Source organism: Diplotaxodon limnothrissa, linkage group LG7 (assembly GCF_057381915.1).
Source record: "Diplotaxodon limnothrissa isolate DT_005_m linkage group LG7, D_limnothrissa_male_GT1.1, whole genome shotgun sequence".
Lineage (NCBI taxonomy): Eukaryota > Metazoa > Chordata > Actinopteri > Cichliformes > Cichlidae > Diplotaxodon > Diplotaxodon limnothrissa.
This window is the reverse complement of record NC_140602.1, coordinates 48,102,216-48,349,146: the sequence shown is the minus strand read 5'-3', so window position 1 is coordinate 48,349,146 and position 246,931 is coordinate 48,102,216. Positions and strand designations below refer to the sequence as shown.

Below are 246,931 nucleotides of genomic sequence, written 5' to 3'. Positions count from 1 at the left end.
CCTTTGGACTTATGCTTTGCCTTTTGGAGCAGCTAACCTCAGCCTGTGTTCTATATCAGTCTGCAAATTTAGATCAAACTGTAACACTTTTATATCAAAAATAAGTCACCCTTTGTAGTTCATGTCCCATTTCAGTGAAAGTTCAGGGTTTAAATTCCTTTCAAGTCAATGAAGCATTATTTTAAACAATAATAAAATACATGTTCTCATCATCAGTGGTTGATCATTCAGTGATCGGATTCTTACCTGCATTGTTTTCAGCTGCTAAAAGCACGTTAGGTACCGTTTTGATCTCGAACGCCTGTGTGCCTGTGTCATCATGGCGAAATTGGATCGCAGTGGCCTTTGTTATTATTTAGACGATTAAAAGGCGTTTCTATAGTATGTTTGTGTGTCTGTGGACAGATGTTGTCAGCTAGACAACGAACATGAAATTTTACAAGTGTAATTGGATTAATATAAAGGTTTCATTTTAAAAGGATGGAATCCGGTTGTTCAGTCTGACGTCACTAGCCGTGTCTGGACCTAAACTCCGCTGCAGGTCCATATATCAAACGATCACTATGGCATTACTGAGAGTTGAAAAACTGTCTAGTCTTTCATCTTTAATAAAATGATCAGCGTTCTGCTCTACCAGGTGTAACAATTGAGTTTAACATCCAGGCATCCGTGAAAACGGAATTTATGACATTTAACGGAGTTAGAAGTTAGCAGGAAGTTAGCTCGCTAGCTTCTATCTAAATACAATATAGCATGTCCTGACTGCGGGGTTTTGGAAACAAATTCAAACGTACAGCTCTGCTATCACTTCCAGCATAAATGAAGACAGAAAACTAAAAAGCAGTGACGTTTGTAGGGTTACTGAAGTTTGGCTAGCTGGTATTTAACGATGTGCTACGTGACCGCTAGCGACACAGCTATGTTAGCATAACATAAACAAGCTAACTTTTTTTTCCACTCGATAAAAGTTAACGTGAGTGTTCTCGGTGGTCAGGAACAAATGTAATCGCATGGCAGGATGCTGTAAAAGGAACAAACTTCAGCCAGGAGAACAACTGAGATAATCCATCCACAATACGAGGTTAGTCATTCATATACTGCTGCATGGGCTGGGCTGTAGTTACATCCTAAGGTTTTAAAAACTGAGCTTAAATAAATGATTAGCGGTAATAAAAGCCGAGGGAGGTCAACAGTGATCACTGACTGTTTTAGGAGCTTTTTGAGATTAAATAGAAGAAAATACATAACATTAAACATGTTAACAACACAAAAGCCATATTAAACGCAGACTACTTTAGGCCCGGAAGTAGGATTCGTCACGTCATCACTGAACAACCAGATAGTCATAGCAACAGGTGTCAAGGGGCTGCCTGTGGACTATTAACTATTTCTTAATGAGGATATCATTATGTAGTTTATGAACAAATTAATATAATATTTTCCATAACTTGTGTGGTGTCACAACAAACCTGGTTTGGTCCATTTCACTGCTTTTTACAGTTTGAATTTTAAAAGCGCTGTTGGTTTGAGCATCATCAATGGACACACTTCATCATATCAAGAAAAGCGCAAGTGTCCGAATAACACTACTGACAGTCTCGCTAACAGCGTCATGGTTGCACCATGTGCAGTACCAGGGCCATGACAATGATGTAGTCAGACACCAATAACTTTATTCCTTAAAATATTATTTACACCTTTGTGTATTTGAAGATTGAAGGAATAGTTTCTTTTACAGCTGATGTACAAACTGTGCAAACAGACAAATAAAAGCACAAAAGGAGGCCGGAGTGTAGAGCAAGCGCAGTACTTAGCATAAGTGATGTACACAATGTGAAACTATTATTTTGTACATCACAATCATTTCTGTTTTGGAGCTATTTTCATCCATGAATAAATATAGGAGATGACCTTATTTAATGCAAACTACTGAATGACAATAGTATTCATTTAGACAACAGCTGTTATGCTGCAGCATGATCAGTAAACACAATGATGTAACCTCACCCCTATTGTCAATTAAAATATCAAATGCCTCAGTGCGAACACTTATTACGGTGTAAAAGTTCATGCTTCATATAATATGTATTGTCGGTTCAAGAAAACAGTAGTTGTTGGTTGACCACAGGCAAAAGCAGGTGGGAATCCTTACTGCAGTTCCTTACCTTGCCACAGGTAATTGTAGGTTTTTCTCAAGGGCACTCTGTGTCCAGCGTTGGTTATGATCATGCAGTCTGGTTGAGCCTAATGTGTGCCCATCATCAAAAATAGGATATTTTTGTTTGTCTTCAGGAGATGATAGAAAAACAAGCTTGTATGGGCTTTAGTCCCACACATTTAAAGAAGCACTCAGCTGTTTTTTGTTTTTGTTGTTTGGTCATTAATGCATTATTTGATCAAAATAAATTTATTATATAACTTTATGCAGTCAGCTGAGCTTGCTATTAAACAAAAAATATAAAAATATATAATATTTTTTTATAAAAAATAGAAAATACATATAATATAAATAAGAGAAAACACACACCTTCATTACTGTTTCATACTGCTGCTAATAAGTACAGTATGTCTACAAGCACCTGTTTTTTTCAGTCTGTTTAATTTCGCAGCCGTTTCAGTACTTCTAGATAATGAGACAAGTAAATAAGTAAATCTAGTAAATACGTCACTGCAATCAAGCCAGAGAAATAAATATGGAATGAAAAAATAACATGAAAGTAAATGTACATCATGCCCCTACAGACTCTTTTCATTGCCTTGCAAGCCTAGAAGAATCATGTGATTATTAACAATGACGTCTTAATATTTACTGACTTGTAGGTAAGCATACTTACGAAGAAATGAAAAATCTCTCATTTTTATGGTAATTTCATTTTATTGGAAAGGGAAACAATATCAGTCAATACATAAAAGTTATAAATTACATCTCACTGAATGAAATAAGTATTTGATCCCCAAGCAAAACATGAATTGGTACTTTTGTGAAGAAACAGCTGTTGTTACCCACAGTATTGCGATGTTTCAACTCTCAGATTATATCCTTTCTTTATGCCATATGCTCTAAATAATGCTGATTTCATGACTCAAGTCATATTTTGGATGGAAAAGCTATGCTTCAGCTGCATAGGTGCAACATTTAACTTATTATACTCTAACAAAATCATTACACAATAGCATAAGCACTGCTTTAAAGATATTTTGGTCACTTTCTATTCAGCGTCAGCCTGCAGATAATCAGAGGCTATTCGTTGTTTTGCTTTTTACATGATTGCAAACTCTGAGGAGAACACAAAAGAAACACAAAAAAGCCCATTATAGCCTTAACTGGATCTCTTCACTTGCAGTGTAAGCACCTGATGAGGGAGGAGAAGTAAGTATTGTAATTATAGTTATGACAGGGTAGTCACTGACTGAAATCGCCTACGCGTTCATATCCAGGACAAGCCAAAAAAAAGGCTGAGGAAGAAACTAAAAATAAAACACAGAATCATTGTGCAGTAAACCTCTGTGGCCTAAAGTATATCTAATTACACTATTGCCCTTTCCAAAGATAATTACAGTAAATCTTGTATGTACTTCTATGATGTTTTTATGCTTGGTCACTACAGTGTAAAGGCCTCCACTTTAAATCATCAGGATCACTAGGAAATCAAAATATAGCTCTACTTTAGTGAATATCATCAAAAAGAACATTTTGAGCCAAGCATCCAAACCTAAATAATCAATAAATACATATATATAAAATGACAGCACAGTGGGCAGTGGTTAGCAGTTACAGCAAGAAAGCCCTGGGTTTGAATTCACCAGCTGGAGCCCTTCTTTTACTAAATAGCCCCCTGCTTAAGCTTTTTAATTGGAAACACTGGTTTCAATTTGAGTAAACTCAAATAGTTATATGATAAAGTTTGATTCTGAAAGTTGAAAAGTGCACAAAACACGACTCACTCTGCCAACAAAACTGATCTAATCTCTCCGAGTCTTCATCACTGGCATGAACTTCCTATTTGGCTGAAAAAGTCTCGTCCAAAAATAAAATGACCATGTGAATGAAAGAAAGCATTATAGCAAAGTTGCAGTTTCTGCATGGTTACTCTTACCATGTCCGGAGCTTAATTTAGTCTGTCAGTGTGCCAACATTTTCTAATTATCACTACACACCAAATATAGCTGAGTCTGATGGGAAATAATGGATCTTTAAAAAAAAATAAAGTATGCAGTATAACATTGCAAGACTTGACCACAGCAGTTACAATTCACCCTGTAGGCGACATGAATGTCTCCCAACCCATATAAAAGAGGTTGAGATATTTTTGCTACAAACCACTGTGATGTCATGTTTTGTCTTAGGTCATGTCTTTTTGTTCCACTTCCTGTTTTATTTTGTCTAGTAGACCACTAGTCTGACTTCTCACCCACCTCTTACTGTTGGTGTATTTAGTCTGAATCCTACCCTCTCTAGCTGCCAGATCATCTTACCACATGTGAAGCATTAAAGCCCTTTGTTTTTCCTTCTCCACATGAATCTGTATCTATTCTTGGTTTCCGCCTTACTTTTTGCTACTGAATTTATTTGCCCGAGTTGACCAATCTGCTGTGTGAGCAGTCAGTCTTTGCTCAGAAGAAAGACTGTCTTTTTGGACTTTGAATCTTGTGTTAGGGTAATTGAGTCCTTGAGGGCAGTGAATGTCATCAAAGGCAGCATTATACATTGAATGTCTGTGCAAAATGTGTTCCTTCTCAAAATTTTGGGATATTTCTTTATCCTCCCGAGATCTGAGCTCTTGTTTACATTGCATTTTTGTTTTTCTACTTTTTATATACGATTAGTTGGGCCTTATGCCGAAACTTCACATTTGAACAGGAAGTCATTACTGCATTACTTAATCTTGAACACTATTTTCATTTCTTCTTTATTAAAGTATGTCCTCATATGTGGGTGACACTGGGTTTATTTTACAGTATAACACAATATATTCAACATTGCTTAACAAAGCTGTCATGGTCCCTGTTTTGGACCCAGAGCTTTGAGTTTCTGGGATATTTGTATTATTATGTTAGTAAACTTTATCCAGTTATGATTACTGGGATGATTTAGAACACTATTTCTACTTCAGTATATTTTAATATCAATTTTTATTACATGTTGCAACACTAGTATATTTTAACAGACATTGAAAATACAACGCATTTCATGCTACAGTCAAGGTTAATATCACATTTAATGCCTCCTTAAGTTAGCAATAATAAAATAATAAAACTTATTGTTTTATAATACTAATAAAATGTGTCATTTTCATAGATTTTTGATGTTTTATCTGTTCTGGTGTGTAACATTCTCATTTACTGAGAAGTCTTATTAGAAACTAAAATTATTAATGTTTTGTATTTAATAGTTTTCCTTAATGTTCCTTTATACCTGCGAGTGTTCTTTTCAGATTACTTTAAACGAGGACATGCATATTATGGAAAGTTGGAAGGATAGCTGACCTTTTTCGCACTTTTGAGGTATTTGGAGCCATAATTAACTTTTCCTACCACTGGATAAGTGAGCCTATTGGAACACTTAACAGCGCCTTATCAGAATACATTTCTGTCAGAAAGAGCACGTCATCTTAAAATCAGACCCATTTTTGGTCCTATGGGAGAAAGACAAAAAGGGCAAATGAAAATTTCAAAATCAACATATGTGATCTCTAATAGTTGTTATTTTTAAAGATTAAACCGTTTGAGCCTGTGAGGGTTGTTTTTTTTAAATAAAGGGGTACATAGTTAATTTCCAAATAAAATGAAAGCCTGATAGATCAGTTGATTTTAGTGTTATTGAAAACAGTGACAGTGACCTAAATACACCATCTGTCATGACTTGTGGGAGAACAAAACCAGGAAAACAGCCAAGTTAGAATACCATATGATTACAATGCGCCCCAAGTATGAAGAAAAACAACATTTTTCCATCTGCACAGAGAGTACTATACTTGCCAGAAATTGCAGATGGTGACAAAGTTTCATAGAAAAAAACACATAGATGGCTTCTTTTCAACATGTGGAATGTATCTGCACAATGAATGACCCTCTGTTAAAGTGGTAACAAGTGAACATTACAGCAGATGATTCAAGTTGCAATATGTTTGTGCAAGTGTGTGAGTGCGTGCTTGTGTGCTTGTGTGAGTTTTACTGCAAATAGAATTATATATTTGTCAGTATAATATAATAAAAGATAATAGTGCTTATTTATACCTTCTTTATAGCTCCTACAAAGGTTAATGATTACAGCGTACTATTATCATGTCACGAAAAAATGTTTTAATTGGGTCTATGTAAGGGCCATGAAATGGTTTGTAAACAATTGCTGTACTATAGGTAAATGATTATTAGAATTATTTGTTAATGGTTTAACAGTGAAACATGTAAACTTGCTGTTCTGGTGGTTTTTTAATAACCTTAACAGCCAGTTGTTGTTAATAAAAGTCAAACTTTAAGATCTGAATACAGTAAAAAAGTAGCCAGGTAAATCTCTGAGTACTGATCTGGGCTGAAAAGAACCGCTCCCATAAACCACAAAAGGCTTGGAATAGCAAGTGGTTCTAAAAAGAAACAGCTGCAGGAACATTTTGCAGCTAATTAGGTTAACTGGCAACCGATTAGTAAGGTGGCCAGAATTTTTCAGAAGTAAAGAGCAGCAGAGGTTCACCAATCTGCAAACGAGTGTATCGACAAATTGTTGAAAAAAGAAAATTCAGAATCATGTTCATGAACATAAATTTGCAAAGACTGTAACAATTCTTAGAATATGAAGAAATATTTAAGTGTAAAATGAACATTGAATGCTCAGGATCTTCCAACGGCACTGCATTAAAAGCAGGCATGATTCATGGAAATCACTGCATGGGCTCAGGAACACTTCTAGGAACCATGGTCTGTGACCGCAACTCCCTAATCCATTGAATTTGAAATTGTATTGGAAAGCATGGACTCTGCATCCTCTGCACTAAAAAGTTAAGGGGACCATTTGGATTGTTATCAGTGCTCAGTTCAAAAGCCTGCATCTCTGACTAGTGCATTATTGCCTTATTAGCTTGCACATCTGGAAAGGCACTATCAATCCTGAGGTAAGGTATATGCAGATTTTAGAGCAACATATTCTCCTGTTCAAACGACATCTTTTTCAATAAGACAATGCTAAACCACATACTGCATCTTCTAAGGTAAAATGGCTTCATAGTAGAAGAGTCAGGCTGCTGAACTGGGCTTCCTGCAGTCCAGATTGTTCTCTAATGAAATCATTTAGACAAAACAGGACAATATTCCTCTCCCAGAAATCCAGCTGGTGGTTTCCTTGGTAGTTTGCTATAGTTAGCACACTGTTGTTAAAAGAAGAGGGGATCATCTGAATTGTAGACATTTTTGTAGACGTTTTTATTGCTGAGATCAAATTTAAAGTAATCAAATATATTTGTTAAAATGGTACTTTTTCACACTTCAAACACTTCAAACACTTCAATTGTTAATATGTTTTCATTGTTCTGTTGTGAAAAAGACATGATATTATAGGATTTGCAGATCATTGCATTATATTTTTATTTAATGCCAATGTTTTGGGGACTGTGGGTTGTAAATTAGAAAAGGACTTAAGGTATTCGTACATTTACCCACTAGGATGAGTTCCTCTGAGATACAGAAAAGTGTGTGTGTGTGTGTGTGTGTGTGTGTGTGTGTGTGTGTGTGTGTGTGTTGGCTTGACCTGAGCACTGACATCATATAAATTAACTGTCTATAAATGGAAACTCATTAGTGAGCTTTTATAATAGCGACTGAGCATCTCAAGAATCCAGCGAGGTTTCAATTCATAGAGTGATGCAACAGTTATGAGCCACCAGAGTTCATGTCAGACTTCTTACGTCCTGTCTGTCTGTCTTCTTGGTGAGCATGGATGTCCTTTAAAGCAGTCTTTTATCATCATATGATTTCTGATGCATTGCATCTTATGTGGGTAAAACTGGTTTGTCTACTTGTAACTTCTCCAATATTTCAGTGTAAATATATTTAAATGCTATTTGCAATTTTTAAATTATGATATAGTAGCAATTACAAAGTCCCTTCCTACCATTTCCACAGACTAGCTACACTGGTGATGGGCTAAAACAAGGCTTCCTTTCTTTCTTTTTTCTACAAATTCTAAAAAAGCTGGTTTTGTTTTCTGCTTGATCCACACAACCGACTCCTGCCACGCAGGACAAATGCACTCTTTGTGCTTAAGCTAGTGGACAGATTGTAAACACTGCAGGAGCTATTTTTTTTGGGCAGTGTGAGAAACGGAAACGGAGAAAAGACATCTTATTCAATCCCGGGAAGCTAAAAGACAACCAAGTAATTTATGTGCCCTTGAGTCGACCAAACTTTTTCATTGTGTTAACTCAAACCAAATCAAATCAGTTCTGTTTGCTGTATGATTTAAATGAACCTGAAAGCATGACTCCACTTCACCTTATCGGTATTGTAAAGATTTCAGTAAAGCCTTGTATTTAAAACAATGCAAGTAATGTTTGATGTGCAATCTGATTTTTAAAATAGAAAGATTTTATATTTTGAGCATGTAAATGATTAAATGAGGAGAAAGGGAAAAGAAGAAGGGGAGAAATGATGCAACACCAGAAAATGAAAGGAAGAAGATAAAAGAGCAAAAGGCAGAAAGCCCAGGAGGCATGCTATAAAAGGACATGTAGACTACAAAGTCGAGAGACGCCATAAAACTCTTTAATTTGCTATTTTGTTAATAATATAAATCTCTTTGATCTTTACATACAGAAGCTAGCACTGTAATAGCCTTTCACTCTATTTATATTTGCAAGATTGGACACAGCAGCATCACATAATTCTGATTTAAATCTAATCAGAGTCTGTTATTTGTGGAGTTCAGACTAATGAACTCCACATCCATCACCTAGCTTGTTTCACTGGTGGCTAATTCCATCTCTTAGTTATCTCTTCCCTCCTGTTGATACACCACTCTGTACTTAATCATTATTTTTAATCTCTGGCTGTCTTCCACAGCGTGTCTTTGTCCTGTCTTTCTCCCCTCACCCCCAACCAGTAGCCGCAGATGGCCACCTCGCCCTGAGCCTGGTTCTGCCAGAGTGTTCTTCCTGTTAAAAGGGAGTTTTTCCTTCCCACTGTCATCAAAGCACTAGCTCATAGGTGGGGTCATATGAATGTTGGAGTTTTCTCTGTTTTCTCTGTATTATTGTAGGGGCTTCACCTTACAACACAAAGTACCACGAGGCAACTGTTCTTGTGATCTGGCGCTGTATAAATAATTTGAATTTAATTGAACTAAATTATTCATATTCGTTGGTAACTTACTCTGTTTTCCAGAGTCCTGGTTATAAGTTACGTTGGAATCTATCCTCTACATTCCAGGGTGACATATTGCAATTTTTCTTTACCATGCCCATCCATCTATTGTCTTTCGCTTATCCAGTTCATGATTGCTGGGAGGTCACTGGAGCCTTTCCAAGCTGTCATAGGACGAGAGGTAGGATGCGCCCAGAACAGGTCACCAAGCTCTCAGAGGACTAAGAGAAAGAGATGGACTGCCATTCAAACCTATGGTCACTTTAGAATCATTAATTAACCATCTCCATCCATGTCTTTGGACTATGGGAAGGAGTAGTACCCGGAGAGAACACGCACAGACACAGAGAGAGTGGTGATAATCACTGCACCACTCAGAGCCTGTGGTTTTTTCCACAGGTTATAAAATGCAGTTTCCCTCCTCATTGCTACCAAGTGTGTGTTCACAAACACGCATTAAGATTTTATTAAAATTGAAATAGCAGCTTTTTAAACCAATAGTGTTTTGTTTTTTAACACCATTAGTTCTGTGTTGTGTACATCACCTCATCTGTCCTTCCCTTTTTGTAACCCTCTAACATTGTGACAGATTGAATAACAACATGCTTGCTTGACCATTCACTGCTCAGAGGAGTATATTGCTCTTTGAAGCCGCTTCTATTATGCTTCATTTTCCATATTCATCAGCCTCTGTGTAACCAGCACTCATGATCCTCTTGTGCAGCTTGGTTTTGTCTTTTGTGTTTTGAATGGAAGATGACAAATAACTAAAGATATATGTGTCCAGAGGGAGCCCTAAAAAAAAGATGCTTAGCTGCTCGTGATTTGTAGGTGGACGCCATATTAGTTGCAGCGGTGACCTGTAAGAGAAAAACAGACTTTTTTTGTTGTTGTTATTTGTGTTGCTTTCTTGTGATTCCCGTTTAAGAATTGTTTAATGACTTTATTTGATACTCTCATCATCTGACCTATCTGCTGCTATTCTGGGCATGTTCTTCATCTTGCTCTCCTTTGTGAGTGGGTGACCTTTATGTTGTCCTCGGTCCTCTTCAGTCTCTCTCAGATCTTTTTTTGTCTCGTTTCCACTTTAATCATATCTCCCTCCCACTGTCAGTCTGTCTGGCTGTTTCTCTTGTGAATGGAGAGACAGAGATTGAGTCTTAGAATGGGAGTCAGCAGCCTACACAGTTATGTTACAAAACACTGCAGCATTCACGGCGCTGACCTGTTTTTGTCCTTATTTCAGTAGCTGCCTACATAGAATGGCTTGATTCACAAACAGTTTGTCGATGACTGTTCTAAATGAATGATTTACCAATGTAGAGTTTCTAACGCAACTCATTTGAGATCATTGTAATAAATACAACCACTGATGCATTGGGCTGTGACCCCCTTGAGCTGCGCTGATGTCTTCTGGGGGCTCTTTTTCCTTTTTTTCCTTTTTTCCTTTATCTTCTGTCTGGTTTAGTTTTCTTCCTTTCCAAGAATGTCACAGCAACTGCCATCTGTTCTTTAGTGGAATTTGCGTCTAATTACTTGAATATTTTCTGTATTCTGGCTGAGGAAAGGAGGTTCTTGTCCAAGATTTTAGGGTACACAGTCCCAGTCATTGGCCAATTACAGTTTTTCTCAGTTGCTTTGATGCATTTCTCACAACAGAATTGATCTCTGCACCACTACTAAGGCTCTTCTCAAAACAATTAGTGCAAACTGCAAAACATGGTGGATAACTTGCAAAAGTGAGTCACTTCATCAAAAAGAAAAGTCAGTTGTTCAAAATAAGTAGTCAATGCTTCAAAAGCAAGTCCCTTAATCAAAACAGATAATATATTCATCGAAAGCAAGTACTTATATCGATCAAAGTGTCAGGGCTGTCACAATTACAAGTCATTACACCAGCACCTTTGGTCACAAAATCAAATGGTTTGAACATGTTCTCATTGTAGGTGCTTCCCATGACAGCATGCATGGCATGTTGAAAACCATAAATTGTAAAGGAAAATCAAGACACTTCATATGCACTCTTGATAATATTTACAGTTTTTCTCAGTTGCTTTGGTGCATTTCTCACAACAGAATTAAACTTTGCACAACAGTTAGTTCAACCTCCACAACATGTAGTCGTTTTGGCACAACCTTGTGGCGGTTTCATGTTCATTGCGTCCAAAGGCAAATGCCTTTGGACATGAAGCAGTTGAGTAAGTACAAATATCTAAAGAATGGTCACTTTTGACTTGCTATTCATCACTATCTCCTTTCTTTTATCATGAATGTCACAATTATTTATACTTGTACCGGCTGAATAGTCATTGTCCTTACAACTAATAGTCTTCATTTCATTGCTTATGTCAGTGCACTCAAAATTGTTGAACATCTTGTCAAACACTTTGTACACCCATTTTGAAAACCCTATTTTTAAGGAGTTTCCATGAAACCCCTGCAAACGTTTGTATATCTTGACGAAGCGGGATTCAATCTTGCAAAAGGCGTGAACGAAATCACATTGGAGAAATAGCCACCATTGATGTCCCAGGCCAACGAGGAGGAAATATTACAATGTGTGCAGCAATCTCAGAAAATGGCATTCACACCCATATTCCTCGTATTGGTGCATACAATACACAACACCGGTTGGCTTTTCTGGACGCTCTTTATAGGGACCTAATCCCACAAAATGAAAGGGATGATCCTGGTGACAATCGGACAATGTATGTAGTGGTTTGGGATAATGTTAGCTTCCATCACTCTGCTGTAGTCGGGCAGTGGTTTGCAGCACACGACAGGATGCTTATGGAGTTTCTTCCTCCTTACACTCCATTCCTAAATCCAATTGAGGAGTTTTTCTCTTCCTGGAGGTGGAAGGTATATGACAGGCATCCACATACCCAAATGACCCTGCTAGCAGCTATGGATGCAGCTTGTGATGACATCACAGCAGAGTCCTGCAGAGGGTGGAGTTGACACTCCAGAAGATACTTTCCCCGATGCATCGATAGAGCTGACATTCGCTGTGATGTTGATGCAAATATGTGGGCAGACAGACGGGAGCGTCTAGATATCAATGATTGATATGCAGCAGTGTCTGTTTTTCAGTTTTGTTTTTTTGTTTCATAACCACTGGAGTGAGGTTTACTGTCTAAGTGAGTTTATGTTTGCTGTAAAATGTTTGATTTACTGTATTTCCCCAGTTTGCACAATGCTGTGAACAGTTTCAATTAAATATTATCAAGAGTGCATATGGAGTGTCTTGATTTTCCTTTACAATTTATGGTTTTCAACATGCCATGCATGCTGTCCAGACTTGACATGTCATTGGGAAGCACCTACAAAGAAATCCGTCACAATGAGAACATGTTCAAACCATTTGATTTTGTGACCAAAGGTGCTGGTGTAATGACTTGTAATTGTGACAGCCCTGACACTTTGATTGATATAAGTACTTGCTTTTGATGAATGTATTATCTGTTTTGATTAAGGGACTTGCTTTTGAAGCATTGACTACTTATTTTGAACAACTGACTTTTCTTTTTGATGAAGTGACTCACTTTTGCAAGTTATCCACCATGTTTTGCAGTTTGCACTAATTGTTTTGAGAAGAGCCTTAGTAGTGGTGCAGAGATCAATTCTGTTGTGAGAAATGCACCAAAGCAACTGAGAAAAACTGTAATTGAAACTGTTCACAGCATTGTGCAACTGGGGAAATACAGTAAATCAAACATTTTACAGCAAACATAAACTCACTTAGACAGTAAACCTTACTGCAGTAGTTATGAAACAAACCCCCCCCTGAAAAACAGACACTGCTGCATATCAATCATTGATATCTAGACGCTCCCGTCTGTCTGCCCACATATTTGCATCAACATCACAGCGAATGTCAGCTCTATCGATGCATCGGGGAAAGTATCTTCGTCCAAAGTCAATGAACATGAAACCGCACAAGGTTGTGCCAAAACGACTACATGTTGTGGAGGTTGAACTAACTATTGTGCAAAGTTGAATTCTGTTGTGAGAAATGCACCAAAGCAACTGAGAAAAACTGATAAATACAGACAGACAGACAGACAGACAGACAGACAGACAGATAGATAGATAGATAGATAGATAGATAGATAGATAGATAGATAGATAGATAGATAGATAGATAGATAGATAGATAGATGACACAGTTTGCTTTCTTTGCTGCTTCTGCTTACACCATAAAAACAAAAACAATCCAGGACAAAGTATAAAATAACTGTACATTTGATCCTGAATTGGATTTGATGTTGGTAACTCCTCCACTCTGAGTACAGTCCTGTGCGTCATAAATTTATTTATGCGTGTAAAGTATGAGTGCTCCATTACTTAACTCTAGTTTTAGGTGTGTACTGTGCCCAGTGGTGGTGGCTTACTTGGAAAGCGTAGGCCACTGTGAAGATAGACATGAAGTAACTGGCCCATCTACAGCCCACATACTGCATGATACATAAGGTTAGAGTAATCAAGCCAGCTCCAGAGAGCTATCCTTCCTGATATCAGCCTTCAAAACGAGACTCTTGAAGCATACTTCACATTTGTCTGCATACCGTGTGTCTTGAAATACTTTTTTTTCAATTACTACCTCAGTAGTGACATTTCTGTCCTCTCACCTTCTCACTTGTCTCTTACAGGCAGGCTGTTGGCAGGTTACTCAAAACAATACACTAGTTTATTTAATTATTTATATATAACTTCTATTGCTAAATAATGTATGCTCTTACAAGCACACACGGGTGTGACTGACTGAACAGTCAGGCCGGTGCCTGTGCTGTCATTCAAGAGTGAGTCATGACACTGCCAAATCACACTTAGCATCAGCTAAAGTGTGGATGTCCCACAAAGGGTCTTCCTATGTTAATATATAAAATACAACTTTCATAATAAAGTCATGTTATCCAAGTACTGTAAGGAAAAAAAACTGCATAATGTGGGAAACGCTGCAGTTCCTGTATTTTCAGCATGTGCGTGAGCAGCAACAGGAGTGATATAATGTGGCAAAGCAACAGAACAGGTGCTCGGGCTGAGCATTCACGAGGCAGCCTTTTGTAAAATAAACAAAATCATTCTCCCTGAAAAGGCTCATTGATGGTTTTTATCTATTTGTGAAAGAGAAGTCTTTTTGTCATAAACACAAAGGGGAATTTTAAATGATGCTCATAGAAACATTTGGCATCTGGTGGATAAGAACGTGCAGAGAGCAGAGCAGAGGGAGGAAAAAGTGACACAAGATGGCAGTGGCAGAACTGACTCTAAGACACAGCAGATAAAGCCTTATTTAAATATACTTCACTTTTACTCATAGTGATAGAGTTTCAATAAAAGGCATTTAAGCAACCAGCAACAATTCACTTAACAGAAGCACAGTTTACATCTACATATCCAATCCACAAGTGCAAGGGGCTGGAGCCTATCCCACCTCTGAGAAACCAGGAGGAAGAGTGCCAGTCTGTCGGGACTAACACAGAAGGACAGTCGTCCATTAACCAATTTAGAATATCCAGTCAACCTAGCATGCATGTTAGTGTTTCCCACACTAGGCAACATGTGACCGGAAGCCCCAGGCAGGCACAAGGGCAACACATAAACTCCACCCATGCAAACTCCTTCAGGAGGTTTGAACCCCGGACCCTCTTGCTATGAGGTAACAACGCTAAGGTTTCAGTAAGAAAACATAAATTATGTGCAGTTTAGACAATTGGCATTCAACATTTAACAAGAGTTGTTTTATGTCTTGGTTCAGCAGTTGCACTAATTTTCAATATAGGTGCTGATGAAAGAGAGCACAAGATGTGAAACGCACCTACAGACTGCAACAAACAAGGCCAGAGATTTTGTGTTTGTGTGGGTGCAGTTGTCTAAATTTATTCCTCTTGAAAGCTATTTCAAAAACATGTGGTGTGCAAATGTTACACAATCCTGGTGGAGAAAATTATCTATCCCATGCACCGCCCTTTCTAATGTCCTTCCTTCCTTTTGGGGATTGTATCAGTCCCTTTTCTGTCATTACATCGTTTAGAAACGGAGCCACTCAAGCACATGTTCTAATTGTGCGAAATTACATAACTGACCTACAGGTATAACCGACTTGGAGAGCAGGGGAATAGACTGTTCTTTGCCTTTATTTTGTCATTGTAAAGGAGATGGGTTTTCATGCACATTACAGCTCTCATGTATTTCATGTCCTTAAAAGCTCCACACTTTCACTACTAGAACTAGTGGTATAACATAGAGTACAGTGAGAAAATACAGATATTTCTTCTTTTTCCTATTTATTTGCTTCTTTAAATTTCAGCTATCAGAAAGTTTGAAATCAAACATTTAAAAGACCACGCGATGCTCATAATGTCACATCCTAATAACACAGGTGAGTTCCTCGACAGACCTTTCATTTCCTATAATAATAATAACCATCACAACATGAGCCACATGTTTATTACAGTGTACTTGGGAGTATTAACGTGATGTCATCCACCCATGTGTTTTGTTTTGGTGCACGTGGCTAAAAATAGACATCAAATAATCTTAATGGATGAATCCTCTTCATGTGATGTTGAGAGGTACAAATCCAGTTGTGTACACACGCTCGTGCAAATGTGAGCTTTCATTTGTGCATCGACCCTTATCATAGCGCTTGCTGATGATGCCAGAGTAGAGGATTTTGTGAAACCAAACGTGATCTCTAATCTGGATGACTTTCCAGCAGCTTCTATCTCTCTGTTTTTTTTAAGGTATGAATGACCTAGATGCTTTATTTCAGCCTACAAGTTGTGGCTTTGCTCATGAATGAATGAGGTCCAATTAGGACTATTTTTAGACAGCTCCCACCTTTTGTTTCATAAGCCAGTGACTTACAGTGCATTCATATGATTTGAACAAAAACAAAGTATTTATCTCCTTAACTACATACATTGGTGTACACAGTATTTCACTGTTTAGTTAAAATGAAATATCCCTTTTTACAGTTTTTAAGGGGATATTAATTATCGCATTCAGAATCGAGATGTGGTGCACCCCTCCTCCTATCCATCCTTCACAGATCCTTGAGATGCTTGGGAGTGCCTAATTGAATTCAGCATTGCTGCAAGAATCAATATTGTCTGGAGACTAGATTGTATCAAGCACGTATCTAGGGAAGGATACAAAAGAACCTGTGGAGTATTCAAAGCACCCAACAGCATCGTAGCTTCAATCATTACCAAGTGAAAAAAAGCTTGTAAACTCCAGCAGTTTACCTTGATCTCTGTAATCAGGATGGAAAGGCCTTGCTCAAACAGGTAACAAAGAGGCAGGGGTTCTCAAATAAATAGAGAAAAGCCAATACTCACTAAAAGCCATATATAAAATACCCCTTTCATAATAATGTCATCCAAGTGCTATGAAAAACAAACTACATAGTGTCAGAAATGCTGCATCAATTTTACAATACTTTCAAGATGTGTTTGAGCAGTGATACAAAGAGCCAAAGCAACAGAACAGATCTTCAGTCACTGATGGTTTCATCTATTTGTCAAAGAGATAGCTTTTTATCATTTAGACAAAGGGGGCTTTTATATCAGTGTTTGCTCAAAAGAAAAAAAAAAAAGAAATGGAATCTGTTTGGATGAGAAGGGAAGGAGTAAATAAAGAAAAATGGGTAGGAAAGAAAAATTGTTGTGAGTTAAAAGGTTATTTTGGGAGCGGAACTGATTGTTAAACCTTGCAGCTGGAGCCGTATTTCACGCCGGCTGTCACGAGGACGTGGGCCGCCTCCATCTCTCGGTTAATCTACCGACACATTTTTGCATCACTTCAGCGCTTGTACACGATTTGAAAACTAAGCCGGAGAACGTAACGGCACCGAACAACAGGAGGTTAAGATCTGGCACATTTCATTTCACTTGGCACGAAGGAACATTGAAATAAAGAAATGGAGTATTGGGCTGATCATTACTGGGAGTGGTACGACTCTGCTTTTGGTTTTGTGAATGGAAAATTGTTTTGTTTTTTTAATAGAATTTGATCTTTCAGATTTTATTTAAGTATAGGGCTGTTATTTTCTTTTTTCCTACGAGATAAGAGTTGAGACATTTCAGTGACGCCAGGAAGTGGTGTAAAACACGAATTTCACTCTCAGCATGCTTAACCTTTGCAACTGCAACAATAATCTGTTGACATTTAGTTTCAGCGTGTTCTGTGGTGGAAATGAAAATTATATTAGCTGTTATTAGGCAAGAGCAGCATCATGACTTTTACATAAAAGATGATCTGGTCCTTTCTCAAACATGAGACCGAAATGTTGATTTACCATCGGAATAATTGAGACAAGCAATAAATGTTTTGGTAAATCGACTGGTGGTGATATAGTGTCTTCTACTCTACTGAAGTACTCAAAGCACCTATACCAATATACATATACTGATACTTTTAACCTATAAAGGCAGCTTATGCAAGGGAGAGCAGTGTGTCATGATTTATGAGATGAATCGTAATCAATTTACAAATTCCGGATGCATTTTAATGACCACTAAATCCCTGTGATTTTCCATAATAATTAGTTAATAGAACAGCAAAAGACTCATTTGAGCTTTTTTGAAATATTTGCATTTGAAATAATGACTGAAACCAGTCATTATGCAAATGTACTGTTTATAAGATTGGGGAAACCTGCAGTCAGCTGAGACTGAAGAAGTCACTTGGATGAGTGACGAAACGTTTCTCCCACAAAACGCTACGTCCAGATGAACAGAATCAACTTTTGGAGAGCTACAGGAGGCTATTTATGGCCAGCGTCACTGTCCCTTCACCGCAAGTTTGTCAACTTACCTGTGTTGGTAACAGGCTTATTCTTCTCGCTCTGTGACCAAGTTTTATGTGCGATTACCTTGATCTCTTTTTGCTACAGTTTACTCGTCATGCCACAGCTCCACTCTACAGCTGAACTTGACTTTCCGATACTGGTCAAGCTCTCACTGGACTCACGCCACGCTCCAACCCCCTGGAAGGAAACCCTCACCACACTCACCTGCCTGCCCTTCTGCCATTGTTGTTCACAAGGAATTCTGGAATTCAGGTCAGCCCTTCATCTTTGCACCCGACTTGCCACTCGGACCTTCACCTCCCCCTCCAAGTCTAAATATTTTACCTGCCAAGTAAGCCACACGGTGTCTCTTCTCCCCAGACAAGTTTCCTGAACTTGCTAACTCCCTTCTGCTGTTCTCAGTGTGCCTCAATAGGTCACCGAACCACCAGCCATGCCCTGAACTCGCCACTCTTAGCCCACGCAACGTTAGGTGTAAAATGTAAAATTTGAGAATTTTACTCTGCTGTCTCCACATCTGGTTCTGCACTTGACTCCAGTTCTGTACGGGCATTTGACACTAACTGCCACCTTGAATGCTGAAATCTCCTCATACCTCATCATATTCCAGCTTACCGTGCTGCCACATTTTTCAGATCTTTAAAAAACCCCAAGCAATAAAAGATTTTTGCAGAAATAGTTCAATAATTTACAATATGAAAATCATATTGTTTTACTGGTTTTTGTTTTATGGGGGTACACTTTTTATTCAGCACATTATGATTTTACTTAAAATTACAAGGGCACTAGAATGCCAAAAAGCACCATACTAGCCTTTTTACAGGGAAATAAGCTTTTTAAATTGGTACTCTTGCCAGTAAATATGCAGAGTTATCTACCATAACAAAAACGATATGTATGTGTGTGCGTGTTCTTTTCCTGTGTCTCATTTCTCTTCCAACCAGCAAGAGTAGCGTCATTCTGATGTTTGGTTACACTCCCTTGAAGCATTTCCCGTAGGGGTAGAGGACGCAATAAACAGTTTAACATTTTACCTTCCCTCCAGAAGCATATCTTTTTTATTCCCAAAGCTTCATGCAAACACTTAAGCCTGTTAGTCACAATGTGATGTAAAGCATGCGTCATTAGTGAGTTGACAGCGTTATGGGCATTCACTTGGTATAAATACTGAAATGTGGCGCCTCTGTTTACGTGAGCACTGAACTCAACAAGACTAACTTCCTATGTTGATTCCATCATTTCCATGCTGACTGAATCTCTGCTTAATTTTATACTCCGGTGAATTATCTGTTTATTTATGCTCTGCTGATCTACTCATCCACACCACCCATCCAGTTGTCCAATGCTTGTAAGTGGGAGTTGATTCAAGTGTCACACTCGAAGTCAACGAGCAACACAGGGGAAAAAAAATCTCCAAAGATATGTGAAGTTTTTCATAGTAGTTTTTCTGTCCTGACAAACCCGTCTGGTATACTGTTTATAAAGAAAAAACAACACAAAGTGTGTGCGTATAAGATGTAAGTAGAATAACTTGGCTGCCTGTGACGTGAGTTTCTGTAGGAAGATTACGCACTTTAAGTCAATACATATTTTGCATTTTGGAAGTAAAAACACGAATGAGTAATGGGTGGATCAAAGTTACTGTGTTAAGAAATTACAGCCTTGTTCGAAGAATAATGGCCTTCCTGGTAAAAGATAAAAAACAAAAAACCTCCACTTTAATTTTGTTTGGTTTATTTTTGGTCTCAGAAAGTTCAGCAAAATGTGTTTTATCATCCAGCCCATCCTGAGGAGGAAAAGGAAGCAAGCCAGTTAAAATATTGTTGTTGTCATGATGAGGGGAGGAATAATAATTTATAGCTCTAACTGGAAAACTGGTTACGTTAAAAATCAGCATGTGGCATGTTACTGAAATGAAACTGATGATATTAGAACCATCCCACGTCCTAGGGTGCAGGCACTGACAAGCAGTGGCTTGTGTTTTTACTGCTTTAAAACTAGGATATTAGAGAAGGTATTTGATTTGAAAGGCATCTTGGATAGCAGATGTTTCTGTTCTTAAACATGTGGTTTCCATTAAAAATCTTTTGCCACTAAGAAGGTTTTGAAATTCCTCAGTCCTTGGATGTTTTTCCTCATTCCAGAAATGTCTCTGAACTTCCAATTATGATAACATCTTTTGCTTTAAGTCTATAAATGATGAATTAGATTCATTTTAAATAACTTGCCCTTTTTCCTCTTTTTAAATAGCATCACCATGTTGTCTCTTCGTTACCATTTGGCAGCTTTTATTTGCACAGTTTTACAATCTGTTGACACATGCTAGCTGTTGAGTCAGTAGGGAAAACAATAAGGGTTTTTTTTTCCTTTTCTTTCTCCAGGCTCTGGTTCCTGTTTGCTAATTTTACATCAGACAAAAAAAGAGATGAAGAATTTCCTGACTGCTTCCTGAGGGATCAATCCTTGGTTGCTAAGAGACTAATGGAAAGTCTCGGGCTTAAGGAATGGCAGGAGTGAGTCACCGACCAAGGAAACCTGAGGGTATGAGTTAATGAAAGAGCGAATAAAATAGAAGAAAGGATCGTTGGGGTGGAAAAAACAATAGCTGCAATCATTACTCCTTTGGTCTCATATTTTATCCAAACATTTTAGTGTCTCTGTGTGTATGGATGTAACACATTACTCCATTATTCCATTTATTTTGTCTGTTTTTGTTGAGTAACATTTGACATTTGACTGACCGCTATTCTGCCATAAAATAGCAAAATTCCACAAAATTTAAAAAAAATAACTCCAGCTTGTGGACAACCATGAAACAAGGCGTTCCACCTATGAGCACCAGTTAAGGAGCCTTTTTTGAATTGCATTACGCAGTTCTTCCACCACATCTGTGCACCATATCTTCAGTCTAAGCACAATAATGTGATGTGGGATACACAGGTTAGCAGTGTTTGGCCCTCCCAGTGCTATTAATGACCTATCAATACCGCAAATTGATAGCATGAAGAAAGATAAAACAAAGATACTGCAGCGCTATGAGGTTTTAGTACTTATTTGGTTTAGTTTATTAGTAATCTCATGTTGGCATGCTAACGATGTCCTGCTGTAGTAGGCGTCATCCTCTGGGGACTGTCAATGTACCTTTATGGTTCAAACATGGTTCTTATCATGGTGCATCAGCTGACACACCGATACTGAAATCTGTGTAGCGAGGTGTCAGAGAAACCCCTGGTTTTACAAGATTTTCTGACGTGTTACCATTACTACTGGTGGAATAGTTTCAAATATACACTCTGCAGCCACTTAATTAGGTACCTTCCTAGGACTGGGTTTGACTCCCTTTTGCCTTCAGAACTGCCGTAATTCTTCATGGCATAGATTAAACAAGGTGCTGGAAACATTCCTCAGAGATTTCGGTCCATGTTGACATGACAGCATCACAGTCACACAATCTCCTGTTCCACCACATGCTAAAGGTGCTCCACTGGCCTGGGATCTGGTAACTATGGAGCTCATTTGAATACAGTGAACTCACTGTCATGTTCATCGACCCAGTTTAAAATGATCTGAGCTTTGTGACATGGTATGCTATCCATGTTGTGTGGAAGCAGCCATCCAAAGGTGGGTACACTGTGGTTTTGGACATGGTCAGCAACAGGGGCGGAGCGTGGGGGTGGCTTATGGGGCTTAAGCCCGGGTTGTTTTGTCAGAAGCCCGGGGTATTTTGGAGTGTAATTTTTTCATAGTTAGATGCCTGGCTGACAACTGTATAAAACAAAAGGTACACACAATATTCGAAGCACATAGTGCACACTGTGGGAATTTACGACTGTGCGTGAATCCCCCCCTGATATTGGTATGATCCAAGCTCAGGCACTAAGCGACTGAGCGAGGGGGCGGGGCAGCTGCTGCCCGTGAGTGCGCTGTTGGAGAGACGGAGCCAGCCATACTAAGGAGAGCTTAAGTTTGACCAGGTACCAAAGCAAATCATTCGTACCGTACAAATAATGTAAATATGACGGTGCATCACGAAAGATTGATATGAAACTGATCACTTGACCAATATTACGTTACTTGCTCTTCAAGTGAATCAACAAATGGCGAAATGAAAAGCCGAACAAATGCTATTTTTTTTTAGAGAGTCTTAGCTTACGTGTGTTTATTTCATATTCTCAGTTCTTACCCTCCCCGACTAAATCGGTTTCAGTTATGTACTGAAACATAAGAATGGACATTCGAGGGTTCTTTCAAAGAAAAAACTCAGGTAAATGTTATTTTATATATTATGCTTTGTATGTTGTTCAGTATATTTCTATGCAAAACAAGAGGGATTTCAGTACACAGCAGGATATTCACATTTGTAACCAGATATTTACATACACTTTAGGGAGAAAACATAAAACATTTTTACTGTACAACATCAATTTAGAGTAAACTTTTGTTTTAGATAAATATTGAAATATATTTTGAATTAGTTAAATTTCAGAATAAAGAGAGACAGAGCTATTTTTATCACTTTGATCAAATTTAGGAGTACATGTACACTAAATTTATTGTTAATTAATAAGAAAACTCCAGACGATTCCATTCTGAGCTGAAGAAGCTTCTGATAGGTTAGTACAGTCCATGTGAGTAAATTGGTGGCACAGCTGTGGATGCATATAAGGCAAAAGAGCCTGTTTCTTTGACATGGGAAAATCAAGAGATATCAACCAAAACACCAGGAAAAGAACTGTGGAGCTCCATAAATGTGGCTCAAGTTTGAATACAATTTGGTGCCATTTGCAATTAAGAAATACAGATAGTTTCTCTCTTTACTCTTAAAGTTAACAAATATGTTTTTATATTTATCAATCTAAAAAAATAAACATTTAGTCTGATTTGATGTTACAATTAAAAAAGTGTTTTTATCTGAAGAGTAAATATCTGGTTTCAACTGTATATTTGATGATTGTCAGCACAAAGAGGGAGAGAGAGGAGAACGAGGACAGAACAGATGAACAAGAGCAGGTGAGACACACATGTTAGTCAAATGGTTGTTTACCAAAAGTATCACCGTATCATAGGTCCTCATGTATCTCGTACCTAGTGTTTCTTTTTAGGTTTGTTATTTTTCAAATTCTGTATTTATTAAGTTCTGCAGGCTTGTTTGCACAACAAGGCTAAATAATTATATAAACTTTTCTCAATCTAAATATTGTACTTTGGTAGAATTAAAAAATAAGTGTAGTGCAGGTCTATGATGATTTTTAGTGCTATCATCTAGTTCTGATTCTGGTTCTGTCTTGGTTAAGTCCTCAGTAGTCCTGATTTTGAACTGTTGTAGTCCTGTTTTAATTCTGGATCAGTTCTGGGTCTGGTTGAATTGGGGTTTAGTCCTCGTGTCTTGATACAGCCCTGACCTTGTTCTGCCTTGCTGCTTAATTAAAAAACTAGTTTAAGGTGTCCTGCACATGTGATATATATTTTTCCCTATATGAAGTCATTCTTTTTTGAACAAAGCCTATTAATCTTTTAGTCATTTCTACACCCCCCCCCCCCCCAAAAAAAAAAAAAAAAAAAATCCCACATGCATACTACTCTTTGGGCTAAGCCCCGGGTGTTTCAAATGTCTGGCTCCGCCTCTGGTCAGCAACAATACTCAGGTAGTCTCCAAAAGTTGATTCTGTTCATCTGGACGTAGCTTTGGTGGGAGAAACGTTTTGTCACTCATCCAAGTGACTTCTTCAGTCTCAGCTGACTGCAGGTTTCCCAGATCTAAAATACTCAGGTAGGCTTTGGCATTTAAACAACACTGAGCTGGTGTAAAAAAGCCATCAGTGTTCCAAGTTCCAAATATCCAACAGACCATTGCACCACCAACAGCCAGAAACACTGATATTCTGACTCTACCTCCCTAACGTCACAGCAGAAAGCAAGAGTCATCACACCAAGCAGCATTTTTCCAATCTTCTATTGTACAATTTTGGTGAGCCTATGCAAATGGTAGCCTTCTGGCTCTCCTCTCTCCTATCTTGTCTCTTTTTGTCTCTATCACCTTTTCTATCCCTTTGAAGAAGTGAGGCTCCTTAAATATTAAAGAGGTAAGTATTAATTCGCAGATCTCTAAACCTAACCAAGCAAGGTAAAAAGAAACTAAAAAATGGTAGAGTAGCTTGTGATAAAAGACCGAAACACCCTGTGAAGTTGAGGCAAACAACGATGTGTCCCACTGGTAACGATTCTAGGCTGCCTTTCCTCATAGCAGCAATTCCTCAAGACTTTCTCCATTTGAAGCAATGCATTACCAGGCATTGTAACATCTAGTCCTTTTACTCTACCATCCTAATGTCACAGCAGAAAGCAAGAGTCATCACACCAAGCAGCATTTTTTCCAATCTTCTATTGTGCAATTTTGGTGAGCTTATGCAAATTGTAGCCTCAGTTTCCTGTTAGCAGCTGACAGGAGTGGACCCAGTGTGGTCTTGCTGGTCTGTTGTTCCTGGCATGACACAAAAGTGTAAAGACTGTTCTTGTTACATGGTTGCTATGTGAAAAAAATAAGATAAATAATCATTTCACTTATTTGTGTCACAAATACTATATGTTACAACTTTATTCTTTACCTTACCTCAGTGCTGATTAACCTTTACTTATTGCTTTTATTTCCTTCCAGAGTTGCTCAGTTTGGGTGACAAATTTAAAACACAGCCAGTACACACTGACATTGTCCACTGTGTTACTGGATAACAAAGGCACGAAGAGGACGCGTTACTGTCACTGAGCGAGGTCTTTCCTTAACATTTTCATTGCAGGAGAATGAGGGAGATATTGTGTTACGGATGAACAGTTTGTGAAATAACAGTTTATGTAGCTGGCGCCTAATATATCAGTGCTGCAGATCAATAAAATATGTCTGTGCAGTGGCACAAAAAAAGACAAAGACAAAAGATGATGATATGATTACATACTGTTGAGGGGATTCAGTCAGCAAACAATGAAATGTATTAACTGCCAAAAGGTTTTGATAGAAGATATTTATAAACCTTTGTACGAGGTGGAGGAGCTGTGGCAGGCCGATTTATGTGTATGCTGTATATACACCAGCTTTTAATGAGGCGTTTCAGCAAACACGCCAGTACTGTGCTAGCTGCAGAACAGTTTCACTGTGCAGCTGCAACAGAAGCAAACCGTCCTTAAACATATGACATGTACGTGAATGGTTCAGCGAAATGTTTACATCATTCAAATTTTAACTCAATTTAAGATGATATTTTTCACACAAAAGCACATAGATACTCGTGCCCCCACCATATGTGGGACACAATGTCTTAGACAGGAATAGATCCAAAAGTAAGTGAAAGCAGTCACACGGTGGAAAATGCTAATTTGTCATCAGCAAGGTTGTTGCTAAGCCTTTGTGGTTACTACGGCAGACCCAAATCCAGTTATTCTATCCTTGTCTAACCGCCAGCCGAATAAACTATTTAAAGTCCTTTTAACAAGACTTACTTTTAAAGACAAGACAACCTCAGTGTGGAAAGAAAAACTGCACCACCATCCAAAATCACAGCACAGCCTCACCCTCCACATGTGTTTGCTTCCAGTAAATAAAATACAGCAAATACAGCATTATAGATTTCACCCCGAAGGAGCCGTAATCAACCAAGAATACACAAACGGATCAAAAAAATAAACAATCAGAGATTTTCTGTGTATGCGCGAGTGAATAAGTATCAGGTGTGCTCTATAACAGATTAGATAATCCTCACATGAGTATGATAATGACTACCAAATTGAATGTCATTGGATGCAGGTGACTTGCAGGCCTTTGGATGTGCTGAGGGTAGTCCTGGAACCAAGGCATGGAAATACTTCCTTCTGGAAATTACTGCCTCTGACAGTTGTCTTCCTTCTTGCGTTAATTTCCTGTAACGATGATTTGCTTTGTTTACTGAGTTGCATTTTCCAAAACAACATAATAAGGAACTGCAGGGCAGGGATAACCCCACCACCCTCAGTATATTCCTGCACAGGCTAAGGCTTGTCTGCTTGTTTACATATAGCCAAAATGTGACACTTTCTTTGTTATTAGGCATGGAAGTGTTGGTACTAGGAAAAGCTCTTCCTCCTCTTTATTCACTTCCTTGTAAACGCAACATTTGGTTAAAATATCAGCGAATGGCATCTACTGTAACCAGCTGCTCCCACAAGGAAACGAGGCTGTTGTGTAAGTGTTGCGTTGATAGTCACCCACATGATCACACTGAACAGATGCAGAGTAATTGATTTATTAGAGTTTTGGTAGTGACAAGCAGAAAATTAAGATCTTTCACTGAGTTCTGAAATGTTGTCTTCATTGGCAATAAACTCCAGCACCATCACAACCATTTACAGGCATGAGAAAAAGAAGGTTTTCACATGGTTGTATGGAGTACTGAGTACACCTTTAAGCATCCATAGGAATTAGGCGCCAGGTGCTAATAAAATGCACTTGATTATTGATTATTAGTGACTGAGAGCACTTCTATAGCACCAGTTTTGGCACTTTACAGGTATGTGTGTTGCCACAATCTTAAGAGGAGAAAATTCATCCCAAGAAACAAGAGCTACCCGTATACTCTCAGTTAGATTGTGTTAAAGTTAACAACAAATTATAAAAAGACTAAACTACTGTGGCTTTGGAAGGGTTGCTAGGATAAAGTTTTTTAAATCTATGTCATGGCATGTCTCAGGTTTCCAAAGCTGAAAAACCTTGAGATGAGATCAAAATGGAGATGCTTTGACCTAATGCACAGTATCACATTTGGTGGAAACCCAACACAGCATATCAGGACAAAAATCTCATACTGATTGTTAAGCACGGTAGTGGAGGGGTGATGATTTGGGCCCCATTAAGTCATCGAGTCAACCATGAGCTTCTCTGTATACCAAAATATTCTAGAGTCAAATGTGAGGCCATTTGTCCAGGAGTTAAAACTTTGTTCAAACAGATCCCAAGCCGGGCAGCAAATCTACAACAGAATAGCTCAAATAGAAAAGAATTGAGGTGTTTAAGTGATTGAAATCCTGCGACAGGATTAAGAGGGCTGTGCATGAATGAATGTCCACAAACCTCAATGAACTGAATCATGTTATAAAGAAAAATGGGACAAAATTCCTCCACAACAGTCTCAGATGCTGATGAAGTCATACAGGAAATGATTACATCAAGTTACTGCTGCTAAAGGATCTACAAGCTACTGAATCATGGGGTCTACTCGCTTTTTCACAGGAGTCTATTCAGTCTTTTCACATGACTGCAGGGAAAAAGACAAGCAGCAACAGGCATCTCAGTGAGCACAGTAGGCCCAAGTTTAAAGTGTTTTAGCAGATCAGCCATAGGCACAGTGAAGCTCCGTAATACAGAACAGCAGATAATGCTGCTCATTATGTTGCACTAGCAACTTTACTTGCAAATCACCTCATTTTATTCTGATTTTTTTGTATTTAAAATGTTGAGTTTCACTCTTCGATGTGAGCCATTTGCTACTTGTGATGAATGGACTATTGCTACCATCAGGTTATTGCTATACGCATCATTTGGAATGGTAAACTGTAGATTATACAGTCCAACATGAGAGTTTATCATGAGAACAAGCTCATTAATGCAATATCATGTTTATGTTACTTCCTTGCACGCTGAACAGTTACATATGCTACACTGTGATTGTCCGACCCTCGACCTTGAGCTCTTATTTTCTATTTCATAATTTGCACCGTCCCTCCTTTCATGTCCCCAGCCCCTCCTCTGTTATATTTTTACCCCATGTTTACAATCCACTTTTATAGGGGGCTATAAATGTACAGCCATCAAAGAATTAATGGTCTGCAATCACCGAATGCGGCCTGAAGCCAACAGAGAACAGCTGTTGACGTGTCAGCCTGTATGACAGTGCCACTCCCCAAAACTGACACCCCCTTTTACTTCACACTAAGTAATCAGACTTTGACAGACAGGAGAGGAAGCTAGTCACTCTAATGTCAGACAGTAACCTGCCCCAACAAATCCAGGGCTGCTCTAAATGGATGTTATCACTCAGAGGTTTGACTTCTCCCTCTTGTTTTTGGCTCTTGAAGATATGGAGGCGTCTGATGGAAATACTTGCTAATACCTAAGCTGTTGTTGAGGGTTGCACAAACCTAAAACTGTGATCGACTATTTTTACTGTGATGGGTTTTTTTTGATCCAATCTGTAAAAAATTACTTGGAGAGCATCGAGCTGTGGTTAAGCTCATAGTTAATGTTTTCCATTCTGCAGCCATACACACACACACACACACACACACACACACGGTATAATGACTTTTCAATAGATTTTTGTCCTTCTAGGAAATATGTAAGTGCATTCGACTGTGAGCACAGCATGAAATTTGTAAACAAGCATTTGCATCAATGCATAACAGTTAAATATGTGGATGTAGAAATGCAGAGAAACAGAACATTGTAAAGAGAACTTAATTAGAGGGGAAAGAGTTCATCGTCATTCAGATCCCTAATCCTCTTAATGCCTGTTTGCTTATTTATTCTTATCACCATGCCTTTTCTTACTTTTCTATTACAGTTTTTTCCAGTCGCTAACAAGCGTTTGTCCAAACAGTTGTCACATTTGCAAAACTCTAAACACAATTAGCACAGCATCGGTCTGTTGTGGCCATACCATTCTTACATTTCATGTCGTGTTCACCCAATATGCAGTCAGTGAACACATTTCCACAATGCTTACATTTTCTTAACAGACAAGCTATACCTCCCAACAAAATTATGGACTGTTTTTGTAGTATTTACGAATGTTAACACACAACATCCCACAATAGCAAAAACAATATTCCAAACCGTAGATACAGTATAAAAACCTCTGCTTCTGCAATGATATCAGTACAAAAACAATATCAATATCAAAAATATATATCAGCTGATAATAAACAAACAATTGAATAATTGACACACAGCTGATTTATGTTGGGTAAATTGGGCCAACGACAGCTTCTTCCATTCTGGCTTAGACTCAGTGGGGTTTATAAGGCAAGACCTTGAGGAGTGATGTTTTTGGAAACAAAAAAAAGACAAACACTGTAATGTCTGGTCGAGGAAGAGTAAGAGCAAGGGGCCCAGGGAGAAGAGCAGGCCCAAGGAGAGGGCAAGGTAGAGGTGTAAGAATGCGTGGTGGTGGCATTCCAAGGGCTGCAAGAACAGTAGTCAGTGATGAAATCCGTGCCACTATCATTGACCATGTAATCAACCATGGTCTTTCACTAAGAGAGGCTGGTGAAAGAGTGCAGCCCAATTTGAGGCGGTCAACGGTTGCCTCCATTATACGCATCTTTCAACAAACCAACAGGTAAGTATTGCATTTTACATGGATTGTTTCTATTCTCACTTGACATGTCAATATGGTCATACAGTAATGCATATGTTGAATTTTTTGTCTTTCTAAAGAATGCAATGTCTTCCACCCTCTGGGGGAAGAGGAAAGCTCCTCAGTAATGATCAGGAGCTTGCCATTGTAGAAATGGTTACTGCAAATAATGCAATAAAACTGCGTGAAATTCAAACTAGAATTGTGGCGGACCATGAGATATTTGACAATATCGATAGAATCAGCCTCACAACCATTACGCGGACATTGTCCAAACACAGAGTGCGGATGAAGCAGCTCTACGCTGTTCCCTTTGAGAGGAACAGTGAGAGGGTCAAGGAGCTACGACGACAATATGTCCAGGTATAGTGTATATTCAATCCAATGTCCAGTTCTATAAGCTTTGCACTTTGCAAGTAGGTAACCTACACAATACTAGGTTACAGTACAGTATGGTATACAGTAATAACATGACTTACATAAACTTTGTTTCAGAGAGTTATGGAATTGGAGGCCAACCAGGCCCCTCATAAATTCATATACATCGATGAGGCAGGATTCAATCTGGCCAAAAGGCGTCGACGTGGACGAAATGTAATTGGAAAAAGGGCCACAGTTGATGTGCCAGGACAGAGAGGGGCAAACATTACCATGTGTGCAGCAATTGCAAATGCAGGATTACTCCTTCACAGATGTCAGGTTGGACCCTATAATACAGAGCGCTTGCTTGCCTTTCTCAATGATCTCCACCAGCGCCTGGTTCCAGAGCAAGGTCAGGAGGGTGAAAACATGAGGACCTTTGTAATTACCTGGGACAATGTGGCTTTCCATCACTCGCAAGCAATAACAACATGGTTTGAAGTCCACCCAAGACTGGTAAGTCTCTTCCTTCCACCCTATTCACCTTTCCTCAACCCCATAGAGGAGTTCTTTTCTGCATGGAGGTGGAAGGTTTATGACCATCAGCCACATGACCAGATGTCCCTCCTCGAAGCCATGGATGCTGGCTCCAGGGACATCACAGTTGACGATTGCCAAGGGTGGATCCGACATACCAGGCGGTTCTATCCCAGGTGCATCGACTTGGATAACATCAGATGTGATGTTGATGAAAAAATGTGGCCTAACCCTGAAGATCGCAGAGATTAGATGCAAAGTTTTTGCCTTTTTTTAGCCCCCCTCCCCCTCCCCCCCTTTTGATCTTGGCTTTTTGCTGTTGTTTTTTTGTTCAGAATGCTCTTGTGTGTTTCATGGATATTTTGTTCACTGTAAGCAATACTGTAAAACTTTCTCTGTCCTATCATACTGTGTTTCTACTGTACCTCCTGTAGTAAACAGTAAAGAAACATAAACTTGTTTGCTTTTTACTGGAATGCTTTTGAATGTGAACATTACTGTACATGTGGACATACAGTTACCAACCAAGACATTTCTGGTGTCAAAATGGTGGATTGCATGTTTCGCATGCAAATACCTGTAAAACTGAAACATAAAAGTCTATGCAGTTTTTGTAATGTCAATAATAGCCAGTATTTTGAAACCTGGTGTACTTTGATTGACTGCATGTACCTTGTGAAGTGAAAACAAGTGTTATTCTTTGACAGACTAATTTCATTTTGAGTCAGATTTATAGTGTTTTTGTACAGTTAGTGTGTGCAGAGAAAGATGTGTTCTATTTTGAAATGAAGAGTTAGTATATATTTAACAAAGTGTATTTTTGAGAAGAAAATTATCCATTTGGCCAATTGTGTTTTGTAGGTGTGAGTCTGTGTTAAGAGTTTAGAAAAAGTATCTGAAGTATGGGTAGGCGCTTGTTAGCGATTGAAAAAAACTGTAATATAATTTTAAAAATACAATGTAAACTTTTATTCGTTATGTTTTTATTATCATAAATATTCTGATTTGTTCTGAAAACCCGGCAATCATATCTCTGTTCATCTGCCATTATGATTATACTTACTCATTCTGCGCTCTCTTTGTGGCTTTCCTGCATTAACTTGCACAGACTTGGCTGACATAAATCTCAAGGAGATCCAGTTTGCAGATGTATGACTCACAGCCAAGATGGAAACTACTGTAAACCCCCTTTAGCTCATCATTCTTGCTGATGGAGGACAAACTTTATACAACTGAGCTCAGAGTCATACGTGCTGCCAACATATTTCTATTTCTGCAAATGGGGCCTTATAAGTAGGGGAGATCTTTTCCAAATGTATCTTGGATGCTTGTTACTGTATGTTATAGCTGATTGCAATCAGGTATCCTCCATACAGGCAGTGGTCACGATTTTGTTTTGCTTCCCACATGCCCACCCAGGCCATTTTCTGTTATTTCTGAAATCTGTTATTTGTGTTGTTTCTATAAGGAGGAGCAAAAATGCTTCTTGGCTGCAGCTGAGATTTGCCTTAATACTGCATTGTATGAACAAACACAGCAAACTGGAAACATAAAATAAGGTAGGACAGAGAAGATAAGTCAAGAACTGGAAAGCAAGAAAAGCTGAAAGGCTGTCTGGTTAGTGTTAAATTGTTGCATAACCAAGGGTCTGTGACAGAGAAGTGGAAAGTGTCATGAACCGAAGTTCCGAGCGCAGGCAGGACCCAGTAGCAGAACACACACACTAGGGTAGGAGCGAATAAAGAAAGTAATTTTTATTGCAACTAAAGGTGTCCCGTGAGGGTAGCCAGAAAAACAACGGATGAAACCAGACGAAACCGAGGGACCGCACAGGGAACGCCGAGAGCGGGGCTGTGAGAGGGGTGATAGCCGGGCCGAGTGAACCAGAGGGGGGTGGAGCTCCAAAAGGGGTCGAGACGGCGAAGCTGAATGTGAACCAAATCTCAGGCGGACAGGTGGACAGGCAGGTGGCTCGAAAAAAACACGCCGAGTTGTGATCGCTGAGAGGCGACTACGGACTGGCGTGGAGCAGCAGGTAGGGCAGGATTAAATAGTCCACCTGGTGATCGCCTGGGATGGGATGCAGGTGTGGGGTTAGCAGCCACGCTCGTGGGCGTGGACATCCCAGCAGCACCCCGGACGCCGGGCCGCGGACCATGACAGAAAGTGGATAAATCATTCAGCTGTGGCAACCACCTGCAGATACAGCTCAGTACACTTAATCCATGTGTAAACTTTGTATTGATTGGTACGTGTGGGCCAGGTTTATATGTGTGCCAAGGAGTTTCTAATGTGTGTCTTTGTGTTTTGGTTTGTTAGGCAGGAAATGTAGGGGATCAAATTTGTGTCATCACACACAATCGCCAAGGAAACAAACAAGAAAAAAACCCTGAAAATGAATAAGAAATCAATTTGAATAAAAGAAGGTTAAATGAAGTGCTATGATTGATAATGATATGTTTTCTTTTACTGATTTCATTTCTTTGTTTTTCTTAGGTTGCATTAAGACTTTTTTTCAAAGTTCCATAAAACATTTGAAAAAATAACAACTTTGAAGCTGGATTTAAACCTTTTGTGATCAATCTGAAGGTATAGTAGACACATCTCACTGGAAACCTTTCTTTTTTGGAACATCTTGCCAGTACCAGGTTGGGCATCCATGTGTTACTGCAGAGGCCATTTGAGTACACTGACATCATTGTCATGTCAACAAATTACTCTGAGATGATTTCAGCTTTGTGACATAGTGTGTTATCCTGTGAGAGGCAGTCATGAGAAGATGGGTGCACTGTGGTCATAAAGGGTTGGACAGCAACAATACTTGAGTAGACTGAGATGTTTAAACAACTCTTAGGTGGTACTAAGGGACCTAAAGTGTGCCGAGGAAATATCACCAATGGCATTATACCTGAACTGTCAATACAAGGAAGGATGGCTCCATGATTTCAAGTTGTTTAGACCAAATTCTCTCTCTACCATCCTATCGTATCAGGCTAACGCTTGTCTGCTTGTTTACATATAGCCAAATTATAACACTTTCCTTCTTAGGTGTGGAAGTGTTGATACTAGGAAAAGCTCTTCTTCCTTGTTATACACTACACTGTAAACACAACATTTGGTTAAGAGATTAGTGGAGATGGGTCTTTGCTCAGTAGTCCTAGATGGCACCTACTGAAAGCAGCTGCTCTCATTTTCTCCTATCGTGTCATGGCAGAAGTCAAGACTCATCAGATCAGGCAACATTTTCTGATCTTTTCTGTGTTGCAGTTAGAGTGCAGTCGCTTTACCAGACAGTTTGATAAATACTAATAACCAGTCTAAATCGACATTCTGAAATTCATCAGTTAACTTTGTGAATGTTGTCTGTGATCAAATCAGATTACATGAGTTGTATTATGTGAGTGAATGCAGAATGTTAAATGGTTTGACTTCTGCTCGCTATAAATAGCAGCTACAAATCAAATAATATGATTTCCAAAATACCCCTCTAAAGTGAATCTGTCTATTCAGAGAAGTCAGCTGATGATCAGCTGATACAAGCTGGCTAAATGAATTCACATTATGCCTGAAAATGCACTTTGATCTCCATTTAAGGGGAACTATTTTACAGGGCTACTAAACGGACTTTTGTTACCCATAGTAACAGTGCAGTGTTAGTTTCCATGTCCTCAATTTCCACCTCTGTCGGATCATAAATTAAATCAGCAGTTAAATATACTCCACATTTAGAAAAATTACTGGAAACCCCATTCATTGAGTCTGTGTATTAGTGCACACTGCCACAGCCCCAATCCTTTTGCTTCCAGCTTCCCTCAATTCTGTCCCAGCTTCTCCTTATGTTCCAAGCCGTGGCCTTAAGATAATCCAAAACCACATGGCAGCAGCGGACAGATGAGTAGTTCGACCTTATCTGGCAAGGTCAGGAGGAGTGGAGGATCTGAGTGTACTATACAGTGGTAAACAAAGCTGGGTGAAAAGTACAGCACTAAAAGCGATGACAAGCGATTGAATTGTGTGTTTGGTGAAAAGAGAGGTACAGTTCGGATTGTTGCCCAAGACTGAGTTGTTATGGGTATTTCATCAATGCATGAAACATGTTTTCGGTCATTTTCTGAGCTGAGGTCCTCAAATATGGAAGACAGATAGCAATCAGCTCAAAGAAAGTTTATGATCCCATGCTACCATTTCCCCATTATGGGTCATCATTCAGTTTTCGCTAGTTTTTCAGTTTTTTAAATGCCTGCTAAACTTCAAGTATCACGTTCTTTTCAGATTAAAAGTGAAGCTGTCTCAAAAGCTTTCAGTCCACTTTTTGTTTTTTTATGTATAGTATTTTCTTGTCACATGAATAGCACAAGTTTTGCAGCTACAGCAACTATGTAAATCCCCATTTTTATGAAGACCCGCGATTAAAACCTCGCTCCCTCTAGAAATCTGCTTCTTCTTAGAGTGTAGTCAAGTGGAGTCAATTTCTTTTATACAGCACATTTTAAAAACAACAGAAGTTGACCTACATTGCTTTACAGGTACAATCCAGATCTTCGAGAACCCACAGAACTCACATAAAAGACAGCGTGACAAAGCTAATAACCAAGATCTAATGACGGGGGAAAAATGCATCCCCCATGCAGATTTACTCCAACAGTAATTGGTGATGAAACATTTTAATCTACCCATGAGTCAAACTAGATTTAGGGGCAGTGAGTTCGGCGTGACGCGCCCCCGGTGATTTCACAAGCTTGATGCATTTCCCCTGTATCACATAACGACTTTGGATGACACACACAGACTAATGCCAGCTCCACACAGTAGGCTCATTAATCTGAATTAAGGTGCACAGGGGAAGGAAATAAGTTGTGTAACTGTTGGTGAGGTTGCCACCAGCAGTCTAGTAAGTAGGATATGCAGAGATGGGGGGGAATCAAAGAGGTGACCAGATTTGATAAGAATAAAAGAACACAAAAAAAGAATTTGAGGAGCTCTGATACACTGCTCAACACCAGTTGGCTTATAAAGATGCTTTAAAAGCAACTGTGATTGTGATTAGATTTTTTCTTAAATTTAATCTAGATTGGGCTTTTGTTTTATTTAAACATTAGGGGTGCAACAATACACAAAATTCACGGTTCGGTTCGGTTCGATACTTTGGTGTCACGGTTCGATATTTTTTCGATACAAAAAAATGTTCATGCCTTTTTAATTTGTCATTTATTAAAATTATAAATATATATTTTAACTCAAAAGTACAGTTTTTAAATTTAATGTTGCTGAAACAACAAAGTAATAAAAAAAATAAATATATTTGATCGAGAAATCACTCATCTTTGGAAAAGAGAGTTTATTACAGAGAAATGGCTCTTTCCAAAATAAAAGCTATACTATACGCTTCTTCTGGGCTATATTCTCAGCAGCATATTAAACATATCAGGTCCCCATAATGAGAATCATGTGCTAACGGCTGTCTAAATGACTCGGGTAAAGTTTGTAGCATGCGTGCTTGTTGTTTTTGACTGCTTCCACTGGTCTTTGCACTAGGATGATGTCCGGGTAAATGTGCAGTCATATTCATTGTGTTCACACTAGTGCTGTCAGCGTTCATCTGAAATGACGTTAACGCCACAACATGGTAAATCTCCGTTAACGAGCTACCGCGGATCGCCCCATGCGTGGGGCTGGACGGCCAACACGTTAACGAGCTAACTGCGCTAACGCACTAGTTCCCACCCATGTAATTGAGCATTGCATGGCACATCCAACATAGTGTTTTACTTTTGTCCATGACGCGCTTACCTTCAGGGTCATACGTCACATGAAGACCAAAATAGTTCCAAAGGCCAGATCTGAATGAGGGTGGGGGAGGTTCAATTTGCCATGTTGCAAGGAGAGCTTAACTTCTGTCTGACTAGCTTGCCCTGCGCTCAGTGAATCTGCGTTCGACTACTCCGCCTAGGCTGCACTGTCGAGCGCAGATCCACTGAGCGCTCAACACAGACAGCATCGTCAGAAGGAAAGTTGATAAAATAAATAAAAAAATTTGTATTGTTCGATACATATGCATACCGAACCGAAAGCACTGTATCGAACGGTTCAATATCGATACGAATATCGTTGCACCCCTAATAAACATACACTTTTACTTTTCCTCCAATGACTCAACATTTTTGCTGGTGAAGGACCTGCGTATGGGATTTTTTGTTGTTGTTGCATTTCCTCGTGATCCACGCACTCACTGTGACCTTTATGAAGAACAGCATGTCCAAATAAGGCAGGCCCTTCTTTCCTTCTAACAAGTATCAGTCCATGGTGTTTGAGATGTGGGGAAACCTCTCTGATCCGTGCTTTGACCGCTGCGCATTCGTGCTATTCAACCACAACCCAAAGGTGTTACGTCAGACTCAGAGCTAGTGATTATGCCGCTCAAAGTATTCCAAGCATCAGCAATTTGAGAAATAGCCTGTTGACGTAATAGCTTATTTTTTTCTGATTTTTGGATGTGAACATTAACTGAAGCATCCACGGTACTTACAGTGCAGAGCTAAAGTCGTAAGCTACTCCTCATTTCTTTATCTTTTGCTTCCAAGGAGCCAGACTTCCTTGTAATTTTTTAAAAGGTGTTCTTGAACAGTGGTTCTCCAGAGTTTTTCTTTGGACCTCGGCTGCTTTTTCACTGATTGTCAGTCCAGTCTTTGTACCTAAACATTTTCAAAGAAATTATTTTTGTTTGTTAGGCCACTTGACACCGACCTATGAATCATTCAAGCATAAAAAGGCACAAAGCTCATCAGGGAAACAACTTAGCAAAGAACTAGCTTTAAATTGTATCTCTGGGAACTTTGTTGTTAACAGACTGTTTGCAAAAAGTTCAAGAATTTTTGGACTTTGATTCCCAAAGGGTTCTCCAAAAATGTGCATATCCTCAGCAATGGTGTGGAGTTTTTCCTTACAAAGTTAAGGAAACTGGATAACTGGTAAGATGGTAAAGGCTTGTTCATGGTTTGGTGTTGGAATTCAGCCAGCACTGTTGGGGATCTGGTCAAAACTGATGGAAATATGAATGCAGAAATATACCCTCTGAATCTGATTCACTATGCAATACCGTCAGAGAGAATCTAACTGTACCGAGCTTAATTTTTCAGCATGATATTGATCTCACGCTGCCAATGCAGAAATAATCATACCTGGATAGAAGAGCACATAGATCGTGCCGGCATAGTATACAGAAACATCTGTGCCGAATATGGCCTGGAAGTCCCGAGGTCAAAATGGGAGACGCCCCTAGGGTGGTGGAGAATGACCGAGCTAAGATTCTGAGGGAAGACGGCCGTAGTGATCGATGTAGCGGGTTCCCAATGACAGCAACATCAGAAAGAAGGAACATGAGAAGCTCGAGAAATAGCAAGGGCTCAGAGAAGAGCTTGAAGGACAGACCACCCGCGGGGGCGAGCGGGGAATTTTTTTTAAATATATATGTGTATATATATATATATATATATATATATATATATATATCAAAGCAAATTTGTATTTGCATAAATACAAGGTAATGTCACTACAGACTATCGCTACAGTGATGCTAAGCAGGTAGCAACCCTCTGCATGCTTGTAAAAGCCACAAACTTTAAATAGCAGCACACATTAGCTCCACTGCTATAGTTCTTATCTAAGATTCAAATACCCACACTGTTTTCATCCTGCTTCCACCAAACAAATATCGACATTAGAAAGTGCACTGCTAACTTTAGTTTGCTGGCTCTGTTAAGATATTCATTGTGTGTACTCATGTTGTACAGTGTTTAACTGCATTATGGTTACTGTGGTTTAACAGAGACAGTATTTTAGTTGCCACCACAAGGAGGCACTGTTTCATTGTAAGAGCACGGATGCTGCGTCATCACGCCCCTAAGGAAAAAAAAAAAGTATACCACAACGAAAATGGCACCCATGAGAAAAGTTTTGCCGCATGTTGATGAGGAATAAAGTTCCCAAAATATTAAGGACATTTTTGCCTCCGTCGTCATTTTCCTTCGAGTTGATCGCTGTCGATGCTGCAATACTCAACAGGTTATGGGCCCAGGGCCGACTCGAAGAAGAGTTTTTTCTCATGAAGATCCGGAGCCACAACGGATAGCGGGCTAACGGCTAAATAGCAACATGGATCAACGAGGAGCAAGCAGGCTGCCTCGACTCATGTTTGACGGAGATGAGACCAGATATGAACTTTGGGAAACTAAGGTGCTAGGATATTTGCACTTGTTGGGATTAAAAGCCACTGTTCTGAAGGAACCGAACAGTGAGGCTGAAGTAGCAGCAGACGGTAAGAAGAACGCTGACGCTTACGCCGAGTTAATCCAATTTTTGGACGATAAAAGCCTCTCACTGATTATGAGAGATGCCCCTGATAATGGGAGAAGAGCATTAGAAATATTGAGGGACTACTACGCTGGAAAGGGGAAGCCCCGAATCATCAACCTGTACACCACGCTATCATCGCTTCAGAAAAAGAGGGAAGAGACTGTCACAGACTATGTCATCAGAGCAGAGGCCGCCATTACAGCACTGCGCAATGCGGGTGAGACTTTAGGTGATGGATTATTGATTGCTATGGTTTTAAAAGGTCTACCTGAAAGTTTTAAGCCATTTGCAATACACGTTACTCACGATAAAGACGATATGACATTTGCTGAGTTCAAAACAAAGCTACGGAGTTTCGAAGACACTGAAAAGTCAAGCGCATCCGAGTGTAGCGACAACGTAATGAAAACAGGAGGAAGAACCGGGCGTGAGCACACGAGATCCAGCGCACAATGCAGATACAAGAGCGATGTGGACATTGTGTGTTTCAAGTGTGGACTAAAAGGCCACCGAGCAAAAGTGTGCAGACGGAGGACGTGGTGCAGTCATTGCAAAGGCAGCACACACAGTGATACCACATGTAGACATAAAGACAAACAAGATGGCGCGCGGAAGGTCGCAGATGAGAGCGGCAACGGATCCAAAGCAGAAACGCCAGATTATGCCTTCAGGATTAAGGGCGTAGACATCAAAGTCCAGCAGTCAGCGTACAGCATTGAGGAGAAAGGCCTGTTGGTGGACACTGGGGCTACCTCACACATCATTAACAGCATCGCCAAGTTCAAGAGCTTCGACGACGCGTTCAGACCGGAGTCACACAGCGTAGAACTGGCAGACGGTACCCAGTGCAGAGGCGTCGCCCAACAGAGGGGGGACGCAGAGGTATTCCTGATTGACAATACAGGCCAGCGACGCAAAGCAACGCTGAAAGATGCGCTGTTTATTCCATCATACCCCCAGAACATATTCTCTGTAAAGTCAGCCACTGCATTAGGAGCAACAGTCACCTTTAAACAAGGGCAGGACACGTTGACCCACAAAGACGGTACTAACTTTAACATTCATGTGTATGGCAAGTTGTACTATTTGCAGACTGAAGTTGAGGGTAATGATAAGTGTAACACCTGTCATGACATACAGGCATGGCATGAGATATTAGGTCATTGCAACTATGAAGATGTAGTAAGATTGCAAGGTGTGGTTAACGGTATGCAGATTAAGGGGAGAACCGATAGACCTGAAAAGGAATGTGAAGTGTGTATCCAGGGAAAGTTTGCACAAACCCGAAACAGAGATCCGGATACAAGAGCAAAGGCTCCTTTACAAATGGTACACACAGATTTAGCAGGTCCGATAGCCACTGAATCTATTGATGGGTACAAATATGTGCAGTCATTCACTGATGATTATTCAAACTCAGTGTTTGTATATTTCCTGAAGACGAAAACTGATACAGTGCAGGCAACAGAGAAATTTCTAGCGGATGTTGCACCATATGGCAACGTAAAATGCATTAGATCAGACAATGGGACAGAGTTCACATGCAGAGATTTCCAAACCCTGTTAAGGAAAAATGGCATTAAGCATGAGACATCAGCCCCGTACTCACCCCATCAGAACGGTACAGCCGAGAGGGGGTGGCGTACTCTTTTCGAGATGGGCAAGTGCATGCTAATTGAGAGTCAGCTACCGAAATGCCTATGGAACTATGCCATTCAAACTGCTGCTGTAACACGGAACAGATGCTTTAGTAAGCGAACAGGGAAAACACCCTACCAAATGCTGACAGGTAAAAAGCCAGACTTGTCAAAAATGCAGAAATTTGGGTCTGTGTGCTATGCATACAAACAGGACAAGGGGAAACTTGATTCAAAATGTGACCAAGGTTTCTTTGTAGGTTATGATAAGAACAGTCCCGCCTACTTAGTTTACCACCCTGAAACTGAGAAAGTTCAGAAACATAGACTTGTTAAGTTTGTGAGCAAAGTAAATGTAGAAAGACAAACACAGACAGATGAGGGAGAACTAAATGATGACTGTAGCAGAGTAAGACAGCCTATGGCTAACAGACCTTCAGAGAAAGGTGACAAGGACAATGAGGTTCCAGAACCTATTGTGACAGACACAAGTCCACAAAGTGGTATACCTGATGAGCGTGAACGAAAAGAGACAAGTGTGACAAGTGATGGATTTGTCAACAAAAGGTATCCTCTTAGGGAGAGAAGAAAACCGGGACATTTAAATGACTTTGTAGCTGCCAACAGTGGCGGCGATGAGATCCACACTACCATAGACTACTGCTACAGGGCAGTGTGTGGTGTCCCAAACACATTTAAGGAAGCCATAGAATCAGCTAACTCAAAGAACTGGATCAAAGCCATGGATGAAGAAATTCACTCGTTACGGGAAAATGACACTTTTACCCTAACCACTTTGCCAAAGGGAAAGAAAACAGTGGGGGGGAAGTGGGTTTATTCCGTTAAGAGTGACATTGAGGGAAACGACCGATACAAGGCAAGGTTCGTAGCCAAAGGTTACAGCCAACAGTTGGGGATAGATTATGGAGAGACATTCTCACCAACAGCCAACTTAACCAGCATAAGAGTTTTGTTACAGAAAGCAGCGCAGGAGAGCCTGTTACTCCATCAAATGGATGTGAAGACAGCATATTTACACGCTCCCATTGATTATGAAATCTACATTGATCAGCCAGAAGGTTATGAAGAGGGAGAAGGGCTAGTCTGTAGATTACAAAAATCCTTGTATGGGTTAAAACAATCTGGTCGTAACTGGAATAGGATCTTGCATGAATACCTAACAGCGAACAGTTTCAGGCAAAACCCAGCAGACCACTGTGTTTATACCAAAGAGACAAAAGATGGTAAGGTGATTATGATCATCTGGGTGGACGACCTGATAATTGCTGCTGGCAATGAAAAGGTAATGAAGGATGCGAAAGAAATGCTTTCAGTCAAATTTAAGATGAAAGACTTGGGCAGACTTAAGAATTTTCTGGGTATTGATTTCACTCAGTCTGATGGATGTGTAACAATGTCACAAGAAACCTATGTCAACAAGATACTGATGAGGTTTAACATGCAGAACTGTAAACCCAGAGGAACTCCCTGTGATCAGAAATTGTGTTACACAGAAGGTGCTACTAAGATAAGAGATGTGAGGATGTATAGAGAGGCTGTAGGCAGTCTTATATACCTTGCATCAGGTACCCGTCCTGACCTGAGTTTTGTGGTAAGCAAGTTATCGCAACATTTCCATGAGCCTACAGAAGAACAGTGGGGAACTGTGAAACATGTGTTGAGATATCTCAAAGGGTCCAAAGATAAGAAGTTGTGTTTTAGAAGAAACACAGATGAAAATTTGGGTCTAGTGGCCTACAGTGATGCTGACTGGGCAGGTGACACTGCCGACAGACTCAGCACTACTGGTTACTGTGTACGTCTATGTAACAACAGTTCTTTAGTTTCATGGAAGACCAAGAAACAGCCCACTGTGGCGCTCTCTACCTGTGAAGCAGAGTATATGGCTCTGGCTTCCACAATGCAAGAGTGTATATATTTAGAACAGCTTTTGAAAGGTATAGATGACTACAGCTACACTCAAACAATAGTGTACGAGGACAACCAGGGAACAATTGCCCTGGCTAAAAACCCTGTGAGCCGACAGAGGTGCAAACATGTGGACATTAAATATCATTTTGTAAGGTCCATTGTAAATGAAGAGAAAATGTGTCTGTTATATTGCACCACTGAAGAAATGGTTGCAGATGTTATGACCAAACCTGTTTCTAAGCTAAAACTTGCTAAGTTTGCTAACGTTATGTTTGGTGCTTAAAAGAAAAAAGGAGAGAAAAAGAAAAAAGGAAGTGTGGTAGAGATTGTACAACTGTTTATCGTTTATTGTACAACTTTTCTTTGATTCCAGCAACCTGAGTACAAGAGGGGGTGTTAAGATATTCATTGTGTGTACTCATGTTGTACAGTGTTTAACTGCATTATGGTTACTGTGGTTTAACAGAGACAGTATTTTAGTTGCCACCACAAGGAGGCACTGTTTCATTGTAAGAGCACGGATGCTGCGTCATCACGCCCCTAAGAAAAAAAAAAAGTATACCACAACGAAAATGGCACCCATGAGAAAAGTTTTGCCGCATGTTGATGAGGAATAAAGTTCCCAAAATATTAAGGACATTTTTGCCTCCGTTGTCATTTTCCTTCGAGTTGATCGCTGTCGATGCTGCAATACTCAACAGGCTCTTTTGCCAATGACATAATCCACTGCATCACATTAACCAGATGCTAGTATGGTGTCTTCTCTCGTCAATGGAGCTTGCAAAGAAAAGCGTCTGGACTTCTTTAAGTTACTTGAAGACGTTTCACCTCTCATCCGAGAAGCTTCTTCAATTCTAAGGTCAAATGGTGGAGAGTCCCAGATATAAACCTAGTGGGAGTAACCCCCCACAGAGGGACAAAAGGACCCCCTGATCTGATCGCCTGAGCCAAGGTGGGAAACTGGGCGTGGGTTCCAATCAGCCAGGGTTTCGGGTGTGTTCATTGTGAAACCTGGCCCCACCTTATCATGCAAATTCCTGAGATCAGATGGCCCAGGATGTGAGTGGGCGTTAAGGTGTCTGGGGAGGGATCTCAAAACTGGATTATAGATGGCAGAGAGTTGGTGTCGTAAACCCCCGCCTCTGTTCAAAGATGGTCGCTCACAGTGGACATAGATGGCTTCTTTCACTCCTCTTTCAAACCATCTGTCCTCTCTGTCCAAAATGTGAACACTGGCATCCTTGAAAGAGTGTCCTTTATCCTTAAGATGCAGATGGACTGCTGAGTCTTGTCCTGTGGAGGTGGCTCTTCTGTGTTGTGCCATGCGTTTGTGAAGTGGCTGTTTGGTCTCTCCAATGTAGAGGTCCCTCTGTCTCAATCTGTGTTTATGTAAAGGTCCCTTTGTGTTTCGTTGTTCTCTCTATTTTGCCAAATGGAAGTATTAAAATTAATTTTAGTTTGACTATCTCTGTTTGGTGCTCCTGTGTTTATTTTTATTTATTTATATATATTTTTTTTGGAGGGGGGGGGGTTGTGTGTGTTTTTTGTTTTTAATTATTGTTATCTGTAAAGATTAAAGCCCCACCTTACTGAAAACAGCCCACACAGGCAGACACCAGCTGGCAGAATCAAATCTGGGACCAGAAACGTTTTTCTAGACATACTTTTTTCCTCTTCCTTTTATAAAAAAAAGGGACTTCATCAATATTTTAGTCATGATAATGCTGAGCAGGACAAAAGGGGAATGGGAATTTTTTTCCCTGTTGGTTTAAGCAGTTTTTGGGGAGACAGAAATCCGTCCGTGTTTTTCCACTTAGTTCAACTTAGCAGGGGACAAGGAGCCTATCCCAGATGAGCAAATTAATAAAACCAACAGAACAAAGCATTTCATGGCACTGACGTAATTACGGATGTATCTAAATGTAGACATCTTATGTTCTATTCAAGAAGCAGGTTCAGGTAACAACACTGACTGTATGGTTTTCCTGGCTTGTAATCTGATGAAGTCAGTGGGTTTTCAGTTGATTACAATCCTATTAGTGAAGTGTATTTAGGATTAGCGTTACTTCACTCACAGCATTCATCATTTAAAGTGTTTTGTTGTGGAAAACCTGCCTTTTCTCCTCTTTACCTCCAGGGGTTACCTTAAATCTTTGTTTTTGTCTGGTTCACTTGTGGACATCGCTGCTCTCCATCTCATTAGCTTTGTTAGGACAATGAATCGGGTTCACGTGAAAACAGCTCGATAAGGATAAAATCTCAGAAGATAATTGTATATCTTTCTGAGGAAATTAAATAAGACACAAGGGAAAATGCACTGACACTTTTTTTAATGTAGTTTAATGATATAAAAGACAAAAAGAAAGTTTATTCTCTTTCTACTCCCATCCACATGTGCAAAAGGGTTCCAGAGTCATTGACTCTCATGAATTTGGTCAGGAAATGCAGTGAATGTAGCAGGATGAATACCTCTTTTGTATCTGCATCATTGTTCTAAAATAACTGCTGGGACTTGGGCTAATAGTGTTAACATAACAGGCTTGTTTATTGAAGTATGCACACATTGGAGTAAGGAACAAATAGACGCAGATTAAAGTCCCTCAACAGCATCCAGGATTGAGGGGTTTGCTGAGTCATCGAGTGCAGAAGGGAAGATATGATGTTTCTTTTGCAAACGTGCCAGAGCTGAAAGGATAGGCTGATCTGAGAATTAAGGATTAAGTGAGGCTTAAGCCCCTGTGACTGCTGCACAGATACATGGGATACAAGCAGGGAACCGCCGCTGAATCCAGCAAGACAGTGTGTCATGATTCTGTTTAGTTCACATGCTTTCTCTTCACTATGCAAAATATCCAACATATATTATATATATCACCCAGTGATTGCCCAGTGATGATGTTAAACATATGTTTTAATATTTCTGACATAAATTGTATGAACTTGAAACACTCTTGGAAATGCTGTTATGAATGGTGTATAAAGCTATTTGAAGCGGCATTGGCAATCCAAGTTTAAACCAAGTCACATAAACTTCCTTGAGTGGCTGAAGCAACCAAATTAAACAGAGATTCCCAACTTTTTCCAGCAGCAATATGCAGTACTGTGCAAAACTAGCTAGAATGTGTCATGCTTCTATGGAATAAGCAACAGAAAGCTAGCTGTGTGTCTTATCTGAACTAGCCTCACTCTAGATTAGCTTGACACAAATTTACTTGCTGGATAGCTAGAAAGTCATTTGGGTTGTCATTGCATAGGTAGTTAGAGCTTGCTATAGTCTTTTTCTGTGTGGAGGGTGAATTATACAGAGTGTCCTCCTCTTGCTCGCCTCTCAGTTGGTGTGAGATCCCCCTGTAGCTGCGAGGTCAGCCCCAGAAAAACCAAAAGTAGAACCTGTGAGTACTCAAATCATAAATGGATACGTCTGATGTGCTTCACGTCTTTTGTCACTTACTGTGTGATGCTGTGCTGTGAACAAGTATTGAGTCACCCCTCATTTCTTAGTATTTTGTTTACAAGAATACAGGCTAAAAATTTCATAAAGTAATCTTGAGCAATAATTCTCAAGGTTGTTTTTTTTTTAAGAAAGTCTTTCAAAACTTTTTCTTGGACAGTGGCTGCTTTTTCACTTAGTGTCAGTCTGGTCTTGTACTTGACTATTTTCAGGTTCAAGGACTGGACTGGTGGAGATGGAACTATGAAGGCAGGAAAGCACCATGTGATTTGGATCCACCATCCCAGCAATTGATTGGGAGTGGCTGCATCCATGGTAGCAATATAGTAAAAGCATATTTAGATAGAAAAACACACAATATAACACTATCAGCCTCCCAGGAGTCCAATCCATCATTCATTATTGACGCAGTGGGGGATCATCTGACAGAGAATGGAACAAATGGCAGCCAGCATCCAAAGAAGAGCTTTAAATAGCCATCAACAAATTCTTTGTTAGTTTTACACCAGATGTAACAAAAAAGTCTAATTGTTGTCTTGTCAGTCCACAGAATATTTTCCCCAAAGTCTTGTGGATCATTAAGATGTTTTTTGTTTATGTGAGACAAGCCTTTTGTGAGTCATGAACACTGACCTTAACTGAGGGAAGTGAGACCTGCAGTTCTTAAAATTAGTTTGATGATCTGAAATATGCAAGTATGACAAATATATGCAAAAAACTAAGAAATCAAGAAGCGGGAAAGTTAAAGTCAGAAACTGGAATTTTATATATCATTCTTTTTCTAGTTTTTTTTATGTGTGCCTGTGAATGCTGGTAAATTGAAAAGCAAAGTACAGTAAAAAATGATATAAAAAAATGAAACTAACTGTACTAGCTGTCATGCAATATCCTGGTAGCAAGTTATCACTTGACGGGAATGGTGCGATAAGAGGCTGTCGCAGAGGAGGAAAGACTGAGAGACATGGTTGCGGGACATGAGGGATCTGGGCAGGAAATGTGAGATGGATGTGTTTTGGAGTTGACAGCTGAATTTAAAAACAGTGACACAAATGACATTAAGGAAGGAAAAAGAATTGGCAAAGTAGCTCATGCGTATGAACTTTGTTTGGTAGAAAGGATGAGCAAAAAAAAAAGAAAATGAACAAAAGTATATATTTTCAATACATAGAGACGGCCAAGGGGAAGCACTTCAGAGAGGAAGCACTTTTGGAAAAAAGAAGCTGTGTCTGTCAAAACAGATGGCAACTGGTAAAGAGGATTAGGTGCTGTTACTACTGTCTCCAACGCCACTTCAGACTGATCAACCCCCCTCCAAAAAACACAGACAAACACACACACACGACTCTCATAGACCTCCAACTGTTTCTCTCATCCCAACCCAAAAACCCAGCCAGCCATCGACCCTGTGTCACATTTACACCGTCCTTTTTTAAGAAAACAAGACAGCTGGGATCAGGGCAAGTCTCAATGTTCACAATCATTGTTCCAAGTTGTTTTCTAAAGCCACACTTTTTGAGCGTTTGCAAGGTTTGAAAACAACTGTCTATTTTAATTGTTTTATATTTGGCAGTTTAAATATTTATTATAAAACTAAAAAATTAATAAAAAGGATCTTTTTTTAAAGGCGTTAAACAAGGTGTGGGTCATTATGGCCACAGTGGCCGAGGAGTGAATTCTTTCCCACCCTGCCGTCATGTGAGTTATTAAGGTCACACGGGTCGAGGGGTGAGTGGGGGTTGAATCGCCTGAGAAGTCTGAGTTGTAGGTGGCTGACAGCTGGTGTCAAAAGCCACCACCTCTGTTCAACAATGGTCGTTCACAATGGACGTAGATGACCTCTTTCACTCCTCTCCAGATAGTTTGATCTTCTCAGTCCATAATGTTCACATCGGAAATTTCCCACCTCTTTTTTCACAGTTCAGTCACGTTTTTAATAGTGACTGAACCCTCAGGACCACCAAGTGGACAGCCCCACTCTGGGTTAAATACTTCCATCAGTAGCATCGCCTCTTGGATGAGCCTTCAGTTCAAACACTCAAGACTTGTTACATATCAAAAACTGAAGTTGCGACTTGATAGGTGTGTGGAAAGAAATTAATGTAACTCAAAAAACTGCCCAAAATTACAACTTCCTTTCAAAAGACGTCTGGTGTGTGCTTGGACTAAGCCAGACTAAATGTCATCCAGTTTTTATGCTCACCTAATATAATTATGTGCCGAGGCTAGCTTCAAAAAGGCAAATGAATGCATTTTCCAAAATGTCAACACTTCCTTCGAGAAACTTCAGGCTTAATGCATGTGTTTTGTTTCTCTGGGAGTGCGCGGGAGCTCACGGACCACCTGAAGAGCACATCACATTACATCTCAGCATGTTTGTGACCAACACAGATAGGCATTAAAAACAAAATAACATAAAAAAGAAAAAGAATGCACAGACAAGAGACATCTTATGTCATCGGTTGGTTGGTTTATTTATCATTAGCAATGACACCACATGTACTCTACTGTTTTCACTTGCTATTACCGGAGATGCATTTTGAATTGTAAACAGTGATAATGATACTCCTTACAAGCAGTGTATGACCAGGGAAAAGAGCAGACTGTACCTGCTCTCGCTCACCTAATGTTTTATTTTTATTTTTTAAACAATACATGTCATCTTATAGTTTTGAGTCTCTCATATTTACATAGATACAGCCGGGTCCCACGTTCATCACCAGCAGGGACTTGTTTGGCTTTTTTGGGGTTTTTTTGTTTCGTTTTTTTTTTTTTAATGTGCTATCACATATTTTTCTTAAAGAATTATATTTACAACCATATTGCCCCCTTCCCCCAGCTGCCTGCTGCCGGGGGGGAGGGGAGAGTTAACACAGTTAGAATCACTTGCTTAAACTACTTATGCTTCTTGAAAGTTTACGCTGTAAGTCAACCTTATAGCTCTAAGTATTTTTTTTTCTCTTAACAAATAAAGTTAATACAGAGCTCAAACTGTTCCGTCTTCCCCATTAAAAAAAACGACCAAAGAAACAAACCAAATATCATATTAAAATAAAATAAAAAATAAAAAGAAACAATAAAATATTGCACTTAAAAGTTCAGGACAGCACTGGACCTGTTTGGTGGTTAAATTGAACAGTGAGAGCTTTCAGCTGAGTGCCTTGGAGGACGTGAGGAAGTCTGCAGAAGCATCCAGCAAGTTAATCTAAATAAATAGCAAACCTTTGTACATGTGAAGCTTTTTTTTTTTCTCTGTGAAACGAGCAACCTCTCGTGTATTGCTCAGTAAGAGCGGGGAGTGCATGTTGGAACCCTAAAGCATGTAAAAAAAACAACTGTGTATAAAAACAGAAACAGAAAAGCACATAAACTAAGCAGTAACCTGTCATAGCAATGTCCTGAGAATGGTTCCTTGATTAGTCCATGAGCTACAATGTTAAAGGAGATGTTTTTAATCTTCTTCCTCTTGGATTTTCCTTCCTTGTCGTAAACAGTCTATGGAGACGGGAAGCAAGTCGTCTTGGTTTTTTTTGTGTTTGTAGATTTTAATGTCTTTTAATGTGAGACACATATTTGCGTTTTGTCACAGCTCCAGTCCATCTACTACTTATACGTCTGTGTTCTTTGCCCGTCTTTGTCTTTGTGCTGAACACTCACGTCGTCTTTCCACAGTCTTATGAACAAACTAAGGTGAAAGCCATTTATAGAAGCTTCGAGCGGAAGCAGGGTTTAAACGGATGCGCGTGAAACCAGAGCCACGCCGGTGGCTTTTCATTCAGACATCAGCTTGATTTTTCCTCCTCTGTCACAGAGTCTGATGAGAGAACGTGAAGGAAGAGGACGTCGCGTCGTACCGACAGCTTTGAAGTTGCTTCGCAGAGAGAGACGTGATGGAGCAAAGCAGGGAATTCTCAAAAGAAATAAAGGAAGGGGGCGGAAAAGTGATAAAACAGTACCGGACTGTCTTCGTGTCGCAGGGATTTCTTTTTTTTTTATGATGCAACTCCTCCTTTACTCCAGTACAACTGGACAAAAACAAAAACAAATTGATATTTTTTTTGCTGACAATATGAATGAAAAAAGGAGAACAAAAATCAGTGATGAGACAAGCGTCCAGCTCCTGCTCCAGCCCTTGCTCATGGGCGTCTGCATCCATCCATCCATCCACTCATCAGTCGAGCCATTCACCCATAACTATGTAAACTACATTCCTTTGCAGTGCCATATGTTTGCCGTGACCTCTCACACCACAACAGAAAATAATGAACAGACTGAAAGACAAAAATAAAAAATAAAGGCAGACAAAGAAGCGCACATCCCACCCACTCTACGTATAACTTTTCAAGTCTGGCCTCTTTTTTACTCTCATCATCTTTCTCTTCTCTTCATCTTCTTTTTTTTCTAGTCTCTTATGACGAAGATGAAGTTGAAGTGGAGCTGGGCTTTTTTTGGTTGATTAAGTCCAAGTAGAGTTCAGAGCGCAGGAATCGGGGGTATGAGTCCTTCTCCATCAGCCCGTATATCCGCCTCTGAGCTAGGTCAAAGCAGGAGCGTGTCACATTCTGCAGGTTGTCCTTAGTGTGATCTCTAGTGTATGAATCCAGATTTACCTGCAGAACCAAAATAAGTGAGAATAAGTCCAGGAATAAATGCATATTTCCTTTACCATTTTCAAGCCCTTTTTTTACAGGCTGCGTTTATTCGCACTCACCTCTTTACAAGACTGGATAGCGATGTATTCTGCAAATATTTTCTTGGCTTTTGAGGCCATCTTGGACTGTGACTTGATCTTCTTGTATTCCTCGCATGCTAGCCAGAATTCCAGATTCTCCTCGCTGAACTCTGTGCGCAGGAAAGCTCTGAATGCTGCCAGACCATCTGAGGGGAAAGCAGAGGGGTGGGAGGGGAAGGAGGAGAATAAACAAGGAGAGAGTTGACTAAAGTGCCATGGCAACCTCAAAGCTGAAGCCCTCCTCAGAGTTTCAGTGTCTAAAAATAACTCGGTGACGGCCTTTTGAGTCATGTGGTTGGAATAAAGTGAATCGTGAAAAAAAAAGAAAAAGAGAACCTGAATACAGCAGCGCACATTCAACTGTTCAACAGCCTTTTAAGTGACATCACCCCTGTGACTCTGTAATTCCTTAATATTTGGGGCATGATGGCAATGCTGCTCCTGTGCACAAGCTGCGAATGAACAAAGAAGTGACTGTTTCAGTGTAAAGGGGGGGGGGGGCTATGAGGCACTTTGGTCTGATTTTTTTTTTAAAGTTTTGGTCCTGTTAATGATTTAAGGAAGAAGGCATCCAGGAGAGAGAATAGCAGGAAACCTTGTCCTCCCACAGCTCCTGTCTGCACCTTTCCGTTCCCATGAATCACCCGCGCTGATAAGCAGAGCCAATGCACGCAGTCATCTCTTACCTCATTCTGGTAAGCAGGAATGAGGTAAGGAAATTAAAAGAGAGCAAATAAAGAGGCCAGCAAAACCGAATGACTAGCAGATGTAGCGCTGGCGTCGTGTCAGCTTTTGTAAAAGAATCGGGAGCAGATTGTGGGTGATGAATTGTGGAAAACCTCAGAATAGCAGCACAAGAGAGAGATGCCTGTGTTGGTCTCACTTTGTCATTCTGTCTCAATTATGAATAGTGTCTTTTAGGTTATGGAAACTTGCTGAAAGCTGCACATTTACATAAACAACGTGTATGTGTGTGCATGTATATGTCAGTAAGTGCATAGTTTCGGTGCTCATCTACTTCCTTCTCTACCTTAAGCATGCACTCTGAGTCTAAAACCATGCTGCACTAAACAGCAATGTAAAACACAAGAATGTAAAACACATGAGGCAAAAGTCGAGAGAAGAAAGGAAAAGAATCCAGCCACTTACATTTGTGAGACAGCAGCTTATCAAGCGAGTCCCCCCATTTGAGCGCTTCCTCTGGGGTGGGCCTGCAGATGAAAGCAGAGCGATTCTTTAACAAGCCCATTTCAGCCAGGTTTCTCATTGTGTGACCCATCCGCAGAACTTTGCTGGGCAGGTGAGAGGAAATGCAGATGCAGACACGTCCTCTATCTCTCTATCTCTCACTGCTTCCTTCCACTCTGTGTCTAGTCTCTCACATTCGGTTCTACCTTATGAATGGTCACAACAGCGAGAGCCATGAGTCTGCTCCACTGTAGTGGTGGGGGGAGGCTTTTATAGTTGCATTCAATGCAACTTGGAAGGCAGTGGAGAGGGGGAGTGGCTTCAGACAGCCAATGAGGATGCGCAGCCTGGTTTAAGACCTCCTACTCATATGGGTATCTGTCTGCCCCCTGCTGCCTCTTTTTTTGTATCCTGCAATGAAGTATGCCTTTTTAACGGCCAATCTTAGCCCGCTGCAATCCACGTGTCAGGCCTTATTTGGGACAATATTTTAGTTTCATAGTATATTCTATTACCTCACCTGACTCGCCAACAAATGTTGTTGCATATTACACTTTTTCCTTGTTCTTACATCTTCTAAGTAATGACATAAAGACAGATTAACTTCCTTTTTAAATCGAGCAGACCAGATAAGATGCACTGCCACAAAAACTATGATTATTATGGTTATATTAGCTATACCTTGAATACATTGGGGATGGATATTTACTCTGCCTACTTGATGCCAAATGATCCACACAAATAAATATGAATCTACTCAACCGATGAATATAGTTCACAGAGAAGTTAAAGGGCTGCATCCAAGCATTATGCCTTCCTTCCTTCTGGCATGCCAGCCTTACTCACACACTCTCCCATTCATTTAATTGATGCCAAACTGCAAGCACACTCCCATCTCTGCCCACATATCTGTCTTCCAAGAGCCAGGTCATCACCAGTTGTGGTGAGATCCAGAAAACCGTCTGACACGCACCCACAAGCACACGCTGTCAGGAAGTGGCCACTTACTTGACTGACTTCATAGATTTGTCTAACTTCCCGGCTGGGTTGCTTCCTGGGGACTCATTCCTCCTCCGCAGGAAAGCCAGCCGATTCTTCATGTCTTTGGCCCTGAGTGAAAGAAAGGTAGAAGAGAGGAGGAAGTGATGTGAAGGAAGGAAGGGTAAGAAAATGAAATAAAGTGGATAGAGAAGGAAGACAAAAAAAAGGAGACATGGGAAGAAAGTTTGTTGAGTTTCCAAGTCCAAAATCCATAACTGAAACAATCCAACGCATGGAATCAGCAATTAAGCTCCACGGTGCTGTAAATCCAATCCATACAAAAGCAAACCAATCAAAAGCCAGAAAAACAAGGAGATAAGCATTATGTACATTCTAGTTGTCAGCCGGATATGTTGGTGTGATGGCACAGAATTCTCCAGCAGCAGATGTCAATTTCCTTTTTTCGCCGCTTCTTGTCAGCGCCTCTCGTGTCAATCTAATTTCTCTAACAGCCTTTCCTGTAGATGTGTCCCTGGCAGGTTCCTCGGCAGGGACTAAACGAATGTGGCAGAGAAGGAGGAGAGAGACTCAGTCCTCACTCCTCTGTTTCATCACGCCATTCTCCGTGTGCCTTGAGGGGTTTCTGAGAGAAAACTGACCTAGGCCAAAGGCGCACGGTGACATCCCCAAGTGCTCTGCTGCTTTCATCCAGAAGCAGCACCCAACACCCTCCTGACCGCCCACCTCACCTGTTTCACCTTTCTCCAACCATCTTACACACAGAGACGCCCTGCTGCGCATGCGCCACATCGAGTCTCAGATAAGGTAGCACACCAGTCCTCTGTACCCATGGGCCCCCCCAGCAGGATTCTGCGTATTCCCATAATCCCATGGTGCGTGTCCTGGCTTTTCCTGACCTGGAGCACGTGCTGCCTCATTGGGATGTGACCTCACTCAACACCCATTTCCTGAGTCCCTGCTTTTGATTTCCACTGTGGATTGACTGGCCTGCTAATAATGCAGCACAACGTTGTGCGCTGGGCTGGCTCTAATCACTGCAAACTGTCCCCCTGCCAACTGACAACCCCCCCAGGAGAGCATGCACACCCCAAATTAAGAAACAGGGCTTCCAGTTATAGACAGCTATCATTCAAACATGCACACACAGGAGGACGGAAGAGCCCGGCACTTGCGGATTAGCACAAATATAGCACGTGAATATTCATGGAGAGTAATAAAAGAACAGACATACAACCATTTCAAAGAACCCCTCTGCACCTGTGCCAGCTCGTGCCCACTTCACTGGAGCTTTCATGCCAGACAGGTGTTGGAAAACTCAAAGTCTCTACCAGTGTGTTTGCGTGTATTTTTGCAATTTTTGCAATGCTTAAAAGTAGCGTCGCAGCTACAGAGAACAAAGTTCGCTGCTGATTTGAGTTTTTCCAAAGGCTGCAGGACAGGTGAAGTAGAAACATGCCTGTACACATGTAACCACACAAGTGCACGAACGGTTGGCAAAATGCTAATCGCTCCTTTAAAATCAGGATCGTGTGACCACAAAAAAGGAGTATTTGCACTTTTCAGACTTATGGTTTCACATGGGGTGCTTGTGGGATAGTCCAGAAAGAAGGAAACTGTAAAGAGCTGTAACCTGAAAAAGAAAGTGCTGATGAGATCTTTTACCTATTTATGTTTTTCTTTCTTTCATTATCTTTCTGGAAGATGTTTAGAGATAGTAATATTCCTGTTTTAGATTTTTTTTAAATTTTATTTTAGTTTGCAGCTGGGATAGTCTCTAGTCTCCCATGACCCAGGACTGGATCAGCAGAAGGAAATAAATGGATCACAAGCTGCTTCAAATCACACGGCATGCTGATTTCATGCAAACAAGCAGCAGCAGAGAATTTCTTGTGGAAAAACTGGCTTCCTTGTTAGAAAAACTAATAGCATTAGTATACCGGTACCCTATATTTTTTGAAAATATAAGCACCTGCCCTTCTTGTCTAAAATCAGATGCAAATTAAAATTCTGGCTGCTTTGTTACATTCCCTCCCATTAATTTAGAACTACACAATAAGTGCCCTGATGGAGAAATGCAGCCAGTCTTTGGTACAGTGAAATTAACAGGAACTAAAAGGGCCTGTGTTTATCACTCTTGTGCTCCTTTGTACTTCCTTTAATGCTAAAATGGTGAAAAATGCAAATGTTCTATGAAAAAAGCCCTGTAGCTGAGATATAGATCTAGAAAAATCCATGTAAGAGCCTTTTTTTCAGGCCAGGTAACCGGGGAAATGGAAATATCTTTAAGAGAAGATGACTCATCCATTGATTGCTATAGCACAAGCGCTCTGCGTGAAACAGACTCAAATCCAGATGTTTAACTGCTGTACAGGGCTCTTACACGGCATCCTCGTGAACCGCTCGAGTCTGAAGGATATTACTGCTGGGAAAGAAAAAGAAAAACCTTGTGCTGTTAAATAAACTCGTAACATCAGGGCTGGGTTTATTAGACGGTTCTATATTTAGTTTGTACCCGAGGCAATTTACGTTTAAGCTGGGCATGTGTTAACATAAAGGAAAGCTCTGTCTTGCAAGTGCATGTGAGTTTAAAAAAAAAAGAAAGGAGCGTTTTATAAGAGCTGAAAAGTTCACTCTTCCCATCACAAAGCTGCTTTATGTATTTCTGTCTGGTTTTATACAAGCTGAGCCCATGTGTCAATAATGTGACAATGATGTCACAACAGCTAAAGGAAATGTATGTTTCTCTTCTGCCACCAAGTGGATGCCACTGGATACTGCACACCCAAGCAGCTTACATCATCTTCTTAAATGATCTTTCCATCCATTTAAAAACAACAACAAACAAACTCAAACACAATGCCAGCTGTGGAATAAGTGACACATGTTACCATTCTCTATTTAAATCAACACAGCCTGGAGTGCATTAACGCTTTGTTTCTGTGTATGCCTTTCAGTAATTGCAGGAACTCTGCTGCTGCAGCCATGAAATAAATTGCCTGTGTGATTATTTGGTCAACGGAAGTAAACACCACTTCCACCAATTCAAGAAAGGCTTTCATAGTCCTGGTTTTCACTATCTTACAGAGCTAGATTAAGTGATTTGTGCGGACGACTCTTCACAATCACATTAATGTAAATAATCACCCAAACAAAGGAAGAACATCCTGGTTAAAGCCCCTTTGAACCATTAGCACACATATAAAAATAATAAAAGAGCAACATAAAAACATGAAGCAGTTGTAATACTGGCAAAGCCTGCTGCTTCTCACATAAAAAGGCAGAAGAAAGTGCAGTTACATAATTTTACGTATCATTTTGTTCAGTCCTGGAGATGGAAAGTCTTCTTGTACTTGACAAAAGTCACTTAACCATAATACTGTGCTGAACAGTTATCTATCCGGTGCTCTTTGTACCTCTGCTCTTTATGTGTTAATGGTACATACACAGTCGCAGTCCTCACAGCCTCTGACCTTGAGTACCTCTCTATTTAAAGTTCCTCTTTACTGCCTCTCTTGAGCTCTAAATCGGCCCCTAGTCCTTTTCCATATCTATGCTGCTGTTTTTGCTTTATTAAACACAGTGACCACTGCAAAAAGTGAGGCGCAGGTATAATGTGTACGCACGTTATGCGCCTGCTTGCTTCTCTGCGAGAGAGAACACTTTTACGTGCTTGAGTGAAGGAGCAAGAGGTCTTTTGCGCTGCAATTATCTGCAGGTTTCCATGCTCTTTATTCCCTCTTTGCTTGGCTCACATTAGTCGTACTAATAGCACCCCCCTGGCTATTCCTGGTGTTCTTGAAAGTAGGCCGCACTCTCTGGGAAAGGCTCTTGTAGCACATGGGGAGACAGCTGTAGACAGACATATTGCAGAGCACAGTGTACCATATAAGCACAAGACAAATCCAATCCTCCACTTCATTGCAGTATACCGCTCACTACATTTATCATAATAACTGTGCTTAAACTTTTGTTAAGCCCATATTTGCACAGTCTTGTGTCCAGCAGATCTTGTTTACTCAAGGCCGTTTGCCTGTGAACTAGATGCTGGACATGACACACAAATAACGCTGTGCTGGCACATGTGCCTGTTTGTGTATTTGTGTGTGTGTCGCTATAACGGGTCAAGGGTTGTGTCAAAATAACTGTGAGATTTATGTGGGGAAATTGTAAGCACTTGCATTGTAGATTCTTCACTCACGAAACAGTGGTGTCCAGAAACACAAGCCACATTCATCAAGATAATAATCATGGGAATCGTAACCAACAGGAAGTAGCCCTTGAATATTCCTGGAAGAACAATGAAAAAGGGAATTGTCCTAAATTTTGTCTATAAATATAACACCATCACGTCCACCATCTCCCTCAATCAAGGCTAAAAAAAGAGCTCTATTTCAGAGAAACTCACCTTCCTAGCCACAAAGACCACATGAGCAATCCTATTCCTGAAATCCAGGCTGCGTATATTAAGAAAAAGGGACAGCCTCAAGTTAGAAGTAAAAGCTGTTTCCTCCAAAATAGTCTCAGTCCTTCAGCCTCGTGGGGGACTCTTTTCCCTCATTGTGACTGTCAAATGAGATCCATGTAGAGGTCAGATAGCTTCCTACCAGCCTAAGAGCAATAATCCATGTGGGACTCAAACCAGCCCCTGCTCACACTTTTCTCAATCTCCCTGCTGATGTTTCTAATTCTCGTTAACAACATTCAAACCGCAGTTAAATCCACACACGCCCAACACAGTTGCTCTTACCTTTCCAGGTATTTCTCTGAGAAATCAACCATCATGTGAAGCATGGGTGCCAGCATGAAGGCAGTATGTACTGCATGTGAGTGTGTGTCAAAAGTCCAGGGCTCTGTTTGGCAATCACATTCCTCTAACCCCTGAGAGGCTCTGGTGGAGCTTTATATAGCCCTGAGGGTCTGGAGAAGGCGGACCCTGGGCTCACTCAATCCACATGGACTGTTTAAAGGCAGATTCCCTCAATTGGGGTTTGAGAGGCTTGGACTACAATGGGAGAGGGTCTTCTGTCCAAGGTGACGAGCTGCATCAGAACAATTTGCTTAAAGACCTTTTTTCTCTTAGCATGGAGCTACAGTGGCCTCTGAGACTGTGTCGCTTGGACCTAAAAACCGTGATAGTAGAAAACAGTTGCACACTAGCTGTCCTGTGTACTGGCTAATATAGAATAAATGTGGACAAGAAAGAAGAATTTGTGTAATCCCACAATGCTGTATGGAGCGCTATAACAGTAGCAGGACTCATACAGCATAGCACTGACTGATCATGTAGAACTAACAAGTATTCAGCATTGCAGTAGAGCTATCACTGCATGAACCTATAAACTGTAAATAGTTTCAAGGGCAATGGAAAATTGAGGTTTCATCACTTTAATGTACGATGAAAGAGCCCCAGACATCTAAATGCCTTTTTTTGTGTTTTTTAGTGTGATTTATTAAGCTGAAATATATAGTTTAGTGTAATAATATATATCATCTGCATAACTTGGACTTTTCTTCAAAAATAGGAACTTTAAGTAGTTCATCTCAGCAGTAAATTTGCAAGCATTTCAGTGGACACTTGGCCAATTCTCACACCACAAAAAATGACTTAGTTCTTGTACCTTGGCACCAATTACAGGGATACTAATCATTTTGCAGGAAACCGCTTTATCTGTATTATATTTCAATGACGGCCAATCTCTATCCAGCAATACTAATGAGAACACTGCATATATTCAGTGTAAAATCTATACATGAGTCAGACAGAATGGCAGAAATGAACAGATGCTCATTTGCGTTGTGTTTCCAATAACAGTTGTTGAGTATCTTTCTTCATTTTTGTGCCTTTTCCATGTGTGTGCATTTAGCATCTCTTTGAAGTGAAGTTGGATTACCAATTTAACGCTTTAGTATTCTGATCCTGAACCTATCAACATGTATCAGATTTATGGATTTTATTGCTGCTGGTTTGAAAGTGCTGTCACCATGCAGTGATCCATTGTCTGTGGAATAAAGATGCTAGAAAGAATGCTTATTTGAAGAAAGACCATATTTGTGTCTTTTTTGCTATAAATGATGATCAAGATAAAGTTGTATAGATACATAAGCCATATGTAGACATAAGTATTAGGAACACCTTTACCTAATATGCTTTGGTATTGCTGCAAAAACAGCACTGACCAGCCAGGCATGGACTCTGTAAGACCTCTAAAGGTCCCCTGTGGTATCTGGCACCTAGATGTTAGTAGCAGAAGTCCTGTGAATTGCGAGGCAGAGTCGCTGCAAGACCTCTTGCTGCACATCACTCCCAACCGTCTCTCCTCTGGTTCCTTGCCCAAAGAGACCCTTCTTAAAGTTTTAAATGGCTAATTCTTGGCATGATTTGGCCATGTCAGATGTAATTTTTCCGCTTTACACTAATCTACATCTACTCGCTCAAGCGGCTCCCATGTTATTAATCAGTCTCCTACTTTCAAGCGAAGTAATTTGATATTTAATTTCTTTCGAGCATGCTTGTGCATCATATTTTAATCTATAGCACAGAGAATTTTGGTGAATTCTTCTTAATGAGTAGATATTTCCCTTGCTACTGGTCTGCAGTGTGGCATATTGGTAAATGACTGGAAGTGGGTGAAAACTGTATATTCAAAAAGAGGCTCGCATCACTGAACATTTAGAGTCATCCTTATTTTACTGACTGATGGTGACAGAAGAGAGTTTCATGACTGACTGACATACAGTTTAAGAACAAAAAACTCTTTTGTTTTCATGCAACCTTCAACAGTGTCAGAACCATGTAGTAGAAATGCTACTTGCTTAGCCTCTAACACACACAGCATGAACCCACTTAAGCTGAAGGCCATGGCACCCAAGAAGCACAACATCCTTTTATTAGAGCAAGGACAAAAGCAGAGACTGGTGCAAGATTAATCTCCGCATTTTGACAATTTGACTAATGTTGTTTACTTCATGTGGCCCTAACGTCCCACCTTACAGCTGAGAAAAATCAAGTACAAATCTTATGGTTCAATAGCAGCAGTTTGAGAATTAGTATTTTTTTTACCTGTAATCTTTTTTTCTTTTCTTTTTTTTTTAACTTTCCTTATATACTTTCCTTGACGCTCTAATATGTCAGTGTGATTGTTGGCCAGTGTAATTGTTGGCCAGTGTAGAAGAGTTCAAACTTAAGAGAAATGCTGCATGGATGTAGTCCTATGTGTCGTTGCAATATTGCAGTATAATATGAACTGCAAATAAATGAAGAGCGCTGCATTACATATTGATTAAAAAAGATTACAGTACTTTATCACTGGCCTGTAGACCATGCTTCAAGCTTGCACTTGCCTTGGCTGTGCCAGAAGACAGCATGTGTAGTATTAGATGACAAAGGTTTTTTCTACCTACTGCAGTCAATCAAGCTGTCACATTTTTTTCTAACCAATCTATTTAGGCACACATTGCTCAGTATTATCAGTTTGCTCTGTGTTTGGGGTCTTGAATTGTAAAATAGGCACACCCGATATATTCACATTAAAAGTATATTGTATTCCATATTGTATTCTTTTTATGCCTGTTTTATTCAAACATTGAAGACAAGCTGAATAGGTTTGCAACAGCTGACAAACAGGCTACATACTCCAGACCACTGGGAAAAAAATAGCTGAGGAATTTTAATCACTTAATCTGCTCTTTAACTAAACACTGCAAAAAAGTAACAGGCTCAAGGACAGCTACTGTTTTATTGTATGCAATGTAAGAAATGTGCTTTCATCTTTTCAAAGAAGAGAACGAGCAGCCGATGAATTGCTGAGCCCATGTGCATCCCCAACATGTACACCTTACTTCTCACCTCAAAGAGAATATGAAACGCGCATATGGTTCCATACACCTCATTTACCGCTTCATTAAGCAGTTGATGAGCAGCATTACACTATGAGCTTTAACTTTCACATTTGTCTTTCAAAGTCTATAGCACATCTCTGCATTTGCAGGTCCGTGAACATGTAGATATTATGCGTGCAACATTAATTAGTCACATTTACACCCGAGAAGCACATCCACAGTTTTCCTATCTGCCTTAATTCATCTAAATTAAATTTTAAAATGACACTCGACATCTACTGGGTATTTGTCCTAACACTCTCAGTCGTCAATCCATCAATCCAGCCACACAAAGGGTGTGACTGGATTGATGGATTGTTTAATACATTCCACGCTACAGAGGGGTGTGAAATTGTACACTCTGTTGATTACATTAGCATTAAAAGGCTGGTGAATGAACAGGAGGGCTGCCATACTTGCTGTTTTTCTGCTGAGTTGGGAAACGTGTCGCCATGTGCTGATTTTTTTTTTTATTCTTGGCAAAAGAAAAACATACATGGAAGTACAATATATTAGGTAAAAACAGAGTTATACAATTCTACTGAGCTTGAGCTCAATTATTCTTCAACGTAGCATAAACTCTTCTGCAAGCTTTCTTGTCATTTCTTTAAGCAGTCTTTAGGAAAAGTTCTCCAGGCTTCTTCAAAAACATTCAAAGCTCTTCTTTGTATGTTGGCTGCCTTTGGTTCAATTCTCTCACAAGATTATCCCACACTGCTTCAGTAATGTTGAAGTCTGGGCTCTGGAGAGACCAATCCATGACTCATATCTGTTTTTTCCAGGTACATTTTTACTCCATTAGCAATACGTTTGAGATGATTTCCATGCTGAAAAACTAAGCTGTTGGCATCCAAATTTTTTCCATAAGGTATTGCATGGCAGATAAAAATCTGACTTTCCTTTTGTGGATTCATTATTCCATCAGTTTTGACAAGATCTCCAGCACCACTGGGTGAAATGCAGCCCCAAACCAAACCATGACAGAGCTTCCACCGTGTTTCCCAGATGGCTTTAGACACCTACTCTCCTGACCTCCTTTGTATACAATGATGACAATTTGAATTAAAAATGATCAATGTGGGTTCATCATTCCATAAAACCTATTGTCACTGATTTTTCAGCCCAGTTCTTAAAAGTTGGCAGCCTTTTCTCCCTGTTTTGCTTCCTTAAGAATGGCTTCTTGATGGCCAACTTCTGATGAGTTCTGATGAGGCTTTAATGCTAAGATATGCCAAGATTTTGGCTAGTAGCTATTTGAAAATCACCTTGTTGCTGAAAAAATATGAATTTATGCCTGTCAGTCTTTGGCATTTTCTATAACTTCAACTAAAGAATTGGAAACAATTCAAGTGTCTTTGCAACAGGTTACTTTGGTTCTTTCTAAAGATGTCTTTTGTGAGTAGATGCAACACTGGTTCATCCCTTGAATTAGGTGCCTTGTTTATCCTGATCGTTCATAAGTCAACATTAGGTGGTTTAATAAACAGAAAAACATTCCTCTGAAAATATGTCACGTTATTGAAAGGACTGGACTGAAGGTGAGTGAAAATGCAGCCGACATCTAAGGAAAAACCTCAAAAGACCTTCAGAAAGCCTGAAGAACTAATGCTCAAGATTATTTTAAAAAATAACAAGAAGGTCTGGCTCCTTGGAAGAAAAATATAAAGAAATAAAGGTTGGCTCAAGCCTTTAATCTTGATTATGTACCAAAATGTCCACTGCATCCTACCAACTTTGAGTACTGGGTAAGCTTTAGAGCTACTATTGATTGGACATTTCTTTTGACACATCCAAGTGGAAACTCTGAATTTAATATAATTGTCAGATCTGTGTTGTCATGTCATTTAATTACCACTCAAATCGCTTCTCCTTCTCATACACAAATAAAGTCTGCATTTAAAATCTAAATAGCAATGCTCTGTTTTTCGTGTATTGTCTTAATGTTGCACCAGGGTAATTGATAAGAAAATCCTTACAAATTCCTAAATGAGCAAACGCACAAAGGGACAAAATAAATGGAACACGATAGACATATCCATATATGATTTGAATACTCACAGGTTCTTGGATTTCTTCTTCTTGGTTCCTCCGGGGCCGACCTCGCAGCTACAGGGGGATCCGGCACTCAACTGAGGGAAGAGGAAGGAGAGGACACACTGCATCATCCACCCTCCACACAGAAAGAGGGCCCTGCAGGCTCCTGCAAAGACTGTAGCAAGCTCTGACTACCTCCAATTGGCTATGACTACCCAATTGGCTAGGAAGCAAGTAAGTCCGTGGAGTGTCCTTATCAAAAGCAAGGCTAGTCCAGGTAACACATACAGCCAGCCTCCAAAATGGTTATTCCATAGCAGCAGTCCACATTGTAAATCCCACAGTGCTCTCTGAGGTGTGTGCCTGTATCTCACGGGTACACTTGGTGTTTGTCTGGGCATAACAAAGTAAGGAAATCTGTGAGAGTGGGAGAGTGTAAAAGACTACAGCTGTTGTTTCTGTTGGCCTCCAACTGTGCCCTAGGTTTGAAGTGTTGAGCCAAGACTCCGGGTTTCACATGACACATTCTGCCAACCCACCATTTTGATTGGTTAAGGGAAAAGGGAAGTTGCTTCAGGGTGGAGAAGGGGTCAATCTCCACTAATCTGATGGTCTGAAACTGCCCCCATTGTATGTGTGAGTGAGGCTCTAAATAATGAGCCATTGTATTACAGCAATACACATCCGAGCTAGATACTGGCCAGCTGGTAACAGATGGCGTGTGTTTTCTATCTTTGAAGACCCCCAGCTTGCGTTTCAACCTTGAGAGTGAGGGCTTTTTTCTCTTTTCCTTTGTTTTTTCTTTACAAATGTTGGCAGTGCCACAGTTCTTAAAGGTCTTGTGAAGCTTTTACTTTGGTGAAATAAAGAAATTCTTCTAGAAATGCAGCAACAAAACTAAAGACATACCATTTGTATTTTTTCTTTTCCTACCATGAATTCTTTTGAGCCCTTATAAGCTGTCAGACCTCAAGCCTACCACAGCAGCTGTTTCCTATCAATCAAGGAAGCTACACATTTTTTTGTCTCCTTCAAGCCTGTGCTAAATCAAAGTTGCAATTTAAACGAAATAGCTTTCCATATCCGTAAACACTTCTGTCAAGGTTACTTAAAGGTTAAAAATGTAATAAACCAGTTGGGTTCCTCGGTGGTATGACAGAAACATACTGGTGGTAGTGTTATTAAATGATTAGTTTCAAACTGTCTGTCCAGTTGCGTGCATACAGCTAGAATGGCTACATTGTGCTTGTACCGTTATTATTGTATTTAACAATAATGCATAGTCTCAAGGGCAAACACTTCCTGCTTTATGCATCCTTCCACACTGAACCACCCTACATATACCAGCTGCCAAACTATATCCTGTCGTGCTTTTGCATTATTGTTTCTGCTCAAAGTGGAATAATCTATTGATCTACTGAAGTGACTGACAACTCTAAACACTGCCAAAAAAAGGCGGAGAAATACGCTCAATTTAACTTAACTGCGTTTGTACATCATTTTTCTAGCTGGTAGCTTATTCTGACAACCTCAGCTTTCAGCAGGACAACGCAGAAACTGCTGAAGCTGATGTGAGTGAGCACAACGTGTCAGTGCCTCCTTCCCTCAGAGCAGATTTGATACTACAGATTGCATAGCTTTTTTTTTAATCACCTTTAGTACCTGTGAGTGGATTTGTCTCCTCAAAGCTCCAGTTACAGATGGAACATGTCTCCTACACTCTTTTAATAACTCCTTCCTTTAACAAAGATTAAGGTTGTCACTGTGTGCAGTGCAGAGTGATGCACTCCAAGCATTCAGATTAAAGTCATAGTCGAATGTGAAAGGTGAGTGAGAATATGTTGTAGGAGATATCTAAAAATAAGCACAATCCAAGAGCACAGACAAAATTGTGATGTGCGTCTGTTTAAGGCTTCATTTTATGGGCAAAATAAGAATATTGTATTTGGTTATGTAGACTGGGGCACTGATCGATTTCAACATCACGCAAACATGTTTTTACATATTAAACTGACACTTAGTCAGTGTCTGTCTTGATTGTTACTTCATGTCCATTTTGTTCAATGTCATTCAACATCTAATACCAGTAAACACCTGTGATGTTTACTCTGTGATAAGCAAAACTTACACAACAGAATCAAACTACAAACATAGTCCATGTATTATGTATTTATTTATTTAGTCTGGAAAGAGACTATGTCACTGAGGTTCATGGGAGAAACCAGAATCTAATCATTAATCTCAGAGTAAGAGAACAACAGGGCAGCCCCAGTCTCCACAGAGCCATCAATTGCCCTCTTCAAAGAAACTTGTCCTCATGCCAGGTGATGTTTAACTAGACTACTGTTTCACCTAAATGAGTGCAGAGGGGTGTATATGTGAGCTTTTGCTACAATCTGGATGTTTCATCCAAATACATGCCAACCCTTTAAATTAATTAGCACCTGCTGCTGAACATATCTGGAGAGGTAGTCTGCCTTAAACATTAATGTGGATGGCATCCAAGCTCAAACAGGGAAAAAAGGCCATGAGCACAGATAGATCATAAAATAAAATATATTCTGACACCTGAAAATGATAAGTATTTTTCACCTCTTACCTTCCCTCTACACACACACACACACACACAAACACACACACGGAGTGCCAAACCTCCTGTCTACACCCAACAGCAGCACTGCAAATCAAGAAATATGGCTCTGTGATGTCAGTGGAAAGTTAGTCAAAAGGGATGAGTGTCTTCAGTTGCAACACCATAATTTCACACAGGATAAAAATGCCCTTCTACCTTCCACTTAATTTCTATTCATGAGGGTGAGGGTGCAATCTACAGGAACACACTGATTAAACTCTACATAAGAGGAAGTCATTATGGGTTTCAACAAATTACCACTTGTCTACCTGAATATAAGCCTTTCATAGGAAACAGCGTCAGAGCAACAGGGACGTTTATGACACCTATGTTTTAAATAAATGAAACGGAAATATTTTTTATGAGGCCATGGTCCTGTCGTCCAGTGAAAAATATTATTACAGTTTGTTGATATAAGCTACTTGCAAACCTGTGGAATATTAGCACCAAACACCATCTGACTTTATGTGTAACTCCCAAAGAGCCTCAAAACTTGAGTTTCAGCAAACTGTATAGCACTGTTAATACAAAGAATTTAGTTTTGAGTAGTAAAAAATATAATATAAAAGCATTAAAAATGTATTCTTAGGTATTAGTTCTACTTTTCTTCTGTTTTGCTCCTTTTCCTCTTTGTTCCTTCTGATAGCCCAAGCCCAGCTTCACGCCCGCACACGGTACACACACACATGTACACACAACTGTGTGCCTGGCAATGGTCAGTAGAGGATAACAAAAGTATGAGGCTTTTCTAAAAATAGCCTTGGTGCACGAGTCTCTGTGAGAACAAACTTAACTGAAGACAGCAAGAAAACACAGCATTAGCCAAAGACCACACGGCGACATAGCCCCCTGACGCACGGGATGAACATGTTGGCACGCTGTTACGGATTGCGGGACAGCTGTGTAGATACAAAGTTTAACAGACTTCGTGACACATGTGCCTTTGGAGGCCATTGTGTGTACTTATATATGTATGCATGTGTGAATAACATAGGCAAACGTGTTCTGGAGAGTTCTACATAAAGTTTCAAATGTTTATAAAAAGACACCCATGCTCGTGGCATGTCTGTTCAGTAAACATCAAAGGAGAATATGTGTGTGCCACACTGGGATAGGACACAAACTATTTGCCTTCAGTTCAATAAATTGTTCATTCTTTAACTCCACACCACCGACAAACACACTGTAAGAACAATATTATGAACACAGCTCAGAAGGATTCCTGACCCAGACTCAGGTCAGACTCCAAATCCGCCCCCAACCTAAAACCGTAGAGGTGAATAAATGTATTTTGCTCTTTGTGTATTCAAACTACTTTTTGGCTTTTCATGCCCTGCTGCCTTTTCGTCATCAGGCCTCCTTCAGACTGCTTCCATCCATTTCAGCCCCCTGTTTCTTTGTCTGTTTGACCACAAACTCACAAGCCAGTGTCTGAGCAATCCACTCCAACTAGTAAAGCATTAGATTGGTGCTGCGTGTCAGAGCCCCGCTTCCTGGCATTGTGTGGCAGTGTTTATGTGGCATACCCCATTCACAGTGATCTAATGATGCTGTTAAAACCTTGCATCACTGCCCTGCTCTGAACCTGGTTTTCCAGAAGCTCTGATGCGAGCCAGCTTTGATAAGTAAACACAGTTTTACCGATACTAAAATATTAACGGTTTAGATAGCTGGGCTGGTGTAGGCTTTAGGCTATAACAGCAACAACAAAAAGATTCCCTGAAGATTAAAGTGTTATTTTTAAGCACACGAAAGCCACAGAATTCAGAAAAAAGAGGACTTTTTTTCACATGACTGCCTGCCTGATTTCAGACCAGTCTGCACAGTTTTCAATCTGGGTTGACTTTTATTGGTATAATCCTACTTGTGCATTCAAAAGTTGTTATCTGAACACCAAAATGCAATCATGCAATGAATATAACATAAAGCTCAGAATGTATTTCTATCTTCAAGCCCTCACCTAAAATCACTCTATAAGCTGTTTTTGATTTCACTGTGATAACGTAGCAATGAGCACAAAGCAGACAAAAGGAAAGGGTCAGACATCAATAGCGTGAGCTGCAAAATGCAAAATTACAGCATGCTTCTTTATATTACAAATTCATTCATTCATTAGCCTTCCTCATCTGGCAAGCAAAACGCTTGCTTCAGGGAACTGGAAAACTGGAAAAACGGTTTATGTAGTTCATGCAACTGGATAAAATTGCATATTAGGCATTTGGTTTTGTGGTTTTTGGTCTCCTGTTTCTTTGTTAAATGTGAGCTTTTGCCTTTTTCCCTTTGTATACTGTTGTATTTTCTGGCTGATATAAACAATCCATTGTTCCTTCAGTGGTCCTTGGAGAGAGCAGAGTTTGCTGTTTTTTGTCTCTAGTCACCTATGTTTTTTCCAAGTCTCTGGCATAAATCTGTGCAGATACTTTCAAGGGCAAGAAAAATGGCCAAGATAATCATCAAACAAGCAGCCTGTGTCTGGTGATTTTCCTGGGTTATGAAAGCCTGTTATGCAAATGGCCTATTATTACTTTTCAAAATAGAACGAGTGACGCACAGTTATATTCATGCAAGTATATAAAAAAAACATGTATTGAAGATAGTTTCACATAAAGGTCCCTACTTTGCGTAAAGATGTATTTTCTAACTCCAGGACCTCCACAGGAAAGTACTACTCGACAATTAGCTTTGCTTAATTTGAGGCAGATGACCGCATTTTATCACTCCGAATCGTAATTATTTTTTTTAATTATCTCTCGTAGGTTTTCTCAGTAATTGTAGTGTAATATCAACACACACTGAAAACAAATAATCTAAAACTAATCTAAATTCAATTAAAGAAATCATACTTGATAATTAGAGGTCAAAAATTATAATGAACACGCTTTGATTAAAATAATCATTTGGAATGTGCTCTGGCACTGCTGTTAGACTGTTTTTATCATTCCTTCATGTGCAACACAGGCTATTTGGCGAAAAGATATTATAAGGTAATCGTACGTGTTCAATTTTATTTTACTTTTTTTTTCATCTCTGGAAAGGAAATCAGTGATTAGACGCTGCATTAGACTTAAGGTATAATAAAAGACAACTGGTTATGCTCCAAAACAATTATCGCTGTTGAAGGTGTATTTTTGTTGTTTCTGCAAAAATTGTTGAAAAGTGTTTAAGTGGAAGAACTCAAAGTGACAACAGAGATGACATTGTATAGAGGGATGATTCAGATCATGTTCCGTGTCAACGTTTCATTACGTGAACATCCACTGCCTTTTCAGAGTGAAAACTACCCTAAACTAAATAAAAGAGAAATGAACTGAATTCAGAGCATAAGGAAAATAGAGATCATTTCAGATTAAACACTAAAGTTAAATGTTACAACTGACAACATAGTGCTAAAAAAGATGGAGTCTTTAATTCTGGCATGTTAAACCATTTATATAGTTAAGTTTGATTGGGTGACCTGTGTCTGAAGAGAAAAACAAGATAGGGAGAATATTGTAAACAATTATTCATATTCATACACACGATGCTTTCAGTGCTTCTTTTGGTATGACATTTTCTTTCCACGGTTCTTTTATGGCTTTGTATTAAAAGCTCTGAGAAAACATTTTTAGATGGCTCTATAATTCTTTATGCGTTATTATATAACTGCTTCAGTTATTGTTTTTCCAGCTTCCTTTATAAATGATAGGAAATAATCTTGTGGTCTTCCCAGTGGCTGCATGATGTTTATCTGCATTCATCGGTCAGAATGTGTACAGTTGTTGGTGTAACTGAACGGTAACATACACTCTAACACACACGCACCCAAACAGTACAATGGGACAACTACAATTATCAGAAATATCTCTGAACAAACTCAGTGACCAGCAGCCAGGATACTGACTCATTCCTACTCTAACTACATTATGAAAGTGGTTACAATAGGTGCATTGTCTGAGTGTGTGCTTGTGCTTGTGTGTGTGTGTGAGGATGTCTGGGTATATTGAATGCTTGATCTGATTCTTCCCTGCCTCCTGTTATTCAGCACCTCTCCGGAGATGGCTGCTTTCCTGCATTAGTACTTCCCATGTCATGGTATGTTAATGAACAATGCTAGGACAACGTCACTCTTTTGAGCTGCTCTGACAAGATGTCAGGTTACTAAGACATTTTCTGACCAGCAGATGACCTTTCTGCATGTAATTCTAAATGGCTGCAGCTACAGAGTTCTCCCCAAAACTGGCTGTTATACACAGACTGAAAAAGTAGGTCACTGATTCCTAATCAGAAGCAGCTACATTAGGAAGATGTCAAAAAAACAAACACATACTGAGCTAATTTTAAATAAGTATATAAGATATATATGTATATATACAGTAACCAAAGAGCTTCTCAGGTCAGAGTAATGGGATATTGTTCAACGCTAAAGTCAGTCAACAATTCAATTATTAATTACAAAATTGAATTGAGAATTCAGACCTACAAGCAAGCAGCAACTAAAGGGGGCTGCAGTAATGGCCTAGCAGTCATTGACTCGAAAGGCTTTTCATCCAAGTATTTAAAAAAATCCTTATATTTAAAATTATGTTAGTTTGTCCAAATAACTTTAACCCTCTGAATGTATGTTTAAAATGGTCTATAATTCCTAAATACTTAAAGCATTGTTTTTGTTAAGTCCATTGACGTAAAGTTGAAAGTCTTAAAAACCCACTGTGGTGGTATACAGAGGCAAAACTACAAAACTGTGTCTTTACTGAAGTGTATGTTTTGTAAAATAATAAGCCTTTAGCCTTCAAGGCTACTGCAGCTGCAGATAAAATCCACATTCGTCCATCTAGATTTTTCAACATATTATTTCAGGATATCTAATGAACAACGTGTCTCATAAAATCTCAGCTTCTCTTGTAATTACTTTAATAGCCAAAGCAAGGAAAACTAAAAAGTCATCATGCTGACCTTGTTCAGTCTGATGACTTTTTTTCATGTTCCATGTTTGATGAACATCCTGACATCTTTATTACTACTGCTACTAAAGCTTCACAGCTAGGATTCAATATAGCAGTTACAGTCCTCAGCAATACAGACTGTTCAGATCATACTAAAGTGCATTTGCACAGATAAGCTGCACTTTTTATAACTAGAACGTTACATCCCTGATAAAGGGAGGTTATTTAAATCCTAAATAATTACCACTGTCTTGGTGCAAATAAATTCTTTGCCTTTAGTTTCAGTATAATGTTTCCACATCAATATGAGGGAGCCAGATAACACTGTCCTATTGGCTTTATGTTGCATCACCAGTCATCAACGAGTGGTCAGTCTCGTTGATCATTACGGTCCTGAGGTCAGAGTGGTAACACATAGAGCAAGAGTGTTAGTGCTGTGAGTAGCAGGTGCTGCCTTGAATCTGTTATTAGCATTTTGTATTTTTATCACAGCCAAGCAGAAGGGCTGGTTGCCACCAACTAAAGTGATTACTAGGAAAGTAGCAGGTCAGGAAGAGACGTATGGCATTCAAGAGGGAAGGAAGGAATGCTGCAAATGAGATTCCAAACACAGAAGCAGGGGAATGATGTGGGTCACACATCCATTTGTGTAAATGTCATGCTTCCTCCGTCCCAAGGGAAGTAAACAACACACAACAGTCATGGAATATCTGGCATTACCATTGGTCTCAATGTGTAGAGTGACTGAGAACTTAAAGCATCTGCTCCCAGTCATTTTTAAGTCGCCATGTCCAAACTCTTTTACTTTGATGTGTTCTGAAAATCAGCAGCTTTAAAAAAGTATGTTTTATTTTTATTTATTATTTATTATTATTTTCTGTGCAAATAGTCCCTTAAAAAGTAACCTGTCCACAAAAAAGAAAACTGAAAGCAAAAGTAGAACATCAGTGCTTCTTGTGCGTCGGCTGTTTTAAAGCTATAAAATGCCTGCTAAAGACAAATGTCATTCTCCAATCTGGACTAAAAGAAATGGTTGGCTTTGTAAAAAAAAAAGGTTTTATCAACTAAAAATAAACAAAAGCTATAGCAGTGTATTTAATACATTTTGTGAAATTAATAATTGTTCTCTCTCTATAGCAAACTAAATGTACTTTACGTTAAAAAAAAAGGATAAACATTATTTATACTGTGTCCAAGCTGAGTCAACTTTACGTTAATTAGTACCACTGCTGCACGATTAAATGTGAGGCATTCAACAGATTATTGTAGTCATAACAGAAAATAGCAAGCAAAAGAACTCCATGGAAAATACATAAAAGGGTTAGGAATAAAAAGATTATTCATTAGCTAAATTACATCTTTTATTCCATAATGAACAAGCAAAGAGTGAACTGTGATTTTCCTGTCTTTACCCTTCAGGGCTGATTGCTCCATTGACTCTGTTCCCATCCTGTGAGGACAGCATGTGTGTTCCTATCCTCCCACCAGCATTGTTCTCCCTGACTTCTGCTGCCCAGGGAGTACAACAGAGTGTACGACTTTGTCCTGTTTCTGTGCGTGCTGGGACACACTTACATGCTTCTACAATGCAAAGCAAGGCAGATTTATGTGCTGATAGCACAAATTGCACATGTACGTCTGTCTCCATGTATGTCCCTCTTTTACTTCAGTCAGAACACACAGTTCATTCAAAGTCTATCCAAGACAACCGACTGTGCAGATGAATGCTCAGATTTGGTATTAACAGTATTACCAACTGCAATAATAGCGACCTTGAAGAGTATTGACAGAGTACAGTCTGTTAGCACTACACAGCAAGTTTCATGTACTGAATGATTTGCCATTTATAATCTGTGAAATAATTTGCAAAGGACTTAGATGAAAATTTTGAAGTATTTGGAAGTATTTTACTGAGTGGAGATCATCCAGCAAAATGTGAATGTGACTGATATTGCGGCCAAAATTCAACTGAGCTCATAGAGAGATGGAGGATGAAAATCACCACTGAGCACACTTTCTTGAGACTAATGCTAGCTAATGCTAGCTTGCCAGCTAATCTACAAGCTATCTAGGCAAAATACTGTCTTGAGTGGATAAGATCAGCTAATTCATCCAAATTTCTGAGGCTGATATGGCAACTTAGCTTGCTATTTTCCAATGATTTGTTGGTTTTTATCCAGCAAAATGAAATATGTATAACTGATGTTTGCGCTTCACAGCACTAGCTAAAAGAAAAACCAAAGTTAGCTAAAGGACAGAAAGAAGTTACACGTGTCCTGCACTGGTGGCCAAAATCTGTTTTGTTGCTATTATATTTATACCCAGCTACAAGGTATATATGCTGGTCTCTCAGTCAGTTTACAACATAGGGTATGATAGAGGGTAGAGGAGGATTTCCCCTCTCTCTGGTCTACATATCTCCCCCCTGCTAATTTTTTTTAATATCCCCAGTGGGGATATAAAAATGCACCCTACCCCCTCTGATTCTTACTGCTTCATTTCAGAACGATCTACAGCATGAACAACAACACAGCGAGAAAGTGAGTTTTCCTTTCAGCACTTCAACACAGATGACACTGCCTGTTAAGTGGGGCTATAATCTAATTCTTTCCACTACAACCTCTTATTAAGCCACTAAATAAATATGCTTTAGAGTACAAACCTAACCAAATAAATGAGAAATGAACCAAATTCACCCCCCCCCCCCAAAAGAAAAAAAGCCTAGATGTATTCCTGGACATCATTGGCATCAGAATTCCTTACACAGATGAGTTATCCAGCTTCTTATCACTTTTTACAGCTATGCAACAGGGCTGCTGTCATCATGCAGTTCTAAAGGGAATCTTCAAATAAATTATGTGCAGGGTTTGTTGGCTTTGCAACTGATGGTGCCTCTGCTGTGATGCACTAATAGAGAGGAAAAAAGAGCAAAACGATCAGTCATACACTTTATAATGAACCTGGCTTATATCAGCATGTGCTGACCACTCAGTGCACTTTATCGACAACTTTAATATTTTTTGGGAACGCAGGCATCTGTTCAAAGCAAATGGATTTAATTTTAACAAGTCAGGGGTGAAACTGTTCACCTCCAACTTGTTTTATTCCATACGTCATCCATCCGTGCTTGGTGCCAAGGCTGAGATAAACGAGGAGTTATCTCATAAAGAGGGACAAACAGTACTCCAAGAACAGACAAAGCCCAGCAGAAACCTTGAGGAGGAGCTCCATTTGCCCCCACCCGGGAAGAGCCTCAGAAAGGAGAGACATCCATGGCATCTGAGGAAGAGCCTCAGAAAGGAGAGACATCTAAGGCAAGAAGAGGGGTCCCTATTTGCCTCCAACTCTCTCAACAACACCAACGACCAGGACAAGGGACCACGACCTTCCCCAGTCCCCCAAACCCCTGACAGGCCATCACCCTCCTCCCCCTCCCTTTCTCCCTCCTCCCCACACCTGAAATTCACTGAGGAGATGATGGAGCGGGTCAATGCTGGGCTCAGATCTACCCCCCGTCCCAATCCCTTTTTGTCCCCCATAAACCCCCCACCAGAGCGGCCAAAGGTTCGCCATCGAGCCCCACCCTCAACAGAGCAATCGAAGTCACATTGCCCAGCCTCGCCCCCCTTAGTTCCTCTTCATGCCCTGTCTCCGCAGTCTGATGCGTGATGTGTGAAGGGTCCGGGCTGTGAGGATTATGGCAGTGATGACTTTTCCCTGGAGAAGCTGGGACCCTGTTTACTAGAAGGTTTTAAAATTTCTGTACTTTTAGGTGACAGGAGACATGTGGCCTGGTCAAAACACAGAGAGCTGCACTCTAAAAGATCTTTAAACATAGTAAACATACCTTGTGTGCCACAGACTGCTCCCAAACACGAGGGGACAAGTAATACCTCTAAAACACTTAAGTTGGCTTTATTAAACATTAGATCTCTAGCTGGGAAAACATTTTTAATTAATGATTTAATCACTGAGCACAGCCTTGATTTTATGTTTTTAACTGAAACTTGGTTGGACCAAAGTAACAGTGGAGCTGTTCTCATCGAGACGACCCCTCCTAACTACAGTTTTATCAGTGAGGTCAGGGCGAGCAGGAGAGGAGGAGGGGTTGCTGTCTTATTTAATGAATCATTTCAATGTAAGCAGCTATCTCCTGGAAGTTTTCAGTCTTTTGAATATGTGGCTTTACAGCTGAAGGCCCCATCCAAAGTTGTGTTTCTTAATGTTTACAGGCCTCCCAAATACTGCACAGACTTTTTTAATGACCTTAGTGAACTGCTGTCTGTGATCTGTGTTGATTTTGACTGTGTAATTATTGCTGGGGATTTTAACATTCATGTGGACAACCCTCAGGACAAAGGGACTAAAGACCTGAGTAACACTCTGGGCAACTTTGGGCTGACTCAGCATGTAACAGAGGCCACACATAATAGAGGACACACTCTTGACCTACTGATCTCCAAAGGCCTGAGCATTTCAAAGGTTACTGTGTCTGATGTGGGCCTGTCTGATCATTACTGTGTTTTCTTTGAAAGTAAAATCTCAGCCCACACAAATATATCAACAACAGTGATCACAAAACGGTGTATAACTGAACACAGTAGTGCAATTTTTAACCAGGTCTTCCCATTAACACCTGACCTGCCCAGAGGGTCAGTCAATGAGCTCGTCAATAGCTTCAATGCTAACATGTTAAATGTAATGGACACTATTGCTCCCATTAAGGTGAAGGTTATCTCTGGAAGGAAAAAGTCTCCATGGAGAAACTCCACACTGGTGAAAAAAGAAAAAAGAGAGTGTAGGAAAGCTGAGCGCAGATGGAGAAAAACAAACCTCCAGGTTCATTATGACATCTATAAAGAGAAACTTCACAATTATAATTTACAACTGAGGAATGCAAGGAGGTCCTACTTCTCTGACATCATCACTAAAAACAGCCATAATGCTCGGGTCTTATTTTCTACAGTTGACAGGCTAACAAACCCTCCTGTGTCAGTGGCAGCTGAACTTCATTCGACCATGGCCTGCAATGACTTTGCCAAATTCTTCACTGAAAAAATCCAAAAAATTAGACAAGCAATTGGTACATCAACAGCAGATCCAGGATATGTACTGTGTCCACCAAAAAACTGTTTAAACACCATGAAACAGTTTCAACCTATTAACAGCAAAGACCTGGAGGACATCTTAGGTAAACTGAACTCCTCCTCCTGCTGTTTAGATGTCCTGCCAACAAGTTTTTTCAAAAAGGTCTCAAAGACTTTAGAGTCAGACCTGTTACAGATCGTCAACTTTTCTTTATTATCAGGTGTGTTTCCAGAATCACTAAAAACTGCTGTAATCAAACCTATACTGAAAAAGGACAATCTTGACAAGACACAAATGAACAACTACAGGCCAATCTCAAATCTCCCGTTTTTAAGTAAGATCATTGAAAAAGCAGTTTCTCAACAGCTCAGTTACTTCTTAAAACAGAATAATTGCTACGATGCCTTCCAGTCAGGTTTTAGACAGAACCACAGCACTGAAACCGCTCTGACCAAAGTGTTTAATGACATATGTCTGAATACAGACAGTGGAAAAATGTCAGTCCTAGTTTTACTGGATCTCAGTGCAGCATTTGATACAGTTGACCACAACATATTACTCAAACGACTGGAGAACTGGACAGGTCTTTCAGGAACTGTACTAAACTGGTTCAAAACATACGTAGAAAACAGGAAATACTTTGTATCAATAGGTAACTTCACATCTGAGCAGACAAGTATCACATGTGGAGTTCCCCAAGGTTCCATCTTGGGACCCCTTCTGTTTAACATCTACATGCTCCCACTGGCACAGATTATAAACAACAACAAAATAAACTATCACAGCTATGCAGATGACACACAAATATATATCACAATGTCACCAGGAGACCGAGGCCCTGTACAGGCTCTTGGTAAATGCATTGAGGAAATCAATGACTGGTTGTGCCACAATTTTCTCCAGCTAAACAAAAACAAAACTGAGGTAATAGTCTTTGGTGCCAAAGAAAAACGATTACAGGTCACCAGAGAACTTCAATCTATACATCTAAAAACCACAAACCAGGCGAGAAATTTGGGTGTAGTGATGGATGCAGACCTAAACTTAGAAAAACACATTAAGACAATAACAAAGTCAGCTTACTATCACCTCAAGAATATATCAAGGATAAAAGATCTGATGTCTCAACAGGACCTGGAAAAACTAGTCCATGCATTCATCTTTAGTAGGCTTGATTACTGTAACAGCATCTTTACAGGTCTACCTAAAAAATCAGTCAGACAACTACAGCTCATTCAGAACTCTGCTGCTCGAGTCCTCACTAAGACCAAAAAAGTGGACCACATCAGTCCAGCTCTGAGGTCCTTACACTGGCTGCCTGTCCGTCAGAGGATAGACTTTAAAGTTCTGATGCTGGTCTATAAAGCTCTGAATGGTTTAGGACCAAAATACATCAATGACCTCCTGACCAGAGGCGGAGCCAGACATTTGAAACACCCGGGGCTTAGCCCAAAGAGTAGTATGCATGTGGGATTTTTTTTTTTTTTTTTGGGGGGGGGGGGGGGGGGGGGGTGTAGAAATGACTAAAAGATTAATAGGCTCTGTTCAAAAAAGAATGACTTCATATAGGGAAAAATATATATCACATGTGCAGGACACCTTAAACTAGTTTTTTAATTAAGCAGCAAGGCAGAACAAGGTCAGGGCTGTATCAAGACACGAGGACTAAACCCCAATTCAACCAGACCCAGAACTGATCCAGAATTAAAACAGGACTACAACAGTTCAAAATCAGGACTACTGAGGACTTAACCAAGACAGAACCAGAATCAGAACTAGATGATAGCACTAAAAATCATCATAGACCTGCACTACACTTATTTTTTAATTCTACCAAAGTACAATATTTAGATTGAGAAAAGTTTATATAATTATTTAGCCTTGTTGTGCAAACAAGCCTGCAGAACTTAATAAATACAGAATTTGAAAAATAACAAACCTAAAAAGAAACACTAGGTACGAGATACATGAGGACCTATGATACGGTGATACTTTTGGTAAACAACCATTTGACTAACATGTGTGTCTCACCTGCTCTTGTTCATCTGTTCTGTCCTCGTTCTCCTCTCTCTCCCTCTTTGTGCTGACAATCATCAAATATACAGTTGAAACCAGATATTTACTCTTCAGATAAAAACACTTTTTTAATTGTAACATCAAATCAGACTAAATGTTTATTTTTTTAGATTGATAAATATAAAAACATATTTGTTAACTTTAAGAGTAAAGAGAGAAACTATCTGTATTTCTTAATTGCAAATGGCACCAAATTGTATTCAAACTTGAGCCACATTTATGGAGCTCCACAGTTCTTTTCCTGGTGTTTTGGTTGATATCTCTTGATTTTCCCATGTCAAAGAAACAGGCTCTTTTGCCTTATATGCATCCACAGCTGTGCCACCAGTTTACTCACATGGACTGTACTAACCTATCAGAAGCTTCTTCAGCTCAGAATGGAATCGTCTGGAGTTTTCTTATTAATTAACAATAAATTTAGTGTACATGTACTCCTAAATTTGATCAAAGTGATAAAAATAGCTCTGTCTCTCTTTATTCTGAAATTTAACTAATTCAAAATATATTTCAATATTTATCTAAAACAAAAGTTTACTCTAAATTGATGTTGTACAGTAAAAATGTTTTATGTTTTCTCCCTAAAGTGTATGTAAATATCTGGTTACAAATGTGAATATCCTGCTGTGTACTGAAATCCCTCTTGTTTTGCATAGAAATATACTGAACAACATACAAAGCATAATATATAAAATAACATTTACCTGAGTTTTTTCTTTGAAAGAACCCTCGAATGTCCATTCTTATGTTTCAGTACATAACTGAAACCGATTTAGTCGGGGAGGGTAAGAACTGAAAATATGAAATAAACACACGTAAGCTAAGACTCTCTAAAAAAAATAGCATTTGTTCGGCTTTTCATTTCGCCATTTGTTGATTCACTTGAAGAGCAAGTAACGTAATATTGGTCAAGTGATCAGTTTGATATCAATCTTTCGTGATGCACCGTCATATTTACATTATTTGTACGGTACGAATGATTTGCTTTGGTACCTGGTCAAACTTAAGCTCTCCTTAGTATGGCTGGCTCCGTCTCTCCAACAGCGCACTCACGGGCAGCAGCTGCCCCGCCCCCTCGCTCAGTCGCTTAGTGCCTGAGCTTGGATCATACCAATATCAGGGGGGGATTCACGCACAGTCGTAAATTCCCACAGTGTGCACTATGTGCTTCGAATATTGTGTGTACCTTTTGTTTTATACAGTTGTCAGCCAGGCATCTAACTATGAAAAAATTACACTCCAAAATACCCCGGGCTTCTGACAAAACAACCCGGGCTTAAGCCCCGTAAGCCACCCCCACGCTCCGCCCCTGCTCCTGACCCAGTATGAACCATCCAGATCCCTCAGGTCATCTGGATCCGGTCTTTTATCAGTTCCCAGAGTCAGAACCAGACACGGAGAAGCTGCATTCAGCTTTTATGCTCCTTATATCTGGAACAAACTCCCAGAAAGCCTCAGATCAGCTGAAACACTCAGTTTAATTAAATCCAGGTTGAAGACTCACCTGTTCTCAGCTGCATTTGAATAAAGCACCAAATCCACACTTTAAGCTTAAATTTCAAAACTTACATTTAACTACTGATTTTATCTACTGTTCTGATTTTATCTGTTTTGATTTTATATACTGTTTTGTTTGTTTGTTTGTTTGTTAATTAGTTAGTTAGTTTATTTGCTTGTTTTAATCAATTTTAAATCATGCTTTTTATTTGTTCTTGTTTCTAATGTCTCTGTAAAGCACTTTGAATCACCTTGTTGTTGAATTGTGCTATACAAATAAACTTGCCTTGCCTTGCCTTGCCTGATCGTCATTTACTGCATATTGAATACGGTCCATGATGCTGCAAAACACTTTAAAGAGCCAAGTCATTTTCACATATTCATTAACTCTCAAACTCAGAAAGTCTACTATTGATCTCAATAAATATAACATAGTTAGAGTTGCCTCCTTTGCCTCTTTAGAGATTTGAATGTGTGGTTAAAAGAGGAGCAGTGTGCTGCAGATGATGCTCTGCAGGATAGTAGAATATATGCCAACATGCAAGCAAGCTATTAAATATAGAGGAATATTTGTTTTATTAAATATTTTATTAAATACCCAGTCGGCCAAACATTGCTAGGTGGAAGAAGGATCTGATTTAGTTTTGGTATGTTTAACCATTTGTATTGTTTCACTGAGCCAAATGCATTTGGAGACAAAAACAGGAGATGGAGAAAATTGCTCTTTTTAAGTGAATTTGATTAATTAAAAAAAAAAACTTCACTACATTACTTTAAATGCTGAGATTAGATGTATACGTTCAGAGCTTTTTTTTCTGAAGCTCATAATTATTTTAATAAGACAAACAGTACCAACTAGAGCAATGTCCCGTAAGCTTCACTGTGCAAAACTGGTGGGTGACGCACACATATGTGAACAACAGTTCCGTTAAAGGCCACAGGTATCATTAATAACAACAGCTGTACACGGGTTACTTATGGAACCATCTATAAACATTTATTTATCTAAATATTTTGCCATAGCAGTATTTTTTGGCTGACTCACCCAAAACACTGCTATGGCAACGAGCGCTGTAAACACCTCAGTTCAAACACACAGAGGACACAACTATGAAACAGGAGGCCTTCTGGAGTCTGTCTTGTCTTGAGTCATCTGAATGTCAGGAGAATGCCAGTGATAGCATCCAAAGTCCCAACATTTACCGACCAAAGAGGATACACTATAGGAGACAGTGCGGGTCTGCTGAACTGAGCTCTTCTAGTAAGTGCTCTGACATCAGGGCAACGTGTCTGACGAAAGAAAAGCATCATCAAACACTCTGCGCAGTAATTAGTTTATAGGTCACTGAGCAAATGCTGATGGTCATTCCTGTATACTGCTCAAAGTCTTGCATATTCCCGAGATGCAAGTGATAACGCGATATTGTATTAGTCATCAAGCTGATGACAACTGAAACAATACTCTCCAGTGATTTCCTAGCTCTCAGTCAGTTAGGTCTGTTAGGTCTCCCGTGTTGGTTCTTCATACTGTAGAAAGTCACTAACTTTGTTAAGTGTTGGTACTGGAAGCAGGTGTCAGGCAGTCTGTTACAATTACTGAGACAGGGTCCTCTACAGTCATTGGTATTGACATGTGTAGAGCACTCCTTCATGCACAGTTCAGAAGAGTAACTATTCACGAACCCCATTAAAATTCAGGCACAGTCACAAACAGGCAAACAACTGATAACAAATAAACAAGGATAATGCAAGCATAATTACTCAGGATTAGCTAGCCTTTGTTGTGGGGGTTTTGTAAAAATGCACAACTCCATGAATGAGTGGTTAAGTAGTAGCACTGGAGTATGAACGTTGAGATCTTTAACAAAGATTACATTTTTAAATCAGACACACTTTTTATGTGTCTGTATTCTACTACTTTACTTTTGTATGAATTAGTTAAAGTACACTTATCAAGCCTGGAATTTCTCCACATGTTAAAATGGTGTTCGTAGAGCTACGAGAAACAGCTTCTAACAAACGTTTAAGGAGTGGATGTAAGCAATAACATCATTCTCAAAGCCAATAAGAATATTATGAACTTCTACTGAACTTAGTTTAACTTAGTTAAAATGCACATTGCAACAGGAAAGCCTCTACTCAGCACTGAAACATCCACAGCATACATGTTTGGTTCTGGATGCTCTAAGCTGGCCTAGCACAAGTTTAATCAAGTTTATCTATACTGTGCTTTTAGAGAGGATTATGTTAGACAGATACATTTTTACATATTACAACATTTAATCATATGTCAGTAATCTACAATTATTAATATCTGTCAGCTCTTTTGAGATGCCAGCACAGAACACTGCATGCCTCATTCACTAAGCATGAAAAGCCAGTGCTGAAGGGAAAGTGGTTTGCAAAGTGGCTTGCAGATGTGAAGTCATTTTAGGCAGGCTAACTTGGATAAGTAGATAGCATTATATTATCTGGGCTAATGGACTCTGCACGACAACATAAACTTAATTTTCATCTCTCCAAAGCACTTTATCTGCTGGTGTGGATAGAGACATTTTGTATGGGACCTGCAGCTTCAACCTGAATATTTTATTCTTCATTAGGCAATTAAGTTACCACATGGTTTCTTGCTTTATAAGATGTTAAAAGTCAGTTGAGAAAGTGACTCCATGAAAATCACAGCATTAAAACAGTGCGCCGTAGGAAAACCACTGGCACTGTGTGTGGGTGCATGTGTGTGTGTGATTTACAAGTGCCATAACTTCTCGTGATATGCCAAAACAGTTCAGGCCAATGTTGTAAATAAAACGAATGGAAACTGTTATGTGGAAAAATTGAAGGAGAATGCAAGAGGACCTCTTGGCTGTGTGTTGTTCTGTAATGTAGCTACAATATGGCTGGGAGTGAAGATGAATCATTAAAAAAGAATAAGAAAGAATGAAATAAAGCTCTCTGTTTGCATACAGAGTGACTAAGGGATTGTTTGATGCAGAAATATGTATATAGACTTAGACGTATATATGTGCCACCTCGGGTTTGTGGGTATGTGCGGTTACTTTCTCCCCAACTGTGCATTCCTCTTCCTGCTTAAGTCAAAATTTAAAAAACAAATGAACAATCAAACATACAGAGACAGGGATAGGGGAGAATGACATAACATCTCTCTGGAACTTTCCAGACAGCACAGAAGACTTCACCGAAAGACAAAGGGAGATGTCCCTGATTTCACAACAAGAGATAATAAATTGTTCCCAAATTTAAAAAAAAAGAAAAAGTCCTGTTCAGACTTACATAACTCCTTTTTCCCTTTATTGGAAACGTACATGGACACTCACATTACATTTACATTATGGACTCTCCACCATTAAAGTTTGCTGTAAACTGTGGAGTAACACAGCACAACCTAAAAAAAACATTGCATTCAGTTCATTCACATTTTTTTTGTCAATAAGTAGGAGGTGACAGGATGCTGTGTTGACTGCTCTGAAAGTTTGCTCAGTCTCAGTAAATATTTACATGTTACTCATTTAGCATTGCAGTGGACTGGCTGTGCCCTGCGTGCATTTGAACTGTGGCCTTTTGTCCCATCCAGGCCAACTACTGTACAACAAAATCAAGAAAACCCACGCTTTTGTCCACAACGCCATCTGTGTTCAGTGGGTCGTAGTGCTCACAGACGATACGTGCCGATTGTGATGTGCGCCTTGGCACCTGGCAAATTACCTGTGGCGCCTGTTTTGTCTTATGCTGAAACAAAACACTTGAGATGAGCCTGGTACTCATCAATACACTATATTTTTAAACAGTTTCCGTGAATAACTTATTTAGTTCATTCAGTAAAAACAAACAAACAACCAACCCTATTCTTAGGCCCGGTCATGCGCTGAGCCATATGAGATAAACACAAAAATCTTGATATGGAGTCCTATAACCTTTGAGCTAAAATTAACAAATTAGGGCCTGAGGAATAATGAGAGACAAGGATTAATAGAATAGTTTTTCTAGTGGAAAATTGCTGGGGCTTTACTCATATTTTTCTGTGTCACCCTAAAATAGAATATTTAAGTTCCTGTAAATGTTTTTCTTGCTTATTATTACAGCACAGAAAGTATTATGTAAAGGCGAGAAAAACAGAAGCCAATCTTTTCTCTGAAGGTACGTCACTCCAAACACACAGCTGTGTGTTCTATTGTTTTAACCTCTTTAATGTGTGCTTAACCCTAACTATCTTTTCTACTCAATGAGTGTTTTTCTACACTCAAAAAAATGAATGAGGTGGATTGTTCAGTGTATATTAATTATTTATTTTCATTTTACTTAAAATATATGTTTTTGTTAAGTTAACATATGTTTTTCTAATCAAGTCTACGTAATTGTGTCTATTATTCAACGTACATAATACTAATGTGTTACTTGATCGCATAACATTTAAGTTAAGTCAATGAGGATCGATATACCTTGTATATCCACAAGGTGGCAGTAATGCAAAAACAGTTGTAATGAAACCGCGCAGAACAAGAAGGTTTCACGGCTTGTGCCTGCTCATGCGCAAGACTTCAAATTTAACTGAAAAAGGCTGTTTTGGCGCCAAGCTACTGTTTCTTTGAGAGGTAAGACCACTTTTTTCTTTGACTATGTTGTGTAGTATCTATATGTCCAGCATGGTTATATTTTGCGTTTGTCTTACAAGACATGTTATATCGTTTGCGTGTGCTTGTTTTACATTAGTTTTACTGGGTCCTGGACATGCTTATTTTGTGGACTGTGTAAGAAACATTTTTATTGTTTTTTGTTTTATTAAGGGATTAGCTACAGGGGTTCATGGGGTTATTCTTTCAAGGGGTTATTTTTCCATTTGCTTTCTTGGGATTCCTTTTCTGTAATCCGAGAGTCGGAAATATCGAATAGGATAGCAAGGATAGCATAAAGTGACATTTAAAATCCAAAAAGTCAAGGGCGAAAGCCACTGTGACACCATTGTTCTGCTCTATCAGTAATCTGTATTATGTAAAAATGGTCTGTAAATACAGCATGTTTCCTAGCGGAGTTATACATATCAATGTAGTTATAAATTACAGTTTGTGAAAGTACACACTTAATTTTTTTAATAAAATTATTCAAGACATATGAGTGGACAGACAATGGAGGTCGACAGACCTGGTGATAATTGCTTCTATAGAAAGTTAGCACATGGCAGTGTCAATCTCTTGCTTTTCTTCTGAGTAGTATTTTATTTAGTTGTAATTCAAACAATAATTTGCTTCTTGAAATTAAGTAATGAATTTCTTGTTTTACTTTATAAATCTCAGATCCTGCCTTTACCTGCTCCCTCCTATACTGATGTGGTGTATGTGGTACTGCTGAGCTTGTATGTGGTATGTGAACTGTTATACTTTTAAAAACAAAACTGTTTTATAAGTTAAGTTTTCTTTTGTGACCCATCCCATGCCCCTGTTATTTCTTCTCCACATCTGAACCATGGTAAAGGTTGCAGTTCAAGGGCCTGAGGCATGAAATTCTTTTCAGATCAGCTGTGATCAATATTTTTTGGAACTTGATAAATAACAATAAAAGCTGTAATGGCTCCATTAGCATTTTGTGTAAATGTTTGTGTTAAAATTATAGCTTTAATGAGGTCTTTCTACATTAGTTTTAGTTTGTATATGTGTACATATAGTATGTATATTTACAGTACAGTATGTTGTGTTTGTTGACATATTTTCGGGTGGAAGCAGAATATGTGAGGATTACTACTGCTGCACATGTTCCAAGGCTTTTTACACAACTTGACCAATACACTGACCAGCTCATAAAAGTCTTCAAGAAAAAAGGAGGCATTGCAGGGAAGAAAATTAGACAAACTTTGGCCCCAGCCACACAGGTGCGTTATTCTGTTGGTAGCAAAATATTATGGCTAATAAGATCATTTTCAAATTTAAACAGCTAGTGTATGGTAGCTGCACAGTGCACTTACATTTATATTAAGCAAGACAAAGTTTGGTACTCAAAACGTTGGAAAATTTAAATTACCTAAACATATGTAAAATCTGATCCCTTGATTTAGGTTAAACCAGAAGTGAATGTTTTTATGTTATGTTTTGAATGCAAAAAAGATGATGTATTAGTTTGTCTTTACCTCCATTATGGACATATATAATGTGGTGGAAACCCTGCCCAACAGGTTAACTATTCATGTCCATGTGATGATTAGTTGGTCTTGTGTACATGTCTATCTGTGCAGTGGCTATGTCATTCATTTTGCGTATAATGTGAGTTTCTGTCATCCTAAAGTATATCTGTTTTCTCTTCCTGTATCTCTGCCACTCTCTACAGAAGGAAACCATTGAAAAGGGGAGGGAGTGTGTCCTCAGGGCACTACCTTTTTACCTGAATGAAGACCCAAGCATCCTCTTCAAAGAATAATTGGTTGGTAATTTTAGTTTAGTTTTTTATCTGTATTAAACCAAATTTTGAATAACTAATGTTGTTGCATGTTCTAATGTTGTTGTTGTTGTTGTAATTTGCATGGAACCTGTTTAAATGTTTTGGGAAATCTTCTTGTATACCCAAACTATTTATATTTATCGTTGAATCTGTAGTCTGAAATAGTGGCGCACTGGGGTGCATGTTCCTAATATTGTGTTTACGTTATTAAAGGGTAGCTTTGGCCCTTTTTCTTTCTTTTTTTTAAAACTGGATGCCATTTTTCTATGTTTTTGTGTCTAAGCTACAGCTGTTCAGAGGGAGCTGGAACAAATTACCCTTGCTATCTTTACCATCGAAAGAGCTGATGCCAGCACTCCTCCAGCCGATGTGGGTATAACCATCTAGTGTGTCCTGCATGACCTGGAAGACCTGGCCTCTGCATGTGCACTCTTAATGGGTGGGATATATGCACTGAATCTCAGTTAACCTCAAGACTGAAAGCTAAGAGACAATCAAAAGTATTGAGATTTAAAGGATTTAATTGAGAGATGATACTGCACCAGAAATGTTGAAGGGTGGTGTGTATATTAGCGTTCAAGGCATATTGTTATGAGGTGGAAATATGTTCATATTCAGTTTGTGTTACATTGTGTGCATTGTAAAGGTAATTGCAATACATACTAAAAATAAGGGTAAGTTAGGAGGTTGATCTGATATCCCCGTGTTGGTGTTGTTCCCAGATCATCATACTAAATGTTGTTCCAGGATCAACATTGCAAGTGACCAATCAGAATGTTGTGACGTCATACTTTTGCGACTTCGGGAAAAACCGGCGTAAAACAAAAAACTGTACTTAAGCTGCGTGAAACCGCCTCTGTCCGCCGATCAACTGACCCTAACCCTAACCCTTTAATAAACAGTAAGCAGAATTGATATTGTCCTTGCAACATTGGAATTTCATAAATGCACAAATGGCTTGGAATAGAATAACGTCACAACAATGTGATTGGTCACTTGCAATGTTGAACCTGGAACAACATTTTCATGATGGTCTGGGAACAACACCAACACGAGGATATCAGATCATCCAAGTTGGGAATGCAGGATGAATGTATATTTTGTGGACTTTTAAAGACGAACAATTGTTTCCATGTTAAAATGTTTACATCTGAAGTTTTTTGCCCAAACACTGGTAAAATAAATGTTGACAGTGGCGAGTGTTAAATGGTTACTGCTGTGCTGTTGCAAAAAAACTGAACGCTGACAAGCTGTTTTATTGTTAGACCATAATGTTGGCATGTTTTGTTAAAGTTTTATTTGGGATGGTGATGTAATTTTCTTTGATTGCTAATATCAGTGGACTATTTATTATTATTATTATTATTGTTGTTGTTGTTGTTGTTGTTGTTGTTGTTACATAATTTTTTTTTTTAAATTGTGGCTGTTGAGGTGGACACTTCACTTTGCATTGTTAAAGGAAAGCACTTCATTGGCATTGTGTTACTGGACTGACCCTAAGCAATCATTGCAAATAGCAACTTTGCTATCCATTTTAGACACTAAAAGAAAAAAACACTCACAGACCTTACTAGCATCACATGTGCATAACTCAAGTGTCATCTTATCAATGTGTTATGTGATCTTCAATGCGTTTTTTTTTTCTTCTATTTCTGGTAGATACAGACATTTAATTTAAAGTCTTGATGTTGCATCTGTCTACATACTGTTAATTACTAACCCTAATGAGCTGTTGTGTTTTATTTTGGACTGGGTTTACACAAATGCTCACTGAATGTGTTGGCAATAAAATAAATTTTAAAAAATAAGTTGGATGTACTTAATTCATTTGTGTGGAACCTGTTGACAAAATAGATTTATGTAAAACTAATTAATAAAGCACAAGGTGGCTGAAAATATAATATTTGAATTAATCTAACTTAAATTTAACATTTTACTGCCACAAATAAGAAATGTGTTGAAGTAACTAATCTAAACTATCTAACCTGAAAATATATCATCTATGTTCATACAACATAACTTGATTTAGTTAGTCTTAAATATGTCTTGTTAATCTTAAGTAGTTTTTTTTAATTAGATGAACTAAAGATTTTTGCTTTAAACTAACATAATTCAATTTCGTGGAACCTGTTGACAAAATAATTTTAATTAAAGTCAACGTTTCATTTTTTTGAGTGTAGCGTTCAACCTGTTTAACATAATACATATGCTTTACTCTCCCAATTATATTTTAGACATTAGTTATAAAAATATATATATTTTTATAACATTAAATTAGTTGTGCGGGAGCCAACACAACACAGAACTGGACGGCCTGATTATGTGCACAGTGCACAAACATTACTGGAAAACATCTGCATACGTACTGAATTTTTAAGTTATGTTCAAGCCAACAATATGTTTTTTTCTCTCTTTAAATAATGCTAAATAATGTTAAACAACTGTTTTTATTATTTCATGTAAAAGTAAGAGGGGGGGGAGTTAATGTTATATAATGCTGGACAGCTACAGAAACTGCCTTGCATGAGAGAAAACTGCAAGTCGGCCTCAGTGATTGGGCTGGAAGTACGCTGAGACCATTTTTACGACTGTCAGATGTGTCCATAACATCATGCCAAACTACACCGATGTTAAATGTTAAATACATACTAATTTGTTTTCATCAGTGTTCATTTTATACTATCTGCCTGGGGCCATCCTTATGTCAACGCAAGAATGTAAGCATCACACACATTCAGTAAACACACTGAAATAGTTTCCCCACCCAACATCTGTAAAGAGAGGCGATATTTATTCAAAATCCAAACAAACATTTAAGCCCCGTAAACAGATTTTTTCTTTCTTTCTTTGGGTTGCTTGGGTTAGATCCTCACATGTCAGCGACATCTGCGAGGGGGTGGGTGTCTGTGCAGCGAGAGGAGAGTCAATGTAATGACCTCACTGGAAATACAATTTATTGGTTTTAGCTCCTTCTGTAAAAACTATTGTAAAAAAAAAAGGATAATTTGATCATCTCTGGTTTCCATTTGTTTTGGTTGTTTACATAGAACAATTTTAGCTTTTTTAAATTAAACTTTAAAAAAACTAATTAAAAATATTGTTTACCACATTCATGGTAAAAATAAATAAATAAAATTATTTTACATAGATGACTAACAATTATTTGAAATCAAATTTGACTTTCTGTCTCATAAAGTATTTTGTTCGTGCGGTGACATAAAACAAGCACCAAGCACCTTGAAAGAGCACTACTACTGGCTACTTGGTTAAGACACAAATTTAAGTATTACTGGTTTAAACTTTTTAAAATGTTTATTGCTATAATTTTGCTTTCTGTTGTCTTTGATTGAAATGCCTTATAAAGTTTATGTAATACCATAAAATACCACAGGAACTACTGGAATGTGAAAAGACACCAAAGAACTTTTACATTTATAAACAGTTGAGCTAGATCAGGTTCATTGCATGGATAAAACATGAACAGTTGAAAAGTCGAGAGGCAAAAATGCGAGGATTAAAAAGAAACAGACAAAAGTATATTCAAATTTTTCACCGGTCCGGTCCTTGCTTACCGTTTCACTGAAGCAGTAAGCAAGAAAAATCTCACAGTCAAACAAACTGACATTATTTTTCTTGACCTGCTCTCTGTCCGTCCCTGGCTCTCTTTGCACTGATGATAGGCCACTAAAAACATCAAGTGAGAAGAAAAGGTGCAGAACGGAAAGAAAGACAGGAGGACGCCTGGTGCTTGTTAAAGGCCAGACACGTCTGTCACACTTTCTAACGCGCACACACCAACCTGCAGCGCACTGAGTTGTGTGCAAAGTATCTTATAGTGTATGATAACTGATGTGGCACGTCAAATATTCAAATAGTAATAAAACAATGTAATCAGTGAAGCTAAGGTTTCACTGCAAGTTTAAAACAAACACGATCAGACAACATTGTATACACTGTTTCTGTTTGTTTCTTTGTTTTACCTCCAAAAACAATGTCAAGGTTAATGATTCTAAATTAATTAAAGTCCCCACCACGTGTGGCTAAATGGTTCTGATAAGTGGTTCTGATTTCATCCTACTGTAACAGCATAACACTGCAAACCAAATAGAGATAGCTTTAACTAAAACACACACACACACACACACACACACACACACACACACACACACACACACTGCGCCTGAAGATGTCATTTTAAATAATGGAAACAAAAGCCTCAAAGGAACTGTATCCATGACGGCAAGAGGTAGTAAAATTACCCTTGAATCTGCCAAGACCAATAGGCTGCAGCTCCGTCTGCTGCATTCCTTCCCTGCGCAGTGTACACACCTTGCCATTTAAGGCTGCCGAGTGTGCTGACAGACTTGTGGAGGGAGAGGCAGATAAAGAGGAGAAGTATTTTTGATAAAGCAAGCACTTAATCAGCTCTGTTAGAGCCTACTGAGTTCTGCTATCACTGACTTATTTTCCTTCCATTTAATACATTTTTCTGATCCTTCTTTTCTTTCTTTCTCATTTTTTCCAAACTATTTCTTCTGAAACATGTGTACAGGTGTGCAGACCAGCACTATAAATAGTTTTGGAAGAAACGGTGGCACAGATGATTAATCGTCCGTGTGCACCGTCAGTGTGATAATTCTAAGGACAAATAAAAAACCTATTACTTCATAGTGAACAGGAACATGAGACAGAATAATTTCTCAGTTAGCACTACTCAACATTGGCATGAGCAAAGTGAGAAAAAGCACAACTGTTTCTGTTACTGAGTGTGAGCTGCATAAGGCAAGACAATACGATGCATGCTACCCTCTGCTGGACAAGTGAAACAACATTTACCGGCACTTAATCTCAAACTGCAGAAATCCTTCTCAAATAGGAGCCCATAAATTATTTCATTATTGCACTATTCTATTTTTGTTTGTTACCTTTACAATTTTCTACAATTCTTGACTCTTAAAACTTACACAGATTGGTATGAGATGTGGGAAACACACTGCTATTATAGATAATGCTATAATTTCACAGTATTCTTGGATCTTTTACAGATTTTTACATAACAACATTAGAGAGCCAATGAGACAGTCATTTGAAATTTATGAAAATTTAACAATCAGCATTAAAGTGTTTTGTATGTAAATGTGAGCAATCTGTGAATAATTATAAGTGTTAATTACAAGCTGATGTAATTATAACACCAGGTAGAGCATGCATTTGCTCTGCTTTACCACTTGATGTCACCCTTTTCACTAAAACCACTGGAAAGTAACTGGGCTATTCAGGAGGAGTAGCTGAAACACCACTGGTCAATATCGCAGTGCTTGTTTGTGTGTGTTTCTTGTTGCTTGTACTTCGTGACCTGTTCTCTCTGTGCCTCACTGGTATTTCACAGTGACGTTGCTTACCTTCCTCCCAGAAAATAGCATACACAGCTGATGCATGGAGCCTCCATTCTTGGTCAGCTCTTTCTTCAAGGTTTTAGGTGACGGGAGTGTCCAGCCGCCCTTGTGGGATCCCCCTCCAGTTTCTAGGCAGTTGATGGCGTTGTCAGAAGTGAAGCAAGGTGTGCGGGGGTCCTGCAGGAGGCTGCCCTCGCTGTGTGTGCGCCTGCGGAGGGAATTTTGCACACTCAGCCCCCCTCCTCCGTGTTTCTCACACGTGGCACCCTCTACCATGCTTCGGCGCTTGCTGTCACTGCGTTGCAGGTAGGCATCGTCGCTGTCGTCTTCATCATCTTCTTCTTCAGACTCCTCGTCTTCATCTTCATCGTACTCTTCTTCGTCAGTGTTGGGTGAAGAAAGGGCATCGGCGCTAAAGGAGCGGTCAAGGCGGAGCTCCGGGATAACAAACGAAGATGAGGAGGAGGAAGGGGGAGCGTTGGTGTCAGGCGGCTCTGAGACATTGTCCTCATCTGTGTTTGACACCACCAGGTTTAAGTTCACCTCCTCCTCGTTCCTCTCTCCTTCCTCGTCTCCTTCATCTTCTTTCTCGCAGCCTTCGCTCCCAACACTCTTTCTGCCGGCCTCCTCTTCCTCTTCATCCTCCTCTTCCTCTGGCTTGTTCTCCTCATCCTTCCTGTCCTTCCAGAGTTCCATCTCATGCCCCTCTATGCTCTTGGAATCCTCACCCTCAGTGGAAGGCGGTGGTGTTGGAGGTACCTTAAGTCCCTCGTCAGATCCCACCAGACTTCTAAGGGGCATGTAGACCTCATCCAGAGGGGTGAGTGGCTCTGAGGGGTGAGGACTACCCAGCGTTGGGGGCTCAGAGGGACTGGAGGGATACAGGCTGCTTTCCTCCCCTTCTGAGCTACGTGTCGGCAGATGGAGGCATACACCTCCTCGATCTCCTCCTACTCCACCCAGTTCACATGAAGGGGCATCCACCTTAGGCTCCAACATCTGGAAAGAGAGGAAAAGACAAAAAGAAAGACACAGAGAATGAATAGTCAGCCTCAGGCTGTTTGGATAAACCCACTTAACACTTTCATTCAGTTTGGTTTGAAATACTCCTATAATGATGTTGAGTTATACTGGCAGGACGAGACAAGACAAAACAGTGTCTTTTGGGATGATCACAGTGCCATTTAAAGCAATAATGCTCCTGCAAATTCTTGCATAGAGACTATCATGACCTGGCTGCGCCACCTGGAGGAGACGGAGGAACGCATCCCACATCTGGAATGCTTACAACCATGTCATGAGAGAGAGCACACCGTGGACCAAGGTAAAGCAAAGGAAATCTCAGATACTCCTCTGGGGCTTCCAAGGTATGAAAAGAGACATACAAAACAACTTCACTGGTAATTTTTGTCCCCAACATTGCATCAAATGATAAAATGCCAGACACTATACTGTAATATTAGTGCAAGTGAGTTCATATTGTGATATACTACTATTCAGTTCACCAGTGCTGCTGGCTGCTGCACTACACTCGAGCTTGCTGCAGTGACTCAGTCAAATTAAACTGGTACTGTGCCCTCGAGGCAGTGGAATAGAAAACAAACCAAACCTCTTGCAGAAACTAATGAGATTACTCCTACATTAAAAAACAAACAAACAGCCACCCATCTTTTCATCCATCTATCTCCCCTGCGATGTTTCAAAACATTTGAAAGTATAGCTGTAGTCCACATGACCACTGCCGTCACCCATTTCCCAAGGCCTAACATAATAACCCTGTCACACACTAATGTGAATGTGTGTGTAACAGCACAATGCTTGTCCTCCTCCCATGCACTTGGCAATCCATCCCTTTTAACATCCTTCCAAAATCATTTTTGAGTTGGCCCACATCATTCATGCCCGCATATTTTAATTTGCATTTTATAAAAAGGTCACAGAGTAGTCGGTGATGCTGAACATATCAGTCTGAGTATAGGAAACATTTACAAAGTTGAAACTTTTTAGTGGGATGTGTTGATGCTGCATTTTAATTCTGTTTTCTGTTCTTCTTATCAGGAACACCTAACATGTGTTAGGTGTTCACCACTAAATATGGTTCAGAGACACTTTCCTGAAACCAGAAGACTTTATACAGAGGGGCCCTTGACCCAAGATAGAATAATTTACCATAGGACAATGACAGTGGTCCAAGAAAAAGTACCAAAAATAAAATCTACCTGTTAAATCCCAGATCTCCAAGTTTACAGAATTACTTTTAACTTGTTTAAGTCTCCATCAAGTCTTGTGAAGGGCCTCATTGCACTGGCCAAGTTAAACTATGATGACAAGCTGCAGTCACAAGATGCAGTGCTCTAACTGGAGATAATATTGCCTCCTCTCAGGCAGTTCTCATGATATTTCACAAGACGTTTGTGTACTTACACAGCTCAAATTAGTTTCTGCGGAAACAATTGGCCTGGTTGTATTTTTGTCTAAACTTTTGGCCCATATTTACAGAAAAAGGTGCTCTTTCATTCAGCACCAAACATAAACAAAATCCCAAAATGTTTTAACATTAACGGCTTCCATTGCTGCCCTTGTGCAGAAGATAAGATAAGAATATGGATACTAAGTGCATAAATCAGCCATTATTGTTTTTTGTTTCTTAGTGGATGATGTGCCTGGCCTCTACAGTTATTTTAAAAAGAAAATAACCGCTCTTTTAATTTTAGCGTTTTTACATATCATGACATAATAAAAAATAATCTGAATATGAAACAAAAACTAATACAAAAGACGCAGAAGCAGTGTTGAAAATTAAAGAGAGTCTTACTGCTTCTTTGGGAATTAACAGGGTAATTAGCAGCCAGGTGCTGTTAATCAAATGCACTTGATTAATTGATCATCAGCAAGTGCACTGCAAGCGCTTCAGTAAAGGCTGATGCTTTGGCACTTTGCCTATTTGAAGCATTCAGGCGTGTATTAACACAACGATTTATAGAGAAGGAACTATTGCTAATCATCAATCTGGGAAGGGTTATATGATCATTTCCAAGCAATTTGAAGTTCATAATAAGTAGAAATCATTCGAGACAGTAGCCATTATTCCCAAGACGTCTCAGGAAATTCACCCCAAGGTCAGATTACACTGCTCGGAGAAATTGAAGAAAAAAAAGAGCTACATCTCAGACTCTACAGCCCCCAGTTAGCATGGTAAATGTCAAACTCCATGACAGCATGATTAGAAAAAGACTGAACAAGTATCGCCTGTTTGGAACGGCTGCTAAGAGAAAACACCTTCCCTCTAAAAAGAAAGTCGTGACACAGCTTAGGTTTGCAAAGATGCATCAAGTAAGCTACAAGACTTCTGGAACAATGTCCTCTGCACATATGAGACCAAAGTGAAGATGTTAGTGTTTAGCGCCCTCCAACGCAGCATATCAATGACAACACCTCATACCACCTGGGTATGAAACTTGGCTTTGTTTTGCAGCCACGGGATCTGGGCACCTTGCAGTCAGTGAGTTGAGCATAAACTACTCTGTATACCAAAGTGTGTTATGTGTGTGAAGCAATGAGGCTCAAATTGGGTCATGCAACAGGCCAATGATCCAGAGCACACTAGCCGAAAAAGAATGAATGAAAAGGAAAAGAATCAATGATCCAATCAAAATCCAGACCTCAACCTTATTGAAATGTTGTGGTAGGACTGAAGAGAGCTAAGAGAGCTGTGTGTAAATGAATACCTGTAAACATTCAATGACCTGAAGCGACGCTGTAAAGAAGGGCGGGCCAAAATCCTTTCAGAACAATGTGAAAGAATCATGAAATTACATGAAAACAATTACTTCAAGTTACTGGTGCTAAAGGCGATTCATAACATACTGAATCACAGGACTTATTTAATTTCTCACACATGGCTTCTGCATTTTGGCTTCGTGTCTGCTGAATAAATATTGACACTGTATAATAAATCATGTTTTGTAGTTCCCTGAAGGTTGTATACACCCAAGTTTAGACCTACTAAAGATGATTTATGTCCTGATATGTAAAACCTTAAAACTGAAAGACTGTACTTTTTTGAGCATGCAACAATTAATGCTACTCTTTATACATTTTGACTTGTTCACCTTCCATTTCTAAATGGTCCACTGTAGCCTAGAGATAAAATCAAGACCCCATTACCTCCAATATAAGCTCTGGTGAGATAGAGGGTATATAGGAGGTATTTTTAGAATGAAATGCACTTTCATAAAAGCCAAAGAGGAAACTGGAAGTAAAGCTTATCACTTTATCCTGTCTTCTCCTTACTTTGCCTCTGTTCATTTATTCTTCATGTTGTGCAAGTCATAGCAGTGAGTCACTGACAGTAATGGATGACTTTTAATCATGTTACAAGGCTTGTCACAGGATAAACATGATGATTTCAAAGGAATCTAAGATGTTTGGGGATATATATAATTTTTTTCCTTCTGTGTTTCTTCACATATTTAGATCTGAGATTTATATGGAGTCTATTTTTGCACCTTGCCTACCCCATCTCTCTCTGTCTTATGCACACGAACCCCTGGCCATTGAAGATATGGCTAGAGACACAATGGAGCCACCTGTCCTGTCAGATACACTTGTTCCTTCTCACATTCTCCACAGCGAGCACACACATACACGCACAAAAATCATTAACCCCTTTTAAGCAACATGTCCTCGTGTCTTAAGCCGAAGACCAAGAACAAACATATCAATAAATTTTGAGATACCTTCCAAATATGACATTGACTTCACTGCAGACTTTTTAACATTGTCTGTTCCCTGAATCTGCCTTGAAAGATGAATGAAACACGTAGGCTAATGGGCCATGAGACATCTGCGGCGTGCAAGCCCTTTGTGTCTATGTTTGCGTCTGTGTGCGGTGTGTGCATATAGCGCATGTACACGTGTTCCAAAAGTGTTTCACAGTCATCAATGTTTCAACAGAATATAATCTCCACCATTGCTTCATTAAGGAAGGAAACAAAACCAGCCCTAAAAGGCAGAGAGAGTGAGATGCAGGGTGGGAGAGTGAATAGATGGAGGAGACAAAGTGGATAACAGAAACAGAAGGAGGAAAGGAGGAGGGGAGTCAGTGAATGGCAACAGCACAGAAAAGAGATAAGTGAGTGAAAAAGGGCTGAGGAGAGGAGTCTGAATCTTACATCTTATCTTTGTATGAAGCTTATAGTTGAGGCTAAATCACACGACCCTGTACCATCCCTTGGTTATGTTGAGATAGGCTCAGACTGCTTCATATGATGCTCTGTGATGCACTGAGCATTTTGTTTCCACACACCTCTTCTCAATCCCCATGTGTTTCTTTTCTCTCCCTTATTCCCAATTTACAGTGGGGCAAAAAAGTATTTAGTCAGCCACCGATTGTGCAAGTTCCCCCACTTAAAATGATGACAGAGGTCAGTAATTTGCACCAGAGGTACACTTCAACTGTGAGAGACAGAATGTGAAAAAAAAATCCATGAATCCACATGGTAGGATTTGTAAAGAATTTATTCGTAAATCAGGGTGGAAAATAAGTATTTGGTCAATAACAAAAATACAACTCAATACTTTGTAACATAACCTTTGTTGGCAATAACAGAGGTCAAACGTTTACTATAGGTCTTTACCAGGTTTGCACACACAGTAGCTGGTATTTTGGCCCATTCCTCCATGCAGATCTTCTCGAGAGCAGTGATGCTTTGGGGCTGTCGCCGAGCAACACGGACTTTCAACTCCCGCCACAGATTTTCTATGGGGTTGAGGTCTGGAGACTGGCTAGGCCACTCCAGGACTTTCAAATGCTTCTTACGGAGCCACTCCTTTGTTGCCCAGGCGGTGTGTTTTGGATCATTGTCATGTTGGAAGACCCAGCCTCGTTTCATCTTCAAAGTTCTCACTGATGGAAGGAGGTTTTGGCTCAAAATCTGTGGTTCTGGGATCTTTGCTCACCGTTCTCATGATCATTTTGACCCCACGGGATGAGATCTTGCGTGGAGCCCCAGATCGAGGGAGATTATCAGTGGTCTTGTATGTCTTCCATTTTCTGATGATTGCTCCCACAGTTGATTTTTTCACACCAAGCTGCTTGCCTATTGTAGATTCACTCTTCCCAGTCTGGTGCAGGTCTACAATACTTTTCCTGGTGTCCTTCGAAAGCTCTTTGGTCTTGGCCATGGCGGAGTTTGGAGTCTGACTGTTTGAGGCTGTGGACAGGTGTCTTTTATACAGATGATGAGTTCAAACAGGTGCCATTCATACAGGTAACGAGTGGGGGACAGAAAAGCTTCTTACAGAAGACGTTACAGGTCTGTGAGAGCCAGAGATTTTCCTTGTTTGAGGTGACCAAATACTTATTTTCCACCCTAATTTACGAATAAATTCTTTACAAATCCTACCATGTGGATTCATGGATTTTTTTTTCACATTCTGTCTCTCACAGTTGAAGTGTACCTCTGGTGCAAATTACTGACCTCTGTCATCATTTTAAGTGGGGGAACTTGCACAATCGGTGGCTGACTAAATACTTTTTTGCCCCACTGTATGCTTCAGTGGAAAATGTATGCTGTATCTTATGACGTCACCTGACATGCACCTCCCGAAAAATGTAACTACACGTTGGGGAGAATCAGCCCACATCTACTGTGATTGGCCTGTTCATTGCATCCTATAACATCCTGCAGCACTGAATTTATCCATGAGATGATAACAATCATTGCCTCAGTATAAAGAACAATAATCACAGCGTCAATATAAGGACTCACAAATGTCAGCAGATTCCTGGAGGAAATTTGCTGAAACTCCCGAAATGGATGTGAGCGAATGTACAAAGTAGAGAAAAAAACCTGAGGCAAACATATATCAGGAAAAAAAAAACGAAAAGCGAGGAGCCAGGACGAATAAAAAGGTCCCGGCAGTTTTTAAAAAAAAAAAATCGTCTGGCACGACGTCACAGTAATTAACAAATAAGCATAAATGTGGGCAATGACATCAACTACTTACGTAGGTTACGTACAAAGGTTCCCCACAGGAATCTAAATCAGGCATAAGTCTGTGTTTTGTCCTGTTTCCCTACGGTCACTCCCCTCATCCCCCAGCAGCAGCAGCATTTGGCTGCCCCTCCCTGTTCCTGGTTCTGCTGGTGGTGTCTTCATGTTAAAAGGAAGTGGTTTTTCCTTCCCCTCATTGCAAAGTTCCTGCTGTGATTGTTGGCGTCTTCTCCCAGGTAGGGTCTGCAGGTTCTTTACCTTACAGTAAGGGTCCTTGAGGCGACTGTTATGATTTGTTGCTATATAAATAAGCCTGAATTGAATTGAACTGGATCTCATAAATCTCACTGGTGTCATGTGTATGGCCCTTCAAAGTAACGATTCATTCTGAAGAGAAATGGCATATTCAAATGAGTCGCCAACAGCAATACTGATCTGAATTTGTAAACAGCAAAAATCTGAACTTAGAAAAAATATGATTTAATGCTTTGATAACCAGACGAAGCCAGCAGGTGTTTTCATTCATTAATGAATAAAAAAAGAAATTTTACATGTTTTATACATTTTTTTCCTGCGTCTAAAATTAACAATGTAAAAATTTAATAAAACTAAATAAATAATTGACAGTCCCAACAGCTGATGAATGGATCTGAACACACTTTGAAGCAGACATCAACAGGTTTATATCTCTATTATTATTAAGACGAACTTTCAATTTATTTTCTAATTTGTCATTTGACCAGATAACTTCAAAATGAATGGCATTCCCATTAGAGCTAACTGTACTTGCTCGTCGCTTTTTTCCGCCGACAGAAAAGACAAACCTTGTTTAAACTGTTCAGCGTGATGACCACAACCGTGCTAATGGCTAAATGTCCAGGCAAATGAAAAACAGCATATCACCATCTCTAATTTTTCACATATTTGTTCCACCAATCATGCATGATTGGTGGAACAAATATGTGAACAAATATGCATTTTTATGCAAATATGTGAAAGAATATGCATTTTTTCAATTGGTTTACACCTCCTCCACAGAGTTAAACATCAAACTCAAGCACAGAGTTTGGGTTTCTCTAGAGCAGGGGTCTCCAACTCCAGTCCTCGGGAGCTACTGTCCTGCAGCTTTTAGATGCATCCTTGTTCCAACACACCTCAATCAAATGAATGGCTTGTTAGCAGGCCTTTGCCAAACTTGCTGAAGACGTAATTCAACCATTTGATTCAGCTGCGTTGGAGTAGGGATGCATCTAAAAGTTGCAGGACAGTAGCTCTCGAAGACTGCAGTTGGAGTGAACATTACAGCCTCCAGAGCAGCTAACTGAATTTAAGAACAGGCTTAAGGACTCTACGTGGGCCTTAAGCAAAGAGGGGGGAATGGACCAGCAGATGATGACATTTATAATGTAATATAATTTATAAAGTTTTTACTTCCATTTTCTAAGAATCCATTTTAATTTGGGAAATAGCCCATAATTTTCAGATTAAGAGAAGAAAAAGATATTAATCAATCATCAAATTCAAACTAAAAGAAATTTGGGATAAGGCTAGATTATCCTTAACTATAAAACCAAGCAGTTGAAAACTATAACAAAAAAACGGTATTTGGACTGATCTTCGCAATAGTGAAGACACAACAATTTCAGAGACTCTACTTTACCTGAGTAAATAAAGGCAACTCCCTTTGAATGAAAGAATGCTACCAAAGATATGCTTAACTGCAACCTTTACATTATTGTCTCTTACTGGATTGGTATGATGTGAGATTGATTCATTCATTTTTTTACCATGTTGATGCAGACATACAACATTGCCATACTTGTAATTTTTTGCTGAAATTTGGAAAAGCCTACAGCTACCAATTCTGCCAAATTTCCCCACCTTTACATATTGTGCCATAAATACTTACAGTCAGTACATGGATTGTATGTTCCACCAAACTGTCCAATGATGATCTAAATGTTGTGCTTTACAAAACTCTATCTGTGATCCACACCATCAGCTGAGTCTAACGCTGCAGACCAGGTGGGACAGTATGAACCAGGTGAGAGCAGTGAATACCGTGGTTCTATATTCACATTTCCATGATGGCAAATATGATCAGAGTAAATATTCTTGTGCTGATGGTCTGCATGTCTCGAGGTCATTATGTTCTCATACAGATACTACAGAAAACTGCACGCAATCGTGAATGGTCACCCGCAAACAATTATGTGACCTCTGTCCTACAGTTACCATAACAACAGGAGACCTATCCCAGGGGAGCAGCTGTGCTGTGCATTTTCCAAAAGCTTCCCCAAACCCCTCCCGCTTATCAATTACAAAGTGCCATCTTTCATCTTCATCGCTTTCCTTCCTTTTCCCCCTTTCCTTTAATTTCCTGTCTCCTGTTTATTTCTAAGTAAGGCATTACATTAAAGAGCATCACTTCACTCCACTTAGTGTGATACTGGTGGCTAATGGTCTAAAGCAGGGGTGCTCAATACGTCGATCGCGATCGACCAGTCGATCGCAAAGGTAGTATTGGTAGATCGCATGGCATTAAAAAAATAGATGCCAGCCTATCATCCATCCCGTCACTTGATTGATACAGGGAAGCCAGTCAGATGACAGCAGATTTTTTCTGACGCTTAGGTCGCTGCGCATGCGCAAACAGCGGCGCGAAGTGTAGTAAAACTGACAAGCTAGTCAGCGAGTTAACTCCAATTTTTAGCTCTCGGTTTTTTCTCTTAAACCTGGCCGTCAGCAGCTACTGTCCGGACTATGCATCCCTGGCTGATTCAATTCAGTGCAAGTCATCAGAGTAAACTCAGGTAATGACAAAAAATTTACATAGTTAATTGTGTTGTGAAATATTGGATATTGCGGTTATGCATGTATATACATTGTAGATATAAAGAATCCTCAATATATTTATAAATAAGTATATGTTTTGGATTTTTGTAGTGGGTAGATCATTTTGACTTGGTCATTTTATAAGTAGCTCACATGCGGAAAAAGTGTGAGCACCCCTGGTCTAAAGTGTCCAACATCACACTTGCCAAATCCAACTGCAGCCTCAATAAATCCAGCTAATCTCAATTAGCACTGCTGTTGGACATGTTTTGTACCATCCAATAACAGAACGTGACTTCTCCTCTCTTGCCTTCGTCTTTGCCACTCCCTCCATCTCTGTTAACTTATTCATACATACTCACTGCTGGATCACTATAACAGCAATTTGGGTGGCTGTCTAAGTGATGCAAGCCCACCCAACAAGCCTGCATGATGCTATTTATCTCTATTCAAAAGTCTCCTTTATTCACTGGCTTATCTGATATTGATTTCTTCAAAGGATGTGTAAGGTCTGAGGAGTCAAGAGAAGACATCCTGTTTATAGCCCGGAGGGAACACATCAAATGAATACGGTGATAACAGAGAATAACAACAAAGTTAACCTTATTCCAAACTGACTCGAAGCATCATCCTCGTCCAACTCTTTATTAAATCTGCATGGTGATCACGTTGAGACAACTACTCAGGCACAAGCTTGTGACTGAGCGCCACCTTTGTCCTCACTGATGACGATAATGACTTGTTTTTGAATTACAGTTTTGTAACTCATGACTACTTTCTTAATCAGGAATTCATAAGCATAATCGTGGTCTCATTGCATCACTCGTTAAAGGGAAATCAGCTCCGGGGTATTGACGTGTACTCTTGAGCAAGGAGTTCATTTGAAAGGTTAAACCTCACACAAAGGGCATCCCCAGGTCTTACCTTTGTCCACAGATTCAAACCAAATGCTCCCCACTTGTAAACACACTTGTGCTTGTGTGAGAACCAACCACAGCTCTTGAATTAACATTTGTTTGACTTGCATTTTTGGTATTTCCTGTTTTATTTAGAACACAGCCTTGCTTTTTATTGAGAATCTTTATATTCCTGCCCATTTGTGCTGCACCTATATTTAACTGTATTCACCTAAAAGCTGTGTGTTACCATCTTCCTCTCTCAGATCATCTTTTTCTTATGTGTCAAGCATTAAGCACTCTTCCTTGTGTAAGACGTCCCATATGTCCAGTCCTATTTAGTCTCCCTTTTTAGTTTGTTTGTCTCAACAGACAACAGACTGACACATTGTTTACTGAATATAAAATTCCACAACTGAAAAACTGAGCTTGTGAGTCTTTGCTTGGTCTCCAGAATGCTACCAAGTCCTCTTTCTGTAGCCTGTACTGTAGTTCTTTCCAATTCTTTTCCATATGGGGCGATTGCAAACCTCCTCGGGGATGTGATGCCATTAAAGCTTGCTCTCTCGCTCTCAAGAGTGATAGCAAACTTGTTTTTCTACCGTACTTGTAAACCACATTACTTTCCACTAAATTTAGCCGTATACACACACACACAGCCCAAACTGTTTACTTGCATGAAGTGAAAACATTTGCTCAAACCACGTCACAGGTTGTTGCATAAAAACACAAGTAAATCATAGCATGAGTCGAGACTTTTACAAGACTTATATGTACATTAATTATTAAGACTGTTTTTTCAATGTCTTTTCTATGTATGTCATCACAGCTCATACCTTACAAGAGACATGTCTCTGTCTCTATGTGTGAGAAGCTCATTCTCCATACAATTGGATAGCTATATTATGTTTGCTGCTGATCGGATGTTTGTGTCCATGTCTGCGCCAACCGAACGTATATTAAGCAAGCTTTGACATGCATTGTCCAGGACAAGCTGCGGTCGAAAGATTTAAGAGCCGTTATTGGATCATGTAATATGAATACCTCACTGAGGGGACCTAACCATATAGATGATCAATCTCTGAATGGCCTCATTACATGCACCACAATGCTCTGCCCTCTTTTGCTCTCGATTTCACTGAGAGAAGACAGATGAGACAGTAATAGTCGTTTGTCTGTCAGAGCCCTCTGCTGTAGTCAGGCCGAAAAGGGGACAGAAAACAGAGAACATACACAAAGGAACATGGAGCAAAGGAGCAAGAGAACCAGAGCCCGATCAATATAGGATTTTTTTGGACCAGTACCAATATGTCAGTGATTAAACATCCAATTTTTTTCAGACACACGAAACCTAACAGATTTCTCTAACATTTTATAAGGTAAAAAAAAAAAATGAAATTTTATTTTATTGTCACAACAAGTTGTGGATTAACTCTGCTCGACTCTACTTGAGTCATCCGATTGTTGCTGTTTGTGGCTTTCCAAACACCTGTTGCTAACAGGAAAACTGCAGAGTGGCATGTGGTGGACAAATTATGCGGCATCAACCCTCACATCATAGCTGAAGAGTGTTTCTTCCGTGTCTTCGCTGCTTTCTTAATTTTCATTTATCAGCGATTGTGAATGCTGATACCAGCAGATTCATATGTAGACCGGCCTTTAAAGGGAACAACTGAAAAGTGTCTGTAGATCAAAGATGTGCCATACAACCTCCAACAAAACACAATACTACTACTACAACACAATAAATATACAAAAAAACTGTTCTTACTAAAGGTAGAATCTGTGTGTTTCACCACTTGAGGCAAAAAAAACACCATCGAGTGTAACCAGGCTATGAAGGAAGAGATGCTAGTAGGTAGAACATCCCAGGTAGAACATATTAAGTGACATTATTGGGCAGCTCCTAAAGTGTTACAAGGCTACCTACTATTACAACTATAGTGCTGCTACTGCTGCCTGCAACCATCAATAAAATGTTCCGAATTTTTATTTCCATATTTCTGCAAGGCTGCAGAAATATTGTGCACATTAACAACACACGAAGGAGGACGGCATAATAAAAGCAATCTCACAGGATTACTTGACAGCCAGTTCAACCTTGGAGATGCAGGTTGTGGGCATGTTTATGTTTAAGAAATGATATTCAGTCATTAGTAGAGATGGAAGTGCTTTAAATATTTTAGCACCAGAACTTATTGTTACAGTGAAATAACATATGGCAAAGGTTTCAACTCATTATTTTTTAAATGACTGCTCTGCTGAAGCATCTGCTGAAGGCATTCAGCACATATTTCGCCACTGCTTTCATGCATTATTTGCAGTTGCAGAGCTAATGTCAAAACAACACTGTCATGATTTTACTGACTTTACATCGTCATTCACCAAATTCATAATTTGTGCATATTTGTGCATGTTCACAATGCATCCTGTGTTAGTTGGAGGTGAACCTGAGTAATCACAGACTGTATATAAATGATGGATACCCACTATAACATCATCTAGTGTTTTGTGAAGCTTTGTCTTTAGTATTTTGTCGTTATGATTTCTGAAAACAAAGATTGAATAGAAGAAGCAAATGACTGAGAAATTCAAAAAGTAGCAAGAAGCGCACACTAGAAATCGACTTTAATAAACAGAACGTGCAGGTCAGGTTACTTTTTGGGGAATTTTGTAGCTACGACGTAGGTACAGCGTAGATTTCTTGATAAACCATAAATCCTCTGTAACACCAAACCCCAACCTTAACCCCAACCCTAATCCCATTGAAACTTATACAATAATTTAACTAACTTTGAAAATAAATAAATAAATAAATAAAAGTTTGAAGTGTTTCTTGTAAATGGTTAAGGCACTACTGCATTGCCTTGATTTGTCAGATCCAGAATCTACAGCTATCGTTAAAATACAGTCTTTGAGTCCAATGTGACAGGTCCCAGAATATGAAATCAGCAGTACACTGTGGCTGACGTGTGGTTTAAATATTCATACAAAGAACAGGTTTCTTTTAGAAATATTACAGTTTGCATTATTTCTGTGACTTCCACTTTCGTTTTGTTTGTTTTATTTTTCTTTTATTTATTTCTTATACATTGTTATTCTCCTTTTATTTGCTTTGACGGTGCCTGTGATATAAAGAAAAAGCAAAACAGTGTCAGCAGAGAACATGAACAAAACCTCTGAGGAGGGATAATTTCTTGGGTGTGAAAACTGAATGAATACAGTATTCCACCAACTTGGAAGCGGATAACAAAACCCAGCCCTATTACCCTCCAATCGAGTTAACTTAAAAATAGCACCGCACATAGCCGCTCCTGCACAACCTTTAGAAGAATCACACAAACCAGCCAGCGGGCAGAAATGTGAGGTTTTTTTTTAATTTTTTTGTAAAGACATTATTGTTAGAATCCAAGGGTTCAGAGAGAAAATGCCATTGACGTAACTTGCCCCATGACGCCAGGCAGCTGAAGACAATGTGACCAGTGAGAAAGACTGGAAAGGGCCTCGGCAGAAAGAAAGGCCAGAGATGTTTATGTCAGTGTGTGTGTGTATGCACAATTACTCATGCTGTAGGGACATAAATTAGTTTAAACAGTCACATTGTATGGCGCTGCCTCCCGTTTGGGGACAAAAACCAAGTGCCCAAAGAGTAAATCATTAAATATGACTAGACCTAAGTGCGAAGAAAGGCACGGTTTTGGTTTGGGTGAAAGTTACAGTTAAATTAAGCTAGCATTCCTTTAGAAAAGCTCATCCACAATTATGTATCAATTTCTATCAGTATCAAAGGATCCAGGCTTAAATCTAGTTAAATAAAGTTCAGCACAAGCGAGATTGTTTGTTCAGATTTCATATTCACTTAACCTAGTTCCACTCTATATTTGCCCCCTGGGTGTGACCGTAGGTGTATATGGTTGTGTGAAGGATTTACACGCATGTGTGCATAAATTTGGGGTTTGTCTTTCAGTTTCCTGCTCGCCTGTGTGACAAAATGTTGCAATGCATGTTCCCAGGTTATAACAACCATCTCATTTGTTCAAGCTGGGAGTGTAAGACCAGCTGATAAATCACATTCATCGTTTGTGTGTCTGTGTGTGTCTGCATGTGTACGCAGCGGAGGGATGCACCACTGACACTGTCTACTATTGATCAAAGACAAAGGAGAAATTGAGGACTGGTGGAGAGATTTTCTTCTCCTGGTGCTTAAAACTTTTAGATTCAAAGCCTTAACACCACTGTAATGAAATCAATCATATCCCTGTTTATCAACAGGCACCAACAAAACCACACACCCACCATCTAATACTCTCTCTGTCTTTTTTTTTCCTCTAAGAAGAGTATAACCCCTCAATTCTCCTAATGAGGGAAAGAGGAAAGCAATTTTCCCCAGTGTGCTTCCTGTTGTTTTCCCCTGTGGTCCCTCGGTTTGCTCTCTCTCCTCTTGTTGCTATCACTTTCAGCTTTGCTCTAACATGATTTAGAGTATGTCTCCTTAATGGCCATCTTCCTAGCCTTCTTTTCTCTGTATCCCTCTGTTTCTCACCCTTCCACTCCCCAGCCATGTGACAGGTTAAAATATGTCACTGGCACATAACCGAAGCCAAAATCACTCACATTAAAGCACCAAATAGGGGACGTAAACAGGGTGTTACTCGTAAAACAGAGCCCACAACTCTTGCTTATTTAGGATGAGATGATATTTCAGAGACAATAATTTAAGGGAGCTATTAAAGCTGCCAAAGGAAAGGAGGATAAATGGATGCAGTGACAGTAGGGACAAATAACGCACAAGCATTAAAACAAAGAAGGAAGCAGGGAAAGAAAACGAAAACCTCAGCAAATCAAAGGTGGAGGTAAAAGTTAAGTGAATCAAAACAGCACACAGCAGTGGCAAACTCTCTTCATATATGCCTGTCATAAAGATGCCCGATGTGATGAATAGGCCTTTATTACTTTTACTATCTTTCCTCACATCTTTTCGTCTAGTTTCTTTTATATGACCAAACGCCTCCCAGCAGTGCTGACATCTCAGCTTTTCAAACACTGCATGAATACTCTCAAATCTCTTTTTGTCCCTCTGGAGCAAAAGAAAAGACCCATAAAATCCATTTGCATGAAACCACTCTGCTGATTGCTCAGAAAAGATGTACTCCTCATATGGAAAATAAAGTAACAGTGCGAGATATAAACCCTACCTGGCAAGAGGAAGCAGTTCCAGGTTATAATCCACTAAAGGCAGATGTAGGCACTCCACACATCCCCATTAAAGTGGCCTACTTCCTCTTTCAAGCTGGTGTGTGAGTGTTTGTGGCTGGCTAGCTGGGCTGGTGTGTGTGATGCTGTCAGTGTGGGCTAGGCCAACTGAACTGTGCAGAGATACAGAAGAAGAGAGAGAGAGAGAGCACGCGCAAGAGAGAGAGAGAGAAAAGAGAGAATGCCCAAGAGGCTAAGAAGGTAGACTCCCGAGCTGCACAAACAAGTGAGAAGGAAACGGGGGAGAGGGAATGAAGGAGAGGGAGGAGACAGCGATAATGAGAAGAGACGAATGAGCAGCGTGAGCTCAGACAGAAACACGCGGTGTGTATGTCCAACAATCACACTGACTCATCTCTACTGTCCTCCATAATTGGACATGTGTGTGACAGACATGAATGTACATATTGTGTCCATTTGTGGCTCCACCACACCCCCCGCCCAAACTCCATTTCTTGGTGAAGCCATTACAGCCAGGTCCCACAGGGTGCACAAAGGACACAATGGACACATAACCACTGTAAACACACACAAGCACAAGCAGCAGAAAACATATCCATCTATCTTACACACACGATGCGGCCACAAAGTCACAGAGCAACCATACATGAAATGGGAAAGATGTCATTTTGGAAAAGCTTCCTATCTCAGAGGGACAGATGGTGCTACAATATCTATAACGTTGTACGATAGCAGAAATAGCAGCTAAATTTGACTTTTAAAGCCTAAATCTGGCATTTCTTTGGACACTAAACAGATAATATTTACAACATGTGCACGGGATAGCAGGACATAATATCGCTCTAATAAATGGAGGGATTTCTGTATGTTTATGTGTGCTGACTGTTTTCTTTTCCTATTTCAGTCAACTTTCTTCCAACTCACTTGTAACTTCACAGGTATATTGCTGACAGCCAAACAAAGAGCACATTTAATCTATTGCTGTTTGGATTCATATTGCTAATTCTAAATAGAGGCAAAGAACACATAAACACACAGATACATTATTAGAAACAATAAATAAATAACCTTCTACTTTATATTTAAACAGATAAATTGAGGAGTTCTCAGCTGCTATGTACAGTACTATGTACTAACATACTGTGGCATACCCCTGGAAATAATATTTGCATACTATTAGGGTCATAGACATAAGCTTATGCTTAATCTGACTCCACAGATGATTCACACTCTTCTGTGACCTCATATTTGTGTCACCAATTCAGATAACATAACTTAAAAATAAACCTGCACTCGCTGAGACGTCTACCTTTGGTGACGCAAACACGTCTGACACATGCTCAGATCAGGATTAAGACCTTATACACATGTGAAGACCTCACCTTAACACAGTGTCTGTTGTACTTCCACAACGCATGTACGATGATGTGCAACCTGACTTGATCAATCAGCAATTATATTGACATCATTTTCTACACTTCTTGTCAAGGTCACTGTAGATATGTGCCGTGTGGCTATTTATAGATGTGTTTGCACTCCATAAACGCACTGAGTCACAGCTTGCCTCAACATCCTAGACTTGATGACATGAATGCACTTTTTTTTTTCTATTGAAACAAACCCTGAGTGAGCTTGAGGTTAGGAGGGATTTTACTGTACAAGCGTTGTAAGAGAGCTAAAACAGAATGTTAGTCTACTTTCACCTAAGACACGCTTATGTTGCAAATAAGACAATAAAATGAAACTGTGGTCAACGTGCAATAGTACACAAAGCATCACTGCTTGACTTAACTAGCTAATAATAAGAAACAAGCTAGTTATATCAATTATGCTAAAGTTCAAAAACTAAACTTAATCTTATATTTAAAAAAATTAAAATTAAAATTATTTTTTTTAAAAATAGACTGAACAAATATGACCAACCATTCAAAGACAACTTTGGCTGTTTGACAAATTTTAATACTGAGGTTGTATAATGAGTAACACAACAACCGTAATACAATGTGATAATGGTGCTAAGTGCCTCTGATAAAAGCTTTAAAACTGAATGGCAAATATGAGAAGTGTTAAAGGAACCTTTAATAATGAGACATAACGGATCCACATGACACTCTCTTTGCCCCTCGCACCAGTTCACACATTCCTTCCCTCTCTCTTTTCGCTCTTCTTCTGTCACTGTTATCACAAGAGCCTCTCTGCACTACCCAGGAGAAAGGTTGTGTTTTTTTCTTCTTTTGTCGCCTTAGTGGCAAGGAACATTTGACATTGGAAGGTAAGAGACACACCTGCTGTCTCTCTCCACATAAATGCTTGAGTCAATACTTATCCCTCACCAACAAAAGTCCAAGATGCTTGGCTTCATATGCTGAGGTAACAGTTCAACAGTGGTTAATGTGAGAAAAAGAACTCCAACAGATCACAATAACATTAAAGAAAAAACTGTTTAAAGTTTCTCCAGTCGCAGCAAATTTCATCGATTTCATGTGCAGAAGGTGAGAAGAAGGTCAAGTGTTTTCCACTCGGTAAACAAAAGAGGTAAATCACACCTGAGCCATTTGTCAGGTTCCACCCACACACTCATCTCAGGACTCGGCTTTTCCATTGTGAACGTGGCATCAAAAACTTTATAAAGGCCAAAATTTGAATACGGTACTTGGCAAGTAAGTTCATTTTTCATTCTTGCAGTAAAAAAAACGGGGGGGGGGGGGGGGGAGAGAAAAACAAAAGGGGGATTTCACAAGAAACAACCACAGTCTAAATAAAATGTTTATCAAAGTCCCTGCTTTCACCTAACATGGTATTTACAAAACTAAACACACTCCCGCAGTCAAATCACACACACTCAGGCATTGGGACCATATTTAACAAGCATGCAGACACAATATAGAGAGCAAAAAGAGTGTGACCTCTGCAGCAGTATTACATAAACATGACATACAGTACCTTAGACACCGGCATCGGGACACGCAGTGTGCTTGCTTGTTTCAATGAGTGTTAATATTGTTGTTGTGTGTCCTAGAGTACTCCGAAGAAGAGCACAGTTCATCCACACATACACACAGCACATGTGCAGTGCAAATACTAGATGCAGGCTGCTAATCCACAGTGACCATATGTCTTTTTTTCTCCTGTCTGTTATTCAGATATTGTGATAGTGCCTTTTTCTCCTAGTTGTGTTTCTTGTCTCTGCTCTTTCTGCAGCGGTCCCAGCTTCTACCCCAGCTCGGTGATAACGTGCGCGCCAACGTGTGTGCGAAAGACAGGGAAGAGAGGGAAGAGGGGGTGGGAGGGGTTGAGAGAAGAGAGGGGGTGGGTGGGGGTGGGGGGGGGATTGGGTGAAGGAGGGGGACGATGCAAAAGAAAGACAGATGGAATCGGGGAGAGACAGAGGTGTGAGAGTGACAGCAGGAAATGTAAAAATGTGATGTGTTAAAAATCACGGAGGGAGCGCTGGTTAGGAAAAGATCAAATGCGGCGAAACTCTGGAGATCGAAGCAGCAAGAGTCCCTCATTCCTCACCCTCTCTCTCTTTTCCACTACGTGCTATTTTTAGAAGTTGATCTGCCGCAAATCAAAGCCCCGAATCAAAACCTATCAAAAGAGCAGGATGTTAAGGGCCATGACTTTCACAAGTAATGGGACGCACACACCAAACTGGTCCGTTACAATGACCATGCGTCTGCATCAGACCTGAAGAGTGGCATGTAAGCTATTCATCAGGCCTTATCTAATCATATCATGTGCTAATACATAATAGGCTTCACAAATAGCTATTTTAAACACTTGTCAATTACACTGCACAGACGCACAGCTGCCTCTCACAGTTTCTAGCCAAAATTATTCCTGAGAAAATGTATCCAGACGTAACGTTTAAAAAGCAGGATATAAACTAAATGGAAATTAGATTTCAGTGATTGTTTTTTTTTCTTTGTTTTGTTTTTGTAAACCTGCTTCAAAGACTCTTTTTAGGCTGTGGCTAAAAGCATAAAGTTCTCAGTCTCTTAATTGTCGTATTAATCAGAAATGTCCTTGTGTCAAAACCATCCTTGTAATTTACACATTAGAATATTATCGCAGCTCCATTACATGCTCGGTGGAGCACACGTCATTTTTCAGAGTAAAGAATGTGCGTAATTAAAACCCAGAGTGGATGGATTTCATGCTCTGCATTACCTTCTTAGGTCTGAGTCTGCGAGGCTCTTATCTATACTTCCTTCTGTGCTGATGCATTACCATTACATAACACAGTTATGAATAGTTAAAGGTGAGCTAAAATAAACCCAAACATCACTCCGTCAGAAGGAAATCATTAATTTTTAAAGAAAGCCAAGGGAATTAATCTAACACCACAGACCATAATCATTAACATCACTCAGCCATTTGTGTGTGTCTGCGTGTGTGTGAGCGACTGACAGAAAGACAGTTAGCGAGGTCAAGTGCAGGGAAAACAAACACAGTGACACATGGAAAGGAAGTGAAGTGAACAGGATTGACCTGTGATACCAGAGAAAAGGCCTTTACACATCGTAGAAAAAAGTAGACGATATTCAGAGGTGTTCAGATGTGAACTTGTTGTGTAATGTTTCTACACGTGCCAAATATGTTGCATTTTTGTGAAAAAACTAGCTCAAAAAAATGTAAACACTGTAAAAAGAACTGATAAAAGTAGACATCAGATGACAATGAGCTGGTCCTGATGTTTCTAAACAACAAAAGGAAGAATTTGAGAATCTGAGTTCATCCATTTCTCGCAAGAAGGAAGAATTTCATGCTTAATCCCGGAGTCGAAGCTGTATCACGATCAGTTGTTGGCAGAATTAGGACCACATCTGAAGAGCTGTACGCATAATTTCAGACAGTGTGAGATAAAATACAATTCATTTACTATTTCCATATCATTTTATATTCAGTATCGGCGCACATTTGTACTTGTTACAGGATGGAATGGTCCAAACTGTTTATTCACATGGTAGCTGAAAAAAAAAAACAAATGCCACAAATTAAGCAAATGGCTACATTAAGAATAGCTGGGCCGGAAAAATATTTTTAGTGCGTGACATATTCATACAAATTTTATGCGTCCGGTGCATAATGGTGTTAAGAAGATTATATTTGAAGAGGGAACACACAACAAAACAAGCCCGAAAAACAGGGTTGAGTTAAAGTTGAACTTTTGTCAACCACTGAATGTATTCTTATTTTCCTAATATGAATACAGTAGCACATTACTGACATCTCACCTATGTCTTAATTTCTCACAGTCCAGCTTTGATGAAGAACTCTGCAAAACTAAGGAAAGTTTAAGATTGCGGCATTGCTTGCACACAAAGTGGATAGTCGTCCTGGTGATTATAAGACAATAAAATCTCTATAAATAATTTTTTTACAGTATTTAGTCCAAATCAGAATCAGAATACTTTATCAATCCCTGAGGAAATTATGTGGTAAAATCTAAAGGAAATAGCGCGAACCACTTATAGCCGGCGCAGCAAAGCATAGTGCATTCTAAGCCTCTTAAAAGATGACTACTGAGCAGCAGCAATGCCATTAATTTATTATGGAAAAATCTTTTTGGATGATGAGATCTAATTAAAAATTATGATCCACTATGACGTTCCTCACATCTGCACCATTTGGAGCTGTAAATCTGGATGTCATGACACCACATCCCAGAAATAGCATGCAATGTGCCTCGTGTGAGTGTGTGCATGTGTGCGATGGAGAGCAAGCAGCAACAAGAAGACAAATGGAATTCATCCATGTCTAATTAGAGACAGCGAGGGGGAAAGTATGCATCTGTTGCAGACAGAGAATAAGAGCAGGAGAAATGTCAATCATATTAACATGTGCTGGTGCAGATGTTTACCATAATTCACTTTCTGTTTGGATACTTTAAATTTTCTATCTGAAATTGTAAAGTCGGCAGTGATCTTGGAAGAAGCGCGCAGAGGTCCGCAAAAAAGTGCCTTTTATCCGACGTGTAAATATTAGTATTTAAAGTGTTTAGAATGGCTCACTGAAATGACACATGCGCGGCCACCCCTCACGGCTAACTGCTATCCTCATTGTGTACCCAGTGAAAATAAACTGTCAAAAAAACTACACACTCCTTCAGCAACTTGTTAACTTTCCCCTCGCTCTCTCTGATGTCACTCCCGGCCTCCTGAAGATGACTATCTACTAAAACTCACTCTATGTCAGCTTGGAGACCTACTTCTCCACTTGGACTAGTGTCACTCATGTCTGCTAACATAATTGTCTCCCTGACAAGCTTCACTCCTTGTGAGAGTTCAACTGAGACAATGTTTTGTGCACAGTGATAAGCCGTTGTTGTGTGACAAAAACAAACTTCACTCAGGTCTAGGACAAATCTGCTCCATTAGCTCACTGGAGCAATAAGCGTTAAGATGAGGACTACTGATCTCCTTCCGAAAAGGCTACATATGCATGACTCTTAACTGTGAATAAATGTACCGGATGTTTAATAGTTTAATACTTAACCAGACTAATAAACAATCATCTAAAATATATGTTTAGTGCACTCATGCTGCATTCCATTTATCTCTGAATCTGGATGTTGGAGCTAGGCGTGGCGACATGCTGGAGTTGACCTAATTCCATAGTATTTTTCAGAAAAGCAAGGAAAAAAGAATTTGTTTTGCTACTCAGTAAGGCACTCAAAAACACCCTGCGTAACATTCACAGACAAAGCCTGGTCAATGCTTTGCCCATGGCTTATTTTGTGAGTCTCAAATACACAACAAGGGTAGTATAGATTACAAGTTTTACAGTTTTAATAACGTTTCTGTGGACAGCTGCTGTCCTGGATTGTGAGGTTGGAGTAAATAGAACGAGATATTTACCAGTGTGTGCTGTGTCAGAAAATTTTGAATGACTAAAGTGCTAAAAACAAAGCAAATATTTTGCTAAGCCACTGAATCCTAAACCAAACTGGAGCCATCAGCCTATTTTTACTTTGTGTTCCTGCTTAAAATGCAGTGTGTGAAATATGCTACTTAATAGCTGCAGATTCACCGACAGCTCTTATCTGTCCCTGAACTTCATGTTTCTTTGATAGCATGCATGACAGTGCGCCTGAGCTGGAGAGACATGGCAGATTAGGAAAACAATGAACAGGAAAGGATCGCCACATTTTTATAATTCATCATGAACAGCCTGACAAGTTGAGAGAAAGTGAGCAACAGAGGAAGAATTAGAGCGGGTCCTCGTCGCCCTACGTCACCGCTTCTCCCAACATGAATGCTGCATTATAACCCCTTCAGCGCTAAAACAGATTCTCATAAATGTGAAATGAGACAGGATGAGAACAGAACAAGCTGCCTCCAAACTTCAACACACACACACACATTTTGTTCATTAGCAGAAACCATCTTTTTTTTCCACTGTTCACGGTGCTGATGTAGAAAATTTGTGCAACTTTTACTGCAGATAGTTTCTGACTCAGAGAAGGAGCGCCAGTATTGCTCATCAAATGCAAACTGTGTGTGAGCTCGGTTGTCATTTTCAAAATGGGCAGCCCTATTTAAATTTGTGTGTGTGTGTGTGTGTGTGTGTGTGTGTGTGTGTGTGTGTGTGTGTGTGTGTGTGTGTGTGTGTGTGTGTGTGTGTGTGTGTGTTTATGCAGCTGTGCAAATGTATTTTTTTCTTGAAGAATGAAGAATGTACCGGAAGCTCTCCAGTGAAGGAGATAACACACTTTTAATGGCTCTGGCTGAGTTTAATGTTTTTTGTGTGCATGAGGAAAAAAGAAAACCTACCTTTTTAACCTATACAGTAAATCATTAGTGTATACTGCTTAGGGATCATGATTACTTATATTAGTTATTCAAGACTGCACATTTAAAACCTAAAAAGCTCGCCAATTTAAGTTGTAACTGTGGCGTTTTTAAGTGCTTTTATTTTGAAGACCTAAAGCAAAGCAAAGTGCATTGCTTTCAATGAGCTTGCCATTCGCTGAGTCCCTTAAAATGACTTGATGTCACATTGTAACATGATGTAATGTGGAATAGATATGAAGGGATTTCAGACTGTAAACAAATTAGGAGAGCAAAGCTCTTGTGTGTCAGCAGGCTATCAAAACACATTAGTATCTAAGGGGCCCAGACCTCCAAGAATACCTTATAGGAGTTCTTTGAAACTACTTTTGAAATAAAAAGTGCACCAGAGTTGATGTTTAAGTCATGAGAAGCACTTGTTTGATTTGTCAGAATCAGAAAAGGCTTATTTCTGAATGAATTTAGAATTTAAATGAACTGAAACGAAAACCTAAAGCGAATCTAATGCAAAAAGATTATTCCTTTGAGCATTTAAATTATGAACCGACCATGTTTGGCCTCTAACTGGCGCATTCTGGTATGTCAGGTTATTAAATTTCACCAGCCTTTGTGCAGGTTTCTGCCTGGGATCATCCTCTGTTGTTCCACCTTTTGACAACATCTGCTGTATGATATCATGTCATCCCGCTCTATGATTATTTTAACCTCCTCTCTAACCTCAATCTAACTCGTGGCCCACTTTCCTTGACATTTTCTTGATCTGCAATTTCGCGACAGATTCGACAGCAGAGGGCTGACAGAGTGAGCATGCATCATATTTGCAAGTTAATGATAAATGTTTGCTGTGAGCCGTCTGTTCAATATGCTGACAGCAAATGGAGCTCTGCACAAAACAGACATGAAAGTCATCATCGTGCCCCACTCTCATTAGGACTCGGAGATTAGAGACTCCTCAATAGAAAAGAGGCTTGTGTCCAAATTTTTCCAAAGGGAAGCATTGAAAAGTGTTAAGGGACTGAAGGAACTAGGGCAGCTGCTGACATCAACACTGTGACGAAATAATCCCATTTTACGGTTAAACATGAATGAAAAACCTAACGCGAGTAGATAGTGGCTTCTGAAGAACGCGTGTTCTCCTTCTGGAGAGGATTCTGCTCTCGCTGCACATTTGAACACAACTCTTGAGGAAGGTGCGTGCTTCAGCTAAGTGCAGATTTACTCGGCTTTGTGCATGAGAGGAGAAATACACTTTCTGACACAAAGAAAACGGTTGAATCAATGGATCATTTTCTAAAGCGCCTTTACTGCTCTTCCTGCTCACTGGCAGCAATACACACTGCGGATCAAATACATAGTCTATTCGCTTTTGAAAATAGGTTCTGGTGTTGATTCAACAGTAACAATAAAGCAGAAATGAAGTTACTGAAGTGTCACCAAAAGAAATACTATCTTACTCCCACATCCTGAAACATGAGAGGGTGTGTACTTGTGGTAATCAAGGAAAGCTTGTTGAAGCTGTGTGAAGTTTTCCTTTGAGCATATTTTTACACTGTGAAAAGAAAAGTAAAACGAAAATGTAAAACAAAAGAGGACAAGAATAGAACTTGTTTCTCCTGGTTGGAGGTTGTGTCTTTGTGCTGTCCACCACCCCACTTCCCTTCTAACATGGACTTTTATAGGTTTTTGGTTTCCTTTACATCCAAAATGACACTAAAAGGGTATCCCAGTGTGTCGGAAATTGAATCTAAAATATAATTTTCTGATGATTTGAAAGTGAAAGTGTGTTAAAATGTTCAATTATTCGGAGAAATTTGTAATTTTCTGAATAATTTTCTGCACGTTAGGTCTGATTGACATTTGAAACTACCTTTTGATACGCGTTCTCTCCTTTGTGGTAACGTGAAGCAACCCAAGAACACTTCCCAAGATACACAGTAAAGTGACCTGGATATATATCTTTTAAAAGCTTCCATGCAACACTGCTGATACTACTTTTCCTCATATATGCCATATTTGACAAAGCTAATTTGCATATTATTAAATACATTTGGAGGTGACTGAATACAAACTATTTGCCTCTAAGGGACTCTAGAGAAATGCAATCAAAAGTGAACTAATTTGGCTAGATGTACAATGTTATGATTAAGCATGTATTCCCTTGCCTTCGGGACTGCGTTTCCATTTAATAAGGGATTACAATAAAATGTTCTAATAAGTGTGCACGGAACAGGAATAACAGGAGTGATCGCACTGGGCAGCGCATGTACGAAACTGCACTATCAGGTTTTTCCAGGATTTGTGATGAATTTTAAAAACTTTGTTTTGGCAAGAACTGCCTCGAGCATTTTAGCATGTTTTGTAAATATGTTTTTCTTCAAAGAAATCTTCCTCTGCCTCCTGGTCTGAAAACACTGCAGGTTTAAAATGAGTGACCATAGAGTGTTAGAGGTCACTAAAAGTTGTTCTGTCTGTACTTCAGTTGCACCGCCACCGTGTCCGAGCTGCCTTACGCCACCTTATGTTTCTCAGATGTTTACTCTGTGATATGTGCAACATTTTCAGATCCATCTTTCCTGGAAAATGAGTTCACGCAGCTCATGTTTCAGCTGTGTACTGACTTAGTTTGGATGAAAGGCCAAATCTGAGGAAAACAATGAGTACAACTGAGCCTCTTTCGGGCATGGGGGAACTTAAAGACTTCACAATTGAAAAAGTGATAAACCTGGCAGGTTTCTGGGTCACATCTGCGCTAAGACACTGTTTTGTCAATAGAGTTTGCATAAACAGCATCGACTTACGTGACTTAGCATGCTCGCAAAGTTGTTTTGCCATTGAGCACATTGAACACTGTCGTGTGTGTAAATGCGTTCATTTACTCAGCAGGGAGCGCCTAATTGGCACTGACCCTGGGAGGACACAAGCAAGGAATCCAACTTTCCACGTAGTGTTGATGTGGAAAGATTCAATAGATCAGAACATTGTCCTGCAAGAAAAACACTGTAGCAGTGCAAATATTATTAGAAAGATATCTTAAGTTAAAAACAGCTTTTATATGTGCTGAAGTTGATAACACTCATGGGGAAATAGTAAAAAACAAAACAAAAAAACAGAGGATAGTCTGACTGAAACTTCTGAAAAAGGGGAAACACATATGTACATATGTACACGTGCAATGAATACACATGCATGCAGACAGAAGAGAATGAAAGATGAAAGATTGCCGGCTTGTCAGTCTTTCTTGCTCTCTTTCATGCACTGATGAAATGAACCCTTAATGTGCAACAGGTGTGCCATCCACACACAAGGCTATTTATCCCTTTTAATCACCTTTCAGCTAAACTCAAATGAACTGGGTAGCACTCCTTTTAAACTGATGAAGTGAATGAGCTGTCTCTTTTGTTTATCAAAAATGAAGGAGGAAAGGAGAAAAAAAAGTGTTGGAAATTAAAGAGGAAGGAAATGTGAGTGGTGCTCACAGAAACGCTACATCAAATAATCAGTCCGAGAAAATCTAAACAAACGAATGCACATTACAGACAGATGTGCATTCATCTTTCTTAATAATAAAAAGTGCTTCGTATGATGTCATATTTATGTCAGACTAGACCTCTTTTTTCACACAAAAAAACCCCAAATAGCAATTAAGAAAACTGTTTGAGTAGATTTCCCTGGGTAGAAGCTTGAAATGACCAAACTGGGCCATGGTAATCTCAGTCACAGCATCCCCAGCAGCCACCCTGTTAATCAGGGCAGCAGAAGCCCCATGAGCTCTTAAAGATCAGTTCCAGTGCATCCTTAAGCGTGACGCATTGTGCTACATTAAGACAAGGATAGTTGACTAAGGTGCATTTAATTCATTTTTGAAATAGACCAGTGAAGACAAACAAGCACCTCTAATCAATTTTTGAACATTTTAATAACAAGAATGGTTAACTGAAACGTGAAAGAGAGGCCTTGACAAGCAGAATCAGTAGCTCACCGCAGCTGGGTGGATTTTAGCATCGTACAGTTTTCCTTCTTTTATTCCAGCCTACAAGTTTCCTGTTTTACTATCTGCCTAAAGTAACTAAGTAGTATGTAGCAACTGTTTCTTACAAAATTTCGTGGAAAAAACTGAAACAAATCTAAAAGGTTAATGCAGGTAGAAACAAAAGCTCAAATAATTTATGCACAAGCCTTTGCAGTGTATTATTATTATTAGTCCTTTATTTATCCAGGTAAAAAATCTCATTCCCAAGGTCATTATCTTTGATTATGCCATGGCATTGATTTTGAATAAAGTATGTCAGTGAGAAAACAAAGCACAGCCTCACACAGAAGGCAGAGTTTCTTCTCAAACTCTTTACCTCAATGAAAAAAGCACCTGATGCTAACAGCATTCAGTTAAACCTGCTGGTTACGGTTTATAATAATCATACTGGTTTATAAAAGAAACTACAGGAACAAACACTGGCTTTTGCTAGGAGGATGTGGCCTAAATTTCCTTGAGGACAGTCAAGGAACTTTTAAACTTTGAAATTTACGTCAGACAAAGGCAGCATTGAACTTCCCCAGAGAAATGTAAGAGTTTCTGTGAGTGGAAAATCAGAATTATGGCAATAAGAACTACAGACGAGGCTTTTACATGCGTGACGTTACTGTGCACAAAGTGTGTGCAATTCACGGGGCATCTGTGATGGGGGTTTGCACAAATATATGCATTCCCATGTGTTCATGTGTTTACTGATTCATCTCTGGCCTCAAATGAAATTGGAAATGCTCCTACATATTAATTAATAAACTGGAACGGTATGGGATTAGGGGGGTTGTACTGCAATGGGTGAAAAATTATTTAAGTGACCGGAAACAATTTGTGAAGCTGGGTGTCCATTCCTCATCATGCTTGGACATTGCTTGTGGTGTTCCACAAGGCTCTGTACTGGGTCCAAAATTATTTATTATTTATATAAATGATATTTGTAAGGCATCTGATATATTAAAATTAGTATTATTTGCAGATGACACAAATATTTTTTGTTCTGGGGGGAATCTAAAGGAGCTGCTGGATACAATTACTTCAGAAATGTGCAAAATTAAAAAATGGTTTAACAGGAACAAACTATCACTAAATCTAAGTAAAACTAAAATTATCTTATTTGGGAATTCCCTTAGAAATGCACAAGTGCAGATTCATGTAGATGGTGTGGAAATTGAAAGAGTACTTGAACATAAGTTTCTTGGTGTGATTATAGATGATAAATTAAACTGGAAGTCTCATATAAATCATATACATAACAAAATTTCAAGAAGTGTCTCAATCTTGAGTAAAGTAAAACACATTCTGGACCACAAATCACTCCACATTCTCTATTGTTCCCTGATTGCACCGTATTTGAATTACTGTGCAGAGGTTTGGGGCAATACTTACAAATGTTCGCTATCATCAATCTTTATATTACAAAAAAGGGCCATAAGGATAATCCATAAAACTGGTTACAGAGATCATACAAATCCACTATTCTTAAAATCAAAAATTCTAAAATTCACAGATCTGGTTCATTTTCTCACAGCACAAATTATATATAAAGCAATAAATAACCTGCTTCCTGACAATATTCTAAAAATGTTTTCTAAAAGGGAACGGGGATACAATTTGAGGGGGGAATTAAATTTAAAACATCCTCGTATCCGTACAACATTAAAAAGTTTTTGCATCTCTGTGTGTGGAGTGAAGCTGTGGAACAGACTAAGTAAAGATATGAAGCAATGTCCAAGCATGGCACAGTTTAAAAAGCGGTTTAAGGATATGGTTTTTACAGGGTACAGGGAAAAGGTAGAGATTTGATAGGGTGTTCTTGTCTAATATTTTCATGTGTGTGCGCATGCACGGGTTTGTTGGTATGGGTATATATGTATGTATGTATATATATATATGTGTATATGTATGTATGTATGTATATATATATATGTGTATGTGTGTGTATGTATGTGTGTATATGTATATATATATATATATATATATATATATATATATATATATATATATATATATATATATATATATATATATATATATGTATATATATATATATATATATATATATATATGTATATATATATATATATATATATATATATATATATATATATATATATATATATATAAAATATATATAAAATTGTAGGTTGTGTATCCTTCAGGTGTTAATGGGGTTATTGAAAATGTGTATATGTGCGTATGTGTGTATATACGTAGGTATGGATAGATAGAAACATATATGTGTATATATTAAAAAAAAAAAAAAAAAAAAAATTACACATAACATATAATGTAATTACAAGGAGGTATTTCTGTAGTCTATTGATACTAGATAGTGGAAAAGGGGTGGGATTAAATAAGCTTATGCTTCTTCCTGCTCCTTTTTGAACATGGACGTTATTTGGAGTTGTGGTTGCTCGTTTTCCTTTTGTTTGCTTTGTTCATTTGTCTCTTTTAATTCTATTTTTTTTTTTTTATACTTTTTCAACATGTTCAAAATAAAGATTCAATCAATCAATCAATCAATCCTAGATATGTGTGTCCATGTGTCATACCTGTTCAAAATGCGGAACGGGAGGCTCCCTCCTGTGTAGTTGGAGCTGCTTGTCAATGTTGTCCTTCAGGCACTGACACACACGGCGCTTCTGGTCTGCTGAATAGGCTTCCAGGCTGAGCAGGCAGTCACACTTCTGGAGAGAGAGAGAGAGAGAGTGAGGGGAGAGAGGAGGAAAAGGGGTGGAGGAAAAGACAGCGGGCAGTTACGCATCTACTGTCAACTAAATGAAAAAGCAGTGTCTCCTGATGCTTGGATAGTGAAAGACTGTCACAGCACAAGAAAATAAACATAATATAATATATAAAACACAAAAGTATAATAAAAATGAAAAAAAAGTGGCAAAAACAAGTTTTTCCCCATCTTACTGGCCCTTTTCAAGAAAACTAGAGAATACTAGAATGCTAGAGTTAACCGTGTGCCTGTTTGAGTGCCTCTTTCTGTGAGACCTTTAAGAGAGATAATGAATGACTATAGAATGACTATAGTATCTATATAGCATTTGACCTTGACTTAACATTCAGGTATTATGTGAGCCTTGTTTTTAGAACAGAGTTTAAGGTGGCACGCACCCACGCTGGGAAGCAAAATGCTTGCTTTAGTGAAATTGAATAAAGGCCAGCATCCACATTAGGCAGAATTTGATATGCTGACAAAATGATTATGTAGCCAGTGTCAAGCTGATGCTCTTGAAAAAGTACCAATCAATGCATCCCCAGGAAATACATGAGAAAGAATCTGACGAGTGCTTAATTGGCTAAGAGTTGGCAAACAGCAGTCCAGTAACTTTTCACTCAAGAGGACATAAATACTCCTCGTACATCCAGAATCTGCAATCGAAGACCTGTGACCATTCTCAGTAATGAACACATTAAACACTTAATGGATTAATGGGCCCATTTGTTTGTTGGCCGTGATTCAAGGAATGCATTTTTGATCAAAGATGGACTGTATCAAAAATAAATAAAGGAAAGGAAGAAGAGTTTACATGATAAAATATTTATGGTGAGGTCAGCGTCTGCCTTTCATAATGTTTGGTTCTGGTTAGTCACTTCCTGCTTTATTTTGAAATCTCTGTTCCTGCCTTTTTTCCCTTCTGTGTCTGCTTTATCGGTCTTGAGTGAGCTAATCGTCCTTCTCAGTTTATATACCTCGTGCCTAGAACCCTCCAGCTGTCTGAATGTCTTTGTTTAAAGTAGCTTTTATGCCTTCAATTCATACTCTTGTGTTTTCCTAGTATGTCTTCATTTTCCTGTTTATTTATTCCTTGTGTGTTCTTGACTTGTGATGGACGTCTTGCCTATTTTTCGACCTTGTCCTTTTACCTTCCTCTGTTTGCCTTCACTGCCTGCCTATGATTAAAGAGTGGATTTGGATTTTACCCTGCCTCTGTGCGTGCCTCCTGCATTTGTTTTTCCTCCTGTGTAATTATCACATTGCCACATAGTGCTGTTTGAAGTGGAGGTCTTAAAATACCAACTTTTACTACTGTATAGGAATTTCTTTTACTTATGTATTAATCACATTATGTTATTGTATAATGCCTTGGTGCCACTGGATTTTAACATGTCTCACACTCATACTGTAAGACAAATGGTGGGGGTCTAGTAAGGAAGTTGGGGGAAGCAGACAGCTCCACAGGAAGAGTCTTTTGTCTCTTCGAGGACTCTGGGAGGTAGCAAGGGAGTGTGAACCTTAAGGTGTGAAACAGCTGTGTACTGCCTTTTGTTCCTGGAGAAGGTATTTAACTGAGAGCCATGCTAGGCTCAGAGAGACTCTGCTGACCGTCTGCCCCACGGTCATGCAGGCTCTCCACCAACTTGGTTGTCTGTTCTTTGTGTTTTGATTAAAGAATGTTAGCTACTGCTCACCACTCGTCTGCAGGCTTTATTTAAATGGAAAACTTCCACAACACTACACACGCTTTTGTTTTAAAATAATTTTTCTGGATCCAGCAAAATAAGGAATTCCTTTATGATCAAGTTCCCTCATATTATTGAGATTTCTCTGTTTCCTTTTAACCCCTTAAATGTAGGAAGTATGATACAAATTAAAACTCATATATGCCAATTTATATGTCTTTTTTTGTGGTCAGAAGATTCAATAAACATTCAATTTTTTCTAATTTTCTGGCAAGTTGCAACAGAACTTGGACTTGGTTTCTGGCCATTTGCAAGTTGAAATGGTCATGGTTCTCTTTGTGTTGGTCCTGTGATGGACCTGTCCAGGGTGGGGCAGGCTCGAGCCCCATTGTGACCCTGAACTGGATCAAAGGTTAAGAACAGGTGGATGGATGTCTGGAATCGTCTAAAATGCATTTTCTATGCAAAAACAGTCTGGTTTTCTACCATCTACCAAATCCCTGTTTGTGCACATGTGCTCAACCTTTGCTGATAAATCATTGAGTCACATTTTTAGAGAAGTAACAAAGTCAAATTCTTTTTTTTCTGATGAATATTAAAGGAACCTTTTGTTCTCAGACACACTGGTTTTCTATTTCTCCTCCTTTTTATTCTTTGATAAATTCCATTTATCTCGGCTGCTCCGTTTCCAGCAATGTCAGGGAAAAACATTTGTGTCCTGACATTTCTGAACACGACTCGGGCTATAAATAGGATTTTTTCCATTTTGTACAAGTCTTCAGAGATTGACTGAAGTCCTCGGGGTTTTTCTTGATGCTCACTGCCCTGGTCAGTGGTGAATGAAGATGCTAGCTTATTTGCTTCTCTACTGGTTGCATGGTTGTTGGGTTTATTGTGCATCCTCTACTGTGTTTCTGCCATTTGAACTGTTTGAATGTTACTCAGAGTCCTGCTGAAGATGAGGATAGTGCTGCTGAAAGGTCCAGTGGTGAAAAGTGCTTGATGTGGTTAAAGTTTTCTCATTTTTGGCATTACTAATGGCAGTTAAATGGTACTTATGGTGTCGCTGTCAAGGGAGGCCACTGTTAGTCTCTACTCCTGCTTATAACCCCTTCAGTCTTAAGGGTGGTCGGGTAAATATCTTTTGCGTGCAATTTTTTAAAGTGGTCTTAAGAAAAAGTTCTCCAGACTTTATGACGGTATTTCAAAGTTTTTCTTTGGACATTGTCTGCTTTTTCACTCATTTTCATTCCAGTCCTTTTAACTCACCACTTAACCACGATTTCTTTTCTTGTTTGTTTTTTTGCTAAACCATGTAACATTAGCCTGAATATTTTAAGCACAGATAACAATGCCTACTGCTGTGTTTTTAAATTGTCTCGTTCCAGCGGTGGGCCTGTGCTAGACAGACCCAACACCTACCTCAAGGGATAAACCACTGTTATGTCTACACATAAACCAAATTATAAGTTGTATCTTTAGGCACCTGGTTGTGTGTTTGAGACAAAAATCCCACACACACTGCCAATGCAGTAAAATCATATGTGGACAGAAAAACAGACATCAGTCATGGATTGGCCTCCCCAGAGCCTGAACCTAAACATTACAGTTATGTTCTCTAGAAAGAAAACACAAGTAAAAACAACCAATGTCTAAAGAAGAGCTTTGAGAAATTGAGCATCTAATATTAAGTTTTCATTTAAAAAACATAAAGTAAAATAAAAAAAACATAAGTCGCAGTAAGAGAAAAAATAGGTAGGTGGGATAGCAAAAGAATTTATGATATTGGGCCTGACGTTTTTCAGTTGCACCACAGCATGATGAAATAGGGGCTTATTCAGAGCAGACAGAAATCAATGTTAATGTTCTTTGATATCCATCATTTGGACTGAATCTGAGTCTATGAGGCTGCAACAAGAGCCACAAGGCTGGGAACACAAGCACACATGGACACACACACAGAGGGACAGACATACAATGAGTTAAATGTAAACAACTAGCCTCTGGGCAAACTAATACAGCTCCCAGTGAAAAAAAAACTGACATTTCTATTTAAGGTCTAAGGTTGAGCTCTCGTGCAAAGCATTGCATGATCTTCCTCATGCCAGGAAAGGTCAGAAAATGCTGTTCAACAACCTCTCTGAAGAGAAGCATGTACGGCATTCAAGCTGGAAATAATCCCGCATTCTCTGCTTCCTGAAAAGCAAACATTTAGGATATGGCTTATTTACGACAGATGCTGTCCCAGAGGCAGACATGCAACTGCATCCGCACACATCAACCACAGCTTTACACTCTGTATGTAGCACCAGTCTGAATTCATTTTATAAATATAATCTTACTGTAGGGACATATTTAGAAGACATAATGGTTCAAAAAAAAGAACAAAAAGGCTTCCAGCTGGGACAGTGAGTCATTGCGATGCACACATCTCAGAGCTGCAGGAAGGCTTACATCCGTAATCTGTCAAAGAGAGGAAGTGTGTATGTTTACACAGTTTTAGTTGTGTACATATTACACTGCAAGCCACTTATTGACACCATGCACATTTTGTTTTGGCCATAACATGAAGTCACTCTTACTGCGAGGAATAGAGCATGTAGGGAAGTGCATTTTCTTTCCCATCTTAAAAATGCACCATGCTCTGTTGGGCGACTACTAATGATGATTTGTTTGTCTCCAGCTAACAATTTCTGCAATCCATTTCCATTTTTCCTGCTTATATTTGGTGTGCCATTATTACAGATATATGAGCTGTACTGTTAAACTGTGTATTATTACATCTATCTGGGTCTACTTTCCCTGACAGTGACTTGTGCATCATTGCATTACGTCAGCTGAAACGATCCGTCACGCCAGTAAACTGTTGACAGTTCACAGATTGCATGTTTTGGGCGGGAATCGTCAGGACCCTGCAGGGGGTTTCTGTACTGTTGCCACCACAATCTATTCGGCAGGGCAATCTTTTAAACACATTCAAGTTCCATTTCACTTTTCCAGTGCATACACTAGGCCTACATGTCTTTTGGGGATGCAAAGAACTAATTTAAGGCACAGCTAAACAAATTAGCTTCAAAATCGGGACCGTTTTCAACTTCAAGACCTTAAAGTCACGCTGACTATATGGAAGCAGCTTTTTATGGTCATTTTGTTTTTTAAACAGGATTCATCAGTGGCCCAGGCTGCAATGTTAGAAAGAACAAGCCACTCAATGCTAAGCCAACTGAACCCCTTATTGTAATAATTAGCATTAATTGAGTTACCGTCTATGATGATCATAGAATTATTTGCTAAAATAAGTAAATTCCCTTTACTTGGGTCTCTGCATTAGTTCACCCTGTTTATAAATCCACCCTTCCAAGAGATAAACATAAGAGCTAATGAAACAAAATTCAATGAATGGTCACTGGCCTGCCATGGAGTGGCTAAAAATACAGGCAGCATTTCCCCTTAATCAGATTGATTAAAGTGCTCCCTGGTTGAAGCCCTCCCCCTGAGCCATCTGGCAGATGAGTTTTCAGTGCACTGGACCGCTGTCAACACAGCTCACCTAAACTGCTTTGGCACAGGTTAGCATGGTTTCAATGACAGCTAATGCCCATGTTTTTTTTTCCTTCTTTCTGTTTTTCACATCACCTGCTAACGATGATTCTGCTGCCTTGTGTTAACGATCACAGACTAAATACGAGAGCTCGAAGGTACAGTTTGACATTTTGGCAACAATATTATTTTGTTGTCATTCTATAACTTGGATGAGACGAGCGACAGTAATATAGTGATTCTGAAAAATAAAAATGCTAGAGGCAGTAGTCAGTAAAGGTAGCAGGCAGGTTTTCCTTGTGCTTTCCAGTTGTTTTTTATCACCTAAGGAGAGCATGGCTTCCTTTTGAGCAGAGTTATGAAAGCTGAACCTTTATTGTCCTGAACAGTCATGTGAAAGATAAAGTTTTCAAAGGACTGAAACCCTGTACTTTCCATAGTAAGTAAGAGGGTAAGAAGCAACAAAGTGCATGATAATTAAATCTGCCTGATTGAGTAAGGGTCACACGAACCAAGGTGTGAATGCTTTGTAAGATACTGCTCCGCCATGCCAACCTATTTGTTATTAAGGTCACACGGAGGTGTGAGCGAGGCTTGAAATGCCTGGGAATGGGTCTCAAGATGACGTTACAGGTGGCACATAGTTGTTCACAGTGGAAATAGATGGCCTCCTTTTACACCATCTGTCTCAAACCATTTGTGTCCTCGATCTAAAAATCTGAAGATTAGTATCCTCAAAAGAGTGTCATTTTTCCTTTAAATATACTTATAGAAGAAAGGGAACTTTCTCCAGAGGACTGTTATCACTGAGCGTCAAATATTGCTGCAGCTTGTAAAAATCACTGGTAAAAATTAACATGGATCCTCCTTTATTGTTAACGACGTAATGTTTGCGGCGCTGGTCTGCGTATTGGCATGCCAAAGCCCAAGACCCATAACTGTAAGCCAACTATCGTTTGATTTGCTGCCCAAACAAAAGATCTGAACAGCAGTTGGATGGGGTTGCCGTGTTTCGAGCCAGAGAGGCGTGTATGAACTGATCATATAAAGGATGTCCCCTCAAGTACACAATAAAAAGTCTGAAACCTATTAAAACCTACTGCTTTCTCAGTAGTCTGAGGCCTGAGCATCTGCTCATCAGACTTTCTCATATAGACACTCACTGCAATATCATCATCCATCAACTAACATTCACTGGTAAGTAAGCATTTTCTAAATCCCAAAAAAATTCCAGAGTAAATCTTTGTACATCATCACACGAGCAGCGTCATACCATATTAGTCATGTCCAACGCACTTGTGCTGAACATGTGACTCACTGTGTCACAAATGAGTGAGTTACAGTGAGTTACGTCACTGTCCTTAAATCCTTTCTGGCTGGCTTTATGTCTTTCCTGGCATTACTCTCAATTACTCTGGGCTAAGGGATCTCGCTTGTGGACCACTGAGGCTTTGCAATCTTAGTATTTAATGCATTTATAGATACAGCATAGGTGACATGTGAACACGAGCTAATGATACTTAAGCAGCTAGCTGACTCTTGGTTCAGAATGCCCTCACTAATGTCACTGGATGTGGAAGGAGCATGGCTCTTGGGATAGTAACTTGATTATTTTGCTACCAGGTGGAAATATCTCAACATCTACCGCACTGATTGACACATAATTTTGTACAGACGTTGGTTCATCAGAGAACGAATCCAAGAATGAAATGACTTTGGTGATCTTGTGACTCTTTATAATCACTACCCTGACCTATGAATTTAATATCATCAAGTTAGCATCATATTTATACCAAAGCACATATACATGCGAGAGTCACTAATTTAACCAGTTTTCACTTATCACATTATAAATGTGCAAGAGAATGGTGCAGAAAAAATGATCTGTGTAGTGTCAGAAAGGGTTTTGGGTTTGTTTGGTTTTTTTGCCTCTTCATTGAGTTTCCTAAATGGGAAATGGGGAAATTAATGACTGCATTCTTCTTCTTTCTCTACAGCAATGCACTATTTTTAGTATGAAGCAGCAGATAGTATCTCATGCAATGAAAAGGTCAGGAAAAATAGTCAAGTCTCGGTTTCACGTATCACTGTCTCATGATGGCACTATTCTGAAAAAATATTTATAGTCTTCCCAGTTAAATCCATTGAGCCAATGTGTGTTTTTCAAGCTGAAAACCAGGTTCGTTGCATCTCTCATCTCTCTCTTTCACGGGCTAGCAGGTAATGGTGTGATTAACTGTCAATAAATTGCACAAAGAAATTCACAAATCAAGTTCCACATGAAATATGCAGGATGTCATTTCCTCATGACTCCGTGTTTTTCCCACACTCTTTAATCTATTTCTCATTTGTTTGTCTGCTTTTGAGCTCAGGGCTCTTCTGTGGGTTGCATCGGCAGAGCTGCTACGAATAGAGCATGTAAATTGGAGTTCTTGGCCCGAGGCCCTTCCTAAAGCCACCAGGGAAGATGGTAAGCACATGACAGGACCCACAGATGTCAAGTACTGTTTCAAAAGTTTTTTCTCTCAGTTTGTGCCTTTTTTTAGCAGAAGTTTTGCATTCTTTCCATCACTATCCAGTGAGGGAGTTCATTGATAATTTAACTTATTTGCTCTTTTCATATGACTGTGTGCTGTGCTTTTATTGCATAAGCATAATTGTCCATAGACAAAGATGCTTTTTTTAATAAACTTTTCCAGTCGATAGCAAAGTGTCTGCAAGTTGTTGTGAAAGCCTGTTGTAGTTAATTACTCTAAGTATGTCATACAGGGGAAACATATATTATTGATTTGGAAATTACTTCATGATTCTTCACCCTTAAAGGTTTATGAATAATTTAGATGCTGAAGACGATTTGCTCTACACCTGATGAAATAGGGAGATAAACCACAGTTTAGTGCAGCTCAAGAGAGTACTTTGTCTTTGTCATAGATCTCAGTGCAATCATTTTATTAAGATGGACGTCTTTAAGTGATTAAATTTAGATGTATGCACAGCCCAATCTGCGCTGGCATATCAAATCAGACAAAAAGCCAAGCACACTTTAAGTTGTGACTCAGCTTGAGGGAAGAGGGTACATCTCAGTTCAATTAGACCCCTGAGAGACTGGACCCAACCTTGCCCTGTAATGGATAGCCATCATAAAGTAGGCATTTTGCTGACAAGAGCCCCTGGTTGCGTATCAGTCGTGCCCTGCCTTCAGACTGCAAGTGACAGCCAGTGTATCATGCAGCCAATGATGCAACTTAAAGCAAAGGGAAATTCGAATGTGTGTGGAACCTCAGACAAAGGCATACTGCAAAAACACAGAAGCACCTCTGAGACATCTTCTTAATCTTGGACTCAAACAGTGAGTCTTCAACTTTTATTTACTCTATGAAAAAACCACACACCGCATCGCCCTGTGCGTAATAAAATGAGAACACTTTACATTTATTCTACAGGCAGTTTGCATTTCATCTGAGTTCAAAACACTGTCCTATGTTAGCCTGACGACAGCGCTCCCTTGCTGTTCTCCAGCCTCGAAATCACACTGTGATTTCACCTAGTTTGGCAGAGTCTCCGCTTAGCTGATCTCTTCTTCGTTATTCTGTGGCATCTCCACAGAGCTACTTACTCTGTGGAGATGCCACAGAATAACTACCGATGTACAAAAGGCAATTATTTCTAAACCAACAACTGGAAGATACTTATTAACAGGATTTCTCTACTGTATGTTAAAGGTAAGCACTATTTTCAGCCAGGGCTTTGAGAAGATGGAAGTTATAATTTTATTGTTTTTTGGTGCTCCACTGCGCTGCAGTCAGACACTAATGGCAATTTCTTGGAAACGGTGGTAAATGAGAGACCATGCACTTCACTTAATGGAATTCTCATCTTTCATTTGTTGAATAATCCACACACTTTAGCAACTATTAGAAGAGCTATACTCAGACAGGAAGTTTTGGTACGCCATAAAGCACCAGATTATTACATTCCATTAAATACTCACAGGTAACCTCTAAATTTACACACATGCAGGTAACTTTTGTCCAAATGAATGTTTATATTCATGTTCAGACTATGATAAATTAACTTCCATGAGGAAAAAACAACCAGAAAATCTTTTTTTTTAACAGATAGAATAATTTTCCTCTGTTATCTATCACTCTAGAAAATGCCACTTTGAGTTCGGCTCTTGCTGTCCTGACACAGAAGTCAGTTAGCAGCAGAAGTCTCTGTTTTTAAGAGTGCTCTCGACACTTACATCTCCACTGTCAGATAGCAGGTGCTGCTGAAGAGAGCTCGCCTCCCTGACGAACCTTTTCTTAGGCCCAACTCGGTCAGCCAGGTTGCCCATGATCAGTCTACGATTTTAGCCCACCGGTAAATAATCTCATTCAACTGTCTCTCCTTTCTCCGTCTGTCTTTTTTTCTTTTCATTTACCTACTCAACTCTTCCTTACTTTCTCTCCTCTCCTGCGTCACTGACACACTTACAGACGCACACTCACACTTGAATTTCCAGTTGCACCCTCCTGTCCCTCTACACACACACACACACACACACACACTTTTTTTCACGTATAAATCTGGGTTAGATCAGTCCTGTTTTGAGCGAGATCTAAAATAGGATGACCTCCAGTTACGGAGGAGAAGGGCAGGAGTAGACAAAAGGAAGGAAGAGGACTGTAACAGTGTCACAGGCAGACAGATTAAGAGAGAGGATTTTATAACTGTTTACAATTTCATGAGAAACGGGAGCTTTTCTCACATCTGCAGAACGAAAGTCTCTGCTGTTTCTCTTAAGGAGGTCCAGAAGAGAATCATAGTAAAAATAAACCTTATTAAATCTTACTTAAAAATGAAAATTAAGCGTGACGTGTCAGAAAATGGTAAATAAAATCAGATCTGACGCTGTATTTGCATTGACATTAATATTTTTGATTAAACCCGATAAGGGCGCCAGTTAAGAAATGCTAAAGGAGTCTTCATTTTTTGTGGATGCGTACAAATGCAGGTTTCTTTTCTTCTTGAATTACTAATATTTGTGCACAATGTATATCAAGCCAAAGGTAATGACGGTACATCAATGAACAGGGTCGCTTTAACATGTTAGTGCAATTCAATTAGGCATTCTGCTAAATTCTCTATTGTGCTAACTGTTGCTACTCAACACATCGTTGCCCTCTGGTGGTCAGGAGGTACGATCCCCTATTACTACTCCTTTAATATCTTTTCCCTATCTGTGCTTTTATCTGTGTCTTTTACTCTTCACTTTACATACCAATGCACCCTATTAAAGGGAACATAACCACTCAGTTGAGACTAATCAAGACTCTGATGTGTTAACACACAATGGAGGGCAGATAACTTTACTCCCACATACACACACGAGCCAACTGTTGTGTTGATAACACTACGGCCTCTCTGCATAAGACACTCAGTACAGATGCCTCTAATAAAGAAACAAAGAATCAGGGAAGATCATCTCGACACTGTGAATGCTGGGAAAGCAGTGGAATTCCACTCATTTCACTCTGATAAATTTCACATCTTAGAGTAAGTCGTGTATAAAAAGCCCTTTTTTTTAATACAATACAGCTGTTTTAAATGAGCACTTCTATTTTTTTCTAATCAACCTGTCCTTAATATCAAGCTAGGTTACTGCATTTAATCCAGCTAATATGTATCCAAATTGTAATTATATATTCACATACAATTAGCTACAACACCTGGGTTTCATCATTTATTTCTAACACGTCCAAATTTATAGGAAGGGTTTTGTTTAATGGCCAGAATTGCACAGAAACAGCGCTGGTGAAGTCTCCACCGATCCTGTCATAGTCTCGGACTGTCGACTTGTCTCCATTACTGTCATCCAAGGTCTCACTGCTGCATTTGTCATCCCTCATCACAACTTTTACAGACACAGAACAAGTCAGCATGCCTAAAAGGATCATCACAGAGGCTCTGTTCTTGGACTGATACATTTTCCCGGATAAATGCTCCCTTTAAGCAATATCAGGAAGCTTAGGGAACTGTATAAATTTCTTTTTTTTTTTTTTACAGAGATGACGAGTTCAAGGTGTTGGCTTGGCTTCAAATTCCCCACATGACCACCCCCACCTAACAAGTTGCAGGAATTAAGCTTTTCTGCCTACATCTCCATGCCTGATACCAGAGAATACCTTCAAAGATCGTATGGAGTCCATGACTGTATAAGCTACAGCTTTCTGGCAGCACAGTGAGGACCTACACTGTATTAGCCAGTTTGGATGGATGTGTCGGATAAACAGGAAGCTAAGCCAAGAAAATCTTGTCTGGAAACAACAACTCACTGGCTTCTTGTATGATACCTGCCATATATGCTGCATTAGATTTGGGAGGATTGTTGCAGCTGTCTTAGCTGACAAGCTGTATATATGTAACAAGAGCCCTGCAGATATACAGATATATCAGCAGCACAACACTGACAAATGACAATAAGAGTTATTTACAGCTGATATATAATCACTAAAACATGTTTTTTAATGTTTTGTACTGCACCCAAAACCTGCCATTAACTTATTCAAACTCTGTCTCTTTCTTTTCCATTCTGCTTTATGTAAGAGTTTCTATATGTGTGTTGTCTAATTGGACAGAGTGAATAATATGGGAGCCTTTTCCTTTTTCTTTTCCAACCAGTGGGGCAGATTTTAGGCCCTTCTCATTATGTCTGGAATGTCAGAAACAAAAAAAGACCCTTTTAAAGATTCATAAGCTGCTAATGAGGTTACGCAGCACATTTCAAAGCAAAAACAGTGTGACGAGGTGTGTGTGTCTGTGTGTGTGCACAGCTCACAAAAAGAAGATGGGGGTTATGCAATACTGTTGCTCAGTGAAAAGATTAACCAGATGAGCAGACACTGTCAGCTAAAACAAACGGCAGACGTCTGACTGGATTGTGAAAAAGGAAACTGGTTCATGTTTTCAGTTTATATTCTAAACCACTTCTGACAACTTCAGTCTGTAGTGTAAGAAAGGGGTCTTAAAAATTATCATGTGCATTTATATAATGCCAAATGACAACAACGGTTGCCTCAAGGTGATTTATATTGTAAGGTAAAGATAATAATGCCTAATACCTCCTATGTGTTTCCTTGCTTAACTAAAAGTAGCTTCCAAAACAGTAACTTTGTTTTATCTTTATGGGACACTAGTTGTACATCTCATATATTCAAATAGCATAAAGCCACTAGTGCTCACCTCAGTCTCCCAGTACATTCACCTATGAAATAAGTTTGAACATCCTAGGTGACTCCCGTCTTGAGTCATCCCATTCACAAGATTTTCCAAAAACTTGACCTCTGACCTTGAGGTTGAGGTCACTGAGACTGGAACTTATGTGAAATTCTTAACAGGTGCATTTATTATATCAATTGCAAAATCATAGATCACGTCTCTTTCACGTTATCATGTTCACAAGATTTTCAGAAAACTTGACCTTGATCGTGAGATCAAGATTTCAGCTGGTCTGAGATTTTTTTGGTAGATGCACCAATGGCATGAATTTGAAAATCCTACATCGTGTCATTTTCAAGTTGTTTTATTCACAAAGTTGGGTGTCCATCCCAACTGCTCCCCCTTTTTACACCTGAAAGGTAACACACAATAGTATTTTACACTAACAAAGACATCGCCAAAGCACTTGGGATGAGGAAACTGGACAAATGGAGGACAAAACAAGAAGCAGCAGGCTTAAAAAAAACACCATCTACAATAGTAGAGGACAGGCCACAAATACTTGGTGGCCTGTCTACATTTTTGATGATGGCTTTCTTTTAATCTTCAGTAACCATACAGCATACAGGAATGTGTACAGACATGTCTGTGTTCCTGACTGCTGACCTGGTAATTGTCAGATATTTCTTACAGTATCCTGTATTTGACATCTAACAAACAACTCCACTAGGGTGTGGTTTCCTTTTGGAAGTAGTTTCTTATTAAATAAAACAGAAATGCACTTTTAAAGTGTTCTTTTTCTCTCATTATTGATTTCTAAACAATGCCGAAAATAAATGTTTAAGTTGAACGCTCATTTTAACTACTGCTGATCACCGCTTCTGTTGATAAATAGCAAACAGTGACACACCTTTTGGCTGTTGTTTGTTGAACATTAATCATTCAACTTTGCAATGCATGTTCCTGCTCGGGAAACAAAATACATTTTTTTTAAATGATAAAATGGTTTCAAAGCACAAACCTAACCTTTGCTGTTGTGCTATCGAGCGACACCTCCATAAATCTCTATGAGTAACGCTTCAGCATGCTAATGTTAATAGCTTAAGCATTTTGAGGCATACTTTTATGCTCTGCCAGATGACTTGCTGAAAAATCTGGATTAATCTGCAGTAAGGTTTCCAACGCTGAACATGTTTTTATATAAGTCTTCGAAACATTTGCATAGTAATGGAGCTGCATCATATTATTACGCTTAAGGGCTTCTTACAGTTGAATGCAAACAACAGCATAAGAGATGTGTGCACGTTGTGGAAGGGGAGGAGGTGAAACGGCGGATGATAGCAATTTGTAAAAGGTGATGAAAATATAATGTATGGCAACATTAAAAGCATAATGAAACCTGCTTTTTCATTTCCTTTCCGTGCACCTTGCAGCGTTAAAAAAAATGCAATCAAGTTAGCAAGAAGTGCGAGCAGGAGGGGCAGCTCAAGAAGAGGAAAGCAAATGACTGGCTACTTATTGTTCTTATTGCCCCTTGGGGATAAAAACGTCTTCTGATTTTGATTCTGATGGTAAGGTCATGTATAATAAAACTGAAAATTTGACTAATTATTGCTGTTAATTAGCAGCACTGATTAAAAAGTTCTAATTTTAAGCTCAGTAAGAGAAAAAAACTGATTGTGATTCACTAAATGAAATCTCACACAGGTATTCATGAATGTGATTTACATTATAAATATATATGAGCTCATTTCAGACCTCTGGGATTTTGTTATGGCCATGTTTTGTTTGTTTTTTAAACACTGGAAAACATTTAGCCTTTAGAGAGCCATTTTCATTTCAATGATAATGGCACCTTTCCTTTTATCTCAAAATGCCAGCCTGAGAGGTCTCACAGCAGATGCATGAAGTTATTATTATTTTTCTTTATAAGCGCACCCACACGAAGCAACAAAACAAATCACGATGTAAACAGAGAGACGCATCACGTTTGACGCATTAACGTGTTCGATGACGATTATGTTTATTTCTTAATATCTCAATAAAAAGCTATTTTCTACTGCTAACTTATTCATGAGGGGTCACCACAGGGGTAGCTTCGCATATATGATTTGGCAGATTTTCATCTAAGTAAACAATTTCAGTGTTTCCAGTAAGGGAACATATGTGAAAAATCACGTGTGAAGGAGTGAGGCCTGTGATGGAGTCAGAACTAAGGAAAACACAGGGAGAAAAAACTCTTTCATTAAAGTTATCTGCTAATCCTTCTTGCCTGAAATGTGATTTCCAGCGGAGCCAATAGCCCCTTCTGGCTCACAGACCAAATGGGCCGCTCTAGTTAAACCCTCCTTGGCGCTCTGCGTCTTTGCTAATTTTTCTTTTTCAAACACGCACATAAACACACTTTCTCTTACCTCCGTCATGTGAATAAGGTAGAATCTCAGTTCTTCAGCGTAATCTGCAAGACAAATTAAGGAAGACGATGATGTTAACAAGACTTTTTTTTTTGCCAAGCCAACTCTAGTGCGCTCTTTTTTGCTCGCTCGTGTCCTTCTTGTACACAAAGCAGCATTCCTGATTTCCGATTACGATACTGACAAAATGCTTTTTATTGATGGAAAGCTTTTACTGTACGTCAGCTTCATAGACATCCTCCCATATTTCACTGAGAAAGCCCTCTGTGAGACAGGCCTGTGTGTCTGGAGTCAAGATAAATGGTTGTAATCGAGTGAACGCACGCAGTCGAACTCAGACCCCCAGAATTTATACATCGTGGTTTAATGTTGTGTTTTGTTTCGCATAAGCAGACACACAGATCAACAAATCTATCCATCCACAGATCTATCTCTGTCTGTCTTATGAAGCCAAATAAGGTAATAAAGTCAAATTATTAAAAGATATTAATTGTTTATTAAGACATTAAAAATGAGTTTCACTTACTGGAATGTGTGTGTGATTTTATTTGATATGATTTTCATTTGATTGTTGTTGAGAATGACCAAATAACACTTTTATTCAAATGTCTCTGATGTTCACTGGCGCACTTTTTTTTATTAATTGAGCATGACCCATTGGAAATTAGTGGAAAATTGCTTGGATTAAAAAAAGAAAAAGAACCCAACCTTTCAGAGGAAATGTTCTAACTTCGACAGAAAGAAGATTAATACATAACAGTTTGTAACTGCACTGTCACAAACACTGATTTAAGTTTAACCCAACCAGCATATTTAATACTCCCCCGTGTCTGTTCATAAACTTACAAACAAGAGCAAGAAAGAGGAAAGAAATGTGTAATGCGCTGGTTGAAGCCCAATCCCCTCTGGCTGCAGCAGTGTTAGAGTTGCCAGAATGTTCCATCATAATTGCTTTTTGGATGGTCAAATCACGCTTTGGGACTATGTGGGTTTGTGTCTGATGATTTCTGTTACTCTGTTTAACAAAACCAAATGAGACAGCTGTCAGCTGAGAAGAAGTGAGCAAGAAGCCAAAGTAGCAACCTCTCTTCACTTTCCGTTGAAAGAATTTACAATCAAAATGCTGTTTAAACGGAGATTTTCCTCCTCTTTATGATCATCTTTTCAGTTTTAACCCCCATTTAAGTTTAGTAGCTCAGATTACCTTTAAATACATTTAGAGGAGCACACCCTAACCAGAAAAACTGCAAAATACCGTAGGGCGATTGCTTGAGGAGGTAAAAGCCAATGTTTGTTTAGGCGACCCCTTGTGGCTTTAAAATCTCTAGTCATTTTTGGCTTTTTTTCAGGCAAACCACTATTCAAGCAGAAGATGTAACAAAGGACATACAGGAGAAGGTTTTAGCATGTGATCTGCATCTGTTATGCCCCAAGCCATAGTCTTTCCCCAAACCTAATCAAGTGGTTCTGAACTAAATCTCACCAGGACGTGACAACCAAAAATGATGAGTCAGCTACGGTCAAATATACACAGGAAGAAACCCCTGCTTATGTGCAGTCCGGTAATCTAAGAAATACAAAATGCCAGGTCCATAACCTACAACCTTCCTAAATGCTCTGTAGCAGAAAAACGTCTTATCATCTGTGTGAAAGCCGTATTTGCCAACCTGAGAAGACTGTATGGTGTTTTATGGTGTCATTGTGATGCAACAGTTTCTGTGAGGAAGTGTCATTTTTCAGTCCAACAACACTGAGAAACAGTATTCAAAACTTTATCTCTTCTCTGAAGCACAAATTGACACATGTTTTCTATACTTACAAGGCCATGTGTGAATCCAGATTCTGAATAGTGACAGTAGGAAACAACAACGGAGGCCCAAAACTCTTCCTGCTGCTTTTTTGTGTGTGTTTTGTTCTGTTTTTGGCTCTAATTTTTCTCCACATTATAATGAACCACTACAGTGTATAACCAAAGCCCGTGTGATGTGCAGAAGCATCAGCAGAGGTCACTGTTGGATATATTTCTGATGTCAAAAAGCAGAGTGCTGTCATACTGCACAGGATTGTAAAAAGCTAATAATATGAGTAAGGTTTAAGTTTTAAATTAGAGAATAATACCGATGGAGACATCCTGTAACAATTTAAAGATTTCTTAAAAGATAGAATTTTTTTAAACTTGTACTTAATTTCCAAAAAGTTATCATTTGAAATGGAAGTGGATCAAGAAAACCATGATACAATGCTGTCTGAGGTATAATACTTGCAGTTCTTTACAGTCACTCAAGTTTTCTCGTTAATCGACTGAAGAAAAAGATGAGATTACCTGGTACCAAGAAAGTAAAAGATAAAGAATTTTGGTTCAAGAGTCAGAAGGTTTCACATCATGGTGAGCGTTAGTCTTGTTAGCTTGTTTAGTGTAATAACAATATTTAGACTGACACAGTGTAATTTTGGCTTTACATGTGTTTTTTACTCTCTCATTGTTTCCCACGCTCCTCTGCCTAGTATTGGGGTGGCAGGAACACAGGAAAGCCCCTTTACTGAACGTGTACTGTGTACTTACACGCACACACACACAAATGCATAAAACACACCCTCACTGAAACAAACACAATCCCCCGGCGCCTCTTTCCTGAGTGACGCTGCTGAAGCAAAATAACAATGACAGGGTTCAGGGTGGAGATTTGTGTGTGTGTGTGTGTGTGTGTGTCCTCTCATGAAGAACACACAGACACGCAAACTCAATTGAATCCCCACCCTGCTGATCACTGATTGTTTGGGTGCAGGATGGAGGTCAGAACTGGACCAGAGGAGGAGCAGTGTCTACAGAGAAGAACAGCTCAGAAGTGCTACTAGTTTCAGTCAAATCCTATGACAATGCATTTCCAATGTAATGCTGCAATTAATAAAACTAGTTAATATGTCCTATTTCCGTTCATCCCTGTCAAAAAATGTGTCACAAATATTTCTGACTTAACAGCTTGTTAAAATGAAAGAATGATTTCAAAGTTTTTACCAAAACTTGTCAATAAAGGAGTGTAAAAGATGGAAGGACCTATATTAGTTCTAACAGTCAGAAATCCACAAATGCTCTGGCTTCAAAAAGAGATCTGGTTGTCCAGAAAACAATCCTGCTTCCCTCATAAATTATGACCTCAGTTAGCGCTTTTCTGAAGATTTGAGATATTTTTATAACAACGCATTGATCGAATTGATTGCAAAAAATACACAACAAAGCTGGCAAATGAATGTCAATGATGCTAAACTTCAAAACTATGGTCCACAAATCAGTGGATGACTTCATGAGCAAGTCCATTATTCAGTCCATTGTTACAACATGAAAAATAATTGACACAAACTCCATCGTAAAATCTCCTCCATAGTAGGCCTGATATCAGCCAATGACGAAACTGCCTACAAACTGCCAACAAAAACCAAGGAAACAATAGAGGCCGTCAGGAAACACACTCTGCATACACAGTGAGGACGTAGATTGTTGGTATTCACATGTCAGCTGACCTCACCTGGACCACGTGTATCTCCCATCAGGTGGGGACAGCCAAACAGAGGTTTTACTTCTAGAGGAAGTTAAAGCATGTTCCCCCCCCCCCTAGCTGAACAGGAGAGAACAGAAAGGACCTACAACTGGTGGTGAAGGCAGCAGAGCACATCATCGGGATGACTCTCTACCCTCCCTCAGTGGCCAAAACCAAAAGACAGCCAGCTGTATCACATTGGACCACACCCACTCTAAACATCACCTATTCTTAACCCCGGCGTTCTGGGAAGAAAGTCAGATCAATCAAGTCCAAAACCAAAAGATTATAAAACATCTTTTTTCACTGGCAGTAAAAAGCACTGCCCCTCCTCCCCTCCTTACAGCTGTGGAGTAATAAATCTTTACCCAAAGAGCAGGAAGTGCAATTTTTAAAAACATGTCACTGTTATTCTGTATACACTACCTCACTGTGCTTACCTTTTGTCATGTTCACGCTATTGCATGTTTTTGTATTTTCATTGTTTTCATGAATAATGATGATAAAGACCTATTATATTTTAGATAACAAGTTTAAAAGGTTTTTAAATATTCGGTTTGATTTTACTCCATGTCCTATTATCTATTGTTATCTTTTTAATCTTCTTGTCTTAGGGGAATAAAACTCTAAAAATGAAAAAGTACAAGTAGTCCAAACTAAAAACTACAAAACTACAAAAACAAAGCAGTTAGGACTCAGAAATGATTAGATCCAATATACAGTTACTGTGAAAATACTGAAAGTGAGCTCTGATTTCTCTATAGAAAACAAAACTGTAAAAAATAATAAATAAATGAATAATTTAAAAAAGCTGGGTAGCCTTTTCAAGTTTATTCAACTAAAGGTCTTAAGATATGTATTGAAATCAACTCTTAGTGTGCTGTTTTACTAACATAAAACCATCTCTTTTGTCTTACTACAGCAGCCAAACAGATATGGCTTGTTGTGCCGGGAGAATTCAAACTTCAAATTCTGGAAGAAAGGAATCTGCTTCATTACTCTTTTATTAGTTTAGCTTTATTCTACTTAATTCTACTTAAGAAACAGCAACATTTCTTGTACTTTGTATACATGTACAATGCTGGTTCACACCTGCTTTAGTTACCGAGTGAAAACCAAGATTTTTGCACCCTGTTTTTACCTTCATGTTACTTTTCTTTTATTATAACTGTAATCATATTAGAAAGCGAGAACTCGTAATCCTCATTCTCTACATAATCATAGCAGTGCTTCTGTGGTTCTCTCAAGCCACCCTAAAACCTACATGGTGATTCCCCCACACTGATCTGGTACAGAACACACACTCTCCTTCTGACAGCCTTTCCCTTATTTTTTGTTATCACATTAACAGATCACAAAGCATAAAGCTTGCGTTTTGGTTTAAACCCACTTCCGGAGCAGTCAGCTTGTCAGTACAGTTTCTTGCCCATGCACATGTCTAAGCAGCCCCCCCTCTCACCCGGCCCTGTCCCAGTAATGCCTCCTGACCCCATCCCTGTCCTCACCCGCTGCTCTAAACACAGATATTTACGCTGGGCCGTATTTATTTGATTTGTCTGTGCTCTGCGTGGCCATGCTGGCCAAACTATTCTCTCCATAACAGCAGAGGAGATGATTGTTTACACCAAGGTGAAATAAAAAGACAAAGCAACAGGAAATTGGACCGTCTTTCCCTAAATATCCTTTGGTTAAACTCAGCTGAAAGTATTACTGCAGTCATAGCTCCCCGTGTTTATTTCTGGTTGCACAGCCTCTGTGTGCTACACTTCCTTTCTTACTCTGTGGTGAATTGTAAAGGTTTAGCTTTATAACATACACACACAGATTGCACACAGATTTTGGCTGTTATGGGACTGTTGAGAAATCTGTTAGTGCACAAAAGAAGAATTTTTTTCATCTATATAACCACCTCAACGTCTCAGACATCTATGAATCACGGTTCCCGTGTTTAGGCTTACATACCCTCCTGGAGTCGCAGCTGACGGAGGTACAGAGGACTCTGAAGTACATTACATCGGCCTGGCTCGCTTTCTCTCGTCACCAGCATTAGGTCGTTGTAGACAAACACAGTAACCTAAAAGACATGGAGGGGGGATATTAAAAAGAGAAGAATAGGACGTTGAAAAGAAGGGGATGGAGGGCAGAAGGTGGTGAAGGGGAACAGGATGTGAGAACTGGGGGTGGGGGCGCATTACATCTCAGATGATCTCACTTTGGCTTTCCACCTTACAAAATCAGCCTGCAACCCAGTTAACTACACGTACAGCACTGAATATTTGGCAGGTTTCACCCCCTGCAGTTTCCCCCCGAATCATGTCCTAGCACAGGAAATGCAGTTCACACATACAGAGCCCTGGTCACATGTATACATCCTCCCACACGGTGGTTTGGTGTCTGAATATCAACCATGCGTCTACACTGACGTAGTCCTAAATGTATCTTTTATTAACTGAATGAGGCATTTAATGACTATAAGAAACAATGAACACCTCTGTAGTTGTTTAAAACACACATACAGTTTCAAAAAGTCAAACGAACAGAGAATGAAAGAATGAAACCGAGGAAGAAATCAAGATAAACAAGTAGAAGATAAAAGAAAAAGAAAGAGAACACCTAAATTAAGGTAAAAAGACCTCTTACGTAAGCAGGTGCAAACATGCAGCTCAACACACATAAGCTGTAATCCGTGCAGATGGGCAACATTTGAAGACAATGCTTTTGCTTTGGTGGCCTCCTCTGAGGGATAAGATAGCAGAGGGTATTTCAGATGTAGCCAGCATGTGGTTAATGTGTGTGTGTGCGTGCGTGCGTGTGTGTGTCTGTGTGTGTCTGTGTGTAAATCTGAGTGGGTGGAAGAGAATGCTAGTAAGAGTGAAAAGTAAAGGACAAAGTGCATGAAAGCAGCAGTTTTCACACAGAGAAGCACACATGTTTAGTATGTATAACATTTGCGCAAACTTGTGCACAAAATCAAATATCCACTTCAAATATTTACATTTTCCACACATACTTGCTGTCCCAAAAAGCTCAATAATTCATGCAACAATTTTGTCTGATTAAGACTTCCATCCATTTTCTTAATCTCTTATCCTTGAGCACTTATGCATTAATATCCCAGCCCACACAAACGGAGAAGCGGGCGCACCCTTTACACTTCTATGTTAAGCAGAGCGAAGCATAACGTGGAGAAAAGCCAAATGTAATGTACCTATACTGGAACGCAGGGTCTCAAACAAAAACATAACTCGCAATATACTCTTTACAGTTAAGTAAAGAATCTCATAAAACATAAATGTTCCATATAATGTTCAAGAATATACAGAACTAGCATGCTTTGTAAATCGAATAAGTTACATTTATTGATAATATATCTATCTATAATACAATACATCCTGAAAATCTGGTGATTTAATCAACTTGCATCTCTTATGTAAACAATTACAGTGAAATCCTGTTGTTTCACTTTGCACTAAATATAATGGTCCGCTTAGTCTTTGTGTTTGTCTATAGATGTTAAAGTGCTGCATGTTAGTTTGCCTCCCAGACTAAAAGAGCAAAAGCTGGAACAACACAGAGAGATCATTAAAAAAAAACAGCCTGTATAAAGTGGCAGAGTGGAGAGAAACTCCCTCTCGACAAACACTGCCTGCTAAATATTTGTTTTATCCATGACCCCAGAGAGAATCCATTATTATACTTTGATGCCAGCAGTGGCTCCGCTTTACCGCGTATAGCTGAGATTATGTGACAGGGCCAAAGCTGAATTCAGCAGTGAAATAAGCTTTTCTTTTAGAGCCCACACAGACCTGTTTCACGTGCTTCTTTCAAATAAAACATTTGAAACACCAACTTAACACCTTAAATTTCCAAGGCATATCCACCTGTTTTTGGTGAACTAGTTTAAGGTTATTGCAGTGATGTCATCATCATCTCATCTGCGGAAACATTCAAAGCTTTTCCTTCCATGAATCTGCACTCTAATTGGGGTCATGCAAATGTGAGCCTTTTATAAGATTACATTACCAGATCAGCGATGAATATTTGGCATTTAATACGATCTTTACAGAATAACATTTCATACATATTACACAACAACATTTACAGACTATTTCTGAGACTTTACATACTTGTCACAGGGATAGGAATACTTTGAATTGATAGTATTTATAACATTTTTCAATAATGTACATTGAAAGCAATGTTTGATGCATAAAACACAATTTATCTGTCAGTCTGATCCTTGCTGCTCTCTTTCTTCATCTAGTATTGATTTTCTTGACTCATGTGGACAGCTCCAGTTCAGACAGCTCCTGCACTTCATTCCTCTCCTGAGATGTCGCTTTACACTTATACTTGCATGCTTTCACACACACATATATATATATCTATATATAGATACATATACATATATAGATATATATATAAATATATACGAATATATATTTCGCTTAAATTCTGAATCAAGGCAGTGAGACGGCACTTTCACTTTGGCCAAATTAAAAAAACCACAAAGGAGGATGCACCAAACCAACTGAATGCTTGCCACTGGTCGGAGAGATCTTATTGTATCAGTGAAACGAAAGAGTTCTTTGAAATAGCGGCTTATGCATCTCAGAGACACCTTTAATGAAATCCTGCATAATGTTTTAGATGTTTTAATCAATAACTACATCCTTGGTCAGAACATTAAATTAAAATAAAAGCTTCAAGCGGGTGTTTTTAGGTTTGCAGACATAGACAGATTTTAATATGCATGAAAAATAATTAAATGCATTCATATGAGCACGGGCAAAAACAGACACTCTGTTTGATTGGCCCTTACCTTAAGAGAGTGGTGCTTGCTCTCATGTAGTATCATCTCTTCAGATATGATGAGTGTCCGGCTGCAGAGGTCAAGAGGCTGTAACAACAGAAAACAACAGGCTTCATGAAAAAATGAGGACGCAACATTACCGAATCGAGTTCTCATCCCGTTATTCATAACCAGCCGCTTTAGGGACATTAATGCTTGTAATATTGAGGTAAATAGTACTTGTAAAGTATTTTCCTTCTGCTTAGTATTAACCTAACCTCTTAAACATATGTTGAGCATTTTTCAACATAAAATCCAAAAATATAATATTGCATCTGTCATTTGTAAGCTGAAAAGCTGCAGTACCAAATCCATTTTGGCTCCCAAATCCAATCGATCTGCTTAAAAGCAAAAGCAGGTCTTTTCTATGGAGGGAAACGCCGCTGAAACTGATTCTGTCGAGACAGAAAGCAAGTTGCAACTGAGAGGCGGTATGTGCGGTTGAGCACGACAAGACAGTGACACTTAAAATGAAATAGAATGGCAACGTGGGAGGAGGGGACTTCCTCTCAAGTCCAGGGTGTGACAGAGGCCCAATTCAACATGTGCAACATTTGAATACCGTGTGAAACAGGGTCAGGGCTGCACATTTGTATACATGACTCTATATGAAGAAAGTAACAGCACAGTCAGTGTGAAAGTTTATCGCAGCTCAAGCTAGCTAAGCCAGTTGACATGTCAGTGCAGGCGCAAGAGTTATCTCACTGCGGTCAACACACTATAACGCACATGTGAAAAACTAAGCAGTTATTAAGTGATGATGCTTCATTTGACAGAAGCTGCCTCTTTGGAGTAGCCCCACTTAGATTTGCCGTTTTATTCTGAAGAAAGTGGATTTTGGAAGTAAGTGTTGAATTGGTTGCACAGAACTTTGACACTCTTTGATCCAAAATGTGTACAGAAAACATCTGCCTGACATCTCATACGGTAACACTACCGCTGTTAGTGCTATTGCCTAAAGACAGAAAAAAATATGTAGATCGAGTCTGTGTTACGTGTGAAAAGCTCACGGATGACTTGCAAAACACGAGAACCTCAGACATGAAGGTCAACATATTTCCTAACTGCAAACCTGAAATGTCTTGTTTCCTTTTGACACAAATGCGGAAGGGGAAATAAATCATATTCATCATACTTGGACAGCTTGTGAAAACTGTTTTTCAGAGTATCTCAGTGGCCTGTTTCGTTTGATACCACAGAACAGGTGCATCCACAGCTCAAGTCCAGACTGGGGCCTCTGCATATCATTCTCTGCCCAGTCCCTGCATATCTGGTCTTATACTCTCTACTGAAACAATGATAGCAGCAGATCATTCAAAAATTAGATCTATTCACTCTTTTGCCTTGGGTTCAAACGACTATAGATTGGTTCAGTAAAATCTCACTCTCGGCAGTAAGTATAAGTAGAACAGCAGGACTTCAGTGTATATAATACAGTGTCCAGTAAAACGTAGACAAAGAATAACAAACGATACGACCAAATCAAGATGTACAGGCACATAAAAAATGGTGTACCTGAACAAAGATGGGGAAGATAAGGATCTTGGGCGCCACTTTAACATATCCATAATTTGCGTGCGGAGCATGTGATCGGACAATGGTACAGTTCTGGTAGTTGGCGAAATTGGCATTCTGCTGTTGGTAGCTGGCTGCATTAGAGGAGGCAGGAGGCGCCTTTGATGTCTTCGAATTGTTAGATCGACGTAGGAAGCCGGTACGGCTGGAGAGACCAACACCGCCACCGCCGCCGCTGCCTCCGCCACCACCAACTCCACCCATACCTCCAGAAAAAGCACCACTCTGCGGCTGAGGAACAGGAGCCTGTCGGGTGGGGATTAACCTCGCAGCTGTGGGGCAAAAAAGAAAGTGAAGACACAGATTATGAACAGTACTTAAGATCGATACTGTTCCAAATATGATCCTATCTATGAAGGGTAAGATGGCGCTGGCAAGGCTGGCAGCCTTAATCCAATTTCACTCAGGATGAATAAAGTATTATCAATCAGTCAATCAATCCTCAATATGAAGATTGACGATGAAGGGAGTGCAAGAATGGAGACAGCAAGATTGTTCTGTTCGAAACAAACAAAATCCAACAAGAAGCACAAGAATATAATGCAAAGAAATAAGTAATGTAGAAAACATATTTTGGAGCAATTGTCCTTTAATACTTTAGTTTGAGGCTGTTAGGTTGCCTTCTACAATAGAAGCTGATCTACAAACTCAGTAGACCACTTAACAAAACAGTCATTTAATTTAAACAGGTATTAATATTATATACAGTACGCGACTTACCTAATGTACCCTGCTTGTCTGAGTAAACGGGCCTCAAGATCTGAAAGCAGAATAATATGAGATTAACATAAAATTACAATCTAAATAAAACAAAAATGAAAATGTTAACATTCTAAACATGAATCTAGACATGCAAGAGCAATGACAAAGGTTAATGTATTAAATCTGATCTTAACTTTCTACCGACACTGATACTGATGATGATGATGATGATGATGATGATGATGCAACAAGACATATTTATAAAAAGATCAACTGTCATTTTAAAAAAAAATTCTGTATACTTCACTATGAAATGCGGTTCTTTACCATATTCATTCCATACTCTTTGTCTTTGCTGTTTTGTGTGTGTGTGTGTGTGTGTGTGTGTGTGTGTGTGTGTGTGTGTGTGTGTGTGTGTGTGTGTGCGCGCGCGCCTTGGGTTTTCGTCTCTTTTTCTTTGACTATCCAGTCTCTGCATCTCTGCATTTTCATTTTTTTTTGTTTGTTTCTTGCATGGCATTCGGTTTAGTTTCTAGGACACTTTTGAGCCCATTTGAATTTTAGGCTGGACCCACCGAGGCAGTAATGGTTTCTGCTTGTCATAACATATCACAATCTAGTGAGGGTGCAGGGCTAGGAATCTGCGGGTGGAGAGGGATTTGGAAAGTCCCAAAATGTTCATATAATATATATATATATATATATATATATATATATGCCATTATTGCACTTTTCTGCCTGTTTATTTGGATAACTATTTCATTTTCTTTAGTGCTGGTTTTCAAAGCGCCTTCTTTGTATCTGTGTGGTATGCCACTAACATGACCCATTTCCACAGGGCTTTTAGTATATTTAGCAAGGCCAAAACAGAATCCCCTCAGTCTCTGCCTCCTTTGTTTGAGATACAAGTTGCAGCTATTTGTAAGGGAGGCCAGCTTCACTGTGCTGGCATGTTCCTGTTTTGCCTGAAGCTGAAGTCTCTTCCTTCAATATGCCTATAATTTTTCTGAATTTGCCTGCCTTCCCTCCCTTATAATTTGGTAATTTGGTACCACTGCCATTAACTGAACCTAGATCTGAAAAAGACAAAGGTGCATACCTCATGACGTAGCCACACACAGATTACTCACTCACACACACACACACACACACACACACACAGAGCTTTGTGTTGGCAGACTCACAAACAAGGACACACAGAGACTCTACGTGTTTGCACCAGTTGCATACAGTTAGTTAGTTTTGTGTAAGCTGAGCAACCATTAAGATACTTAGATTCATATCAGGAAAAGAAAGTCTCAAACCCATTCTGAATCTAGTTAGTGGGTTAGTATTGTACGGTTAGCTTAGGAATTCAGATCAGTCTTTTTGATTTGTTGACTTGCTTTATTTTGTTTTCATGATGAAAGCTTTTACCTCATATACAAGATCACTGAATGCAAAAAAAAGCATGCTTAACAAATGTATTAGACCACCTGTCATAAAAACAAGGAAACTTTCAACAAAATTTTGTTTGAAACTGTTATTTGTAATCAGATAACAAAATGCCAGCGCACTGGACTTCTCTCAGGAGTCAGAAATGAAGCATAACTTTTGACCACTAAAACTAATTTTTCTGCGCAGAAATCCAAGTAGATATCTATAATTTGACATCTTAATCAAAAAATAATCATGAGCTTTACAATTTTTTCTGTTCTTTGAAAAATGCTAATTTTGAAAATGTATGGATAACTATTGGATAAATATTGAACTGTTATTATAAACATTAAAAATGTACATTTTATATAAAGAGTTTGTGCATACTGGTGAATTAGCATTACAGAAATCAAAACAATTTTGGTCAATTTCAACACTGTTAACACAGCACAGCTGTGGCATAAATGTTATTATTGGGTGGTGGTCTAATAAATCTGTTAAGCACTATAAAGTGCATGCTGTATAAAATGTCATATACATGTCCTAATGTTCATGTACATGCATGTTATACAGACACTGGATATTATGTTGAAATATGTGTTTCCTTCTTCTTTCTTTCTCCTTCCTAAATGCAAGCACTATTTGATTTTAAAGAACTGCTTTGAAATTCTTGTGTCTAGAGAAAATCTGCTAGATAAATTAATTGAGGCATATATATGCATAGTTTCTCTAATATGAACCATGTCTGGCACAATGTAAGAAAGAAATACAGCAAAAGTTTCCCCATAATACAGGCATATAATGTTATTACCAGCTCTATTTTTATATGCTGTTTTATCCTCTTGGTTTTCAGTCTATTGCTCCATATTTACATGACAGTGAACTATATGCACAGTATGTAGTGTTCACGACATGTTATAAAGCACAAATCAGTGAGACAGCAGTAACCCAAATGGCCCAGACATACTGTACATACAGTCCATCTATCTATCAGCACCAGGGATGTAAGGTAAGGAGACATATCTAGGATGAGCCACCATATGACCATGGTGAGGATGAGGAGGACGGAGAAGATGATGAAGATGCAGCCCACCACCACTCTGCGGTACCTGGCTTCCAGGGTTGATGGGTGCCAGGATGATATAGTTATCCCCGTTGGATGCCTTCACTCTAGTTCCTTTCAGAGTGGCAGTGTGAGGATGGTGGAGGTGCCGCGGCTTCCCGTCCAGCTCCTCGGCCGACCCTCCCTGGGCCCCCCACGCCAGGGTCCCCATGCCTACACCGCCGCTATTTCCAGCTTCAGAGCCGTTCACCAGTAGCCTGCGTGCGGCAGTGGCACGGTGGTGGGCTGGGAGTGGCGGCACAGCTGGGGGGGTTTTACTTGTGCTGACATCTGGTACACGTCTACGGGTGGGCGGTGACGGGGCATCATAGTTTGAGGTGGAGGGTTTGTAGGAGGGTCGGTGGATGAGACCCTCAAAACTAGGTTTAGCTGAAGGACCAGTTCGCCACACTACCACTGTGATTTCATTGGCGCTGTTCCTGAAACAAAGCAAAGTAACGATGGTTAAGAAGAGCCAGACAAGTGGAATTTACATGCCTCAATTTGCACGGCAAAATGAATTATATCTATAATATACATTAAAAGTCAAAAACAAAAACATCTGGATGAAAAGCAACCCTGAAACCACACATTTAATACGCATTAAAACCAGACTCTTTGATACTTACTGCATGTCTGTAAAAAACAAAACAGAAATAAACCTACTTTAATTCATTCTGTTTTTAAACTGCATCACTGTAGGAATGAGACAGCTCATCGAAAAGCAAACAGAGGATCAAACCCTTAAAAGTTTAACTAAGATTATGCTGTTGAGTGCTGATAAATCACTGACTTCATAACATGTAATTGCAGAGCTATTCCCACATCGCTTCAGTGTAAATGGATTTCCTTTTGGTTTCTGACAATCTCAGCTTCTGAAATGAAAGCCCTGTAAACACCACAGGCTTAGCTTAGGGGGCCGCTTAAACTGATCTGTAACTCAATTTGGATGCAACAATTATCTCTGAAAACCTCTAAACCTCTCTAATAACTTCCCTAATTTTCATCCTAGAGATGTGGATATGCACATGAAAAGTTATTCTGCAACATTTAGTTGCCAATAAGCCTGTTTTTGTTTGTGTTGTTTTTACCTTATAGCATGGGCTAAGTCCACACACTTCCACTGCTCCACTGGCTGACCATTTAGCTGCAGGAGAGTGTCCAGCTGCTGCAGACCAGCCTGATCTGCTGGACCCCCTGTCAAAGTAAAAAGATGGAAACAAAAAGTTTGCATCTTTGCACACTCTCAAGAACCATTAACACACACCAGAGCTGTAGCTTGTATTTTATGTGCAAGTTTGTTTCTTTAGCCTTCGAGATTCATAATGGCAAATCCCTGCAGGGCATAAGCAATAAAATCATGACCACACGTCAAAATGCTTGTTTTGAAAACTTTTCACACATTATTAGCTTGGGACACAGCATCTTAATTAAAGACATGACAACTGGGAAGAGACTTCCCAACATGGGGGCTTAACTCAAAGGTATCTATCTGACAGACAGCCTTGCTATCAACTGCCGCACTCTACCGACTGAGCTGAACATGTTATAAATCACAAATCAGTGAGACAGCAGTAACCCAAATGGCCCAGACATACTGTACATACAGTCCATCTATCTATCAGCACCAGGGATGTAAGGTAAGGAGACATATCTAGGATGAGCCACCATATGACCATGGTGAGGATGAGGAGGACGGAGAAGATGATGAAGATGCAGCCCACCACCACTCTGCGGTACCTGGCTTCCAGGGTTGATGGGTGCCAGGATGATATAGTTATCCCCGTTGGATGCCTTCACTCTAGTTCCTTTCAGAGTGGCAGTGTGAGGATGGTGGAAGTTTATCTACTGCCACACTCAACCGACTGAGCTGGTAATAGTGGTCATTTTACGAGCCCCCCCACCCCACACACTGATGATGTAACTTCAAATGCATCACGTAATTATGACATACCAAATTAAAAGGGCAATCTGATATCTTAAGGGGGCATACTAATAGAAAATGTCAATAGCAGTTGAGTCATCAGCTGACCAGACCTTTGCTTCCCTGCCCTCTTTCCCCACATTTCTCTTCTCTCTCCACGGCGCTATTGAATAAAGGCAACATGCCAGAAAAGGGGGAGAGATGTCAAACTCAGGTCAATCAATGGGACACAAAGGCAAACAGAGTATTTATACAGCAAATGTAAAATGGAACAGAGGAAAACACCAAGCCATTTCTGACTCAAGAAGGACCCTGTCTTGACATATACAATTTATAGTATGTTGTTTAGCACTACACTGTTTTGGCATATCCTCATGTTATACAAATACTATTAAAAACAGAAATCTGTCATTGGCAGTCAGCGAGAAAAACATGGAAAAACCTCAGATTCTGATGTTGAATCAAACCCGTCCATCAAAAATATAAAAGGCAGGCTCAAAGAAAAGTGCAGCGCTGTTTTGTCATGTTTCCGAGTATTTAAAGACCCACAGTTTGAACAATGGATCCTTTAGGAACAGTTGGGTTTCATGTATCTAACAACGTGCGTGTAAAACTTGCCTGGATCAACAGCCTGTACCCTCACAGGAGAATCCGAGCAGATGGTGAATCCGTATCCATCCTTTCCTCGAAGGATGGTCACCTGCAGAAAACACGCACACACACCATGAGCATTTTGTGATACGGTGATAGGAAATCACTCTCTCCCCTGCTACCTGAGAAACGAAAAGTAGCACGTAAGCAAAATGATCAACTTCCTTCCTCGCTACGGGACAATTGGATTTATGATTTGTATTCTGCTTCTACTTCCTGCTAAAACTGTCTTGACAGCAGATTCCCATTGAAGCCAATTAGCTGAGTTAGTGGGAAAAACAACTGTTGAGATAAAAAGATTCTTTGTCCATTAGCTGAGGGAAAGGGGAAAAAACAGTCAGACTGCCAATTAACTTAACATTTAGCCAGATTTTATATACGCAGTGTACAGAGGCAGCTGATAAAGACTTTAATCCCCCCCCCCCCCCCCCCCATTAATGTAAAAAGTTAGTTTTATATTGCAAAAAATAGGTCCAAAAAAGTCAATACAACAGGAAGTTCATGAATAATCACTACAACCTATTTCATATCGAGTTCGATTTAACCTTTGATCCTTTGATGGTGCTGGTAAGAACTGTGTTGTGCTCTATAGCTATTTGTAGGGTTTTAATTCTGCAAATGAATAAATAAACATGAACATTTCAAATAATCGATACGAAGTGATTTTACTGGAATATGTTGTCCAATCAGGTTTGCAGAGTAGAGTAGAGAGGACCAATATTTGTCCATTGAAAAGTATCACATACGCACACAGGCACAAATGCTGATGGATCTTTCACATTGTCTGTCTGTCTCTTGTGTTGCCAAACATTCAAATACCTGCACCCGAAAGCCTGAGCCAAAGTCAACAAAGTTCCATCCAAAACATCTCACTTTCCATGTCATCTGCTGAAAACCGGGGGGCCCAAAACACACAGACATCCCCGCTCGCTCGCCCTTTCTTTCTTTTTTTTATTCCTACAGCAGAGCAAACATGTACATGCTCCTAAATTACAAAGTCTGCCCATGAGCGAGATGCAGCAACTTGTAGAAATACACTGATTATTCAGGGGCCCGAAGCTCGGCACGACCCTGAAATGTCGACTACCATTGCGGTTTCTTATAGTCCACCGATTTTATGCCTCGTGTCACCATATTCCTTTAACCTTGAGTCACTTTAATCTGTCCCCTCCAAAAATACACTGCTACAAAAAAGACTTTCATGCCACGGACAAATACGGCGGACTTTGTCGCTGCCCTAAAAAGAAAAAAAAGCAAATGTGACTGATGCACAGTTTTGTACACGTTTCACTAATGTGCCAAACATTCAATCTTTTAGTTGTTGTCCTTCCTCAGTAACTGAAAAATACAAAACACTCGCCTTTGGAGCATCCATAAACTATGTAATTGGGATTAGGAGAAGGAGAATATGTCAGTGCAACCTACAAAAAACACTGACACGTTTAAACTGGTAGACTAATGACTGCATATCTTCACTGGCGACTGTGACAACGGTTAAGATAAGTTCTTAAACTAAACTTAATTCAGTGCTTTGTGTGTGTAGGTCTATATTTTTGTAGGAAGACAGCAATCAAATTCAATCAAAATCAGTTAAAAACTGAAAAAGAAACCATCTCTCTTCACCTAAACCAGGATTTGTTTTGTTTTTTACAAAAACACTATGAAAGGGGATAAAACGGATCACAAACTAAGCGACAAAAAGAGGAACAGCTGGTCTGAAGTAAAGCATTTCCCTGGAATTTAAGACAAACAACAAACCACCAATAAACACTTTGAAAGAGCAGAAACCGAATACGTGACAGAAATCTGAGAAAAGCAAAGAATGGGACTGACAATGGAGAGAAGTGCGGCACAGACTGCCAGTCTGCTGTCTCATCTATCCCTTTCTATCTCTTCCTTGTTCAGATACTTGTCCTTTTTAAGCGAGCTCTCAGAGCTGCCTAATTTGGATTGATTCATCCAGAATCCATAGCCTTTACAGCGTTAATTAAATTTGTAAGCATAGCCGAGTCCAATCACTTGGACTACCTCTGGTCTGTTTTAGAAAGCCGTCTGATGTCCTTTTTTTTCCACTTCTAAATTAAATCAGGAGGATTATTTTTAGAAAAGAGGAGCCTGGAAATAATCCATCAATGATTTTTCATATTTTGCTCCATCAATCACGAGACGTATTAGTGAGATAAATGAAGAAAAATGAATGGGACATGCTGCCAGCATGCATTCAATATTTAAATTGTATAAGCAGGGCTTTACTGATGAATTAATAACAATCATAATGAGTAAGGACTAGAATAAAAAGTAAGATTTTAAGTTAGTTGTAACAAACTTAAATGAACCCAGCAGAAGAGTGCTCATGCATGTGCTTTTCTTTTTTTTCACTCATCCTTGCGTGACCCACAATCACCATCAATATAGATCTGATGATAGCACAACTTTTGTTTCTCATTTCATTATTTTTAATGAAAATGAATATCAACTTTGTCCTTTCAAAAGCCTTTTTTCCCAACTTCTTGTCTTTTTATTGTTTTCAAACAGGTGTGAATGATTCAAATCATTTGCAAAGTTTTATTACTAACGCCTTTATTTTACAGCCCTAACATTTAGTTGGAAACAGTTTTGTCTTGTTTACTTCCAACAGTGCAGGAGAAGAGTTAAGTAAATAAAACTTACCAATCACATACGGCTGGACACTGTTATCTGGGTCAGTATGTTCACTGACTAAAGAAAGCAAAACGCACCCACACCCTTATCTGACTAACGTCTCGCTGAATTTTCATCATGTAAGTTCGGACTCAAAATTAACTTCCAGTCGTTATTCTTTTAGTCTCGTTAGACACTAAATGCAGAAATCTGATTAATCTTTATTCGGAGTCATTAACATTATATTCTTATATTTTCACATCTGATTGACTAATTTTGATCTGTATGTTAAATGTGTACCAAAAGTGTCAGTTCATATCGTTCTAAATATGTGTCTCCTGGGTCTCTTACCTCAAGAAAAACACCCCCGCCCACCCCCACACCACCATACCGCCTGCATTTGCTCGCAGGCAGTTATTCTTCTGCTGGCATGTAGCTGGAAGTGCATTTTCTTTTTTTATCAGCGTGCAAACAAGGATGTTTCCACTTCAATATTTTATATTCTGCTTCTGTGTTAGAAAGATCAAAAACTATCTACGCTGCTGGAGTGTTATAATTCTGGGAACTTTATTCATCTGTTGCAGATAAATTATGAAAGCGCTGTTCCAAGATCAGAACTATTAAAACTGTTAACTCGGGTTTCACTCACACACACAGGTTGCAACCGTGCAGCTAAAGCACTCCCCATTCCCACTCCCTCTTCCACCACCGCCTTCCCTTTCTCTCACTTCTGTAACTTGAACTCAGACACACCTGAGGCAGCCTACATCCGATGCACAGGTGACACAGCCCGTGGATGGTGTGTATTACACCACCTCCTCTTCCTCCTCCCTCTCCTGTGTTCAAGTCCGCAGCCAATACACACACACTACGACGGTGACTCTCCACCTGGCCAGCACTCCTGCAGCCCGAGTATCGCCAAAGTTTCCTTTGTGCCGCTGAGCTTGTTCTCCTGGGGCTTTGCTCCGATGGCTGGGTGGACTTTAGGGTGTTATGGATCATCTTGGTGGTGACAGCTGCCCAGGCAGAGGCTGTAGGGAATTTAGTATTGAAGTGTGCCCAGGTGACAGTCCAGTTGAGGTGGCTTTAGGTGGCAAGAGTGTCCCTCACCTCGCTGGGTAACAAACAGGAATCTGTGGAAGAGAAATGCTCCTTGGATACTTCGGGCGTTCACGCTGCACCAGCTTTTCCGTAAATGAGTCTCAGTTTCCCCGTCCTCTTTGCAAAAACACTGCCACTGACCTCCAAACTCAAAATGTATTATTATTCTGACTCCAGTCATCTGTGCAGAATCATCTTTTTTTGCCTCTCTTTGTACCTACAATTTCATGCCAACCTCAGCTTCATGTGTTTGACTTCCCTTTCTCACTCAAAACCTTCCTCTTTTCATCTCTCTTCTTTCTTCTTCCATCTGTTGTATCCTGCACCACGCGGCCCAGCTCCTCGCCCTGTGGCCTGAACAGCAGAAGTTGCAGCAGTGCCTGAGATCAGCTGTGTGAGTGTGTGACGGCGTCATGTAGGCGAGACTGGCGCTGGCTCAGCCCGCTCAGGCCACACTGTAGCTCCTGGCAGGGGCGCTCATGGGAACTCTTCAACAGCAGAAGAATAGGAGGAAGTGCCTCCCACCGCCACCCCCCTCCGCACACATACACACATGCACTTATGCATACCTCGCCACCCTGCTGCTTGAACAGCTTTGTGTGTCTGCCCCCGATAAGGCCAGTTTGTTTCCTGAGTCGACACTGTGAGGTTGTGAAAGGTGCTATAGAACTGTCCCTTGTAAATACTGTATATACTCTGCAGTGACTAATGCAGGCAGCGCGAGTGAGACATGTATGAATAAGACCGTGAAAGGCAGGACTTTTAATAGGCCGGGCCTGAGCCTGCAGTTGTCGCAGAGTTAAACTCGGACCACATGTGGACTGTAAACGGAAACGTGTCTGATTGCTCTCCACTTTTGCGTGTTACCAATTTTAATGACCTCATTTCCCGGCAAAACACACAAAATACAACGACAGCACTGTTGTTTAGGGACAAGCTTCACTCTCGCGCCTCAATCAAACTTCGCACCTCATCGGACTCTTTCCACCGTACTTTTTTTCCCCATACTCCCCAACCTCCGTCCAGACATTCTGCTTGTTTGTTATGTTTTCGACTTCCACATTTCCTCTGCTTTTCCTTTCAGTCGCTCCCCACTCGGCTCCAAGCACACGGTACGGAAATTCGCAGGTCTGAGAATTCCGAACAATCTCCCCTCCTGCTCCAGCTATCCAAGCTTTGCTTCTGTTTTTGTTTTAAATATCCGTATATCTGAGAGAGAGGTGGTCAGCTGCAAAATAACAACAAAAAACGCCTGAATAGCAGCGGAGGGAAAAAACCTGTTAAATCACGACTGCGACAAAGGCTGTCTAACCCTTTACAGCCCCTTTAATTCCCAGCTTGCTGCTTTTTCTTTTTAATCGTCTGAATATCTGGCTCGAGGAAAGAAACACGGACAGAAAACGAGCGGGGTGAAAGAGGAGTGCTGCTGCATTAGTCTGTACAGTGTTAATAAAGTGGCAGAAAAGGCCATTGTTTTAAGATCCCTTCATGCCAATAGTGATGGCAGCTTTTCCCTGTTTGCCTTTTGAAAAGGGCGAGGGTTACCCGTCAAGCACACAAAAACACTTTCTCTTTCTTTCACGCTGCGCTGTTCACCTCTAAATAGGCAGAAGGACGGATTAGAGGGACAGAAGAAAAGGAGAGAAGAAAGCCGGTCTTAGCGAGAAGAGTGAAAGAAAAGTTTGAAAAGCTTGTCTCGGAGCCAGACAAGGCCAATCTGTTTTTTTAGTAGTGTGGGATCTCTCTCCCTCCTTCTGCCTCTCTCTTTCTGACCTGAATAAACAGCTATCAAAGGAAGAGACGTCTTCTGAGCCAGTGAACACACGATGGGTCTAAGACCGAGTTCAAGGTCACAGCTCGAGTTGCATTTAAAATTCAAACAGTGGAAGTTTGGCATGCAGAGTCATAGGTGCAACTATAGTTACAACATTTTGAGGGTGACACTGTGCATAATATGAGAGATAAAGAGCAAGTCAACCCTGAATGCAGCAGGCCAATGAACTTCAAATTGTTTATTTACTGTATGTTTAGGGGAGAAACTACACAGGAACAAGGTAAAAACTTTCAAGTAGCTAGTGCAGATGCCATCATGAAACTTCCCCAGCAGATTATTTATGTTATGACAACGCATTTTTTAAAATAAAGCACATACAGTATATTTATGCAGTAAATGCGCAGTGCATTATGGATGTTTTCTTTCCACTAGTCTGAAAACCAGATCTCAAAACTAACAAAAACACGTTTTTCTCTGCAGTGCACCACCTTAAATCGATCAGTTACTCACATCATCTGTTTGAACTGTAAAGTCAAAGAACAAGTGGCGAATTGCAGATATATATGTCTCACACGTTTAAGTGATGGGACTACATGAAATCTAAGGGGATCAGCAAAGTGATCACAGTTCTTACTTTTAATGTCACTACACTTGAATTGAAGTGGAAGACTGCTCTGCTCATCAGAAGCAATTTTAGGGGTTGAGGCACAGACAGTTTGCTCTTCCCCCTGAAACATAGCAGGACAGGGTTGCTTCTTTCAGATTAACAAAAGTTGGAAAGTATAGGAAAGAACAACGATAAGCTCAGCACCTTGCGGAGAAGAGAGGAAGGTTAAGAGCAGCCAAGTCCCAAAATACTCACAAAAGAATATTTCCTGGCAATGAATCCAGCCATTCTTCTTTTTTTTTTCAAAGACACAATCCAAAAGAAGAAAAAAATAAACTCTTTCTCATCTATTCAGCTCACCTCACCCTTCCTGTCCATCCTTTGCAACAGACAAAAGTGTCAGACCCATTTGCACAGAGACGGTTTAAAAGCTAATGGTAGCTGACAAGCAAATTGATGTGAGGGGACATGTTGTCCAGGGCTCAACTATTGTTAATATTCATGAACTGTGCTCACTGTCATTGCCATGAGCCGATAGCCTTTTTTTAAAAACCAGTAAACATAACTGGTAAATGCTGACATGGCATCTCTGTTTCATGTCAAGTCTTAAATCTGTGCTTCAGATGATCATTTTTAGAAAGTGAGAAAACAAAGAAAACTCCAGAAAGTTTGAGTTTGCAGCAGCTGCTTCACAGATCCAGCATTATAAGTCCAATCATGAACTCTACAACCTACAACCCAGGCTTAGCTCAGCACTGAGATTGTTCTCATCAAGATCACTAACAAATTCCTCAGTGCAAAAGATGCTGGCCTTTTCAACCCATCCACTGCCTTTGATATTGTATGCTGCAGTGTTCTGCTCACCCACTTTACCCAATGCATGTTTGTGGCACTGCCCTCTCCTGGTTCCAATCATACCTCTCAAAGGAAAGCAGTTAATTACTATCAGTAAGCCCCACTAGCTTCTCTGTCCCAAGGCGTTCTCCACTGCTCAGATCAACACATCAATCTGAATGCCTCCACCTCCACAACACCTCTTGTCTCTGGGTTTCATTTTCTAATCCTCTTGCTAAAAACGCTCAAGCATGCATTTCTCTTTCCACCCCTGAACTTCTGTAATAAAGTGCTGTTTCCTACTGAGTTCTTGAGAGGCACATGTCTATCACACTCCTCTACAAGACTCTCCACCTCACCTGCAAGCCCTTCTACCGTCTTGTGCCTCAGCATCGCTCTTGCCTCCTAACCCTCCTATCCTCAGACACAGGAGAGGTGCCCGTTTCTCTCCACAGACTGCAGCCTGTGAGAGACAAAGCCTTCTGTAGCCACACTCCAAAACTCTGCAAACTAACATCCAAAACATGAAATCCTGGACAATTTAAGACGTTACTCAAACCCCACCTTGCATCCTCAGTGGGTTTTGTTCTAGCTCATTAGGCTTGATTATTTTCCTGTTTTTTTTTTTCCACAAACCAGCACATTTGTTTCTAATGTGCTGGTTTGTGTTTTATATAACAGCTTTTACTCTACATTATTGTCAGTAAGTGCCCACAAAATCTTGAAAGGCATCTTTATAAAGGAACCATATAAAGGAACCATTACATTTATTATGTGACCATTATTATTATGGTGGCAGTCCTTGCTTTCTAACAAGCTATAGTTTAATTTTACTTCAGTACAATCTGACAGGTAAACTAATCCTTCACCCTAAATTGGTAACTCAAAATGTCAGATTTCAAAAGATCAATTGCTTTAGTTTTCCATTTAAGGCATTGCAAGAGAATTTTCTGATTTTGTTTTTAAGAGGACATCAACATTTTCTCTAAATATCACACAAATCAAATGCTGCAGTCACCACAACATGCCCTTCTTATGATTATTAATCCTAAATGCCAACAACACTTTCTTAAAAAGCAGCACCAGCATTTCGGAATAAATTACAGGGACATTCGGCTCGCACACTGCAACACACACTACGAAACACATTTTATCTTCCAAACATGTTAACTAACTTAATTTATTAATTAACTAAATGCACAAGAACCACAATACGTGAGAAGAAGTTGTGAAAGCGTATTCAGTGGATGGAAAATAGCCATGTGCTTTTTCATTGCTGTGGTACATTCCTTTGTGTATATCAAGTATTATCTTCACCAACATCTCTATCAACATTGCCAAAGCCTTTTAATGAGTCCTGTGTGAATCGCTGAAGGTATTCATGTGCAAGGCCATTACCAAACACTGAAAAATGTTTGAGTTGGTGAAGAGAAGGCAGTTAATGATACCACAGACCTCTTTGTTTAGTAGGGGACAGGGGGGAAAGAGAGGAGAAGGATGCAGAGGAGGATACCACAGTGAGGGAGGAAATTAGCGGTGGTCTGGAACGGAGCAGGGACATGGCAACAGAAAGAGAGTACAAAAAAAATAAAAAAGGAGAAACTCTAAAAGGGTTTTCCATTCTCCCCTAATTTAGTCTGTGAATGTGCTTCCCCCCCTCCCTTAAGTCTCCCCTGAGACTGTCCCACACAAACCGCACAATCATATGTTACTCTGATTCACCCGGAGATAAAGAGGAAGAGGGAAAACAAGAATGAAGGAGGGAGGAGATGAGAAGGGAAGACGAAAGGACCTTTTACACATGCAGATGCCACAATGCCCTCAATGACCTTAAAAGCGACTCTTCCAGCAGTGTAGGAAATGTAATGTATTTGTAAGTTTTGTTTGCATATGTGGAAAACATGAAGATATAGAGAAGTACTTTTTAACCTAAACGATAGAAGGAAAGCATGTGAAAGGTGAAACTAAAGTTACCTCCTCTGTCTAATCCTGTGCAATCACTCTGATTCTCTACATAAGCGCCATATGACCACTGCTTTTCACAAAGCTGGCATCCCAGAGTGTTTCTAAAGCAACACGGATACATTTTAAGTGTCATACTGATCTGCTGAATAGGTCTGAGGGGCTTTGTCCACTAAAGCATTTTTTGCCAAGTGAAAACGCCAGACGTTCTTCTGAAAACATCCAGCTGGGAGCGCTTGAGAGCGCTTTAGGGGGACAGCGTTTTTTGTGGGGGTGGGGATTCAGGTTAGCGCTTTAGTTGCCACGAAACGGAATATTCACAAAAGTAATGTGAAGCAAGTACCTGACTCCAGCTGACTGTTGGTTAACTCATAGATCCCGGATCAACAAAACGTGACTCCAAGAACTGTTTCCCTCTGAGCAAGGTGTTCATTTGGGGATGTCAGGTAAAGACAGGGCGACCGTAAAAGTCCTCCAGTGTTTTTAAGTAGCCAGTGAGATATTAGTCCCGCACCTTCTCTACTGTGGCCTGATGGCTAAGTAAATAACAACTGAGCGTTTTACCCAAAGTTTAATTTGTGGCAAACTGAAAAAGCGTCCAGTTTGGAAGACGACGCTGTGGAATTTAGGGTCCTGTAAAAAAACACAGGCCTCAGCCATTGCAAAGTGCGGTGGGGGGAGAATTTGTTGGACGCAGCCTCAAACTGTTATTGATTATTTTTTATTCACTCCATGCAGTTTCTTGATACCATGAAGATCAACCAATAGGAGTCCGCTTTTACCTGATGTAATTTAATAAAGCTCAGAGAAATTAACTTTATAAAATGATTTGGTCTAAAAGATTGATTGTGGTTTGAGAAACTGTCTTAACAAGCACAGGGGGAACTTCCACTCAGGATATTCAGGGTGTCTGGAAAGTGGAAAAACATCCCACTTTTATGCCAAGTGTAGGGTTTAAAATCTGCATATTAACATGTAAAATCTGATTTTTGTTAGCAGCACATGGTTTCTGGTTGGGCTTTCAGTACAACTGGTCAATTGCATTTAAGCAGGCTTACAGGTTGTATGCAGACAAACAGTGTGTTTATAGAGCAAATGATGGAATGTATTTTGGGCCAGGGTTGAATGATAGCTTAGCTTTCTTCTTTTTTATCTGCATCCACACAATGACCCCTACAGAAAACCAGAAGTCTTGGCCTTTGAGTCGAAGCCAACGGCAGCTAAAGACAGAAGCAGACTCAAGTGAAAAATCTGAGATAAGATCAGGTGAACAAACAAAACAACAAAATATTGAATTTCAACTTGTCACGATCCTGGGTCTTATGACCCAGTGTTTTGAGTTTTAGTTCTTTTGATGTTTATAGTGTATGTTTAAGCTTATTAGGTTTCCTATGTTCATTTGCTTATTAGCTCCCCCTTGTGTTTTCAACCCCTGCGAAGTCTCCCTTGCCCTTCGTGTGTTTCATGTCTGTTGTCTTATGTTGTCATGTCTGCCTCTCATGTTTCCTGTTTTATTTTGAAGAGATCTCGTGTTTTTATATTATGGATTATGTTTTGAGTCCTTTGTTGTACTGTTTCTTGTTTCCCTAGATTTCAGTTATGGTTATCATAGGTTTAGTTCTTTGGCTTTGTAATATGGCTTCCCTGTGTTCAATGTTGTGTCTACTGTGACCTCTTTGTACCATGTTTCTGGTCCCTGTAGTCTGTCTTCTCAGTTGCTGTTAAGTTTGCATGTTTAGAGTTCAGTCAGTGTGTTTCCTGTTTTACTTTGAAGGTCCATGTCTCATGTGAGTGTTTCTAGTTTTGCTTCGCTTGTCTCGTCCAGCCTGATTACTCCTAGCTGTGCTCTCCTTCTGTGTCTCATTCCCTCGTTATCCCTCTGTGTATTTAAGCCCTGTGTTTCTCTTTGTCAGTGTTGTAGTCTCCCTCATGCTGTGTGTGAGTCTCCCTGTGGCTTCTGGTGTGCATTTTAATTGGCTTGTCCCAGTTTAGTTTTGTATTGCTTGTGTTCTATTTTCCAGCAATAAAGCTGTGCTTTTGAGTTCAAGTTCTGTCCCTGTGAGTTTGCGTTTGGGTCCAATCCCTGCCTGCCACATAGCCGAAACATGACACAACTTAACAGTTTGTTTACTTTGTCCAACCACAAATTAACACTGACATTTATTAATCTTGACCAATCCTCCCTAAACCACGAACAAGCACTTTTTATTGTAGCCGAACAAAATAACTCATCTAACAACCGAAAATTATTTAACGCAAATCAGTGTTTCCCTAAAACTAACCTGCCTGCCTACTTAATTATTTACCGCAATCAATGAGTCATAAAAGTAATTAATACTATTTCTCATTCATTCCACTGCCAAAATAGTCACTATTAATTGTTTTATTTTTTCAAAGTTTGTCTGCTAAACAGTCTGTGACCAGCTAAGGACTTTCTTTCTTACAATAGGCTTCTGAGCCTCGTATGCATGTTTTGTTACTCTACTACTTAGACTGAGGTACTGTGGGGTTTTCTGATGACATGCAGCGTATTGTACATTTGTACTAAAAGACTGATAATATCCGTTCTTCAGTCTTGTTTTTTTTGTTTTTTTGTTTTTTTGTTTTTTTTTTCGTGTAATCTGCTCCATACATTGGAGGGGGGAAAAAATACAAGTAACTATCTCGAACAAGCACCTGTTTTACCATTACAGGATGCATTCTGGAAGATGCTTGTAGCAAAGCAATTTTATGTCTTATTTATTTGCTGCATAATTGCTGTAATTTGGGATAAAACAACACCAGCACCATCTCTGATGTGACACAGGACGGTCAAATGAGTCACAGCATAAACGAAGAGCCAACCAGGGGCTTCCACTGGCAGCAGTAAAGTAAGATTATTTATATATTTATTTTTAAATATAATAACCACTTTTCACATTTATTGAGCAAATTTTAAAAGCAGACTTTTTGGGGGGGTCAGCATTGATTCATCAGAGATCTAAATTTTAATCTATAAGCTAATGTAAAAATTACACACTGGATGCAGTGTAAACCAGTTTTAACATGATAAATATGTTCCATTGCTTTCTGACATTGTGAGGATAAAAAATAAGCTTATTGTAATGGACTGTGATAGACATTGTTTGATCAAGATGCCTTTCAGAAAATGGACGGATGGAAACTTAACTTGTATTCAAAAAGCTCTTAGGTTTCAGTTTCTTAGGAGCAGAGTTCTTTGGGTGGCCGTGTGTCGGTGCTAGCTTAGGGTGTCCATTAACCACACGGTTGGAGGTTTAATACCTTGGCTGTCCATGTGTGAAAGTACCCATGGGCAAGACACTGAATGCTTCTAGTGGTAACCAAGATGCTTGTTGTGTAGCTCTACCACCAATCATGCATGTGAATGAGTAACTGAGGAACTTTTTACACATAGTTAGGTTTGCAGAATTTAACTAAGGTTTAAAACTGTAGCACTAAAAAGTGCTACATACAGTTAAGTGCTGACAGGTGTATTATTTTTCTTTGACAAACACCTGATAATGAGAGTTGCATTATCTGACAGCAGCTTTAAAGCCAAGGACTATGCATATGCCATGTCTTAATGACACTGATGTAATGATAGCTTAAATAAAAGCATCCCTTCTAATAGCTACAATGTTAGTAACTCTTTTGTGCTATCTTGCTCAGGTCAAGGAGCACGTAGCATAGGTTGCAGCCAAGCAGTGAAAATATTCATTCAAAAAAGTTCCCAGTAGAGCTGGCACGAGACCAGGAACATCTTACATTATTATACCTCCCTACTGAAGGTTACCACTGGACAGTGCAAAGAAGCTTCTGCCAAAACCACATGCTACATGCAAAACCATCAGGGAGGCAGCTCATGGAGCACAAGGCCAAGAACAAAGCAGTTAGCGTTCCAAATAGGGTAAAAACAGGAAATACTCAATAGATTGAAAATGCCATTTGTGTGTCCCTTAGGAGTCCCAACTGTGCTTTAATCAAATAAACCCCTCAGGTCTTAGCGTGTAGGTTTTTCTTTTCATGTTGCTTTTCTTCTTCCTTGTTGCCACTTCAAATGGATAAAAGCATCCTCACTCCCTCTCCAGCAACTTTGAGGACGCTTGAACTCATTCATTTTTAATACTACTTGGCAAGAATGTGGAAATAGAGAAAACTAACTACAAAAAAAAGACGTAGAACTGGAAATGCACAACGTGAAGGTCAAGAGAGGCAATGTAGAAAGGATTTGTGCTCTCCAAGAACAGTTAAGAAAAAGTGACTTCTCATCTGACTGCACGATTCCTTCTTTTGCCTTTGTAATGACAAACAATCGCACCGCTCCACAAGTGAGTCACATGGAAGCGAGCCTTTTGACAAACATTGTCTTTCAAGAAATGACATCTCGCTTCACTCACCCCTCAAAGCTTAAGCGAATGATTCAATTAGTTGCTATGGTTTCTCAGAATGTGCAACGTGGAATTTCATGCAGTAAATTTCCCTTACTGCAGGCATATTTATGCATGATGACTTCAGTGGATGTGGTGTAATGTCACGGGTCAACTACTTTGTGTACATTTAACAGGCCTATCCGTTCATTGCACACAGACGTGGAAAGCCAGTAAATAAAGCACACAAGGACACACGCAGCTGCTGAAAACGAAGGACCACAAAAGTTGTGCACCTGTATGGAGAAACTTCCAACATAAAGTGACAGCAACGGCATCATCAAACATGTATATGGACACACATGTATATGCACTGCAAATGCTATTAAAGTTCCAGAGTGTTTCTGATGCAGTTCACTCACACCCAAACACAGAGCAGAAACAAATGTAAGCACAAGTAAGCTTTACACACACACACACACACACAAAAAAAAAAAAAAGTGAGAAAGGTTTTATCACACTTACTGTTAAGCATTGCATATTCTCAGGCCGATTGGTCTCAGGGGCAGCACCATGGTTTGACAGCACAGCCTCTGAAATGTAGACAAAGGAATCACGGGCTGAGACAGTGCCTTTGGAGCACATTTCTCCCTGTGCCAATGCAAAATGCCCCGCTGGATGTACAAAAATAAAGTCCTCAAACAGTTCTGAGAGTCCATAAAAGTCGCTCACATAGATAACAAGCAATTATGGCAACAGTTGTCTGGAGCAGCCTTTGCTGGGCTGGGAAACTTCAGAGCGCACATAAAAGGCAAAAGAAAAAAAAAAGAGAGCAGAAGAAGAAGAAGACAGGGCAGCCGCGAGAAGGAAAATCCCGTAAGATGCGAGGATCCAACAAACTGCCCAAGAGAGGAATGGAAGTGAGAACAAGTGAGAGGGAGGGAAGAATAGAGGGAGGGAAGGAGGGAGGGGTGAAGAAGAGAAAAGCAACTCCTCTCTCACTCTATTATCCGTCTGTCACAGGGCTCCTGGGAAGTTGCTATGGTTACAGGGACTCACGCCTCAGTGTCCTTTTAACTATAGCTCATAAAGGCAGCATTCAGCTTTAGGCCATGATGCAGATCTCCCTCACTCGCTCTGTCTTTTTCTCTTTCTGTCTGTGCTTTTACTTCCGTTTACATCTCTCGCTTAATATGTACACCTTTCCTCACTCTCTTTCTTTGCCTCCCAAACTTCAGACAGAGCCACCCATTCGTCACCCTCCAACCACTACCATCATCCCTTTGTTTGATGTGTCAATCCCCCTCCCCTTACCCCTCTCTTTATACTCTTGAGTCACACCCCTACCTCTCGCACCGTAGGAGAGGCGCGATCCTGTCTCAGACTGAAATTTTCAAAGTTTCAGCAAGCTCAGTCCAAACAGTCCCAGCGTAAATCAAAGAAAATAGCTGAGTAACCACTGATTTGCATTTTCTCCCCACTTACACATTTCACTCTTGCTATAGTGGCATATTAGTAACTAAGCAAAGGTTTGTGTCACCCCTAATTTCTTTATGTTTTCCTATAAAATGGGAAATAGATGCAGTAAATTGTTGAAATATGTAACATACATGGAAGTGCAGTATGTAAGGCAAAAACAAAGTTTGTACAATTCTGACGAGTATGAAAGTCAATATTCTGTATGATCACCTTTATTCTTTAACACAGTCTGAACACTTTTAGTCAAACTAAGCAGTCTTCAGGAATAGTTCTCCAGGATTCTCTGAGGACAATCAAAGCGCTTCTGTGGATTCTGGCTGCCTTTTGTTATGTTCTTTGTCATGATGATCCCACACTACTTCAATAACGTTGCAGATCTGGGGAGGCCAATCCACAACTGACATTTTCATTGTGTATTTTTCTTTCCAGGTATGCTTTTAATGCATTGTAGTGATTTTTTTATGAACGTACTATATGATGCTGACGCCAATCAGAGACTTTCCACTTCTTGATGGTATTGCACAGTGGAGCAAAATTTAACTGTATTTCCCTGCATTCATAATTCAGTTAATTTTGACGAGATGACCAACACCACTGGCTGAAATCGACCTCCAAACCATGACAGAGCCTCCACTGTGTCAAGGTCTGCGGAGGCAGACCGTGCGGAAAGGTGTGTGGTGGACCCAGGTGCGAACACAAACGAGGATGCAGGAGTGGATTCCAACAAAAACGAGCCTTTTATTACGGCTGAAAAACTCATAGAAAAGAACAACAAAGTAACTGAGGGAAAACCTGAACATAGACTGGGAAACTATGACTCTAATGAGATTTAGACAGCAAAATGCAAACTATGGCTGGGATACTACGACAAGGGGTAGGGGAGATAACACAGACGACGCGACACAGACTACATGAAACACAGAGGCTAAATACACATGAGGGATGATCAGGGGAAGTGGATGCACACGGGGAACACAGGTGACACTGATAATCATAACAAGACACGGCAGGAGTGAACGTAACACTGATGGGAGACGGGCAAAGTAAAGCAGGAAGTACAGAGGTTCAAACAGGAGGAGAGAGAGCACGGGGAGAACGCAGACATAACGGGCTGGGGAAAACATAGAATAAAGCACAAAGAGAGACGAGGGCTCATAAATACACAGAGGGGCACACAGGGGGTAAGAGTCACGAAGGGAAAACACATAAGGAACAACGTAACAGATCAACCCAGGAAGCATGGCCTAAATAAGGAACAAAATACAAAAATACATGAAAAACTAAGAATACTGGGCCCACATGGCCCAGGACCATGACACCACCCCCCCCTAAAGGGCTGGCTCCCGACAGCCCAAACCCGAGAAACAAAAACAAAAACAGAAAACAACCCACCCAGGGCGGGAGGCGGGGGACCAGGACGGAGGGACCAGAACGGGAAACAAAATAAACAACAGAAAACACGGGAGCACATGACCATAGTCAAAACAAAGTTCAGGGGGCCGACCCAGAGCCCACAGGCACCAGAGTTCACGGGTCACACGGTCGGGGGGCCGACCAGGCGGGTGGCAGAGCTGGTCCGGAGGCCGGCCGCGCGGAAGGCAGCGGCGGCGGCGAAGGAGACGACGGAGCAGTTCAGGGGGCCGGCCGCGCGGAAGGCAGCGGCGGCGGCGAAGGAGACGACGGAGCAGTTCAGGGGGCCGGCCGCGCGGAAGGCAGCGGCGGCGGCTCTCCAGTGTCAGGCGTACTGGCCGAGGCCCGGTGGGCACAGGACCAGTCGAGGCGGGACCAGGTGACGCACAGGCTGAGGCTGCAGCGGACGAAGGCTCTGAGGCTGCAGCGGACGAAGGCTCTGAGGCTGCAGCGGACGAAGGCTCTGAGGCTGCAGCGGACGAAGGCTCTGAGGCTGCAGCGGACGAAGGCTCTGAGGCTGCAGCGGACGAAGGCTCTGAGGCTGCAGCGGACGAAGGCTCTGAGGCTGCAGCGGACGAAGCACAAGCTGGACCAGGCGTAGCAGAAGGTGGCTGGATGGGCTCCTCGGGCCCTCCAGCAGACGAGGCGTGAGGCCGGACGGGCTCCTCGGGCCCTCCAGCAGACGAGGCGTGAGGCCGGACGGACTCCTCGGGCCCTCCAGCTGAGACAGGAGGCTGAACGGGCTCCTCGGGCCCTCCAGCAGACGAGGCGTGAGGCCGGACGGACTCCTCGGGCCCTCCAGCTGAGACAGGAGGCTGAACGGGCTCCTCGGGCCCTCCAGCAGACGAGGCGTGAGGCCGGACGGACTCCTCGGGCCCTCCAGCTGAGACAGGAGGCTGAACGGGCTCCCCGGGCCCTCCAGCTGACGAGGTAGATGGCGGCGTGGGAGCCGCGGAGTCCTGGATGAGCTCATCCGAGCTCCCAGCAGGAGCTGATGCAGAGCCAGAGAGATTTGAGACCCCTGGCTGAATGTGAAGCTGACCAGCGGACCGTACTGCTATCGGGGGCTGGGCTACAGGAGCTACTGGGGCCTGCGCTACAGGCGGCACTGGAGCTACTGGGGCCTGCGCTACAGGCGGCACTGGAGCTACTGGGGCCTGCGCTACAGGCGGCACTGGAGCTACTGGGGCCTGCGCTACAGGCGGCACTGGAGCTACTGGGGCCTGCGCTACAGGCGGCACTGGAGCTACTGGGGCCTGCGCTACAGGCGGCACTGGAGCTACTGGGGCCTGCGCTACAGGCGGCGAGGGAGCTGACTGAACTGAGGGTGGCGGCGAGGGAGCTGACTGAACTGAGGGTGGCGGCGAGGGAGCTGACTGAACTGAGGGTGGCGGCGAGGGAGCTGACTGAACTGAGGGTGGCGGCGAGGGAGCTGACTGAACTGAGGGTGGCGGCGAGGGAGCTGACTGAACTGAGGGTGGCGGCGAGGGAGCTGACTGAACTGAGGGTGGCGGCGAGGGAGCTAACTGAACTGTGAGGAGCTCAGAGCGCCGGCGGCGAGAGTGCCGCTTCTTTCTATCCGTGGAAGCGGGCGGGGTGAGCGGTGGAAGTCCCTGGCAACTCCGGGGACCCCCGAGAGCGAGGCGCGTTCCCCGAAAGACTTGCTCACAGTCGGGGGTCAGCCACGGCTTCCACCGGAGCTTCTCCTCCAGCTCCGCGAGAACCACCTGCTCCCGTTCAGCGATGTCCCGGGCAGTGATTTGTGGGGACATCTCCTCAGAGCCGAAAATCACTGCTGACACGGACTCGGAGGCGGCTTCGGCCAGCGGTTCCGGCCCAGGCGACTGCTCTGACGACACCCCGGACTCTGGCTGCGCTGACGTGCGGCGGCGACGAAGGCGCCGCTTCCTCCTAGCAGCGGCTGTTGACACATTGATAGCTGTGACGGCTGGCTCCTCATCCTCCGACCACATCCGTGCCAGAAAGGAGGCTGGAGAAGCGAAGTCCGAACGAAACGGCGAGGGTGAGCGGCTCGTGTACGAAGGCATGGATGGTAGCGACCCCAGGTTGCGTCCGAGTCTCAGTGAGCCAACTTTAATCACCCCGGAGCCGCAAGATGGTGGAGGCGGTGATGGGGAAGTTGCGTGACAGCGGAACGGTGGTGACGCGGCCCGTGCGCTGGGTGCCTGCTCCTGAGGACGGGGTTGGAGGATGGTGCGGAGGTAATCAGAAATCAGGGGGGGGTAGCGCCTCCCACAGCCAGGGGAACACGGTTACGCTCACCCGCAATGGGTGACGCAACTCCTCCGTATCCTCCTCCCCGGAACGCTGCATCCACTGACCGCATAGCGCTTCCACTGTCTGAACGACCTCCCTTCTCTGTGTCGCTGGGTCCATACTGGTCGCGTCGTACTGTCAAGGTCTGCGGAGGCAGACCGTGCGGAAAGGTGTGTGGTGGACCCAGGTGCGAACACAAACGAGGATGCAGGAGTGGATTCCAACAAAAACGAGCCTTTTATTACGGCTGAAAAACTCATAGAAAAGAACAACAAAGTAACTGAGGGAAAACCTGAACATAGACTGGGAAACTATGACTCTAATGAGATTTAGACAGCAAAATGCAAACTATGGCTGGGATACTACGACAAGGGGTAGGGGAGATAACACAGACGACGCGACACAGACTACATGAAACACAGAGGCTAAATACACATGAGGGATGATCAGGGGAAGTGGATGCACACGGGGAACACAGGTGACACTGATAATCATAACAAGACACGGCAGGAGTGAACGTAACACTGATGGGAGACGGGCAAAGTAAAGCAGGAAGTACAGAGGTTCAAACAGGAGGAGAGAGAGCACGGGGAGAACGCAGACATAACGGGCTGGGGAAAACATAGAATAAAGCACAAAGAGAGACGAGGGCTCATAAATACACAGAGGGGCACACAGGGGGTAAGAGTCACGAAGGGAAAACACATAAGGAACAACGTAACAGATCAACCCAGGAAGCATGGCCTAAATAAGGAACAAAATACAAAAATACATGAAAAACTAAGAATACTGGGCCCACATGGCCCAGGACCATGACACCCTGTTATAAAGATGTATTATCAAGACAAAAATTTTGAATGCTACTATAAAGTGGGGGTTTTTTAAAGCCCGCCCGCTACTTCTTCTTTTCAGACACACTGCACATTATCCCAACATATGCAACTAATTTTTAATATTAAAATATGAAAAATTCTGCTCTTTGGGAATCACCTTGTTGATGCAAAAATACTGTTTTATGCTGTCAGACTGTGTCATCTGTGGCATTTTTCACAGATTCAACAAAAGAAATGGTGCATGAAAACACAATTTAGTAGTTTAGTTCCTTTTTATGCTTGAATGGTTCATATGTCAGTGTTAGGTGGCTTAACAAAAAAACATTCCTCTAAAAATGGTTTAGTATAAAGACTGGAATGATAATGACTGAACTTCAGAAAACCAAGAGAACTGTAGCTTAAGACCACATTAAAAATTATCAGGAAATCTGCCTCCTTGGAAGCAAAATATAAAGTAATGAGAGGTGTCTAGGAATTTTTGCATGGTACTGTATTATTTATCTGTCATACAGGGTTATGAGTGAAACATTATTTTTCTTTTTTGACTTCATTTCATTTGTTTTTTGGGGGTAGGGGTTGTTTGTTTGTTTTTTAATGAAATGTAACTTTATTATACATGCATGAAAAACAAAATTAAGCACTTCTCAACATTCTGGACACCGTTTCCTGTGTAACCCTGTTGTAGTTTTTAAGTAAATCTATTAGCTGTGAGTCTGAAAGTTCCTGGGGAAGGCAAAAAAGAGGGGCTAACCTGGCTGGCTTTAAGCCCAGAAGAGAAGCCTTTTGTCTGGGTAAGACATAAGTAGCACAGGCCATATGAGGGTAGAGGCATGCGGCAGCTAGCAGTGAGAAATATCCAACATGATTGAAGGGAAAGAAAGTGGTGCAATGCCACATGGAAACAGTGGACAGTGGGAAAAGTACACACTAGACAAATTCAAGAAAATGTGGGGAAAGGTAGCAGAAGGGAGAAGTTGAATATTTGAGAAAGACAGGCAATGACAAGAGGGAGAAAAAACAGAAAGAAACAGAAGGCAAGAGTGAAAAAAGGAAAAAGAGAATTCAAAAGGTGCTGGCAGTGCATCGCCGTTGAGTCAGCCAGTGTCAGATCTGCCAGAACACTGAAGCCTTTGACTTTGCTTAAGTCCCTCATTGCAACACTCAATCACTTGACATCCAGGCCCTTTTTATTCACCTGCTGTCACCCACAAACAAACACTTGATGAAGAGAGCAGAAAGGCCAAGAAAAGAGGCGAATGTCTCCACTTCACTTTGGAAGTATCTCGAGATCAACTCAAGCAGCAGCAAACACTGTGTAAAATGCATTCATTAGCACAGCTAACTGACAACAGAATAGGAGTAGCAAAAGTATGTTTTAAAGATATTTAAACACACATCAGGTTTTGTGAGCAGCAGGTTATGATTTTTGCTCACTATTCAAGATGTTTAAGTCTGATATCCTGAATAACTTTGTGGGAAATTTGATATGGTGAGTTTATGGACTAAATGAAAACAGTTATGTTCAATGCATATTTTTAAGGGTGTAATCATCTTTCAATATCAAATAGCTGAAAACAAATAATAAAACGTAAAATACATTTTTTGAAAAAGCACACCATTGAAAAAAAATTATTTAAAGTTAATTTGAGCTGAAATAATCATTGGTAAATAAAAACAAAAACAAAATCAGTTTTTGAATTTCACTAAAATAAAGAGCGATTTTTTTTAAAGGTAACATAAATTATGGTATAATTGAAAACAGTACAATTAAAGCTCTACTCATTTACAAAAACAAATCGAGGGAGTGTAATATATTCTGTAATTGTATTAGTTTAAAAACATCAATTTCAAGATGATTTTGACATTTCCGTCATAATACATTTGAAGGAAATACTGTGTATGTTGAGATTAGGCTAATCTCAGATTTTAAAAAAATAATCTAAATAAATGAAGGAGTTTAAATGCAGTCAGGATTATTTAAATGTTACTGACTTTGTAATCTTCTAAAATAAAAATGATCATTTTAGATGTGAGAATTGACAGTATTCCAACTCTCACTTTTATTGTTGTCAAAACCGATTTTATGTACACACTGCTTGATGTAGGAAGTGACTTTTGCCATGGCTGAACAAAGGTTTCAATTTATTGAACAACTAGAGTGGAATGTTTTAAAGCTGGGATCAGTGAACAAGCAGCCCTTATTCTGTGCTTGTCGTTATCTACACAACAAAGATTGAAGAGTAAAATAAATTTGCACGCGCGCACACGCACACACACGCGCACACACACACACACACACACACACACACACACACACACACACACACACACACACAAACACCAGAGGTCTTTATAATGCAGTATGATTTACGTTTGATAGGATACCTTCTGGTACATAAAGCTGCACAGCTGTCGGGGAATGACAGTCTCAGTGATTCAAGATTCAAACATTTCTTAAGCGTGATGACATCAAGATGACCTCTACCACAGTCAGTGTAAAAAAAAAAAAAAATGAAACAAATCCCTCAGGCAGAGATGTTGTTTGTAGGTTAGATGAAATGTGCATGTCTGTCTGAGTAATGCTGCTTTAGTTTACCCAGTTTTGGGTTTTGTATTTTGCATTTGTTGTACAAACAGGATATTTTGGGTTTAAACTGGATGTCACTTCAATCTGAGTTTATGGGTGGTTCTGGTAAATAGTTGTGTGACTCACCACAGAGCTGAATGCAGTGTGGTGCTCAAGGGAGTCTTTATTGGTCAGTGGACAAATTGATTCTCAAGGAAAGACAAGACACAAAGAGGTAGGGCAGCAAAAGTTGGATCCGGCTTAGTTTTTCCGTATTATATAAATAACAGTATTATAGTTGCTGTCATAATTATTGTGTTGGGTAAACATATATAACATATCCATGATGCATATCTGTCTAACTACTTGACTGCATGCTGTTCTGTCGTCCTGTCATTGGTGTTTAACTGAAAGCACTTTCTGTGTCATTATTTCATCCATCCTTTCATCAGTCTACGTATAATTGCCACCAGACCTTTTCCAGGACATAAGTAACATCCAAGCAGCAAGCTCCAGATCTTAAAAATTAAGCTAATGTGAAAGTGTATTCAAATTAGTCCCATTAGACTTTGTTAAAATGCCAAGCTTTACATCAGAAATAAACAAAAACAGCCTGACACAACAACGGTTAGTATCTGTAACTAGTTTCCTACTTTTTAACCGTAAAAAGCTGTGAATTATTTCCATGACTTACTCACTTAAATTGTATTAAAGCTTAAAGTTATACATTATTAGGGTACCACATGTCACTTCGAGCGACAGGTGGGTGTTAACACAGGCAGCTGTACTGTTCGGTCAACTGAACTGGACTCAACCATGTTTGTACTTTTCTATTTTGTGCTCCTTCCTCCTGATGTTGCTGTCCACTGGGATTGCCACATCTATTACAACTGCAGGCTTCTGCTCCTTGTCAACAAGCACTATGTCTGTTTGGTTTGCCAGCAGCTGCTGGTCTGTCTGGAACTTTAAGTCCCACAGGACCTTAGCACTGTTGTTTTAAACGACCTTCAGTGGTGTCTCCCATTGGGAGTTGGGTACTTCTATGTTGTTCCTATACACTATCTCAGACAGGATATGCCTCTCCGAGTACAGCCTGCAGCCTGGGTCCTGTCGACTCTGGATCTGATGCTTAGGGCCTGTTCTTGTGTTGCCATGATCAGAGCTTCTGTCCTTTCCTTTATGTCAGCCTTTTCCTGATAGCCATCTACCTGTATTCGTGAACACTTCACATTTCTTCCTAGATTATTCCTGGATTGAGGTTCTGGCACTCACTAATGCTCATTCTTCCTATTTCCATAGTTTTTCGAGCCTAAGAATCCTGGATGTTGGGTGTAGACCTCCATGCATTGTGAGGAGTTTAGGGGTCTTGACATTGGTGGCATCTACTTCCTCTTATGGTCAGCTTATTATTCCAGCTGGGTACCAAATGGTCAATAGGGTGCATGCACTGATGGCTTGGAGTTTACTCCTCCTGCTGAACTCTCCTCCTGCTGAACTGGTTTCCCAGTACCTGTCATATCTTCTGGAGGTATTTGGCTTCTGTTGACCTTTGTGCTTCTTTATCCTGGTCCCCGTTAGCCTGTAGGATACCCAGGTACTTGTAGCTGTCCTGCATCTCCATCCTATATAAAGACGCTGCCTAGCTGTCACTCCTACTGAGGCTGGCCAACAAAGAAACGTTTCAGCTTAAGTCCTGCCCACAATATTGAGCTTAACAGAAAACAAAACTTTTTATTCATGTTTTAATCACATTTCCATTGCATTGGGGGCAATGTTAATGATCTATCACCGTCTGTTTTAACTCTTTAGCTATTCTGTTTGATTGCATGACAAAATTACATTAAAAAGTAACATGAAGCCTTAGGTAGACTACAGCAATACATCTGTAAGAACATAAAGGCTATATTCCTTTTTGCAAATACACTTACTGGACACTTTATTAGTTACACAGTGATAGTACTATGTTGAACCTCTTTTTGTCTTCAGAACTGTTTTAACTATTTGTGCTTTAATTATTTGTGGCGCAGATTCAACAAGGTGCTGGAAATATTACACCACATACCACAGGCGCTCTACTGGACTGAGATCTGATGACTGTCATTTGAGTACAGTGTACATTGTAATTTTCAAGAAACCAGTTTTTGTGACATAGCATGTTGCCGTGCTCAATGCAGCCATCAGAAGATGGCTAAGGAAAGGCAACATCAATCTTGAAAGGCACATCCCATCCAGATGTTGTCTTTTTCAGTCTTTTGCATATTTCATCAAGACAATGTTAAACTACATACTGCATCTATTACAAGGCATGGTTGTCCAGATCTTTCACCAACTGGTGCGTCAATAAATGAAGAAAAGAGAGAACATCCTCGCCCAAAAGTCCAGCAGCTGGTCTCCTCCATTTCCAGACATTTATGCACTGTTGTTAAAAAAAGAGGGGATACTACACAACAGTAAACACTGGCCCAGCTTTTATGTGACATGTTGCCAAAATCAAAATCAATATGCGGCAATACTTTTCTTAAAATGACACATTTTGTCATTTTCACATTCTATTGTGAATAAAATATCAATTTATGGGATTTAGATTTTACACAGCATCCTAACTTTTTTAGAAATAGTCTTCTAAATAGATGTGCAGCAAATGAATTGTGTGTTTGCTCAGAAACGATAAATACCAGAAAAAACAGAAAAAGACACATTTTAAAAATCACACAAGAATAATACATATTTCTAAAACAGAAGGTGAGTGTTGACCTAATTCTTCTTGACCTCAGCAACAGCTGAGCAACCCACTCACGATTATTGCACGATGCCAGATTGAATAAGACAATATGATTACTTCTGGGCCCTCTGGTCAGCCGGACAGTAATGACAGACACATTTCATTTCCTGTTTCTGTCCTGAGCAAGGGAAGAAAGCCAGAAAGGATTATGTCAGATGGCTGTTGATTCAGTGTTGCCTGATTGTCCCTGATTCAGATTGGGGGGAGAAAGGATTTAAGGAGAAAAAACATAGAAATGTTTAGAGCTTGGGATTTTTAAAAAGTCCCTAGAAATCTCCAGTTTGAATAGTGCCTACAAATTCAAGAAATTCAACAGCATCTTCATCATCTTCAGCAGTAATAGTGTTACACTTTTTTACAGCACTGGATACTTTGATGATATTTGGAGTTATTTTATGTTTATTCTATACTGCATTTGGTGTATTAATTCCTGTTATTGGCTTTTTGGTTTAATGCACATTGCTGGCATAATACATTATTGCATTTTTTTTAAAGGTTTCCTTGCAATCGTCTACATCGATTTTATAATCTGTCTACATTTGTTTAACTTGACAAGCACTATAATGTGACTTTTAAAAACGACTGCTATAAATGAGCAATAATGTTATTATAAAGTAAAATAGTTAAACCAAAAAGATCATCAACAGTACTAATGAACACGTGAATCAGAAAAGTCTTTCTGTGACAGATCTACTTCTCCTGTCACCTCCTGTGCACAAGCTGCTTCCTCCATATAAACTAAAATGGGAATTGGTGGAGAGGAATTTAGTTAATATGTGTTTAAAGTAGTTTTATTGTTAAGATGAAACAAAAAGTTCAAATTCACAACTCTGACCCAACTACAGCGTCTGTGTACACTAGGGTGACCAGGTGTCCCACTTTATAGAGGGAGTGCACATCATTTTTATTCCTTGTCCCCCCGTTCCACATATTGAGACAGTGGCCCACATTCTGATTGGCTGTAGCCTGCAATACACTTTTCCAAAGTCAGGCTTTTAGCCAATGTACGTAAAGAAAGCAGGGAAAGCTTTCATCATAGTCAAGAGCAGGTTATCCTGTGTTTTGCTGCCAGTAGGGAAAACTTAACAAAGTCACAAGTGATGTGCATTTTGGCCGAACATGATGGAAACAGAATGAAAATAAAAGAACAAAAAATCCCTGAAAACTACATATAATTGGGTGAAGCTGTTGGAAGGCACTTCCTTTGCTTTTTTGCCAGGGTTATTTTTCAATTTTGTGTGAGGGGAAACATGGTATAAAGTGACATGGAAGGTGTGAGTCATAAATGGCTCAGAATCTTTTAAAGAAGTCAGGTGTGCCCATAAGAGACGTACAGATATGTAGCTGCAGTCCTACTGAACCCCAAAGACAATTACAAGACAATTACAGTATTGCTTAGAACCAGCTTAAGCTTCCTTTTACGCCTGTTATACTTAGTTGGTGAGAGAGCTGGAAAATTGGCTACCTCTTAGCACTACTGTGTTTTAACACTGTGCCCCCAAAACACTACTACTCCCTTTTCCTTTTTTTGGGATGTGCTTGTCTTAGTACAAGTTTGAAAAGGTTTCCTTTCTTATTTTGTTTTTTCTTTATTTGATTCCAGAATGTGTGTACCCATCAGCTCTCCTAGAGTAACCGCCTGTCTCCTGGAATCTCCCCCATGCTCTTGAGACTGTGCAGGGAGACACAGCAAACCTTCTGGCGATGGCATGTGTTGATGTGCCATCCCGGAGGAGTTCCGCATATCGCCTCATGCCACCAATAGTGACACTGACCTGAGTCTAATGCAAAACTGGTGAAAATGAGGAGGGAGAAAGTGTCAAAAATGTCTTCCAACTCTAAACCCATTGTCTCATTGTCTCCCCTCTAGTGCACATGTTGTTAATTTTATTACCACCAACACAGCTGATACTGATCAACAACCCCCTCTGCTACTTAACTGGCTGGATCAATATCCCAGACGTTTAACTGACTTTTGACCAGGACATGTCCTTCAATGCACATATTAAACAAATATGTAAGACTGCGTTCTTCCATTTGCGCAACATCTCTAAAATTAGAAATATCCTGTCTCAGAGTGACGCTGAAAAACTAGTTCATGCATTTATTACTTCCAGGCTGGACTACTGTAATTCATTATTATCAGGATGTCCAAAAAACTCACTGAAAAGCCTTCAGCTAATCCAAAATGCTGCAGCAAGAGTCCTGACAGGGACTAGAAAGAGAGAGCATATTTCTCCTGTTTTGGCTTCCCTTCATTGGCTTCCTGTTAAATCCAGAATTGAATTCAAAATCCTGCTACTCACATACAAGGTCTTAAATAATCAGGCCCCATCTTATCTTAATGACCTTGTAGTACTGTCACACAGCGGAAATTTGTGTTTTTATGTTTTATCAAACTGTGTATTGGTACATAGTGTTGATTTTATTTGCATGATTTTATAGTGATATTTATATTGCATGTTTGTTTATTGATATTTATACTGCATGGTTTTATCCTCATATTTATATTTGTGTTAATGTTGTACCATGTTCCTTTAACCCACTGTGGACTAAACAGATAATTGTAGGCACCTGTGAGGTGGGGGCGTTCCCCAAGGTGGCCTATCAGCCGCCAGGTTGACCTGTTAAAGGGGATGGTGAGTGCAGAGACAAAAGGAGAGAGGAGTGACGCACGAAGGGTGAGGAGGCGAAAAAGGAACGCGTGCAACCCCGCACGTGTGTGGAACGAACTGCTGCCTGACTGTGGGGCGCCGCGAGTTGTTCGGCGATCCAGTCCTAACGGCAGGAACGGCAACAGTGGGTGGCGATGGCTGCAATGCACGACAGGGCAGGGATGCCCCTCTGCCTGCATCTGACGGTGAGACGAGGGAGGCCGTGTTCAGGTGTGGAGTGGGGCGGGACTGTGCGGCGACGCGCTGTCAGGAGGAGACAGGTCTGCGATAGGAGCCCCCTCCCTGGTCTGTTGCTGACGAGTTTTACCATACTGGACGAGAAGTTCCTCTCCTGTCTCCTTCATATAAGGACCATTCGCCCATGTGTGGCTGGACTGTGGGATTATGGGACTATGGGAGAGTAATTTTAGTATATGGAAAACATGTTTTAGCCTTGTTTTAATATTGTATAGTTATTTCTGCCGGCAGGGTTTTTAGCGGGTTGCAACACTATTTTTATTGTATACGGGGAATTTTATCTTGTATTTGTGACTCTGGCTGTGTTTGTTTTATGGAAATAAATGGTGTTTGAAGCCAGCTTAGTTTCTGTGCCCTGTGCGCTGACCCACCCACTCCCCTTTTTCGCTTGTATGTATACCAGACGTGGTGGTGGTGAAGATTTAGGTCCACCAGTCTTAGCGGCTACAGTACCATATCACCCTATTAGAGCACTTCGCTCTCGCTCTGCAGGCCTACTTGTTGTTCCTAGAGTATTTAAAAGTAGAATGGGAGGGAGAGCCTTCAGTTTTCAGGCCTCTCTTCTGTGGAACCAGCTTCCAGTTTGGATTCGGGAGACAGACACTATCTCTACTTTTAAGATTAGGCTTAAAACTTTACTTTTTGCTAAAGCATATAGTTAGGGCTGGACCAGGTGACCCTGAATCCTCCCTTAGTTATGCTGCAATAGACGTAGGCTGCCGGGGGATTCCCATGATGCATTGAGTTTTTCCTTTCCAGTCACCTTTCTCACTCACTATGTATTAACAGACCTCTCTGCATTGAATCATATCTGTTATTAACCTCTGTCTCTCTTCCACAGCATGTCTTTTATCCTGTCTTCCTTCTCTCACCCCAACCGGTCGCAGCAGATGGCCGCCCCTCCCTGAGCCTGGTTCTGCCGGAGGTTTCTTCCTGTTAAAAGGGAGTTTTTCCTTCCCACTGTTGCCAAAGTGCTTGCTCATAGGGGGTCATATGATTGTTGGGTTTTTCTCTGTATCTATGAAGCACCTTGAGGCGACTTATGTTGTGATTTGGTGCTATATAAATAAAATTGAATTGAATTGAATTGAACTTGATGCTTTACTTTAAAAAGTGTTGCTTTCCTTTTTTTGAGCACTGTCAGACCTGTCAGTATGCTGATATGAGACAATCCACAGAGCTTGTCGGCTTCCTCCCATCTCGTTCACTTACTTCTGCCTACTTTCTGCAGACCCGACATGCCTGCCTATCAAATTAATTCAGATTTACTTCATGTACATGTGCCATCTCAGTTTCTTGCCTCTGACCCCAGCAGTGTCCGCCCACTTTAGATTGAACTCCATGCTATTAGTAGGCTGCAGAGATTCATGGTTGGGATGCAACTAAATGCCAAACACACCCACGGTCAGACTGTGCATGCATCTGTCTGCACCTCTTATTAGTGTCATTATGTGACAAGTTAGGTGGGAGAGACTACACTTTTATTACAGGCCTTTTCCCTCAGTGGATATATTGACTTGTGTGACATACTGTTAGTGATACCTCTGTTGTGCTCAAAGCTCTCAATACCAGGACCGCAAAACTAAATTAGCTCAGTGGAATTAATTTTATTCACGATAGCTTTGCTCTTTCACGTCAGGTCAGTCAGTTTTCTGAGAAACATTCTTGCAGTCAGGTCAAAAAGTTTGGTAATCTCACTTCATCCAATTCAAACCTGAGCAGGGATTTAAATAAGCAGTGGTTTTATGATGGCAGCTTTCATCCATCAAATGTGACTTTCATTTCACCTTTGTCTTATTGTGTGGGTTAAATAACAGCCAACAGTGTCAACACAGCACAATGTGTAGCGCCGATTGGAGCCTTTGGGGTCAAGTGCTTCATTCAAGCTCAAGCAGCTGTAAGCCTAGGGTCAGGTTGAATGAATATTCTTTATTGTCATTGTCACAGGTACAATGAAATTGAAAGATGTCTCTGGTCAGTGCAACATCACAAAAGATACTTAAAAACTATAATTAAATACTTAAAAACTATAATGATAGGATATAAAAGATAGAAATGCATATAAAATACAGTATTCTCATACCGTAGATACACCCAAGCAATCCAGGCCTAAGGCCCCATACAGACACTCAACATACGACCTAGTTGATATATCACTCAAACAATCAATCACTCAATCAATTTGTTAGCGCATCCAACAAAACATGTCTGAAAGCATTCCAACATCAAGGGCACAAATGACAACAGGGGCAATGAAAGTCATCTACTTTTAGTAGCATTGAGACATGATATTGCAATTGGGTAGAAACTGTGTTTGAGTCTGTTAGTCCTTGTGTATGTTGTTCTATACCGTTTACCTGAAGGCAGCAGTTCGAACATGGGGTGTCCAGGGTGTGAGGTGTCCTTTATGATGTTATGGGCTCTTTTGAGGCAGCGGGAACTGTGTAGGTCTTTCAGTTTGAGGAGAGGGCAGCCGATTGTCCTTTGGGCAGCGTTGATTACTCCCTGGAGTGCTTTCCTCTGAGCCACTGTGCAGCTAGCGTACCATATGCCTATGCAGTACGTTAGTATGCTTTCGATGGAGGCTCTGTAGAAAGACACCAGCAGTCTCTGTGTGATGTTGTTCTTCCTAAGCACTCTCAGAAAGTACAGTCTCTGTTGTGTCTTTTTCAGTAGCTCAGAGGTATTCACACTCCAGGATAGGTTTCCCTCTATGCTGACTCCCAAGAAGCGGAAGTCTGCCACCCTCTCCACACAGTCGTCGCTGATGATTAGTGGTTGGATTTCTGTCTTGTGTCTTCTGTAGTCAATTATGAGTTCTTAAGGAAGGTTCACCCTTCAAAGCGCGCGGCAGATGTATGGCCCGTCAAACATCCAGTACACAACCTTGCAAAGATCGTGCACACACGCAAACTCCTCGCCAGTGTTGACCAGAACAAATATACAGCAAACACACTTCCCCCTCCCCCACACTCATGCCCACCCCCCTCCAATATACGTTTATAATCACACAGTGTCCGTTTTAATCTGCTGATCTAAAGGCGCGGCGTGCCATCTGGGAAAGCTTGGCAGTGTTTATGTACGCTTGTGCACTTTGTCTGGGTCCCCGTTCGTCTATCCTAAAACAGTGAAACAAATGTGAGTATGATGCAGATGACACACTTATTAAGCACAAACCCAGAGGGTGCTCCGCTATTTTTTGCTTTCACGGACATACAGACCACCTGACCCACATCGTAAGCTTGTTGGAGGCAAGTGCATTACCCATGGTCAAAAGCACACACACATACATGTCACTCTGGGTCAGCTGTCTCTATTGACACACTGCGCTCAAGCTAAAAAAAAAAAAAAAGCAGAAGTATGAGATTTTTTTGCTTCTTTCTTAATATTAATCAATAAATGCAGAGGTATGGTTTAAAGCACCAAAGTAACACATTCCTTATTTTGTGTTTTTGTGTTTCATCTCACATAAATGTATCAACCACGTATTTAGAGGATAAGCTCTGGATACATCAGGTATCACGCCTCATCTCACAAAAAGTTGTTTAGCTGCCATTCATGCACAGCTTCTCAACTCATCTTAACCGAAGTTAAGATGGCAGCCTTTTTGTTGAAGCCCTACAGTGTAATTAGCTGTCAACGCAAAGCGATGGATAGATTTTGTTGTGGAAGCATTCATGAGAAAATTCTGTCCCTGCCAACAAAGTAAAGGAAGCAAAAATTCGGACAATCTGATACTTAGATTGTCAAACTATGATTCCAAATAGTCTCTCTACTGTGGCCGTTTTTTAATACCTTTTTGATTCGTGTAAATATGTTTTTAAAAAAAGTGAATGGATGGATGGACGGACGGACGGATGGATGTTTTTAAAAGCACCGTTATCATGTTTTGACCACATATCAGATTTTGAAAATGTCCATTAAAAGTATTTATTCATTGTTGGTTTTTATTTTTTGGTCTTCTGGTCAATAATTTATCTGAAGAAGCACATAAAGTTTTCTTCCTCATCAGGTCAGCTTGATGGTGCTTCATGCGCACATGGCTGCCAGTCTCATAAATGCAGTTTAGCATATTTCTGCATCCACGGATTTGGCCTGGCACAGCCAAGGCTCTGCGATGGCACAGGTCTCTGAGCGAGGGATTAGTCAGACACACTGATCCAAACTGTGCACCTCTGGTGAGAGTCTGTGGACCAGTAAAATGCTTGTTTCAACAGAAGAAGTTTGTTAATAAACTGCGACATTCTTTCAAAGTGAATTTGGTATTGTGGCATTATTGGAGCGTAGCTGTTAACATGCACTGCCTTTGAAGTCAAGAGCAGCTTCTGATCTCAGCTTCTGATCAGCTCAGTCTTCAAACTGTTTAGACTGGTTTGACAAAATTACCTAAAAAGGAAATTTTGCATTACTATGCAAATATACAACAAGTTTGTCAGACTAAGCACATTTTCCACAACACAAAAGTCAGATAAGAGACTTTTTCTTAAGTGGAGTTAAACAGCAAAGCAAGTAAGCATAGAGTTTGGGTGCTATTAACTTTTCTTTTGTAGCTAAAGTTGAATTCTTAAGTTTAACCAAAATATTTGCTTGGTTTTTGGGTTGTTGTTTTTTTTTACATACAACAATGAATAACGTCATAAACCCTGAAAAAACCAACATCTGGATGCGAGCATACATTGCTCTACAGCATTTATATACTTTTCAGCATTGCTGGTGGGTTTCCAGATGTGTAAGCTGCCAATTTCATAGGCTCTAATTCACCCTCATACCATCAGAGGTGCAGCCTTTGAATTCAGCACTCAAAACAAGTCGGGTGTGCCCTCTCACTTTTATTCTAGAGGACACAGCGTTCACAGAACGGTTTTCCACTTTGCCTCAGTCCATATTAAATGAGCTGTCAACAGAAGGCGCTGTGTTTCTGGATCACGTTCACATAAGGCTTCTTCTTTGCATGATGGAGCTTTAACCTGGATTTGTGGATGGCACGGTAAACTGTGTTCACAGAAGATTATTTCTGGAAGTGTTCCTGATCCCATGCAGTGATTTCCATAACAGCATCATGCCTGTTTTTGATGAAGTGCTAGCTGAGGGCCCAAAGATCACATGCATCCAACACTAATCTTTGGCCTTGTAACTTTCACTCTCTCCAGATTCTCTGAATCTGTTGATGACATTATCCACTGTACATAATGAAATTTTCAAGGTCTTCATAATTTTACATTGAACAACATTACACTTTTTGTACCACTTACATTTCCAGCCTTTTGTTGCCCCCCATCTCAAACTTTGCTGCATCGAAATCAAAATGAGTTCATATTTTTCAAAAAGTCGTGCAATTTCTCAGTTAAAACATTTGATCTTTCCTATTTTCTCTCTATTTTGTTTACCTTTTATACTGTATCAGTAGGAATAAAATATTTACACTGCACGGTTTGACTCACCCTTGTATAACGCCCACTGCCCTGCCTGTTGAAAGAGTGCACGCAGGCGGCCATAACATGATGACCGATTTCATCAACCAACGACAACTCACAAACAACTACAGCTGGCACCCAGTTACAACAAAAACATTACTCTGACTTTGAAATAAATATGCAAAAACAATCGTCAACCTCAAGGTTGTCTTTTAACTCAGCTTTCACTTTGAGAACGACAGAAACTTTTCAACACGAACAGACAGTAACAATCTGCTCCCGGAAAATAATCAAATACAGTGAAGGATGTTGTTTCTACATTGTTAGGCTTCTAAGACACCAGCAGACAGAGAGACTTAGAGAGTAAGAAAAGAAACATGATGACATGCAGTAAAATGACAAATTGGCCTTGAGTCCAAAGCTTTACAAGAATAGGGTGAGCCTGCCAAAACTCTCTGTATGCCCCACCCCAATCCTATTATTTCAGGGTCTTCATTAAGGATACGCTGTACTGTATAAAATTCAAAGCAGTGATACAAACAAGTTATTTAGTAAAAGCCTTATAATGATTTGCCTCCGAATGAGGTAAAAGACAAAACAGAAGACAAATGGCAGAGACGTCATAGTGAATAACAAACAGGGAAATCAGAGAAAACACGGGGACAAGTGTACAAAAATACAAGTGTGACAGAGATGTGTGAAATGAAACTGACAGAGAAAATGAGGCGAAAGGATATTCAAAAAACACATGAATAATCAGTGTGAAAGGCACAAAATAAAAATGGCCGAGAACAGAGGGGGGAGAGAAATAGGGAGAAGATGGAAGCACGCTGAGTGATATTGTAATGAATGAGGCTCGGGTCATTCCCATGTTAGTGTATGTCACGCTGCAGCAGTGCCTCCATGGCCTACATTCTGCCAGCTGGCAATGCACGAGTGCATTCATGAGTGTGCACTTCCACTCACACAAACACACAAACACAGATCAGTTGAGACAGGAGCGGGGCAATATTGCCAGTGGAAAAGACGAAAACGGTCTACACTCACTCATGCAAACATGCAGTTTTTACTTCGTTCTCTCTTTCTTTCTTTTTTCCTTTCTCGTTTTTGAAGTAATGTGCTGTGAAATAAAGATGTTGAAACTTCCTAAATAGCTCTTTCTCAACATCTATTTCTGGTTTGGCTAAATTTAAAAAAAAAACCTCCCAGTTTGCAAACCCCAAAAAGAACAATTTGCCTATGAGCACAAGTCAGGATTCCCTCATGCAAGGTTGGTAATGGTTTCCTGATGCCTGAGTATTACCCAATCTGATGCCCCAGTTCCATCTACAGCAGCATAAAACTAATTTTAAAGTTGCATGAGGCAGATTAGCCTAGTTCAGCCAAGTGGTATAAATTGCGATAGGTTAGCTAACGTCTCACGATATCACCGTCATTCTCATAACCCAGAACGTGAATATGAAAAAGGAAAGTTGGCAGCATCACTGAGAGAGGAGAAGGCGAGTGTTGTTGGGGGTGAACAAGAGTATGTGTAGCTCTGTGTGCTGATGTGAAAGGTTTGTGCAAGTGTGTACAAAAGAGATGGGGTCACAATGATACTGGGGACTCCATCCCAGTATTACTAATCCACTGAAAGGGAAAACTAAGCTCCTTAAAGGTTCCCCAGTGGAGCGACCACTTTAGCCCAGCACGAGAAAATTAGATGAGAATTGACAGATTATGATCACACGCACAGTAACAAAGAGAGATTAAAAGTAATATGAGCAACCAAAGAAGCACACAGAAGAGGAACAAGGGCACAAAAGAAGGTATAAAAGAAAAAAATGTCTAAAAATGTGGGAAGTATATTTAAGAAGGAGAAAGAAGTTAGGGGAGATCGCACACATCTCTGCAGCATCCTCAAAACAAGCCACGCTGGTCCACGCGGCAAATGCAGTGCTGTTTCCAACATAACGTGCAACTTCAGAATACATGTAAAGTGAGTACAGTCAAGTATGACAACACGGACTACTCACCTATTCTAGGCTGCTCTCATGGCTGGCACAGAGAAGCATCACTCCAACATGCACACACCACCAGCAGCACCAACTACGAGTGAGTGCAAACATAAGTAGGAAGAGAAGGAGCACTCAAAGGTGGTGAGAAGAGAAAAAATAGATTTCCAAACAAATGTGTCTGTGAGCGGGGTGTGCGAGTGTCTGTGTGTATGTGTGTGTGTGTTGGATGTGTAAGGGGGGGATCCACTCCAGCAGCGAATGGTATCGGAGCGCCCTGTCTCTCTCCCCCTCTCTCTCTCTCTCTCACTCTGGCAACTGTGACACGTCAGGGTTTCATCCAGACCCCTCCCTCCTTCCCACTCTCTCCCTGTCTTTCCCTCGTTCGCTCTTCCAATCCCTCTCTTTGACTCTCTTAATCCCTCGCATCCCCAGCCTCCCAATCTGAAGACAGATAAAGACCCCGAGCTGTGAGGCTAGCACACACGTACGTATAAGAATAAGTGGCCCTGTTTAACCTTCGCACACTGGCCATGAGAATAATTTTATTCTTATGTCACATTTATTTTCTATACTTTTACCAACTTTAATGGTGTTTTCACTGGTTGAGATTTAATAAGTCAGGGTTTAATTTTAACAAAAAACGTGTTACTTAGAGAAACTGAAACAATATGTACTTATATGTGAGAGGATTAGGGAAACTGAAAAAAAAACATATTTCAAACATATTTTTGTTTTTCTGTTGGTTTAAAATTCTGATTTTGGAGTGAAAAAACTAGTTTTAATTCTAATATAATAATAATAATGCTTCTTAAAAGTCTAACCAAATTCTGAGTTCAGAATTCCAGCAATCAGTCAGGATGACATTAATCTCAGATGTTTGATTTGTTTGTTAGATAGACAAAACAAAAGAGTGAAATCTGGTTTTCACAAAACATATTTCACACAACATTAGGAAATTTTCCTCGGGCCGTTCTAGTATGTTAATATTATACTGCTGACTGAGTTCTGACGACATACACCACAGTTCTTGTAATGGCTTTTAATTAATGAAAATTAAAGCTCTAAGAATAAACATGAAAACAAAATCATTTGTTGTTGCGGGTTTGAACGAGCAGCTCCTCTCTGTGACTTCACAAGTTCAGCTTTGTTCTGCAGAGACAAAAGTTCACAGAGCCTCCGTCTTGGGCATATTTAGTTGATTGACAGGTGTCTCAGACTATCACACTCAGCAGACGTTGCATGCTCCCCCCCCCCCCAACACCACTGCCCAAAGCCAATGCTTAATATCCCAAATGTGTATTTTCTGGCTTTGAGCAGCTGGCAAGATGCCGGTGAATGTTAAATCCAACTACTCTAAGACATCCAGTGTCATCATCAGAAACAGTGCAAAAATGACTTTTAAAAAAAATCATTTTTATTAAAGTCGTAATTTGGATTTTAATCTCAGAATTTGGGGGGAAAAAATCATTTTAAGTGGCCTTAATTAATCTTCTTCTCTATATTTATATCTGACAGCATGGCCTAAATTACTGAGGTCAACATTTGATTTCATGCACACAGGGCCTGTTTGCTGGATAATCAAGTAAAGAACTAAAGTAAATATAAAACAAACATAGGTTTGCTGACTGCCCACATATAAGTAATCACTGTACTCATCAGTGTCCTGACCTCATAAATGACAACTTACCAGTGTTGCGTTGTGTGGGTACTTTAAGATGCTGCTTCCTCCCCTGCTCCTCTCCGAGTAGGTAGTACCAACCTTGAACTTCCTAGAGCACACACACGCAATGATTGACTGTGTGTATATATGTTTGTGAGTGCATGTCTCATCATCAATGTGACAACATCAAAATGTTGTACATAAAATCAAAAACAGACAAAAACCAAAACGAGTGCAAACCAGTTTGGTTGTTCCTCCAGGGCTAAATGTGCATAAACTCACCGCTTGTAATGTTTACACTAACAGCTGATGCCCCTACGTCTTCACTAGTGCCCTGTGAACCAGATGGCATGGGAGTGTACGCATGTGTGTGTGTGCTCATATGTGTTACATATTTTCTACTGCTGCATGCACGTTAAATAAAACCTGTTTTGTAATCCCGATGATGTGGGCGCTGTCTTACAAACAAAGCAACACTACTGTAGTCTATAATCATTTTACTGTGTCGCACATATATTACAACACACACACACTCACATACACTGCCAGCCTTCTCTTTTTGTACAAAATAATGTGACGCAATGAACAGTGACAATAATCTCCATTTTGAAAGCATCTTATCTGAGTGGACAGATTTCTGCAGGCTGCGGGACGAGGGGGAGGACGGGGAGGGACTCGTATGAAAGAAGGGGGAGGGCATATGTCCTCAAAGTCAGAGAGGGATTTGTGCCGTCGTTCAATATTCCCCTGTACATGTGAGAAAGGCGAAAGAGTGGGAGCAACAGAGCTGTTAGTCAAGAGGGAGATGAAAAGAGAAGGTAGGAAACGTAAGAGATGTAAAAAAAGCACGATGTGGCAAAAGGGTGCAAACAAATGACAAGATGTGACAGGCAAGTTAAGCAGCCAACGCTCGTAAGGCCCCAAACACTTCTGAAATAAACCAAGAGGAGAGAAACGGAAAGGCTTGTAGGAAAGGATGAATGAAAAACAACTGATGAGAATAACGGATGTGTCAGGGAGGATGAAGAGACATAACTCCCTATGATTCAAAGCTAAATCTCCCTCATTAGCATATTAAGCCAATTAAATATTCATTGGGATAAATGTTAGAGGAAGGAAGATGTTCGCTTGACTAAAGCACAATTTCTTTCTGTTGTTTCATTCGTCAAACTACAAAAAAAGACTTGCTGGGGTTCTAATGCTTGTTCTCCTAATCTTATTTCTCAGATAGCTTCTTTTAAAAGTTTGAATTTAACAGTCTGAAGTAAAGACGCAAGATGGTTTTTAGCCTCAAGTTGGTGCTGAACTGCTTCCTCATTGTCACCTTATGCACCTTATGCATATGTACCTTTAAGCAAAGCTATAATAAATACACATCTGCCTTAAACAATTAAGGAGGCTTAATTAAGGAGGCTTAATTGTGTAATAACATACAAGTAAAGAAGTATTACATAACAACTGTTTGTTACTGTACTACCCGCTAAAGCATGGCTTTTTATGTAAATATGTGGTTTGCTTCAAGAAAAAAAAGGCACATCTACAAAGGCAGAGGAGAGACAGAAGGATAAATTGGGGCTGAATAATTGAACAGTGAAGCAAAGAGCTAAGAAAAGCAGTTATAGGGATATGCTGCTCGGTGGAGGAAAACCAACTTAGCCAAAGAACACCACTGAACTTTTGGACCTCACATTTATCTGCTAACACTTGGGACAGCTCTGGGAGAAAGACTGAGGCCCAGTGCTTTTCTCTGTTAGCATGTAGGTGTGTGGATGAAGTGTCATACTTTGTCTGTACAGTACAGTGTCCTTGGGTGCTTTGAAAGGCGCTATTTAAATAAAATGTATTTGCTGTGCATTTGTGACCATTTGTTTTCTCCCTTTCGCCTGGCAAGTAGTAGTTAGTTAGCATCTGAAATCTGAAACACTTAATCCCACCAAGAATAACGGTGGTACAGATATTAACAGTACGTCAGCAGAACAGATCGCACTGAGGTTGGTGATTCCCCGACTTTGCCTCAAGGGCTAGGAGGCCTGTTATTTTTGGGCTTATGATTAAATGCTTGCCGAACTAATGGCGTCACAGCAGCCTTAGAATTATTATACTTAATCCATTATCAAAGCACAGCTTCAGCAATTTAGCTTTGCCATTCTGAGCGTGCTAGCACAGCCCAACTGCACCACCGGAATATACGCTTAATCATGTTTTAGTATCTGTGAGACTGCGCAGTCCTCACACCAGCAAAGCTCAGCACACAGGGAAGAGCAGCAGCAGCTGAGCAGCGTATGTGCGATGAGAACAGGATGTGCCGTTTTTGACAGCTCAGACACAAACCAATGAGAGAATCCAACTTTGTCCCTTTTTATCTTGTGGCTGAAAAGTCACAGACTTCTTGTCATCAAAGCCAGTGAGTCTAAAGGTCACCTAAGACACACTGCTTGTTTATATTTGCCCGTATGGGTCGCTGTCTTTAAAAAAAGAAGAAGTTCCATTACAGAAATCTCAACATGCAACATCATATTTTGTTTGGCCATACTCTACTATGTCCTCTTGGAATTTGCAGGTGGATGTGGGTTTGTTTGGGGAGGGGGTTTAAAACTCTGATTCACTGAATGACAGACATTAATTTTCATGAGACTTAAATAAGCAGTGCATGTGTGCTTGTTTGAGTATGACCCATAAAATTCAGAAGAGAGAAGGACTCAAACTGTGTTTCACTCGAGTATCTGCAGGCTAGTCTGCTGTGCTTTAACACTGGTAACCCTAAAGTGTTTCCTCATAAATTATTGAGGTCACTGGAATTCGTTCACACTGAATTAAACTCTTAAATTCATGGTCTAATAGACAGACACACAGAGATGCAGAGTGAAAGTTGAACAGGAAACCATTTACAGAATGTCTGTATATCTGTTACTTTAGTGTTTAAGCCTACCTTGTCTGGATCCATAAGTGAGCGCACACCGAAGCTCATGCAGCCAAGCAGCGTGCTTATCCTGCTGATACAGACAGAATGATTGAATAGAAAAAAATCTATTATTACACCCCAATGAAGCCCATGTATCATCTAACTCAGGTCAGACACCTGAAATGTGCTTTTTATTCTACATAACCATTAAATAATAGAGGCATAAGAAATGAGCGTCTTTAAATGTTTATACTGTTTCTTCATCTTGATATCAGATTTTGTAGAGCCTAACGCTGTCCACAGTACCACATCCACACATTTATAATGAGACAGGAAGCAAAAGAGGAAACGGCGATGTTGGAAGCAGACGAAACAATAACTGACATTTGATGTATATAATTTAGTTATAGCAGTGTGTGTATGGTAGTGGTGGAAGGAAATATGGATGTTTAATTATGCATACAGCAGAAAAATAGCTCTTGACAGCCTCACAGCTGGACAGCAGTAATGCAGCTGCTCGTATTTTGGATGGCCAAACCGCTCGTCAGCACAAATGAAAACCTGAAACAATTCTTGGCTACACTCAGTAAAACAAGCTAGTGTCCAAAACCACCACAACTTCCAGTGAATCCAGAGGCAGCTCTGTGAGACATTTTCACCAGTATAGTCGCCCACTGGTACAAATCTGTCACTTCAACCACAGATTCAATTTTTTGTTATGTAACATAAAACCACCAAAAACTCCAAAACCAACGAGTAGTTTGCAATAACTTGTATCGTCCGTGCTATGGAAATACGTTGTTATCTAAACACCTTTGAGCTGTTCTGTGTCTCAAATCCTGTATTTACACTTGGGCGCATACGTTCATTTACACTGACAGGAGCACCTTGATAGTATAGCGGCAGTACTGTGAGAATGTATTTTGCTTCCAAGGAGACAGACTTTGTTGTAAATCTTTAACACTGAACATTGTAGAGGTTTGCTAAAGGTCTGAAAGGACCTTTAAAAATCCCGCCTCAGAACAAAAACTCACAGTCTATCAGTCATGGATTGGCCTCCCCACTACCTTAACCTCAACATTATTGAAGCAGTGTGGGATCATCTTGAGAGATAACAAAACAAAGAAGATATCTGAATATCTGAATATCAAGAAGCCTAAAGAACAATCCTAGAAGACAACTTAAAGAAATTAGAAGACATCTTGCCTAGCAGAGATCAGGCTGTGTTGAAGAATAAAGGTGGGCGTACTAAATATTGGCTTTCAGGCTCATTAGAATTGTAAAAACTCTGTACTTAATGTATGTTTGCATATCTGTCAGTAACTCACTGCTCCTATTTCCCTTATCCCTAGCAAACTACAAAGAAATGAAGGGTGACTCAAGACTTTTGCACAGTATTGCATAACTGAATACTGTCGAAAAACAAACAGGACATGACGTACACCTCTGATCTTCAGTGGTTACCATTGTGAGTATTTAACAAAGAAAGAAAAAAAAACACTGACCACTTTTAAACCATTTGGAGGAAGACACGTGGTGAGCGATGTTGGTTTCATGGTTTCTGCCACTGAAAGATACTTAACTAACACTGGCATATTATTTTTTACCACATTATATGAGCTGTATCGTTATTTGGTCTTTATCAATATCAACATCAAATTTAGCTCTATAGCACATTTATTTAAAAGAAATAAAGTTGACCAAAGTGCTTACTAGTTTAGAACAAGAGAAAACAATAGAAAAACAAATACAGATAAATGAGATGAGGTCTTTATGTATGTTAAACGGTTGCCTTTGGTAAAGAAGAATTTTGTAGTTTGTGACATCAGAAAATGTTGTAATTGTTCCAATGTTGTTTCAGTGTTGTAATTGTGATTGCTTAAACTTATCAAGATCTTTGATTTGAGACACCTTGATAAGAGACAATGCTTCTAAAAGTGTCTGAATGGAGACTCAGTGTAAGCACATGAGAGATATTCCTCTAAAGTCTATTAGGGTGCGTGCAAAATGGTATAGAACAGATCAAATTGCTTCACCACTCTAGTTGTGGCACCTTCCTTTATTATGATAAACATATTTAAATATTCATTAGTGCACCAAATGCATCACTGGAAATTGTTTTCCAATCTGTATCTCGTGATAGATGTTAAACAAGAGTACTAAGCTGTTTTGTTTGTTGGACATTTAATAATGTAAATGTACGGTATATAAGTGGGTTTTTATTGTTGTCACAAATCCCTTTGAAATGAGTGCTAAAGACTTGGTGCTAAAGGAGAGAGCGATGGTCTTTTCACATCAACACCTAATATACACAATATTGTATTGCCAGCCACCTGTCATAATGAGAAATTGGTACTTTGTAGATTCATCACAACTAACTCTGCAAAACAAATTACTTAAGAAAATAAAAGATGCTTATAGCACATCCAAAGGAGTCTTTGTTACAGTATTTTTATCTCTTTTCTTCTGTTTTGTTTTCAAAATTATACAGTCAAGCACTGATGAAACACTGTGAAGCTTAGAGCATGCCACAGCTGCGAATAAACATTTCTGCTGTGCTGGCAGCAGGCCACCCGAGGCAGATTTGGTACAATGTAGACTTTCTTTAGATACAATAGAATAATTTGAACAGAGAAAATAAAGAAGCAGGATTATAATATGTACATGCGCAAACAGTCCAAACCAAGAGTGATTCAAGCACTTGTCTGAATTTCTGTCTGTCCCTTGTATCGTTTTGTGTATGTTTATATCACACATGAGAGGCAGCTGGAAGCCATACATATGATTGCTAATAACAACCAGAACCATGTCTGCAGATGCACTGACAAGATCTAAACCAATCTTTTTAATGTGCAAAAATATGAATATTACTTTGAATGAAATAAATACATGAAATACCCTTGAGTGCATGAGACTGGACTCAACAGATCCTTGAACTACTGTAGAAAACGGTCAGATGATTGTTGTTCATCTGAAGTGACAGACTGCATTCACTGAACAGATGCTGCCCTGGGTTATTACAGGGGACTGTAACATTGTCCTTGCTTTACAGAGCATCTGAAGAATCCACAGCTCTGTATGAGATGTCTTTCTGTTTACATGTGTTAAGAAAGCCTGCTAAACGCAAGTAAATCTTCAATAACCCGGGCTCTGTTCTGCACAATGAAAATCAGAACATCTAATCTTTAACTTAATGGATATACCTGGCCAGAAGGAGGGCTTAGTGCCTACCGGTTGAGGAAAATTACACTTGGAATCTGAGAAATAACTAAAAGATAAAAAAGATATCAAAGCAATCAGGCAGAGATTTTATCCGGCCTCATACCATATAGACATTTGGTGTGAATGAGGCTTAATTGCTTACCAAAGATGCGAAAATCGCTCTTAATCTGTGTCCCAGAAACTGTTCCCAAAAGGTCTTTATCTTTATAATCATTCCATGATCTGAACTTGACCACTAATGTAAGTCTGCCCCTTGCATATAAAACAACTGCATCTTTTGGAATACTTGCTAAATATATATTGGGCTGTTTTTTGTTTTGTTTTTAATGCAGAAAACAGGACATTTAAGGAAAATGCTGTGAAGACTGGCGTGAAGATTTTTACTGTTTTCTTCAGCAGAGGCTTGAAGGAGCCATGAAGTGTTTTCTTCAGCATTTCCAAAATAACAGAAACACTTTTCTTCTTTCCTCTCAATACAACATTGCACAACGAAATTTGTGACTCACTCAACCATGTGTCCTCCATCCCCAGCAATGACACTGTTTCAGCTTAAGTCTGCTAAGGCAGGCAGGCGAGAGTAACACATTCCCTCTGCCAGACTCAGATACGAAAAACACTACACACACTGCAGGCAGCAGCATTAATTATAAAATAATACATGAAGTGTTGTGCCTTTGCAAAGATGTAGAAACACCAATGTGCAACATTTCAACACAAGTATAAAAAGGCATTATTATATTATTATTATTATTACTATATTATTATATAATTTTTACTGTCACGTTATCGTCAGCAACATCACCTTCGTTAACTTTCCCAGCAGTTACCTTGTTTTGGAGTTGGAGTTCCACATTGTAAAAAGAAGTCTCTTATGAAGGCCCCTCTCACTGACAACACTGAAAACAAAGAAAGGAAACTAGGTCAAGTACTTTCTAAATTGAGACAGTGTGTTTATGCAGACAAATGGTAGGAAAGGTAATGTTGAGACACAATTTACACATCAGTCTTTTAAATATTTCAACTTGAGCCAAAAATGTGCCGCTTATCCTGGGGCCTGATCTTGCTTCAACACAGCAAAGAGACAAACGGGAAAAGGAGAGCGAGCGGATTGAACTGAAAAAAAGAAATCGGGGGGTCCACTGTGACTTCAGATGCACTCCTGATTAGTGTGTGTGTTGCTAGCTGCATTCTGAAAATGTCTATACAGTTGCTGTTAGGCAATATAGCCTTGACGTTATATTACAATAATTTTTCAAGAAACTCCGCATTAGTGATATTTCTGACAATAAAGATAAAAAACTGTACATTTTACCAGCGATTGCAGCTGGCAGGCAGCAGTATTTATTAGTGCAACAAAAATGAAAGGGCATTTTTCATTCTTCTTTCCCAATGAGGTTCTGCCATTGATGATAGACTGCCTAATTCAAAATGTGAATCGACTGCCACAAGGTGCCAGAAGCTTTAGCATTGTAGTGCAAAAGTAGGTACACAGCAAAGTCAAATGTAAGCACAAAAGTAGCCTAGGCTGTATTTTCCCTGGAAATCTTAAGTGAAATTATAAAATACCTGCTTAAGTCTCTGTTTAAGAAACACTGAAAATTAGGTTCACGTTGCAACTCGTTATGAGCTGCACAATATTTTCATATAATAAAACAAATTTTTCTGCCTGCCAAGTTTGACTTTTTTAACCAGTTGCTTGATGCTCTTCTTTCCCACAGTGTAACAAGAGTAGTAATTTCCATCCACCGTTTGCTCTTCATATGTCATGCAACTAGCAAGCACTCCAGTGATGCTTCACTGAGTCATTTGTTTAATTCTGGATCACACATCACCAGCTGCTAGCATTTCTTCTTTGTGTATCTCCACTGCACAATGGTGTGAATTTGCCTCGCGTGGTTTCCACCTCTAGTGCCAACAGTTTCCTTGCATATTTTGCAAAGCACTGCGCTTTGTTACAGGTCCCTTTTTAGCTGTGGTCACGGGGGTGCTGACTGCTTTGGCTCTCAGACATGTCTTGGGTTGTCTAGCTGTTGTGCATCCGAAAGAGTAAGCATTAGTGCTGCGCAACACTGCAAATTTTGCTCGATTTCACTGATTCCAATACTTTCAACCTATAATAGAAGTTCATGTAGGGGCGAGCAGTTTGTCATGATCTGTACATTCGGAACACCTTTTAATGACCAGCAACTCACCATGATTTTTACATCCACAATACTAAGTTTCTTCCTTTTATTTCTCAGGTTTTCTTATGTTCTTAAATTCTGTCATCTTGTCCTATGTTTTTATCTCATTTGATTATTTTATATGTAAAGCAGCCCAGCCTTACAACAGTTTATTATATCTCATATGTATCTCGACGTGTTGCTCAACACAAGTTTCAAAACAGTATTTTGTTTCCCTTTTTTCTCATGTGCTCTTAATAAAAAGCAAGAGAAAGTCCACCTCTGAAAACTGGGTGGTGCAGACTTTTCAAACCAGCAACATAAGTCCCAACAGTCCCAACATTTTTAAATACATTGGTAATTACAAATGCTGTTTACTTAGGGTTATGCATTAAAATATATATTTAAAAAGTAATGGGTTGTCATTAGGCAATTAGGTTTATCCATTAAACACTACTTGATTAATCCCAAAAAGTTGATTCTGTTCATCTGGATTTAGTGTTTTCAGTGGGAGAAACGTTTGGAAATAAGAGAATCAGCTTTTGGGGATTTCCTTACCAGGATGACTGAGCAGTCATCAAGAAACTACTTGAATAACTTTTACAAAAAATATAACGTCTGTCACATATTTTAAATGATTTTTGTCTTTGTTGCCATGGTGACACCGCAAAAAATACCAGCTCCTGACATATAGTCAGTGTTGGGACTAACGCGTTATTAAGTAACGCGTTACAGTAACTACGTTATTATTGTGGTAACGAGCACGGTAACTAGTTATTATGCCAAAACCAGGAACGCGTTACTCGTTACTGGGATTTAGATAGGCTCGTTACTCGTTACTTCGTGTGGTGGCTATCACGGAGCTTCCACAGATTCAATAACATTAGCAAGTGATGGAGGCCAGCAGGTGGATGAAGGAAAAGGGAGGCAAGAGGAGAGACCCGAAGCGGCCGCTGGTCCGAGAGTGTCAGGTGAACTGAACTTCAGGTAAGAAGTTATAACCTGCAGTCCATCTGGGTCAGATATGAACCAAGTTTAGGTGGAGTTTATTTTCGTTATGCTGACTTTTTCGTACTGCGTGCTAGCTAGCATGACGGAGTTTCTATACAGCTGGGTGGGTGCTATGTTACTGATGTTGAACTTTATTTTGTTCATAAGGTTAATTATTAGAGTTGGGGGCGATCGTGGCTCAAGAGTTGGGGGTTCGCCTTCGTAATCGGAAGGTTGCCGGTCCGAGCCCCGGCTTGGACAGTCTCGGTCATTGTGTCCTTGGGCAAGACACTTCACCCGTTGCCTACTGGTGGTGGTCAGAGGGCCTGGTGGCGCCAGTGTCCGGCAGCCTCGCCTCTGTCAGTGCGCCCCAGGGTGGCTGTGGCTACAATGTAGCTTGCCATCACCAGTGTGTGAATGTGTGTGTGAATGGGTGGATGACTGGATATGTAAAGCGCTTTGGGGTCCTTAGGGACTAGTAAAGCGCCATATAAATACAGGCCATTTACCATTTACCATTTGCCAACCGTCCTGTAAAAAAAAGAATTTCTCGTATTCAGAGAAAATATTACGCGTTTCTTATTGAGGTGAAAAGGAACAGTTTGTCCTGGACTTCAGCTACAATGAAAAAGACACAAAGCTGGAGTTATTCTGTGTTTACGCTGCACAGCAGCCTCTTCTTCTCTCATCCTCTCACCCTCCCTCTCCTGATTCTACTTCAATCATGAAACTGATCAATGATCAGCTGATCAGCTTTTCTCTCTTGTTTATTTATCGCCCACTTTGCGCCAGAAAGAGGAAACCAGCGGATGTCGCGGTAAACAACAGCAGCACTTTTAAGCTTGATCAGCTGTTGTTAGAATTTATTTAATATTAATTTCTAGTATCAGCTGATGTTTGCTGGAGCCACAGCTGTAAAGCTGCTGGTCATGATATGGTTTGGTTATGTGATGAGAGGGAAACATGAAGATGAAACCAGGAGATGTCCTTACTGGATCATCAGACCTGTGATGGAGAAACAGGTTTACCTTTTAGTTAACATGAATGAGTTGAAGAGAAGTTATGAACTGTTTCTGAGAGACAAATAACACCAGGATCCTTTTTTAGGTACCTGACAGCTGGTAACTGTGCAGGGGCGGGTCTAGCAAAGTATTGCCTGGGGTCCATGTAGGGCATTAAAAGGGAAAGGGGGGGCACAAGGAAATACACTGAACAAAAATATAAACGCAACACCTTTGTTACTGCTCCCATTCCCCATGGGATGGACGTAGAGACCTAAAATTCATTCCAGATACACAATATAACCATCCCTCCCAAACAGTGGTCACAAATCAGTCCAAATGTGTGGTAGTGGGCACATCTGCTATATTGAGATAATCCATCCCACCTCACAGGTGTGCCACATCAGGATGCTGATCTGACATCATGAGTAGTGCACAGGTGTACCTCAGACTGCCCACAACAAAAGGCCACCCTGGAATGTGCAGTTTTTTGCGCTATTGGGGGTCTGGGGACCCAGAACCGGTCAGTATCTGGTGTGACCACCATTTGTCTCATGCAGTGCAACACATCGTCGCATGGAGTCTATCAGATTGTCAATTGTGGCCTGTGGAATGTTGGTCCACTCCACTTCAATGGCTGTGCGAGGTTGTTGGATATTCGTGGGAACTGGTACACGCTGTCGTATACGCCGGTCAAGCACATCCCGAACATGCTCAATGGGTGACATGTCCGGTGAGTATGCTGGCCATGCAAGAACTGGGACATTCTCAGCTGCCATCTGCCCTGAACAATGTGAACCATGATTCATCCGTGAAGCGCACACCTCTCCAACGTGCCAGACGCCATCGAATGTGAGCATTTGCCCACACAAGTCTGTTACGGCGACGAGCTGGAGTCAGGTCAAGACCCCGATGAGGACGACGGGCATGCAGTTGAGCGTCCCTGAGACGGTTTCTGACAGTTTGTGCAGAAATTGTTTGGTTGTGCAAACCAATTGTTCCAGCAGCTGTCTGGGTGGCTGGTCTCAGACGATCTTGGAGGTGAACCTGCTGGATGTGGAGGTCCTGGGCTGGTGTGGTTACACGAGGTCTGCGGTTGTGAGGCCGGTTGGATGTGCTGCCATATTCTCTGAAACGCCTGTGGAGACGGCTTATGGTTGAGAAATGAACATTCAATGCACGGGCAACAGATCTGGTTGACATTCCTGCTGTCAGCATGCCAATTGCACGCTCCCTCATTGCTTGTGGCATCTGTGGCATTTTGCTGTGAGTCAAAACTGCACATTCCAGGGTGGCCTTTTGTTGTGGGCAGTCTGAGGTACACCTGTGCACTACTCATGATGTCAGATCAGCATCCTGATGTGGCACACCTGTGAGGTGGGATGGATTATCTCAATATAGCAGATGTGCCCACTACCACACATTTGGACTGATTTGTGACCACTGTTTGGGAGGGATGGTTATATTGTGTATCTGGAATGAATTTTAGGTCTTTACGTCCATCCCATGGGGAATGGGAGCAAAAACAAAAGTGTTGCGTTTATATTTTTGTTCAGTGTACTTTCTTATTCTCATTTAAAATGTCTCACTTTTAAAAAAATAATTATCTGAGTCTTACAACAAACAATTGATAGATTGATGCATATATACCATCAGAACAGTGTACATCACAGTCACAACAGCGTTTATTTTCATTCAAAGGCTTTATGATTTTTCCTATAATGGTGGGCCGGTCTCTAGTCAAAATGCCCGGGACGATTTTTTTGTCCCAGTCCAGCTCTGTATGCAGCTCAGCTGCAGTCTGGTGTTACCTACATCTTCCCATTCAGAAGGTCGAATTTCCGAGTTCTGAGTACAATCGAAAGCACCACGACTGCAGTTTTTGTGTTGGATGTAAAAAGCAGGCTAGGATAGAATCAGGCATGGGATTTCTCTCGTGGAAATGTGCACATTATTTTTTCCTTTCTATTGGTAGGTGGCACAGTGCACTTGTGGCAAGTAAGCAAGCTAGAATACTGGCAATCTTGCTGGGTATCCAGTTATGGAAGCAACACATTAACAAAAGAATTCTGAGTAAAACCAAAGTTACTTTCCCTAGTAACTAGTTACTCTGAAAGTAACGAGTAACTTGAAGTAACTGAGTTACGTTTGATAGAACTAGTAATGTAACTGAGTTACTAATTTAAAGTAACTTACCCAACACTGCATATAGTATATGTCTCAGTGAAATGCATTACTTGTAAATTTGCGCACAATGACATGAAACACCAATAACATGAAACAACAATAACATGAAACAACAATAACATATGCTACATTTTTTGTAAATATTTCGATTACAGTATGACACTTAATACCGGCATGAATGTTTATAACAGTATTAATACAAACAGTATGATATGGCACAGCCCTAGTCACTGTCAGGGCAACATCAACAGAGACTGCAGCTTATCACATTAATGCAAATGATGCAAGATGAGCAACTGGATAAAGTCTTACAAGTAAAAGGTTCGTAAGAAGATGGGGTTCCTACAGCGGGGGACCATCTGAGTCTTCTGTCTTTCTAAGGGATCAGAATCTGGAAACAAGCCAACCTGAGGAGAAGAGGAAAAAAACAGTACTAACTACTGTCTTAGAGTTTCCACAATGGCTTTTTTCATCATTCTGTTCTGTAGCACATACCTTAACATAAGAGTCACATGGCTCCTGGCTCTCATTCAGCACGTCTCTCGCCTCCAAAACTGTGAATAAGTACAAATACCACATAATACATTTTAATGACTTTCTGGTCACATTAATAAAGAACATCAATGCTCTGTTCATGTTCCAAAAATGTACAAAAAAAAGGTTTGTTCACATTTAGCACGTGTGTGCGTGTACTTCTGCACCACAGGGTAGAAAATATAAAAGCATATGTACCAGGCAAGCTCTTTTTTTCTTTCTAAATAACAAAGGGCTGCCATGTTTAGCTTGTCGGATTCCTATTAACTCACCCCCGAGTTTTTGCTTCTCATTGGAGCATGTGAAAAACGAATAAGAGGCTGTCTGACGTGTGAAATAACAAGCTGTGAAAATGATTTGCAGGAAACCATAAAGTATTTCCAGTGGCTGAGAACTGAAAAAGGAAATCAGCATGCTTTCTAGAAACAGCTGCAATTCCTGTGAGTAAATCAGACTTTAATGAACTGTTCTCAGACCTTACCATTTCCAGTAAAGGCATTTTATTGTCGTGGTACAACACTAAATCAGAATTCATTCTTGTGTGTTTGCCTGGCTAAAAAAAGTAGCTTCTCTGTGGCTCAAACTCAGGATTTACCTGTAGTCATCATATAATCTAAAAGTGTACACTTTTTGCTAGTTATATTACTAGTCATATCAAGTAATATCATGTCATGGCGTGTGAAGAACAGGTTAAAACTTCCAACAAAGAAATGTTAAATGAGCAGCCATTGTGTTGTAAATGAATGGGTATTTTGTTGATAAGAACAATGACTTGTACTAAAGTAAACATTATGAGTCAATGACTTAAAAATTTAAGACAGTACATCTTTCCATCCATTTTCTAAACCTTGCACAGGTTCAGGTTGCAGAGGCAGCAGCTTGAGCAGAGAAGCCCAGACTTCCCTCATCCTGGTCACCTCTTCCAGCTCATCAAGGTCCTGGGTCTGCCCTGGGGCTTTCTCCTGGTAGGACATGCCCAGAATATATTACCTGGGAGCCGTCCAAGGGGCACAGTCAGATGCCCGAAACACCCCAACCAGCTCCTTTTAATGTTGAGGAGCAACATTAAAGCTCCCTCTCGAATGACCAAGCTCCTCACCTTAGAGATAGAGTGAGGAACCCTATCTCTAAGGGAGAGCCCAGCAAGCCTTCGAAGGAATCGTATTTCTGCTGCTTGTATCCACAACCTTGTTCTTTCGGTCACTACCCACAGCTTGTGACCATGGGTAAGGGTAGGAATGTAGACTGACGGTAAATTCAGCTCAACTCTCTCTTCATCACAACAGATCTCGAATCGCCACCTTATCAAGGTTGAGGTGTTTGTGCGCTCCAGTGATCCTGGGAACTAAGTTGTCAGGAGTAATCTGCCTCACCCATGCAAATCCTGGGTGAGGGGCCAGACAAAAAGTGATTCAGGCAACCTCTATGCAACATAATAAATCACAGGTCCAGCGTACCACGCCTGGGGCATGGTTAATTGGGTCCGACTCTGGAGTCAGGCTGGGTAGTACAGTTGGTGGCTGAACCTTAACCCATGGGGTCTATATTGTTCAGTGGTCTGTGGATCAGGTACCAGTCAGAGCTGGCGGTCCTGGTGCTCCGATCTAAAACTGGTTAAGTAATATAATAATAATAAAAATAAGACAAATCTATAAAACACTAAATATATTTAGTATAAATCTAATAAATCTAAAGTGGCCTGCATCTGGGTGCATGTAGTAACATTTTTTGGTGACCTTCAACTCTTCTTAAGCAACACTTTATTCGTGCAGTGCAAAACCAAAAGATCATATCAAGTCTCAATCCTATACTGCATGACCAAATATAGATGACATAGAGACATAACAGGGATGCAAAATATGTCTGGAAGGCTGCTTGCGGTTTGGTTGGTATGACTCCAAAATAAACAACTTCCCTTCTGTGGATTAATGTACCCACCAACCCAGGCACAGACTGTCGCCCATCGTAATTTGAGTGGTGCACGGTGCCATTTAACATTTATGTGATGCAAATTCAAGGCAGTGTCACAGCTCCTGAAACAGCCACTATCTCTGATCTACTAACACAAATACTATTTCGGTGTCCTTGAACACAATTTTTTGTCCATCTCATTATCACTTCCCACTTTTAAAGGGTGCAAAAATACACATTTGGACAGCTACAAAGAGTCATTTAGCTACTCACATCAGAGACCCAAGCTCAACTCATGCATGTCATAGACTTTATAATTATATTATTATTAACATTTGCAATTTAAAATAAGTTTAATAAATTTACACATTAAAAGCTATGCGGTATTTCCTGTTGAAATATTTATAAAGTCGTGTTGACTGTCACAAAAAACATGACCATTCATGTCCATGTGCATGTTGACAGATCGTGCATAATGATTATCCGGTCGCAGCAGATGGCCCCGCCCCTCCCTGAGCCTGGTTCTGCCGGAGGTTTCTTCCTGTTAAAAGGGAGTTTTTCCTTCCCACTGTCGCCAAAGTGCTCGCTCATAGGGGGTCATATGATTGTTGGGTTTTTCTCTGTACCTATAAGGCGCATTGAGGTGACTTTTGTTGTGATTTGGCGCTATATATAAATAAAATTGAATTGAATTGAAAATTGAATTATGTTTTATATTAAGAAACAATTTAAATAGATTGTTCTGCTATCAGACTAAGGTTGCCTTTCAATATTTTCAATATCATTTTATCAATATTTGACCATTCCCAAGCAGGAATGCATTGTTTTACAGCTCTATAGCAAAATGAAAACAATAAAAATGAAATGTTGAAACCAGGGCACTGATTGAGCATTCTGCTATTCTGTTTTCTTGACAAAGTTTATTTATTTATTTTCACATTGAGGTTCTGCTTTCACAGAAATAAACAAAGGGAACATGAACGACCTATAACAGGACTCACCACTGACAACAAGCACTTCATTCTGTGGGATGACTGAAAGCTTGAGCTGACCTATGGAAAATAAGAGAAAGAATATTATAAAAAGCTGACAGATCACCCTCAGGTATTATATTTTATATTAAGGAACAGTTCAGCAACTTGCTATATTTTAAAGCATAGCTTAGCATTATGTGATGGACCACTTTTGGCAGCAGTCTTGCTGCAGTTGTTAAACAGACTTGTACCATAACTGCTGACTGCCATACAGCCTTACAAAACTCACTATTCAACATTTTGAGCTATTTTTCATTTTTATTAGTTTTAATCTGTAGTTCTCACCGTCTATCAGTAGCTCCCATAATGAGATATTAATCCGAGGAATTGGATGCTCAGCGCATATGCAAATGCTTGTACCTTCACACCTCTTATTATGTCAAAAAAAATGGTCTACCACTGAATATAAGACGTCAGGCAGTAAGTTAAGAATTTCCTGGGTGTGGATCGATGTGTCACAGATGTGAGAAGAGTATCAGCTTTTTCATTTAGCGCTCAGAAAAACTGATAAGTATATTTTCATATTTTTAACTGCTTTGTATCTGATATATAACTTTGACAGACATCTAAAGTTTGTTTTAAGGATCTCATCAGTCTGTTGAAATCGTCATAATGAAATACCACACTGACCTTTTTTTGTTTGTTTGTTAAACTTTGCAAGTATAATACCTGGTAAAGATTAAACAGCCTCTAGGGTCTGATAGCATTTGTGAGTGTGTGTGTTTGTGCAATTTCTGGCTGCAACTTGTGACTTTTTCTCACTTCAGTTTTTAGCATCAAGTCAAAGTCGCCAAAACTTTGTGTGTACGGCTGTCATCGTCCACTATGACCTGTCACTTTTTCTCCTTCTTGCTCACACTTTCTGTCTACAGGTTTTTCTCTCTCTCTTCTTTCCTGTACGTTTCCACAACTTTAGGAGGTTTGCTAACCATGTTGACATGGCCACTGCTAACATCTCCTTTGTGCTATTTTTAATTAATCCTCCTCATAAAAGCACAGTCTGAAGCTAAAATGAGGGTGCCTCATTGTGTGATAACGCCACTGGCACTTCTGTAGCTGGGGTGCAAGAGATGTTTGTCGTTCCCACACTAAACTTGGCATGGTTTCGTGCTAGTGGCCGCAGTGGAAGAACAAAGTGAAAACACTGTGAGAAATATCTTCCTGGTCTGAACAGGACTCATATAAAATCGGTCATGAAGTAGCCCCAAAGTACCAAACTTCGCCTGCTGTATTTGGCAATGTTGATAAAAGCTCAACCAAAGAGATATGCAAAAAAATCCAGATGAGCAAGAAAAAAAATAAGACCAAAGAAAGACAGTCTGAACACTGACAGCTGGGAGTCAGAGGTTATAGAAAAATAACATAGAATTATGTAATAAAGTATGGGTCATTTTCCAGAAAACATTTCAGTAAAGAACGATCTAATTATATGTAATCAGTGTAATAACTAAGGAATAGTGAGGTTTCATTGGTTTTACATTTGGTAAATGTCACTTTGTTGTTTCTAGTAAAAAAAAAAAACATAGCTCATAAATAAAACACAGATGCAAGTGTTTTCCTTTTTTAAAGTCCCTGAACAATATATTTGTCCTATTTGACACAGATCAAATGAATGAAATGAGTTTAGTAAAGATAATATATTACATAGAATATACACAGTATAAGAAGTTATAAATATATATATATATAATAGCCATCTGGTTGGTAAGGTCCCATTATAAAGCCTATGAGCATTTTCACTGTTTATATTTGGTTGCTTTAACCTCCTAGGACCTGGCGTCCACATATGTGGACATCACATTTTCGGTTATTTAGACTAAAATACTCAATTTTGCTCTACATGGGCTTGATATCCACTTACAAGGACATTATACTGCTACTGTTCTATCAAAATTTTAAACCAATATCCTCATATGTGGCTCTTATTTTTCTTAAAAACAAAATAAGGTAAAAAAAAAATAAAATAAAATCTGGTCATTCTTTGTTTTTACATTCATCGGGCTCCAATATGCCCAAATATCAAAGAGAAATTAAAAATGCATGCCGTGGAAGAGTTCGGGTCTTAGGAGGTTAAAGCTGTTGTTGACACCTGTTTGTCATGATACCACCCACCCAATAATCAGGTTACTAAGATGTGAAAGGAGTGGGATTGAAAGGGCTACAGGTGTAATAAATTGCCTTTCAGGAGGTGATGAGGGTGGATGCCAGGGTTAGTGATTGACTGGCGGGGATTTTGAAAGACTACTAAACATTGAGCTCTAAGTGCAGTGAGGAACCGTGACCCAAGACCGAGCACTGCACGAGCTGGCCCAAACATCACTGAAGTGAGTGAAGATGGGGACAGCCAAATGAACTTTGTGTTGGAAATCCACCAAGACTTGAAACAAGTGAATGAGGTTGTAGGGTAAGGGTGCCAAAGACTTCAATGCAAGGCTTAGCTTTTCAAACCCAGAAGCCAGATCCATCTTTAACAAATGTATATACAATTATGTTAACAGAACATAGGTTGCAAAGATTTAAGTTCCTGTTTCTTTATATAGATATTCAGTCTCCTCTTTTCCCACTTTGTACATCCTCAATGTCCTTGCCTCCATCTCTTGTGTTGGAGAGAGAGTGGTCAAGAAACAGCCATTTAACAAAAATGAGACATCCTTGCAACAAAGCTAACATTTAAAGTTGATGTCAGTTCAATATAAAATGTGACACAAGCACATTGTGTCACATTGTGTCACACTCTGTCACATTGTGTCAAGAGGACAATCTGTCCTCTGTTTGTTGTAGCCAGCTGCTGCAGTATTTTATCATATCAGATGGCATTGAACACGAACAGTGTTCATGACAACATATGGACTGTCATGGCCACTTTGATAGATACATATGGTTCAAATGTTTCTTAATGGAGATATCTAATCAGCCAATCACATGGCAGCAATTTAATATGTGAATATGATCAAGACCACATGCTGAAGTTCAAACTGCACAACAGAATGATGAGGAAAGGGGATTTAAGTGATTCTGATGTAGTATGGCTGTTGGTGCCAGATACTGTAGATTGGTGTGAATATTTCACAAGCTTCTGATTGACTGGAATTTTCTCACACAGCCATCTCTAGGGTTTACAGAGAACGAAAAAAAGAGAGAAAAAAGTGAGCAGTTCAAAATATCTTTTTGATTTTAGAGGTCAGAGGAGAATGGCCAGACTGCTTCACGTTGATAGGAAGGAAAAAGTAACTCAATTAACCACTATTTACAACCAGCGTATGCAAAAGAGCATCTCTTTTCGAACCTGGGATGTGCCAATATGGGAGATTCACATGATAGATGTGCAGCAGATGAGTGATGCTATCAAGTCGATATGGAGCAAAATCTCAGAGGAATGTTTCCAGCAACTCGTTGAATCTATGCCACAGAGAATTTAGAAAGTTCTTAAGGAAAAAGGGATCCAACCCAGTACTAGAAAGGTGTACCTAATAAAGTGACTGGTGAGTGTATTTAGGGCTACTTTTAACAAAATATGACAAGATATACCTGATCTTTAATCACACACATAGACTGTGAAGGGCAGAAAGTGTCTTAAATAATAAAATGTCCTATAAATGCAAAGATGTTTTTATTTCTAGAGTCCTCCTCCTGGCATTGTATATTCAAGCTGTGCATCACCCCTCTTTCATGCATCACAGGCAAAAACACTTCCTCAAAGGATACATCTGCACATCCTCTATTACTTCTCCAGCAAGCCTCCTCACTCCTGTCTCCTCCAAATGAATTTAAGGAACTGAGACATCTTTCAACACTGCATGCTAAAACTGACTCCAGATTGCAAGTAGGACAGAATAGACAAAAAAGTACACACCCTATCTATCAAAAACATCCACCAGAAAAAAAGAAAAAATCAAGAAATAACTGAATGTCATTTTTCTCTTTGAGCATCTTAACTCTTAACACAATCTGATTTCAAAGAGGCAGGTGTACTGCTTCTACAGGAGTCATAACAGTGTACTTCCTTTCTGTGATTAGTAAAATTTGTGTGGATGCAGTTTAAGACAAGAGGCACAACATATATGACATTGTCAACCCATTTTCACCCACAGCGCCTTCTAAAAACAGTGGAAAGAAGCTGTCCCCTCACTATAAGGCTTTTCTGGGAAGCTGATGACAGCAGAGACGGCCTGCAGCAAAGGACTGTAAAACCATTGGTAGATTATAGTAAGTGCCAATAAACAGAATTTATTAAGATGAACAAGCGAGACTTGAGTTAATGTCTTTAAAGCTGTAGGGCTTAAAGCATGATACAAAACAGGTCTTTTAACATAGAATTAATAAAGACTCTAACAGTAGGCATGCATCACGTTCAATGTCATTTTTTCTTTCTACATAACGTTACATCTAGTCACCATAACAAGTTTCTACTTTTGTTATTATTATGTAGTTACATACAAAAACATCATATGTGGAGTGGCTGTATGAACATAAACATAACTATGAATGCTGTGATGATTAAAATTATGTTTTTCACCTCTATACTCAACTATTTCCCTCCTGCAGCAGTTGTAGTAATATTACCATGAACCTTTTTCACACATTGGGGTGAGAAAAAGTGGTTTATTATAAGAGCCCAAACTAAATCCATTTAAAGATGTCCAGTAGTGTTTTGGCAAATATCTTGCTTAAAAGCTTTTGGTAACACTTTAAAATACTAATACAAACAAATTTCTTCCAGTCAGAGAATGTTGCATATAATTTAATGTTTGCTTGATGCATAAAGTTAAAAGATTAAAACTAATAAAACAAGTTTTAAAAAGGGACTGTTCCATTTGATTACATTTTATTTGATGGATTATGCAGAAAAAGTAGAATTGGGCTGAAAGATCTCTCGCTTTATTACCTATTTAGGGGATAAATCATGTTTTAAAAAGTAACTAATTACTTTTGAAAATAAGTAATCAGGTTGTGTAATGGGATTACTTTTTGGGAAGTAATCAGTAATTAGTTACTGATTACTTTTTTCAAGTAACTTGACCAACACTGTTCCTGTGTAATAGAATTTCAAAATATTTTATTTAAAATTACAATCAGTGTCGGTCAAATTACTTGAAAATAGTAATTAGTTACTAATTACTGATTATCTGAGCAGCGTGCTCAGTGCTTGCTCAGATTTTAAGTTTATGTTTTCGCTGTAGAAAGATTTCTTCTCACGCAGAGTGTAGTAGAAAGTGCAGTAACGCAGCGTGCTTACGGGAAAGTAACAGTAATCTAATAATTGTTTTGCAATAATAATCCCTATATTCGTTACCTGAAAAAGTAATCGGATTACACATTACTGCCCAATTCAGAATTGAATTGAATTGAATTGAATCTTTATTTTGAACATGTTAAAAAAAAATCAATTACAATGTAATTATTTTTACTAATCAACACATAAAGGTAGGCACACTAGATAGAGACTGGACATACTGTAATTTAAGTAGTCTGGTAGGTGGGTAAGTAGGTCATTTTAAGTAATGTGTAACTTTAGTTATTTCACAGGAAAAGGGACACTCCTTTCCTGTGAACTTCTTTTCAAAGTCATGTTTGAGCAGTAAGTGTGAAAGAAAAAAAATTGTTAGACTTGGCTCCATCATTATAAGATCAGATACCGTAGTTACTTATCAGTACTTAAAATTACTAACAGTATAATCTTTTTTTGTAAAAAACCTGATTTCTTACCCCCTAACTGTAGTGTGTATTCCTTAAAGAATTTGTATGTAAATATAATTACACTGTAATTTCAAAATAAAATATAAGAATAAGAATTGCACCCTTAGTCGTGGGCTTTATTTTAAAGCGTTACAAAAATGTTGCACTTAATAAACACCAGAAACATATCGCTTCTGCTGTATTGTAATTTGCATAACACAGCAGGTGATACCATGGAAAATAGTTAATACTATCAAAATACAGTCACTGCCATATCACCTAACACAGAGAAAGAAAAAACTAAACCAAAAAGAGGCACTAAGTAGAAGAACAGAGCTGTCCTTACAGAAAGCACAATGACTGTCAGGGCAGGATGTCGACATTTTAGAAGCAGAGGTTACAGCCTGTGAGATGAGAACTGACTTAATCGAGCATAGCAAATGAGACAGCACACGGTGAGTCAGTATGTGCACAAGTGAAAACTCTCGACACATAAGCACGCATGCAATTCCACTCCAATGCCCTCATGGACAGAGAGCTACTATGTGCTGTAGCCATCAAACTAACCCTGTCATCCAAAAATAATCTCCATGCACAAGTGTTCTCTGTTTGGAGGCTATCCATCTTGCGGTCAAGAAAAGATCACAGTCTTGAGCTTAATCATTACACAAGACAAGCTCAGAGCCACGCAAACAATACTGTGAAGCCGCACCTGGAGTGGCAGTTCAGATCGAAACAATATGCAGTTTTTCTTAAATTCATGAATAGTATGTTAAACAGGTAAGACGTATTCATTCTAGGGAACAGCTACAACTGGGGGTTATGTACTTTTATTATACGTATTTGACCTGATGATGGAATAAAAAAGAATAACAAAAAATTATAATTCTAATAAATATAAGGGAGACAAGAATATCTTACTAGATTTCATAGTTCGTGCTGTTAAGGTTCAAAATATTGGGGATGGAGACAAGAGAAAAAACCACAATAACAACACTGGTCCGGCCGGGTTGAGTCAAACGATGATTTAATGATCACACACGTGGGAGATGGACACTGATGCAGACAGCCTCAAAATCTCAAAATGGTGGAGCATTGCTCAAACTTTTATAACCTCTGGTGCCTCCACCTTATCATAAAAAGCCTAAACATTCACATGCTCTCTCTCACACAGCGCCTAAGCTACGACCTTGGCTCCCTGTTTATCTGCTCCTGCTGAAATGGGGCAGAAAACTCCAGCACACTCTGTTCTCTTCTACTCAGACAAATTAGACAATAACCTCCTGCGAACAGTATTTCTTATAACTCAGCAATATAATGCATCATAAAACAATATCATTCATTCACAACAAGTCAGCAATTTAATGTAATGCAAATCAGTTTAACTAATGCAATAGTTATCAGCTTCTTCTAATTCAGGAGAATAATGCAAACTAAAACTACATAATAATTCACAATCTTTAATTAGGGGTATAACATGGCATAAAATAATATCATAATTTTACAGTGCTTAAGCTGTTCACCCGTCACTCAAAACTAAAAATGTTACCCTTATAACTACACTTATTCAGAAATCCAGAAACACTGAAACATTGTGAACACTGTGAATCAGTTTCTAGGAATTATACATGACTATCCAATTTACTATGATCAGAGACATTCCCATGGAGATTAAAAGCTCATCAGGCAAAAAAAAAAATGAAATGATAGAGTTTCTATTTTTCAGCAAAGCACAATGATGGATCAAATACCAAATTTGGTGTGCCAGACTACACACAGTACTGTGTTTTCTGCCACTCCTTTCTTAATGTTTTGTAAGGAAAATGAGATCTTGACTTAAAAGTCAACAACCTTCAGTATGAACACCTTTATTTTTTCACACAGTGCGAACTCTCACTTTTATGCAATGTCTTTAAGTAGTCTTCAGGAACAGTTCTCCAGGCTTCTTGAAGGACATTCAAAGCTCTTCTTTGGATGTCAGCTGCCTTTAGATCAGCAGTCCCCAACCCCCGGGCCTCGGACCAGTACCGGTCCGTGAGTCGTTTGGTACCGGGCCGCGAGAGTTGAGGCTCAGGTGTGAAATGTATGGTTTTCAGGGTTTTTATCGGTTTTCAGCGTTATTTTGTTAACGTTTTTAACGTTAACTCGGTTTTCCTGGGTCTTTTCATGTGTGTTATGAATAAATCTTCTTTTTTTCGGTACCGGTACTAGTTTTATTTTGTTGCATTTATCCGCGACACCTTAAAGGCCGGTCCGTGAAAATATTGTCGGGCATAAACTGGTCCGTGGCGCAAAAAAGGTTGGGGACCGCTGCTTTAGATGATCCCATTCTACTTTAATAATGTTGAGGTCCAGGCTCTGAGGGGGCTAATCCATGACTGATAGTATTATACTTAGTGCTTTTCTATACAGTTATGCTTTTATTGCACTGGCCATGAGATCATTATGATCACTTTTACATGTTCATAATTCATCAATCTTTACAAAATCCAATAAAAGCAAAAATGCACCCAAAAATGAAACAAAACTTTGGATTCACCACTCCATCAGACCTGTTGCCACTGATTTTCAGTCCAGTTCTTGTGTAATTTGGCACACCTCTGCTTTTTCTGTTTCTCTTCCTTAAGTACTGACTTCTTGACTTCCCTTCCACTGAGACCCTTTCTGATGTGGCTTCAACAAACAGTACATGGATCAGCTGAACAGCCAGGTCCTGTGTCAGGTCTTTGCTGTATTCTCTTCTGTTTCTTAAGGACAACACTTTCAAATGCTGTTCATATGCTACAGATCGTTGTTTAGGCCTGCCGTTTGTTCCTTTGAAATGAGGGCTTGCTCAAGACCTTTGCTCAGCACTGTAAATTCAGTGAACTTCAATTGAATATATTGCTGTGATACCTTTAAAGATCCGAAGAAATGCACTCTACCTTTTTCTTCATCACTGCTTTGGCTTTTTAGATATGCAATGAATGTACCCTTGGGTGGCAAAGATGCTCTGCTGTCCTGCGTATTGAAGGATTCAGAGCAGGAATTTAAAATGCCAGGCTTATTCAGGTGAAGGTTAGGGGAAAACAAGCTCTCTTTGTTATAGAGATGCCAACCTGACAAGCTTTACAGAAAGGGAAAAAATTCTTTAATTAAAATAATACAGCACAATAAAAGGTCTAGAATGAGGCTTTTTGTAGCGACAGTAAAAACTAATGAGTCTCCTTAACAATAAAAGTATTCAGCAGGTTGCAGCAGCAGAGACGGTTACACTAAAAGAAATTAGACAGGAAAGAATAAAACACAAAACCCTGAAAATATTTATTAAATTGACTACACAGAAGAAGACGTGTGCGCTAGTGCGTGTGTGTGTGTGTATGTGTGTGTGTGTGTGTGTGTGTGTGTGTGTGTGTGTGTGTGTGTGTGTGTGTGTGTGCATGTACATCTGTGTATGTGTGATGTGTGTGAGACACAGCCACAGTGTTGTAAAAATCCAAACTATTACCAACTACTAGACTCTGTTCATTTAAATGGAAATTAACACATAACTTCACTTCAATCCTTATTTAACTTCAATTTTTGCTCCATTCGTTTTTACACTAGAGATGTACCAACACACTCATGTATTATCAATTCACAAACTGGCATCAACTTTGGGAAAAGGCAAACTTACAGCAAGTAAAAAAAACCTACCTAAGGTTTTACACAGTGAGCAAAGATATGTTATGTAAACTATGGCAATACTCCATATTAAATATTAAGTAGTGTTCTGTTTTATTTGCATCAAGCTATTTCCCTGAATGTGTTTTGTATCTATTTCTTCAAGCTGCACAACAAGTTACATAAATAGTGAAATCAGCTTGTCAGTGTTTTCTGATGTCATTCATTTGAATATCATAACTCATACAGCAGTGGTAAAATACTACAAGACAAATGCAATTCGAGCAAAGACATTTAAGGAGAGAGGCAGAGAGTGACAGCTTTAAAAAAAGAGACAAGATGAGAGAAACTTATACTGATGTGCTAGCTGTAGAATATGAGTACAGCAAAGTCAGAATACAGATTTACTGAATTTAAATCCACCAAAACACTTTCTAAGCTACACTATCTGCAGTACATTTAGGATGTCTTACATGTGCTGCATAAATGGCCCTAACCATAAAGACTTGCTTCATGTTCAAATGAGGGGACAGAGACAGCATACGTTTGAGTGACATCTGCATAAAGAATTGGCTGTTAGTCAGCGCAGTCCATTCTTCTCCCTCTCTCTTTAGTTTCTGCACAACCTCAAAGTAATTTCTTTCTATTTTCCATCACTATGCTGAAAAGCTGGCAAGGTAATCTTTTCATGAAATTCTGCTCTTTTTGTCCTTTAGTCTTACTCGTGGTGATTGTGACCAGTAAACTGAATTTTAACTTTATCTTTTCTCAGAAGGGCAGCGGGCTTATCCGCGTGCTGCTTTGATAAGGTCACATGTATGGGCTCCTTCTGGCGACGCATCGTATTTGAGCATCAACACCACCACTTCTGTGTCAGGGAGACCACACTACTGTTGTGTACTGATACTTTTTTTTGCTTTTCTCTCCTGCAAACAAGCATTTTTATCTTGGTCCTCCAGATCTTTGCTTGACTTCCACAGTCACGCTTAAATGCCATTTCCTGATGAAACTTTGGACATGGGATTTTTCAAGGTTCTTTATATTTTTACGGACTGCTGCTGCTTTGAAGGAATCGATTAGCCTCATTTAAAGTTGCCTGCACGGCTTACGTAACTCCATGGCTGTTAAGTGCTGCTACATTCACATTTAATGAATATAAAAAGCAACAATATTTGATAAAGGCCATATTTTGATGCATGTTTGTTGTCCAATTTCAATTGAGTTCACTTAAAAATTTGAAAAATGTGAAATATGCTACTAACACTTTCTTTTTTATTATTTTTCTTAAAATGCCCTTGCTATTTTCCACTCACTCAATTTAGGAATGAGCAGAGAAAAGGCCTCATGGAAGGGTTATGCCTTGTATTTGTATGTGTGTGTGTTTGTGTATGTGTAGGTCCTTGTTACTTTTTAGCTCGCCCTTATTCCTGTTGCCTTAATAGGCTTTGCTGCTTATTTGTTACATTTACATATGAAAACCTGCACCCCGAGATCATCCGGTCAGGCCATGCTAAGAGACACTGACAGTTAAAGCTGCCATTATCAGCATTAAGGAGCAAGAGAACAGAACAGCGGTAATCCCTGTTCGGTAACATCTTCTGTGAGAAAAGGAACCATTTTGAAAAGTTTGGAAACTGCTGTGTATGGGATTTAAAGTTTTCATCTGGGGAGAGTGCCAAATCATCCCATTTGATCCAAGGGAGGAACAAAGAGCAGATTTGATGAGAGGTGTCCTCTCGTTTCTTCACTGAATTTCTTTTAACAGGCTTGTTATATAACATCCAAAAAGCTCTTCTTCCGGGTTAGTTGCCAAAATCTCTGAAATGGAGCTCCTGCTGCATTATCTAATCAGGGCTTTAGATCAATTTTATTGTGTCCATTGACTCTACGGAGAGAGGCACCATATAATGTGAATATCTCCTGAAAGACAGAACTGCATTCTTCACTAGGTCAACAGGTCTCCAGAAATTTAGCAACTGGAAGACAGAACATATCATATTTCTAACAGATCTTGTCACATATTTGATGCTCTGTGCACTTCATAACAAAGAAACTTCAATTTACTGGCTGTTCTGAGGAAGGGATAAGAGATAAACGCTGCACGGGGTGAGACCATTAAGGAACACCCAAGTGTGTGTGCAGGGGGAAAAGCTGCCAAATGGAAAGCTGTTGTAATTTAGGGAATAATCTTTGTTCAAGTGCATGAACACATAAGTATTTTCCAAGTATTCAGCTTAGTGCATCCTCAATTGTTGCACTTACGTTATTCTAGGTTTCTTGCTTTTTTTTGCTTAGCTAAAAACAGTAGAGATATGATAGACAGCTCCCAGAAATAACAGTTCCTACAAAAACATGGAAGTCAGAGTTAGAGTATCCACAGAGAGCATTTAATCACAACTAGCAAGCACCTGTAGGTGATACAACTTTAAGAAAAAGTTTGAAAAAAATTAGTGGTTGCCCAGTGACTGCAGAGAATTTTTCGCATTGCGCAACTGACTAGGTAGTTGCAGTGACTAACTCTCAAGCGATTGCAAGGTGATGGTCTGGATCGCTTGGTGGGAGGCAACCTGTCTCCAAACTGTCACAGGCTGACTCAAACTGACTGCAATCACACTCAAACATACTGGTAAAGTTTTGCAAATAAATGTCACCTAAATAAGTGCCTAAATAATAAATGCAGACAGACTGCCAGCACCTTGCTATCCATCTGAGTCATGACTATGACTGTGTCATTTTGTAGTTACTGCAGCATCTATTTGGGAATTTTTGAATTTCTGTTTCAAGTCTATGAGATTCTGAATGTAGTTAGTTAATGAGAATTTCCACTGTATCCAGACAGTAACAGATTTACAACAGATCTGAACAGATTTGTCCTTTATGCTGATTTATGACAGTTAATTCCTGTTTTTTCACTTACAGATTTCATATAATTTGCAAATTCAAATTACAAGCCCAGCTGGCAACTGACTGCCAGTCTGTACAGACCTGGTCTGTGTCTCTGAAGCAGGCATTTTAAAAGACATCAAGATTGCAGGTTCATTGCACATGATCGCATAAGTTCATGGCAAAGCCTGAAAATGGACATGGACACGAGTTGCCTAGTCTCTTTTGATAGACCTCACAGGAAGTGAAACTTCAACTTGAGTGTAAAAATGACCAAATAAAGTATAAATAGCTGGTCCAGTGTGAGATTCAAACTCTAGTCTCTAGTGAGAAAGAAGTGACTCATGGCTTTGCCACCACCCCCTGCCTCCTAAGATCCACTTCAATGCACTTTCAAAGTGATAGCACTACAATTTGTGTTACAAATAAATACTACCTTTAACTCAACCCTTAAAATGTTACCTCAAAATGGCCAGATTTGCCATGAAGCCTTTGTTATTTTCTGTCGGACCAGCACCTATACACGACGTTGCAAATCTGAGATGGTCTTTAAATAAAATTTATTTTAAAACACAGTTTATTTTAAATCCACATAAAACACTTCATTTGGATTTCTTCTATGCTTCGTTTGCTGTTCCTCTATTCTCTCCCTTTCCAAGTCAGTTACACATCAAAATCTTTAAAATTTCAGATTAGGCACCAAAAAACCCCTGAAAAAAACATTTGCATTGCAGCTGGCAATAGGTTGTGTAAAGTTGTTTCACTGGTTTGTTTTGTGTTCACGATCCCCCTGAACAGTCCTAAGGGGCAAGAATAATTGGCAAGGGAGTGGAAGTGGCCTCAGTCTGTTGCTGCAAAATGTCCAGCATTATCAGAGAAGGATATCATCGACTTCAATTTGGAAAGGAGAAAACTATACTGCAGATAGCAAACGCCCAAGGGGAAGAGAAAGCATTAGGTCCTCACATTGTCCGCAGATGAAGTTCAGTGGTTGGCAGCGAAAAATCTTTCTCTAAGGGGTCCACAGGCACACTCAAACAAACAATAGAAGCTTTCTGAAAGAACTCAAGCTCGTGGCCAAATTTGACCCACTTTTGAAAGGGCACATTGTCAGGATGAACTCAGTGAGAGCCCACATGAAAAGATCATGCATTCCATAACGCCAAACCACAAAAATCATAGTAATAATACTTTCTTTTAGTTAAAGTGTCTGATGTCGGGTGCACCAAGCATTTGGTTCATTTTTTGAAATCCTTCCAAGAACTAAATATCCCCTCTGAAGACTACACAGGTCAGGCATATGAGAGAGGGGGTATCCAACATAACTTGTACAGCAACAGACAGAAATAATGTAAAGTGTTAGTTCAAGGCATAATCAATTATAATATGTTACTGCAAGTGTAAGATATTAGATGGCTTATTCAGGTTATTCAGGCCTGAGAGGGAGAATTTTGATTGTTTTATATGTTCGAGACGGTCAAAATGTTTAATCGTGCAACAAGGTGGGATGATTTATGCATTTTCTTAAAAAGTAACTGAAGACAATTTTTAAGGACACGTGTCTCAAAGTACAAACAAAAGCCCAAGTATGAACAAATGTCAGCAAAATGTTTACACTAGTATGACTATAAATGCTCATCACACCCTGATACAATTAAAAGTTGTATACAGACCATGCTTCTCTCCATCTAGAATACACAAATTATTTAAAGGCACTTCACCTATATATGTGATATGTTCAACAGATCAAGGAACCCTTACTCATCAGTTTATTCAGACTAACAGATTACTGACTTTTTGGGGTCCTCTATTTGACTTTTTCACTGCTGCTTTTAATAGGTAGCTCCCTTTTCCCTCTTTCACAGTGTTATTTTTGATGGTTGATTTGAGCAGATCATTATGAGGCTCAGTCCATTTCCTTATCAATGCTATTAGCAAGAAAAATTCTGCTGGAAGTCCAGACCGATTCAGCTTTATTTATACAACACTTTAAAACAACAGTAGGTGGCTGAGGACATTAGGAAGTGTGTTACACCTACAGAAAATTAGATACACTAAGTCAAACAAAGCAGATCTCTTTCAGGAAAAAATGCTTTATAGTCCCAGGTCTGATTGAATAGTTTAATGAATCTTCATTGGGCTCATGGACAAACAATGCAGTATTGTACTATGAAAATTCAAAACATGTTTTGTTTGTTGTTCATTTTGTTTTGTATACCTGCAACTTCTAAGTCTTAAAAACTAATAATCAGAAAAAGTTACTTAAAAAAGTAATCCTGACTAAAAATAGAACTACAGCTTCTTATATTAATACTAACATCAGCAATATAAATTGGATATTTTAAAAAAAAAAAAGCACTGTAAGTGCCTATTTTTTAAAACTTGAGGGAATAAAAATCACTTTTAAGTTACCACTGTTGCAACGTTTTCAGCTATTTCATCTTGAGTTGGGCAAAACTGTTGGTGTCTGTTAGGCAGTTGTGCCTAAAGGGAGGGTGTTTGTTATAAAGAGACTCACTTTCTGTGATCAGCTGTTGGAGATAAGTGGGTGGATCAGTTTTATGTTTTATGATAAAACAGCATCCGATGACACTAATTTGTGAGATTAGCGTCCACCCAGATAATCCAGTCCTCCTCTACATTTTTTATCCAACTCAAATTCATGTTCAAACATGTAAACATGGCCCATAATTACCGGCTCACACACATCCTGCTAGGGTGTATTTGAGTGGCTGTCACTGTTTTAATTGGAGAACACTTAACACATATGAATTGATGAGCTGTCTGAGCTGTCAGACTGTCAGGTTCCTCTGGGTCAAGGCTGTTTGTTTGCTTTCAGAGTGGATAGATGACTGCTGAGCAGGAGAGCATCTAATAATTTATGTCTTATATTAATAAAACAGTTTTCACTTGTATTTTGGGGCATTTTTCAGCATTTTGTGTGAGAAAGTTGTAGCTATAGTGTCTAGTTTTAGAGACTGCTTATAATAAAGTTCATTTGTGAACTCTTTTTAGTCAAATACATTGGGAGGAAAGTAGAAAGAGTATAATCTTGGGTCTTTTTTTTCTTTGTCCACAAGTATTTCACTTTCTCTTTCTTATCAACAGGAAAACAGTTGTCACTGATTGGATTTTTTTAAAGCAGTGCAGTGTGTCCATTTTTTCATGCTTTCATAGTCCTGTTCATTAGGAATACCCTGCCTGCAATTATAAGTCCAAAGTACTGTCTGGCAATCGGATGGACGAGTCTGTGTTTGGCAGTTGCCAGGAGAACTGTATTTTTCGGCCAAGTGTAAAGGTGGTGGTGGTGGTAGTTGGGGGGTGGGGTTGACATCTTAGACAATTTCGTGCTCCCAGCTTTGTGGGAACAGTTTTGGGATGATCTCTTTCTGTTTCTGTTTCAACATGGCTGCACACCAGTGCATAAAGCTAGGTCCATAAAGACATGGATGAGTGAGTTTGGTTAGAACTTGACCTAAACCCAGCAGTACACCTTTGGGATGAATTAGAGCAGAGACTGGGAGCTTTCTCGCTTAACATCAGTGTGTGAACTCACAAATTCACTTCTGGAAAAATTGGTAGAAAATTCCCATAAACACTCCTAAACCTGTAGAAAGCCTTCACAGAAGAGTTCAAGCTCTTATAGCTGCAAAGGCTGAGCTGACATCATATAAAGCCTCTGGATTAAGAATGGGGTGTTACTCAAGTTCATATGCATGTGAAGACAGATGAATTAATACTTTATATTATCTAACAGAGACACAATATAGTGTATCTCTGTTGTTAATTTCCACAAAGTTAATTTCCACAAAGTTAATTTCCACAAAGTGAATGTTGAAATATGTTGTAAAAATATAGGTATAAAAGTTAAAAGTTATGAGCAGAAACTGGAGGGATTGTGGGATAAAATTAATTCATTAATGGTCCACATTAAACACTGAAGTCAATAATTGGCTTGCGTAATGATCCCTTCTCCAGAGTTAGCCTGGAACTCTCTCTTAAAAAGAAAATTGACAGACAGGCATAACCTGTTTTCCTCCTTTTATCTGAAATATCAGCAGTTCTCTGGTACAGTAAAGCAATTTTTATTTGTGCTGTAACTACATGGGAATTTCACAATAAAATATAAAATGCTTTGATGTTTCACTACAAAGATAGGTGCTAATCTTCTGCTTAGGTCTTTAAAGTCAGCCACAGTTGGAACTTGCCTCTGGCTTCCTGCTTGCACACCCACACATGCATCACAGGCATAAAATACAAAAGTCCCCCCCACAACTTTAACCACACCCCTATAATACCTTATCCATATTAATTTACTCTATACTGACTGATAAATACTGGATAATGGATGAGGCTTTCGTCTCGGTAAACAGTGCAGGTCGACCTCCTCCAGTTTGGATAATACCCTCCATAAATGATTCAATGTGTCATCGGATAAAGAGGAGAAGCCTCATTACCAGACTAAAGGACATGTTACTACATCTGAGCCCACTTGTTGCTGGGAGTAATATGCTTGTCAACTTAGATGCACTGCTGGATTGAATGCCTCTGGTGTCACAAACAGTGACACACGTTTTTATAAAATTAACACAATCCTTTACCAATGTGCCAATGTGGTCAGTAAATAACACATCCGGATAAGTGCCATTGCTAGCTCTTCTATACTCTCATAGTCATTGGTATTGGTGGGTTTATGCCAACCATATTTTACCAAAAATAGCACAGTGTCAGTCTAGCCCTACAGTATTCAGATGGTATTTCAAATAAAAGAAATTTACCTCACCATAGGTACTGACTAGGAAGGATGATGTCTCTGAGGGATTGGCAGGGGGTTTCCGCAAGAAAACTCTGAGACACGTCATCTTGGAGAGAGCATGCTAGCTGCTACTGCAGACAGGGTGGTTTCAGTAGCTAAAAAGAAGACAGAGAAACCTGATCCTGCTTTGTTCATGAGCGTGCGTGTGTGTGTGTGTGTGTGTGTGTGTGTGTGTGTGTGTGTGTGTGTGTGTGTGTGTGTGTGTGTGTGCAGGCAGTCAGACAGAATAACAAACATATCTGACCCAGACCCTTTTTTATATATTTTGCTCCCAAGGAGCCGGAAATTTTTGTAACTTTTTACAATGGACTTGCTCAACAGCCCTCCATGGTTTTTGAAGGTCTTTCACAGTTGTCTTTCAGACATTGGCTGCTTTTTCATTCTTTTTCAGTCGTGACAGAGGAAGGTTTTTCTTTTTTGTTAAACCACGTAACACTGACTTATTTATCATTCACTAACAACTCAAACAACTGAAAAAGAGAAGCAATTTTAAATTTAGGCTCTTTCCAGGCTGTCACAAAAGCAGATAATTTGTTCCTAATCCTTTAGCTCAATCTGTGAAAAATGCCAGCAAGGTGATTCTCAAAGTGCTATTAGCTGAAAACCTGGCATATCTCAGCATGCCTTGCAGTGTATTCTTAAAAAATTAAGGAAACTGGCAAAAAGGGAGGGCAAAAGACGAGGTGGCAAACGTGAAAAACTGTCCATAGAAGAGCTTCAAGAGTCCTGGAGCTGTGTGTGAAAGCTGTGTAAGAGAGTTCCGGCTGTATTAAAGAATAAAGCAATGAGAAGAGAAGAAAATATTGACTTTCAAGCTCATTAGAGTTGTTCGTGCTCTGTTTCTGCCTTTTTTGCTGCATTTCCATTTACTTGAATTACATGCATTTCAATATATCTGTGCCCCTATTTCCAATTTTTATGGCAAAATTATACATTTTACATGCTCAATGTATTATGATTTGCCTTGTATGCCTTTAACAGCACATTTTTACTGATTAACCTGAATTTTATGATTGTGTACTTTACCTATTTCTTACTATTCCTAATGAGCTACCAAGTAGCAGCGACAGCTTTCCATATGAAGTTAAACAATACGACTGCTGCCTGATAGTGAAAAAGCATCCATTGGATGTATGAGCTGGTTGGTTTAGCACCATTTGCAGATTTGGAGACATATGGGTGACATTCACTGTACTAGACAGCTGTCAGATGGATTTGGCAAATGTTGACATACAAGAGTGTTATTGAAAAGTGAGAGCCAAGGTTAAGATATGAAAAGACTGCCCAGATTCGATCTCTTCATTCCCCGAGGTTAAAGTATTTTGCTTATATAGTTTTTAAAAGGTCAGAACTTATTTTTTTGACGTAAAATATATCTTTTCTTAAATATATTTTTCACACTAAGGTTAAAATTAACTACATGGCAGATTTATTTTGTTTCTTTGAGAAATGTGGTGATCAATTCGAGCTAACAGGAAACAGAACAGAAACGACAGCCGCCTCTAGAGCAAACAACAGAAAGACAAAAAACATGTTTTAATACCCTGATTGAATAATCACCAGGGGAGCACTGTCAAACAGATAAAACTAATCCAGTGTTGTGTTTGCATGTCAAAAATCCAGATTACTTTTGCAGCATGACTTAACACACCTTTGGGTGAAATGTGACACAAGAGCAATGGCTCTAGCACATTGTTTTGACGTCTTTCCCAGTGGCAGTGTACCAGTAACCGAGAGATGAACTTTCCAAATTAATCCCGATTACCAAGCAGACCACCCACCAAGAAGGCACCCAAATCGAGCTCTATTTAAAGGCGACGAAAAAACGGAATCTGGTTAATGGATTTCCCCTCGCCTAGAGCACAAATCAGCAAGTATTGTGCACACAGCATGCTCAGAAAGATAGCGTGCACTCAGAAGCTAATGTAGGCTGACAAAAATGATATCAGTTATCTCTTTCTCCTGCCTCTTGTCCCTTCCCCGGGACTTTAAAAAGTCACGATCATTTTCCCTTTCCTCTTATTCTGTCCACCCAGAAAAAGCCCCCTTTTTCCCTTTTTTTGGGTCCTTATCAGTTACAGTGAAAGGAAAACAAAGGACTTCTCTGAAACCCATACTGCGTTTCCCTGAAAGGAAAGATGGTCAGATAATGCTACTGTGGAATGGCCTGTTTAGGGGTGGGGGGAATGGGTATCCATATGTCAGTCTCTCACACCGAAAATATACACACTGTGTTTGCAGCTTTCAACAGAAATAATAGACTATTCAAACTCCCAAAAGTCCACTCTACCCTGTCTATGTTTAAACAGACAAGTTATACAAGTCCTCTCCGGTATATCCTGCTTTATTCCACAATATGTGCTCCAAAATAGCACACTGGAGAACAGTTGTACCAACGTGTCATATTTTATTGTCTCATAATTTTACTGCTTTTTCTCGCCCATTGCTGTTTTGTTTGTTTTTTTAGGATTTTACTTCCATCTAATACAGTCTAATTTGCACATTTTCACTGATGCACTTTGGTTTTGCACAAACTTTTGGATTTTAACTAGTTTTAAAGTTAAATATTAGTACTTTCCATGGGGTTTCAAGTAGAGTAACCGAGAAATAATTTATATTTTTTACAGTCTGTCAAGCTAACATTGTGTGGTAAGCCCTAACGTACCATGACCTGAGTGCAGCAGTAGTTTTAGTCCCTAGATGGCCAATATCACATGCCTCCAGTTGTGTTCCAAAGCCACAGTGACCCAATGATTAGATCTAGCAAATAATCCTATGTCCCCATAGGGCTGACACTCAGGAAGTGCAGGAAGTGCAACAGAAAGCTACAAAGCAGAGAAATGTGAAGAAGAGGCAATATTAGGTACTAGTGGAAGAAGAAGGTAAAGGCGAGAGAGACTTAATTAAGATCGGAGTGATAAGCAGGCAAGAATGGGACAAGTTCCCTGAAGAGAAGAATTTTCAATTTGCCCTGGAAGACAGCAGATGACTGTGCAGTTTTTTGACTGCAGGTGAATTCTATCATTGTTGAATCATAAAGGGAGAAGACTACATCCTCAGATGGCCACAGGGACTGCTAAGCACCTGTTGGAGGCGGACTGAAGAGCATGTCTTCTAACTTGTTTCACTGAGTAACAGTCTATTAAGCCTATCAAAAAAACAAAAGCAATAATGACACAAAAGATCATCATGTGAAGCGAAAAAAGCCTTAATTACAGAAACATTTAAAAAAGAGTACAGACACAAACTTACCATTTATGTTAAAATGCACCCAGTGCAACCAATGCAATGTGTTAGTTAGCAAGGTGCATCCATAGCACACAGACACCAGCTAATTACAGCTTAGTAGGTACTTTCAATTGTTCCCTTATTTTCCATGGGGTCACCACAGCATATGGATCCATATGTCTGATTTGGTAAAGATTTTAAGCTGGATGCCTTTCCTGATCTAAGATTTTTGCTGGGTTTGGGACTGGCACAAGGTGTGTGTGTGTGTGTGTGTGTGTGTGTGTGTGTGTGTGTGTGTGTGTGTGTGTGTGTGTGTGTGTGTGTGTGTGTGTGTCATCCAAGACTGAGAGGACACACAGACACGCGCGCACACACACAAGTCCCTCCCACACCATGGACCACACTAGAGCACAGGTTAAACTCTTGAATAAGCTACACCACACAGCGATCCATATTGTTATTCGGCACATAACTCCATTAAAGAAAAAGGCAATAATATGACGAACATGTTCAATAGGATCGGTTCAGTGATTTCACTGCAAAGGCTAAGCAGTGTCAATTCAAATATCAAGTTTGAAACCATTTGTAGTATAATCTAAATATTATTATGATGGAAATACTTTACTCATTCACTTATTTATGATTGAACAGGTATTCTGAAGATCAACACTGATCAAGACTGCTTGAAAAAACAAACTGTAGATAAGCATCAGCCAGCAGCAGTATCTGAACTGTGTTTGGATGATAGGTCTCACAGTACTACACACAGACTATACTCTGTTAACTGTAGTCTAGGTTCCTGTCTTGCATCTGGTCTTGTTTTTCCTAGAAACCCTGGGAACCCTTTTTTTCATTTCAGGTGCTTTTATGAGCTTGGTACTTATGGTATCTTGTGGTATGTTATGATTTTGTAGGTAGTTACCATTTTCTTGTACTTGTTCTGTCAAACTCTGCAGATTTCCACGTAACTTTTTACATTTCACTTTGCTACTTTACATGTTTTTACGCTGTCCGTCTCACAGACACATTACTGAACTGTATGGTGGACTAACATTAAACACGCAACACAGCAGTCTAACCTTGTGCCTGAATGGCTTTTTTTCCTACTTAATTATTAATAGGAAAGGCCAACAACAGAGACATGGCCTACACTCTTTTTAACTAGAGGCTCTTTGAGATTATGATTAATAACCAATAAAGTGGGCTTCAAAGAGTACACATAGTTCTGGGCTACAAACAAACCCAGAAGGACATATAATCAATCTCCCATTATGTCCCTAAACTTGAAAGAAGCAGTCCTTTTAAAAGATTTTCCTTCCTTTTTCAGTGAATTAAAAAAAGGCTACGCTGAATGACAATATCTGCTGTACCCTTTCTAAGTGTGGGATAAATGTTCAGAAAGGTTCGACTAATGTGTCTTTGTATAGGGCACACATATGTTTGAGGAGTTTTAGATGCCAAAGCTTTCAAGCGTTTGAGTCTCTACTTTTAGATTTTTGAATGTTCTTGCGTTCATACTTCTGCTCATTCATTCATTCATTCAGTTATTAAGGTAATAAGAAAGTATCAAGAGTGGACCTATTATCTTAACTTTTTCTCATGGCTTCTATTGTAACCGTAACACTACAAACTAAGTCAGGGCAAGTACAATAAAATTCACTCACATTGATTTTAACTGAAAGAAACCTCAATATAGGCATATGAAAATGATTTTAATACTTTTACTATATTTATCTTAATCTATTCTAAACTATTTAGAAATGTTGTCCAAAAGTATGTGTGTGGAATAACATGAATCTTTGTTGCTTTTTATGCTGTTCCCACTGAATTCATGGAACATTAGAGCAAACAAAATGCAATAGCACAACCTACTGAGCAAAATATGAAATGCACTGTGGATGTTTTGCTCTATATGAACATACTAGAAGAAACATCACTGATGGAAAAACAAGAAAAGAAAAAAAGAATAAGTTAAATATTACCATGCTGAAAATACACCCATTTTATCTTAATTGTTTGCTTAATTCAGATATGGTAATATAAATTCACTGGCCAGTTCATAAGGTACACCTTGCTAGTGTTGGGCTCAATTTGCCTTCAGAGCTACCTTAATTTTTTGTATCTCTTTCTGGATTGGTGACTGTGGAGGCCATTTGAGTACATCATTGTCATGATCAAGGAACCAATTAAATGATCTAAGCTCTGTGACACAGCATGTTAACCTCCTAGAAGCAGCCTTTGGTCATGAAGGGATGAACCTGGATGACAGCAATGGTATTTAAATAATGCTTGGTATATCCCCCAACACAATTGCAGCAGCCGGAACTGTTGATATAAGGCAGGATGGATCCATGCTTTCATGTTCTTTATGCCAAATTCTGACCTTAACATCTGAATGTTACAGTAGAAATTAAGACTCAGTGGATCATGCAATATTTATCTTCTATTGGTGGCCAAACATCCTGCATCCTGCAGCTTAAATTTAGGTTAAAATTGTGTGAAAGAGGTCAAATCAAATTCATTGCTGAAATTTCAAATTGTAGTTAAAACTGGTGCTCAAAATGAGAACCATAAAAAATAAACACTGGGACTTGTTACACATACACATCCACATTCACTCACATGCACACAGTCGTACCAAACTTGAGCATCGCCCATCTTTACCTTTTGATACTTTCTTTCAAACTCTTAAAAAAGCACATATGTCAGCTCATTAAAATTAAGAGAAAATTAATTATAGTGAAGACTTCAGACTGGTTTGTGAACTGCAGCATCATGCAGGAGAGCCAGAGTTATAATTTTAAGGTACCATCCCAACAAGAATTCTTTATTGAGGTTTTAAAATACCTGGTTGCTAAAACATAATTGCATTTTCTGTCTAGGTCCCATCAGGTGAACTGAAACAATTGAGAAGTGATCTTTGAACTGGCCTCCAAAGTCACTATCACATGCCTGTATGATTTGTCAAAAGAGTCATTTATTTTGAAGGACAGTGAAATCCTTTGCAAAACGTCAAACAGCTCTGACCGCTTCACCTCCTCCGTAACAATTTAAATACTGGAGATTTTCAGTGGAGTTGACACCGCAAGATAACACAATTCTCATTGTTTCCTGGTACACTTGTGGCTCTAATTGCTGAACATCTCCAATATTGAATAAGGACTTTAATTGGGTAGTTGCACATGTGGGAGAGATGACTGCAGGAGAATTGTGTTTCACTCCCCCAAAACCTCTTAGACAGATCTATATCTCAAGTTTCAAACACAGTAAAATCGGCAAATACAAAAAAAGATCAATACCCCCAGGTATGAAGAAAAAACAGGCAGTGGCATCAGGAAGAGGTTGTCCTTCACGACTATTGCTTTGACTGACAGAATTGCCAGTTAATGCCAGTATACAGAGTTAATCTTCTTATTCTTGTTCATACTCATGTCCAAATAACAATGAGCTTTTCGGAAACAGGGTTGTGAGAAAGGCACTACAGTGGTACAGTCTGGTCTCACTGGAGGAAGGGTGAGGGTCTGCTTTGCATCCTCAGGACTTCCTGTTTGTGCTCCAGTTTGTAGATATCTGACTTATTGACTTTATTCTAAAGATCCATTCAACAGAACCACAATTCTGTCTTTCAGCAGCACATTTAGCAAGTGCTTTGCAGTAAATGTAATCTCCCACCAGATGGCGACAAAATGTGACACACTGTGAACTGAGGCGCGCGTGCACACACACAAGCACATACATGAACCCAGAGCACTCATTTTGTAACTTAAGATTAATCTTAATAATGAATTATTTACTGGATACCCGACACTCAGCAACATTGGACCTTTTAAACAGCGTAGTTTTGAGTGAAAAAATCGGATGATGTAGCAATTCCGTGTTCGTGAAGTTGATGTAAAACTAAACGTATAGGAGGAAATTATTTAATAATAATTAATAATAATTGTTAAAAAACGCTACTATGACTCCCAGTAACTCTATGCCTAGACTTTATAGAAAGTGAGATGGACCTTTTATGTTCCAGCCAGATAAGACATATTGGTATCCTGAGAATATTTGCACAGCCACATTACTATGTCAAATATACCATTAAACATTTTATGCTTTTACTTGTATTTAAGTTTGAAAATGCTCTTAGCCTGCCTACCTTATTTGCTTGAAGTGAGAAGTAGAACTCTTTGGGTTAAATAAATAAATAAATAAATAAATAAACAATTTGCAGTTTGTATTTAAAATCATTTTTCTACGTTAACCATGCCAGGAATTAACATTAATGTTTTAGGTATGATAAAATATGCACTTAGGAGTAGCTAATTGAGATTGGTAAACTGAGCATGCGCCTCGGCAATCCCATGGCAACCACGTTTGGAACGAAGGCATGACATAACGTAACCTACGTAAAACAAATGCGTACAGACTTCAACGTAGAGCCCCATTCTGGCTAGTAGTTAAGTATTTACGTTAACTAATTACGAGTTTTTTATTTAACTTTATTAACATAATTCACGTATGTGCACTACAAAGTGGGACCAAGGGGAAATTACTTCACGTAATATATACGGAAAGCCACGGTAGTCTCCTCTTTTCACCCGGAAGGACAGGTTAGCGGAGAGGAAGCTCTTCTCGTGCTCAAAATGCGGACTGGGGACGCTGATTGTGTTTCCAACTCAGTCGCTTACAAGAAGTTCTTCTCTAAGTGTTTAGAACAATAAAAAGGGACCTGTTTGGATTGCTTACATTGTGGATACATTTCGTAAGAAAATGTAGGTATGTATGCTTTTTCAGAGGCTCTCAAGTACAGTCAGTCAGTGTTAGTCATTATTTTAATCCCAGCTCGTAGTGTATTATTCGTATCTTATAACTTTGATTGTAGCATCATCACTGAGGATACAAAACACGAGGAAACAATCTTTATATTAATGTATCTCTGACAGACATGGAGTTTCTCCCAGTCCTTGATCCTCAACATAAACCCGAAGAAGGAATATGGTTAGTGAGTTGAAGTACTTTCAGTGCACTTGTGATTTTAAAAAGAGTATAACATTGGATGTAGCCTCTGGTTAAAATTTTTCTGTTGCTAATAGGTATTCTTTGAGACCCAGGGGAAGTGCTCCAGGTGTTAGTGTTGGTCACACCTGTATATTCACTCCATCTGAAGATGGAGGAAAAGGGAGACTCCTTATTATTGGAGGAGCCAATCCCAGTGGCAGTTTCTCAGATTCGCACATCATAAATCTAGGTAAAAATTATATTTATATATATATATCCAGAGCCAGCTTTTACAGTATTATGACCTCAGTATACCTCTGTATTTTATAATATAGTTATCAGGCTTGTGTTTTACAGGCTTTAATGGGACGTCTTTTTTAATTATGACAAGAAGCTAAAGTTATCATCAGCCATCAGACTGATATTATATAACTTTCTTTGCATTTTTGTTTTTGTATGGACCAGACAATCATGGCTGGGACATTGCTGAGTGGGAGGGTTTGGAGGCAAGGTATGAACACTGCAGTTTTGTACCAGAGAGCTGCCCCCAGAGCCTGTGGGTGTTTGGGGGTGCGCAGCAGACTGGAAATCGCAACTGTATCCAAAATGTACAGGTGGCAGGTAAATCCTATTTTAACCTAACCTAGTAATCTGATGGATTTTCACAGATGAGAAAGGTTTCACTCAGATTTCTTGTTGACCTGTGAAACCATGGCTGTGAAAACCTTGAAAACTTGTAGTCTGTAACCATACATGATCATATAAATAGATTACACGATATATTGAATACCCACAAATCTTTTCCATTCTGTGTGTGTCTAGACAGTAACCCTCGCTGGAATACTGTAGAAACAAATGGGACACCCGCGAGTCCCAGGACATACCACACCACCTCAGCCTGCCTTGGAGACAGGCTTTTTGTGTTCTCTGGTGGGGAAATAGGATCTGCACCTGTCTCTGACTCCAAACTTCATGTGTTTGATACAGGTTTGTGTCAGATAAACCTGCTGCTTATCGCAGTGCATTACAATAACACCACCTGACAGTATTTCAGAAGAAATCTGCTTCAGAGATGAAATTTTGTTATTTCTTCCGGGTTTTGATGTGAAAACTGAAATAGCTGATTGGGTGCCGTGTCTAAGATATTGATTGATCTATTTGTATTGGACATCTATGTAAATTGCTGAGTTGAATTTTCATCATAAATAGTAATCTTATGCTTTCTCAATCGTCAATGGTTGCTTTATATAATAATGTTTTAAAAATAAGGACAAAAAATCTATAAAGAGAGGATATTAGAAAACATATCAATTCACTGGGCTACATATCTATCTGTGGATGTCTCCACAATCAAACCTGTTAAATTATTTAACAGAGTAGGGCACCAATAAATGAAATGCAAAGGTTGTATTCATTTCACTGACAGCAGTTTAAAATAATGTGTAAAATAATTGATAGTGTAAAAGACAATGAAAAAATAAAGTGGGATTTTTTTTATCATATGCTTCAAAAATATGTACGTTTAATTTACAGCATTACAAAGTATTTGCTACTCTAGGAAGATCAGATGTGAAATCAGAGTAAAAGTCACGAGATCAAGTAGAGATAATGTCATTAAATTTGAACTTTCATAGTTCATAGTTGAATTTCATATATTTTACATTTCTCATTCATGCGAGCGCAGTTTCGCCAGAATGGATTAAGAACGGTGGCCGTCTGAAAATAATTCCAGGGGTCAAAATGTATTTTAGTTATTTTCAGTAAAGACATTTTGATGCAGTAGAGGTTCATTAACACTAGAGCCAAGCAACAATTTTAAGCGTCAGCTTTTTAGATTCAGTGATTTGAAGTTTAGTAAATTTTGTTTCTTTATTTATTTTGGGAGCATTTTGGCTGTAGACCTTTTTAATTAGCTGAAACTTAGCCTTGACTCCATATGGTCAAATAGCATTTCTATTCCACAGCTTAGAATGGCTTTTAGGTCAAATTTCATTTTTACTGAATCATGTGAGAAAATTATGGAAAACCTGGTACTGAATTGTTTTAAAAATGTCTTATTATTATAATTCTTTGGTTTTCATCACTTTTGGTGTCTTAGATGCTCTCATGACTAAACCTCTATATCAGGGGTCCCCAATCCCAGTCCACGAGGGCCGGTGTCCCTGCAGGTTTTAGATCTCACCCTGGGTCAACACACCTGAATCACATGATCAGTTCATTACCAGGCCTCTGGAGAACTTCAAGACAGGTTGAGAAGGTCATTTATCCATTTAAATCAGCTGTGTTGGATCAAGGAAACATCTAAAACCTGCAGGGACACCGGCCCTCGTGGACTGGGATTGGGGACCCCCTGCTCTATATGTATATTATAAACAGTGTTGGGGAGTAACGGAATACATGTACCGGCGTTATGTATGTAAAATACAAAATATGAGTAATTGTATTCCATTACAGTTACCCTTTAAAAGGGTGGTATTCAGAATACAGTTACTTTGTTGAAACAAATGGATTACACGGTGGTCTTTTCCTGTTTCATATGTTAGGCTATGCCCTCTCTATTTTTGGTAATTCCACGCCAGTGGAAACCCAAACAAAACACGCATTAAGAGGCTCTAATGCCTGTGTGTCAATCTCGCGGACTATGTAACCCCTACTTGCGACCCGCATAATGACGTGAAGAAATATTTTTAAAAATTGGTCAAGAAATTATTTAATATGAAGGCAATAGGCAGTGATAGAGGCATCGCCCTAAAGAATGTAGCCTCATGGGCAGTGTAGTCCGTGCTGCAGGGAGAATGGACTGCCATACCCGTTATGTGTCTGTGAGCGAGGGAGGGAGAAAAAGGAGAGTGGAAAAGTACGAGTTGTCCCTGAGCAGAAACTGGAGATGGAAGCATGTAAATATAGTATAGCTAGATTTCAGGCTACGAGCCCGACACAGAACCCGACGTATTAGCCAGAGTTCCCTTTACTATGGTTCGGAGCCGGGGACCTGTTTTATATACACATGAAATAGTTTTCTATACGAGATCGCTGCAAAAACTGCAGCCTTACCTAATGTCCACCCTACTGTTACTCATTTTATATTAAGATTCTAAAATGTAGTTGGTATTGGTATGGCGAGTAGCCTTCAGTAATAAATCACACAGCAAGAGTACATTCATGTAGTTGTAAAAACCATAATAATATATTAAGTAATCCAAAGTATTCAAAAATATGTTACTCTCATTGAGTAACGTAATGGAATATGTTACAAAAATACATTTTGGGGCATGTACTCTGTAATCTGTAGTGGAATACATTTTAGAAGTAACCTTCCCAATGCTGATTATAAAAACAGAAAAAAAAAAACACACATAACAGACATAATTGATATATGATGCAAACAATTAAGAGAATGTATACACTCATTATTCATTCACTGGTAGATACAAAAAGATCAAGTGCTGAGGAAATATGATATGTCACTGTTCGAGGCATTTCCTGTCTGTGATTGAGATTTTCAAAAAGAAAATCCATATTCTCCTGTTTCTTTCATGTTTCACTATTGACAATTGCTATGAAAAGCGTATATGCTTATATAAAAATAATCTTTTTTCCGTCCATCTCTTCTGTGTAAATCTGTTGCAGTTTCTTCTACTTGGTCCCAACCTGAAACACAAGGCAGGCACCCTCCAGCCAGACATGGTCACATCATTGTAGCGGTGGATTCAAAGATCTACATTCATGGGGGCATGGCTGGAGACAAATTCCACAACGATATGTATTCTCTTGATTCAAGTAAGACTGTCCACATCTGTGATTCACAAAGGAAGCACTTTGTATTTCAACACACATGCATCATACATATTCAGAGTATCACTGCATTGCACTGGGATGATATAAAAATATCTGTTAAATTATCTTTAAAGGGAACGTGAAGTGGGAGAAAGTGCAGGCCAAAGGAGATATTCCACCAGGAGTAGCTGCCCACTCAGCTGTTGTGCTGGGCAAAAATATCTACATCTTTGGAGGGATGACAGCAGATGGAGCAAGCAACTCCATGTACAGATTTAACACTGGTACACTGTCTTTAAGCCAATTTTTTTTTTTAACCCTATATAAATACGGTATTTTAGTTGTTTACAAACATCCAAGTATGATTGTTTTTATATTTTCTGCTTGCAGACAAATGTAGATGGCTCCTAATGAAATTCAAAGGAGCTCTGCCACCAAAACGTCTTGACCACTCCATGTGTATATTTCCCTGGACGGTGTGTGATGATGGGAATCCAGAGGAGGAAGCCAACGGACCAGCACCCCCTGAGCCAATAAACCTGTTATTTGTATTTGGAGGCATGAATACTCTGGGTACCATATATAATGACTGTATTGTGACTGTTGTCAAATAAAATAAAAAAAAAAACTAAAAAAACTAAAAAAAAAAAAAGCTTGAAAGGAAAAAAAATGATATTGCAATAAAATATTTCGACATGAAATTAGTTTTGGAATTTGCAGTTTTACATCTGAACAAGTTTCAAATTAAAATTATATATATATATATATATGAGAAAACTATAAACTTTTGCACTACCTGTGAATTTAAAGAGCCCTTCATCCCACAGACACTATATTCAGTGTACCCTCAAAAACCCACCTAACTACATCCCTCCCCATCAGGACTGCCTGAGAACAGCAGCAACAAGCCTCATATCCAGGCTGACAAATATCTCCGCCTTCCAGCGAAGAGAACACGTCTCACACACTGAAACTTGTTTTAAAGTCTTTCAGGAAATTCAGTATGGTCACTTGTTATTGTCAGCCCCTTCCCGACCACTCCTCTCACAATTTGAGTCCCATCAGTCCAATATGTACACCAACATGCCAGAGGGCCAAGGAGCGACAAGACTTCAGACCTGCCTACAACTCATCCTTCTCATCTTGCTCACTGCCCTCTGGTGGTGGACCACCTGCACTACCGTAGAGCTTGGTGATAATGGGCTGAACCACCTCCTCAAGCTCCTTCTTCTTGGCCTGGAACTCATCCAGGTCAGCATCTTGGTGGGATTCCAACCATTCAATCTTCTCCTCCACTGCTTTCTCAATGGACTCCTTATCGTCATCTGACAGCTTGCCACCAAGCTTCTCCTTGTCACCGATCTGGTTCTTCAGGGAGTATGCGTAGCTCTCCAGCTCATTGCGAGCGTCGATCCTCTCCTTCAGCTTCTTATCTTCATCAGCAAAGCGTTCTGCGTCGTTCACCATGCGCTCGATGTCCTCGGGCGTTAGCCGGTTCTGGTCATTTGTGATTGTGATCTTGTTCTTGTTGCCTGTGCCCTTGTCCTCAGCAGTGACACGCAGAATGCCGTTGACATCAATCTCAAAGGTGACTTCAATCTGCGGTACACCGCGAGGAGCAGGGGGGATGCCAGTCAGGTCAAAGGTACCCAGGAGATGGTTGTCTTTGGTCAAAGGACGCTCACCTAAGAGAAATAAAAAAAGTCAACAATTAGACTTGTGGAACTTATTTATTTCACTGTCACGGGTTTCTTGTCATTGGAGTCTTTGTATAAAAACACTATTTGGGAAATTTAAAGAATAATATCCAAACTCTTACCTTCATAGACTTTGATGGTGACAGTAGGCTGGTTATCAGAGGCTGTAGAAAAGATCTGAGCTTTTTTGGTGGGCACCACAGTGTTTCTGGGGATCAGCTTGGTCATTACTCCTCCAACAGTCTCAATACCAAGGGTCAGGGGGCACACATCCAGAAGAACCACATCACCTGCAAGTGAAGGAAAATGTTTAGTAAACAGGACCACATTTGAAAGCTCACCCCTGTTTCAAAGAATATCTCTAAAAGTGATGACTCACCAGTGTCCTCCTCTCCAGAAAGCACGCCAGCCTGCACAGCAGCTCCGTATGCCACAGCCTCATCAGGGTTAATGCCTCTAGATGGCTCTTTGCCATTGAAAAACTCCTTCACCAGCTGCTGGATTTTGGGGATACGGGTGGAGCCTCCAACCAGGACAATCTCATCAATGTCAGACTTCTTCAAGTCAGAATCTTCCAGCACCTTCTGTACAGGCTTCATGGTGGAACGGAACAGGTCCTGGGTTTTGAAGAACACACAGGTTAAAAAAAAGCTCGGTCAACAGTTTCTCCCATAATGTTTGATACGCAATATTTTCAGAACCAAATTAATATCTTACCATGTTCAGCTCCTCAAACTTGGCACGAGTCAGGGTCTCAGAGAAGTCCTCTCCCTCAAAGAAAGACTCGATCTCAATGCGGGCTTGGTGCTGGGCAGACAGCGCCCTCTTGGCCTTCTCGACCTCGCGACGCAGCTTCTGCACAGCACGGTTGTCTTTGCGCACATCTTTGCCAGTCTTTTTCTTGTACAGCTTGATGAAGTGCTCCATGACACGCTGGTCAAAGTCCTCTCCTCCCAGATGAGTGTCACCGTTGGTGGCCACCACTTCAAAAACACCGTTGTCAATGGTCAGAAGAGAGACATCAAAGGTGCCACCGCCCAGATCGAACACAAGAATGTTCTTCTCTCCGTCCTTCTTGTCCAGGCCATAAGCAATAGCAGCAGCAGTTCTAAAGAATACAATGAGAGTTTATTAGAAGGGAGTGCAGAGATATTCTTTGGAGTTTCAAATTGCAAATTCATTTTGACTGGATGCTTACGGCTCATTGATGATTCGCATAACATTCAGACCAGCAATGGTACCAGCATCCTTAGTGGCCTGGCGCTGGGCATCGTTGAAGTAGGCGGGGACAGTGACCACAGCATGTGTGACCTGAGGAAAAAGGATAAAGTTAGATTTGATGATACACCATTTAATTAAAATTAACATTTTCCCTGTTTTACAGTCTCTGACTTTTTGTACCTTCTTGCCCAGGTAAGCCTCAGCAGTCTCCTTCATCTTAGTCAGCACCATAGCAGAGACCTCCTCGGGAGCAAAGGTCTTCATCTGACCACCACCAATGTCAACCTGGATATGGGGCTTGCTCTTCTTCTCAGTAACCTTCAGAGGAAAACATATCAATATTAATTTAACAACAATTTAGCTCAAACATGACCCACAGAACAAGCAACTACAAGTTCTACTTTCAGTTTACAAGCTCACCTTGAAGGGGAAGTACTTGATGTCCTGCTGCACAGACGAGTCACCCCATGTGCGACCAATGAGCCTCTTGGCATCAAAGATGGTGTTCTCAGGGTTAGAGGTCAGCTGATTCTTGGCAGCATCACCGATCAGACGCTCACCTTCACTGGTGAAGGCCACGTAGGAGGGGGTAATTCGGTTTCCCTGGTCATTGGCAATAATCTCCACGCGTCCATTCTTGAACACTCCAACACTGCAAGAAAACAGTTTGAATTTAGTCTGAATGCCATTTTATTCCACAGTGGCATCATGTCACCATTTAAAGATTTTAACGTGACTTGTTACCATGAGTATGTGGTCCCCAGATCAATCCCAACCACAGTCCCCACGTTGTCCTTCTTATCATCATCATCATCGTCGGCGGCGGCAAACACTGTGCCGACCACCAGCATCACAACCCACAACAGCTTCATCTTTGTTTGTTTGCTCTCCAATCTACAAGGAAAATGCAGAAAATAAATACAACGTAAATCAACGTGGCTTTGAAATCAATAAGTGGACTAAGCCTCCCGAGTTCATGAAGCTAGCAGCTAATGGTACTGATGTGATTTGCTGAGCTCCAGAACCATAGCAGATTTGAAGTTGGTCTTAGATAATAAATACTATAAACATTTTTGACTACGTTATTGTACCTAGAGTATAATAAGTCCAATCCGTTTTGGCAACTTAAAATATTTTGACAAAACTGTGATGTAACATTGGTTGCAATTCCTACCACCTTCTTGGCCAGCTCCTCTTAAAAAACAACAACAACCACATTTTATTCTTAGTGGAAATTTAAAAACAAAAAAATATTTTATTCTAAGTGGTAATTAAAAAATAATCAACAAATAAAACATATTTCAAAGTCACTCGGCATTTTTAAATATTATTCTTTCCTTTTTCTTAAACACCGACTACTTCGTGATAAAAAAAAAAAAAGTATTGTTGAAAATGTAAAAAATGATCATGCTGATGATAGACGTTTTAACCTTCATATATAAATCTGTGACGCACTTGCCCCTGTTGTCAGTTTAGCTCACTCCGTTTAGACGCACCAACATGAATCCCAGTTTGAAGCCGCCGGTTCGAGTCTTACCTTCGCCAATTTGTAGTTGAGGTCTTGATAGCGTCTTTTTTACAAAATAAAACAGTATAAGCAACGATAACCTCCAAAAGTTCCAATACTGTGAAGCAAACTGTGTCTATTTTGTCTATTTCACATAATTGCATCTGTGAAATCGTGTATATATAGAAACCTTCATAAACAAGTCGTCACGCTTTCCCGGTTTTGAGGCTCGCTATTGGTTGAGCTGCTGTTTGGTGGAAGGCGCTGATTGGTTTCGTCTAGCGCGCTGGCTGCACCTGATTTGCACATATCAGGTTTAGGCGACGTCACCGTTTGTGCCGAAGTGTGAGTGTGTGAATGTAACGCCACAAGTATGTAAAAATAAGTGAATGTATGTATAAATGTATAATTACCTCCGCCAAGGCAGTTATATTTTTGTCAGTCTCCCACTTAAAACTTTTGATAGAAATCTGATAAACCTTCGTAGGAGTGTAGTGTGAGTTCATGTTAACAACACATTAAAATCGGCCTTGCATACACTCAGGTCTTCATTGTAAACTTAATGACCTATTGGTCTATTGGTGGAAAATTGCCAAAAGCCTTATAACTTAGACTCTAAAGATTTTAAATGTCATACCAAATTTAACCTTTGACCTCTCTTTCAAGTTCAAAAGATTAATCTGAAAGTCAGAGGGATAATGCTACATGGAGATATTTAAAATGATAATAGGTTTTCAGACTGCCAAGAACATGTTGAGGTGGGACACTTTTTGAGTATAACTGATTCATTTTATCGTGACTTTCTTAAGTATGTTACAGTAACAAATGATAATCGTTTAAATATATAGCAATAGGCATACATGTACAATGTTTCTAAATAACTATTATGTTTTTACAAAAACTAACTTTTTTCACTTGATAAATTATCGCTAAACATTTAAACCATTTTTTCTAAACATTTCAACAAATAGAATACAAAATACAATACTATTCCCTTAAAAGTAAATACTGCCCTTTCTATCTATCTATCTATCTATCTATCTATCTATCTATCTATCTATCTGCCTGTCTGTCTGTCTGTTATGCCATACAACCATAAGATAATTCTATCTTTATGCTTTTTGTTGCTGGCAGCCTGTTGCAGAAACACAATTTTTGTTCCAATTTTTTTCAGTTCCTACTACAACTACCATAAATGCCAAATATATCACAGTTTGACAGACAAAATTTGTATTTTTGCACCGACAAGATGATTCCCAAAGAGCTATTAGGTGAAAACTTGGCATATGTCTGCATGGTTTGTAGATTGTTTATAAAATATCAGAAGAAGATGAACAAGTGGAGGACCAAAATAAAAAAAAATTTCAGGCCTAAAAATCTACCGCAGGTGAATATTGCCTGAAAGTCATGACCTTATGAAACAGGAAAAAATCCAGCAAACACCTGACACAGGACCTGAGAAATGCATCTAGCTTTTCAACTGATCCATCTGCTGTTTATTGAAGCCTCATCAGAAATGGTCTAAGTTGAGGGGTGGCTCTCAAGAAGCCATTCTTAAAGAAGGGAAGCAGGGAGAAAAGGCTGAGGTATACCAAATAACACAGGTACTGGATTGAAAATCAGTGGCAACAGGTCTGTTGGAGTGATTAATGAAAAAATGAAATCTTTGATGTAAATCCTCATCGATATGTACAGAGAAGGACAGGACAGAGCTACAACAGAGAGAACCCACAGCCACCTGTAATACACAGTGGAGACTATGTTATGTTTTCGAGGAGCATTTCAGACAGTGGCATTGAAGCTTCTTTTTTTTTTAACTGGTGGAATTCTGAACGCAGAAAGGTACAGTCAGATTTTGATCCACCTTGTTGAAAGCATCTAATTGGCAACGGCTTTATTTTCAGCATGACAGTGATCCCAGTATAACCCCAGTGCAGTAAAAGCAGACCTGGATTTAAAGCACACAAACAATGGAACACAACCAGTCATTGATTGGCTTCCCCAGTGCCTGGACCTCAACATTATTCAAGCAGTGTGGGATCATCTTGACAGAGAATGAAAACAGCCAACATCCAAACACAGCTTTAAATGTCTTTCAAGAAGTTTAAGTTTTCAAAATAAGATACCTGATTCTTTAATATTTTTATTAAGGGGGACAAAAAGCACACATTTTAAATATCAAGGGGCATGTATTCTCTGCATTGCCCCTGAAATTATGTTTTTTTGCTGCTGTAAATTATGCCTTTCTGGTTTCAGTTTGAACAAATGATATGAAAAATATATGTTTATATGACAGTAATTATTTTTTTCTCTGTCCATCACTTTCGTGTAAATCTGTTGCAGTGTCTTCTACTTGGTCCCAACCTGAAACACAAGACAGGCACCCTCCAGCCACACGTGATCACATCATTGTAGCGGTGGATTCAAAGATCTATATTCATTCACTATGTCAACACACATGCAGCATAATTGTTCAGAGTATCACTGCATTGCACTGGGATGATATAAAAATATCTGTTAAATTATCTTTAAAGGGAACGTGAAGTGGGAGAAAGTGCAGGCCAAAGGAGATATTCCACCAGGAGTAGCTGCCCACTCAGCTGTTGTGCTGGGCAAGAACATTTACATATTTGGAGGGATGACAGCAGATGGAGCAAGCAACTCCATGTACAGATTTAACACTGGTACACTGTCTTTAAGCCATTTTTTTTTAACCCTATATAAATACGGTATTTTAGTTGTTTACAAACATCCAAGTATGATTGTTTTTATATTTTCTGCTTGCAGACAAATGTAGATGGCTCCTAATGAAATTCAAAGGAGCTCTGCCACCAAAACGTCTTGACCACTCCATGTGTATATTTCCCTGGACAGTGTGTGATGATGGGAATCCAGAGGAGGTGCAAGCCAACAGACCAGCACCCCCTGAGGCAATAAACATGTTATTTGTATTTGGAGGCATGAATACTCTGGGTACCATATATATTGAATTTTGTAAAATAAAAAAATAAAAAAAGATGTAGGAATAAAATATTTGACATAATTACATTTAAAGCTACCATTAAATGCTGAAAGAGAAAAAAAAAAAAAAAAAAAAGGTTAAATGCTTCTCATTCATGTACAAAATTGAAATTTCATACACTGAAAGATGAAGTTTTCAGAGGGTTGACTTTACCAATGTGGAACCTGAAACTATAAAATAAGACCGGACAGAAAACAGTTTGTATCAAACATTTATTTCAATTGTCTTTCCAGAAGTACAATGACCAGATTCAATAAATAAACTTTTGCACTGCCTGTGAACATAAAGAGCCCTTCATCCCACAGACACCATATTCAGTGTACCCACAAAACCCACCCGCCCACCCAACTACATCCCTCCCCATCAGGACTGCCTGAGAACAGCAGCAACAAGCCTCATATCCAGGCTGACAAATATCTCCGCCTTCCAGCGAAGAGAACACGTCTCACACACTGAAACTTGTTTTAAAGTCTTTCAGGAAATTCAGTATGGTCACTTGTTATTGTCAGCCCCTTCCCGACCACTCCTCTCACAATTTGAGTCCCATCAGTCCAATATGTACACCAACATGCCAGAGGGCCAAGGAGCGACAAGACTTCAGACCTGCCTACAACTCATCCTTCTCATCTTGCTCACTGCCCTCTGGTGGTGGACCACCTGCACTACCGTAGAGCTTGGTGATAATGGGCTGAACCACCTCCTCAAGCTCCTTCTTCTTAGCCTGGAACTCATCCAGGTCAGCATCTTGGTGGGATTCCAACCATTCAATCTTCTCCTCCACTGCTTTCTCAATGGACTCCTTATCGTCATCTGACAGCTTGCCACCAAGCTTCTCCTTGTCACCGATCTGGTTCTTCAGGGAGTATGCATAGCTCTCCAGCTCATTGCGAGCGTCGATCCTCTCCTTCAGCTTCTTATCTTCATCAGCAAAGCGTTCTGCGTCGTTCACCATGCGCTCGATGTCCTCGGGCGTTAGCCGGTTCTGGTCATTTGTGATTGTGATCTTGTTCTTGTTGCCTGTGCCCTTGTCCTCAGCAGTGACACGCAGAATGCCGTTGACATCAATCTCAAAGGTGACTTCAATCTGCGGTACACCGCGAGGAGCAGGGGGGATGCCAGTCAGGTCAAAGGTACCCAGGAGATGGTTGTCTTTGGTCAAAGGACGCTCACCTAAGAGAAATAAAAAAAGTCAACAATTAGACTTGTGGAACTTATTTATTTCACTGTCACGGGTTTCTTGTCATTGGAGTCTTTGTATAAAAACACTATTTGGGAAATTTAAAGAATAATATCCAAACTCTTACCTTCATAGACTTTGATGGTGACAGTAGGCTGGTTATCAGAGGCTGTAGAAAAGATCTGAGCTTTTTTGGTGGGCACCACAGTGTTTCTGGGGATCAGCTTGGTCATTACTCCTCCAACAGTCTCAATACCAAGGGTCAGGGGGCACACATCCAGAAGAACCACATCACCTGCAAGTGAAGGAAAATGTTTAGTAAACAGGACCACATTTGAAAGCTCACCCCTGTTTCAAAGAATATCTCTAAAAGTGATGACTCACCAGTGTCCTCCTCTCCAGAAAGCACGCCAGCCTGCACAGCAGCTCCGTATGCCACAGCCTCATCAGGGTTAATGCCTCTAGATGGCTCTTTGCCATTGAAAAACTCCTTCACCAGCTGCTGGATTTTGGGGATACGGGTGGAGCCTCCAACCAGGACAATCTCATCAATGTCAGACTTCTTCAAGTCAGAATCTTCCAGCACCTTCTGTACAGGCTTCATGGTGGAACGGAACAGGTCCTGGGTTTTGAAGAACACACAGGTTAAAAAAAGCTCGGTCAACAGTTTCTCCCATAATGTTTGATACGCAATATTTTCAGAACCAAATTAATATCTTACCATGTTCAGCTCCTCAAACTTGGCACGAGTCAGGGTCTCAGAGAAGTCCTCTCCCTCAAAGAAAGACTCGATCTCAATGCGGGCTTGGTGCTGGGCAGACAGCGCCCTCTTGGCCTTCTCGACCTCGCGACGCAGCTTCTGCACAGCACGGTTGTCTTTGCGCACATCTTTGCCAGTCTTTTTCTTGTACAGCTTGATGAAGTGCTCCATGACACGCTGGTCAAAGTCCTCTCCTCCCAGATGAGTGTCACCGTTGGTGGCCACCACTTCAAAAACACCGTTGTCAATGGTCAGAAGAGAGACATCAAAGGTGCCACCGCCCAGATCGAACACAAGAATGTTCTTCTCTCCGTCCTTCTTGTCCAGGCCATAAGCAATAGCAGCAGCAGTTCTAAAGAATACAATGAGAGTTTATTAGAAGGGAGTGCAGAGATATTCTTTGGAGTTTCAAATTGCAAATTCATTTTGACTGGATGCTTACGGCTCATTGATGATTCGCATAACATTCAGACCAGCAATGGTACCAGCATCCTTAGTGGCCTGGCGCTGGGCATCGTTGAAGTAGGCGGGGACAGTGACCACAGCATGTGTGACCTGAGGAAAAAGGATAAAGTTAGATTTGATGATACACCATTTAATTAAAATTAACATTTTCCCTGTTTTACAGTCTCTGACTTTTTGTACCTTCTTGCCCAGGTAAGCCTCAGCAGTCTCCTTCATCTTAGTCAGCACCATAGCAGAGACCTCCTCGGGAGCAAAGGTCTTCATCTGACCACCACCAATGTCAACCTGGATATGGGGCTTGCTCTTCTTCTCAGTAACCTTCAGAGGAAAACATATCAATATTAATTTAACAACAATTTCACTCAAACATGACCCACAGAACAAGCAACTACAAGTTCTACTTTCAGTTTACAAGCTCACCTTGAAGGGGAAGTACTTGATGTCCTGCTGCACAGACGAGTCACCCCATGTGCGACCAATGAGCCTCTTGGCATCAAAGATGGTGTTCTCAGGGTTAGAGGTCAGCTGATTCTTGGCAGCATCACCGATCAGACGCTCACCTTCACTGGTGAAGGCCACGTAGGAGGGGGTAATTCGGTTTCCCTGGTCATTGGCAATAATCTCCACGCGTCCATTCTTGAACACTCCAACACTGCAAGAAAACAGTTTGAATTTAGTCTGAATGCCATTTTATTCCACAGTGGCATCATGTCACTATTTAAAGATTTTAACGTGACTTGTTACCATGAGTATGTGGTCCCCAGATCAATCCCAACCACAGTCCCCACGTTGTCCTTCTTATCATCATCGTCGGCGGCAAACACTGTGCCGACCACCAGCATCACAACCCACAACAGCTTCATCTTTGTTTGTTTGTACTTAAATCTACAAGCAGATCTGCAGAAAAGAAATACAACGTAAGATATTAGGTGGGTTCAGCCTCCCAAGTTCCATTAGCCAGAAACTAACGGTACTGCGTAATGTCACTTGCTGAGCTTGCAGACCCACGGCAGACTAAAAGTTGGTCTTGGCAAAAAAATATAACAGGAAAAATGAATTCTCGATAAAATAAGATGGATCACCAGTCAATCATTCCATCATTACCACCACCCCACTGCCAATTCCCCGGTATCTTGCTAACTACGCTACCATGCCTAGCAGACATGCAGGGGGAAACCACCATGCTAGAACATTCCAAACTACATCCTGTTTATTATATTTAGGTTACCGAGTATGTACAGTTCATTCAGAGGACAGTAGTGTAGTTACATTTCAGCTGGTTTATTTGTCAATATTTAGCTTAACCGGTTTTATCTTAATAAAACATTTTGCAGAAAATGGAAAATACAGCTATGCTTCATTATCATATTCATATTAACGCTTTATACATACCTTAACAGAAGTACAACCAATGATTTAACGGCCTTTGCGTTTCCTCTACCGGTAAGAGTCGCTTAGAGCAAACTGTATCTCCTTCAAATCTTTACTTGTCTAGAATAATGCTGGACGAAATGTGGTCTCTCCATATATAAGCCGTCACTTCTTTCCCGTCGTGGAGGCTCGCGATTGGCTGAGCTGTTGCTCGTTGGAACACGCTGATTGGTTTCATTCAGCACGCTGGCCGCCGCTGATTTGCACACATCAGGTTGAAACGACGTCACCGTATGTGTCCACTGCGCCGACGCTGATTGGCTGTCTGTCAAGGGCAGTCCTGAACACAGTTGGTGCAGCTACATGCCACTCTCAAGGCCGGGGGGTGGGTGCATTTCTCGCACTTCAGACATTTACAAATTTTTGCTGCAATAATTTTTTTTTTTTGCAATGGCCCACCAAGTGTTAGATTTGTAATCTTAATTTTGCGGTTTTAAGGCGTGTCATTACGAGGAGATAGTGATGCAATTGTGAGAAGTAATGACTAACTGCAATGAGTATGAAAATCCAAATCCTTTGTGTGATTGTGGTGAATCTGACAGGAAATCTTGTACCAGGTGAACTGGGTTGTCTGGGTGTTTCCTCAGTGAATGTACAAGTCTTAGCCAAAGACTTCAGATACATGTGATCACACTGATTTCAATTTGGTTGGAATCTTTTGCACACATAAGAAGGTAACATAAACTGGCGCATTCAGTTGGGTTTCAATTCAATCAACAAGACAAATATTTGATTAAAAGGTCAAGGAAGCTGACTGCCACTGTCAAGATATGATCCTTGGCAAGTGTCCCAATATATTTCAGCCAAAATATAAGGCTATGATTTGGATATTTTAAAAACACATCAACTAATTGCAAGAATTTTCTAGAATCCAAAATCATTACATGGATAGAATTGAACTGATCTGCTTTCTCCTACTGTGATTTATCCAAATTCTTCTATTGACACACTGATATATTTCCAGAAGGTTCCTGAACTAAACCGGTTGTACTGTCAGGAAGAATGTAGAAAAGTCATAAAATTATAAAATATCAGTGTAGCAGCTAAGTTTTGTCTATTTGTTTTATTTATTTATTTACAGTGTTTCCCATAAAAACCATAAACACTTCTGTGTTTAGATTTAAAACCTCTTACTTAGTGGCCTCCAATTCTGATAATGTTTTATGGGAGAAAAACAACTGAACATCAGATTACAGTGTTTCATCTTTTTCTTTATTGTTTTAAGGTAATGCAACATGTTTTATTAGCCCTTTTCAGACTTTGCAGGGATTTCTACAGAACATTTTAATATTCTAATCAAAGGATACCCTCATTTTAAAGCTAATGCTGATGCACTGAAAGGCATATTGTTACAGAGAAGCCTTCAGTTCCTGTTAGTAGAATTCATTATATTTTATTCAAGAAAATCTAAAAGATGCATTTATATTCTTTATAAGGTCCTTATACTGTCAGGCAGCTTACTATTTGTGTCATTCATATCCACTTTCTTTGTGTTACAAACAAAAGCAAAACTGACCTGTAGACTTGAAAGACAATGATGACTCATTAAGACTTAAACTACACAGGGCAGTGAAACAAACCAGATGGAAAATTCTGAGTTAAATGTGTCATTTTCTTTGAATACAATTAAACTTTTTACTTGGACTGTTAAATCTGGTAAAAAATAAAAATAAAAAATAAAAAATAAAAAATAAAAAATAAAAAGAGAGAGAGAGAGAGAGAGAGAGAGAGAGAGAGAGAGAGAGAGAGAGAGAGGGAGTTGGATATCATAATTAACACTAGGAGGAGCCATGTTGCTAAATCAAGGAGGAAGTGATCAGTATAGCCCTTCATACAGGTTATTACAATATAACGACTACTGGCATTGTTTTCGCCTTGTGTTTGTTGTATGGAAACCCCTTTCTGATACGCTTTCTATTAATATGAATTAATAGATTGACATTTTGTAGAGTTTTTTTCTCATATTTGTTTGTAAATAGTTTGAATGTCCCTTAAGGAGCCTGGAGAACTATTCTTTAAGACTATTTAAAGGAATGACAAGAAATCAGCCTAAGAGCGTTCTGACTGTGTGGAAGAATAAAGGTGGTCATTCCAAATAGAGACTTTCAAGCTTGTTTGTACAGAATTGTTAGAATTTTCCTTATATTCCATATTTTCTTTTATGTAAGGTAGGATCAAGACTTTTCCCACAGTACTACACTTCATTACACCCGTGGTAAATTTACATATAACAAAAAGAAATTGAAAGAAAAAAGTCATTTTTCAAAATATATAATAAGATACGGTACATTTCTCTTT

General features: G+C 39.8%; 5 protein-coding genes across 8 annotated transcripts; 2 read left to right on the top strand and 3 right to left on the bottom strand.

The window, feature by feature from the left end:
• The first annotated feature begins 29,414 nt into the window (after positions 1-29,414).
• Positions 29,415-30,778, top strand: LOC146629068 (uncharacterized). Its single transcript, XM_085358317.1, has 2 exons — positions 29,415-29,910; positions 30,043-30,778. Exons 1-2 carry the CDS (start codon positions 29,629-29,631, stop codon positions 30,694-30,696), a joined length of 936 nt encoding a protein of 311 aa, XP_085214443.1. The 5' UTR covers positions 29,415-29,628; the 3' UTR covers positions 30,697-30,778.
• A 17,495-nt stretch (positions 30,779-48,273) lies between these two features.
• rgs3a (regulator of G protein signaling 3a) lies at positions 48,274-221,408 on the bottom strand. 3 transcript variants are annotated; one of them, XM_085359802.1, is made up of 23 exons: positions 221,330-221,408; positions 204,313-204,363; positions 201,362-201,420; positions 201,179-201,273; positions 195,354-195,422; positions 191,332-191,392; positions 188,430-188,511; positions 165,598-165,665; positions 151,755-151,836; positions 150,304-150,409; positions 149,220-149,652; positions 146,713-146,752; positions 145,933-146,264; positions 144,388-144,465; positions 141,528-141,639; positions 136,030-136,073; positions 121,012-121,146; positions 90,706-91,698; positions 62,672-62,742; positions 52,742-52,843; positions 51,695-51,756; positions 50,525-50,691; positions 48,274-50,423 (listed from the first exon to the last, which is right to left on the bottom strand). In XM_085359802.1, exons 1-23 carry the CDS (start codon positions 221,406-221,408, stop codon positions 50,223-50,225), a joined length of 3,522 nt encoding a protein of 1,173 aa, XP_085215928.1. In that variant the 3' UTR covers positions 48,274-50,222. The 3 variants fall into 3 exon arrangements, with proteins under 3 accessions (XP_085215928.1, XP_085215929.1, XP_085215930.1); XM_085359803.1 differs by lacking the exons at positions 165,598-165,665; positions 188,430-188,511; positions 191,332-191,392; ... (3 more) ...; positions 204,313-204,363; positions 221,330-221,408 and adding an exon at positions 155,181-155,951 and having other exon boundaries at positions 146,704-146,752; XM_085359804.1 differs by lacking the exons at positions 165,598-165,665; positions 188,430-188,511; positions 191,332-191,392; ... (3 more) ...; positions 204,313-204,363; positions 221,330-221,408 and adding an exon at positions 155,181-155,951.
• Positions 221,409-229,234: 7,826 nt separating this feature from the next.
• On the top strand, positions 229,235-233,967 carry rabepk (Rab9 effector protein with kelch motifs). Of its 2 annotated transcripts, none has more exons than XM_085358315.1 (8): positions 229,235-229,350; positions 229,522-229,576; positions 229,672-229,826; positions 230,042-230,197; positions 230,399-230,563; positions 233,207-233,356; positions 233,488-233,637; positions 233,744-233,967. In XM_085358315.1, the coding sequence occupies exons 2-8, from the start codon at positions 229,524-229,526 to the stop codon at positions 233,965-233,967; spliced, it is 1,053 nt and encodes a 350-aa protein (XP_085214441.1). In that variant the 5' UTR covers positions 229,235-229,350; positions 229,522-229,523. The 2 variants fall into 2 exon arrangements, with proteins under 2 accessions (XP_085214441.1, XP_085214442.1); XM_085358316.1 differs by having other exon boundaries at positions 229,235-229,354.
• A 259-nt stretch (positions 233,968-234,226) lies between these two features.
• On the bottom strand, positions 234,227-237,158 carry LOC146629065 (endoplasmic reticulum chaperone BiP-like). Its single transcript, XM_085358314.1, has 8 exons — positions 237,016-237,158; positions 236,692-236,923; positions 236,452-236,589; positions 236,249-236,361; positions 235,768-236,158; positions 235,430-235,667; positions 235,173-235,340; positions 234,227-235,038 (listed from the first exon to the last, which is right to left on the bottom strand). The coding sequence occupies exons 1-8, from the start codon at positions 237,141-237,143 to the stop codon at positions 234,476-234,478; spliced, it is 1,971 nt and encodes a 656-aa protein (XP_085214440.1). The 5' UTR covers positions 237,144-237,158; the 3' UTR covers positions 234,227-234,475.
• A 3,999-nt stretch (positions 237,159-241,157) lies between these two features.
• Positions 241,158-244,725, bottom strand: LOC146629064 (endoplasmic reticulum chaperone BiP). Its single transcript, XM_085359801.1, has 9 exons — positions 244,595-244,725; positions 243,947-244,099; positions 243,623-243,854; positions 243,383-243,520; positions 243,180-243,292; positions 242,699-243,089; positions 242,362-242,599; positions 242,105-242,272; positions 241,158-241,970 (listed from the first exon to the last, which is right to left on the bottom strand). Exons 2-9 carry the CDS (start codon positions 244,063-244,065, stop codon positions 241,408-241,410), a joined length of 1,962 nt encoding a protein of 653 aa, XP_085215927.1. The 5' UTR covers positions 244,066-244,099; positions 244,595-244,725; the 3' UTR covers positions 241,158-241,407.
• Between the last annotated feature and the right edge of the window lie 2,206 nt (positions 244,726-246,931).

Coding starts and splice junctions, on each gene's coding strand:
- rabepk (XM_085358315.1), top strand. CDS start 229,524: ATGGAGTTTCTCCCAGTCCTTGATCCTCAACATAAACCCGAAGAAGGA. Junction 230,198..230,398: donor CCAAAATGTACAGGTGGCAG/GTAAATCCTATT, acceptor GTGTGTGTCTAG/ACAGTAACCCTCGCTGGAAT. Junction 233,638..233,743: donor CATGTACAGATTTAACACTG/GTACACTGTCTT, acceptor TTCTGCTTGCAG/ACAAATGTAGATGGCTCCTA.
- LOC146629068 (XM_085358317.1), top strand. CDS start 29,629: ATGCAATGTCTTCCACCCTCTGGGGGAAGAGGAAAGCTCCTCAGTAAT. Junction 29,911..30,042: donor TACGACGACAATATGTCCAG/GTATAGTGTATA, acceptor ACTTTGTTTCAG/AGAGTTATGGAATTGGAGGC.
- LOC146629065 (XM_085358314.1), bottom strand. CDS start 237,143: ATGAAGCTGTTGTGGGTTGTGATGCTGGTGGTCGGCACAGTGTTTGCC. Junction 236,590..236,691: donor TCAAGTACTTCCCCTTCAAG/GTGAGCTTGTAA, acceptor TTTCCTCTGAAG/GTTACTGAGAAGAAGAGCAA. Junction 236,362..236,451: donor AGGCTTACCTGGGCAAGAAG/GTACAAAAAGTC, acceptor CTTTTTCCTCAG/GTCACACATGCTGTGGTCAC.
- rgs3a (XM_085359802.1), bottom strand. CDS start 221,408: ATGACGTGTCTCAGAGTTTTCTTGCGGAAACCCCCTGCCAATCCCTCA. Junction 165,666..188,429: donor ACCCACACAACGCAACACTG/GTAAGTTGTCAT, acceptor TCTACATTTCAG/AGGCTGTGCTGTCAAACCAT. Junction 62,743..90,705: donor TGCTATTTTCTGGGAGGAAG/GTAAGCAACGTC, acceptor CTCTTCCCTCAG/TTGAGTGCCGGATCCCCCTG.
- LOC146629064 (XM_085359801.1), bottom strand. CDS start 244,065: ATGAAGCTGTTGTGGGTTGTGATGCTGGTGGTCGGCACAGTGTTTGCC. Junction 243,521..243,622: donor TCAAGTACTTCCCCTTCAAG/GTGAGCTTGTAA, acceptor TTTCCTCTGAAG/GTTACTGAGAAGAAGAGCAA. Junction 242,600..242,698: donor AGTTTGAGGAGCTGAACATG/GTAAGATATTAA, acceptor TTCAAAACCCAG/GACCTGTTCCGTTCCACCAT.